The sequence below is a fragment of the Bos javanicus genome, chromosome 14, assembly GCF_032452875.1.
Source record: "Bos javanicus breed banteng chromosome 14, ARS-OSU_banteng_1.0, whole genome shotgun sequence".
Taxonomy (NCBI): Eukaryota; Metazoa; Chordata; class Mammalia; order Artiodactyla; family Bovidae; genus Bos; species Bos javanicus.
The window spans coordinates 80460056-80748413 of NC_083881.1; the positions used below are offsets into that span (position 1 = coordinate 80460056).

The 288358-nt window shown below is 40.6% G+C and overlaps 2 long non-coding RNA genes across 3 annotated transcripts; both read right to left on the reverse strand.

Annotated features, from left to right (window-relative positions):
* Positions 1-11052: 11052 nt before the first annotated feature.
* LOC133260780 (uncharacterized) lies at positions 11053-192287 on the reverse strand. Of its 2 annotated transcripts, XR_009740964.1 has the most exons (8): positions 188973-192287; positions 163235-163350; positions 75373-75458; positions 59525-59563; positions 52474-52619; positions 21365-21474; positions 20009-20147; positions 11053-11939 (listed from the first exon to the last, which is right to left on the reverse strand). It is a non-coding gene; the product is annotated as an uncharacterized LOC133260780 (long non-coding RNA). The 2 variants fall into 2 exon arrangements; XR_009740963.1 differs by lacking the exons at positions 59525-59563; positions 75373-75458 and adding an exon at positions 160671-160768 and having other exon boundaries at positions 188973-192284.
* A 40139-nt stretch (positions 192288-232426) lies between these two features.
* LOC133260782 (uncharacterized) lies at positions 232427-240701 on the reverse strand. Its single transcript, XR_009740965.1, has 3 exons — positions 238546-240701; positions 233320-238416; positions 232427-232567 (listed from the first exon to the last, which is right to left on the reverse strand). It is a non-coding gene; the product is annotated as an uncharacterized LOC133260782 (long non-coding RNA).
* Between the last annotated feature and the right edge of the window lie 47657 nt (positions 240702-288358).

The following is a 288358-nucleotide window of genomic DNA, read 5'->3' on the forward strand; positions in this document are numbered from 1 at the left end:
GGCTTAGGAAGCTGTTGGGGGCCAGGGTCAGGCACTCCGCCCATGGCTAAGGTCATGAGGAAGGAGGCTCGACATACGCAAAGGTGGGATCGAGCCTCAGGAGTCCCCCTGGAAATCCTCGAGCATCTACCTCCATAACCAGAGCCTGCCTACTTTACTACTTTGTGCTCTCCCCTACACCTCTGACTTTATGGGGGTCTGTCCCCCACCACCTCTTTCGGAGAAGGAGTTAACTTAGAGCTCCAGTTAATAATAATTCCTGGGCGTGATAGTGTTTCAACCTACAAACTCCTCTGAAGGTTCTCTAGCCTGCCTGACAGGCTTGTCCGGCCACATGTGATTGCTCACAGCCTCCCAACCATGAGAGGCACGAGATGCTTTAAACCTTCTAAAAACAGGTTCCTTAGAAAAGTTAGAAAACCATTAGTATAAGTATAGTGGGCTGATTAGAAATTGTATTGGTGAAGGGTTTTTCATTTGTTGAGCCAATGTTTGTTGCTAAGTCTCCACATCCCCTGCCCTTACACACATTAATGAATATATAGAAGAAATAAGTATTAACCTTTGATATTAATCACATTAGACCTTAGGCTAAGTAAATTCTTTCCTTAATTAAAACCCACTACACCCTCACCCTATAGGAATGTAACTTTATCTGTTACCTTCAGAAGGTGGAGTCTTTTTAAGAATAATCACCCCTGGAGAAATAAGTGTCCTGGTTGACTGACCGCTGTCACAAGGAGAGGGTCATAAATTGTCAGCTGGCCCCTTGGCGAAGATGATGTAACACCCCTAAGACCTCTGTATACATTTGTATGAAGCACCTGACTTTGATAAAAGTCAGGACTGCTGACCCCGCGTGACTTTTGCATAACATCTCAGTGTATAAAAGTAGACCATGGAAAATAAAGAATTGGGATCAGTTTCTTGAAATACTGGTCTCCCCATGTCGCTCTCTCTCTCAAACTCTGGCTGAGTTTCCATCTGGAGCGTGGAGCCCACCATGCTTACTAATTATGCCTGGGCTTCTAAGATCCGACCAGGGAGGCCTCAGTGTCTCCTCTCCTTTGGGAGAATGGAAGGGCGCCTGCGGCCTACGTAAGTGGTGCAAGCTTCTTGTCTTGAAGTTTCATTGGTTCCCGCGTAAACCAAGCTACTCAGCCTCTTTTCTCCACTGAATTTTCCTACTGAGCTATCCTCATTCTATTACTCTTTACGTCTCTAATTAATATCTAATTGAAGCTTTGTATCCTGATCCTCGCCGACGCCGTCCCCGCTTCGAACTCCCTGGATCAGCCAGGGCTGGACCTCGGCAGGAAGCAAACCATTATATTTTTTAAAGTTACTCTGCCTAACATCTGTGTGAAATTGAATCAGCAACCTAAACATCCCAAGCCTCTGCTTCATCACTTATAAAATGAAACAGGAATAAGCTCTACCATAAACCGGTATATGAGGACTAAACAAGACAATCAATGCAAATATATGGACTATAATGCCTAGTACTATGAGAGGACCTAGTAAATGCAGATTGTTGTGGTGTGATGGGCCTGGTTTCCAATGGATCACTGGGTGTAACAGACTAAAGAGAAGCAAAAATGGATGCCAGGAGTGGAGTGGGGTGAGGGGCCTTTCGTGACAGACAGGGCAAAAGGTGATGGTTAGTTTCGAGTAGAATCATAGAGTGGAAATGGAGAGAAATGAGCGTGTTCACAAAAAAGTTTGAATTTAGCATGTAAGATTTGATGAGAGATCAGTTTCCTTTTTGGAATTAGGGAGAGGAGATGTGAAGGATTATTTCCTTTTTTTTAAATTTGTGTGATAAGATGAAGAAGAGCTAGGTTTGAAGGGAAGCCAGAGCAGGTCGAGTAGAAGGCCCTGGAACTGGTCTTACACAGCTGGCTGAATCTGATATGCCCCCGGGTCATCAGAGGAAGTGTCCAGCAGGCAATGCCATTCACGGAAAAGTGTAGCTGAGGAAAAAGCAGCAGGAGCCAGCCTCATCGCTCACCAGTCAGGACCTGCAATGGACGGCCCAACGACTCTGGTCTGTAAACTTCCCGTAAGTTTTGAAACCTTGTCTTATCATGGTACCTCTTCTTTCTAGAACGTTCTTGCCCAGTCTTCTTCACCTGGATCCCAGGTTCCCATCTTCCTCAGTTGAGAGGAAATCCCCTCTCATAGGCTGTGTCGTAAGGAAGGCTGGTCAGTCAGCAAGCTTATTTTCACTACAGTTCTCAGCTTCCCCTGAGGATCCATGTCGTCACTAAACATGCCCCACCTAGGTCTCATCTCCTCCCCAAAAACACCCCCAGATCTTTCTGTCCAGCAGCCTGTCTGCCACAGAGAGCTATCAACAGACTCTAGGGTTCTAGGAGACACCAAAGGCGTGGGAGAAGAGCCTTCAAAACACAAGTGAAAGGGGCCCCATCGAAGATAGCAAATACATAGACATGCTTGAGTAAAGGAAAAAAAAGTCTGACTGTGTTAAACCATTGATATTCTGGAACTGCTACAGTAATTAGCCCACCCTGAAACCTTCCTAATTTTCCACAGCTATCGTAAATGCTCCTCTGTGTTCACAAAGCCCCATAATTTTGTCATTACATCATTATACTTTTCATAAGGGGTTCCACATTAGCTTATATGTCTGTGTCTCAAACATTATAGGCTCTATGAAGGCAAAGTTCACGTTTTCTCTTATTTTCATCCTTGCATCCCAACATGGTTCCTGGAACACCTGGCTCTGAGTAAACATTTTTTTTTAACATAGGAAAATAAGTGAATTATTTAGTTCATCTATCCAAATTTCTCATGATGTTTTCCCCAAGACCTGGTTGATATCATAACACAATAACTATGCATTACCAGGGTTTCAATTCTTTAATCATTTCTCAATTTACCATTTGTCTCCTTGATCCTGTCTCTTAATTTCCATAATCCTCTTGAGCTGTTAGGAAAAAATTTAATTCTCTTCCAGTATATGGTTACTGGGCTTCCCTCATGGCCCAGATGGATAAGAATCTGCCTGAAGTGCGGGAGACCCGGGTTTGATCCCTGGGTCAAGAAGATCCTCTGGAGAAGGAAATGGCAACCCATTCCAGTATTCTTGCCTGGAGAATCCCCTGGATGGAGGAGCCTGGTGGGCTACAGTCAATGGGGTCACAAAGAGTCAGACATGACTCAGTGACTAATACTATGTAGTTATTAAGTAGATTTTTATATGTTAAAATTTACTTTTAGGACAATAACTCTTCCTAGGAAATATCCTCATTTCAATGCTGTCTTTTTTTCTTTCCACATTAACAAGCGTTCTTACTTCCTTTCTGTTTCAGTCAAAATAATGAGTCTTTAACTCTATCCTTCAGATAAAATTTGCCTTCTGCTTTTAGATTTCCAAAACCATCCAATTAATTTTTTAAATTAACAACAAATTCTTCAGTCAAAAATATGGGAAACAAAAAGAACATTCTATTTTTTCTTAGCCTTGATGCCTTGCTGGTTTCTAAATTCAGCTTGGCATCTTAAAGTGCCATGAAATAATTACAGAGATCACAGAAGGCTACCCCTCTCATTGGCTAGGGAACAAAACATATCAGATCACTATATGCTACCCCTGTACTTCAATGTAACCTTTTGAAAACTTGTAAATTTCCAACTTCAGCGTTTCTAAGCAACCACTTTAATATTTTCAGTCACAAATTGGACGAAGGCCCCAGTGAAAGCAGACAAAGAAAAATTCATGGAAAGAACCCTCGGAAATGCCAAGTGTACTCAAACAAACAGGACAGGGAACATTTGCTTCCTCAAAGGATGCCTGCGTGGGACAGGTGGGCTCCAGTCTTCACAGGTATTGAAAGGTGTCTTTAATAGCAAATGCTTTAAATACCAATGATTTTCAAATGAAGTTTATTGCTAAGTTTCTTCCTATTCTGTTCATATATTTATTGTTTTAATACATTTAAATGAATAAATGACTGAAGCATTTGGATATGAAAAAATAATTTGGCCCCAGATCTAGTATTTTTCAAAGATACAAATTTAAAAGCATTTAAAATTTGTTTATTCATTTACTTATATAGTCATTATTGGGTAGAGACGTTTGAATTTCATGAATTTACAATATAGTGTGGAAGAACAGACACAGACTACTCAACTTTTAATCCTGTCTCCAAGAACTATCAAACATTTAATTATGAATTTCCCTTCAAGATATTCAGTAACCTGTGAAAACTTTGACATTAAGAAACACTGGTCCAAGGACTGGTGTTTGGAAATCAAGAATGTGGGCAAAGAACATGACATCTAGAATTGGAGAAGGCAATGGCACCCCAGTCCAGTACTCTTGCCTGGAAAATCCCATGGACGGACGAGCCTGGTAGGCTGCAGTCCATGGGGTTGCTAAGAGTTGGGCACGACCGAGCGACTTTACTTTCATTTTTCACTTCCATGCATTGGAGAAGGAAATGGCAACCCACTCCAGTGTTCTTGCCTGGAGAATCCCAGGGACAGGGGAGCCTGGTGGGCTGCCGTCTATCGGGTCACACGGAGTGGGCACGACTGGAATGACTTAGCAGCAGGTCTTAATTATAGTCTACAACTTATTAGCTGTGCAGAAAGTGAAGAGGAACTCAAAAGCCTCTTGATGAAGGTGAAAGTGGAGAGTGAAAAAGTTGGCTTAAAGCTCAACATTCAGAAAACGAAGATCATGGCATCCGGTCCCATCACTTCATGGGAAATAGATGGGGAAACAGTGGAAACAGTGTCAGACTTTATTTTTTTGGGCTCCAAAATCACTGCAGATGGTGACTACAGCCATGAAATTAAAAGATGCTTACTCCTTGGAAGGAAAGTTATGACCAACCTAGACAGCATGTTGAAAAGCAGAGACATTACTTTGCCAACAAAGGTTCATCTAGTCAAGGCTATGGTTTTTCCTGTGGTCATGTATGGATGTGAGAGTTGGACTGTGAAGAAGGCTGAGCATGGAAGAATTGATGCTTTTGAACTGTGGTGTTGGAGAAGACTCCTGAGAGTCCCTTGGACTGCAAGGAGATCCAACCAGTCCATTCTGAAGGAGATCAGCCCTGGGATTTCTTTGGAAGGAAAGATGCTAAAGCTGAAACTCCAGTACTTTGGCCACCTCATGCGAAGAGTTGACTCATTGGCAAAGACTCTGATGCTGGGAGGGATTGGGGGCAGGAGGAGAAGGGGACGACAGAGGATGAGATGGCTGGATGGCATCACTGACTCAATGGCCGTGAGTCTGAGTGAACTCCGGGAGTTGGTGATGGACAGGGAGGCCTGGCGTGCTGCAATTCATGGGGTCGAGAGGAGTCGGACACGACTGAGCGACTGATCTGATCTGATCTGAACCTAGCCTAGGCATTCAAACTCTCTTAAAATAGTGGTTATAATACCCATCTGAATTATTGTAATGATTAAATGGAAATAAGCATGAAGGTTTGAGCTACTGTTCATTAATGGTATTCATTAATGAAAATTATTATTCATTAATGGTTCATTGTTTATGTATTACTGATTTGTACCACCCCTCTTAATTTTCTGTTATTTGGTGAGCTAGTGTGAAAATTTTTTATTTCTCCAGGAAAAGAACTCTCAGCCTTTCCGAAAATACCAGTGTGAAGTTTTTCAAGCAGCAGAAGAGCTTGTCAGGGCGTGTGCTAGCCTCTTATTTCCCCATCCCTCAGACAAAGGTCCCTCTTCTGCTGTCATTTATTATACTCTGAGACATCAAAGATCTTTGGTCCCTCCATTTCCTTTTACTTTTCCAGAGACTCTCTTGCCACAGCAGTAATCAAACTCACTGAGTGGGTGAGTAATGAACAGAAATGTCACAGATCCAGCAGGAATCTACACACAAAACAATCTCCTTATCCTCTGCCAAAATCCTGTTCCACTGTGGGCTGCATGGGTTCCCAGGGCAGCACAGCAATGCCTCTGGCCCTGAGCGCTTCGCCTCTGGCTCTTCTTTTCATGCCTGCAATTGTTTTATTAGCCGTGTGCCCCAATAGATGTTAGCTTTCCTCTATTTATTATCACCCAGAAGCCAAAAGTTTATTCATTCAGGAACAAGGGAATACTTTCCTGAACTTCTAATACAAGTTTATATTTAGTTTGCAACTTTTCTCTGAAAATTTTATAACTCCACTGAATATATTCTGTTAGTGACTGTTGTCTATGACTTGTGTAATGCTTTTGGCTTTTCAGTATCTTTTCACATTAATTTCATTTGATCCCCAGAACATCTCAGCAAATTAGACTGGACAGGTACTATAAAACCTCAAGAGAATATGATTAACACTTAAGTGACTTACCCAGGGCCACAAAAAGTGTTAAGGTTTGACTTGGTCTCATCCACCAGTGAGTGTCTTTTCTAACACATGATTACTAACTTTCTTAATAAAATAGTCCCAGATCAATAATAGACAGAGATATTTCATAACATGCCTGGAATGTTCGGTATATTGTTTGTATATAGTTTCTAACAATCTAACTTTCTTTGCACTTTCAAGTTGTGTGAAAAGGCAGCAAACAAATGGATTGTAGCATAAATACTCATTTTGATTGTTGTCATGAAAACTATACATTGAAAGCAGTTTTGATGAATCACATAATCGTACCTCTTGTGGTATTGTGACTCCTAATAAGAAATACGTATTTGGTCTTTGTCATCGTGTTTGGCAGACCTCCTCAAACCCCCAGAACTTCCTAATTGATGAGAGTGATACAGGTGTTTTGAACAGTGGTGTTGGAGAAGACTTTTGAGAGTCCCTTGGACCCCAAGGAGATCCAACCAGTCCATCCTAAAGGAGATTAGTCCTGGGTACTCATTGGAGGGACTGATGTTGAAGCTGAAACTCCAATCATTTGGCCACCTCCTGCAAATAGTTGACTCATTGGAAAAGACCCTGATGCTGGGAAAGATTGAGGGCAGAAGAAGGGGACAACAGAGGATGAGATGGTTGGATGGCATCACCAACTCGATGGACATGGGTTTGGGTGGACTCCGGGAGCTGGTGATGGACAGGGAGGGCTGGCATGCTGCAGTTTATGGGGTCGCAAAGAGTCGGACACAACTGAGCGACTGAACTGAACCGAACTGAACTGATACAGGTGTAATTTGTTATGTTAATGAGGTGACTTTTAGAAAGACCTTAAGGGTAGCTGGTAGTTGCCAGTGGAGCCAACCATGTGATTGGAAAGTTGGAACCTACTCCCTGACCTATGCAGAGGGGAGACAGGTTGGAAGTTGAGTTCAAATACCAATGACCAATGATTTAACCATTCTTGTGTGTGTGTGTGTGTGTGTGTGTGCATGCTCAGTCCTGTCCAACTCCTTGGGACCCCATGAACTGCAGCCTGCCAGGTTCCTCTGTCCATGGAATTTTCCAGGCAAGAATACTGGAGTGGGTTGCCACTTCCTATTCCAGGAGATTCCCGACCCAGGGATCACGCTCTTGTCTCCTGCGTCAGCAAGCGGGTTGTTGACCACTGTGCATGTTCTTGTCTATGTAAAACAGTCTCCGTAGAAACACAAGAGGGAGGGGTCAAAGAGCTTCTGGGTTGGTGCACACTCGGCCTTCGGGGAGCGTGGACAGTCAGGTTGCACTGATGCCCCACGCCCTGTCTCGTGCCTCGTCCAGTGAGTCGCTTCCACTCAGCTGTGACACATCAGTAGTCTGAGGAGGCAGACATTTCTCTGAGCTCTGGAGTGGTCTAGCAAATTAATCCAACTCCAGGAGGGAGTTCTGGACGGCAGTTTGAATCAAGACCCATTAAAAAACTTAGCGTCAGCAAAGGAAATTATGAAGGTTATTTTAAAGACAGTATAGGAGAATCAGAGAAGGCAATGGCACCCCACTCCAGTACTCTCACCTGGAAAGTCCCATGGATGGAGGAGCCTGGTAGGCTGCACTCCATGGGGTCGCTAGGAGTCGGACACGACTGAGCGACTTCACTTTCTCTTTTCACTTTCATGCACTGGAGAAGGAAGTGGCAACCCACTCCAGTGTTCTTGCCTGGAGAATCCCAGGGACGGGGGAGCCTGGTGGGCTGTCGTCTCAGGAGTCACACAGAGTTGGACATGACTGAAGTGACTTAGCATAGCATAGCATAGGAGAATAATTCTTTACCTTTGTCCTTTAGACTAATTTAAGAAGAAATTGCATAAATCAAGTGTACATAAAATTTAATATACTTTTCAAAATGTGGTTGGTAGAATGTCTACATCATGAACTCTGGGACTTGTGTATTTGTTATCTTACATGGAAAAAGGAATTTTCCAAGTGTGATCAAGAAGAAGGCTATTGAGACAGGAGATTCTCCTGAATAATCTCAATACGAATGAGTCTCTAAAAGCAGAAGCCTTCCCAGTTGAGGTCTGTTAGAGAGACTAGACCATGGTAAGGAGGTCACAGGAATGCAATGTAAAAGAAATTGGTTTGCCAAAGATGGAGAAAGGAAACATGAGCAAATGTGCACATTCTCTAAACTGGAAAATGCAAAGTAATTAATTCTCAAGTAGAGTCTACAGGAAAAAGCCCTGCCTATGCTTTGATTTTAATCAAGTCAGACCCATCTCAAACTTCCTAACATCCAGAACTGTGTGATAAAAAAATATTTTGTTTTAAGCCACTAACTTCACCATAATACATGGTGACAGCAATAGATAACTATTATAAATGGTGCGATATGGTTAGTAATTTTAAAGCTACCCAGAAAACTCAAACCCAGAGAAGTAGACTCTTCGAGCTTCATGAGTGAATTATACCAAAAATCCAAAGAGAACTCCTGGCAATCCTTCTCAGGCTCTTCCAAAAGTCAAGAGAGTATTTCTCGGTTCATTCTCTGAAGCCAATATTACCCTGATACCAAAGTCAGACAAAAAAGAAAGCACAAGAAAATACAACTACAAGCCATAATCTCTTTTGAATTCAGATGGGAAAGTCCTCAGCAAAATGCTAGCAAACTCAGCTTAGCAACATGTGAAAATTCTATTCTGCATATGACCAAGTGCGATTTCTCAGGAATGCAAAGGTGATTCAATATAAAATCACTAATATTAACAGACTAAAGGGGGAAAAATATACGATCATGTCAAGGCAAAGAAAGCATTTGACAAAAATCCAACTTTCTTTTTCATAATAAGAACACTCAACAAACTGAGAATAAAAGAGAATTTCTTCAGCCTGAGAAAGGGCAGCTATGTGAAACAGCCAACATCATAATTAGTGGTGAAAGAGTGAATACTTTCTCCTTAAGAACAGGAATAAGAGGAAGTGTCTGCTCTCACCACTTCTGTTTAACACTGCATTGTAATCTCGAGTAAGGCAAATTTTTAAAAAGGCATCCATGTTTGACAGATAACAGTTAAGCTACTTTTCCTTTCAAATTATATGTATATATAGTTATACATCTATACACACACATTTTAAAAAGTCCATTAAAAAACCGTTAGAATAAACAGGTTCATCAAGATGGCATTATACAAGATCAACATATAAACGTAACTGCGTTTATCTGTATTAGTAAAGATATTGGGGGCAGGAGGAGAAGGGGACGACAGAGGATGAGATGGCTGGATGGCATCACCGACTCGATAGACATGAGTTTGGGTGAACTCCAGGAGTTGGTGATGGACAGGGAGGCCTGGTGTGCTGTGATTCATGGGGTCGCAAAGAGTCAGACATGACTGAGCAACTGAACTGAACTGATATTAGTAAAGAACATTTCTAAAATGCAATTAAATAAATGAGTCATTTTTAACAGCATCCAAAAGAATAATATACTTAGGTGTGAATTTAACAAAAAGAAGCACAAAACTTGTACACTAAAACTATTACACAAAACAATTACTGAAAAAAATGAAGAATTATTTATGTAGATGAAAAGATACTCCAAGTTTATAGATCAGAAAACTTATTAAGATGGCAATGAAAGCAAACGTCGTTCAGTTGTGTCCGACTCTTTGCAACCCCAGAGAATAAACAATCCAGGGGATTCTTCAGGCCAGAATCCTGGAGTGGGTAGCCATTCTCTTCTCCAGTGGATCTTCCCAACCCAGGGATGGAACCCCAGTCTCCCGCAGTGCAGGCGGATTCTTCACCAGCTGAGCCACCAGGGAAGCCCTAAGATGGCGATACTCCACTAGTTAATTTACAGACTCAAAGCAGAAAAATCCAAGCGGGTTTTTTTGCAAGTTTATACTGAAATTAAAGGTATAGACAAAACAATATAGAAAAATAAGAATAAAGTAGGAGTACTTTAGACTTTCCAGTCTTGGAGCTTACTGCAAAGCAACTTTAATAATACAATGTGACATTAGCATAAAGACAGAAGCATATGTCAATGAAATTGATTATAAAAGTAGGCTCTTTAGTTACCATTAATTAATTTTGGAAAAAGGTACGAAGACCTTTCAATGGCAAAAGAATATTCTTTTCAACAGATAGTACTGGGATAATATGATAGCCACACACAAAAGAACAAAGTCGAACCACTGTCTCACACTGTATGCAAAGTTACTCAAAATAGATTACAGATCTACATCAAAAAAGCAAAATCTAAAGACTCTCAGAGAAAACAGAGTAAACTTTCTTGACCTTGAGTCAGGCAAGTCCTCGGATACATAAACCTAAAGCACAGCTGACAAAAGAAAAGCAAACAGGGCCGGATTAAAATACAGACGTTCATATTGCAAATGACACCATCAGGAAGGACAACCCACAGCCCAGGAGACAAACATTTGCAAGTCATATGTCTAATAAGGGAATTTTATGTGGAGTATGTCAAGAGTTTATACAACATACAAGAAGTCAATTAAAAAAAATAATGTAATTGAAAATTGGCATTACTCTGAAGAAGACATGCAAATACCAATATGCATATGAAAAGATGTTAATGTCATAAATTTTCAGAGAAATGCAAATCAATACCACAGTGAGATAGTACTTCATACTCACCAGGATAGTTCAGTTCAGTTCAGTCGCTCAGTCGTGTCCGACTCTTTGCAACCCCGTGAATCAGCACACCAGGCTTCCCTGTCCATCACCAACTCCCGGAGTTCACTCAGACTCATGTCCATCGAGTCGGTGATGCCATCCAGCCATCTCATCCTCTGTCGTCCCCTTCTCCTCCTGCCCCCAATCCCTCCCAGCATCAGAGTCTTTTCCAGTGAGTCAGCTCTTCACATCAGGTGGCCAAAGGATTGGAGTTTCAGCTTCAACATCAGTTCTTCCAATGAACACCCAGGACTGATCTCCTTTAGGATGGACTGGTTGGATTTCCTTGCAGTCCAAGGGACTCTCAAGAGTCTTCTCCAACACCACAGTTCAAAAGCATCAATTCTTCAGCGCTCAGCCTTCTTCACAGTCCAACTCTCACATCCATACATGACCACAAGAAAAACCATAGCCTTGACTAGATGGACCTTTGTTGGCAAAATAATGTCTCTGCTTTTCAATATGCTGTCTAGGTTGGTCATAACTTTCCTTCCAAGGAGTAAGCGTCTTTTAATTTCATGGCTGCAGTTATCATCTGTAGTGATTTTGGAGCCCCAAAAATAAAGTCAGCCACTGTTTCCCCATCTATTTTCCATGAAGTGATGGGACTGTATGCCATGATCTTAGTTTTCTGAATAACTGTCATAAAAAAGACTGAAAATAACAAGATTTGGTGTGGAAGCAGAGAAATTGAAACCCTAATGCATTGTTGCATGGGAGTGAAAAACGGTGTCCCTTTTGTGGAAAATAGTTTCATGTTTTCTCAGAAAGTTAAATACAGCCCAGCTCTTCCACTCCTAGGCACATTCCCAAGAGAGACAGCACGTGTTCACACAAGAGCCTAGACATGCATGTTCACAACAGTATCATTCATAAAGGCCCAAATTTGAAAACAGCCCAAGCATCTTCCACCTGCTAAATAGATAAACAAAAGGTGTTTTAGCCATACAACGGAGTGTTATTCAACAATAAAAAGAAATTTTAAAAAATTGATACATGCTCAACATGAAAGAACCCTGACAGTAGTAGGTTTATTGAAAGAAGACGGTCACCAGAGACCACACACTGCGTGATTCTTCATATAAGAAACATTCAGAAGATGCAAATCTGTAGAGACAAAGATCCAGTCTTGAAGTAAAAAATTAACTTTTTAATGGAGTTCTTTTAGGGGAGATAAATATGCTGTAAAATTAGACTGTGGTTTAATCACAGTCTTTTGACCAAGAAACACTGGATTGTTCACTTTAAGTGGGGTCAACTGGAGGGCATATGAATCACATCTCAAAGCTATTTTTATTAATAAAAAGAATAAGCTACTGCTTTGAGAATTGGTTAAGGATCTTTTGACTGAAAGAAAGAGAGAGCGGGGGCAACTCTGTTCAAACTAAGCTCCAAAAAATTACTATGATTTGGGGGAAATGGAGCTTTTTACTGAAAGGAAAAATAGGGTGTATAAACAAGACATAGGAAGGGAGGAGTTTTCCCAAGGGAAGGATTATTGGGCTTTAGTTTTCACAATGCATTTTATTGGAGACCAATTCTCCTTAATGCTTAAGTCTTCCAGTAAACAATTTACCAAAACTTATTCAGAGAATAGTTTCAGTTGGATCACCAATAATCGTCTCATCAGTTATTTCCTTGTGACTGGCCAAATTTATTCTGCAACTTTTAAAATTTTGCTTTGCATCTGTGACTTTTGGGGAAAAAAATCTTCTGATCTGAAAGTTCAGGTATGATACTTCTCTCCAGTGTAAAAGGTTTTATTAACAACAGGACAGGTTTCTCTCTTTCAACACCAGAGTCTATTATTTGTTTTTTTATTAACAAAAATACCTGCAAAAAGTAATAAAGTAAAACAAACAAATAAAACCCAAAGGGTATAAAATGTAAAGCTAAGTCTTCTTATTCATTCCAGTTGAATTACCCAGAGGAAACTATTTTTCAATAACAACTTTGGGAAATTTTTAAAAATATTATCTATCATCTGAAGACACCATAGCATCTCTCATAATCTTATCATTCAGGTAACTACCATTATTATTTTAAGTGAATATAAAAATAATGTATGCACTTAGACATGAAATAATACAGAAATCAAAAGATAATTGTATATTTATTGATTTTCCTTCCAAACAAGATTTTCAGTTCTATTCCCCAGTAGTAACCAAAAAATTTCAATGGTTTCCTCTGTAACATTTCCTAAAATAATTTACATGGGCATAAATATACAAATATGTCACTTTTATTTACTACACTGTCCCAATTGTTTTTGTTTTTGAAAGTGAAATTTTATATATCAATATTTGTAGATTTACTGAATTCATTTTTCTTGTTTTATGTTAAATATTTCACTCATATTAAAAAATAATACTCTAATTCATATTTTTATATTCCCTTCTTAGCTTTAAGACATTTATAAATACATACACCTGAAACTTCCTGTGTGCCACTCCTGGATGGCATACCTACCCTCGCCTAGGAACAACTGTTCTCTTGAATTTTGCATGTTTATCATACCTTTATCATAATTATATTTTGCTAAATTATTTTTGCTTATGACTGTTTTTGGTTTTATTGAAATTGAATTATATGCTACAGTTTCTTTTAAACTATGGTGTTTTCATTGAAATTGAATTATATGCTACAGTTTCTTTTAAACTATGGTGTTTTCATTGTGTTTATGAAATTCATTCTTGTGACTGGGTGAAAACCTAGCTTATTCATTTTTCCAAATAAGTATAGTATACTCTCCTATAAATAGACTGCAGTTAATCCAGTGAGTTCTGGATATGCTGGATGCTTGTAGATTTTGCTGTTATGAAAAATGCTGCCATGAACATTCCTGTCCATGTACGTGTGTCCACTCACTTTGTGCCTTATGGTGAAGACATGTCCCTAATTTTAGAACCTAGGAATTTATCAAGCTTTTCATTTTTTGATTAGATTTTTGGTTCTTAATCTTGTTTTTTGACTTCTGGTTCTTTATTAAAAATATACTTCCAGTTCCAAGATCATAAAGTATTTACCTATGTTTGCTTCAAAATACTGATAGCTTTCCTTTTATATTTAAATTTTAATTCATCTTAAGTTGAATTTTTATATAGTGTGAAATAATACCTTAATTGAATAATCTACCTTCCCAACATCATCTCTATTCAAGTTTTTATTTAAATTGCCTAGAACTAATAGATTATTCTGGAACTGAATTGGCACAAACCTATTTATTTCTTGACTTGTTTAACTAGTCTGTAACAAGGAGATCCAACCAATCCATTCTGAATTAGATCAGCCCTGGGATTTCTTTGGAGGGAATGATGGTGAAGCTGAAACTCCAGTACTTTGGCCACCTCATGCGAAGAGCTGACTCATTGGAAAAGACTCTAATGCTGGGAGGGATTGGGGGCAGGAGGAGAAGGGGACGACAGAGGGTGAGATGGCTGGATGGCATCACTGACTCGATGGACATGAGTCTCAGTGAACTCCGGGAGTTGGTGATGGACAGGGAGGCCTGGCGTGCTGCGATTCATGGGGTCGCAAGGAGTCGGACACGACTGAGCGACTGAACTGAACTGAACTGAGCATTTTTGACAATATTTATAAATATTTCCATAAAGTTCTTGTACATATTTTGCTAGATTTATTTCTTGGCAACAAATTTTTAGTGCCAATTTTGAAACTGTGTTTCTAATTGCTATATTCTGGTATATATAAATAAATTTTATTTTTGCATATTATGTTTGTCAACTTTGTTCAACTCTTACTAATTCTAATTGCTGTCTCTAGGATATATTGAGTTTGTGTATGTAATAATAACATTAACAAATATGACAATAGATACTTTTTTATATCTTTATAAATTCTATTCCTTTTACATGTCATTTCTATTGCAGTGTTAACCAGGAGTAATTATAGGGGCCTTCCTTATCCAAGTCCTATTGCATTCTTTAACATTTCACTATTTTGCATAATGTTTGCTCAAATGCTGCTTTACCAAAAATGCCCAACACATTTAATAATAGGATAGTCGCCATATTTTAGTTTGGGAAATAGTTCTTAGATTAAAAGCTATGCACCCAGTCTCTTTTGCAGTTGGTGTGGTCATGTGGCTGTGTTTTGGCCAATGGCATGAAGAGGAAGCGTCTATAGGACCGATAGTGTAAGCCCACACTTCCTCTCCGCATGGCTTAGTGGGACTTGGCGGGACCACAGTGGAGATGCTGAGCAATGCAATGGATGCCACCTGCTGCGGACAAAAGAGCCAAAAGACAGAATGCGGTGGACAGCTGGTGATCAGAGTGATCACAGCGCCCCTGAACTACTTATTTACAAACTACTTATTTGAAAGAGAAACCATCTTGTTTAAGACAGATGTCTTGAGTTTTGTCTTATCTGTAGCTGAACCCAAACATGAGTAGACACACATTTTATTGGATTAGGACAACTTCCTTCCTTTTTTAGCTTGCTAAGGATTTTGTCATGAACGGTTGTTACATTTTACAAAATGTAACATACAGTTTCTGACATATAGTTTTCTTCTGTTTTACCTTAACCTAGTCAATTTCTTAGTAACTGCATTCAAGTCTGAAACTGCTATTTATTTCTGCCTGCTCTTCCTCATTGCAAGTTTCCTCCTGTATTTCTGTGATATCCTTCATGTCAGTTTATTTTCCTGGGAAATTCACCCATGGAAATTTTTTGAGTCTTGCATTAAAGTGTAATCTTCCAGAGAGGATTTTTATTTGCCTCTATCAACTATAAAAGCCAGAGTTACTATAAAGTAAATTCTGAAGTTTAGAGTATTTGGCCACGCATTTTTTGAAATTCAAATCTATAGCCACATTAGGAATAGTTCAGATCTGTACAGGGAAAAATGTTTCCTCTCTCAGTCTACAACCAAGACTGTAGACAGCTTGCTTCATTGAAAGAATGGATTTTTCCTTTCTTTATTCACATATATATGCCTTGTTTAGCTGACCTGTTTCACTCAGGTGACGTCATAAAGAGGTTTCAGGTCTAACGGCTGACTGTGCTTGAGCCCTGGGTTTGTGGTCAGTTCCTTTTAGAATGAAGACCTGTGTGAAATGAAGCTCTGGGCCAAGAACTATCAAGGAACCTCTATGCTTACATATTTGGCAGGATTGTTCTATTCTCCTTTTGGTTTTAAGGATTTTCTACACGTTTTTGCCATTTCCTCTATGTTTGTAAAACGTGCTTTGAATTTTTAGTCAACGCTTTAAGATATTTTCTCCTTGCTCACTTTCTATTAGTCCCCAGACAATACAAGCATTTTCGCCTGTTTTTGAGCTTTATCTACTTGAAATCATACACTATGAATTCTTTTGTCTAAGGCTTCTTTTCTACAACATTGTGATTGTATGATTCTGTTTCTGTGTAAAGGTGTAGTTCATCCATTTCCATTGTTGTATACCATTTCATTGTACAATTATACAAATACATGTATTTTTTTATACTACAGATGAATAGTTTGGATGTGGAGAGTTGCAGGTTATTTTTAAAATGTGCTTCTGTGAAAAAATTGATACATACTTCCTCCAGTATATGTCTGCATTTTCTCAGAAGCTATCCATAGGAGTCGAATTCTAATTTTAGAGCATGTATATCAGAAAGTAAAGAATCCACCTGCAATGCAGGAGGAAAGTAAAGTAAATGTCGCTCAGTCGTGTCCGACTCTTTGCGACCCCATGGACCGTAGCCACCATCCTCCGTCCGTGGGATTTTCCAGGCAAGAATACTGGAGTGGGTTGCCATTTCCTTCTCCAGGAGATCTTCCCAACCCAGGGATCGAACCCAGGTCTCCCATGTTGTAGGCAGACGCTTTACCGTCTGAGCCACCAGGGAATTCTCTATTCCTGGGTTAGGAAGATCCCCTGGGGAAAATAATGGATACCCACTCCAGTATTTTTGCCTGGAGAATTCCAAGGACAGAGGAGCCTAGCGGGCTACCGTCCATTAGGTCGCAAGGAGTCAGATACGATCGAGCAACTACCATTCACACACACACATACATACATCTTCTATGTTGGCTAATTTCTTTTCCCTATGGATACACCAATTTTTATTCCAACCAGCAGAATGTCAGAGTTTCTATGCTTCACATTCCATCTGCATTTTATTTGTTATGCTTTGTTTAATATTGCTAATTCAGTGTGTGTGTGTTCATAGTTTTCATCACGGTACTAACTGGCATTCCCTGATTGTTAGTGTATTTGACCATCTTTTTTTTCATTATCTCCTTTTTGCTTTTGTCTTCTGTTAATTGCCTCTTTTAGCGTGTAGCCCATTTTTCTATTGGATTATCTGAAGTTTGTTCCTTTGTAACTATAAATTTTCTTTACCTCTTAAAAATTCACCAGGAAGAGCACAAACTATGCCAGGCTAGAAGTTTTGTTTCTCTCCAGATAGATGTTATCTTGACACTTCTAGAAAATATGCACATAAGGAAAAATAAAGAGATATGTGAAAAGCACAAACAGAAAACTTTAAATAAAAGGAAAATATTGAAGTTAAAATATAAAGAAGAAAGGTGTAGAAATGTTATCATAAATCTGGACACTCATGTGGAAAGAAAAAATAAAAGAAGAGGGGAGGAAATCATGATTAACACTGCCTTAGAATTTAAGAAAGGAAGTGTGATGTGAGCCTACAAAATGAAAGCTTTCATCACAAAACAAATAGGATAAGAAAAAATAACAACAGTATAGATTTTTAAGATCAGATACAAAGAGACAGCAAAGGAAATCAAAAGAAACAAATTATCTGTAATGGTACACAAATTATCTGTAAACAATTATCTGTAAACAAATTGACTTTGGATGCAAGATTACAATGGGAAAACACTCTCAAAGTGCTGAAGGAAAGAATATTTGAGCCGAATTTTTTTTAAGTTTTCCAACCACATTCTCATTCATTTCTTTATCTTTTGCTCACAACAGACTTCACAAATAAGAGAAGTGACGTACAGAGAAAAACCCAAGCTTGTAGAATTGCTAGATAAAGAGCCATACTTTCCAAGTGGGGATCAGATGTTTTTAGTTCACCTGATTTTTTGTCTCCTTGTCTGTGTCCTGCTAAAGTGATACCATACTGCACAATCTAACAGCTCTCATACAACCACCCGTGGTGTAAGCGAGCCTAAAATTTTAACGTCCAGTTAAAACTGATTTAACTGCAAAAGCAAGGTAAGTATGTCCTCAGACACACTGGACTCAGTTTCAAAATGATTTTTGAGAAAAAGTTCAAAAGAATGAAGAAGGAAAACTATGTATAAATAAATAAAGCAAACACTGAATTGCAAAGACGGTTGAGGCTGGCGTGCCGTAATTGTGTATCTGCAATCCACTCCCCTCCCCATCCCCCGTGCAAACAGTCACGGGCTTCCCTGGTGGCTCAGCAGGCGGCTATCCGCCTGCCAGTGCAGGAGACGTGGGCTCAATCCCTGATCCAGGAAGACCCCACATGCCCTGGGGCAAGTAAGCCCACCACCACAACCGGTGAGCCTGTGCTCTAGAGCCCAGGAGCCGCGACCACGGAGCCCACCGCCGAAACACCTGAAGTCCGTGCCCCTGGCCGGCCATCCGCAACGGGAAGCCCCGCCGAGAGAAGACCACACGCGGCAGCTGGAGACCAGCCCTCACCCACCGCAGCTAGAGAAACGCCCACAGCCAAAGATAAATATTAAACTTTTTAGAAAATGCTGCAACAGAGCCATAAAAAGTAGCAAACTACCAGGAGACTTTGAATTACACAATAATAATTAGAGAATTTATCACCTCACTTTCTGAAGCAGATAAAACAGAACACAAAACAGGTAAAGATAGAATTTCAACATCTCATCAGTAATCATGAGTTAATAGATGTTTGCAAGCTGCATATAAACACTTCATCCTTTTTAAGCACTCAAAATAATCACACAAGTTCTGGCTACATTGAAATTAATGTTTCAGTTCAATATAAAGACATCACCATCTGGGAAGCAGCATTTTCGGTGTCAAACCTGTCAAGGAATTAATATCAGGAACATTAAAAGGTTCTGCTGATAATATACAACAGAAAATCTAATAGTATAAAACATAACATCATACAAAGAAGGGAAATTCAAATGACTGAAGCATAATCTCACAGATAATCAGTGAATAATTGAAACAATGGGATATATTTAGCCTTAAATTTGGCAAAAATATTCTAATCAGGTGATTCCGGGGATTATCAAACATATAGTAAAGCAGGATCCTATATTCTCTGTTGAAAGGAGGCCAAGCTGCTAAGCTATTTTGATAAATTTTTTGAAGTATTTGGGTTTCCCTGGTGGCTCAGCAGTAAAGAATCCACCTGTGATACAGGAGACCTAAGAGACACAGGTTTGATCCCTGAGTTGGGACGATCCCCTGCAGGAGGGCATGGCAACCCACTCCAGTGTTCTTGGCTGGAGAATCCCATGGACAGAGGAGCCTGGCGGGTCGCAAAGAGTCAGACGTGACTGAAGCAATCGAGCACCGCGTGGCATGCGGGATCTAGGAGCAATCAGGCGGGTGTGTACGCAGTGACTCAGTAACCCCCGATCTCAGTAAATGAATCAGAGAAACTGTAAACCCATTCCGGGCGTGAATGAGTCCGTCTCTCTCTCCGTACTCTTTGAGGCTGATGAGAGTGGAAGCAACTGTGGTGAACATAACTTGGGAAATGAAAAAGTCAGAAATGATAAAGAAAGTAGAAAATTATACGGGGATCAAAAGCAATGTAATACACATGCACACACACACACACACACACACGCACACACACATTCATGCACACCCACCATAAGCGATAACATTAAAAATACAGCTTGCTCTCCCATGTCTAAGCTCTGTCTCTATCAATCTCCTCTCAATACCTCTAGGATGATTGGTCTAGAATTTCAGCTCTTTTTTTCTTTTTTTTTAGATTAGGTTTAACCAGGACGATTTTCTCCCTTTCTTTCTTACCTTCACCTTTTACCTCTCACATTTTTCTGTTGAGTCTTCCACCAAGAAAAGACACTGGATACATCAAGGTTGCAAACGATGAGAGTGGTAGCGGAAGCTCTGAAACCTCTCTTTAGCTGGTCGTGGAGGTTCCGGGCCGCTGGAGCAAGAGACAAGACATTTCCCGGGATTAGCAGTTCGGGATTATTCCTACTGTTTCTGCCCAGTGTGTCCATCTTGAGGCATGGCCCATCAGACTGCTGCTCTACACACAATATGAGCAAACCCCTTGGCACCACCCCGATTCTTGGCATAAGCTTAGTTTTACGCAATATTGTCACAAAATAACAGGACCAGCTATTTCTCCTAACAGAAAGTTTTTAACATAGGACTTTGAATGTTTGCAATTATGTAACAGTAGTCATTTCAGGGCAGAAGCTGAAGACTGTCTAAGAGTGCAAGAATCTGCATCTGTGTTACTTTTGCCATGACAATTCTAGTGCAGAATCTGCGGAATAGTGCACCTTTCAACAAATAAAAAATAGCCTGTTCAGTTGTTGCTGCTTCTACAGTTAGTTATTTTGACACTTGTTCAGTCTGTTATTCTTCATGTTGTAATCAGATTTTTTTGCCTCACTTATTTGTCCACGCTTTATGTCTTTTATTCTAGTATAAATTATTGACCTCATCAAGTGGGTGAAGTAATAATGGAAAAGATAAGTTAAAATGTTTTTATAGAAAAAGAAACAGCATTTAGTCTTAGGATTTACCAATTTTATCTGTGTTTTGCTTCCAAAAGTTTTTCATCATGAAAGTGATCGGAAAATGTGGATATTATGAGTCCATAATATAAAAATAAATTGGTACAATAAATCAGCATGCTACATGAGAATTGCATATGAAATCTTGGGCAGATTGAGATCTTTTACAAACTGCAACGTGGATAAATCAGAAGCATGTACTTTAAGAGGTTTCCTTATTTTTTTTCCTATTGAAAACCTATTCAAGGGTTTTGTTTTTGATATCAGCATCGACCCATTTTTTTAGAAAGGAAATTTATGTATTCTGAAGCTGTAACACTTTCCAATTTTTGACACAGAGGCAATGCCCTCTTTTTGAGCTCTATTCTTTTGGGGAGCACGTTTGATTACATCACTAATCCATCAACACATTTCTTATTAATAGATTTAAAGCACAAACCCAGCTCACTCCAGGCATTTCCCAGTATGATCACCAGGTAAGCATATGAGATTTGTGTCTGATCTCCACGCTGTCTAAGGACATGGACATTCTCCCATTTTTTCCCAAAACCATTCTAGACGAAAACTCCTGTAACTTAAATAACTCCTTTTCTCCTCATCTAAACCTCACACTCACCAAGTCTTGAAAGCAATCAGAAAACGCCTCTCGATGTGTTCCAGTTGAGCCACAGTATTTTCCGTCACTGTCTTCTCAGGGTTTGGGCAGACAGATCGTCAAGTCCCGGCCTAGGAATCCACAGGTCACAGTGAATATGCTGCCTGCCCGCTTCATGTTTGCCAGCGGCGTCTGGCCCCAGCAGTGTTTACCACGTGCCAGTGTTAGTACTGTGGTTTCCTCTGTTCCATGGATTTACCTATACCTTTTAACTGTAGAGTTTCCTCGTTAATTAATGTTATAGCTTCTCTCTCAACTCAGCATGTTATGTTCAACCTTCCCTATCACATACACACACACACACACACAATTTAGAGGAACATGTGTATACAATTAGGTATGTAAACATTAGTGTATTTACATATTTGTAGCTATAAAAAATCTTAAATCATTTATCTCTGCTTACGTTTTATGTCTATGCTATGCTATGCTCAGTCACTTCAGTCGTGTCCAACTCTGTGCGACCCCATAGACGGCAGCCCACCAGACTCCCCCGTCCCTGGGATTCTCCAGGCAAGAATACTGGATTTGGTTGCCATTTCCTTCTCCAATGCATGAAAGTGAAAAGTGAAAGTGAAGTCGCTCAGTTGTGTCCGACTCTTAGCGACCCCATGGATTGTAGCCTAACAGGCTCCTCCGTCCATGGGATTTTCCAAGCAAGAGTACTGGAGTGGGGTGCCATTGCCTTCTCCGTTTATGGCTATAAACTTCCTCTACTATATCTCAGGGAAGGGATCATTGATTCTCTTCTTCAATATTTCTAAGCAAGTAGAATTAATTATCATTTAAAATGATTACAACTGCAACAGTATAGAATTAATTCCCAGTATAAATTCTACTCTTTCCTTGTGTAATATTTACCTATTAGTTCTACACTTCCCCTCTAGAACCGAACAAAACAGTTAGGCTAACATATGATAAGTGACACACGGTTTTTCATGGCAACTTTATTGTGTGCATTTTCCAAGATAAACTCAGGACAAATTAAAAAACAAAATACTTGAACAAAAACTGACCAGCCACCAAGTCAAGATGCTCTGCTTTTTAATTATTTGACCAATAAAGATATGGGAATAAATTTGTGGAAAAAAATTATGATAGTACCAGTAGAACTATTTCTAGTACCAAAACAGATAGCAGGAAGCCAATCAGTAATAATAGGAAAAACATTCTAGCAGCTTTCTGAAACATGTATGAAAAAGTGAAATCTAATAAGGCGAATCTTTAAAAAAGAGAAAAACTTGAAAACAAAAGACACTAACAGTAGGAAGCAACATATAAAGATGATATATCTTTTCAGTTTTGTTCCAAAAGAGCATTTAAAAATTACATACTTCCTTGGATAACAAGAGTTCTAAGAAAGAACTAGGTTTAAAGCTATGACAGATGCTGTCTCAAATAATCCCTAAATTATCCTTTTTCCCTGAGAAATGAGTATTTCTCATTAGACAGAAGGGAAAAAAAATAATACCATTTTTTCCTTCTATCATCTTGGGTTTTATAGTGTAGCAACATTTAAAAAGGTGTTTACATATATTATGTAAAAGAAGAACATTGTATCAATAGTAGTAACAGGGAATAAGGAGGTAAATTTAACTGATAATCCATGACTTTTCCCCACTGGGGCTATTTTTACCTAAACCTTTAAATATACTTAATTGTGTTCTCAAATCCAAATTTAAGTGAACTAAAAATGAACAAATAAAAGATTACTGTGCTGTTTCATGAAAAGAACAAAAGGTAAAGTCCCAAGATGCAAATGGAGTTGGTCTGGCAACACCAGAGTAGCTAGAAGAACATCACAGTATCTGTCTATCAAGAGCCCTAGACACATATCCAACAACTCCAAGTACAATGCTATTTACTGGCATCCAGATCATTTAATTCACTTCAACTAATACTATCTGAGCATCCATATGGCAGGCAATTTAGCTGTTACTAGAGATATGAAAATGAATAAATATGACCACTGCCCAATGACAGATTTTATTCATGTAATTATCAGGAAATGTATAATTCATCAGACAATTTTACAACATTCTTTGTTTCCATTCTGCAAAACTTCCCAGAGAATGTGTACATGCCTGTATGTTTGAGGGGATGGTATATGATCCCCAGACATGTGTGATTCCCAGCTCCACAAATTATGACTTGAGACATGTTGCTATGTCTCCCTGAAACTCATTTCATTTTCTCTAAGAATTGTCCTGATTCCTCCCAGGAGAGCACTTGAGATAATGCGTGTGTGTGTTGCCTAGGCCATAGGAAACACTCAATAAATATTAGTTATGATATTTGACTCATTAAATACTTGCTTAGGTGAACAAAATGTTCTGGAATCTTGTAATTTTAGATTTCATGTATTTCAACAGTTTCTTCATAGTGTTCAAATAAATTGGTTTCTCTAGGCAATGAATCTAAACAAATCTAAAAATATAACCCAGTATTCTTTATCCCAAGATCTTTTATTTAAGTTTTCATTTAGTTATTTCACCTAAATCTTACCTCTTTACATCTTTCTCCAGGGTACTTGCATATTTTAAAATAAGTTAATTACAACTTAGGCTACCTAGATAACTTGACCAAGTTTTTATAAATGTTTCTAGTGTTCTTGCCTGGAGAATCCCAGGGACGGGGGAGCCTGGTGGGCAGCCGTCTCAGGGGTCGCACAGAGTCGGACACGACTGAAGCGACTTAGCAGCAGCAGTAGAAGCAGGAAAGAAATATGACCCTAAGTCTTAATTAACTTCTCTTTTGTACATAGTGTAGGGTTTAAGTAGCTACTCACCTACATACCAGTGTAACTAACTATACAAATATATAAGTATAGCTGATCTTTGCAAATTATGATAGCAGCAAAACTGTGTTGCAATGTGAGTAGAATATATATTAAGATTTCTAAATTATGGTTACCAAGGGGGAAAGGAATAGGGATAAACTGGGAGATTGGGACTGATATATACTCACTGCTATATATAAAAATAGATAATTAACAAGGATAGCACAGGGAACTCTACTCACTGCTGTTATGACCAATGTAGGAAAGAATCTTTAAAAGTAGATAAATATATACATATAACTGATTCACTTTGCTGTACAGCAGAAACTAACATTGTGGATCAACTACATTTTACTAAAAATATAAAAATAAAATTTGAATGAAAATAAAAAGATTCTAAAGAAAATATAAACTTTTGTTTCTGAGTTATTGTGACAAATTGAAGGACATACAACATCATTGACAATTAGTGACCTTTACTTCATACAGGAACATCATGAAAAAATTTACCTTTTCCAGATTAATACTTCACTTTCACTGCCAGGATGGGTTAAATTACCACAGCTTCCTTTAGGTGTGACCATTCTCAGATAATATTTTAACAGCACTACATATTCTTGTAAGATGTGCATTTTAAGTGAAAAAAGTACTATGTCAACAGAGAAAAAGATTGACCTGTGAGTATTAGGTCAAAAAAAGACCTGGATACAGTTCAAGCAACACGGAAGCCAATAACGGTGGGCCTGACACTGACCGGGGCTCTTGGCCTTCTGTGATTAATGGAAATTCCCCAGAGGCCAGACCAGAAACCCAGGAAAGGCTTTACGAGGCCCCTGCTGCAGGAGCGGGACAGGGAGCAAGCCACACGTCCCTTGTTTCCTCTTTGCTGAGGGAGCAGGTTTGCTCCTTGTGCAGAACGAGAGCAGGACTGTGTTCAGGGCTGGGCCAGGGGCGGCTTCAGTGTTTTGCCCACATCCCTGCTAGTGTTGTGTGCAAGAGGCACACTCAGCGCCCCGCTTTTGCTCCCGGCTCTTCAGAAGCGGCAGTAGGCTTTTTGGTCATTTTGTATCTTTTCTCCAGAATTTACCCCAACTGCACATACCTGCACATAAGCCCCATACAGTTCTGGGGCTTCCCAGGTGGCAGTAGCCATGAAATTAAAAGACACTTGCTCCTTGGAAGGAAAGTTATGACCAACTTAGCATATTAAAAAGCAGAGACATTACTTTGCCAACAAAGGTCCGTCTAGTCAAGGCTGTGGTTTTTCCTGTGGTCATGTATGGATGTGAGAGTTGGACTGTGAAGAAGGCTGAGCGCTGAAGAATTGATGCTTTTGAACTGTGGTGTTGGAGAAGACTCTTGAGAGTCCCTTGGACTGCAAGGAGATCCAACCAGCCCATCCTAAAGGAGATCAGTTCTGGGTGTTCATTGGAAGGACTGATGCTGAAGCTGAAACTCCAATACTTTAGCCACCTTATGCGAAGAGCTAACTCTTTTGAAAAGACTGATGCTGGGAAAGATTGAAGGCAGGAGGAGAAGGGGACGACAGAGAATGAGATGTTTGGATGGCATCACTGACTCCATGGACATGAGTTTGAGTAGGCTCTGGGAGATGATGGACAGGGAGGCCTGGCGTGCCACGGTCCATGGGGTCACAAAGAGTCAGACACAACTGAGCAACTGAACAGAACTGAAGAGCTTATTCACCAATCATCCTTGCTTTTGCCTCATTCCTTTATTTAGTAAGTGTATAAATAAGAGCAGTAAGATAGAGTTGGAGAAGGGAATAGCAACCCACCCCAGTAGTCTTGCCTGGTCAATCCCATGGACAGAGGAGGCTGGCAGGCTATCGTCCAAGGGGTCACAAGAGTTGGACACGACTTAGTGGCTACACCACCACCAGCAGTGAGATACAGCAGCAAGCCGGTAAAAGCCTAGCTTCAAGCTCTAACAATAGGCTGAGGCTTCTGTCCCACTTGCCACCCTCTCATGCACAGTGAGAATGTGCTGTGCCATAATTCCAGGGCACAGGGCCATGGCAAGAGGAAGAAAGGGGCCCACGTGACCTGAGCAGGTCGACTAAGAATGTGAGAAACAAGGAAAAAGACGTCCTAGTTACAAACAAACGTCATGGGGATAAAACGTGCAGCATGGCAACACAGTTAATAACCCTGCACTGTATATTTGAAAGTTGCAAAGACAGTATATTTTATAAATTCTTCTCACAGGAAAAAAAATTGCAACTGTGTACATTGAAGGAGATTAACTAGACATTGTGTGATCATTTTGCAGTGTATCAGTCAGTTCAGTCACTCAGTCGTGTCCGACTCTTTGCGACCCCATGAACCTCAGCATATCAAATATAATTGTTGTATACTTGAAACTGATATAATGTGCTATGTCAATTATATCTCAATTTTTAAAACTTAAAATCAGAAAAAAAGAGAGTCCCCAGTCCTTCAAAGCATGTGGTTTAATAGGAAAACTCTTATGTAATCAAAGTGATATAAACACACATATATTATATGATATAATAATAATAATGCATAACAGAAATACTCCTTTGTACGTATTTCTATTTTACGCACATATAAAAACATCAGTCATAACACAGAGAAGTAAATGATTTTTCACAACACAGAGAAAGAAATAAGATACCATTATTTTGAAGAAGAAAAGGAAAAAAAAGATACTGATATTTTGAAATATTTAAATATTTAAAAATATTAAAAAAAAAAAAGATAAAAAAACCAAGTAGGTATTATGAGTTAACATCTTTGGTCAGTAGGGAGAACCACACAAAATAGTAGGCTAATCAGTTAGTTAAAATAAATGGATCCTCAAGAAAGTATTTATTCTCTACTCAAAAAAAAAAACAAAAAAACTTGTCCTTGCCAAGGGTAGTTCCTCTTCCCTCCACTTTGCTTGTAATAGTGCAAGTGTCTGTTTTTTTAAAAGAGTATCTTGATTTGGCTCTCTTTTCTCATAGTTGACAGAGGAACAAATAGAAATAGTATTTGCAACAGCAAGAACAACAATAATGCTTATTGCGGTCTTATCTATTTTACAAAATTGAAACATGTTAAACTGCAGTTTGAAAGGTTATTTTCCATTTACAGTATTAGAAAATATTGGCTTTATTCTTCATGTTGTACAATACATCCTTGAGCCTATCTTACCTCCAATGCTTTGTACCTCTCACTTCCCCACATTATATTACCCCTCACCCTGTAACTACCACTTGTCTACTTTAAAAAAAAAAAAAAGAAATATTTAAATTCACTACAAGAGAACTGATACTAGCTCAGACCCTGCCAAAAAACTTCTGGGCTACATGCGCCTCTTCTTTCCACTTTTGTTCCTCATTGCAACTTAAGTCCTTCCCACTAACCCAGTTTTGATGTAGATGTATGATTGTATCTCAAAGCAGATAATCTTCCATCTGAGACCAAACTCTGAGCCTTAGACCTGCCAAAAAGTTCACCTAATTTAACTTTCACTAACTTGGCCACCCCTTTTACATAAGTCCTACCAGTATCCAGCAAACCACTCCCATAAACTAAGCAAGGTCCCCACAGACCTGCCTTCTCCTGCTGCAGTCAGCTCACTGGAAATGCTGAGTCCATTCATTGAACAAGTACCTGCAAAGTGCCTGAAATGAATTGGGTTTGGGAAGTGGTCTGAGCACTGAAGAACTGATGCTTTTGAACTGTGCTGTTGGAGAAGACTCCTGAGAGTCCCTCGGACGGCAAGGAGATCCAACCAGTCCATTCCGAAGGAGATCAGCCCTGGGGTTTCTTTGGAAAGAATGATGCTGAAGCTGAAATTCTGGTACTTTGGCCACCTCATGCGAAGAGTTGACTCATTGGAAAAGACTCTGATGCTGGGAGGGATTGGGGGAAGGAGGAGAAGGAGATGACAGAGGATGAGATGGCTGGATGGCATCACTGACTCGATGGACGTGAGTCTGAGTGAACTCCGGGAGTTGGTGATGGACAGGGAGGCCTGGTGTGCTGCAATTTATGGGGTCACAAAGAGTCGGACACGACTGAGCGACTGAACTGAACTGAACTGAACTGAACAAAGGGGAGCAAAACAAAGTTCCTATCCTGGATAACTGTACATTCCAGTGAAATAGACTCCCAACACAGTTAATTTCAGTCAATTATTAAAAACACAAAACATTTATAAAACACAAGGAAAGGAGTACTTAGTTCAAATTAGAAGAGATGAGGAGACAGAAAGACCCGCATCAGTTGGACGGCCGTGAGACCCAGCTTGCCCCGAGAAGTGTGGGCTCACACTTGTTGTCTCGATGTAGCTTCTTCATAGTCTCTCATTTCACTGTAAAACATATCCTAGCTCAGATGAAAAGTGATATTCACAAGCAGTTACAGTTTAGCCAGTGTTGTAAAGAAAAATGGCGTGAAACCAAGGGAAATCAGAGCAAGATATTCCAGAGTGTGCATCATGTGTAAATTCCGGAAGTGAGAAAGTGTGAAACAAGTAAATGCAAGAAAACCATCATCATCGGGACGTGGCACTTAAAGGCTGGCAGGCTGTGAAGCCAGCAGGGGAGAAGGAGCCACAGAAGATGGAGCTTGAACTTGTTCCTTCAAATCACGGGGAGCCACTGAAGGGTTTAAATAGACCAATGATGAGGGACGATATGATCCTCTTTGCGCTTCAAAAAATCAGCCTGCCCGACAAAGGAGGGTTGCAGTGGCCACTGTGAAGGTATATAATGGGAAGTACCCATTAAAGCGCTGGTTTGGAAAGCAGCCCTATCCAGGTCTAAGTCACACTCTGATTAAAGCCCTGACGGGTGGAGGAGGATTGGGTCGGGAATTTGGTATGAGTGGATGCAAACTATTCCATGTAGAATGGATGAACCACAAGGCCCCATATAGAGCACAGGAAACTATACTCAATGTCTTCCATAAACTGTGATGGACATGAATATGAAATAGAATATTATAAATTCTTATCTGTATGACTCCCCTTAAGGGATCACTGTCTTCTCACGGCAAAGGGGCTTGCATGGTTCATCAAAGCTATGAGCCATTCCATGTAGGGCCACCCAAGATGCATGGTCACAGCAGAGAGTTCCGACAAACCATGATCCACTGGAGGAGAGAATGCAAACCACCCCGGGATATGTGCCGTGATAACCTCATAACCTGTATAAAAGGACAAAAAGATACGACACCGAAAGACGAGTCCCCCAGGTCGGAAGGTGTGCAATATGCTCCTGGGGAAGAGCAGAATAGAACTACAAGCAAACCCAGAAAGAAGGCAGCGCCTGGGCCAAAGCAGACGTGGTACCTGGTGGTGGGTGTATCTGGTGAGGAAAGCAGAGTCGGATGCTGTGAAGAACAGCATTTCACAGGAGCCTGGACTGTTAGGTCCATGAATCAAGTAAATTGGACATGGTCATAAGAATAAACATTGACATCTTAGGAATCGGTGAACTAAAATGGGTGAGAATGGGCAAATTTAACTCAGATGACCATTTAATCTACTACTGTGGGCAAGAATCCCACAGAAGAAATGGACCTTTAGACACTGAAGAGATCAAGAAGAGATGGAAAAAGTACACAGTAGAACTATACAAAAAGATCTTCATGAACTGGATTACTGTGATGCTGTGGTCAGTGACCCAGAGCCACACACTCTGCAGTGTGAAGGCAAGTGGGCCTGAGGAAGCACTGCTCTTAATAAAGCTAGTGGATGCAATGGGATTCCAGTGGAGCCATTCACAACCCTAAAGGATGATGCCATCAGGGTGTTGGCATCCAGCGTGTCAGAAAATCTGGAAGACCCAACAGTGGCCATGAGACTAAAAATCATCCCAGTTCACTAAATAACGTGCTACCCATCAGACAAGTCCACCCATCTCCCATGAGAGTAATGTCATGCTGAAAATCTGGCAGGCTAGGCTTCAGTGTAATGTGAACCAAGAACTTCCAGATGTCCAAGCTGGGTTTAGAAAAGGAAGAGGAACCAGGGATCAAATTGTCAACATTCGCTGGATCATAGAGAAAGCAAGGGAATGCCAGAAAAACATCTATCTCTGTTTCATCGACTATACTAAAGCCTTTGTGTGGATCATAACATACTGTGGAAAGCTCTTAGAGTGATGGGAATACCAGACCATCTTATCTGTCTTCTGAGAAACCTGTATGAGGGTCAAGAAGCAACAGTTAGAACCCTGCATGGAACAACTGATTGGTTTAAGATCGAGAAAGGCGTATGACAGGGTTGTCTGCTGTTACCCTGTTTGTTTAACTTATACGCTGAGCACATCATGGGAAATGCCGGGCTGGATGAGTTACAAGCTGGAATCAAGATAGGCGGGAGAAACATCAACAACCTCAGATATTCGGATGATACCACTCTAATGGCAGAAAGTGAAGGGGAACTTAAGAACCTCTTGATGAGGGTGAAGGAGGAGAGAGAAAGAGCTGGCTTAAAACTAAATACTAAAAAACTAAGAGCATGGCATCTGCCCCCATTACTTCATGGCAATTAGAGGGGGAAAGGTGGAAGCAGTGACAGATTCCCTCTTCTTGGCTCTAAACTCACTGCGGATGGTGACCAGCCATGAAATCAGAAGACAATTGCTTCTCGTCGGGAAAGCAATGACAAACCCAGACAATGTGTTGAAAAACAAAGACATTACTCTGTGGACAACGGTCCGTGTAGTCAAGGCCAAGTCAAGGCTACGGCCTTCCCAGTGGTCACACATGACTGTGAGAGCTGGACCGTAAAGAAGGCAGATCACCAAAGAAATGATGCCTTTGAACTGTGCTGCTGGAGAAGACTCCTGAAAGTCCCTTGGACAGCAAGATCAAACCAGTCAATCTTAAGGGATATCAACCCTGAATACTCCTTGGAAAAACTGATGCTGAAACTGAAGCTCCAGTATTTTGGTCATCTGATGTGAACATCCAACTCATTGGAAAAGACCCTGATGCTGGGAAAGATTGAGGACAGAGGAGAAGAGGGCGGCAGAGGATGGCGTGGCTGGATGGCATCACTGACGCAATGAACGTGAACTTGGGCAAACTTTGGGAGACGGGGAGGGACAGGGAGACCCGGCACGCTGCAGTCCGTGGTGGCAAAGAGTCGGGCACAACTGGGTGACTGAGCAGCGACACATGTATGACTGAATTTATCTGCTAAAACGCAGAAATTAGCACAGCATTGTAAATCAACTATACTTCAATAAAGTAAAATTAAAAATAAATAAATTCTGATATTGCCACTTGCTTTGTTACAAGCACAATTCTAGGGTCACACTGCCTGGTCTAAAACCTCATTCAAATATTTACCGTCTCTCTGAGCTTTAGGAAGTTCATAGGGACCTTCCTCACTGCGCCTGCTTTGTCATCTGCTCAATAAAGAAGCAACGCCTCTGCCTTCACAGTGCTTTAATCAAGGTTAAATATGTGACTGCAGATCATTTCCTTTGAACAGTATCTGAGATACACGCAAGTGAAACTTCTGTTCACATATATTTTGCTGAAGACTTACAAAACAGATATTTGTTGAAAAATTTTATAATTTATAACTTACAAGCATAATGAGATCCTCTATAGAGGATGTAAGACACAACTTGAAAATGAAAATTAGTGCTCTTCCAGGGCCCGAGAGGACGACTGCTCTACCTACAAGGGGATGAGAATGGCAGAAATGTTCTCCTAGCTGTCAGAAGTCCTTTCTCCCTTTTGTTAGTATGATCCACTCAAAGGAAAAAAAGAATGACTAGAAAGAACCTCACTGAAACGATGTCTCACAATTACATGAAGCAGAATTATCTCCAGCCAGTCAGTAGTAGCAGCAGGTGGATGATAGCACGTATCTAACTAGTGCATTACAACTTTTCAAAAACATTTTCCAAAATGTTGAAGATTTTTAAATACTAGGTTATTCTCTTTAGGTTATCTCCTACCTCTTAGAGCAATAACATTACAAAAAAATACATCTTTACATATCAAATAGTTGCTGGAGAAATCATAAATTAAATGCAAAGGCACCTGTACGCCGGACGTTGCTGGGGGCCCACACCACACTCCCTAGAGCCAGCTTCAGCCACAGTGTGGCAGGAAGAGCCTGTGTGTACTGTGGGCTTCCCTCCTTAAGCTCTCAGAGCCTCTTACTCTACAGGTGCAGCACTTAAGCACAAGGAGATATATATACATAAAATCTCCAAGAGCAACCTTCAGGCAGTGAGACGAGAGTGTCAGTGGGTGATGTCCTAGCCCCACATTCTTTGGAAGGATAACTCTGAGGTTCATTCCACCTGGTTGCCCAAAGGACCCCCCAGCAAGTCTGAGTCCAGTTAGTTGCTTAAACTACCTACCAACTAGCTCGAGATCCCACCTTTAACTGGTTTTCCCCCCTTGTCTCTCTCACGTTCCCTCCTTGTCTCTCTCACTTTCCCCATTGCTTCACTGCAGCATTCTGGGATCAAATAAACTACCTGTGCCTAAACCAAATCTAAATCAAGTCTGTGCCTAAATCAGACGATTTGCTTTTGGGAGACCCCTGCCTATGATAAGAATCTGATTACATTGAATTTTAATCTAATCATCTCTGTAATAAAGCCCAAGCATTCTTAATAAGTTGCACGGATAATCACATGAGTTGATCTATTGTCAGATCAGATCAGATCAGTTGCTCAGTCGTGTCCGACTTTTTGCGACCCCATGAATCTCAGCATGCCAGGCCTCCCTGTCCATCACCAACTCCCGGAGTTCACTCAGACTCACATCCATCGAGTCAGTGATGCCATCCAGCCATCTCATCCTCTGTTGTCCCCTTCTCCTCCTGCCCCCAATCCCTCCCAGCATCAGAGTCTTTTCCAATGAGTCAACTCTTCGCATGAGATGGCCAAAGTACTGGAGTTTCAGCTTCAGCATCATTCCTTCCAAAGAAATTCCAGGGCTGATCTCCTTCACAATGGACTGGTTGGATCTCCTTGCAGTCCAAGGGACTCTCAAGAGTCTTCTCCAACACCACAGTTCAAAAGCATCCATTCTTCGGCCCTCAGCCTTCTTCACAGTCGAACTCTCACATCCATACATGACCACAGGAAAAACCATAGCCTTGACTAGATGGACCTTTGTTGGCCAAGTAATGTCTCTGCTTTTGAATATGCTATCTAGGTTGGTCATAACTTTCCTTCCAAGGAGTAAGTGTCTTTTAATTTCATGGCTGCAGTCACCATCTGCAGTAATTTGGGAGCCCAGAAAAATAAAGTCTGACACTGTTTCCCCATCTATTTCCCATGAAGTGATGGGGCCAGATGGCATGATCTTATTTTCTGAATGTTGAGCTTTAAGCCAACTTTTTCACTCTCCACTTTAACTTTCATCAAGAGGCTTTTTAGTTCCTCTTCACTTTCTGCCATAAGGGTGGTGTCATCTGTATATCTGAGGTTATTGATATTTCTCCTGGCAATCTGGATTCCAGCTTGTGTTTCTTCCAGTCCAGGGTTTCTCATGATGTACTCTGCATATAAGTTAAATAAACAGGGTGACAATATATAGCCTTGACATACTCCTTTTCCTATTTGGAACCAGTCTGTTGTTCCATGTCCAGTTCTAACTGTTGCTTCCTGACCTGCATACAGATTTATCAAGAAGCATGTCAGGTGGTCTGGTATTCCCATCTCTTTCAGAATTTTCCACAGTTTCTTGTGATCTACACAGTCAAAGGCTTTGGCATAGTCAATAAAGCAGAAATAGATGTTTTTCTGGAACTCTCTTGCTTTTTTCATGATCCAGCGGATGTTGGCAATTTGATCTCTGGTTCTTCTGCCTTTTCTAAAACCAGCTTGAACATCAGGAAGTTCACGGTTCACATATTGCTGAAGCCTGGCTTGGAGAATTTTGAGCATTACTTTACTAGCGTGTGAGATGAGTGCAATTGTGCAGTAGTTTGAGCATTCTTTGGCATTGCCTTTCTTTGGGATTGGAATGAAAACTGACCTTTTGCAGTCCTGTGGCCACTGCTGAGTTTTCCAAATTTGCTTGCATATTGAGTGTAGCACTTTCACAGCATCATCTTTCAGGATTTGGAATAGCTCAACTGGAATTCCATCACCTCCACTAGCTTTGTTCGTAGTGATACTTTCTAAGGCCCACTTGACTTCACATTCCAGGATGGCAAGAATACACAGAAGACCTGTACAAAAAAGATCTTCACGACCCAGATAATCATGATCTATTGTCAATAATTCTAATCAATTTTCATTTTCATGACTTCCTCTGTTTTCACCAGAGTCAGGTTGCTGATATCAAAATAATTACGTGTGCCTTACTATTTCTATCACCATAGCTCATTAGAAAGTCTTCTGTAACATCCACTCAAATATTCTATTGTGGGAAAGGAATTAATATTCACGACAGTAGGATAATTTTCAAATTTCAAAGTGAATGTATCTCAACAAGAAATTAGTTATCTAATGTTAGAGATATGGCATCATATTTGCATGGCCAGTACTCCAGACCTGTACAATGTGCACAATATTTTGCTCAAGATTTATTCAGCAAAATAGATATATCTTTAAAGTTTTATTTCTTCCTCTGTCAGACTGACTGTTGACACTCTAGTGAATTGTTTAGAAAATGAATGCTGCATCTTCCTTTCGGCTGACAGGTTTCTGCGGTTTGCTGCTTATTAGTTTTGTTTGTTGTGACCTAAAATGCAGGATCTATTTTCCCCCATGTTGTTGAGTATTTTTTCCTTACTGAACTAGAAGAAAATAAACAGAATGTTCTTATTTACAGGTAAGTACTGAGTTGTCCTTCAAATCTACTTTGAATTTCCATTAGCTTCTCCCTCCATGCCTCAAATCTTAAAAATGTAAAAGAATCTAATGCGCAATTTGAGAATTTTTTTTAGCTCTTTGTGTTGGCGTTGTAAAATATAGAAATTTTTTTCCACGATCAGAAAAGTCATGTCATTGAAATCTCTCAAAACTGTTGGCACTGAAATAAGAACAAGACTAATGGTATATTCAAAGCAATTATTTTTAGAAAGAATCAAATTTTTGTCATTCATCTCCCCACCCCTCCATCTTTCCATTCATCAAACTTGTATTAAACGCCTAAAATGCGGGGCATTGAGTTGGACGCCAGAAATAGCAGGCCTGAATATCCCAGGCTCTGACTTGAACAAACTCAACCTAGTTAAATAAACAAACAGGTAAAAGATGACTGAATTTTACTTTGACAGGTACTATAATTGAAGTGTCTTCTTGAGGCAGAGGGAAGGCAGAGGCTTGAGAAAGAATCCCATTCACTCAGGACACCTTCATGGAGGAGGTTTTACTCAAAACGAGTTTTGAAAGGTGAGCTAGGAAGACAAGAAGGTAGGTATATTGGGCACAGGCAGTGATAGCAATAAGTAACGGACAATTTTCACATTTACTTTGTGCTGTTTTGTTCAGATTTGGTTGGGAAATGCAAGTGCTTTGGGTTTTGTTTTTTTCTGTAGTACAGGAAAGAGTAGGAAAGAATTCATGCTGGCAAAGAAAGCAAAGGGCTGGGCTTGAGGGAATTTGGATTTAACACCACAGGCAATTAAAGTCTCTCAATAATTTTAACACAACAATATCTGTGTCTCAGGCCCTGTGCGGGTTGGAAGGCACTGGGCACGGAGCGGGGATGAGCGCTGGGAGCAGCGTCCGGGGGAGAGAAGCTGCGCCAACGGTCCCGGGCCGCACCTTCTCCTGCTGTCGCTCCCTTGTCACCGCGCGGAGCGCTTCCTCCGCTGTTCCCCGGAGTAGGTCCCGGGCAGAGCGACAGGCTCATAACTGACTCTCCATAAAGGTTTTCAGAAAACAAGACCAAATATATAGTAATGAAAAGACACCCACTAAAGAATGAACGAGATAACAGAGACTTGGAAAGGTGAGTTCAGAATGAAATGGAAAGAAAGAAAGAAAGATGCTGCTAAGTCATGTCTGACTTGCAACCCCATGAACCGTGGCCCGCCAGGCTCTCTGTCCATGGGATCCTCCAGGCGAGAATACTGGAGGGGGTTGCCATGCCCTTCTCCAGGGGATCTCCCCAACCCAGGGATCAAACCCAGGTTCCTGCATTGCAGGTAGATGCTTTATGGACTGAGCGACATGGGAAGCCCCACATAGATATCTAAAGAAATGGAATCAGATATCTAATAAATATTTTCAATCAAAATCAACATGATTTGGTGGTAAATTTGAAGAAAGCAAGTTATGGTAATTCTGAAAATACTTTTAAAGTAATACAAGTTAAATGGGAAAAAAAAAGATCAGAAATTGAGAAGACCCTTGATTGACTTGCTTGTTGTTACGGAAACTGGTTTGTTGGTACTACTATTAACTGACAAAAGCAGCAGATTTTGGGGTTGCTGTTGGTGTCGGATTCATGCTGTAGGACAACAGCAGAGAGTACTTTGCGCAGGAAAGGCTATGGGTGTGTTGGTTTGTAATGTGGTGAGTTTTAGACAGCCCTTGGGATTTTCAGGCAGGCCTATCTGGTAAAACATCTAGGAAGAGAGATATATAGACAGATGGAAGACAGATAGATGATCCATAGGTAGATGGAAGATAGGTGAGCGGCTAGATGAATAGAGCTGAGATATTAGAGGCAGAGAAACACACCAGTTAGAAAATAAAGGACATACAAATATGGTCGTCATTTGTGTTTGTAGAGTCTGCAGCTGAATGATTAATGTGATTGTCCCTCCCCGCCCCCCAAAAAAGGATATCGATTTAGAAGAAAATCAGAGAGTATAAGAAGATCAAGCAATATAGACAATAAAAAAGTAGTAAAGTAACCAAAATTGGGAGTTCAAAATAGACATTCTAAAAAAAGTGTTGTCAAATGTGACAAATGTTAGAAACCAAGTAAGCTTGTCCAATGTTATATTTTCAGTTTATAAATTCATATATTTTATTTGTGGGTAAATTGTGTGAATATATCCATGCTCTCTAGACGAAAGCTAAAAGTTCTCAAAGTCAGTAACGTTAAACACAAAGTGATTGCACAGACGATAATATTTCACAATAAAGTCAGAGCTCACGTAAATGGAGATAACAACAGAGTTGGTTTTGATAGAGAAAATGGAAACCAAATGACCGACTGGCAACTGCTCACAACTCCCTCTTTTTCCTAACCAGAGCACACTCAGTCTGAACTTCTGTGGGGGTTTTTTGTTGTTTGTTTTTTGTTTTTTAATTTAACATACGACGTCTCAGAGTTGTCCCAACCACATAATGATAAATGACTTAAATTTTCAAAGTGAAGCAAAGTTCTTATTCTCAAAGCTAATAATCAACCACCAGCCCAATAATTAGAATTAATATTTGGCTGAATAATGGAGAAGAAACATAGTGACCAACAAGGCCTTTTGCATAGGAGATATATATGAGATATATAGAGAGAGAGACACACGCACACACACACACACACGCACACACACGCACACACACACACACATATATATGCTGTGCTGTGCTCAGTCGCTCAGTCGTGTCTGACTCTTTGTGACCCCGTGGACTGTAGCCTTCCAGGCTCCTCTGTCCATGAGGATTCTCCAGGCAAGAATATTGGAGTAGGTTACCATGCCCTTCTCCAGGGGATCTTTCCAACCCAGGGATCAAACCCAGATTTCCCACATTGCAGGCAGATTCTTTACCATCTGAGCCACCAGGGAAGCCCAAGAAAACTGGTGTGGGTAGCCTATTCCTTCTCCAGGGGATCTTTCCAATCCAAGTATTGAACTAGGGTCTCCTGCATTGCAGGTGGATTCTTTATCATCTGAGCTACCAAGGAAGTCCATACACACACACACACACACACACACACACACACGTATATATAAATGGAGCAAGGCAACCCACTCCAGTATTCTTGCCTAGAGAATCCCATGGACAGAGGAGCCTGGTGGGCTACAGTCCATGGGGTCGCAAAGAGTTGGACAAAATTGATGTGACTTAACACACACACATGCACACACACACACACACACATATATATTAGATAATTATATATATATTGCAATTAGATTACATAATATATACTATATATTTAAATATACAATACATATTAGAAAACATTGAATATATTATAAAATTTATATACTAAAAGATAATTATGTAAACTGAAAACTACTTTTGTGTTTCAGATATATGTTATATTCAGCAGTGTTTCCTTTAAAATAACTATATAAATAAGAAACATATCTACTTACCCATAGGAAAAAAACACAGAACCTGAGAATATCTGATTAAAATAATTTGTAAGTAAAAATCGGAAATATTTCCTCAAAAAAAATCTTATCCTCATTGTAACATAAAAATACTACATGCGTGTTACAAGAAGCAACTATTTTTATTTACAACTACAGGAAGACAGCTTTTACCAGCATACCTTTGTGTTCTTATTGCCCGTGACATTGAAAGCTTCTTCGATCAGTATTTGATGATGTTAATGATCATGCCAACACTACAGATCAAATAACCCATCTTTTTGGGTAACTGTCAGCATTTTACTGTTCCCATCACCCAAGAAAAGCTGCAATTACAGCTCACTAAGTGCTAACACGGGATATACTCTGTGATGAACGTCCATCTTATGTTGTCTCAGTTGGTTTCAACCACTGTATTCTTAGGGTAACTGGTTAAGTATTCAGTTAAACAGGGGTGTAGCTGGTATATAGTAAAAATGGTACATCTAGTTTTAGACTGAAATTTAAGTTTCTGTCCTTAACTACTATGCTGAAATCAGCAAACTCAAAAAATACACAACCCATCGATTTATCTGTTTAAAAAAGACCCATAATTTTCACTTGCAGTGTAAGATGGTAGGCTGGAAATATATATTTGTGTGTTATCCATCCCTCCAACTACTCTGAAAAGATTCTGAAGTATAAAATAAATAACTTCCTACTAGAGACAATAATGAGAGGTACATCAAGGAATAAAAGATATTTCAACAAACTTTTCAAAGATTAAGGGATATGTGAGCAGATTGACAGATGAAAGAGAAGAGCTAAAACTACAGGCCAGAACGTGCCATAAAAATAGTGCTAAATAGCTGTGAAAATATTCACCTGATGGTAACCTGGAAAGGATTTGGTCTTGAAGTCAACCAGTACAACAAAGAACAAAAGTGAGAAATAATATTAAAAACAGGAAGATTGATTTAAAATGTTTACAACAAATAAATTTGCCAATCAGCAGCATAATTTCTCTTCTAATATCTCTGCACTGACAGCCAGACTTTCCCCTGGGGCATAACGTTTGATAGCATACTCCAAAAAAAGAAAAAAGAAATAATCTGTTTGGAGAAAACCAAAGTATGAGTCTAAAGCAAGCAGCCTCCAAAAGCTCTTGTTCTTATATTTGTGTGGCCCACAGTTTATCAGACCGCTTCCAGGTCTATCAACACACATAAGCCATCTAGTCTCATCCTCACTTCCAGTTAAATCCTCAGTCACCTAAGAAAATAAACCTACTTCAAAAAAGTCAAAGAAACCCACCAAGTCCTCTCAGTAATGCTGTCTCAAATATGAACATATAACTAAGAATCATCATATAAAATATTAAATACAGAAAAGTTAAAAATTTAGGTAAAAACAGTAAAAGTGATCAACAGAGAAGACAGAAATAATTCAAAACACAGAAAGCAGCTTCTAAAAACTTTAATTATGTAACTAATGAGTTCAAAATTATGTTACTATTACATCATAAACCAATGAAACAATAACAAAATGTCATTTCTTAAAAGATAAAAAGAAAAGCTCTTAGAAAAAAAGAAATTTCTCCAAAAGAGAGTGAAATGGAAAGTATAGTAGAAGAAATCTCCTAAAATATAGAAGAAAAAGGCAGAAACATGGAAAACATAGAAAAAATATAAATAACACAGAGAACCAGTCAAAAACACACAACACACATCAGTAAAGGAAACAGAAAATAGAGAGTGGCTGTGGCAGAAATAATTTTTAAATTGACCTTAAAATGGTATATATGACAAGATATTGAACCTGTGACTGTATTACATTATCTGGCAAAGGGGATTTTGCAGTTGTAAAAATGTAGTCAGTCAGTTGCCTTTAAGTTAATCAGGAGAGCATTGTCTAGGTAGACTCATTTTAATCAGGTGAGCCTTTTAACAGCATAGAATTTGGCTGATAAAGATAAGGAAGTAGGAGACTGGAAGCATCAGTGAGGTCATGCCGGCTTTTAAGATGGAGCGGGGCCGTGTGCCAGGGAACGCACACAGCCTGTAGGAACTGTGAGTGGACCCTGGGTGACAGTCAGCAAGGCAACAGGGACCTCAGCTCCTTTTAAAAAGCGATTTGTATTGGCATACAGTTGCTTTATAATGTTGTGTTAGTTTCCACTGCATGGCAAAGTGAACCAGCTGTCCATACCCTCTTTACTGGATTTCCTTCCCGTTTAGGTCACCACAGGGTGCTGAGCAGGCTTCCCTGAGCTGTAGAGTGGACTCTGGTTAGTGAAGTTTTTTATACAGAGCATCACTGGTGCGTCTGTGTCCATCTCAACCTCCCAGTTCATCCCACTCTTCGCTCCCCACCCACGTCCTCCCTTGGTGTTCATACATCATTCTCGGCATCTCTGGCTCTGTTTCTGTAGTCGCAAGGAACTCAATTCTGCCAACAAACTGAATGAGCAAGAAAACGGATTCTTCCATGAACCCCCAAGAAGAACACACAGCCCTAGTAACACCTTAATTTCAACTTTGTGAGATTCTAACTGAAGAAGCCAGCCAAACCCACCTGAACTTCTCACCTAAAGAACTATGAAATAGTAAATAGATATGAGTTTGTAACAAATTACATAGCAATAGAAAACAAATACAGGGGGAAAATGATGATGGTGATGATCATAACAATGACGATGAAAAGCAGTAGGAAGAATTCCGCAGATCTGAACAGGCATCAGCATTTACTTCAAAGGTCCTTCCCAGTGTGCAACAAAAAGACCCACGACTGGAAGAAGCACTGCAAAACTGCGGGACCAGTTATTAGTGTAAAGAGAAGATGCAAAAACATTCCAGGGGGAGGGAGGAGCAAACGCTATTTAACAGAAAAAGTAACCATTAAGGCAAAGCATTCAATATCACGGTAATCCAAGCCTATGCCCCAACCAGTAACGCTGAAGAAGCTGAAGTTAAACGGTTCTATGAAGACCTACAAGACCTTCTAGAACTAACCCAAAAAAGATGTCCTTTTCATTATAGGGGACTGGAATGCAAAAGTAGGAAGTCAAGAAACACCTGGGGTAACAGGGAAATTCGGCCTTGGAATACGGAATGAAGCAGGGCAAAGGCTAATAGCGTTCTGCCAAGAGAATGCACTGGTCATAGCAAACACCCTCTTCCAACAACACAGGAGAAGAGTCTACACGTGGACATCACCAGATGGTCAACACCGAAATCAGATTGATTATATTCTTTGCAGCCAAAGATGGAAAAGCTCTATACAGTCAGCAAAAACAAAACCAGGAGCTGACTGTGGCTCAGATCATGAACTCCTTATTGCCAAATTCAGACTTAAATTGAAGAAAACCAGGGAAAACCACTAGACCATTCAGGTATGACCTAAATCAAATGCTTTACAGTTATACAGTGGAAGTGAGAAATAGATTCAAGGTATTAGATCTGAAAGACAGAGTGCCTGAAGAACTATGGACAGAGGTTCATGACATTGTACAAAAGGCAGGGATCAAGACCATCTCCAAGAAAAAGAAATGTGAAAAGGCAAAATGGTTGTCTGGGGAGGCCTTAGAAATAACTGTGAATAGAAGAGAAGCAAAACACAAAGGAGAAAAGGAAAGATATACCCATTTGAATGTGGAGTTCTAAAGAATAGCAAGGAGAGATAAGAAAGCCTTCCTCTGTGATCAATGCAAAGAAATAGAAGAAAACAATAGAATGGGAAAGACTAGCGATCTCTTCAAGAAATTTAGAGATACCAAGGAAACATTTCATGCAAAGATGGGCTCGATAAAGGACAGAAGTGGTATGGACCTAACAGAAGCAGAAGATATTATGAACAGGTGGCAAAAATACACAGAAGAACTATAAAAAACAGATCTTCATTACCCACATAACAATGATGGTGTGGTTACTCACCTAGAGCCAGACATCCTGGAATGTGAAGTCAAATGGGCCTTATGAAGCATCACTATGAACAAAGCTAGTGGAGGTGATGGAGAAGGCAATGGCACCCCACTCCAGTACTCTTAAGCTTAAGAGTTCAACTTAAGCTTCTTCAGCCTGGAAAATCCTATGGACGGAGGAGCCTGGTAAGCTGCAGTCCATGGGGTCGCTAAGAGTTGGATACGACTGAGCAACTTCACTTTCACTTTTCACGTTCATGCATTGGAGAGGGAAATGGCAACCCACTCCAGTACTCTTGCCTGGAGAATCCCAGGGACAGGGAAGCCTGGTGGACTGCCATCTATGGGGTCGCACAGAGTCGGATACGACTGAAGTGACTTAGCAGCAGCAGCAGCAGTGGAAGTAATAGAATTCCAGTTGAGCTATTTCAAACCCCAAAAGATGATGCTGTGAAAGTGCTGCACTCAATATGCCAGCAAATTTGGAAAAGCAATGGCCACAGGACTGAAAAAGGTCAGTTTTCATTCCAATCCCAAAGAAAGGCAATGCCAAAGAATGCTCAAACTACCGCACAATTGTACTCATCTCACACGCTAGTAAAGTAATGCTCAAAATTCTCCAACCCAGGCTTCAGCAATATGTGAACTGTGAACTTCCTGATGTTCAAGCTGGTTTTAGAAAAAGCAGAAGAACCAGAGGTCAAATTGCCAACATCCACTGGATCATCGAAAAAGCAAGAGAGTTCCAGAAAAACATCTACTTCTGCTTTAATGACTATGCCAAAGCCTTTGACTGTGTGGATCACAATAAACTGTGGAAAATTCTGAAAGAGATGGGAATACCAGACCACCTGACCTGCCTCCTGAGAAATCTGTATGCAGGTCAGAAAGCAACAGTTAGAACTGGACATGGAATAACAGACTGGTTCCAAACAGGAAAAGGAGTATGTCAAGGCTGTATATTGTCACCCTGCTTATTTAACTTATACGCAGAGTACATCATGAGAAATGCTGGGCTGAATGAAGCACAAGCTGGAATCCAGATTGCTGGGAGAAATATCAATAACCTCAGATATGCAGATGACACCACCCTTGTGGCAGAAAGTGAAGAGGAACTAAAAAGCCTCTTGATGAAAGTGAAAGAGGAGAGTGAAAAAGTTGGCTTAAAGCTCAACATTCAGAAAATGAAGATCACGGCATCCGGTCCCATCACTTCATGGCAAATAGATGGAGAAACAATGGAAACTGTGACAGACTTTATTTTCTTGGACTCCAAAATCAGTGCAGATGGTGACTGCAACCATGAAATTAAAAGACACTAGCTCCTTGAAAGAAAAGCTATGACCAACATAGATAGCATATTGAAAAGCAGAGACATTACTTTGTCAACAAAGGTCCATCTAGTCATATCTATGGGTTTTCCAATAGTCATGCATGGATATGCGAGCTGGACTATAAAGAAAGCTGAGCACTGAAGAATTGATGCTTTTGAACTGTGGTTTTGGAGAAGACTCTTGAGAGTCCCTTGGACTGCAAGGAGCTCCAACCAGTCCATCCTTAAGGAAATAAGTCCTGAATATTCATTGGAAGGACTGATGCTGAAGCTGAAAGTCATACTTTGGCCACCTGATATGAAGAGCTGACTCATTGGAAAAGACCCTGATGCTGGGAAAGACAAGGTGGGAGGAGAAGGGGATGATAGAGGATGAGATGGTTGGATGGCATCACCATCTTGATGGACAAGAGTTTGAGCCACCTCCCGGAGCTGCTGATAGACAAGGAGGCCTGGTGTGCTGCAGTCCAAGGGGTCGATAGATTCAGACACGACTGAGCAACTGAACTGCACTGCACTGAACAGAAAAGAAAATTACAGATGAACTGGCACAGACCAGAGGCCACAGACCCCAGTGATTAAGCCTTTTCCTTTTTTAATTCAGACATTCTGATTTGAGTCCTGACACAGCTACTTGCAAGCTTCATGATCTTGAGAATGTTACTTGACTTGTCAATTCCCAAGTTTCTTTTCTGTAGAATGGATGTAATGATGTTATCTTATGCGGATACTGTAAGAATTGAATAAACACATACACATAGATTTGATATAGAGATGTAAGTGGGCTTCCCAGCTGGCTCTAGTATTAAAGATCCTGCCTGCCAATGAGACTTATGAGACCTGGGTTCAATCCCTGGGTAGGGGCCATCCCCTAGAGGAGGGCATGGCAAGCCACTCTAGTATTCTTGCCTGGAGAATCCCATGGACAGAGGAGCTGGGCAGGCTACAGTCCACAGAGTCACAAAGAGTCAGATACGACTGGAGGGACTTAGCATGCACACATAGATATCAGTATAGACAGAGAGAGATAATGCTAAGAATAGTTTCTGGCACCATATATTAGCTTTTCTCGTATTATTAGATATTTCATCATCAACACTAGATGCTCAAAGGTAATGAAAGAATGCCTTCAATTTTCTCAAGGGAAAGATATTTTAAAATTATAATTTCAAACATTAAAAAGCACTGGGACGACCCAGAGGGATCGTATAGGGAGGGAGGAGGGAGGAGGGTTCAGGATGGGGAACACATGTATACCTGTGGCAGATTCATTTTGATGTTTGGCAAAACTAATACAATTATGTAAAGTTTAAAATAAAATAAAATTATAAATAAATAAACAACCAGGGGAAAAAAAAAAGCTACTAAGACGATATGAAAACAAGACATGTTTAGAGATGTTGATCCAATGTGCCTGTTCAAAGATTCTGAGGTATACTCAGTTCAGTTCAGTCGCTCAGTCGTGTCTGACTCTTTGCGACCCATGAATCGCAGCACGCCAGGCCTCCCTGTCCATCACCAACTCCCGGAGTTCACTCAGACTCACGTCCATCGAGTCGGTGATGCCATCCAGCCATCTCATCCTCTGCCGTCCCCTTCTCCTCCTGCCCCCAATCCCTCCCAGCATCAGAGTCTTTTCCAATGAGTCAACTCTTCGCATCAGGTGGCCAAAGTACTGGAGTTTCAGCTTTAGCATCATTCTTTCCAAAGAAATCCCAGGGCTGATCTCCTTCAGAATGGACTGGTTGGATCTCCTTGCAGTCCAAGGGACTCTCAAGAGTCTTCTCCAACACCACAGTTCAAAATACAACAAAATGAGGAAAAAAAAGCAAAAAGGATGGTTGTATCTAGTGAACTAACCAGATATTAATGATGGAGAACATCTGAAAGGTGATTTTTTTCCCCCTGAAAACAACTACCTATCCAAATTGGAGTGAAGGGATAATAGGAGTTACGGTAATGTATGCTATGCATATTGTTTTGAACTTTTAATCTGTGTCCAAAGCTTAGAAGACTTAGCAATATTTTGTTCTGACCTCAGGACAAAATATCTAAACTAAGAGCTTGATAACAGGCAAGTAATATGGGATGTAAAGAAGACAAAATTAAGATGGGGGAAAGATTCAGAATGATAAATGTATCATTTGAAGTTAAAAGGCCAACCAATAGAAACAAATTATAATAAAAATAACAAGGAAAGAGCAGAAAGAATGCAAGGGAACTAACCGCAAAATCCTGTGTGTTTCTTCTGATGCTTCAGATGGATGAGCTGTTGTAACAGTGAAGCGTCTAAAGCCAGCCCCTCGGCTATTGCAGCAAACCCCACTCAGGCTTCTGTTCCGGGGGACATGGCTCTGGATCCTTCTTACCTCCCCTGCATGGCTCCATCTTTTCCATTTTCCCAATGACTTACAAACATGTAAATTATCTAGTTCTAAAGAAGCAAATGATGTTCCCCAGGTGAAACAGTGGTAAAGCATCCACCTGCCAATGCAGGAGACACAAGAGACGTGAGCTGGATCCCTGGGTGCGGAAGATCCCCTGGAGGAGGAAACGGCAACCCACTCCAGTATTCTTACCTGGAGAATCCCATGGATAGAGGCGCCTGGTGGGCTACAGTCCCTGGGGTCGCATAGAGTCAGACACGACTGAGTGACTGAGCATACACGCACACAAAGAAAAAAATACAAACAAACACCTTTCTTACAGCACATGCCGCTCTGACTATAGGTCCATTTTTCTAGCTCCATTTGGAGCAGTCACTCCACAGAACTGACTGTGCTTGTTGACTCTGACTCCTTCACACCCATTCTTCTCAAGGCCACCCTCCAATCTAGCTGTGCCCTACAGAAGCATGACTGAAAATAACAGGTGCAATAAAAATGATAATGTACATTAAACAACAGGCAGATAATTTTATTTAGTAAAGCAAAAAAATAGAGGCGTGGTCACATCATCCAGTTGAGAAGTTGGTAATACCGCAACCCTTTAAAAAGACTGCCTCTGGGGGTGGGCAGGGGTTTGGAAAGAAGAGGCTAGTAATTTTTACTTTTCATCATAAACACTTCTGATCTATTTGATTGGTTACTATGTAAACAAATGATTTGAGAAAATAAAGTTATGACAGCATAAGTCATTCATTTTCTGTTATTTACTAGCTAGAGAAGTTTCATATTTCCATATAGGAACCTATGCTATCTTTAGTGGAAAAACAGTCAGTATTCTTTTTCCATTTCCAAAAATATAGAATTTTATTATAGCTGTATACCTTGATTCGGAAAACACTATTTCTGAGTTTTTAGAGACCTGATTTTTGACATACAGGCCCCTCACAAAATTACAGCCTCATCATTCTAACCTTGTGTGATTCCCAGTTATATCTTACAACCAAACCATTAAAAAAACCATTATCTTCATAATACTAAAATGTAATAACTTTGTAATAACAGTATCAACCAAAATTAGCAGGTGGATGCCAGGTGATTAGGCTCTGGCCCAAAAAATGGCCTGAAGGAGAGGTCGCACAGGCCCTGATGTACAACCAACCTCGCTGCAGCGGAGCAAAGTGAAGTGAAGTCGCTCAATCGCATCTGACTCTTTGCGACCCCATGGACTGTAGCCCATTGGGCTCCTCCAACCATGGAATTCCCCAGGCAAGAGTACTGGAGTGGGTTGTCATTTCCTTCTCCAGGGGATCTTCCTGACCCAGGGATCGAACCCCAGTCTCCCGCATTCTAGGCAGACGCTTTACCGTCTGAGCCACCAGGGAAGCCTAGCGGAGGAAAAGGGGAGACAAGTCCGCACTGTGCATCTTGTTGAGCTGAACTGCACAAAGAGCCGACTACCCACACAACAACTCCAGAGCAAAGTTCCTTTAGCCTCAATCCGACGTGCACATGTGTGAATACACACGCACCTCTATGCACACGCAGATCTCACACAAATTTCTGATCTGGAAAGATTTCCTGTCTTTTCAAAATGAGGAACGATCAAGTGCAGGATCTATGTAAGAAAGCTACCAGTACATAAAAGGAAAGGAACAAGAACAGAAAAGCAAAAGAAGGAAGTTTTGCTGTGGAGCAGCTGAAAATTGTGGCAAAGGATTTTCCCAGTTACTCAAAAAATAACAAATGTAAGGACCTTTATATAAAACAAGCTCAAAGCAGAAGGGGCCCAGCAAAGAATGATAACAACAATCAGAGCACACAGATGAAATTGACCTGGAAGAGTGAGTTAGCCTTCTAAAGCCACAATTGAGCTCTTGCACACGTAATTCCCACTCTCGTCCTGAGCGCAGGGGACCTGGGCAAGGCTCCTGCCCCTGGAACAGGCTTCACAAGTGGCTTCCACACCCTCATTTTACTTGCTGTAAAATATATAAGAAACAAAATCACAGTTCTCATTTTATAACCATATCACAAACGGGTCGAGCCAGCAGTCCCTCAAACCTATATTTTTCCTGCCTGCAAGACTGCTTATGAGAACATTTTTTACCTTCTCTAGACAGCCTTTGAGGATGCGATGATCAACACTGGGTGGTTTTAACCTTGGCTGCAGGCGGGGAGACAGGGATCCACAAGGATGGAGACAAGTCTCCAGGGCCCATCACAGCCAGTTGGGTTCCTGGGGGCTTTGTGCCCTCAGAGCAAGCGGGGTGATAAACGTGAAGCCGTGACTCGCAACGTGACAGTCTTCACTGACCGCTCTTCTCTGGCTTCTCTGCTGAAGTTCTCAGATTGAGAGCAGTGGGCTGGCAAGTCGTCCCCGACCCCAGGACAAAAAGCGCGGGCCCTGCTTTTGGACTTTGCGGTGAAGAAGAGAGAAGGAAACCAGCTTTACCTACTGACCTGCACCCAGCGGCCTCGCAGGCCTCCTCACTCAGACAGAGCTGACTCCATCCACCCTGCTTTAAGTCTCTGCTGCTGCTGCTGCTGCTGCTGCTGCTAAGTCACTTTAGTCGTGTCCGACTCTGTGCGACCCCATAGACAGCAGCCCACCAGGCTCCCCCGTCCCTGGGATTCTCCAGGCAAGAACACTGGAGTGAGTTGCTGTTTCCTTCTCCAATGCATGAAAGTGAAAAGTGAAAGTGAAGTCGCTCAGTCGTGTCCGACTCTTGGCGACCCCATGGACTGCAGCCCACCAGGCTCCTCCGTCCACGGGACTTTCCAGGCGAGAGGACTGGAGTGGGGTGACATTAGTGTACAGGATTTCTAAATCCTCAGGGGAATCAACGTCAGACTGCACCAATCTCCCACTTTTTCTGGGGAAATGTGCTAAAACTGAAATGTGGATTGAAAAAGAAAGAACTCTTCACTGTAAGTACAGTAACCTAAGTATCTGGAGGAAAAGACCTTCTAAGTGAAACCTTGGTTTGAAACAACTCTGTGGAAATTACTTTCTCTCCACAGCAGTATCTCTATATGCCCCCCAAATTCAAGAAAACACTCACATGTAAATGTGATTCCTCAGTGGCTTTCTGATGTAATATGGGCAGCTCTACGGAGAAGGCAAAGGCAACCCACTCCAGTGTTCTTGCCTGGAGAATCCCAGGGACGGGGAGCCTGGTGGGCTGCCGTACATGGGGTCGCACAGAGTCAGACACGATTGAAGCGACTTAGCAGCAGCAGCAGGTCAGCTCTAGCCCAGAAGACTAGTATTTTCATAATGCCCCATCACCATCGATTCCTATATTGCTCTGATCAATAAAATATGCAAAAAGATAATTTTAAAATTAAATGCAAATTATAGAAATTTATTTATATATTTAGTTAGCAAAAGAAAAAAGAAAATATGTAAATAAAGGTTAATAAATTCAACTGGACATAATATAAGCACATACTGATACCAATAAAAACACTAGATTTTTTTCTTTTACATTCTTTCTTATTTATGCTAAACAGTAAAATAACAACCATAGTAAATTTTAATAAATATGAGCCACAAAAATATATTTTCAAAATACAGTACAGATAGTAATATCTTAAGGAAGTCTAAATTCTAAAGGATAAGGAGGGGTATGACAGATATTTATCTAATACAATATTTTACAATGTGCACATCAGGGGTATATCATCCAGATTTTATTCTCAGTTTATTCCATGAATATTTGCAATTGACCAGTTGTGAATGCCTGTATAATTCAGGTACAAAAAACACAGATTAGAAATGACAACTGACATAAAATAATTTATATGTTATAAAATATGTTTCAGTATATTTTCATACTGTGTATTTCTGGTATTTATATAATTTTTAAAAAGCAAAACACAAACATACAAAACAAAACTTAGTTCGATCTACAAAATTATAGGTAATTTATAGCCTCCAGGGGCCTGTGTGTAATATTACACAGATTATCCAGTCCTTTCAATAACTATTTATTTAGCTGTAGTTTTGAAAAGCAGTATATGAATCCATTAACTCATGTTAATTCTGGAGAAAAAACATCTGATACCCAATGTTAATTTTCCTGCCTTGAGCATATAACCAGGGCAAAGATATATTCTTGTTTGACTTTTAAATGCCATTTAAATGTGTCTCTGCATCTGAAATTTTTGCTCAAAATTTATACAACTATATTGAATGATAAAACAGTAAGGACTAATATATTTAATGATCTAAGATATAATGTCTCAAAAAATGAAATTTGGAAACATTTTAGTATATGGAAACTTAAGACCAACATTTTGAGGGGAACAAAAAACAAAAACTGACTGGGAGTTAAAGATTTAAAAGGCTCTTTATTGGGCCGACTGTTTTTATTTGATATTAGATGAAATGTCTACCAAATACCCTAAAACAGATTAATGATAGAAGTCAGTTAACTCATTTTTTCCTTTCCACGTGTGGGAATATTGGAATTTCTATAGCTGGTAATACTATGTTCCATATGTTTAAATATTAAACACATACACCAGTGTAACCTCTAGGCCACAAGATGAAGTGAACCAAATTTATATTTCTCTTTCTAGGTTTTTTTAAAAAATATATCTTCCTCTTTGCCTTGGGAAAATTCATTTCAGGAAAAGTTATGAGTACCTTTGAAAAGTCATTATGTTACCTTTTCCAGAAGAAGGTCCATGTTTTGGTCATCTCTACTTAAGGAATACAAATTAACTGAACATGAGTAATCATAGAGGTCATGTGATACTGCAAAGAGTGAGACACTGTTTATTTCTGCTCCTTACTTAGCGATGCAAATTTAAGCAAGATATATACCTTCTTTGACCCATGATTTCCTAGTATGTACTGAGATCATGATATCATTCTGTTTCTTGGTGGTTTTTTTTTTTTTTAGTTTATTTTTTTGGCTGCATGTGGGATCTTAGTTCCCTGACCAGGGATTGAACCCCTGCCCAGGAAGCACAGAGTCTTAACCACTGGACCACCTGGAAAGTCCTAGACCACCACTCTTTCAGGATAACAGAAAAGATTAACCAGGGGAAAGACCCAGAATTGTCAAAGCAATGGTGAGGAAAAGGACAAAGCTGAAGGCGTAGCCCTCCTGGACTCCAAAGTACAATGGTTGACTGGAAAATTTTTCAGTGAAAGATTCTGGAGAAAGGCTCTTTAAGGGACACCATTCAAATGCCTAGGATCCATAATTGTTCCAGAGATCTGACGCAGCTGGTCATTTCACGAATCATTTAAGTGAGAATGGTTGGTAGCTTCATAGAGCTACTCCTGCCAACTCAATTCCTAAGCAAGAATACTTCCCTGACTTTATGCACAAGCCTCTTCTGTCCTCCACTCAGTAGTCATATGATGGATACGACTGGCTATGAAAGACTCCCCACTCCGTATCACGCATTTTCAATACGTATTTGGCCAAGTTGCTTCAGCTGTGTCCAACTCTTTGTGACCCTCTGGACTGTAGCCCACCAAGCTCCTCTGTCCATGGATTCTCCAGGCAAGAACACTGGAGTGGGGTGCCATGCCCTCCTCCGGGGGATCGTCCCAACTCAAGGATCGAACCCGCATCTCTCACATCTCCTGAATTGGCAGGCGGGTTCGTTACTACCAGTGCCACCTGGGAAGCCCATATTCTAGAACAGCTAACATCTATTTAGCTCTGGGTTTCAGGCACTGAGCTCATGACTTGACATGCGTCGGTTTGTCATAGTAAGTGTAAAGTCAGTACTATACTTCTCTCCATTTTGCAGATGATAAAACAGAAGCCTACGGGTTTCAGTAAACTGCAACTTCTCATGGGTCAATCCAGGGTGGAGTCAAAACTCTATTCCAGGTGTGTTGACCTGAATGTCCATGTTGCTAATCACAATAAATGGATTAAGAGAGACCATTACTGCAGAAAGTCAAGAGTGGAAAAGGGATGGAGGTGGGGGATGAGAGTTGGGGAACTGATGCTTCCCTATCCTGAACTTGGGCCTCCCTATGGCTCAGACGGTAAAGAATCTGCCTGCAATGCTGGAGACCCAGGTTCAATCCCTGGGTTGGGAAGACCCCCTGGAAAAGGGAGTGATGGCAACCCAGTCCAATATTCTTGCCTGGAGAATCTCATGGACAGAGGAGCCTGGAGTCCATGGGGTCGCACGGTCTAATACGACCAAGTGACTGAGCATGGCAGAGGCATCCCCCGCCTCAGCTTCTATGTTCTCCAAACCACAGATACATGTATCTGGATCTTCAGGAGGTTTTCATGCAGCGCCTCTCAACAGATTTGAAGAATAGGATGAGAATTAGTAAACAGTTCACCATCCCAACACACACATCCATGCTCCTGTGCACACACATACCTTGGGGAGGGGACGGGCACAGCACACCAACTCTGAAGAAATCCTTTATCTTCCACTTACCTTATCTCTCCACTTTAATCTCTTTATCGCTTTGGATGCAGACTGGACACATTACAGCACCAGCTGTCTCCTTTGTAAGTCAGGCCTCTCTGAAGTCTTCCTCACTTTGCTGTGTAGAAACTGTCTTCCTGGAGATTTGGCCAAACCTGAGATCACACGAACTCTATGTTAACACAGGTTGCTCAAAAGGAAAAGGAACTTTGAACTCTTTCATTCAACAAGAAATCTATCTTCTTTATCTTGTCCCTCTTCAAAAGCTTCCCTTTTTCCACTGCTGGTTGCATAACAGCAGATCTGTGATGAGGGTAATGACTTGCATTGTATAGCTATGCAAATGAATTCCAAGTGCTCCGTCAGACGATGAAAGGAAAAATGATGACTATTTTATTCGGCTCGTTCTAGAGTAAACACCGGTAAACTCACTACAGGATACACCTTCACTGAATATCTATGAATGAAGGAAGAGTCTCTGATTACTGGTTTTGTCTTTATTTCTATTTGATAAATTACATTTAATTATGGCATAAAAATTAGCCATGTAATAAGGTATAATTTCTGAGAACAGCATAAATTCTAATGATTGTAAATAAAGAGACCGCATGACAACTCTGCAAACTCATCAGAATGGTTTGGTTTATATTTCTTTAAAAGATTAGTGTGCATAATATGGAACTTTCTTCAAAGTGTTAATTCTAGAATTCTTTATGAAAAAGCAATTGAAGAAATCAGTATTACATGGAAATGCATTTTATAATAGATACAATCTACCCACTAAATGAAGCTGTGGAAATTTAAAAAAAATTACCCACCAAATTCTTCTCTAATTGAGCAACTGCTAATTAAATCAAGTGCTCAACTAGTTAATCACAGTTAAGCAGTGCACTTCGAAGCCTCTCCCAGTTGACATTTAGCCAAGAACTGCCTGTGTCTCTTCCTGCAGCCTCCCACACCATCCACTGGTTCCTGCATTTCACGTTCAGTTAGCAGGGTGAGATATCTGAAACCACTTTCACAAGGTCCATGTGTCCAAGGACAGTTCAGCACGTCTTTTTGATCAAAATACAAGAAAAAGACAGTGACTACTATTCATAACTGACTTCCATACTCTGTTGTGTAAAATGTCAACAAAGAGCAGGCAGAATTATCGACAGTAACTGCAATGACTCCAAATGCTGCTCCACACCACAGCAGAGACCAGGAGTCAGGAAAAGGAAGGGTATCTTGATGACTTTCACCCCACCATTCGCCTATTCTTTTCCAAACAACCCCTGATCTGTGAAGAAGTGAAGGAAGCCTTTGTGCCATATCACAGTAACACGTGAGAGCCAATGACAAACTTCTAAATGCGCCAGAAATCACGTCTTCTTTAGCAAGTCTTACTGTGAAAGTTCGAACATTGTTCTCTTTGACCCCTTTCCAGTTATAAATCCCTCCTTGCGTGCTAACTCTAAAAAGCGTCTAGACTGTATTTTCTCCCTTCAATTCTATTGTTCCATAATGATCAGAGAGTCCTACTGAAAGTCATACTTAAACCCCATTTGCTACTGCCGTCAGCACTTCTTGCCTCACTCACTGCAGGTTTGGGATCATGGTCTCAATCTCCATTCCAGCGCTTTTGTGTCTTGCCTGATGCCTGCTCAGTTGCTTCAGTCGTATCCGCCTCTTTGTGACCCCGTGGACTGCAGCCCGCCAGGCTCCTCTGCCCATGGGATTCTCCAGGCAAGAACACTGGAGTGGGTGGCCGTGCCCTCCTCCAGGGGATCTTCCCGACCCAGTGGTCGCAGCCACGTCTCCTGCATTGCAGGTGGATTCTTCACTGCTGAGCCACCGGGAAGCCTGAGGTCTTAGACGATTCCGAGTCAACGATGAGGACCCAAACCACACAGCAGTCTTGCCACAAGGGAGTCAGCTGACAACTCGTGCAGGCACACTCTGGATACCATCACCCGCAGAATTTCCCTGGCTTTGCAATACTAAATTCAGACCTCATCCTCCCTGAACTTGCCTTCCAATCCTTTCAGGAAACAAGGTGGATGGTCTGCCCCCCTCGTGTGAGCTGTGGAGTTGATGCAAACACACACATGTGAGGGGACTAAAACCATCATAAGCTAAACTGGGGCTTCAGTCCGGCTCAGGAATCCTACGAGGTTTCTCTTATTTCTCTTGTTGACTCTCTTACCTCCTGTTATTTCTCTTTCTCTTTCTCTCAAGAGTTTATCTATATATTTCACAGAAAATATAAAAGTCTTTAGAAAATAATCAACTCAACTTTGCCCCATCATATTCATGATTCCCTGGTGGCTCAGACAGTATAGAATCTGCCTGCAATGCAGGAGACCAGGATTTGATCCCTGGGTCAGGAAAAACCCTTGGAGGAGGGCATGGCAACCCACTCCAGTGTTCTTGCCTGGAGAAACCCATGGACAGAGGAGCCTGGGGGGCTACAGTCCGTGGGGTTGCAAAGAGTTGGACACGACTAAGGGACTAACGTTTTCACTTTCTCCTTATTCATAAATCTACTGAAAATGGATTCCTTCTTTCCTCGCCTCTCTCCTGTTACACAGACATGGTATTTTGGAGGGCATCGCAGAGAGGACGTGACCGCCGGCTGGCCCAGGAGCTGGAGCCCCGCCCCGGCATGTGCTGTCTCTTCACCATTGCCGCACTGAGTGCTTTCAAGGATGCAAGCCTTCAGAGAATAACCTGGTGTTGGGACCATCGGGAAAGCGTATGTGACTGAGCCTCAGGAAAGTGTCTGTACAAACTGTTAAGATTCTGACAGGCAGAGGTCTCCGCTCACGTACGTTCCCTGCTTATTGAAACTTACTGCCACCTACCAATCTGGATATCCGCCTCTTCCCTTAGTTCCTCTTGTCCTTCTTCTTTTTTTTTTTTCTCTTGTCCTTCTTTTAAGGGAGTCAGTGTTTAATTTCATCTCCAGACCTCTCAGGGTTGCAAACCGACAGACAGCCTTATCCCTTGAGAAAATAAATGCTTCTAAAAAGAGATCCCAAATACTAACCTAGTGTCTTTTTCTCTTTATAGGCAAGCAATCCTTTTTAAAAAAATTATTTATTTTTAATTGAAGGATAATTGCTTTACAGTATTGCGCCGGTTTCTGCCAAACATCAACATGAATCAGCCATGTCCTCTTTAAGGAGTTGTCTGTTCTTAATCACTCCGGTGCTTTACTTTTTCATGCCTTCTGTATCTGCTCTAACCTGAAAATCTTTCCCATCACACACATAATCGACAACCTCCCTCAGATGCTTTCAAACTATGATGTTGGGAGAAGACTCTTTAGAGTCCCTTAGACTGCAAGGAGATCCAACCAGTCCATCCTAAAGGAAATTAGTCCTGAATATTCATTGGAAGGACTGATGCTGAAGCTGAAACTCCAATACTTTGGCCACCTGATGCGAAGAGCCAACTCATTAGAAAAGGCCCTGATGCTAGGAAAGATTGAAGGCGGGAGGAGAAGGGGGCGACAGAGGATAGATGGTTGGATGGCATCACTGACTCGATGGACGTGAGTCTGAGTAAACTCCAGGAGTTGGTGATGGATGGGGAAACCTGGCGTGCTGCAGTCCATGGGGTCACAAAGAGTCCGACACAACTGAGCGACTGAACAACAGATCCACAGAGAGGCATCCAAAGCCCATGACATTCAAACCAAATTCATCAACCCCTCATTTCCACTCTAAAAAACAAACATCTCCACTATTCCTTATTTTCGTTTATAGCACTAAAGTGAAAGTGAAAGTGAAGTCACTCAGTTGTGTCCGACTCTTTGTGACCCCATGGACACCGGGCTCCTCTGTCCATGGGATTCTCCAGACAAGAATCCTGGAGTGGGTTGCCATTTCCTTCTCCGGGGAATCTTCCGACCCAGGGATTGAACCCAGGTCTCCCGCATTGTAGACAGACGCTTTACCGTCTGAGCCACCAGGGAAGTAACTTTACACGACTACACTTTTACAGCACTAGCCTTTACCCAGGTAAGTGAAAAACCTGAGAGGTGCTGCTTCACAGATAAATGTGTGTGAATGACAACAGAAAATAGACTGAATGCAGATTACATCCAGAAGGATGTTTGAAAGTCAAATTTAGCACAACATTGCTTTAAAAGTATCTGACAGTCTAAAATGCTAACAATTATTATAACTATTATAGCCATGTTTCTTCTTCACTTCCTCTCCACCACCAGTTCATCACTAAATCATCTTGTTTTTATTTCCTAAATATACTTTTCTATCGGCTACTTTCCTCCAGCTCTCCTTGACTGGCCTGTTCTAAAGTATGTCCCACCCAGCCCACTCTCCAGCTCCCCCCCAGACCACGGGCACAGCTTCCGAACTGTTCTCCTGACGTCCAGTCCTGTGCCTCTTAGTTTTCCCCACCTTGAGCTCTGTACAAAGACAATCTGATTAAGTCAGCACTACCCCCTCCTCCAGCAGCACCCCCCAAATTTCACTGTGAATGCAGCCTGCGCGTGTGCACGCTTGGCCGCTCCGCCGTGTCCAGGTGACCCCATGGGTAGCTCTGAGTAACATGTGTATGTGTCACACATATGACTACTTTCCCCCTCTGCCAACTCACGCCAGCTACCCTGTCCCTCCTCTCGGTTTCCTGAGCTAACCAAACCCCTTTCCACTTCTGGCTGGCACGCCTCCTGTTGTCTCTGCCTGGAGCACAAGTCTGCACAGCCTCCTCTTCCCTGCGTTTGGCCTAGTGGCCTTCGACTTATTTTCTTAGTCTAAGGTTACAGTTTAAATTCTCTAGGAACCTTTGCGAGCCTGTGTGTGTGAGTTGCTCAGTCGTGTCCGACTCTTTGTGACCCCATGGACTATACCCCGCCAGGCTCCTCTGTCCATGGGATTCTCCAGGCAGGAATACTAAAGTAGGGTGCCATGCCCTCCTCCGGGGGATCTTCCTGACCCAGGGATGAAACCCAGGTCACCCACATTGCAGGCGGATTCTTTACCATCTGAGCCAAGAGGGAAGCCTCCTAGGAAACTTTACCTGATACCTTTCAAACAGTAATTTCCAAACTATAAATCATGGCCCATGGCGTGTTATGAACTCATTTCAGTGTGTCTATAACTAGTATTTTTTTAAAAAATGGTAGAATATTATACCATAGCATGAACTAGGATGAGATGGAATATACACCGCATTACTTGTAACTCCGGTAAAGTGCTACTTTACACATTTCTGTGTATGTGTGTGTGTTGGTGAAAGAAAGTATATTTTTCTTACTATGAGTCATATTCAAAAAATAAGTTGGAAACATAAGTTTGCCAAAGTTGGAAACATAAGTGTGCAAACTACTGTTGTAAGTGATGTTCACCATTTGTGTGTTTTCCTAACACCAGGATTTTTCGTTTAGCCAGATGAACACACCCAGGCTGTTATCTGTATATCTGCAACTGAAGTGTCGTCCTACACAAGATTCAGGAAACAAAGGAAGCGAAGACTTGTTCGCTTTCTGCCCACGTCACTGAATGTTTATTCAGCCACTATCAGGAGGCCACAAAACGAGGAACATTCTTACGGCTCTTTCGCTACAGTTGCTGCTGCTGCTGCTAATTTCAAGCTCAGCAACCGCTATGAACATGGGCCCAGCAGGCAGACATGCCTCAGTTCAAATGCCTTCTCTGCTGGGCACCAGTTTAAGCCATTTTGCAAACTGCATAACTTCTGTAAGTTTCTTTTTTCTCATCTGTCAGTTGGAGATGACACTCTCTGCCTTACTGGGTTATAAAGTTAAATGGGATAATGTGCCCTTAGAACAGTGTCTAACAAGTGGAAGACACCTAATAAGCATTGGTCTTCTTCATTCTCTTTCTTTCTCCAGTCTCCACGCGTACAGTAAGCATTGAGAGAATCCAGGCTTGGTCTTCTGACAAAGGCCTTTCTCAGATACTAATTTTATATTTATTTTATAATGCAATTATAATATAATCAAATCAATTTCAAGTATGATATAAGCAAAACTAATGACATCATGATTTTCTTAATTTTTTCGACCCCACGTCTATTTCCCTCTATTCTCCTACTCGTGACTGAGCAGGCCACATGTTTGGATCAGTCTCTTTCAGTAATTCAAGAATAACATACAAATTTCCAAGTCAGTTTTGGACATCTGGAATCTCTTCCATATAAATGGGGTGATTCACGATCCAATAGAGGAATCTGTCAGTTTCTAGTAGATTATGTCCGTAGGTGGAAGGAAAATAAAGTCTTAAGACCCTATTATGGCTCTGCCTTAATGTGCTTTATGAAATAACTGATAAGACTTATGATTTAGTTGACCTAACAAAAATTTACTGTTTTACTCTACCTCAATTCAAGTCTAAAGGGTTTTTCCATCATCATTTCTTAGAATGGTCATGAAATTCTATACAGATAATCTATTAAAAATATAGGAAAGTGAAAGCCATGTCTGACTCTTCCCAACTCAACGGGTTATACAGTCCATGGAATTCTCCAGGCCAGAATACTGGACTGGGTAGCCTATCCCTTCTCCAGGAGATCTTCCCAACCCAGGGATTGAACCCAGGTCTCCCTCAATGCAGGCAGATTCTTTACCTGCTGAGCCCCAAGGGAAGCCCAAAAATACTGGAGTGGGTAGCCTATCTCTTCTCCAGCGGATCTTCCCAACCCAGGAACTGAACTGGGGTGTCCTGCCTTGCAGGCAGATTCTTTACCAACTGAGCTACCAGGGAAGCCCCCAATGGGAAGAAGGAAGTAAGTGAAGATACAACAACTCAATGGAGGGTATAAAACAAGAAGAATCCTCAATACCAATAAAAGTCTCCTTATTAAAATATAGATAATGGTAGTTAGCAATTTAAGGGAGATGGGGTTTATACAGCCTGATCCTCTGCGTACGTCTGGTTCCACTAATTTCACATGTCCCTCAAAGTGGAATAAATCTAGAAGAAACGAGCAAAGCTGAATTAGACACAACTAATTTCCAAAATATCCCCAGAAATGCATATTAAATCATCAAGCATCTATACTAATTCTTTAAAGGGTTTTCTCTTACCTTTTAAATAAAACTCTTTTCATCCAGACATGCCTGTTTCTGGATGTCAAAAAGAAAAAGAAAATTGAGCATAATAGTCTTAAGAGGCATAACTTTGAAAACAGCATCACCTTCTGCGCAATCTAGTCCTCGAATTGTAACAGCCTTGATTTTCTAAACGCACTTATTTCATAACATGTTGAGGCGTTTCTGAAACCTGGTAACAATATTTACTTGAGTCTAGTCTTTATTTTTAAAATGTTAGGCAGACAGTTTGCTCTTGAACAAGGTCACACATTATAAAAGCTGCTATACAGAGGATTCATATTAAGCATAATTACATTTCTCTTTATGTTGGACATATTCATAAATAGCTTAGTTTTCACAATTTAAAGTAATGTTATTTTACTGTCTTTACTGTTATATGGTACCATCAACAAGCTCACACGGAGTCTGGAGTTGTCACTTTACACATCAAGAACATAAAGACGTCTTCCCTGGCTGATTTTCCAAGAGGTAAGACAAATCCTGGCCTGACTTTTTAGAGTCTATAATAAATGAGTGGGTGTCTGCTTTGTGAACTGAATACAGAATTCAGGTTTATATAAGCAACAAGTTTGGTTTGAATTAGAAAAAAATGGTGGTACTTTTCAAATGGCTTGCTAAATCATGTCAACTGAGTTCTCTTAAATTCTATTATCTAATACCAGAAATCAGAGAGAAGCATCAGGATCATAATTTTAGATATAAATTTAATAAAATTTTCTTTTGTAAAGATGTTGAGTTTAAATATATTTCTTCTAAATCACTACAGATGGTGACTGCAGCCATGAAATTAAAAGACACTTACTCCTTGGAAGGAAAGTTATGACCAACCTAGATAGCATATTCAAAAGCAGAGACATTACTTTGCCAACAATGGTTCGTCTAGTCACGGCTATGGTTTTTCCTGTGGTCATGTATGGATGTGAGAGTTGGACTGTGAAGAAGGTTGAGCACCGAAGAATTGATGCTTTTGAACTGTGGTGTTGGAGAAGACTCTTGAGAGTCCCTTGGACTGCAAGGAGATCCAACCAGTCCATTCTGAAGGAGATCAGCCCTGGGATTTCTTTGGAAGGAATGATGCTAAAGCTGAAACTCCAGTACTTTGGCTACCTGATACGAAGAGTTGACTCATTGGAAAAGACTCTGATGCTGGGAGGGATTGGGGGCAGGAGGAGAAGGGGACGACAGAGGATGAGATGGCTGGATGGCATTACTGACTCGATGGGCACGAGTCTGGGTGAACTCCAGGAGTTGGTGATGGACAGGGAGGCCTGGCGTGCTGCAATTCATGGGGTCGCAAAGAGTCGGACACAACTGAGCGACTGATCTGATCTGATCTGATAATTTTCCTCTAATCCTAAGAACTAGAAATTCACCGAGAGACCTCATAATTGGTGAGAAATTGCATTCCCAATCGACACAAAAGAAAATATCAGTTTTGCTAAGTTTTCAATTAAATTTTCCTGAAGAAGAACTAATCAAAAGATTCTCTTATGATTTCTGCCACACCTACTTATTTGGGGATAAAAATGAGATCTTTAAAAGTTTGCTTAACATAACATATAATAGGTTTGAAAACTAATGATCATACAATATATTTTTGTTTCCTAGACATCCAATAGATAACTTTGATTTTTTCCCTCTTTCAATCAAAATTCTCACCTACTCCTTATTCATCAATTATTAAGGTAGTAAAACAATGAGGAAGAACTAATGTTATCGGACGCTATAACTAAGATACAGGCATTATGCTTCACATGGATTATAAAAATAAATCAAGTCATATGGAATAATGGCAGTTTTAAGTCATTTGCAAATAATTACATTTCACCCTAAATTTCTAAACTGTGGCCTCTCTCAACAGCATTTTCATCACTGCTGGAATATTCTGGTATTTCGCTAGAACCATGTAATGTAAGTCATTTTCCTTTCTTTTCCTTAGTAGCATTAAAATGTGTACATATTAAATTAATTATATTTCAATTCATTTTCATTTGCAGTTTCTTTCCAATCACAATGAATTTAGAAATTAATTAACTTGATGACACGCTACAAAAACAGGATTAAATGGAAGGCTCATCTCTAAAACCACATAAGAAATAAAATGTCATCTGTCATTTGAATTTATTGTCCCTTATCACTTAACTATCAAATAATATAGTTCTGACATTTAGAAGAAATACGATGTGCATAATAAATGTCAAGGCTTTTTTTACTCCTCCAATACAACTTTATTTTCAAAAAGCATAACAATAAAAACGCAGGTATCATGTAATTTGTTCTTTTCACACTGTAATCTTTGCCTAGAACATGCATCAGCCAAACCGGATATCTGTTGCCTAGCAACCATCCGACAATTGTATGACTTAGATGACCTGGATATATTTTTGACTGTTAACCCTTCTACAACTGAGTTAATTAAACACTTAGAAGCTCTTAGGAATCCTAGGTAAATAATATTGAAATGGAATTTGATTTTAACCTTCAATGATTTAATTAGATTGATTATTTTATTAAAAGAATTAAAGAATCAGAATAAAAATGGCAAGATTTCGCAAACAGCAATAAACTATTTTATAAACATATAACGACAGCTTCAATGTTCTCATCTAATAAGCTTAAGAAAAATAATACACTGAGTAACTCTTGCAATTGAAGCTTCAGTTTCTACCCTTATCATCTAATTTATATGTGTACATGATTTTCCAAAATTTCAGTGTCACAGAAAAACTCTTAAAAATAGAGTCATTGACATTAGCTCAGTTTTGTCAATGACAGACTTCTCTAGTGCTTAAAAAAATCATAAAGATAAACAAAGAAATGTTAATCTGCCAAGCATTCAAGAAAATATATTAATCTCTAATGTAAATATGAAGCAATAAAAGTAAAGATTGCATCTGTTAAAAAATAGTTATACTTCAAAAAATACACTTACTGGATATATTATGCAAGCACTTGCAAATGAAGGATAAAGAGACAAAGAAACAAGAGACTGAAGTCTTTCTTTGCAAAGCAGTGACACTTAAATAACTACAATTTTCCCGCTTCTTGAGGCTAAAAAATAACCAAATGCTTTGCTGAACTCTGACAATGCTGTATCCTTAAAATGTTAATTTCTACTTTAGGAACAAAATGTGCAAGGTTCTTCAAATTTTTCAGTAACTATAAATAGAATAATTTTCCCCATCACATTAGTCAAACTATTATTAAATTTTATATGGGTAGAAACAGCCAACAGAAAAGAATGTGTCTGTGCATCTGTATACCTAAAGTAATTCAGAACAAAACCAACTGGCTACTCACATATTTAATTTTCAAATTACTAATATTATTAACTATATTTTCCTATTATGCTTGAATACATTTATTATTAAAATCAATTTATTAAACCCTGAGTGGAAAAGGGCAGTGATTTGTAAATTAGCTAAATGTTTGCAATATAGAAAAATGGTCCCTACTAATCGAAGAGAATATCTTTGATTCTTTAGGGATAAAATATTATACTGTTAACTGTAAATAAAGGCTTTTTAAAATACATGAATTATGAGCTTTAAAACAATGAAATCAATAAGCTAATTTACATCATTCAGTTAATTATTAAGTTGTAAATATAGTTCAACTGATGGTTTTTAATTCAATAAAATATCTTCAGATCAGATCAGTTCAGTTGCTCAGTTGTGTCCGACTCTTTGTGACCCCATGAAGCGCAGCACGCCAGGCCTCTCTGTCCACCACCAACTCCCGGAGCTCACTCAGACTCACGTCCATCGAGTCAGTGATGCCATCCAGCCATCTCATCCTCTGCCGTCCCCTTCTCCTCCTGCCCCCAATCCCTCCCAGCATCAGAGTCTTTTCCAATGAGTCAACTCTTCGCATGAGGTGACCAAAGTACTGGAGTTTCAGCTTTAGCATCATTCCTTCCAAAGAAATCCCAGGGCTGATGTCCTTCAGAATGGACTGGTTGGATCTCCTTGCAGTCCAAGGGACTCTCAAGAGTCTTCTCCAACACCACAGTTCAAAAGCATCAATTCTTCGGCACTCAGCCTTCTTCACTGTCCAACTCTCAAATCCATACATGACCACTGGAAAAACCATAGCCTTGACTAGACGAACCTTTGTTGGCAAAGTAATGTCTCTGCTTTTGAATACGCTATCTAGGTTGGTCATAACTTTCCTTCCAAGGAGTAAGTGTCTTTTAATTTCATGGCTGCAGTCACCACCTGCAGTGACTTTGGAGCCCAGAAAAATAAAGTCTGACACTGTTTCCACTGTTTCTCCATCTATTTCCCATGAAGTGGTGGGACCAGATGCCATGATCTTCGTTTTCTGAATGTTGAGCTTTAAGCCAACTTTTTCACTCTCCACTTTCACTTTCATCAAGAGGCTTTTTATTTCCTCTTCACTTTCTTCCATAAGGGTGGTGTCATCTGCATATCTGAGGTTATTGATATTTCTCCCGGCAATCTTGATTCCAGCTTGTGGAAAATTCTGAAAGAGAGGGGAATACCAGACCACCTGATCTGCCTCTTGAGAAATCTGTATGCAGGTCAGGAAGCAACAGTTAGAACTGGACATGGAACAACAGACTGGTTCAAATAGGAAAAGGAGTTTGTCAAGGCTGTATATTGTCACCCTGTTTATTTAACTTATAAAATATCTTACTAGAGTTCTTTTAGCAAATTTTAAGTTGTATTTTTTGGAAGATATTAGGAGAAAAGTTAAGATTACCATACATTCTAAGAGTTTTCTATCAAATGGAAAAAGAAAGAATGGTAACTAAAAGAAAAGAATCAGAGCATTTGAGGATGCTTGTTGTTATTCATATTCTTGACAGTAGACTGGAAGAGTAAGGGCAATAAGGACAGAAGAAAAAGATACCATTGACAGACCAGGAGGACGACTATTGTGGAAGGAAATCTGAGGAGAGAAGGGCAAGTCTCCGGAATACAGGCGGCAGAGCATCACCGGGCGCTGGATTAGGCAGTGACGGGAACGCAGGGACTCAGGGCACACGCCGAGTTGAACGCCGCAGACACAGGACTACAGAGACGCAAGTTTCACCTTGCTCTTCCCTTTACTCGGATGGAGCCAGGTGGGACTTCCACCTTCTCAAGGATGAAAGACAATCATCTTTCCATCACAAATTTTCCAGTGTAGTCTGACCAGAGCCCATCCAGGGGAGGCTTCGTCTGCGCAATCATGGCTGAGCCAGCTGCGCCCGGTAACACCCCCGAGGGTTGGGGAGGAGTCAGCATAGCTGGGAGGAGCCAAGAACAGCTGGAGCAAACACCTTCACGCGCTCTGCGGGAAATGCCTCCACGGAACGATGTCAGAGGCTCTCTGCTTAAGCGAACGCAAAGGATACAGAACAACAGGACCCTGATCCTACAGGACAAGAAGGGAAAGGAAATTAACTTATGAACACAGACTTTATTCCAGGTGTTTTAAAATTGAGCACACTTATCACCAATGAACTTTTTGATCTTTTTATTTTGCATTGCGGTATATTCGATTAAGAATGCTGTGATGGTTTCAGGTGAACAGCAAAGGGATTTAGTCTTACATATACATGAATCCATTGTCCCCCTAACTCCCTTTCCATCCCAGCTGCCTCATGGCATCGAGTGAGTTCCATGTGCTCTACACAGCGGGTCCTTCTTGATTATCCATTTTAAGTATAGCAGTGCGTACACATCCATCCCAAACTCCCTCACTCTCCCTTCCCCTCTCTTCCCCCAGCAACCATATGTTACAGAGTGTCATTCTGAGTGAGGTAAGTCCGACAGAGGAGAAATATCATATGACATCCCTTATATGTGGACTCTAAAAAGAAATGATACAAATGATACTTACTTACAAAACAGAAGCAGACTCACAGACCTAGAGAATGGACTTGCCACTGAATTTTGGTATAATTTCAGGTGCCAGTTTAGGTTTTGCAAGTTGTGTGAACTTGCAAAGTTATTCAGTCTTTATGAAACCAGATTTTCTCTGTTAACTGAGAAGAACAACACCATATTAAAGAAATGATGACATATGTAAAGCACTTAGGTAGTACCTGGCACATGTAAGTACTTAAAAATAGAGGGAAAATGTATGCAATTGGAGGTTACAGGATGGAAAATTAATTTTGCACTTATAAACACATTCACAGATACTCCAAAACTATGAAAACAACAAATATAAACAGAGTTTCATTTGGCATATTCTTTGCACTCAATGTGAGCACATTAACTCATTTATAGTCACAAATATCTTTGTGAAATGGATACAATTACCATCACCAAGTGAGAAGCCTGGTACTAAAATAACTTTTGTAACTTATCAAAGTATCTAACAATTTTTAAAACCTAATTTCTGCCAAGCACTTTCCTATATGCTCAGTCTGCAGAAGTCAATAAGACAGAATGAAGATCAGAAGAGCTGGTCTCCTACCCTGGGCTGTGCTTTATTCCAAAGCTTCTGCCCCCTTCACATGCCACTGTCTAACTTGAACAGCGAAACGGAATGCCCTTTTCCCCGGTGGTGATCAACCAAGAGAATTCTAACAAGGTAGCCACACTTTTAATCAGTACAGAGTATCTAGACCACAGAGTGAGCAAGTTTAGTGTATAAATCGCAGGGGAAAGTTAATGAAACCAGAATGTTGAATGTGGTTACCTATATATTCAGCCATAATTGGGCAGGAGTAAATGTTGGTTTTATATCAGCGATCAAGCCAAAATAATTTAATGTTCATGAGGATTCAAGCTAAAGGTTAATAGAATAGCTCATGCATTCAATGCATATTTATTGAACACCTAAGTGCCAAAGTATACTTTCTAACTCCTAAAGTAGGAATCACAAAGGGAAGGAGGAGCAGGAACTAGGGTCTTTAAGGACGTGTGTAAGCAGGCGAGGGAGACGTGTGTGAGTGCTGGCGTGGGGACAGACAGAGCTACAGAAGGAGGTAGGAGAGTAAGAACAGTCTCATCAGGACCTGGGTCACAGCAGTGTGTCTTGAGAAGAGAGGTGGCCAGAATGATTCTAGAAGGTTGTGATGGCAACTGTTGTGTGCTAACTTAATTGCTCCACACAGTCCCTAGATAATTGGTTAAACATTATTTGGGGTGTGTCTATGAGGGTGTGTCTGGATGAGATTAATATCTGAATCTGTAGCAGAATAAAGCAGAATGCTCTCCCCAGGTGAATGAGCTTCGCCTAATCCACTGAATTCCTGAAGAGAACAAAAGTTTGGAGGCGGGACTGGGAGGGTGAGGGACGGGGAGGCCTGGCATGCTGCAGTCCATGGGGCTGCAGAGAATCAGACACAACTCAGCGACTGAACACCACCACAACAGAACTCATTTTCTCCACCTGCCTTTGAGCTTGGACACTGGGTCTCTGCCTTTGAACTTAGAGTGTGACTGGTACTCAGACTATCACTGCTCTTGGGTCCCCAGCTTATTAACTATAGATCTTGGGACCTCGAGTCTCCATAATCATGTGAGCCAATTCCTTATAATAAATAATCTTGGTTCTGCTTCTCTAGTGAACCTTAATTAAGATTCACTAACAGTGAATCATAAAAATAAAGTAGAGAGAGAAGTGCTTCAGACTGAATAAAGCAGGCAACTCTCTGATGCAGGATAATGAATAAGGAACCGGAAGAAGTTCAGTGGAGCTGTAGCAAGCATCCTAGGGAGGAAGAGCACAAAGATAAAGCTGTGTTGGAGAAGACTCTTGAGAGTCCCTTGGACTGCAAGGAGATCCAACCAGTCCATTCTGAAGGAGATCAGCCCTGGGATTTCTTTGGAAGGAAAGATGCTAAAGCTGAAACTCCAGTACTTTGGCCACCTCATGCGAAGAGTTGACTCATTGGTAAAGACTCTGATGCTGGGAGGGATTGGGCGCAGGAGGAGAAGGGGACGACAGAGGATGAGATGGCTGGATGGCATCACTGACTCGATGGACGTGAGTCTGAGTGAACTCCGGGAGTTGGTGGTGGACAGGGAGGCCTGGTGTGCTGCGATTCATGGGATCACAAAGAGTCGGACACGACTGAGCAAGTGATCTGATCTGATCTGATCTGATGCCAAATACTTTAGGTGCTAATTAAACCAAAAATATAAATTAGAAATCATGTGGGACCGAAGAAATAAAGGAAAAGGAAATAACATTTGTTGAACATCAGCATTGTGTTAGATCTTTGTATATATTATTAAACTTATTTTTCTCAGAAAACTTATCAGATGAAACTTAGATTCAAACCCAGATATTTTTGACCAACAAATGCTCATGCTTTCTTCTATGAGGCTTTGTCCTGTATCAGGTAGCCTCCTGGGGAAGGGAGAGGCCCTGATCCTAATGCAACTCAAAACCATGCCGCTGGCGACACTATCAAGAGACAAAAAAAAAAAAAAAAAGTAACCCCTGGATTCCTGAATAAAGGGAAAAAACACAGAGACAGTGAGTAGGCAATGCATACCCAAATTAAGAAAAATGAGGAATTTTCAATAATGAAAGGTGAGATGCTGCTGCTTTGAACAGGATGGTGAGTGCATCACACACGCTGGGACGTGGAAAGTCATCATTTTTTACAATCGAGGGTCTTCAGAAGGGACGTACCTAGAAGACACATTCCTAGCTAGGTCCTTTCAATAAAATCATTTTAAATGATCTAGTGATGGTTTGAAATATGATACATAAACATAGTTATTTTTAGTTGCATGTAAAGACTAAAATAAGGAAACATATCAGGGCTTCTCTGATGGCTCAAATGGTAAAGAAGCTGCCTGGCAATGCAGGGGATGTGGGTTCGATCCCTGGGTCAGGAAGATACCCTGGAGGAGGAAACGACAACTCACTCCAGTATTCTTGCCTGGAGAATCCCATGGACAGAGGAGCCTGGTGGGCTGTATAGTCCATGGGGTCACAGAGAGTCAGACACAACTGGGCAACTCCAGTCCTAACACAAGGAAATACATCACTGAAAGGCCAGAGCTAGTCTTGACATACTTGCAGAAATAAATCACACAGCTCTAATTCCAGGATTCTGGGGAAGCAGGCAAAATCAGAGGGTCACTAAGACCGAACTTCCGCTCCATGGACGAAGAAAGACTGGAACAGAGATCTGCTATGTCATGGAAGAGTCTTTAAAGAGAAGACATGACTCGAATTCTCACAACTGTCCCTGAATTTTTAGACATGATTCTAATTCTCATTATTGTCTTTGAATTTTTAAAAGATGTTCTATGAAATAAAAGTAGAGGCCAAGACTTGTCCAATAGGGGATGTACACAGAGAAATGACAATGAATATTAGGGCTAGGAAAAGATATAATCAATATTTCCCATTAATGTCAGATATCACTGAAATGATATCTAGAAGAAGGAAGGCACTTTAATGAGTCATTATTCTTTCATTTGCGTGGGGGGTGGGGGACAGAGGGATAAAATTTTAGTCCTAAACTGCACATCTCTCACTGGCATTACAATAGGATTGTCATTGGAATTTCATTTTAAAGGGCTAAAAATTGACAGATCAGAGGATGAGATGAAAACTTTGCTTGACTCTGCTAGTACAGTGATCTGGAGTACAATGGGAAAAAAGCACAAAACAGAACCAGTTGGAGCTCATTCCCTTCACTGACTTATTAACAAGTAAGAAAGTCATATCGGCACTGCAATCTGTTTCCCCAAATATATCTAAATGAAGAAAAGGAGGTTGCTAATGGTGATACCATTACATTGCAAAATTTTCTTCCACTATTAATTTCTCTTAAGTCTGAAGGAGTATAATTTTGCTAACCTTAAATTTATGGTCTTAATTAGTATTAAAGATATTTTAAAATGCAGAAACAAAATTTATCATTTTTTTTCAAAGTTGCTATACTTTTTTCTTTAAAGAAACACAAAGGAGAAAGTTACTTAAAGATCAGCATTTAAACAGTCATAATATATACATATACAAATATCTTGAACTGCATGTATTTTATATAACGAATTGATATTCATCCTAGCTTTTCCTTGTTTTAACACATCCCTTGTTCCTTCCCCATCAGCTAACTCAAATGCCTAGAGCTTTACTGTTTTTCTAGAAAAGATCTCTTGCCCCCACATCAATTCCAAAAAAAAAAAGGATGTAAAAAAATGACATGGTACAGGGAGGGAGGAGGGAGGAGGGTTCAGGATGGGGAACATGTGTATACCTGTGGCGGATTCATGTTGATATATGGCAAAACCAATACAATATTGTAAAGTTAAAAAATAAAATAAAAAAATAAATGAAAAAAAATAGAAAAAGATGACGTTAAAATCAAATGAAGTTTAACGTCTTTTTGATAATTTCAAAATTTCAAACTCCATGGTATTTGTTGCACCTCTGACAGTTTTTTTAAATTAATTTATTTATTTTAATTGGAAGCTAATTACTTTACAATATTGTAGTGGTTTTGCCATACACTGGCATGAATCAGCCACGGGTGTACATGTGTTCCCCATCCTGAACCCCCTCCCACCTCCCTCCCCGTCCCATCCCCTGGGTCATCCCAGTGCACCGGCCCTGAGCACCCTGTCTCGTGCGTGGAACCTGGACTGGCGATCTGTTTCACGTATGATAATACACACGTTTCAATGCTGTTCTCTAGAGTCATCCCAGCCTTACCCTCTCCCACATATGATAATACACACGTTTCAATGCTGTTCTCTAGAATCACCCCAGCCTTACCCTCTCCCACATATGATAATACACATGTTTCAATGCTGTTCTCTAGAGTCACCCCAGCCTTACCCTCTCCCACATATGATAATACACACGTTTCAGTGCTGTTCTCTAGAATCACCCCAGCCTTACCCTCTCCCACAGAGTCCAAAGACTGTTCTTTACATCTGCGTCTCTTCTGCTGTCTTGCATATATGGTTGTTGTTACCGTCTTTCTAAATTCCATATATGTGCATTAATGTACCATATTGGTGTCTTTCTTTCTGACTTACTTCACTCTGTACAATAGGCTCCAGTTTCCTTATGAACTACAGCATGTTCTTTTTTTTAATTATAGAAATTTTCAAACATATAGAAATGTAAAAAAATAATATACTAAAGATATTTTATCTACTTCTTAATAGTGATTAACATTTACCAATCTCAGCATATCTCTGAAAAAAAAAAAAAAAGTTGTGTGCTCTTATAAAGGAAAATAAACTTTGAACCATGAAGTAATAAATTTACCATCATATTTTACATTATAATTAGTTTAAACTGGATCCCATAAACCCATAAGTTTAATATATTGTCCTTTCATTAAACTCTTGGGTTTATGGGATCCACTTTAAATCTACATTTTACATATAAAGATATAAGTATATCTATATGTAACTCCTCTACCGTCTGTCTTAAAGAATTAAATATTTAGTGGATAGTGATTTCAACTGGAAAACATAATACTGGAGGTCAGATTCTGTGTCTGCCACAACAGACCAGACAACCCTTTGCCAGTCACTTACATTTTACATTTTCTGGCAACAGCTTCCTCTGTCCCAAGTTTAAGAGGTTAACATCACTTCCGACTTTAAGATTCTGTGATTTCCAGAGAGTACAGTTCAGTAGTGTGGCTACCAAAATTATCACTATTATTTGAGATATTGCTCTCATTTACATGGCTTTCCCACAAGTTTTTTATTTTCTTTTTTTAAAAGACATAATTTAAGTTGTTCAAATGTTCAGAACATATGTGAACTATGGACTTCCCTGGTGGCTCAGACGATAAGGAATCTGCCTGCAATGCAAGAGAGACCTGGGTTCGATCCCAGGGTGGGGAAGATCCCCTGGAGAAGGGAATGGCTACCCACTCCAGTATTTTGGCCTGGACCATGGACAGAGAAGCATAGCAGGCTACAGTCCATGGGGACAAAGAGTCAGACATGACTGAGCAACTTTCACTTCACTTTTCAAAGGCAAAGTTTAAGGGATAACCAGAAAATGTGTCATACACCCCATCAGAGAACAAATCTTTTTCAAATAATGTCATAATAAGAGTCCTTGAAGAGTTGTGGTAGAAATTTCTGCAAAGCCATCAGTAGCATGAGACTGCAAAGGAACATAGAAATGAGGAAAACTGAAATTCACGGCATGAAATAAACCATTGAGTGTTCCCAAATCTGAGGACAGAGAATATTTTCCCCAGATTGAAAGAAAAGACTAACTTGGAAGATCCCATAACAGAATTGAAAATTGTACTCATTTCCTTTGTTGCAGTAGCCACAGATTTGATGGCTTAAACAATACAAAACTGTTACGTTTCATGATTTATTATCTGTAGTCAGAAGCCTAGCGCTGATCTCACAGGGTTAATAGCAAGGTGCCCATGAGCCTGTCTTCCTTTCTGCAGGATCTGGGGGAAATCCATGTCCTGGTCATCTGCGTGCTCACAGAATTCAGGCCCTTGCAGCTGTAAGACTGAAGACTTTACAGGGATCTTCCTGGCTGCCAACACCCGGGAGCATTCTAAGCTCCCAGAGGCCTTTCTCCAGTCCTCACACACGGAACACTACATCTCTGAACCAACGATGGGGCGCCAAGTCCTTTCCACATGGCCATCTCTCTCTTTCATAGTCAGGAAAGAGTCTCTGAATTTAAGGACTCATGTAATGAGATCAGGCACATCTGGATAATCCAGAATATTCTCTCAATCTCAGGGTCTATAACCTTTATCACATCCGCAAGGTAAGGTAACAGAGTCATAGGTTCTGGGGATTAGAGCATCAAAAATACAAAAATTTATTCAAAATGGATCACAGAGCTGAATGCGAGAGGTAAAACATTAAAACTCTTAGGAAAAATTATAGGAGGAAATCTTCGTGATTTCTGGATTAGGTTATGGATTCTTAAAAATGCCAACAGGCAAACAAAAAGTAGATAAATTGGTTTTATAAAAATGAAAAACATTTGTTTTTTAAGGAATACCATTGAAAAAATAAAACAACAACCCAAAGGAAAAAATATTTTTAAATCATATGTGTCATAAAGGAAATGCATTCTGAATATATAAAGAACTTTTACAAGTTAATAATAAAAAGATAAAGCAATTAAAAACAGACAAGGAATTTGAGTAGGTATTTCTTCACAAACCATATTCAAAGAGCTAATTAAACACATGAAAATATGTGCAATCAACATTAGCCAGGTACCGCTTCATACCTGCAAGACTGGCTATGGCCAAAAGCCAGCCAAAACACGAGTGTTTGGTGAAGATGCAGGGAAGTTGGGAACCTTATATACTGCACTAGGTATGGAAAACAGTCTGGCAGTTCCTCAAAGGGTTAAATACAGAATTACCATGTGATCTAGTAATTCCTCCCAATCAAGAGAAATAAAAACATTCACCCACATAAAAACTTGTACATGGATGTTTATAAGGCAGCATTATTCATAACAGCCAAAATGCGGAGACAGCCCAGATGTTTATTAACTGATGAATGGACATATCTATTTATTAATAAATAATAAAATCTGACCTGTGTAGATAATAGAATACTCTTTGTCAATAAAACATAAAAAGTAATGGATGAAGGTCAAAAGAAGGATACTCTAGTGAAAGAAGTCAGTCACAATAGACCATACATTGTATGATTTCATGTAGGAAACAATGGTAGTCAAATTTTGAAGACAAATATGTTGACGGTTGCCTAAGGCTAGGGTATCTGGAATGCTGGTACAAGAATTTTACTTTGTAAATTAATGCTAGATTTTTGATTGATGAAAAGGGAGTAAAATTAGATTATGATGGTAGCTGTGTAACTGCAGATATCCTAAAATTAACATTAAAAATACTGAATTTTACACTTTATTATTTATGGTACTAAATGAAAACTATTTCAAAAAGTATCTACTTTAGATTTGTGATCAGCAGCCTGGCTCTTTTGTATATTGCTTTCAAATTCTCAATCCTTTATTAGCTTTTCTCTTAATACATTTATGAGGATGACTAGCCTAATGTTAAATAGAAAAAAAATCACAATGGTCATACATATCTCATTTCTCATTTCAGGGAAAGTTTCTAATGCTTAATCATGACTCATTGTTTGCCATAGATTTTGAGAGCTACCCAACTCATATTTTACATTCTCCATAAAGAATTTTCAGACTACTCCAGCCTTGAATCACATCTTCCTCTTTGAGTGTCTTTGATACTTACTGTCTGCCTCATGCATGTAAAGACAATAATCTTTGTGTTCTAATATTGCCTAATACTAAACAACTTTCAGAGTAAAATGAATGTCGTAACTTTCCAGGCTATACCAGCACAGAGTGAGCTACTTCACCCTGACATACCCTTGGCAGCCATTTAACATGTAGTGCCAAACAGATTTAAAACAGTTTTTCATGATTATCAATTAATTTTATATATCTTTTATGACTGCATCTCATTTCTCCTATTAAGCTCCTAGTGGGCATTAACTGTATTTATTCGTATTTCCGTGAAGTTTAAATATAAGTTCTCAGTAAATGATGGTCAAATTGCTATAAATGCAGTCCTGGAAAGGCCTGGCCTAAACTCCGGTGTTTATACTGGATTCGGCATTTCTTCCATGTCTCTGTAGGACACACATTTTTTCAAAGGTGTTGTGTTGTGTGTGTGTGCTCAGTTGTGTCCAGCTCTTTGCAACTTCATGAACTATACCCCGCCAGACTCCTCTGTCCATGGAATGTTCCAGGCAAGAACACTGGAGTGGTTGCCACGCCTCCTCCAGGGACCGTCTCAAGCCAGGGATTGAAGCTGCGTCCCCTGCGTCTCCTGCGTTGGCAGGCAGATTCTTTACCACTAGTGCCACCTGGGAGGATTTTCTTCAAAGAGGAGGGAATACACATTTCAAGACCTGGGTTAACCAGGGTGAGTCTGGGCTGGGAGATTATGCTGTACTCAACAGTTAGTACAGCTTCACGCTGCTGCTGCTGCTAAGTCGCTTCAGTCGTGCCCGACTCTGCGACCCCTGAGACAGCAGCCCACCAGGCTCCCCCGTCCCTGGGATTCTCCAGGCAAGAACACTGGAGTGGGTTGCCATTTCCTTCTTCATAGTTAGCAGCAAATTCGTCTTGGAGACCAGGACCTATGCAATGTCAGTCCATCTGGGAACCAGGTACATCCTTGTTTTCCTTTCCTTTCCTTTTTTTTTTTTTTTAATTTGAACATTCTGTTTTAATGGTCGACTCTTTTAGCTCCAATTTTGTGCAACCTCAGAATCAAAGCGATTTAAAGAAACTGTTTTCGAGGTAAGTCAGGCCTATGTTTCCCGTCTGGAATATGAACAAAGAAAAGGATGAATCATCCGCCAACCTCGCATCGTGAACTGATATTAGCACTGTGGTTAAACCTTCCCGACTGTGTTCTATTGATTGAGCAACGAAACTCTGCTCGAACTTCTTTACTCTTCCCTTTTCACACAAGGCTTTCACTTAATGAACTGGCTCCTGGGATGTGAATTGTTGTCATTCCTTGAGCCGCTGAGTTAAAAATACCCAGACTTCATCAATAAGAATTATAGAGTTAGGTTTTTTTCCAGTCTGCCAGTATCACCATAAAAATGTGAATAACATCTTTAGATCAAATAGTACATAAAAGAAACTTTAGCAATAAAAATTAATAGGGTATCCATTTACTGCCTTACGGTCTGTTGCTTATTGAATTAGTCCAGTTGCTGGGGATAAAATCATAAAGCTTACTAAAGAAAAATAACATAAAAATGTATTTGTTTATGATATTTCAATACCAAGAGAGGAATCAAATCCCTGATTTGAAAATCATTTTTCAAAAATATAACAGAATACAGAATAAAAAAGCAATTTACCTCTACCCAGTAGGATATGTTCAGACTGCAGGAATCAGGCAAAGGAGCTCTCCTCCATGTGCAGTTTTTCAAGGTGAAAGAAAATCCTTGTCAAATCCCAGCAGTGGAAGGAAATGAGGAACGGTGATTAATAACAGTGTTGGCAGGACAAAACAAACCTTGAGATCTAAACAATCTTCCATCATACAGAAGGCACATGAATCTATTATCTCTCTGCGTTTTTTAATTGTTGGCTTGTTATTTCTAAAATACTGTGGAATTCAGTTTAAATGTCTGCAAATATTTCTCATCCTTAAAGTAGAATTATAGACAGTATTAGTCAGCCACATACATACCCAAATGCTCCTATTATTTTGAAGGACATAAAATACTTCCGCTTTTCCAAGAATTATTTAGTAGTTCGAAACCAACGTTGCTCATCCACTGTCTCATACAGCTCCCAGCTACATAAACTGAACACCACTGCGGCTTGGACCACCTTATTTCAGAGCATGACTCGGTTTATTCTGCCTCTCCTTAAACAAATAAGCAAATATAATCACAAACATCCTCCCTTGGAATATTTCACCTGATTAACAAACTCATACATTTGTTTTTCTTTTTTACCTTTGATCCATAGGTTTAAGGGATCACAAATGGTGTCCTCTCTGAAATAGGATACTTCTGTTCCATTTGGGATTCCTCAAACTTGAACATTCATCCTTCCAAGTAAGAAAATGATAGCACTATAAGAGAGATTGCTCACCTGACAAACTGTACATATTAGGGTGACACCAGCTGTTGTTAAGAGGAGGGCATGGCCACCCACTCCAGTGTTCTTGCCTGGAAAATCCCATGGGCGGAGGAGCCTGGTGGGCTACAGTTCATGGGGTCGCAAAGACGGAAGCAACTTAGCACACAGCTGTTGTTAACAAATGTATCTCAAAATGATCCAAACAATTTAGATCATTTTGCATTTCACAATATTACTGGAAAGGCACATGTTTTGGTGGGATAACTCTCATCCATGTAATAACTCAGGGACGCAGGTTCACAGCGCCTCTGCAATGGGTAATACCAACACTGATGGGTGATCGTCATCCCCACCAGCCTGAGGGGATGAAACAGGGACCACATACGAGAGCACCGGAAGAGGCTCGCAGCGCCTCCTCAGGTGACTCTGACTGCTACAGTTAGACTAACTCGCCATTGTAATCACTAGCTGAGAAATAAGAGCATGCTATGTACCCAGAAAGCAAAGGGAATACATACTTTGATGAGCAACTAGTTGCTTCTCTCACAGTTAAATAACTTAAATTATACTTTGTGAAAAATTAATGTTTATACTTCATAAAAATCTGAGTAATTAGGTCATTTATAAACTTGGTATAAGTTCAGAATACTTTATATGATGTATTTTATGATGCAATATATGTCCATTTCCTAAAAATACTTGGACTCAAAGGAGTTGTGTGACTTGATCTGAAGTCACAGATTTATGTCGTTTTAATACATTCCTGCATTGCATTGCAAGCAGATTCTTTACCGCTGAGTCACCTGGGAAGCCGACTCATTGGAAAGGTCCCTTTAGTTAGGAAAGATTGAAGGCAGAAGGAGGAGAGGGCGTCAGAGGATGAGATGGCTGGATGGCATCACCGATGCAACGGCATGAACTTGGGCGAGCTCTGGGAGATGGTGAGGGACAGGGAAGCCTGGTGCTCTGCAATCCACAGGGTCACAAAGAGTCAGACACGACAGGGGAACAGAACAATAACAGCCACCATCCTAGCTTATTTTTTTTGCCCTGCAACTTATGGAATCTTGGTCCCTGAATGGGGATCAGCTCAAGCCCCCTGAAATGAAGGCCCACAGCCATAATCACTAGAACACCAGGGAAGTCCCAAGCCTAGCTTTTCTACCAGGCATTTTGTGTCCTCAATAAAATGCCAAGAGCACTAATAAAACTGTGTCTGCTTTGCATTCAATCTACTTATTGATCTTTTCTTCCAACAATATCTCATGCTAACATAAGCCAAAACTTGCTGTACAGGTAATAATCATAGAAATCGAGAAAAGGTATAATAAAGTGACCACTATTTCAGACACCTAACAGGTGCTCATTGCATTTTAAAACTATCTGACATTTTATCAGAGACGAATCCTGCTCCAGGTGGCTTCAGTGGTGAATTCTTCCAGACATTGTAGAGAGAAAGAAGACAATTGCATGCAGTCTATTCCAAAAACAAGATGAGGACAGAATGCTTTCCACCTCATTCTGTGATGCCAGCATCATATCAACACCAAAAGAAGACAAAGACAGTACAAGAAAACTACAGCAAAATACCCTCCATGAAAATAAATGCAAAACTAATCAACAAAACACACCAAACTAATTATAGTAATATATAAAAAAGAAACAAGTGGATGTACCCTGCAAATGCATGGCTGGTTAAATATTTAAAACTCACCTAATCTTATAAACAGATGAAAGTAGAAAACCCATGGAAGCTTTTCAAACGATGAGCATTTTATAAAAGTCCACAACTGTTAATAGAAAATAAACGTCTCAGCAGACTAGAAATGTGTAGAAACTTCCATTAGTCTAATAAGTAGCATTAAAAAAACTACAGCAAACATATTTAATAGTAAAAGACTGAATTTTTCCCCAAACAGGAAAAGCAATGATGCTCCCTTCCTCCTGTTCAACATGATGCTGAGAACAAAGGGAAACAAGCATGCACACATAGCGGAAGGGAATCAGATCACCAGCGGTATTTCTCACAGAACTAGAACAAAAAAATTCACAATTTCTATGGAAACACAAAAGACCCTGAACAGCTTGAGAAAGAAAAATGGAGCTGGAGGAATCAACCTTCCTGACTTCAGACTATACTACAAAGTTGCACTCATCAAGAAAGTATGGCACTTACATAAAAACAGCAATACAGACCAATGGAGCGAGACAGAAAGCCAGAGATAAACTCATGCACCTGTGGGCGCTTCATCTTTGACAAAGGAGGTGCAAATATACAACAGAAATACAGTATTGAAAGCGTCTTCAGTAAGTGGTAATGAGAGAACTGGACATGCAGAAGAAGAAGCTGGAACCCTCCTAACACAATACAAAAATAAATTCAATACAGACTAAAGACTTAAATGTAAGGCCAGACACGATAAAGTTCTTAGAGAAAAACATAGGCAGTATGCTCTCTAATGTAAATCACAGCAAGATCTTTGACCCACCTCCTAGAGTAATGGAAATAAAAACAAAAATAAACAAACAAGATTTAATTAAACTTAATAATAAACAAAATTAAAAGTAAAGCCTCAGAACCAGAGAAAATAACTACAAAGGAAGCAACTGACAGAGGATTAGTCTCCAAATATATAAGCAGCTCATACCACTCAAAATCAGAAAGGAAACAGCCCAACCAAAAAATGGGCGGAAAACCTAAACAGATGTTTCTCCAAAGACGTACAGATGGTCAATAAACACATGAAAAGATGCTCAACATCACTAATTATTAGAGAAGTGTAAATCAAAACTAACATGAGGTATCACCTCACACCAGTCAGAATGGCCATTATCAAAAAATCTACAAACAGCAAATGCTAGAGAGAATACAGAGAAAAGGAACAGTCTTGTACTGTTGGTAGAAATGTAAACTGACGCAACCATTGTGCAGAACAGAAGGCAGATTCCTTAAAAATCCAGGAACAAATCCACCACATGACCCAGCAATCCCAGTGCTGGGCATATACCCTGAGACAGCCACAATTCTAAAAGACACACACACCCAATGTTCATTGCAACACTATTTACAATAGTCAGGGCTGGAAGCAACCTAGACGTCCACAACGGATGAAGGGATAAAGAGGATGCGGTACATATATCCCATGGAATGTCACTCAGAAAGGAGCAGATGTGAGCCAGTGATAGTGAGGTGGATGGACCTAGACCCCATGAAACAGAGTGAAGGAAGTCAGAAAGAGAAAAACAAGTATCGTATATTAACACATGTATACAGAATCTAGAAAAATGGTATTCATGAACCTATGTGCAGGGAAGGAATGGAGATACAGATGCAGAGAATTGTTTCGTGGACTCAGTGGGGGAAGGATAGGGTGGGCCGATTAGAAAAAGTAGCATGGACATATATACGCTATCATATGTGAAACAGATGGCTTCTGGGAAGTTGATCTATAATGGGGAGCCCAGCCTAGCACCCTGGGATGACCTAGAGCAGTGGAGTCGGGGAGCGGAGGAAGGACCCAGAGGGAAGCGATGTAATCATGACTGATTCGAACTGTCGTATGGCAGAAACCAACACAACATTGTAAAGCAATCTTCCTACAATTAAAAAATAAATTAAAAAACAGAAGGGAAATAATAAAAGTATTACTCTTCCTAAAAACTACACAATTACCTACTTAGAAAGTCTTTACAGAATATAAAAAGGAGCTGGGGGAATTCTAGAACCATCAGTGAGTTTACAGAGTCACACAGTATGGAGCTAATATACAAAACTCAATTATTTTTCTATATACTAGCAATAAACAATTGGAAATTAAAGTTTAAAAGGCAATATTATTTATAATAGCACTAAATAATGAAATACACAGTTATAAATTTAACAAAACATATGCATGCTATGTATGCTTAAAACACAAAACACTGATGAAAAAGTCAAAGAGAATCTCAATCATTAAGAGAAATAAATCAATTATGAGTTAAAAGACTTTACATTATAAACATGTCAATTAACCCCAAATAGATACATAGATTCAATACAATCTCAGTCAAAAATCTAAGCAAAATTTTTTCAACAAGCTAACCCTAAAATTAATATGGAAAGACTAATTAGAATTTCAAAAACGATTTTGAAGAAAAGAACAAAGTTGGAGGACTAACAATACATAATTTCAAAGCTCACTATAAAACTGCACTAATGAAACAGTGTAGTATTAGAGAAAAGACTGCCTTACAGATCAAGCCAACACTAAAGTGAAAGTGAAAGCCCCCAAGCGTGTCTGACTCTTGGGACTGCTTGGACTACACAGCCCATGGGATTCTTTAGGCCAGAATACTGGAGTGGGTAGCCTTTCCTTTCTCTAGGGGATCTTCCCGACCCAGGCATCAAACCAGGAAGTCCAGTGAAACAGAAAAAAATCCAAATATAGATCTACATATATATGGTCAATTTATATTTTCTCAAGGACTTCCCTGGTGGCTGAGATGGTAATGTGTCTGCCTGCAATGCAGGAGACCAGGGTTTGATCCCTGGGTCGGGAAGATACTCTGGACAAGAAAACGGCAACCCATTCCGGTATTCTTGCCTGGAGAATCCCATGGACGGAGGAGCCTGGTAGGCTACAATTATGGGTTAAATAATTAACCATGGGGTTAATTATTAGTCCAGGGGGTCGCAAAGAGTCGGACATAGCTGAGTGACTTTCACTTGCACTCAAGGACAAATGATAGAGAAATGATAGTCTTTCAACAAATGATTCTAAGACAAATAAACAGTTATCTATCTAGCTATACTTCAAATTATATTTCACATCCCATCTTGAAAAATTGATTCAACATGAATCACAGACCTAAATGTAAAATGTAAAACTATAAAATTTCTAGAAGCATAAGATAAAATTTGCATTAACTCTATGTTAGACAAAAATATGTTCGATCCTATGATCTATGAAGGAAGAAATTAACTCATCAAAGTCTAAAACATTTGCCTTTCCAAAGATACTTTTGAAAGAATGGGGAAGAGAGATAGAAAATAAAGTCTCTCCTGTGAATCTCCTTCATCGTTATTAAAAGGGTAGGATCCTACAGAGAAGCAGAGCTGACTCTGAGTTCTGGGTTCACATTTACATACACATGGCTGCCAGAAGAAATTTATCTGAAATTTCCTAAGCCTCTGATGAGAATTTTCCTCCATTCAAACTGTATTAACTCATTCTAAACTTTCTGATATTTACTGTAGCATTTTCTACACACATCCAGGAGACACATACTGGGTCTCTAATTAATGAGAGACCTAGGGCTTCAAAATTTGCAAGACAGCCAATATATTGGCTTTTTAAAAATCTCGCTCAACTGATTTCCTTATTTTTATTCCCATTGCCACAACCTTGGTCTAGGTCATTTGTACTTCATTCTTCCACTATTGAATTACCTCTAAATCAGTATTATTTCAATCCCCATCACACCCCATTTTACCAAAGGCATTCCTAATAAATAGAAGGAATTTAGTTTTTAACTTACTAAAAGCTTCCAGCAACTCACTAGACAATGCTCAATTAAAAAATTGTGAAATAAAAAAATATACTTGAAATGACTATTATGGCACTTGCATGTGAGAACAATACTTAGAATAAATTTTCTAACAGATGCTAAGTTTTAATGTATCTTCAGTTCAGTTCAGTCGCTCAGTCATGTCTGACTCTTTGTGACCCCATGAATCACAGCACGCCAGGCCTCCCTGTCCATCACCAACTCCCGGAGTTCACTCAGACTCACAGCCATCGAGTCAGTGATGCCATCCAGCCATCTCATCCTCTGTCCTCCCCTTCTCCTCCTGCCCCCAATCCCTCCCAGCATCATAGTCTTTTCCAATGAGTCAACTCTTCGCATGAGGTGGCCAAAGTACTGGAGTTTCAGCTTTAGCATCATTCCTTCCAAAGAAATCCCAGGGCTGATCTCCTTCAGAATGGACTGGCTGGATCTTCTTGCAGTCCAAGGGACTCTCAAGAGTCTTCTCCAACACCACAGTTCAAAAGCATCAATTCTTCGGCGCTCAGCCTTCTTCACAGTCCAACTCTCACATCCATACATGACCACAGGAAAAACCATAGCCTTGACTAGACAGACCTTTGTTGGCAAAGTAATGTCTCTGCTTTTGAATATGCTATCTAGGTCGGTCATAACTTTCCTTCCAAGGAGTAAGCGTCTTTTAATTTCATGGCTGCAGTCACCATCTGCAGTGATTTTGGAGCCCAAAAAATAAAGTCTGACACTGTTTCCACTGTTTCCCCATCTATTTCCCATGAAGTGATGGGACCGGATGCCATGATCTATGTTTTCTGAATGTTGAGCTTTAAGCCAACTTTTTCACTCTCCACTTTCACTTTCATCAAGAGGCTTTTGAGTTCCTCTTCACTTTCTGCCATAAGGGTGGTGTCATCTGCATACCTGCGGTTATTTATATTTCTCCTGGCAACCTTGATTCCAGCTTGTGCTTCTTCCAGCCCAGCATTTCTCATGATGTACTCTGCATATAAGTTAAATAAGTAGGGTGACAATATACAGCCTTGACGTACTCCTTTTCCTATTTGGAACCAGTCTGTTGTTCCATGTCCAGTTCTAACTGTTGCTTCCTTACCTGCATACAGATTTCTCAAAAGGCAGGTCAGGTGGTCTGGTATTCCCATCTCTTTCAGAATTTTCCACAGTTTCTTGTGATCCACACAGTCAAAGGGTTTGGCATAATCAATAAAGCAGAAATAGATGTTTTTCTGGAACTCTCTTGCTTTTTCCATGATCCAGCGGATGTTGGCAATTTGATCTTTGGTTCCTCTGCCTTTTCTAAAACCAGCTTGAACATCTGGAAGTTCACAGTTCACATATTGTTGAAGCCTGGCTTGGAGAATTTTGAGCATTACTTTACTAGCGTGTGAGATGAGTGCAATTGTGCGGTAGTTTGAGCATTCTTTGGCATTGCCTTTCTTTGGGATTGGAATGAAAACTGACCTTTTCCAGTCCTGTGGCCACTGCTGAGTTTTGCAAATTTGCTGGCATATTGAGTGCAGCACTTTTATAGCATCATCTTTCAGGATTTGAAAGAGCTCAACTGGAATTCCATCACCTCCACTAGCTTTGTTCGTGGTGATGCTTTCTAAGGCCCACTTGACTTCACATTCCAGGATGTCTGGCTCTGGGTCAGTGATCACACCATCGTGATTATCTGTGTCATGAAGATCTTTTTTGTACAGTTCTTCTGTGTATTCTTGCCACCTCTTCTTAATATCTTCTGCTTCTGTTAGGTCCATACCATTTCTGTCCTTTATCAAGCCCATCTTTGCATGAAATGTTCCCTTGGTATCTCTAATTTTATTGAAGAGATCTCTAGTCTTTCCCATTCTGTTGTTTTCCTCTATTTCTTTGCATTGATCGCTGAAGAAGGCTTTCTTATCTCTTCTTGCTATTCTTTGGAGCTCTGCATTCAGATGCTTATATCTTTCCTTTTCTCCTTTGCTTTTTGCTTCCCTTCTATCTGAATTCACAGAAATCTAAATATTTTCTTATAAAGAATGTAATGAAGATCAGCTCCTAAAATATATCTGAACAACATCCCAGCAATGCTCCTGGATTTCCACAACGATCCATTTTGCAACTTCAGCTCTAACTTTATCATTTTCAGTGAGCTCACTGTTTGTTTGGTTTCATGTAAGATTTTTCTACAAAATTAAATGTTTTCTATAGGTTCAAATGCTTCCTCAGACTCCTGACTTTTTTCTGTTAGATTTCAGATATGTCAATATCATAGGCCTTGTCAAATACAATGCACAAACACACACATACATTTAACAACTAAATTAATTTTAAAAACATAAAATAATGTATTATACTTATTGTAGTTATTGTAATATTTCATTTCTTAAGTAAGCACTCCTTAAAATTCAAAACTGAAGTATATTTACTTATTTTGGGGGTAAATTAGAACAACTGCAGTCCCTCATTAGAATTCTAAATGCCTAAAAGTCAAAACACATAAAAATGACATTAAACAACTCAGTATATTAGGCAGTTTAATAATTCCCAAGAGAAATTAGATAGGCAATTACTTGGGTAATAAAAATCCCCAAAAAGCTGCTCCCAAACATAAAAACAGAGGGAAGAATAATTCTACTTAGGAAGGAGAGAAAGTGATTTTTTAAAAAATCCCTTTTCTCCCATTTTGCTGGTTCAGTTTATGACAGCTGTGTACGATAGTTAAGTAATTTTATCTCTCCAACCAGCAATGACCATTTCTGTAGTGGACAATGAGTTCTGTTCAAGGTCAGAGCAGTGGAAATGGTTCTATAAGGAAAAGTTTTTTGAACAAAGTTCATTTGAAGCCATTTACTACCACAACAGCAGAAAACTGTTTGCATCACCCACATGAACCAGCTTTGCTGCTTCAAGTCCAGTGCACAGTTGCCAAGAGCGACGTGAGTCCTTAGGCTTCAAGCAGATGCTCAGACTCAGAAGGTGCTGGGCGTTGCTCGCTGTGCGAGCACAGCGCGCCCGCAACGTCGAGGCAATCAGAGGTCAAGTGAGGAGCGCACACTCTACTATTACGGAAGATTATTTGGCACACACTCTCAGTTTTTACTGTCCTCCCTGGAGATCAACAGCATTAACCTGAAATGCAAGGCATTTCACACAGAACTTGCCATAAAGCTAAGCTTGAAAAAGCAAGAGAGTTCCAGAAAAACATCTATTTCTGCTTTATTGACTATGCCAAACCCTTTGACTGTGTGGATCACAAGAAACTGTGGAAAATTCTGAAAGAGATGAGAATACCAGACCACCTGACCTGCCCCTTGAGAAACCTGTATGAAGCTCAGTAAGCAACAGTTAGAACTGGACATGGAACATCAGACTGGTTCCAAACAGGAAAAGGAGTACGTCAAAGCTGTATATTGTCACCCTGCTTATTTAACTTATATGCAGAGTACATCATGAGAAACGCTGGGCTGGAAGAAGCACAAGCTGGAATCCAGATTGCTGGGAGAAATATCAATAACCTCAGATATGCAGATGACACCACTCTTATGGCAGAAAGTGAAGAGGAACTCAAAAGCCTCTTGATGAAAGTGAAAGTAGAGAGTGAAAAAGTTGGCTTAAAGCTCAACATTCAGAAAACATAGATCATGGCATCCGGTCCCATCACTTCATGGGAAATAGATGGGGAAACAGTGGAAACAGTGTCAGACTTTATTTTTCTGGGCTCCAAAGTCACTGCAGATGGTGACTGCAGCCATGAAATTAAAAGACGCTTACTCCTTGGAAAGAAAGTTATGACCAACCTAGATAGCATATTCAAAAGCAGAGACATTACTTTGCCAACAAAGGTCTGTCTAGTCAAGGCCAGGGTTTTTCCATTGGTCTATGGATGTGAGAGTCGGACTGTGAAGAAAGCTGAGGGCCGAAAAATTGATGCTTTTGAACTGTGGTGTTGGAGAAGACTCTTGAGAGTCCCTTGGACTGCAAGGAGATCCAACCAGTCCATTCTGAAGGAGATCAGTCTTGGGTATTCATTGGAAGGACTGATGCTAAAGCTGAAACTCCAGTACTTTGGCCACCTCATGCGAAGAGTTGACTCATTGGAAAAGACTCTGATGCTGGGAGGGATTGGGGGCAGGAGGAGACGGGGATGACAGAGGATGAGATGGCTGGATGGCATCACCGACTCATTGGATGTGAGTTTGAGTGAACCCTGGGAGTTGGTGATGGACAAGGAGGCCTGGTGTGCTGCAATTCATGGGGTCGCAAAGAGTCGGACATGACTGAGCGACTGAACTGAACTGATGTGAACTGAAAGCTTGAAAGCGAATGGCCTATAACATGAAAAATTTGCTATGCATGCCGATTTACTCTTGGGGGATGACCGTGGGTGCTTTATTTTTATTGAAAAGAGACCTGATAATTTCACTAGTTCCAATCTTCACATCACCAAACTCTGTACAGTCAACATGAACACGGAGACCATCTAGACAGAAAGCAGCTAGTACCTGGTATTGCCTGCGGACACACACAGCCTGAAGGGAAGGGACGTGAAAGGGCGACCCATAGACTCTCTTTGCAAGCTGAACCCTAGATACCAGCTGAAGAAATGAATGTGTATCATAGTGACTGCAAAAGAAAAGGTTTAAAATTTAAGAAGTCATGACCAGAAGCAGAGCAACAAACATACTAAAATCCACTTAATAGTCTAATGGTTTCTCAGTATCCTAGGTCTCTCCCGCTATAAATTTTCCCTTTCTGCCTTCTATTATACTAATTACTAACTTAGTAAAAAAAAAAAAAAAAGTCAGCTGATGATACCAGTGGTCCTACCTACTGTTTTCTAACAGTCAAATCCCTTTTTCTCTTATAAAAGCCTCCGTCCTTCACCATTCTGAGAACTCCGTGTCACAGCCAGAGCTGACTAGGGACAGTTTCTCAGTGGTGGCCAGTCTCGTATTGCAAGTGATGCTCCACACTTGAAAACTTTTCCATGTTCACCGTCACATCTTAACTGATCCAGATCTAGTCACTTCATCTTCCAGATCTATCGTGACCATTCGGTTAGGCCCACACCCTCAGCCTCCTTGTCCAGTGGAGTCTGCCTGTCCCACATTGCAGGTGGAGTCTTTGCCGTCTGAGCCACCAGGAGAGCCCAGTCCCCTCCGTTTCCTTTATGTCCTGCTCTTAGTCCTTCATCAGTATTCATGCGATATTTTACTTATATTATTTGACAAATTATTTGACCAAAGACTGTATCCTCCGTGTGTCTTTTATCTCTTGATTCCTGACCTAAGCACAGCCCCCCGGCACTCAACGGGCACAGAATACTTATTGAGTAAATAAGTACAAATAGTAAAATGTATTTAAAACAATGACTTCACTGTGCTCTTGATGCTGAAATTCAGTCTCTAGGAATTCTGTCTGAAGTGGTCAGTCAGATAATGATATAAAGATGTCAGTACATCTAGGGGCTCAGTCCCCTGGGCCCCCATCTTGGGGCCTTATCTCTTGAGTTTAGTAGTGCGTATAGAGATGTCCACTGCCTTTTCCTCTATATTTTCTGTATGTCTGAAATATATCTTAATAAAAATTTTAAATTAAAATAAAAATGTAGAGATAAAAATGTCACACATGAATGTATTAACAGTGGACAACTAGGAAAAACTAAAATAAACTTTTAATAGGAAACAGATAAAATTAATTGTGGTATGTGACTACATAATAAATTGGAATAGATATAGCATTGAAAATGATGGCTTAGATTTTCTCTTCTGTGGGAAAATGACCATGATATATTATTCAATGGGAAAAACAGATTACAAAATACAAATTATATTGTGACCCCATTTATTTTAAACTCTTTATTAATACAAAAGACATTTAATTTTTTCTTTCTAAAGATATACTGTGGTTCATTCTGGGTGGCAAGATTTTAGGACATATACATATTCTCCTCCAAGTAAAATTTAAATGTTTTAAACTTTTTTTTTACATAATTTATTATTTTAATATTTTTTAAAATGATGTTTCTATTTGGAAAACAATTTCCTAAAAGTAGTAATTCACTTCTTGTATTTCTTTCTAAGGTCAAAAGAAATCCAAAGGGTGCTTGTTGATCTTTCTGTTGGTTTTATCTTTATTTGCTTTAAAATAACTAAAGACATACAGCTAAATAAAATAAACCAAGGAACGCATAAGAAAACAACTTTATGCCTTTAAAGGCATATAAAATTTCTCACTTTTTCTCCTTTATGTTGTAATCAGAAAGCACAGCTTTTCTGTGTTCATAAGACATATCTCCTCCTTAGGTAGGTTGTTCTGATTATATGACCCCAGGCAATCTATAGATTCAATGCAATCCCTAGCAAATTCCCAATGACATTTTTGTCACAGAGCTAGAATAAAAATTTTTTAATGTGTATAAAACACAAAAGACCCTGAAGAGTAAAAGCAATCTTGAGAAAGAAAAGTGAAGCTGGAGGTATCAGGTTCCCTGATTTCAAAGCTGAAGTAATCAAAACAGTATAGTACCAGTGCACGCACACACACACACACACACATACACACACACATACACACACACACACACACAGACACATATACACACACAGACACACACACACAGATACACACACACACACACACAGACACATATACACACATACACACACACATACACACACACACACACAGACACATATACACACATACACACACACATACACACACACAGACACACACACACAGATACACACACACACACACATCTGAAACATAGATCAATGGAGCCGGATGGGAAGCCCAGAAATAACCCCACACAGCTGTGGTCAATTCGTCTATGACAAAAGAGGCAAGAATATACAATCGGAAAAGACACTCTCTTCAATAAGTAGTGCTGGGGAAACTGTACAACCACACGCAAAAAAAATGAAATTAGAACATTCTCTAACACTGTACACAAAAATAAATTCAAAATGGGTTAAAAACTTGAATGGAGGACTGGATACTATGAAGCTCTTAGAGGAAAACACAGCAAGAACACTCTTTGACATAAATCACATCATATCTTTTTGTATCCATCTCCTGCTACTCCTACTGCTAAGTCGCTTCAGTCGTGTCCAACTCTGTGCGACCCCATAGACGGCAGCCCACCAGGCTCCCCCGTCCCTGGGATTCTGCAGACAAGAATACTGGAGTGGGTTGCCATTTCCTTCTTCAATGCATGAAAGTGGAAAGTGAAAGTGAAGTCGCTCAGTCATGTCTGACTCTTAGCGACCCCATGGACTGCAGCCTACCAGGCTCCTCCATCCATGGGATTTTCCAGGCAAGAGTACTGGAGTGGGGTGCCACTGCCTTCTCCGTAGAGTCGTGTCCGACTCTTTGCGACCCCATGAATCGCAGCACGCCAGGCCTCCCTGTCCATCACCAACTCCCAGAGTTCACTCAAACTCACGTCCATCAAGTTGGTGATGCCATCCAGCCATCTCATCCTCTGTCGTCCCCTTCTCCTCCTGCCCCAAATACCTCCCAGCATCAGAGTCAACTCTTCGCATGAGGTGGCCAAAGTACTGGAGTTTCAGCTTTAGCATCATTCCTTCCAATGAACAACCAGGGCTGATTTCCTTTAGGATGAACTGGTTGGAACTCCTTGCAGTCCAAGGGACTCTCAAGAGTCTTCTCCAACACCACAGTTCAGAAGCATCAATTCTTTGGCACTCAGCTTTCTTCACAGTCCAACTCTCAAATCCATACATGACCACTGGAAAAACCATAGCCTTGACTAGACGGACCTCTGTTGGCAAAGTAATGTCTCTGCTTTTGAATATGCTATCTAAGTTGGTCATAACTTTCCTTCCAAGGAGTAAGCGTCTTTTAATTTCATGGCTGCAATCACCATCTGCAGTGACTTTGGAGCCCAAAAAATAAAGTCTGCCACTGTTTCCACTGTTTCCCCATCTATTTCCCATGAAGTGATGGGACCAGATGCCATGATCTTCGTTTTCTGAATGTTGAGCTTTAAGCCAACCTTTTCCACTCTCCTCTTTCACTTTCATCAAGAGGCTTTTTAGTTCCTCTTCACTTTCTGTCATAAGGGTGGTGTCATACACAGCTTATTATTTTTTCTATAACAAACCTTGTCTTCCTACTGTGTCCCTCCTTGTCTGTGTTGAGTAAATAGTTTAAAGTTTAGTCTGATATCAAGAAAGGGCCCTTCAGGATATGTTCCGTCTTACAGATAAAAAGGCTCAGTCTCAAAGATAACTTCCTTCCAGCTGCTTCTTTCCTTAAGACAAAGCAGTTGGACAGAGGCAGAGGGGAACACTTTATGATTCTTAAATGAAGATTGCTTACCAACCTCTAAGGCTCCTCTAGGATGTCAACCCTTGGTAAACTTTTAGCCTGTCCTTCTTTGGTTGGATCTATGTATCTTTCTCTTTTTTTGGAGTTGATTTAGTGCTGTGTTAGTCTCGGCTGTAGAGCAAAGTGATTCAGTTACATGTCTTCACGCACTGATTCTTTCTCAGGCTCTTTTCTCATGTAAGCTATTCCAGAACACTGAGTAGAGTTCGCTGGGCTATACAGCAGGTCGTCTTGGTTCTCTCTTACCTACAGCAGCGTCTGTGTGTTAATCCCAAACTTCTGATTTATCCCTCCCTGCCTTGTTCCCCTTTGGTAACAGCAATTGTCCCCGATGTCCGTAAGTCTGTCCCTGCTTCGTAAGTCAGGTCACGTGCACCATTCTTGGGCCCTGTTTCTGCCCAGGGTTCACTTTATCTCCCGCCGCTGCTGAAGGCAGTGCCAGAGTCTAACTCTGATCCACTACTTTCCAGAACAGACACTGATCCTACAGCCGCCGCTGCAGGGCCGGGCTGGCTGGCCCAGGTTTCTGTCGAGACTTCTTTCCCTGTCATGTGTTCAGTGACATGGCCTTAGTCAGTCTGCCAAGTGCAAGCATAGCATGAGGGCCTGACCCTGTGTGTTGGCGATGCCCTGATTTATCTGACATGTGACCACTCTGGGTTGAAACCTGAAGAATCAAAAGCAGGGCCCTGCAGCTGACACCTTCACATGCCATCTGCCTCTCATCTGTCTCCTTTGCATCCATCAAGACTAGGAAAGCGAGTTCTCCCCTTTTCTTCCTCCTCTTCTTCTTAACATTTCCCCTGTTTAAACACAGGGATCTAGGTTACCAAACAAGATTTCTTCCATGCCTAAAGGGGTATGAACCATAAACAACTCATCTAACAATAACCTGGCTTTCAAGGCAAAGTATAGACGCAAAAAACTTCCTAGTGGATTAGACGTGCAATCTCTTCCTGGCTGCATGGCTACATAGGGAGATACTAGTGGAGGAAGCTCAGAAGGTCAAAAGGGAACCAAACAAAAGATTTCAAGCTATTAACACTGTAGCCCACGTCAACTCTCCCTCATCTCTCTGCACAATTTAATTAAGTAGCTTTTAATAGCAAAAGTTAACTTATGGGAAGCACTGACAAAAAGTAATAGAAGTGATACCAGCACCTGCCTTCTTGTCTGCTTTCCCAGCTCTGGCCCCAGGGCACGCTGCGACGGGTGGGCAGCTAGAGCCAGCAGCATCACTCCTCCTGGAATCCAGTTCAGCTTCCAGAACTCTCAGTTCTGGGGGAAGATTCAGGGGAATTGTGTTGAGTCTCGGGTGTCACCATGACAGGAAGTTCTGCTTCCAGCAATTAATACTATTTGAATTAGCCTCAGTTGATGTACCGAATTATACAGTCCCTCTCCCAGTGTCTGTCCATCAGAGTGGAACCTGTCTTTAGAGTTCTCTCTCTCCCAAGGCTCGTGCCGCACAATTATTTCCTTCTGAGACTTAGGAAGAAAAGATTTGAATTGTCTATTAGCTCAACTACTTTATCTTACTTAGAAAGACAAGTTTAATAAATCAGAACATTCTTCTATTTGAATCCTGTCTACCAACACCACGTTATCTTTAATTCGTGAGGGGATGTACTAGCTGAACTGTGACAGTAGCATGACCTTGACTGTTTCTCATCTCTAGGGGAAGATTTCAAAACAGAAATTGAAATCTTGTTTCACCTTTTCATACCAGCTCCCAAGTTGATATATCCACATCCAGAATCTTCAGAAATTAAACGATGGTAAAAAAGATTAATATGGGGCTTCCCCAATGGCTCAGCAATAAAGAATCCGCCTGCAATGCACGAGCTGCAGGAGACGTGGGTTCGATCCCTGGGTCGGGAAGATCCCCTGGAGGAGGCATGGCAACCCACTCCAGTGTTCTTGCCTGGAGAATCCCATGGACAGAGGAGCCTGGCGGCTACAGTCCACAGGGCTGCAAAGAGTCAGACATGACTGAAGCAACTTAGCGTGCACGAAAGAGATTAATAGTGGGAAGCAAAGGAAAGCAAGGAAAAATTCAAGTCTACTTTCCTAATCACCCTAGAAAATCCAGGTGTTTTGTGAAGGATGACATTTGAAAACAGTGAGAATAAAATCACAGTTTGCAAGTATTAGAGATTGGAGCTGGGAGATGACTTTATACACAGTTAACAGTAAATGGGGAGAAGAAAAGTTTATTCCTGGTCAAGATATGCTGGAAAACACTTTCAAGGGGTATGTCTTAGTTTGAGTTGCTATAAGAAAATACTATAGACTTGGAAGTTTCTAAATGACAAAAAATTATTTCTGAAGGCTGGGAAATCTAAGATCAAGGACCTGGCAAATTCGGTGTCTGGTGAGAACCCAGCTCCTCATTTGTCTAACTTTTTGCTACAATCTTCCATGAAGGAAGTTCCAAGGGATCTTTCTGGGATCTCTTTTATAAGGAAACTAATGCCACTCACGAGGTGTCTGCCCTAAAGGCCTAATCACCACCCAAAAGTCCCAGCTCCTAAAACCATCACCTTGGGGATTGGGTTTCAGCATATGAATTTTAAGGCAATGCAGTATTCAGTCCATACCAGGATACTGGAGACAATAAGCTCCTGACTTGATAGAAGACAATTTTCAAGTTGATCATTTCACCAAGACATTTTGTTCCATAGTAATAGCGTTGTCATAGAGTGAGGCAGCTTGCCTGACTCCTCTCAAAGTATTCTGTCAAAACATGTAGGCTTCTCAACATCTTTCCCACAAAATTCTTCTGAGAATTTTTCAATTCAGCCCCCGAAAACTATTATCTCATAAAATTTCTGAAAAAACAAAGCACCTTAATGGCAAATTTAATTTATTTCCTAACACCCCTCTCCAAGTAACTGAGGGCATAGTAGGCAAGGAAAGAGGCCTGATTATCACTAGCCAACATCAGGTTCACACCTGGCATGTAGTAGACACTTGAGGGGAGAAGCAGCTGCTGCTGCTGCTGCTAAGGCACTTCAGTTATGTCCGACTCTGAGCGACCCCCTAGATGGCAGCTCCAGGCAAGAACACTGGAGTGGGTTGCCATTCCCTTCTCCAATGCATGCATGCATGCTAAGTCGCTTCAGTCGTGTCCAAATCTTTGTGACCCCATGGACAGCAGCCCACCAGGCTCGTCCGTCCACAGGATTCTCCAGGCAAGAGTACTGGAATGGGTTGCCATTTCCTTCTCCACGAGAGGAGAAGCAGAGTGTGGCGGAAAAGAAAAAGGAAGAAAAAGAACGGACTCAGGGAAGGAGGAAGGGAGGAATGAACGGGAGGAGCAGTGAATAAGTGCATATTAGGCAGGCTTAACAAGGCTTTCTTCTTGAATTACATGAAATTGTAAATCTCGTATCATTCACAGATAGAAAACTTTTCAGGGAGTAACTGAAGGGCGAGGGAAAAATAACTTTTAGGCCAATAGAATTCTGAATACTTGAGAACTGGCAGGGCTGGACCAAGAAAACTCCTCATATATCAGATTTGCTTGGAATAGAACAAATCTCTCTTCACCAAGTAGTCAAAAGTGTATTCAGTGCCTCGTGTGCTTGGGGAAACACTCCAAGAACTGTCCAAACACGTCACCTGTACCACTCCGGAAACGTTATAGCATCAGGCTGGCCTGCTCAGTGGCTGACTGCAAAAGATACACTCGAGGAACCCAGGTAAAAGCTTCCCTGATTTCCCTGAGCTTCTGGTAAAGTGCACAAGAGGCGTGTGTGTGTGAGTGTGTGTGTGTGTGTGAGTGTGTGTGTGTGTGTGAGCGTGTGTGTGTGTGTGAGTGTGTGTGTGTGTGAGCGTGTGTGTGTGAGCGTGTGTGTGTGAGCGTGTGTGTGTGTGTGTGTGTGAGTGTGTGTGTGTGTGAGCGTGTGTGTGTGAGCGTGTGTGTGTGAGCGTGTGTGTGTGAGCGTGTGTGTGTGAGCGTGTGTGTGTGTGTGTGTGTGTGTGTGAGCGTGTGTGTGTGAGTGTATGTGTGTGAGTGTATGTGTGTGTGTGAGCATGTGTGTGTGTGTGAGCGTGTGTGAGCGTGTGTGTGTGTGAGTGTGTGTGAGCGGGTGTGTATGTGTGTGTGTGTGTGAGTGTGTGTGTGTGTGTGTGTGAGTGTGTGTATGTGTGTGCGCATGTGCCTATGGATGCATATGCACTTGCGGGCCTGCAGTTAACGCTGTACAGGCCGATGCCGCAGGGCACAGAGGTCTGTACTCAAGGAGGTGTGTGTGCACACGCTCGCACACGTTTGTGCAAGCAGAATGGGAAGTCTTGCTCGATCATCTTTTGTATATAATGTTTAGTACCTGGATAGCTTTGCTCTTATAAAAATAAAACAGTTGTTAAAAATTTGGAGGAAATAACAGATAATCACACTAAAAAGATATAAAAATCACTCATAATGCCACAAATAAGAAATAAGCACTATTAATATTTTGGTATGTATATTCCAAGATTTTTTTCCACTGGGATTATACAAGGCATAATATTTTGTAAATTACTTAGAGACATAGCATGAATCACCCTGAATATTATTGTCTATCATAAAGTATATATTCTTTTGCCATGTGTTATTAATGCCTACAAATATTCCTATCATATAGTTATCGTCCTTCAATCATATTTTAAATGTGGGTTGTTCCTGTTTGCTATTAAATATTAATGCTCTGTTCACATCTATGACTACTTCCTTAGAGTGAATTGCTGTAGGAAAAATTACTGGATCAAAAGATATTATCTTTTACAATATATTGCCCTACACAGAAGTCCTGTTACTTGGATTTTCCTCTATAAAGTGCATACCTTTTACCTAAACTATTGCCAATACTAGCTATCATTTTTATTCGGTTTTTCATATTTTAAATGTAAAGTATATAAACTTTTGTTTTCTTTAATCAACTGTGAGATTAAACAACTCACATTCCTTTTAATTCAATTTTGTACTTTTCTGTTGTTTCATATCCTATTCATGTTTTTGTTATTTATTTATTACTCATTCTTTCATTATTTTTTGTAAGGGCTCTTAATTTAATAAGGATATGTAGTCACTTTGGGGGAGTTTGTTGGAAAAGCACCTTATTGAGTTGCTTTTTATTACAGTAAAAATATTAACATAAGATCTTCTCTTTCAGAAAAATTTGAAGTGTACAATACAATCTTGTTAATTATAGGCATGATGTTGCTCAGCAGATGTCTAGAACTGAATTCATTTTACATAACTGGAACATTTTTTAACCTTTGTTCATAATACGTTGACATACAAAGATTTTAAGCTTTTATATAGGCAAATATGCCACTTACCATTGTTTTTACTTACTACGGATGATGATTTGAAACAGACCTTATTTTTTATGTTTTTTTCTTTTAACATTGCTGTTTAGTTATTTTCCACTGGTTTGAAATTTTACTTTACATTATATAAAATTTCTGATTACACTGAAGCTTGTTCCTGACATTTTTATTCAGTCTCATTAATCTGACTGTTGAGATTTGGTGCTAAGTATATGCTGCTTTGATTATTATGGCCCAGTTTTAATTCAAGAATTTGGTAGCACCCTTATTTTTTAAAAAGAAATGTATGCAATTCTTCACTCTTTTGTTCTTCCATTAAACTTCTGAATAATTTTAAGTTCCAAAAAATTTTTTGGAAGTACAGAATGGAATTGAGTTAACTCTTTAGTGGGATAAAATTAGCATCTGTATAACATTCACACTTCCCATCTCAGAACCTGATATATGTTTAATTAAGGCTTTTATTATGTCTCAAGCAAAGTGTATTAGCTCTATTGATATAGGTTCTACATCTTCTTGTTCATTTTCAATAGTTTTTGATCTTCCAGAAAATATATTTGAAAGCCTTTCATAGATCGGGTAATGTGGTAATTTATTCCTAGATAAATAAAGTTTGGATACCGATGCAAATGTAAACTGTTTATTTTGTTGTCATTGCTGATAAATAATACAGCTTTTTATTTTTCTACATGTATTTTAAAATATCCAACTTCTTGTTAATCTTAATTTCAAATTACTCAAGTTATCTAGTTAGCAAATCACATTATCTATAAATTATGCAAATTTCACACCATTCTTTTGAATATTTTTGCTTCAAATTTGTCTTTATAGTATTCAGTAATAGAGTCCGGAATAGTATTTAAAAGTGCATGTTAATAAGATCAGAATATAATAAGTTTATCCCTGTTTTCATTCTTCATCTGTGTACATTTTCTCTGTTTTACTTCATTTTTAATTATGAAAGCTTTTCCTATTTCATTATTTTTGAAAGAGGGCGGAGGGTTTGCCCACTTAAATGACATAAAGTTACTTTCTCGCATTTCTGGAGCTAGAAGTCGATAGCAAGTGTCAGCAGGGTTAGATTTTTCTGAGACTTCTTTCCTTGATGTGTAGACAGCTATCTTCTCCCTGGGTCTTCTCTCTGTCCACTTCTGTGTCCTAATTTCTTCTTTTGTTATTGACGTAGTTGATCTAAAATGTCATATTCACTTCTGACGTTCAGCATAGTGCTTCCGTTTTACACACACACACACACACACACACTCTTTTTTGTATTCTTTCCCGTCTTGGTTTGTCACAGGACACTGAATACAGTCCCCTATGCTATCAGTAGGAACTGCTGCTCCCTGTTCTATATAACAGCCTGCATCTGCGAACCGCAGACTCCCAATTCATCCCTCCCCTCCCCGCCTGCCCGTCGGCGACCGAAAGCCTGTTCTCTGACGTCTGGGAATCAGTTTCTACTTCACACATAGGTTTATCGGTGTCATATTCTAGATTCCCCATAAAAGTGTATCACATGGTATTTGTCGTTCTCCTTCTGACTTAGTATGATAATCTCTGCGTCCATCCATCTTGCTGCAAATGGCATTATTTTATTCCTTCTTATGGCTGAATAGTATTCCCTTGTGTGTGTGTGTGTGTGTGTGTGTGTATGTAGCACATCTTCTTTATCTAGTCATCTGTTGATGGACATAAAACAGGCTGTTTCTATGTCTGGCTATTGTGAACTGGGCTGCTATAAACACAGGGGTGTGTGTATCTCTTTGAATTACAATTTTGTTCAGATATGTGCTCAGGAGTGGGACTGGTGAATCACACGGCAACCCTGGTTTCAGTTTTTTGAGCAAGTTCCATATGTGTTTTCAAGAAAGCAGTTTTTGGAATTTATCTACTGCATGTGAAGATTATTCAAATTATTAAATTATTTCTTTTTCTTTATTGTTTATGCCTTCGTGTGCATGCTCATTCAATCGCGTCCAGCTCTTTGTGACCCCATGGATTGTAGCCCATCGGGCTCCTCTGTCCATGGGATTTCCCAGGCAAGAATACTGGAGTGAGCTGACATTTCCTTCTCCAGGGCATCTTCCTGAGCCAGGGATTGAACCTGAATCTCCTGCATCTTCCTCATTGACGGGCAGATTCTTCACCACTGAGCCACCCGGGAAGCCTGTATTTTCCTTAATATGTATTTTCTGGGTTTAAAGTATATATATATATATATTTTTTGAATGGAACACTTAATTATTTTAAAGATTTTAAGGTATGAATTTTTCTATTTATATATATATGAATACATCTCCTAAACTTCAGTGTTCCAAATGACATAATTTTTAACTTCTAAAAATAGATTTAATTCCTTTCCACAAGCTACCAGCTTGCTTATGGAAGCAACTTTCTCAAGTTCCTATATATATAAGATATTACATGACGGCTCCCAAAAACTCATGCTCCCAGCATTCAGGCCTTGTGTAACTCTATCACATACTGAGTTTGGGCTCGGCCAAGAGGCTAACTTTGGCCATACATCAGCATACGTGATGAGAGCAGAGGGTTGGTCAGCATTCATCCCCGGGACTTCCTCTCCTAGAACCCAGTCTCCATGCTATGAGGAATCCAGGTTATTTTCCTGAACAGAGAGAACACATGGAAATACTCCGGAGGATAAAGCCTCACACGGAGAACCCAGGAGGCCTGGCCCGCCCCCGGGGAACGCAGCTGGCAGACACGGTGCACGAGCCAGCCGGCCAGCAGAACCACAGGGAGTAGCACATGCCATCGTCTGACGCCACGAGCACCGGGGGTGTTTGCTATACAACGACAGAAAACTGAAAATGTTTCTGTCTGAACTTAATCTGACTCGATGATTTTTCTATTTAGCCAAGTCTCAGAGAAGGCTGTTGAGCAGGAAGATATTTAATTCTCCATATATCAAAACCACCACCAAGAAGCCAGGAGTGTCTACAGCTAAACGTGGAATGAAAACTTTTGTTTGTCTTTTGTTTTCTGGTGTGATGAATCCTTGTATTATTTCAGTATCATTAGTGACCCAATGGAAGTAAAAAACATCGTTTATTAGATATCAATATTTTCAAAGTCATTGAATGCAATTTCTAAATCATATCTCTTTTTTAAAATATGTGATGTCACACGTAACGCTTGACTGCTGTTGCTGCTGCTAAGTCGCTTCAGTCGTGTCCGACTCTGTGCAACCCCACAGTGGTGATTAATTTGTTGTGAGTTACAAGCCTCTTTAAAAAAAAAGAAATTTGTGTGCCGTCTCCTCAGAAAAATACATCTGCATAAAGAAACAAATGATTATACACAATTTTAACAGTCTTGTGGATTGTCTTACGCAAAATCATAAACATTTAAAAAATGAAGAGATTTTCAAATTATTTTAGTCAACTAATCTGTACTTAGATAAAAGCTAACTCTGAAGAAATACCAATAAAACAGAAAAAAAAAATGTTCAGAGCCACCACGGGTGAAGCAAAGGTGAGGCGTGACCGCTTGTTGCCTCGAGCTCTCCCTTTACCCCCCTCCGCACCACACGAGGCTTCCCTGGTGCTGCAGGGGTGAAGAACCCGCCTGCCAACGCGGGAGACACAAGAGACACAGGTTTGATCCCTGGGTCAGGAAGACCGCCGGAGTAGGAATGGCAACCCGCTCCAGGATTCTTGCCCAGAAAATTCCAGGGTCCTAGAAACCTAGCAGACTACAGTCTAAGGGGCTGCAGCGTCGGACACGCCTGAGTACACATGCCACACTGCTTCACAGAGCATCATCTGTAAATGACCGCTTTAAAATGACGTGATAAAATTAAATGCACGCAAGAGAAAGGTAAACGATCGTGATGGGGTTGGAACCAGAGCGGTTCTGACCCAAGCTGAGAGCGAGGAAAGAAGAAGCCGAGACTGCAGTCATTCCATAAAGGTAGGAGAAAACACTGTGGGTACCACTGGACAGTTCAACACGAGACAGCAGGTGAGCAGAGGCTCAGCACTCAGCGGGGCAGCCACTGCTACTATTCATTTTGTGTGTCAACTGACCGGATCACAGGGTGCCCAGATATTTGACCATGCATGATTCTGGGGGCTTCTATGAGGTGTCTTTGAATGGGATTAGCATTTGAATTGGTAGACTAGCAAATGCAGATGGCCGTTCATACTGCGAGTGGCCTCATCCGATCAGTTGAAGCTCTACAATAGAACAAAAAAGCATGTCCTCCCAGAGTAACAGAGAATCCTCCTGCCTGGAGGCCTTCAAACTGGAACATCGGGACATTAGCTCTTCCTGGTTCTACAGCAGCTCCCAGCCTTCGGATGGAACCGTAACATGAGCGCTACGGATTGTCCGACCTCTGTCATCACCACGTGAGTCAGTTCCTCATAATAAATCTCTTTGTGTATAGTATGCATATAAAGAACATGGATGAACCCTAACACAGCCACGTGTTCTAATGAGGCCAGGACAGACCAGGTTCAAGACTGTGGTCCAACTCTAAACATTAATGGCTTCCTTTTTTACCCACATATGCACTCAGGGCTGTTTTTGTTGCTGTTGTTACAAAGCAGGGAGAGGTTGCGTTTGTCCAAAAAGAGACACAAGGGCAGGCTGAGGGTGGCCCCAGCTGTGGGGCTGGCGAGTCACCCGTTTGTTGAGGATGACCCTGAGCAAGGCAACCGGTAGGTCACTGGGGGCTGGGGATGAAAGCCCCAGCGGAGGACAGACCACCAGGGAGGCCATAAGGAGGGGCGGGTAGGCTGGGAGAAGTGGCTGTTTGCCCAGCCTAGGCCATTCTTTCCAAGGCCCGTGGAGGCTGGTGGTGGCTGGCAGTACATGGCCTGATTTAACACATCCCCCAGTGCCGCCTTGCCCCTTGGGCTTAGGAGGATAAATTGTTTGTTCACAGAAGGCCTTCTGCTTACCAGGTTTGTTCTGGTGGGCAGAGCAGTCTAGGGATGCCCCTGTTTCTCCTAAGGTGGGTATACTTCACCTAAGCTGTCCTGGCAGCACCAGCAGAGGCAGAGTAGAGCCCCCAGTGTCATGAAACGTGCTAATTAAATAAGGGGAAAAAGTATCAGATCAAGGGAAAAGTTCTTATTAATTAAATTAACCACATCTCAAAAAGTATTTCTTTCTCCAAGTTAGGTTACAATAACAGTTTTGTGTTGTTGTTCAGTCACTGTCTTGCCCGACTCTTTGTGACCCGAGAACTGCAGCACACCCGTCTTCCCTGTCCCCACTCTTTCCTGGAGTTTGCTCAAACTCAGGTCCATCGAGTCGGTGATGCCATCCAGCCATCTCATCCTCTGTCATCCCCTTCTCCTCCTGCCTTCAATCTTTCCCAGCATCAGGGGCTTTTCAAATGAGTCAGCTCTTCACATCACGTGGCCAAAGTATTGGAGTGTCCGTTTCAGCATCAGTCCTTCCAATGAATATTCAGGGTTGGTTTCCTTTAGTATTGATGGGTTTGATCTCCTTGCAGTCCAAGGGAGTCTCAAGAGTCTTCTCCAACACCACAGTTCAAAAGCATCAATTCTTTAGTGCTCAACCTTCTTTATGTTACAACTGTTACATCTGTACATGACTACTGGAAAAACTATAGCTTTGATTAGATGGACCTTTTTCAGCAAGGTGATGTCTCTGCTTTAATACACTGTCGAGGTTTGTCATTGCTTTCCTTCCAAAGAGCAAGCGTCTTTTAATTTCATGGCTGCAGTGATTCTGGAGCCCAAAAAACTAAAGTCTGACACTGTTTCCATTTTTCCCCTCATCTAAAAGCTTTTATTTTAGATAGAGGTAAAAAGCACATTTTCACTCACCTTTTCCTCCACATAACTGAGTCAAAAATTCTAAAGCCCTAAAATATATCTCCATTTTAAGTTCCATCCTATAGGATTTTATCTTCACACTTTGGTTCTTTTTCCAATTAATGGTCCATTTGTGGAATGCATATGTAGTTACCTCAGTTCTCCATGGCCCATTAGAGAGCCTTCTCACTGACGGGCTTCATTCCCCTCGGTCTGATATGAATGTATTCATTAAGGACACACTATAAAATAACTAATAAAATAAATTTTGAGCATTTAAAAAGAAGTAATAAAACACAACATACATGCCTTAAAAATAATCTAATCTGTTGTGGCTGTTTTAAAGATTTGAATGCGGGAAGCAAGTCTTCACAAGTGGTTTTTATTATAACTTGGAACCTGACTCCTCATTCAAATGTGCATATTAATGTCTAGTGCATATCAGAGTAACTCCTGGGGGACGGATAAATGTGGTAGACTGTGCCAGAATAAAGAAGTAAGGATAAACACGAAACCGGCAGAGGGGCACACGGGAGGAACCTCTTCCATTTATCCTTCCCCGAGTAACTTCCCAGTTTGCAAGAAACCATTGTCCCACTTTAATAGTAGAGTTGATCATGATTTAGTCTGACTTGTGGATAAAACCCTGTATAAACATGTTGCTCCTGCTATTCTACTCAATTACTTTTTACTTATCTATTGTTTCAAAGAAAGGCCAGATCGCACCCTCTTGATTAGAGAGTGATTTCTTCAGCAGACAGGCCCTACCTCAGACACACTGACACTTTCATACTGACAACAAACCCCCATATTCCTGGGACAAGCAGAAACTAGATTTGTTTTTCCTCTACTGACAACAGGAAATTAAGAGAAAAATGCTGAATAAAAAGGTAACTCTCTTAGATGGAACCTATGAATTGTATATGACTCATGTTAAAAGCAAGACTGTGTCTTTAGCTGCTTGTGAAACAGCACACTTGACCACGAGCACCACCATCACCAACAAGTAAATAATTCAATTACACATCAAGACCTACAGACGCCCTTCACTACCTGGATTACCAAGAAGTTGTCATTTGCAAGGTAAGTTCCCTCAAATTGACAAATGTGACCAAGCTCCATTTCAATCTGGTCTCACAGCTACATTTAACGTTCAAGTTCAAACCCACAGACAATAAAGAAAACCAGGGTATTATCCTTGATGTGCAATGCTAACCAACTTTTGAAGAAAATACCACTTTCAAACTTATCTCTTACTGGTCTATTGACAGTGAGCTATAAGATAGGTATTTTTAAATTAGTGTTTCAGTATTCATGATACGCGATACCATGGCTCTCTTTTTAATATTGCCCAACTGATAGAGTTGAAAGAGAGACATGAGACGTGGTTGAAAAAGCCATTATTCTTAGCCGTGTATTATGATGGTTTCAGATGCACACGGCGGTGAGCAGTAGCCTGTACTGAGCAACAGCTAGAAGTGAGGCCTCAGTTCCCTGACCAGGAATCGAACCTTGGTCACCTGGGCTAGAGAGCCTAAATCCCCAGTCCTTGCCTGCTTTGACAGGAAATTTCTGATGAGGAGGCAGCAGGTAAAGAGAAAAGGAAAGTGCCTGTTGGGAAAGGGGAGCACATGTGAAAAGGTACGTGGTCAAACTCTGCAAGAGTCATGAGAGGCACGCCTTCAGGAAGGTTCAATCATTTATAAGGGGGTAGTTTGGGGAATCTTTGCCTCCCCTCTGGCCAACTATCTTGCTTCTCCCCCCTGGCTAATTCGTCTCAGCACCCTCCCCAGGTGCACACAGAACCCCAGCCAAGATGGACTTCAGCCCGAGGGTGTCTGGGGTGGGGGAGAATGGCAAGACTATAGCCTGGCCTTTCCTGCCTCTTGACCCCGAGGAGCCTTTCTGCCTGTGAGTAGTCTCTCCCTTGCCCCAGGAAGGGGAATGTGTGATCTCTTGATCCGTTCTTCAAACCCCGTCTAGCCCCTCTCTGTTCCCGCCATGACTGTTATGGTAAGGTGTCCGCAGGAGTCAAAGCCTGGCGATTTACCCCACGTCTGTTGTTATTTCTCTTTTGAAGAGCAAACAAAGGCTGATTGTAAATGCCTAATCTGGAGCTCACCTATCTCCTGTCTCAGGAACTGCAAACAGGAGGCAGGTTAAGTGTCCAGCCTGAAGCCTACCTTTTCTCCATTTCCTAAGAAATGTAAACAGGAAGCCAGCTATAAATGCCTAACCCGAGTGGGCCTATCTCCTGCCTCAGTAACAATAAAATGTCAAAAAAATATCCAGAATTCTACACTTTCTATGAAATATAGATCAAAACATAATTCAAAAGACCTAAAGTAAACCATAAATAAATAACATGAAATAGTTTTCATAGGGAACACAGTTGGTTTGGGTGGGATTAGATGGTCCTTTGATGGGATGGTGAGTTAGAAACGGTTCATTAAAGGGAACCAACTCAGCCATTCATGACTACTTTTAGACTTCTGAATCTCTAAATTTGTGAGCATTTTCTCTGTCTTACCTTTTTCATCTCTTCCCTCAGATATTTACAGCAAGGCATTCAGGTTTAAATATGCTGGCTTGTCATGAATAAACCATGCATTGCATAACTCTTTCATGAAAGCACATTTGTTAAATATTTAAGATATTTATACTCTGGCAGAAGGCTGGTTCATGGATGTAAGAGTCAGGGTCCCTTGATGAAGTGGGGTCACTCCTATTATTAGTCAGCTGAGACTAAAAATGCAATGCAGAAGGAATTTGCTTAAAAGTAGAGACGCTGCATACTAACTTGATGTTTTGCCTACAGACATAGGAAGGGAGTGAACAGAAAAAGGAAGATAAAAGAACACCGATCAGGAACTTGGCTTTGGTGTTGAATAAACAGAATTCCTCACGTGGGTCTATTTTCTGCAAGCTGTGTAGCCACTCAAAGGGTTTCCTAAAATTGGCCTAAGAATAACTGAATGTATCCCAATTATGAGTATTAAATGAGGTGATGGAAATGGCATCTGGCTATATTTACAACACCTCAGTAAGTCTCGGGGCGATTTAGATCAAGTCTTCCAAGTAAAGGGACGTGTTTAGGAAGCACAGCTCTCAACCCCCAATTTTTACAGAGAAAAGTCCTGGGGATTTGTGGTAGGCAGATGCAGGGCAATCAAAGAGGAAGAAACATCGCAGGCCAGGTCAAGCGCCTTTCCTGCTGGGTGAAAACACCATGGAACCCTGAACAATGAAGTGAGGCAGGGCCACGAGATACTGCCAGGACTTGCTAGGCCAGAGTCTAGCTGGGAACAGCCCAGGGGGCGTGTCTGCCAGAGTGAAGGCAGAACAGTCTGCAATGGCCGAGTTCCTGTGTGGGGCCCGGAAACCCAGCAAAGACTGCACTGATCCAGTGCGGGTCCCTGCACCTGACTCTCCCCAGATGCCGGACTTCCTTCTTGGGAGATGTTCTTAGGAATCAGTTACCTGTCAAAGAACACTGTTTCTGAAAACCCTCTCCTTGATATATGTATATATGCAGTGCTTAAGCCGGATGTGGCTTGAGGAGCTAGAGGACAGACAGACAGACAGATATTTCCAGGTAGATAGGCATTTTCTTCTGCCAAAGAAATCTTTTGTCTGTTCCGCAAATCCTCTTCTCCTTTCTAGTTTCTAAATAAACTCTTCTCTTTTCTCATATTCTTTAACAGTAGTACTTACTGACCTTTTAAATTCAGATTGAATAAAGGAAAAAAAATTCCTTTTTGGCTTTATCTTCAAATACAACTAGAGAAATAGTTGCATTCTTCTAATGCAACAGCAACAACAACAAAAAGAGAGAAATATGAAAATCTATGTCCCCCATATATTTACTGAACTCTCCATGGTGCCTGAATGCAATAAATATTGAAACAATAGATAATAGTTCTACTTTCGAGAACCCAAACTTTGTTTTCCTGGGCTGTCATGTGGAATAACAGAGCTGTGGCCTTTGCGGTAAGTTACGCGTGCTAACTTGAGACTGTTGCTGTTCGTAAGGAAGCCCACGCTTCTCTACGTGCTTGTGAATCTTTTATCCGCCATCTGTCCTGTATCCACTGTACCGGTGAGCAACACTTAAACTTTGCAGTGTGATCGAGGGAACCAAAAGTGACCTGGAGCCCTCCAGACAGTGGCAGCGGCAGAGATAATGAGAGGCCTTAAACCTCCAAAGGGAGAGTGAGCCTCGGGAGCCTCGGGCAGAGTGCTGGGCTCCCTGAAGCCCGTGCTGTAATTCAGCATGCCTGCCGCTCAACCAAAAGCGAAGAAGTGCTAGAAAGACAATTCACCAAAACCCTTGCCCCATCGAATGGCAACTTTTAGAAAAATCTTTGTACCACCTTGATACTCTTCCTCTAAGTTCTAAAGCCATTTGTAATCCACTCTGGCAAAGATGGGTCCCTTCCTTGATCCCAACTTTCTGTGCTTCTCAAATACCCACGGATTCTCTATTTTCTTTGACCCTCAGCGTCCTCAAACTCTAACGGTCTGGTGCACCTGTGTCTCTGTGGTTTCTCAAGCCAACCATTCTATTTCTTCCCCCATTATCAGCTGAAATAAATTTTCCTAGAGCTCCATCATCTCACTTTGACCTTAAAAATCTGGCCATCTTTGGCCATCTCTGACCATCTTCTTTGACCTTAGAAATTTTAAAGCTCCATCATCTCAAAAGCTGCATCACTCCCCATCCCATCCACTGCATTCCCCTAGAATTTCAGCATCCACTAGAAAATCCATCCCTGGATTTGGGAAACTCCTGACGGAACTTCATCTTCGAAAGTTCTGGCCCACTGAGAGCACCGCATCCCCCGTCTCGCCAGTCCAGTTTGGTTCATATTCAGTAATCTCCTCCTTCCAGCACAGGAGCAAGTGCTGACATCAGTGTGCCATTAATCTTTTGGCATTATTAACATTCCCTGCCCGATAGGATCAGGCTCAGATAACTGTAATGTAGAATTATGATATGTTCAAATTTTCAAAAATCGTCACCAGTCTTGACAAGGAACTGAGTAGAGAGTTTGGCAATTGGAGAGTTCTATACCATTAGGATAGAAAACCAGGTGTTGCCAACATCAGTGCTAAAAAATACCATTTTTAATGGTATCACCTGCAGCCCTAGGAGGAATATTATTTTCTAGAAAGCAAACATTTTTTTTTCAATTAATCCCACATTGGATCATACCTCTGTCAGTGTTTGTAACGAAGGTGAGCAGTTTGTTTTTGGCCTCAGGATATGCTGTTAGAAATAAAATGTGCAACTTCCACTGTGCCTTGGGGAAGCATCCAGACATCTGTACATTTTACATAGTCTTTTTCTATGTTGCTACAGAGAGTATCATCTTGCCTTCTTCCCTGGCAGCTCTGGGGTAACATACAAAGCTGGTCTGAGTTATGAAATGTCAACTGGAGACCCTTCAAAGTATTCTCAAATATAAATCACTTCCTTTGGAAATAAGGATTATCAGTTCTTCCAAAATACAATTTAATTATGCACTTACATAAAATGTCATCATCCTAGTACACTTGGCATCTGTAATGCATGTTCTGTTCCTATCATCTATATAAATGACAACTGACAGAATAAAAGCTGAGTTAAAATTATATCATCTGAGACATTTTATATAATTACGGGCAATTAGAATTTGTAAAGCATTAAAATAAATTTATCTTTTTTTTTAAAGCCTAGTAAACCCAGAAGAAAGCTGGTACAAGCACTGCCACTCAGTCTCTTAATCAAAAGGCTCAGTAAGAAAAACCAGGCACCAAGCTGAGTCGTGGCCCCTTCAGCCCCTCACCTTTGACCTTAGATAACCACCTTACCCCCCCAAGATTGTTTTTTCACCAGCAAGACAAGAGGACGAAATTAGAAACTCCCTAAGATCCTTCCAAGCAACAAACTCATGATCTCCTAATATCTACTGGGTACTGTATGTCCAGAATTTGCTAGATGCCAGAAGGGATCTAGACATAACTCATTATCTTGGGCTTACAGTCTATTTTTGTAAGAAGGAGGAAAAACATTAGGAACACAATAAAAGATAATAAACAATTACCAAAGTACTTACTAAAAAATGTGTGGTCTCTAACCAGCATTACAGAAACTGAGAACGGGGAGAACTGAGCAATACAAATCTCTGTACTTAAGCTTCGTGTTGTTGTCCAGTCACCCAGTCGTGTCCGACTCCTTGCAACCCCATGGACTGCAGCACGCCAGGCCTCCCCATCCCTCACCATCTCCTAGAGTTTGCCCAAGTTCATGTCCATTGCACTGGTGATGCCATCCATCCATCTCATCCTCTGACACCCTCTTCTCCTCCTGCCTTCAATCTTTTCCTGCATCCGGGTCTTTTCAAATGAGTCAGTTCTTAGCATCAGGTGGCCAGTGTATTGGAGTTTCAGCATCAGCATCAGTCTGTCAAATGAATATTCAGGACTGATTTCCTTTAGGATAGACTGGTTGGATCTCCTTGCAGTCCTAGGGACTCTCAGGAGTCTTCTCCAACACCACAGTTCAAAAGCATCAATTCTTTGGCCCTCAGCCTCCTTTATGGTCCAGCTCTCACAACCATATGTGACCATTAGAAAAACCATAGCTTTGACTAGATGGACCTTTGTTGGCAAAGTGATGTCTTTGCTTTTCAACACGCTGTCTAGGTTAGTCTTTCCTACCAAGAAGCAACCATCTTCTGATTTCATGGCTGCAGTCTCCACCTGCAGTGATTTTACAGCCCAAGAAGAGGAAATCTGTCACTGCTTCTGCCTTTTTCCTTTCTGTTTGCCCCATGGAAGTGATGGTGCTAGATGCCATGACCCTTGTTTTTCTCATATGTAGTTTTAAGCTGGCTTTTTCTCTTTTCTCCTTCACCATCACCAGAAGATTCTTTAGTTCCTCTTCACTTTTCTGTCATTAGAGTGGTATCATCCCCATACCTGAGGTTGTTGATGTTTCTCCCGCCTGTCTTGATCCCAGCTTGTAACTCATCCAGCCTGGCATTTCTCATGATGCACTCAGCTTAAATAAGCAGGGTGATAGCAGACAGCCTTTCGTACTCCTCACAGGCAGCAGACACCCTGTCATACTCCTTTCTCAATCCCGAACCAGTCAGTTGTTCCACACAGAGTTCTAACTGTTCCTTCTTGACCCTCATACAGATTTCTCAGGAGACAGGTAAGAGGTTCTCAGGTTTCATAAGAGTGACCACATTCTCTTCAGGTGGGCTACAACTGGCTTTTCTAAGAAAATCTGGATGAAATTATAACCAATTCAATATATATTTTTGAATACTTTCCAGACAGCAAATCAACGACTTATTTCAACAATTTTCCATTCATTTTTCATTTCATCACTACTAGTTTTTCTACTAAATTTTGTATCCTCAAGCTCTTTGGAATTGGTTTTGGTTTTGTTTTTAGGCTTTTTAAAATTTTAATTATTAAAGTACAGTTTATTTACAATACTGTGTTAGTCTCAAATGTACAGTTTCAGTTTTTTCCATTATAGTTATTGCAAGATATTGAATACAGTTCCATGTGCTACAGAGTAAATCCCTGCTGCTCATTTTTACATACCTTAGTGTTTCTATTAGTCCCATGATCCTGATTTATCTCTCCTGATTCTCCTTCTCTTTTCCCCTACATCTCACCCACTGTTCCCAATTCACCTAAAACATATGTAACATAAAGCCTGTCGACTTCATTAAATCTCCAAAAACCTTTCTAATCCCAACGAAGCACCTACAGCAGTGGTTTTCAATAATGGAAAACTGACATTCTTGTGTAGAGAGAGTCATGAAAGAGAGGTGAATTCTAGGTGGCTTTCTGAAATGTTTACATACCTTATACATGATGTAATCTGTTAGAAAATTCAGTCATACTCCTAAATAGCATATACAAGAAAATCTTCTTTCAGCTGCCTGACAGAGAAAGAATTCAGGCTTCTATCTATACCATCCTATCTATGACGCTTTTGCTCGAATCGTTTATTTTGGTACGTAGCATATGCCCCCCTTGAGTTGAACAGTTTTAATATATTTCCTGTTTTGGATCAGCTAAATTATATTATTTGAAGATAACTTATCCTTTTGTTCTCTCAATAAACCAGCAAATTGCTAGGTCCTCATTTTTATTGAGAAATGCAATGAGTTTCAAAGTACTACATGTGACTTGAAAAAATGGGATAAAACTGTTTATCTTTGGAATTGTTTTGGACCTTACGCTTTGGTCCAGGAAATCCCTCAGTGTTACTGGCAACAGAGTGGGACAGAGAACGAATGCAGGTGACACTACTGGTCTCATCTCTGGGCCGGGAAGAGCCCCTGGAGGAGGGCACGGCGACCCACGCCGGTGATCTTTCCGGGAAGATCCCACGGACAGGGGAGCCTGGCGGGCTGCAGTCCATAGGATCCCACAGAGTTGGACACGACTGAAGGAACTTAGCGCTCACGCATGCAGTGGTTATTATAAAAAATAAGGTAACCTCTGAAAATAAACTTTGAATACACCCTTAAAATGTTCATATCTGTCACTCTTGAAAAGTATAGCTCAATATTTGGCTTTAAAATAATGCAATTTTTGCATAATTTTTCATGTGTATTTAAACACAAATCTGAGTATTTAAATATCCATGATATAGAGGCAATTCTATTGGATCAAGTTCATGTATTTTTTTTACGGAAAGAAGTATCCATTTATTGGATGTAGTGTTGAGTATGCATTTGCTTTAAACAGTCCTACTTCCAAATATATAAAAGAAAAGTAAATATTAAACCATTTTACACACGTAGAAACTGAGGGAAGGAAAAATAACTAAAATTAGTAAAATGCCAAATTTATATAAATGATTTTCACACTAACCATGACCATTCCACTGAAATAACTCATGTCAAGGCCACGTAATACCTCCAAGTTACCAAATTTATCAGTTATTTCTTTGTATTCATCTTGCTAAATGATTTGCCGAGATGAAACCGGTGACCCCTAACCACCGGACCACTGGGGAATTCCCGACCCTTCTCCCTTCTTGAAACATTTCCCTCACTTGGCCCTTCTGACACGGAGTGATCTGGTTTTTGCCCACAGCTTTCTTGCTCTCTGCTGGTCTTTTTCTGTTGGCTGCATCTCCTATTCCTGACTTTTAAATTATGGTGTAGCTCAGCTCCTTCCCTTTGTGGCATCTTCTCTGAGATGATTTCCTGCAGTCCTCCTGTCTTAAATATTATCTCGATGTTGTAAAAGCCAGACTTACAGCCCTGAACCCATGACATTCACTCCTTATAGTGAATCTGCATGAATGTTTTATAGACCCTTCAAAGCTTACTTATCCAAAACAAATATATTTATTTCTGACCTCAAAGACAAGCTCCTCTCCCAGTCTTCTTGACTCACATGGCTCCAATCATCCAGTCAAAGCCTGAAATTGATTCCTCACTTTTCCTAACTTCTCAGAGCCAATCCTTCAGGAAACATCGCTGCTCAAACTGCAAAATCTCTCTTCAATATACAGCTGCTTTTTTCCCCCCACAGTTGCCTCTCAAGTTTCATTACTTCTTACTTGGACTACTGAAATCATTTTTCAACTGGTATCCCAGCTTCTAGTTTTGTTCTCCTATATTCCATTCACTGGAAAAAAGCTAGAGTAATCACTGTAAAATATACATAGATTGTATCACTTATCCGTTTAAACCCTCTAAGGATGTCTCACCACTGGCAGGATAAAACTGACCTCAAGTCCCAGAACCCCCATGTAAACAGCCTCTTGCCCGCTTTTCAGATCACTTTTGTAAACGTTATCCCCTCACTTACACGTTCCGATTACACAGGTCATCCGTCTCTGTTCTCCAATCTTGCCAACGTTCTTCCTACCTTGGGGTTTTTTCACAGTGTCCCTCCTAGCCTAGAAGGTTATTCCCACATATTTTCCAATAGTCAGGGCCCTCTCATCATTGAGGCCTTTGTTCAAATGTATGCCTAGGGCCTGAAGCAGGAAATGGCAACCCACTCCAGTATTCTTGCCTGGAGAATCCCATGACCAGAAGGGCTACAGTCCATGGAGTCGCAAAGAGTCGGACACGACTGAGCAATTAATGCACACATACCTAGGGCCTAGTAAGAGCTCAGTGCACGCACACATGCTCAGTCACTTCAGTCGTGTCCGCCTCTTTGCAACTCCATGGACTGTAGCCCCCCAGGCTCCTCCGTCTGTGAGATTCTCCAGGCAAGAATCCTGGAGTGGGTTGCCATGCCCTCCTCCAAGGCGTCTTCCCAACACAAGGACTGAACCTGCGTCTCCTGCATCTCTTGCATCGCAGGCAGACTCTTTACCCACTGAGTAAGAGTCCAATAAATGTGGACAAATTGATAGAATTAATGAATGAAACATCACCTCCTCAGAGAGATCCTCACTGAGTATCTGAATTCCACCCATCTAAGTACATCACAGCCATTCTCCAGTGTTACCATGTTTTATTTTTGTCACCGAACATAACCATTCTCTGGAATTATTTACTCCCAGGTTTCCTGCCGATTATCTGAGTATCTCACAGGAATAAAGTGTCATGAGAGCAGGAATCATCCTTCTCTTACACTCCTTGCTATCTAGAGCAGTGCCTAGATTAAAGGAAGACCACAAGGGCAGACATTGTGTTGAATAAAGAGTGAATGAATAAATGTTATCTCCGTTTTACAGATAAAGAAAACGAGACTCAGAGAAGCTCAGTGAATTTTCTAAGATCATACTGGTCATGTAGATGAGAGGCCAAACAAGGATCTGACAAGCTGACACCGTTTCACCTCAAGTTCCTTTCTTTCCCCAACATGCCAAGGTAGGTGGCAACTTGAGGTAAAGACCAGACATGCAGACTACTTTCTCCCTGCTTCTGCACACTAAGGTTCATGACAAATTCTGGAAACAACACAGAAGGTAATCAAAGGAAAGCTCTGGAAGGTGACAAGAGGAAGGCACACTGGTTTGGAATCCCAGAGCGAGAAAAAAAACGCAGAAGGAGGGCGATCTACATGCATTCTCCTGTCGATCTAGAGACAGCCCTCAGGCAAGGGAGGTTCACTACTTCCCGAAACTGAACGGAAGTCCCTTTGATAACAGCAGGTGAGGCCAGCACCATCCACAAGGCCGGTGGAGAGGGGACCCCACGAACAGTAAGCTGTGGGAGAGGCCTCTTCTCTCACAGAGTCTGATGCTCCCCTCCTTCGCCTCGAAGACAAGGCAGCTGGGCAACATGAGCAGGAGGGATCCCATCGCAACCCTCCCCAGCCAGGGAGGTCTTATCCTCCCTGAGGCTGAGGCTCTTCCCCTCCGGGAAGGACCAATAGCTACCACAGCAGTGCCCAACAAGCCAGAAGACCAAAATAATATTACAAGTACTCTGAAAATCAGACTGCTGTTGGAACCACAACACCAAACAGTAAGTCAGAGCCTGGGTACTAAATGAAGGACAATTGCCAGCTAAGTATAAGATGTGAATAATATCCAGAGTTTCCTATCCTAACAGATGAAATGACCAGTATACAACCAAAAATCCTCTTGCCAAGAATCAAGAAACCACAACTTGAATAAGAAGAGACAATGGATTTGTGCTAATGACAAGATAAGCCAGATATGAAAAGTATCTGACAAGGATTTTAAAGCAGCCATCATAAAAATGCTCCTACAATCAATTACAAATGCTCTTGAAACAAATGGGAAAACATTAGAAAACCTCAGCAGAACGATGGAAATAATAAAAATTAACTAAATGTATTAACTAAATGTATTAACTAAATGTATGAAAAGTATGATAATAGGAACAATAAACTTGGTGGATAGGCTCCACAGTCGTGGAGATGACAGAAGAGTGAATAAGTGAACCTGAGGAATGATCAATAGAACTTGCTCAGTATGAAAAACAGTAAGTAAACTTGAAAAAAAAACAAAGACTCAGAAACTCCTGGGAATATAACAAAAGACTCAACATTCACATCATCAGAATCCTAGGAAGGCAAGGAGTTAAAACAGAGTAGGCTGGAAAGGGTATTTGAAGAAATAATGCCTGAAAGCTTCCTAATTTCGGCAAAAGACACAAACCCAAAGATTCTAGAAAATAAAGGAGGGACTCCCTCGGTAGTCCAGTGGTTAAAACTTCATCTTCCAGTATACGGGGTTGCAGGTTCGATCCCTCAGAAGCTAAGATCCCACATGCCTCATGCCCAGACAACGAAAATATAAACAACAGAAGCAAGATTGCAACAAAATTCAGTAAAGACTTTACAAATGATCCACGTCAAAAAAGTCTTTGAAAAAAATAAAAGAAAATATAAGTGAAATTTAATACAGGGTAAACCCGAGAAAATCCTTGGCAAGACCCATAAGTGTAAGCTTCTGAAAATCAAGACAAAAACAACCCTGAGAGCAGTCAGAGAGAAGGGAAGCATTACTTACAGAAGGCTCATTCGAATGACAGCGGATTTCTCATGCGAACTACAGAGGATGGAAGGAAGTCGATAACTTTCAACGCTGTGTTACTTTCCTAAACAACAGAATCATTAACCAAGTGTTAGTCGCTCAGTTGAATTCAACTCGGTGTGACCCCAAGGACTGTAGCCCGCCAGGTTCCTGTCTATGGAATTCTCCAGGCAAGAATACTGCGGGTTGCCATCCCCTTCTCCAGGGGGTCTTCCCCACCCAGGGATTAAAGAGGGGTCTCCTTCCTGCATTGCAGGCAGCTTCTGTACCGTCTGAGCCACCAGGGAAATACATAGATAAATCTCTGATGGTACTTACCTAGAAGCAAACTAGAGGAAGTGGCAAACGTGAGAAGCAGCTCCATGCAAATCAACGCCTGAAGCTCACCGGAGGCATTTCTTTGAGAGTCTCCTGGGTCTTCCCTAAGTGAATTTCTTATTTAGTACGTAGCCTACACATTAAGTCCTGAGAAGGCTTTCTAAACTTGAGAAAAATCTGTCTAACCACTTACCAAATGAAGTAACCACCGGAGAGAAAACTTTGTTTTCTTTATATAGATTAGCCAGGACAGCACATTCCAGCTTGGGGTTACGTATATTTTACAGAAGCATGCTCAGTTTTTCATGCTGTGAAATCCTAAGCTTAGTCCTTCCACGCAGCTCTTCTGAAGGAGGACAGTAGAGCTGGAAACGCGTGTGCATGCGTGCGTGCTAAGCTGCTTCAGTCGTGTCAGACTCCGTGCAACCCCGTGGACTGCACCCCCCGCAGGCTCCTCTGTCCATGGGATTCTTCAGGCAAGAACACTGGAGTGGGTTGCTGTGCCCTCTTCCAGGGAAATGTGTGTACACAGTATTCATTTTTTATGGATATACATATCAATATAGCTTTTAGATGTCCTTATAAGATTAGAAACCCCAGTGAAAGACTGAAAATGTTAAACCGTAGATACCCACTAGGAAAGACTGAAGGGAAAATAAGATTGCTGACTGTAGCTTCTTTAAAAGTGACTGCCATTATTTGGTCTTGCCATTTCATTTTATTTAAAATATGCTTGTTTTATATACATATAAATTCTCTCAAAATGTCCTTTGAGAACTAAAGGCAGTCTTTTAAGTGGGAAAGGTATTTCAGCTTTGCCTCTGATAGTATATCCTCAATGAAATGTAACTTGAAAATGGATTTTCTTATCATCCATGAAAAAGTATAAACTTAATCTAGTTTCAATTTCTTTATCTCCATACCCTTTTAATTGACACATTGCCTCATCTAATGAAAAAGCAACCTCTCCACAATCATGGCTGTTAGAATCTTGCTCTGGCCTTGTCAAGACTAACTGACAGCAACTTGAAGCTTAAACACTGATAGTTGAAAATCTTCTAATCCGCAAACCAGTAAAATCTTCAGTATCCTGACTGAATATATATCTATTATTCTTTATACCTAACTTCAAGAGGATTTAGAGTGACAGATAACAAGAATCGAGAGCCTTAATGCACTTTAATTCTAGCTTTAAAAGTATTAGCTACTGTGATTTTTTTCTCTCTAAAATATATTTAAATATAGAACAGGAGCTAAAGGTAAGCTATACAGACTTCTTAAAACACACCATTTACTGCCTTTTTAAAAATAATTCAATTTGTTCAACATCCATGAAAAAAGAATGAGCCCAGAGCTATGATCCAGGATATCAAAATCTCAAATCCCAAAGACAATATACTCAAAATATAAAGCATATCCACTGAGATATAGCTGAGCAAAACTCTATATTAGCAGCCTATACGATGCTACATCACATATAAATCATATACAAAGGTAGGAAATGCATATCTTCTATGTTAAATGCCTATTTTCTAACTCTTTCTATATTCTATAAAAACAGAATATGAAGTTACATTTCTGGCAGCATTCAGATTTCTTACACATCTCTTACACCCATTCATTATTGCTTTGCTTTCACATATGATTCAAATATTTGTCTGCAAACACACCTGTAAACCCTCTTGTGAGTCACAGCTACATTTCCATCAGTTTACTCAGCTGGCCAGCTGACTCATTCTCCATGAGTCTTCTGCTACTACTCTGCTCATGCTTCCCGGAGCGGGGACTTTCCTTTGGTAAATTAAGAACTCACAGAGTTTACCACGGACGTCATCAAGATGGAGAAAAGGGAGACCCCAGCCTCTGTTCTCCAACAAAAATAAAAAATCAGCTATCCACAGACACAAGCAGCTCCAGGAAAGCTCTGGAGCTCAGTTAAGAAATATCAGGAACAGATTGGGGCAAAAAGCCCAGAGAATTGTTTTCCACAAAAAAGGGAAGAAAGAGAGCTGCATTTTGCCTGTATCATCCCATCCCCAAGCCAGCATCCTCAGCACTAACAAGGTGCTCCCAGAGCTCCGCCCATGGCAATTAACAGAAAAAGTTCCCCTGGCAGGGAAAGAGAAGGTGAGCAACCAGCTTCCTTAGCCTTTCAGTGTACTGTGTGAGGGTCCCGCCTCTCCCTCACCCCACTCAGACCTGAAAAGCTGAGGCATGCAGAGGTGGCTCAGAACAAGAGAGAAGAGCAGGGACTACCAGCCGCAGCCACACAGCTGGAGGAATCAGGGCTCCCAGTGACCTGCTCTGCAGACAAGCTCGGCAGCCTCTATCACTGAAGAAAGCAGAAGCCAACACAGCTGCCATTGCCAGCACCCACTGCCGTGAGCCTGGAGCAAGACTTGGGGTCACAGCGGTTCACACTGCCAAAGGTCCACGGGTGTGGGAGCGTAAACTGGTGCAGCCACTGGGAGAAACAGTTTGGGAATTCCTCGAAAAGTCAAAAAGTAGAGCTATCAGTTCAGTTCAGTGGCTCAGTCTTGTCTGACTCTTGAGACCCCATGGACTGCAGCACGCCAGGCCCTGCTGTCCATCACCAACTCCCGGAGTTCAACAAAACTCATGTCCATTGAGTTGGTGATGCCATCCAACCATCTCATCCTCTGTCATCCCCTTCTCCTGCCTTCAATCTTTCCCAGCATCAGGGTCTTTTCAAATGAGTAAGCTCTTTGCATCAGGTGGCCAAAATATCAGCTTCAACATGAGTCCTTCCAATGAACACCCAGGACTGATCTCCTTTAGGATGGACTGGTTGAACCTCCTTGCAGTCCAAGGGACTCTCAAGAGTCTTCTCCAACACCACAGTTCAAAAGCATCAATTCTTCAGTGCTCAGCTTTCTTCACAGTCCAACTCTCACATCCATACATGACCACTGGGAAAACCATAGCCTTGACTAGACAGACCTTCATTGGCAAAGTAATGTCTCTGCTTTTCAATATGCTATCTAGATTGGTCATAACTTTCCTTCCAAGGAGTAAGCATCTTTTAATTTCATGGCTGCAATTACCATCTGCAGTGATTTTGGAGCCCAGAAAAATAAAGTCTGCCACTGTTTCCACTGTTTCCCCATCTACTTAATAGATGTATATATCTAATATTAGAGTGTATATATATATAATATATCTATATGATGCAGCAATCCCACAATTGGGTATTTATCTGAAAAAGATAAAATAACTGTCTTGAAGAGATATCTGGACTCCCACGTTCATTGCAGCATGATTCACAATAGCCAAGACATTTTCAGAAACAACCTTTGATTAATCCTTTAATGGATGAATGTATTTTACAATGCAGCATTTTTTTATACAATAGAATGTGATTCAACCATAAAAAGAAGGAAATTCTTCCATGCTCACCATCATGATGGACTTTGAGGGCATTATGCTAAGTGAAATGTCAGACAGAGAAAAACACACTGAGTAGGGCCTCACTCGTATGAGGGACCTAAAAACACCAAGTTCAGTGAGACAGTAGACAGTGGCTGCCGGGCTGAGGGGTGGGTGAGACCAACGTATGTTAGCCAAAGAGAACAAACGTTCAGCTCTAAGATGACTAAGGTCTGGAGATCTAATGGTCACAGTGACTACAGTTGACAATACTGTTCTGAATGGTTGAAAATTGCTGTAAGAGTAGAACTGTAATGTTCCCACTATGGGTTTCCCTGGTGGCTCAGCTGGTAAAGAATCCGCCAGCAATGCAGGAGACCTGGGTTTGATCCCTGAGTTGAGAAGATGCCCCAGAGAAGGGAAAGGCTACCCACTCCGGTACTCTGGCCTGGAGAAGCCCATGGACTGCATAGTCCATGGGGTCACAAAGAGTCAGACACGACTGCGCAACCTTCACACACTCACTCACCATGACAAGAGCAAAATGCTGATTATGTGATGTAAAGGATGTGTTAACTAACTTCATTGGGATAAATATTTGACAATACACACCAAGTCATTTCACTGCACACTGTAAGCTTACACAATGTATGTATCAATTATAAAGAAAGAAAAAAATTATTCAGAATAGAAAATCAAGTAAATCCATAGAGGCCAATTACAGAACTACTGTCAGTTCAGTTCAGTTAAGTCACTCAGTCGTGTCGGACTCTTTCCGACCCCATGGACTGCAGCACGCCAGGCTTCCCTGTCCATCACCAACTCCCAGGGCTTACTCAAACTCATGCCCATTGAGTCTGTGATGCCATCCAACCATCTCACCCTCTGTCGTCCCCTTCTCCCACCTTCAATCTTTCCCAGCATGAGGGTCTTTTCAAATGAGTCAGCTTTTTGCATCAGGTGGCCAAAGTATTGGAGTTTCAGCTTCAGCATCAGTCCCTCCAATGAATATTCAGGATTGATTTCCTTTAGGATGGACTGGTTGGATCTCCTTGCAGTCCAAGGGACTCTCAAGAGTCTTCTCTAACAGTACAGTTCAAAAGCATCAATTCTTCAGCGCTCAGCTTTCTTCATAGTCCAACTCACATCCATATATGACTACTGGAAAAACCAAAGCCTTGACTAGATGGACCTTTGTTGGCAAAGTAATGTCTCTGCTTTTTAATATGCTCTCTAGGTTGGTCATAACTTTCCTTCCAAGGAGTAAGTGTCTTTTAATTTCATGGCTGCAATCACCATCTGCAGTGATTTTGGAGCCCAAAAAAATAAAGTCACCTACTGTTTCCACTGTTTCTCCATCTATTTGCCATGAAATGACAGGACCAGATGCCATGATCTTAGTTTTCTGAATGTCGAGCTTTAAGCCAACGTTTTTACTCTCCTCTTTCACTTTCATCAAGAGGCTCTTTAGTTCTTCTTCACTATCTGCCATAAGGGTGGTGTCATCTGCAGATCTGAGGTTATTGTAGCAAGTAAGTCAGTGGCTGTGTCCTGGATTCATCAGATTACCTGCATCTCCTGCAAGTCTCCTACATTGCAGGTAGACGCTTCACTGCTGAGCCGCCAGGGAAGCCCTGCAGTATGCGTGGTACCCCTGAAATGGTACAATAAATAAACCTGTAGGCAAGTTAGAATGCGAGTGAGAGAGACAGGTTAATAGTTGAAATTAAGATATATTTAGGACGCAAATATGTATAATTTAGATACACAAGTAAAGCATAAATTTATGGGAAACTGTAGCTACATAGTCAACTTTTCTAATATTATATATTTTTAGGACTACATTTTCTAATTTTCCACTTAAGTTTCTCCACATCTTTTACACAAATCTAATCCAGCTTACTTGACCCAGATAGTGGAAATAAAGAAGGCAGAAGACTTTTCATTATTCAAGGGATTTATGCTTCTTTTGAATAAATACTCTTCTACACATTTCCAGTGATTCCTGTAAAAATAGATATTCCACCATTTTAATTTCTAAAATAGCTCAAGAAGAAATTAGAAAGTTCTTAGTAATGTAACAATAAATAAATGATTAAACAGTGTAAAGTAATCAAACACTTCAGAAAAAGTCTTTCTTAAAACCTTATTTTAAAAAAAGTAGAACTTTTCATTCAGTCTCTTCGCTGAATTCCAAATCGCCGTTAAATATTATTCTACTTGGTTTGACAAAGAAAAGAAACTAGTAATATGAATAGCAGTCTCCTTCAAAAGGAAAATACTGGAAAATCTGGTGTCCCTGTTCAGAAAGCCAGAAAAGCAAGAGAAAAATGTCGTTAACTGAAGCCATCTCTTAAATTAACTTTGTTTGCTGTTTGTCTGCTCCTGGAGACCAGCGAGAGGAGAAGCTCCAGATGGAGCGCACACCACGCGGCCCTCGCAGCTCCTAATTCAGTATCTCTAGGAGAAACAACAATCAAGTTTGCACGCATTGATTTTTTTCTTCCCTCTAGAATCTCCTGTAGTTTATTGTTCATGACTTAATTATCCATAGTTCTATAACTTTAATAAAAACCTAATTCAATGAAGGAAGTTTAAATTTATTCCAAATCAGCTTGCAACACTTGCAAAAATGAGTTTAGCAGGAAAAAAAAAAAAAAGCTAACAAGGGCGAAAATTAACCTGTCAGAAGACCTTTGGCTGTGAATTTAATTTTTTTAAAGGGAAACGAAAGTTCACGTGTAAAGTAAATGACCGAGTAAAAATTTTGACGCTTGTGGCAATGAGCAAGTGCTTGCGAGAATAAACAGCTAATGAGGCATTTTTATGAAAAGAAAGAATTAAGCTCATACTTCATGCTAACAACTGCCTGCTCAAAGAGAGGTCCTCCAAGTTGTGTGTTTGGCTGTACATTTATGCACCCAGACAGGCAAGCACAAACGTGAGTCAGAGCTCACTAAACGAGCGCTGATGAGACGCTGAACCGAGAAGGCATCGTAAGAAGGTGCTGACTTTCCCGTCTCCCGTGTGCACTCCAAATACAGCCACACATGCAGCAATTCCCTCCAGAAGAAATCCAAAAACTAGCTGAGGGACTCTTAGGTATGGAGCTAAAAAGAACATATTCACATTGAAAAGGGTGGGGAAAACTGCGATAACCTCTGGCCACCCCGGACAGTCCCATCCAGTCAGGCTGTGCACGGCTTTCCCTGGTGACAGACGTGCTTGGACCACGCATCTGTGCCCCAGCACCCAGCTCTGACGGCCAGAGGGGCTCGCGAGCACAAGTCCCACCCGAGTGCAGCAAAGATGCAGGTATTAATGGGCCCCTGAGAGCTTGCTGAAGCTGTCCCCACAGGGACCAGCCCAGAGGGGCAGGAAAAAATCCTTGTCTCCCAGTCCCTCCTTGGAAGGAGTTTGATTGCCGACCTCACAGGCTGCTGCCTGAGGGTCTGACTTCCCTGCCTTCTCCCGCCAGCTTGCTCCAGCAAGAAAACCAAGCTGCCAGCATGCCCCTGGAAATAGCTTGTTCACGCATCTAACGTCCCAATTTTTGAGGCGGTTGCCTCAGGGACCAGTCGTAGAATCACCCATCTCTGATAACCAGTAGGGCTCAGCACCCCGAGTCCCATGAGACCAGAGCACAGAGGCGGTTGCCAGGAGCAAGCGGCTCTCTAGGTGGCTGTTCCCCTAGGGACAGAGACGGCAACTGAAAACAAACGGACTACCAGGTGTTTCTCCAGCAAAGATGGGTTTATTGGGAACCAGCTGAGAATTGCAGTTTGGGGTCTGCAACCATGGTGAGCCATGTGGAGGTCCCGGCACAGCAGGGAAGAAGGGCGCCTTCACAGGGAGGACAAGGAATTGGCTGTGACAGCAAAGCCCATGGCTCTCCATATGGAGTCCTTGCCAGGAAAGCTCTCTTCTCCCTTTTGAAATCTGCTTTTATCACGGGGTGTGAGAGCTCCCCTTAATGGTCTCCCAGCTCTGAGATTTCTGTTTCTTAATTTTACAGGAAGCAGGTGAACAGTTCCATCTCCGCGTTTCTCCCTGTGAGGGTGTAAGGACATTCTCGTAGATGGCCATCTGCTTCCAACCACATCATGTGGTCTTCTCTCCATGTGTCTGTGTCCTAAACTCCTTTTCTCATGTAGACAGTGGGCTTTCCTGGTGGCTCAGATGGTAAAGAGTCTGCCTGCAATGCAGAAGACACGGGTTCAATCCCTGGGTTGGGAAGAAGGGTGAAGGGAATGGCTACTCACTCGGTATTCTTGCCTGAAACAGTCCAAGGACAGAGGAGCCTGGCGGGCTACAGTCCATGGGGTCTCAATGAGTCAGACACACCTGAGCAATAACACTTTCATTTTTTACTTTTCATATCAGGTTGGGCTTCTCAAGTGGTGCTAGAGGTAAAGAACTCAACTGCCAACGCAGGAGACTGAGAGAGGAGACTTGGATCCCTGGGTCAGGAAGATCCCCTGGAGGAGCGCAGGGCAACCCACTCCGTCTTCTTGCCTGGAGAATCCCATGGACAGAGGAGCCTGGCGGGCTGTGGTCCACAGAGTCCAGAGTGTCTGACACAGCTGAAGGACTTGGCACCCACACACACGTGTCAGATTAGGGCCCGACCTCACGACCATGACTGAGCGACTAACATTTCACTTTCCCATTTACTCTTGTTTTCTCTTGTTTTGGAGTGTAATTGCTTGACAACATTGTGTTAGTTCCCGCTGTACAGCACAGTGAATCAGTTACGTGTACAGAAGCCCCCGCCCTCAGGAATCTCCCTCCCCGCGCCCCACCCAGCTCATCACAGAGCCCGAGCTGAGCCCCCTGTGCTGTTCAGCAGGTCCCACTAGCTGTCTATGCCCCCACCCAGCTCATCACAGAGCCCGAGCTGAGCCCCCTGTACTGTTCAGCAGATCCCACTAGCTGTCTATGCCCCCACCCAGCTCATCACAGAGCCTGAGCTGAGCCCCCTGTGCTGTTCAGCAGGTCCCACTAGCTGTCTCTTTCACACACACTGTACATACGTTTCAGTCCTACTCACTCTTAATTACCTCTCTAAACGACCTATCTCCACATACAGTCACATTTTGAGACACCAGAGTTTGGAACTTCAATGTAGGAATTTGGGAAGATACACATCTTAGCCTAAAACACCATCTGAGCCCCTCTTCCATGCTCCGGCTACCACAGTCACAGTTGAGAGCTTGTCTCGTGACGTCTATCCTAGAACTTCAACCCTAGTCTACAACCTCCACTCTCTCTTCCACATTGCCCTCATTCTTGCTTTATCTCTACTCGGATTTTAAAACAGGAGATGACTAGAACCCTTAGAATGAATTTTCCCAAGGGTTAGCTCCTGTCTGAAAAATACATAAGTTGATAAAGTATGCCCCCAGCTTCCCTGGTGGCTCAGTGGTAAAGAATCCATCCACCAATGCAGAAGATGCAGGGTTCAATCCCTGGGTCAGGAAGATTTCCTGGAGAAGGACATGGCAACCCGCTCCAGTGTTTTGCCTGGAGAATCCCATGGACAGAGGAGCCTGGCCGGCTACAGTCCACAGGTTTGCAAAGAGTCAGACATGACTGAGTGACTGGGCACACACACAAAGCATGTTCTGAACATTTTTAAAGGTCTACTAGCCAAGACAAAACAAAATCTATAATATTAGGGTTGTGTTTAGGAAGATATAATAAATTCACTTTTATGAAATGCTGAGACAATAGGGATAAACATGTATGTAAAACAGACCATACTTCTATTTCCCAAGTGTTTATGTTGATGCTTTCTACTCAGCAGACATTTCCATTCTTACATAACTTGTAAAATTTAAATTATTCTGGCTGCTACAGCTAAGGATACAGCTCTTCTATTTTGCTTACTGCTATTTCCCAGGGCTCAGAATCTACATAAAATTATCAGACACTCATCCATTCCTCATAGGAGTGGTAAAGATACAGCCCTTTGGAAAATAATTTCCCCACATAAATTGAAAGCCTTAGAAGTGTTTATTGAGTGAGTAATTCCAATAGAATTCTAATGTAAGGATATTATTCTAAATATAGAAATCTTTTGCACAAAGATATTTAATGCCACACAGATGTGTAACCCTGAAGACAGAGTTTACATATGTTTATAAACAGGTCAAATCCTTGATAAAATAACAATAAAAATAATAGCTTAATAGTGAGCCACTTACTATGTGTCAAGCATTAAGCCACGTGTTTTATAAATATTATCTGAACTAATCCTCATGACAACACCATTAATTAAGTATTATTATCCTTATTTTTATAGATGAAGACCCCGAGACTTAGAAAGATTAAGTAACTGGTCCAAATTTAAGCCACTATTAACCCAGGGATCGAACCCAGGCTCCCGCATTGCAGACAGATTTTTTACCAGCTGAGCCACAGGGGAAGCCCAAGAATACTGGAGTGGGTAGCTTTTCCCTTCTCCAGTGATTTTCCCAACCCAGGAATCAAACCGGGGTCTCCTGCATTGCAGGCGGATTCTTTACCAACTGAGCCACCAGGGAAGCCCTCTGACAGCAGGGGCACGTCCAAAGTAATGAGCTTCTACCAGCAAGTAATGCAGCCAATCTTCAAACTGCAGCAGCTAGTGATACCAGGATTCATTGCCTCTCACTTCCCACAGCTTTCAAGGCCACACTCCCTTGGAGTCTACATCATTCTCATTCTTTCCCTCTCTTCCACTCAGGACTCAATCAGTTAATCAATTCACCCTTTGGTGTTGAGTAAAGGTAGTGTCCTTTCTGACTCTGAATTTAAAAGGAGACAGCTGAGAGTTAATGTCACTGGCTCTCAAAGTGTGGGCTAGGACCCATGAGAGTCCCTGAGATCTCTTCAGGAGACGGGTCAAGATTTACTTCATAACAAATCTAACACATCCATTGCTTTTTTCACTCTTGCTATTTTGCAAGTAATTTACAAGCACTTCCCAGAAGCTACAGGATAGATACCATCTCAACAGACCAAATGCAGAAATAGATCAGAGAATCTCCATGCCTTCTGTTAAGCCAGACATTAATCAGATTTGCAAAAATGAAGGCGGTTGGGGACTTCACAGCAAATAGATGGGGAAACAGTGGAAACAGTGGCTGACTTTGTTTTTCTGGGTTCCAAAATCACTGTAGATGGTGATTGCAGCCATGAAATTAAAAGATGTTTACTCCTTGGAAGGAAAGTTATGACCAACATAAACCTTGCATATTAAAAAGCAGAGACATTACTTTGCCAACAAAAGTCTGTCTAGTCAAGGTTGTGGTTTTTCCAGTAGTCATGTATGGATGTGAGAGTTGGACTATATAGAAAGCTGAGAGCCAAAGAATTGATGCTTTTGAACTGTGGTGTTGGAGAAGACTCTTGAGAGTCCCTTGGACTGCAAGGAGGTCCAACCAGTCCATTCTGAAGGAGATCAGCCCTGGGTGTTCATTGGTAGGATTGACGTTGAAGCTGAAGCTCCAATACTTTGGCCACCTGATGCGAGGAGCTGACTCATTGGAAAAGACCCTGATGCTGGGAAAGACTGAGGGCAGGAGGAGAAGGGGACGACAGAGGATGAATGGTTGGATGGCATCACCGACTCAATGGACATGGGTTTGGGTGGACTCCGGGAGTTGGTGATGGACAGGGAGGCCTGGCGTGCTGCGGTCCATGGGGTCGCAGAGACTCGGACACGACTGAGCGACTGACCTGGACTGGACTGGGGATTTCATTCTTCTCACTCATCTTTTTTATTTTGGAAAATGTAGTTCTTTTTCATTAAGATATTCTTTATATTAACATGTAATGGTCTTATTATAATAGCTGTACATTTTTGCTTTAAATTTTTATACAGCAATATCAATAGTTACGACTCACATAAACAAGAGTTCTCTGGAATTCCCAGTCAGTTTTAAAAATATAAACGTGTCCTAAAACAAAAATGTAAGAATCACTGACCTTGATAAGTTCTTCAGTAATAATGAAGTCCCTATTATCAGCTCCAGGTCAGCAAAGAAAACATTTTGGAAGACTTGACATTTCTAGCAGCTGTGATCTTTTTCACAGACGTGGACACCTACCTGACCTAAGTTTGCTTTCAAGTTCTCATCACTCCCTCAAGATCTTAAAAAAAAAAAAAAAAAGAAAGAAAAGAATGCAGGCTACTGCATTATATCCAACCCCAATATTCAGGGATGAACAACTCATTTGTCCTTAAACCTAATAACATTTGCTGAGTACCTACATGAATCAAGTATTTAATACAATCAATATTTGGCAGTGCTGAGACATAAACCCAAGTTTTCTTATTCCAAGTCAATTGCTCTTTCCCCTACATTGCCACTAAATAATGTTTTAAAGCAATCAGTTTAAGTACCCCCAACAGCACCATCACCACCCACTGTGCGGGTATACCGCTGCCCACTCCCCCACCCACCTCCTGCTTTCTCTCAATTTCTTTCACACACACACACACACACACACACTCTCTCTCTCTCTCTCTCTCTCTCTCTCTCTCTCTCTCTCTCTTAATAGAAACTAGCTGGATCCACATTTTCTGAAATAAAAAGAGAAATCACCATTTTGATCTTTGATCTCTTATGGTAAAATAGTCTCTTAACTATAACAATGACAGAAAAGGTTTTTGCTTCATTTCCATTGATAACAGTATTATTGAGCTATTTCCTTGCAATACTTAACAATTCTCCGTGGTTTTTATTCAACGTCTCAATCCTTAAAATAACTTGTGAGTTAAGTATTATTATCCCCACTTTACAAACAAGGCCACTAATGCCTAGGGAGAGCAAATAACTTCTCCCTGGTCACATAGCTATTACATTACAGAGCTAGGATTCATACTCAAATTTCCCTTTTTGAAATGCCTCAAATCCTTAAACTAGCCCTTTATCGTTCTTTGAAAGTTTCATTCTTCCTATTTCTATTTGTGGTACCTGGAATGGAATCACTTGCTTGGCTCTCTCGTGGCAGCTGGATACGGTTCACACAGGCGTGGGGGAATCAAGTTTTACTCCTGTTATCTACTCGCTGACTTTTCTCGTAAGATGGTTTCAGTTCCTACTGTGTTATGGTTCCTCGGAAGTTTAAACAACAGGTCATGAAGCAAATGAAATGATGAGTAGCGGTATTTATTCACCCAGCTCTTTTGAGTTGAGTAAAAAATAATAAATTGGCTTTCTATTTTAATGTTAACCGAGACGCAAGAGAGCCCTCATGCAGTCCAGAGAGGAGGGGAAGAAATATGGACAGTGGCAAGTACAGTTAATTGAACATTTTATAGAACATTGAGAGAGTTCAAGGAAAGTGCATTTCCCATTTTTTATCTTCCCGTGTTTAATGAAAATCCACCTATTATGACTGCATAGAAAAAGAAGAAATAAAAGAGAATTATCATTTTTATTTCTACTTAGCAGCTCATCCAAGCATTTGAGTTTGCCGGGTCTAGAGGCAAAACGTGGGGAGTTGGTTGAAAGAGACAGGAGAGAACAAAGATATCCACCTCCAACCCCTCCTCACCTGAGTTAGAACCAGCCTTAACAGAGACGTCCACCTCCAACCCCTCACCCGAATTAGAACCGCCTTTCCCTGGCTGCGCAGTTTAGCTTTTACAGTGGATTCTGAAGGAGGCGAAGATTCCTTTCCATTCCCAGGGCTCCTCCTGTTTGGGGCTTCACCTTCCATCTCTCCAGTGGGTGCCCTGCTCCGCTCTCCCTTGGGTGTCTGTATCCAGATGAACTAAAACGTGTGCTCGATCGGCTTTGGTGGAACGCGGTACTGGGGTCCAGTACCACTTATACTTCACTGACGATCAGAATCAATAGTGAGAAGGATGGAGCCCCAGCGTGAAATGTTAGGAAAGGGGATTACTCATCAGAAGCTGGGCTTTTGAAAAGCACGTTCAGCCATAGTGTCGAGACGGGCTCGACAAGCAGGGTTTCCAAAAGCGTGATACGGCCAGAGAACGAGAAACGAGACACAAGAATTCAGTGAAAGGCGAGGATCAGGGGACCAGCACCCTCCAAGGGGAAGGTGCCGAAACTGAATCCAAGCCAGCTTTCCATACTCTCAGCCGTGAATGAAAGAATATGCGGGGAGTTAAGCTATAACTCACGTGGCCTTCAGGGCCAAAGAACAAAATGTCATTAACCGCTGAGTAACTAAGAACCAGTAATCAATAACAAATCAGTACCTAGGACTAATATTCTTATCTATAGATTTTCCACCAGATACGTAAAACGTGCGACTCTGAGACGCCAGCTGAGAAACACTCTGGGGTCGGTTTTCCGACCCCAGGATCATATCTTGTTTTCAAGACTATGCACTGCTCCCTCTGGACTTGTTCCAAGAGTCTCGTGCCTCCTGGCACCCAGTTCATGAACAACCACACATTTCTCCTGCGGCCTCGCCAGGCCTGCTTTTGTTTCATTCTTCCTGTCTCCTGCACCATAGCTGCTACCCTTGGAACCTAATCACTAGATTTTGAAGTCAAATTTCAGTGATGAAGTGCGTATAAATCGTATTGCTGCTTTCATTTTCTGCATGTTCACTTTCTGATAAATATACAACTCTTCCATGAGACTCTTAGAGGATACTGTACTTACATTTTTTACAGCTTTTAAGTATTAGGCCCTAAGTGCCCATTAGCAAGAAAACGGAAAAGAGGAATGGAGGGACAAAGGGAATCCAAAGGAAGGAAGAGAGAAAACGGAGCCGTTGAAGGAGAGACGACGCTTTCTCTAGGCGGGGGTTTCTCACTGCACCGGCCTCTACCGTGAGGGCCCAGGATGGAGGAAATCGATGCCAAAGGTGACCGATTTTGCCAAGAGCAAACAGGGAGACGCGGAGTCATTTCACGCCCAGTCCAGAATACTTCACAGCCGTGCCAGGATTCACTCTGCTTCAGCGACTTGGTTATAAAACCTCCATTTTCTAAACGCATTTTCTGGAGGGGTTTGGTAATTCCCACATCCCCATAGGGTCTTACTATCTTTTCTCCCCTTAACCAAACAAACCATCCGCAGCTCTATGATGTTTGATTTCCAAGGAGAAATAGAAATGCTAATACCACATGTTTTGGCCAGTCTGCTTAATCCGTTCTCTGCCCTTCATCGCTTTGTTCCGCGTGTTAGGGGAAATGACCCCGTAAGTGATCCAGACACCCGTGCCAACTGACTCCCACCTAGCTTTGACTACGGAAGAAAAAGTAAAGCAAGAGGAAGGCAGAAACTATCTTATTTCCGCTGATAGCCTCTCTCCGCAGTCTAGAGGGGCATCTCTGCACCCCCACACGGCCCCAGCCCACCCACAACAGCGCCTCGCTTCAAAGACCCGGATCCCACAGCCTTCGCCACGGCTCCAGCTAGCGCCCCAGCTACGGAAGCTCTGGTAACATTTCCTGCTGCTTTCCCCAGGCAGAGCTGGAAATGATGTTCTCCTGCTGCTAGTACCCTGACAGACTTGCCATCTCTTGCTTGGCTTCTTAGGTCTTCATCAGCTGTGTGACCATTTGGGTATGAAAGTCTGTTTGAAATGCTGACAGAGTTTGCTGCTTCTTGGCCAGACCCTCGTACGTCTCAGCTCCTCAGCTGATTTCTCCCTTTGAAAGACAGCTCTTTGTTCAGCCCCTGATGTCCTCCCACTGTCAGACTCTCCCAGCCTCTCAGTCCTCAGGGCCAGACCTCACAAATGCAAGGTCTGTGCACAGCGAAAGCAGATGGACACGAGAGCTGAGAGGCAGGACGCTCCTCACTTTCTTTATGGGAGGCCTTCTAAACAACCACAGCCTGAGAACTCAACATAGTAAGAATGACTGATGGAAGTTAACACTTACTAGTAACACCCAGGTGGTGCTAACGGTAAAGAACCCGCCTGCCAGTGCAGGAGACGTTAGAGATGCAGGTTCCATCCCTGGGTTGGGAAAATTCCCAGAGGAGGGCATGGCAACCCACTCCAGTATTCTTGCCTGGAGAACCCCAAGGACAGAGGAGCCTGGCCAGTGACGGTCCATAGGGTTGCAAATGGACCCAGTTGGACATGATTGAAGCGACTTAGCACACAGCACAGTAACACCAGTGTTCCCCTACACACACACACACACACACACACTCCCAGGACCCTTTAGAATAACATTTCACAAAACTGGAAAAAACTCTGACTGTGCATTGATGTTTTATTTGATAGTAGCCCCCAAAAAATATGTCCAGTGTTTGACCAACTACAGGCCAGAAAACCCTGTGCCCCTATGTGCTAACTTTCAGATGACATTTGTGAACCAAGATGATACAGTAAGACGGATTACAAATCGGTCATTTGTCTTACAAGATGATTCATCATACATTCCTTCAAGTATCAAACATCTCTAGCATACTCAAAGCATTATTTACTAAAACTTAGGAAATACTTTTTATCATGAGAAAAATATCAACATATGACATATCACCATATTTCAATTTATTAGGGTCCAACTGTCTTGAGTTCAGTTTGCCAAAATCTATAATGGAGACTGTCCTACTGAAAGCATTCCTCAGGTTCAAAGACTAAACGTCTGGACACTTGGGTTATGTCCTACTTTGGGGCATTTGCTTCATGAGTCTTCCTTTAAAACAATGGAGATTCATGCCACAGAAGTTTAAAGAAGGAGGTATTCTGGAAGAGTCAGGATGCCTGAGGTCTGGAGAACAAAGATAGGACCTGAAGATCCAACTCAGGGCAGCCCATTAGAAGGGTGCATCCTTTGCACTGATGAGGCAGACACAGGAAGCTACAGCCAAAAGCGTGTGCATCCTCATTACTCCAGAAAGCCTCAACATTTTAGTGCTAAACGTGCACTCATGGACAGTGTTGGGGGAGGAGACGGAGGAGGCACTACAGGGGTGGCAGGGGCCAAGGCAGGGGCGTGAAGGATAGCTTGGGTGGGAATGACTTTCCCAAATGAAGATGAGACAACATCTCTTATCTCCCAATAAACACTAAGGCAAAACAACGTGTGTACATTTGGGAGAGCCAAGAGAGAAGAGGGTGAGGAGGCTGGCAATGAACGGCATACGGTTTTGTCATATTAGCACGCAAACATTACAGCAGAATTCTATCTACCCATACTGAACTATCCACCCATGCTTTTTCATCAAAACCTTTTAAAGGAATATTTATAAGTGTAATGAAAGAGTATAAAATTTGGTACATTTCTCTTATGAGAAAATCAAAGATATCAATATCTAGGGTGTATTTAAAAGTAAAAGAGCCATGGCTTGAGGAACACATTATTCTAATGTTGGTGGTTCACTAGAGGACCTGAGCTTATAGAATAATGACTCAACAAGTCCACGGACACATGTACTATCGTATGATTTTTTTCTTCTTTTTTTAAATGAGGTCAACACCTTATAAGCTGTAGAGTTTTTAAAGATGAAATCATGCTCACACACACTCACAAATATTGGCTTCTATAAATCAGTTCAATTTTCTGATTAAATTGTTTCGATCAAAATTTAGTTCACAAAATGCAGGATATAATTTATTTTTTATTGCTTTTACTTCCCTGTCAACACTGAAGTACTAGAAACTAAATATAATTTTCATTATATACAAAACATGAAAGGTGAATACAAAGAATTGCTCTACTACATAGATTATTCCTAGGCTTCACAAAGGCACTGATCAGAGGCTTCTAATTCATTGCTGAAGTGTATTCTTTTTTTCCATGGAGGAAACAAAAATATAATGACAAAGTTATTAATTCGCTACTAGTTTACAAAATGCAGGATATAATTTCATTTTTTTAGTACTCTTCCTTCCCTGTCAACACTAAAGTACTAGAAACTGATTATTTCTGTGTAATTTTTCATTCACCCTTCAAGGGTTAATAATTTTGTTAATTATTTTCAGAAAGAAGGATACAACACTAGAAATAGCTTAGAACTTGGAGACATTCATGATAAGGAGAGAAATTCAATCATTTTCTGGTTCTATCCCTGTAGTTCCATCAAATAAATTTAATAGGAAAAGAGATGATGATCCTAACGCAACCATGATTTGCAAATTGGCAATAAATGAATATAAACCTAGCAAGATATTTTTACAAGCTTATTTATAGCACTGATTTATAACAGGGAAAGCCTGAATCTGCACACGAAAGCCCGCAGCGGGACTGACAGCACGCGCGTGACGCTGCAGAGGGGAGCCTGGAAACGCCATTTACCATCTAACATCAAGAAAATTTGGAAATCAAGTCACCAGAGTGCTTTGTCAAGAGCTAATCCAGGGAGGGGTCTGGAGCAAGAAAATACAAATTATAATCAAGTAAATAAGTTAAATTTGCTTAAAGCTTCCTTCAAAACCAGCTGTGTTGCAGAAGATGGGTAAAGATCTCAGATGAGGACTAGCCAATCAGATGCTTATCACATGTCCCAGGTCTTTGATATATTCGCTACATAAATGAAACAGTTTGTTAGACAAGAATACAGAAAATGTAGGTCTCGGCACAGTATTTCTGATGATGATGTCTATAAAAATATTTAGCTATTGAAAGCGATTGGTGATTAAAAAAAAAAAAAAAAAAAAAACTGTTGAACAGCTTCTCCAGAATTTATCTGACAGGGTTTACAAGGAGAAATACAATCAACTGGGGAAACAGATGGGGTGCCATGGATGGAGCTGAGTTTATGAGAGTCACACCAAAGTTACCAAAGTTACCAAAATTAGCCGGGATCAGATTAATCAGGTGCTTGGCAGAGATGAGGTCATATACTGAGAACCGTGAACAATTCACTCAAACAATCTGTATACAGATCATCTCAGAGTGTTCAATATGGTAACAGAGGCGGTAAATACGGGAACAGGGAACTGATTTAAACACTCTATGAATTTTCGTCTATATACAAGACATAAAAGCCGAATATGAAGAATTGCTCTACTACACAGATTCTTCCTAGGCTTTACAAAGGCAGCAGTCAGAGACTTCTAACTCATTGCTGGAGTGTGTTATCTTTCTCTAAGGAGGAAACAGAAATATAAAGACAATGTTGTCGATTCACTTTTATTCTTAATATTCTCCCAAGGCTGAGTGCTTACCCACAGCTATGCAAAAATATGAGTATTTTTACTGCAAACACAATTGTTAGAGTGAAAATGAAGCTTGAGCATTTGACAGAGAAAGTTGATTTTAAGTACATGCTATCAGTTGTTCAAGCAGGGATTAATGACAAAATTAAGAGTCCTGTTTCCACTAAAACATCCTTTGATAATAATATTCCTGGACAACAAAAGAGCCAGAGTTCAAGTAAACTTTCAGTTCACCATACAGAAAAGTTAGATATCTCAATAAGATGAGTATAGAGAAATTTCCACCAAGAATAGCTTTAAAGCTTTGCACCCTGTCACCTTCTGGCAACATTCTTTCAAGTGACTGAAGGTGTGAACCTAATTTCTCTCTGTACTTTTATGGGAGTCTGGATTAATATAAAAACAATTACCTCATCGACGAATTTAAAATGTGGCTTCATCTCTCTATAAATTTAATCTAACAGTCATAAAGATAGTGCACCATAGAACTATCAAAACAAGGGAAGAGATGATTAATTTTCCTAATGGAGAATAATAAAATATTGCTTGATATTGAAACCAATACATTTTGGGAGTAGAACTAAGCTAATGATGCTTTGTATGAAAGAAAGTGCTTCAAATGAATATGTGCCTGCTTTGAACTTTCAGACTATACCCACAGATGCCGCTCCACCTTTACACTTACTCAGTCTTCAGGAGATATTCTTGACAAAGCTTACGAAACATTAGTGTAGTTGATATAAATCTGGATTCATTAACATTCTATATATGTTACTGACTAGTTCTGTGAGGTTGGAAATTGCTTTTAAGTTCCCAGAATCTCAAGTTCATTATCTTTCCAAATAGATAATAACCTCTAATTCACAGAAATATTTTAACAATTAAATTTAACAGTGAGAGAGACTGGAAGACAACATGGAGGCATTCGCCTTTTGAATGTGACGAGTGCTACATCCGAAGACACTCACACTGAGAGCACTCGGGTGAGACAGTTAAATCCCTCGTGGGGACACAGGAGAAGTCCCACAGAGGACGCCGCACGCGATACAGGGTGCACCCGGAGAAGCTCGGAAGAGCGTGAGCAACCAAGTAAGGGGCTCCTCCAGTGGGAACCAAGAAGGGATGTTCAGGAGGAGACAGTGATCAAATGCAGGTGAGAGTACGGACGAAGTTTCCCACTAAATTCAGATCAGATCAGATCAGATCAGTCGCTCAGTCGTGTTCGACTCTTTGCGACCCCATGAATCGCAGCACGCCAGGCCGCCCTGTCCATCACCAACTCCCAGAGTTCACTCAGACTCATGTCCATCGAGTCAGTGATGCCATCCAGCCATCTCATCCTCTGTCGTCCCCTTCTCCTCCTGCCCCCAATCCCTCCCAGCATCAGAGTCTTTTCCAATGAGTCAACTCTTCGCATGAGGTGACCAAAGTACTGGAGTTTCAGCTTTAGCATCATTCCTTCCAAAGAAATCCCAGGGCTGGTCTCCTTCAGAATGGACTGGTTGGATCTCCTTGCAGGCCAAGGGACTCTCAAGAGTCTTCTCCAGTACCACAGTTTAAAAGCATCAATTCTTCGGCACTCAGCCTTCTTCACAGTCCAACTCTCACATCCATACATGACCACAGGAAAAACTACAGCCTTGACTAGACGAACCTTTGTTGGCAAAGTAATGTCTCTGCTTTTCAACATGCTATCTAGGTTGGTCATAACTTTCCTTCCAAGGAGTAAGTGTCTTTTAATTTCATGGCTGCAATCACCATCTGCAGTGATTTTGGAGCCCAGAAAAATAAAGTCTGACACTGTTTCCACTGTTTCCCCATCTATTTCCCATGAAGTGATGGGACCAGATGCCATGATCTTCGTTTTCTGAATGTTGAGCTTTAAGCCAACTTTTTCACTCTCCACTTTCACCTTCATCAAGAGGCTTTTTAGTTCCTCTTCACTTTCTGCCATAAGGGTGGTGTCATCTGCATATCTGAGGCGATTGATATTTCTCCCGGCAATCTTGATTCCAGCTTGTGCTTCTTCCAGTCCAGCGTTTCTCATGATGTACTCTGCATAGAAGTTAAATAAGCAGGGTGACAATATACAGCCTTGACGAACTCCTTTTCCTATTTGGAACCAGTCTGTTGTTCCATGTCCAGTTCTAACTATTGCTTCCTGACCTGCATACAAATTTCTCAAGAGGCAGATCAGGTGGTCTGGTATTCCCATCTCTTTCAGAATTTTCCACAGTTTATTCTGATCCACACAGTCAAAGGCTTTGGCATAGTCAATAAAGCAGAAATAGATGTTTTTCTGGAACTCTCTTGCTTTTTCCATGATCCAGCAGATGTTGGCAATTTGATCTCTGGTTCCTCTGCCTTTTCTAAAACCAGCTTGAACATCTGGAAGTTCATGGTTCACATATTGCTGAAGCCTGGCTTGGAGAATTTTGAGCATTACTTTACTAGCGTGTGAGATGAGTGCAATTGTGCGGTAGTTTGAGCATTCTTTGGCATTGCCTTTCTTTGGGATTGGAATGAAAATTGACCTTTTCCAGTCCTGGGGCCACTGCTGAGTTTTCCACATTTGCTGGCATATTGAGTGCAGCACTTTCACAGCATCATCTTTCAGGATTTGAAAGAGCTCAACTGGAATTCCATCACCTCCACTAGCTTTGTTCGTAGTGATGCTTTCTAAGGCTCACTTGACTTCACATTCCAGGATGTCTGGCTCTAGGTCAGTGATCACACAATTGTGATTATCTGGGTTGTGAAGCTCTTTTTTGTACAGTTCTTCTGTGTATTCTTGCCACCTCTTCTTAATATCTTCTGCTTCTGTTAGGTCCATACCAGTTCTGTCCTTTATCGAGCCCATCTTTGCATGAAATGTTCCTTTGGTATCTCTGATTTTCTTGAAGAGATCCCTAGTCTTTCCCATTCAGTTGTTTTCCTCTATTTCTTTGCATTGATAAGAAGGCTTTCTTATCTCTTCTTGCTATTCTTTGGAACTCTGCATTCAGACGTTTATATCTTTCCTTTTCTCCTTTGTTTTTTGCTTCTCTTCTTTTCACAGCTATTTGTAAGGCCTCCCCAGACAGCCATTTTGCTTTTTTGCATTTCTTTTCCATGGGAATGGTCTTGATCCCTGTCTCCTGTACAATGTCACGAACCTCATTCCATAGTTCATCAGGTACTCTGTCTATCAGATCTAGGCCCTTAAATCTATTTCTCACTTCCACTGTACTGAAGAGCAATTCTGACAATATGTCCCATAGGAAGTGAGCTCCTGAGCTGTTTACTGAGAACAATCAAAGATCTAAATGAATCACTCTGGAGGCATCTACTAGGATTAAGGTCACAAGGAATGAGCTGATTTTGCCAAACCTAACAACGTAGCAATATTACTGGATTATCTGAAATTCATAAGTCATTGAAATGGAGATAATTGGGAACAACAGTTAATACATGTGTAGCCTTCTCTATATGCCGTGGCACTTTTACATAGATTAACCCATATAATCATCATACCTACCCCTTAGGTGCACATGATGCTTTTCTGCATTTTATGCAGAAGGAAATAAAGCTCAGAAAAAAAGAGACTGCCCAACATCACGTAGCTAGTAGATCTGGGCACTAGCTATCTGGGCACCAAGAATTAAATTCAGACAGCATGACTTCAAAATCCATGCTCTGACCTCTGTGAGAGTCAGCCTCTCGATGTTAAATGTCCCAAAACTGGAGGCTGGTCAAAAACAGTAGGATAAATGTATGCGTGCCTGCTAAGTTGCTTCAGTCTGTCCGACTCTTTGTGACCCTGTGGACTGTAGCCCGCGAGGCTCCTCTGTCCACGGGATTCTCCAGACAAGAGTACTGGAGTGCACTGCCATTTCCTCCTCCAGGGGATCTTCCCAACCCAGGGATCGAACCCGCGTCTCTTGTCTCCTGCATTGGCAGGCAAGTTCTTTACCAGTAGCACCACCTGGGAAGGATAAATATATATGTCTTTGAAAAATGGAAACCGCTTATATACAATGTTAAATGAAAAAGGAATAGATGGAACTGTGTAAGTGCAATATAACCTCAGTCGTGTTGTTTTTACCCCCATAAGTGAATATGTATAGAAAGAACAGATTAAAAATTAATAAAAAGCAGCTGACCAGAAATATACCCAATATGTTAAGTATGGTTTGAGGTAAGATTATATATGAATTTGATTTTTATATGAATTTGGTTTTTAAATACATTTCAAATTTTCTGAAGCAACAGGTACTACTTCCATTAAAAAATAAATAAGGCTGATTGTTTGGTATGAATGGTGACCATTGATAGAATAGTTACAATTTTTCTAAAAATAGTATTTTTTAAATGAGACATTCAGACACAAAACGTTCCCTTGCCTTAACCTTTTCCAAAATATATGAAATCAACTGAGAAACAATTATAACCAAAGCTAAAATATCCTTCCTTCCGAATCCAACTCCCATCACACCCTTCCCTCCTGCTCCCAAACATACATGATAACACAGGCTAACAAAAATTTATGTTTGATAAATATATAAAATCGATATTTACTGGAATATCCCAGAAAGTCACATAGTTACCCATTTCAAATAGTATAAAAAACTTATTTTAGTCTTTTACTATTCAATTCATATACAAAGATCAGCACCAGTCCATCCAGTTACAGATCATGTGATTTTAGGCTTCATTGCAATCTTTTTCCCTAGCACATTTCTCTAGCACAAGAAAAGAAAGAAAATAATAAATCAAGTCCAAAGTTTTTAGATTATCTTATACCTAAATTAAATAAGCTACCATATTTTACCTTTTGTTCAAATACTAAAGTCTTTCATTTTTATTGTTAAATACGCAATATTACTGAAATCTTTTTTTACTCAATGAACCCTCCATAATGATGACTGATTTCAGGTCTCTTTCAGTATCCTTCCTGCCTCAAAAATAAAGCCTCCTCAAAGACAATAAGTGTTTAACTGTATAATTATCTGCTTGGGTATCTCTCCCCAGGTCCACTTATCCTAGCTCAAAGGTCTCAAGTCAAACCTGGAAACCACAAATCGTATGGCGGTGATAGAATTCTGCCACAACGCAAGCGTCAGCGCCAGCCTCTATCTGCAGCCACAGCCACTTTCGGCTTTCAGTTTTTATTTAAAAGGCTTAATTGGAAGATTTTATTACTCCCAATTAGGCTTTTTAATTAAAAGGAAAAGTTGAAAGAGGCTGCAGGCAAATACTGCTGAAGCCCATATCAGCATAAAATCAAAGGAAATAAAAACAAAATTACGCTACTGTAAAACAGCAGTAACAGGCACAACTTTCAGTAACGTTTACCTCTGGTCATATTTAATGTTATGATAGCACACTGACAGTGATGAAGTGGACATGACTGATTGGAAAAACCAGAGCGAACCTAATGGAACAATAAAATTCATCAAAATGAGACTTAAAAAACCACATTAGCATTCAAGGCGAAAATCTACCAAAATGCACAGTTGACAATCCAAGTAGTTAGCAGCTCTAATTCACCAGCACGGCACTGACTCTACAGGCAAATGCAGACTCTCAAAATCTCTTTAACAAGCAGAATACTACGCATAAACAGTGTGGGTAATTGTTTATGTTGTAAGATGATTAGCTTTTTAATTTCGTTAAGGATTTTTTCGTTCCATATAAAGCCTTAGCTCGTCATTACTGTGGGGTTTTGCACTAGTGATGGTTTTTAACTCAAAATGAAATTAGAAGCAGCACTCACTTGTATTTTGGGCATCTTTTAAATTTCATGTCATGTTTTAGAGCAAAACAGAGCTTCTTATATAAAGGTGAGTTTATCATCAGTGGTAACAGATACAGGTAGAGATATTAGATCTGTACCAGATACAATTCCATACCTAATAAACTAGGCTATTTATCCTGAATTTTATCAATTATATCAAGGGTCTGAAGAAGGTATTGAAAATAACTCTCATATAAGCTGTGGTATCAAAGAGTTATTTCTTCATATTAGCTTTCTAACTCAGGATTAGATTAATATTTGCTCCCAAATAACAATACAAATTTTGGGGGAAATACATAATTGTCTCTGGAAGAAAGGGCAAACTGCTATGCCACCAAGGTTGATAGAAATCTTCGTGTTTATGTCTGACAAGTCACTTAGGGAGTTCATATTTTGGGCAGTGGAAGTCTTTACTAGAAGATAACGGACATGTAACAGAGCCTCTCTTCCTTTTTCTAGAGACAATAACCATGGAGTATCTTTCAGGAGGAGCGATTCACTAAACCTGCACACTGGGGACGGGGTATTTTGATTGTGTCATGGATTACAGTTTTCTTTGTTCTGCATATTCAATTTTCACAAAAAAAATAAATTAATTCCTGTTTTTCCTGGCCTTGCAAACACTTTTATGACTTCTTATAGTAACTAGAATAAAGTGAAGTGAAGTCGCTCAGTTGTGTCCAACTCTTTGTGACCCCATGGACTGTAGCCCACCAGGCTCCTCCGTCCATGGGATTTTCCAGGCAAGAGTACTGGAGTGGGCTGCCATTTCCTTCTCCGGGGGATCTTCCCACCCAGGGATAGAACCCAGGTCTCCTGCTCTGTAGGCAGGTGCTTTACCATCTGAGCCTAGAATAAAACCCCAAATTTTATGCATAGCTTATCAAAGTCCTACCTGATTTGGCTCACAATTTCAGCCTCATCATGAGTCTTCTCTCTAGTTTACTCTTTTCCAATAGTAAAGATTTTCTTTTCATTCTACAGACACACTAACAAGCTCTCTCATTCCTTGGGACATTAGCATATGTCCTTCTCCATGCCTAATACTCCAACTTCCCAAATGCTAGTTCTCCTATGCCTCTCAAATTACATATAGTCTCACAGTAAAATTTACCTCTTCAAAGAGGACTTTTCCAATCATTGAGAAAGTCAATCACAGTTAATATCATATTCTGTCAAAATTCATATATTTATATACAAACCTAGACAGCGCATTTAAATGTAGACATCACTTTGCTGGCAGAGGTCCGTCTAGTCAAAGTTATTGCTTTTCCAATAGTCATGTATGGATAGAGAGTTGGACCATAAAAAAGGCTGAGCACTGAAGAATTGATGCCTTCGAATTGCGGTGTTGGAGAAGATTCTCGAGAAACCCTTGGACTATGAGAAGCTCAAACCAGTCAATCGTAAAGGAAATCAACCCTGAATATTCATTGAAAGGACTGATGCTGAAGCTGAAGCTCCAATACTTTGGCCACCTGATGCGAAGAACGGACTCACTGGAAAACACCCTGATGCTGGGAAAGATTTAAGGCAGGAGGAGAAGGGGATGATGGAGGATGAGATGGTTGGATGGCATCACCGATTTGATGGACATGAGTTTGAGCAAGCTCCACGAGTTGGTGATGGACAGGGAGGCCTGGCATCACCTGCAGTTCATGGGGTTGCAAAGAGTCAGACACGACTGAGCATTTGAACTGAACTGAACTGAATACTCCATTGTGTATATGTACCACAGCTTCCTTATCCATTCCTCTGCTGACGGACATCTAGGTTGCTTCCATTTCCTGGCTATTGTAAACAGTGCTGCGATGAACACTGGGGTACACGTGTCTCTTTCAGTTCTGGTTTGCTCGGTGTGTATGCCCGGCACTGGGATTGCTGGGTCATAAGGCAGTTCTATTTCCAGTTTTTTAAGGAATCTCCACACTGTTCTCCATAGTGGCTGTACTAGTTTGCATTCCCACCAACAGTGTAAGAGGGTTCCTTTTTCTCCATACCCTCTCCAGCATTTATTGCTTGTAGACTTTTGGATCACAGCCATTCTGACTGGCGTGAGATGGTACCTCATAGTGGTTTTGATTTGCATTTCTCTGGTAATGAGTGATGTTGAGCACTTTTTTTTAATTAATTTTTGTCTGACATAAGTATAGTTACCCCTGCTCTCCTTGGGTTACCATTTGAACAGAATAACCTTTTTCCCATTCTTTAGCTTTGAGCCTATGTGTGTCCTCAATTCTGACGTTACTCTCTTGTAAACAGTATATATAATTAGGTCTTTTTTAAAAAACACATTCAGTCACTCTGCTTTTTTATAATTTAATCCACTTACAATTTGAGTAATTATTGATAGATAAGAACTTACTAAGGTCATATATTCATTGTTTCTTGGCTGTTTTGTGGTTCCCTTGTTCCTTTTCTTCTCTCTTGCTGTCTCCCTTTGTGAAGTGATGATTTTACATAATGGTATGCTCTGTGACTTCACTTTCACTTTTCACTTTCCTGCATTGGAGAAGGAAATGGCAACCCACTCCAGTGTTCTTGCCTGGAGATTCCCAGGGATGGCGGAGCCTGGTGGGCTGCCATCTATGGGATCGTACAGAGTCAGACACAACTGAAGCGACTTGGCAGCAGCAACAGCATGCTTTGATTCTCTCGATAGCTTCATCTTTAGTGTATCTAATGTAGGTTTTGCTTTGTGGTTACCATGAGGCTTACAAAAAATATCTTATAGATATAACAGCTTATTTTATGCTGATAACAACAGCTTGGCATACAAAAACCCTATTCTGTTACTCCTCCCCTCCTTTATGTTTTTGATGTCACAATTTACCTCTTTTATGCTGAACATTCATTAACAAATTATTATACTAATAGTTAGTTATTTTTAATATTTGTATCCTTTAATATTTTTACTAGAGTTAAGTGGTTAACATACTACGATATTACAATATTAGAGAACCAGTCCCTTCACATGCATGAGGAATTGGTTCCAGAACTCCCCCCAACCCAACATACACAATACTCAAATCCACAGATGCTCAAGTGCTTTATATAAGATGGCATAGTATTTGCATTGAACCTACACATGTCCTGTACATTTTAAATCATATCTGTGCTTGCTGCGCTGAGTTGCTCAGTCGTGTCTGACTCTGCAACCCCATGGACTGTAGCCCGCCAGGCTCCTCTGTCCATGGGAATTCTCCAGGCCAGAATACTGGAGTGGGTAGCCTTTCCCTCCTCCAGGGGATCTTCCCAACCCAGGGATCAAACCCAGGTCTCCTGCATTGCAGGTGGATTCTTTACCATCTGAGCCATCAGGGAAGTCCATAAATCATACCTAGATTACTTATAATACCTAACACAATGTAAATGCTATGTTAATAGCTATAAATAAAATGCAAATGCTATATAAATAGTTGCTGGCTAGTGGCAAATTCAAGGTTTGTTTTTTGAAAGTTTCTGGAATTATTTTTCAAATGTGTTTGTTCTGTATTTGTTTGCATCCATGAATGTGAGTCCATAGATACAAAGGGCTGACTATACTCTGAATCTGAATCTATACTTACCTTTACCAGTGTGTTGCATATTTTCATATGTTTTCATGTTACCAGTTAGCATCCTTTTATTTCAACTTGGAGAACTCCTTTCAGTATTTCTCGCGCTATAGGTCTAGTAATGATATATTCCTCAAGTTTTGTCAAAAAAAAATGTATTTTGCCTTCATTTGATAAAATACTCTTTGTTGGCAGTTTTTTGCTTCCTTTTAGCCCTTTGAATGTACAATCCTACTCTCTTCTGGCCTGTAAGACTTTGCTGAGAAATCCACTGATAGGCCTATTGGCATTCCCAGAGGAGTGACAAGCTTCTTTACTCTTACTACTTTTATGATTATCTCTTTGCCTTTGAATTTTGAAAATTTTATTATGGAGTGTCTTGGAGAAGATCTCTTTAAGTTGAATTTACTCGGGGATTCTTAGGTTTCACGAAGTTGGATGTCCAAATTTATTCGAGATTTGGGGAGTTCTCAGTCATTAGTTTTTTAAATAGATTTTCTGTCCCTTTCTCCTCTCTTCTCCTTCTGGGATTTCAGTAATTTTAGACTACGTATCTTGACTTTATCCGTAATTTATACGGGCTTTTTCACTCTTTTTCATCTTTTTGCTTTGTTCTCCTGTGACTCAGTAATTTCCAAAGTCCTGTCTTCTGTGCTGCAGATTCTTTCTTGCAGTTGATCCATTCCAATACGGATGCTCTCCAGGACACCTTTCATCTCATCCATTGTGTTCTTCAGCTCCAGAAGTTTTATTCGGTTTTCTCTTTATTATTTATATCTCTTTGTTGGTCTTCTAATTTTGTTCATATGTTGTTATCCTAATTTTGTTTAATTGTCTTTCTGTGGTGTGTGTGTGTGTATTTCATTGAGCTTTCTTGAAGCTGTTATATTTATTTCTTTATCAGATGAATTGCAGATACTCATATTTTTGTATTAAGTTACTCAAAATTATTGTGATCCTTTTGTGATATCATATTTCCTTGATTTTTCATGTTTCTTGAAGCTTTGAATTGTCTTCACATTTGAAGCAGCAATCACCTCTAGTCTTTACTGACTGACTTTGGGAGAGGAATACTTTCTGTCAGCTCTGTTAAGGATTCTAAAGGCTTTCACAGATCTTCCATGGATACAAATACCAGTACTGACTTAATTTTCTATTGTTGTTATAATAAATTACCTTGAATGTAGTGGCTTAAAAACAACACAAATTTATTATCTTCCAGCTCTGGGAGTTAGAAGTCTGATCTGGGTCTCACTGGACTGAAATCCAGGTGTTTGCAATGCTCTGTCCCTTTCTGTTATGGTATGAATGCTGGGGGCCTCCCCAAACTCACATGTTGAAATTCTAATGCCTGGTGTGATAAAATTAGTAAGTGCAACTTTGGGGATCTCCTTTGGTCGTGAAGCTGAAGCACTCAAGAACAGGACTAGTGCTCTTATAAAGCAGATCTCAGAGAGCTCTCTATAACTTTCCACCATGTGAGAATATAACATGAAGTCTGTGACCTGGAACAGGGCCCTCAACCAATCATGCTGGCACCCTGATCTTGGATTTCCAGTCTCCAGAACTTTGAGAAATACATTTCTGTCATTTATAAGCCCTGTAGTCTGTGGTTCTGTTATAGCAGCCTAAATGCACCAAGAGACTTTCTGAAGCCTAAAGTGTTGGGCTTTTTGGCATTCACAGACACTACAAAACAAGGCAAGGGGTCTGCTTCCTCGCACTTCCCAATGTCTGCAGGATGCCTGCATTCCTCGGCTCAGGGCACCCTTCTTCCCTTCCAAGCCACAGTTTTATGCCTCTCTGACCCTTCCTCATCGTCACAGCTGGATCTCGAAGCCCTTTTAAAGATTTCTGTGATGAGGATGGAGGCACCCAGATAAGCCAAGATAATCCCCCCTCCCACCCCACGCTCCTTAACTTTAATCGCATCTGGAAAGTGTCGTTTACCTCGGTTACAGGCCCAGGCATTAGGGTGTGGACTATGCGGGGAAGCCATTCTTCTATCTTCCGCACTTCTCTTTCCGAGTCTCAGTTCCCTCACGCGTATAACAGGAGAGATAATGGTTCCTACTTCATAGGGTTATAAGGATAAAATGTGATTCTACACATGAAGCAGTTGGCCCAGCATCTGGCATATAATTGTGGCCTTAAAACTGTTAGCCACTCTCATAAATAATAACCTATACCTGCCCTGCCCACTCACTTTTAACAAAATCCACTTTCCACCACCACAAAATAGTCAGGATCACTAACTTTGAACCCTTTTTTATCACAGATTATTTTCTGTTTCTCAGAGAACAAATTTTTCTGTTTCCACTGGTTAATCTTAACATTTCAAAAACACTTGTCTCCTTTTCAAATAAACAGGAGAGGTAGTACCAAGAGTTACACTTGTACCAATGAAATTTTCAAACTGCCACTCACTAATGGGTCTTAGACTCCTTAAAAACTTCTCCTATGACTCTCCATGGATACTTTTCAATCTAAATAAACCCCACACTAATATTCATCGTAAAGATTCACATGTCTCTCTCCCCAAGGTCCAGAGCTGAAAGTGGTGAGGCAGCTAGCCAATCACCTTCTGTTTTCAGAGGGCCTGGCGCCCCAGTGTAACCAAATTGTCAAGGTTCACCTAGAGGATTACCTGCTAAATCACAAGTTTGAAGAAAACAATTTGGAGTTACCCAAGAGGAAACAACACACTTACTTATCTCTAGACTCTTCACACAGACTGTATTAAATTTTCCATAACCAAATTTACTGCAGAACTGAGAACAAGCATGCAATATTTGTGCTGAAAGTTTTTGATATTTGAAACTGCCTTTTATAAAGAAGCTTAAAACGTAGTGCAATTCCCCATCTCTTTGGCAAAACTCATTTTTTTTCCATTTTGGAAAACTTGCCTGGCCATCTAAATCCTCCAGAATACAAAGTAAAAATCAGTTCAAAACACAGGACATAAATTAAACTAGATAGTGGTTTCCACTGTTAAGATTTTTTTTTTCTTTTTTTTTTTCACTGTTAAGATTTTTAAACACTATATTTGATGTCACTGAACTGTTCAAGAATTCTTTTAGCACCAATTTCTGTACATTTTTAAACCAATAAAATGCAAATACTCAAACAAATGAAGGGAAAAAGGAACAAAAGATGACATAAAAATACCCTTTTAACAATTACTAAATATATATTAAAATATAGCAATTGATGAGCCAAATGCTAATGAACTCTTAGAAAACTATTAAGCCTTCTTCCAACACAAGGCACTCACTGCATTAGGTGTACAACATAGGAATTTAGAAAACACGCAGAATTCAGCCAAATAGATTTGTTGTAGTCAACATTCACAGACGTTAAAAAAGAAAGCATGTTTTGTTTGAAAAGGGCACCTCAATTCCCATCCCTGCCATCAAGTGAAAGGGAAAATATATGGGGATATCAACTGTGAAATGTCAGCATACTAAGTAGGGTATATAGCTTGTGTTTCTTGATATGAAAGGGAAAGATCCCGGTGACTGCTATTTGAAAGTCCATCTGCCACAGAGCTAGACTGTACTTTCCATGTTCTATAAAGCCGCTCGGGGGGACATGCAGAACGCAGAAGCACTGTCTCCAAACATCACCCCATCACCACCCACAGCTGTTCACTGGAGTGCCAGCGAGAATTCGGTGTGCTAAAGAAAATAAATTTAGAAATAAAAAGAGCTTCTGAATTTAAACAAGAAAACGGAAGACCTGAAGCAAATGATATGGTTACCTTACCCTGTGAGACAAGCGTGCAGGAATGAATGAATATTATAAGATTTTTCACTAAGCCAAACGCAACCACAAACTGTAGAGAGTCGAGCTCTTCTGTTGTCACTACCGAAGGGGGGAAGTGAGCTAGTCCAAAGCAGCAGTGCAAAAGGCAGATAATGAAGCTGGAAACTGAAATGGTGATACACTGTGTCAAACCCTGTAGATTACATGGATATTTACTACAGCTCCGTTTCAGATTCCACTACACGCACATACCATCTTAAAGAATAATTTTAAAAGCTCTCGTATTGTCATTTCAAAAGCAAAAGGAATGTTCTCTACATGGACGCATCTGAATTCATAAATGGCAGTAAGTCACAATATCTTTATATGTTTCTCAAGAACACCCTAATCACCTCCCAGATTTAACAAGATGACATCAAAACTATAAACAGGATCATTTCCCACACAACGATATCACAGACATCTCTGGGAAGAGCGGGACATTGCAGTGTAAAGCGCACACGGAAAGGAGAAGTGCAACCAGACCACCCGGGCTTTATGAGCAAACATCAAAAGAGCAATAACGTGTGGAATTTAGCCCAAATCCTGCTGCCCAGGCCAGTCCTTTTGCTTTTCTCACAACGGTAAGTTGGCTAGAAACTTTGAAAAGATAGGATACTGTCGTTTGAGATGGATTTTGCTTTGAAAATATGGTCTGATAGATCACGCTACAAAACATAGTTTGATAGATGGCTCCAAAAGGAAACGGGCAGCCAAGTGGAACAAGTGCACTCAGGAAAACATGCTTTCCACACCAACTTGGCCAAGAATAAGACTGTGGGAAATACATTGAGGTTTGATTTGATGGTTCTCTTAGCAAAACAAAAATCCAAACCAAAAAAAAAAAAAAATCCTCTTTCATATCAATGACAAGATGGTGGCATTTGTCTTTGTAAATCAGTGCAGTGATGGCTTGTACCATGGCATGTATCCCATTAATCTGTCTTGTTGTTTAGTCACTCAGTGGTGTCCAACTCTTTGTGACCCCCCTGGACTGCAGCCCACCAGGCTCCTCTGTGCGTGGGGTTTCCCAGCAAGAACACCGGAGTGGGCTGTCACGTCCTTCTCCAGGGGATCTTCCCCACCCAGGATCTGAAGCAGCGTCTCCCACACTGGCAGGCGGGTCCTTACCACTGAGACGCCAGGGAAGCTCAACTGGGACTCAGATTTACAGTCCACAAAGTATACTGGTGTGACACAGTTTAAGAAATATATCTAGTTAATGAGATCCAAAACTTTTATTTGCTTTCCCTCAATCATCTGGATAATTTGTCTAAAACACTGCTCTCTTCTACTGTATCTTTTTAAATGATTCTGGCTGAATAAATTTTACTCATTTTTCAGTTGTACCTCCTCCCCCATTTCATATTAATCCGCCATCCTATTTTTCAGAACAGAAAAATCAGAAACACACTCCATATTTTACTAACATAAAATGATGGCAGAAAAACATCAGAAGCCAAAATATTCTTATTTTTTTCCCTTTTCTTCCCATTAACCAGCTTAGAAAAGGAAACCAAAAAAAAAACAAGAGTCTGTCTTGCTTGAGCTTTTAATTAGCTCATCTCCCAAAAGAGGTTAAGGCAGTGTTGTTAAGCGCTGTTCTGGTTTCAAATAATTACCTGAAATGAGAGTCTAGGGCTGGAGTAACTATTGCCTCATTAACATTCATCACTATTTCTCTAGCATAAAGTGAAAGAAAAATAGTATTAAAAGAAAAAGAAAAGGTACAATTACAAATAGTGTACACAATTAGAAAAACAATCTCGGCACGGACCATCTTTCCCCAGACACTGTTTGACCGCACACTCTGTGATGGCCACATAAGAGCCACATTCTTGAAACACACCTATCTAGAACAAGTCTCATATGGGTTTCTACTTTCCATGCAAAGACTCTTCCACTTTGGTGGGCCCCAGAACCATCTGGGGAGCTTATTAAAAGTTAAGATTCCCAGGACTCAGAAGATTCTGAAGCAGCAGATATAGTGTGGGGCCTGCGAAATCTGAACACCCCAGGTTGATTCTCATTCAGCACACATATGGATCATACATGGAGAAATACTTCCGTAGAGACCGTGCGCTACATCTTCTACCTATCAGAAGAAAGAGGATTCCCTGAATAAACCCTAACCCTAATAAGATGAAAATCCAGCCACAATTTCGTCTCACCACCCACTCAAGAATGAAGCTAGTGCACCTACCCTACGCTGAAGCTTCTGGTGCCGGTCCTTAGTACGCCCAGAAGGGATTCCTTTTATTTGAAGTAGGCTCTGTTCTAGCCTTTGGAATCCTATTTTATAACAAATGTTTTCCTCCGCCGAGCCCTCAATCTGACAACGTAGACAGTGTAGGCAGACCCACAGAGGACTGGCAGGGCCACAAACCCAGTGAAAATCCTCCGGAGGTCACACGAGACGACCCTTTCCTACAGAGAGATGCAGAGGCCTCAGCTGTTTGAGATTGGGGTAAAGCGTTAGTCGCTCAGGCGTGTCTGACTCTTTGTGGCACCATGGGCTGCAGCCCGCCAGGGCTCCTCTGTCCATGGGCTTCTCCAGGCCAGAATACTGGAGGGGGTTGCCATTCCCTTCTCCAGGGGATCTTCCTGACCCAGGGGTTGAACCTGCATCTCCTGCATTGGCTTCCTGCGCCACCTGGGGGTAAAGCTATGTGTGATTGTAAAACAGACGAGGAGGAGAACAGAAATACCAAAGGAGAGTATCTCTTCTAAAGATAGAGGATACACATGAAAGAGTAAATTCAAACGATATGGAACTTAAGAGTGAGAAGACAAGATATCTTTCCTCAGATCTAACCTTCCAGCTCTGTTCTCCTAAAACAGATATTTCAACGTCTTTATTTTTAGTTATTTTACTGGTCACTATCACCATAATATATCTGCATGTGTCTCCCTATTTATAAAGGCCAGGCAGCTTCTCATGTTCCCTCATCATGAGAGATGAGGGATTTGGTACCTACCTAGCTCTCCTCATTTCTCTCCCGGGCCTATTATTTATTACTCATTTGAGATATTCCCAGTGTTTGCCTCTATAATTTTAAATTATGTTTAAATTGCTAGTTTTGAATTAATTATCTCAGGCAGTATCTAAAGATGCTTTGAAAAATGAGGGAATTAGCCCATATCCTTCCTAAAGGTAAAATGTTCAAACCATTTTCTTAATCACTAACTTACGTGTTAGGTGACTAACCTGAGGCAAATCTGTTGAAATCATTCTCTCTTCTATTCCTCGGCAGCAGTATGTCAGACAGGTATACTGTGGAGAATTGTTATAGAGTTTCTAAAACCTTATATTTGACATAAATATGAACTGATCTGACTGTTCTCATACATTATCATTCCAATAGACATCATTATCTTCTTGTAGCTTTGATATGATACATGATTTTGACTCACACTACATGACTCTCCCATGTTAATAGAAAGTTTATGCTCCATCTTAAGGCCTCCCAGGCAGCACGCCTCATTTCAGCTCCATGGAAGCCCTTCTTCTTTGACAGTGTCCTTGATTTGTAATCAAACTTCATCAGTATCATCCAAGAGTAATAAAACATGTATTGCAGAAAAAAAGAAATTTACCCAATAACATCCTAAAACAAAGACAAGCTATCCATTCTGAAAGAATGATTGATTTCAAACAACCTCATTGGCTTAGTTTTGCTAGAGAATAAATAACGGAAATTGCTCAAAAGCTAACTTATAATGAGACAAATGGCAGAGCCATAAGAGAGAACTTAATGAATCTCAACTACTGAAGTCATGGCATTGCTGGAACATGAACCAAAATGGCAGGCTCACCTATCAATTACTCATTCTTATGCCCGACAGGAAGGTGACTTCTTTCATTGTTTCTTTGAGCAACAATATAGACATTGAATCAAAAGAAATAGAAATAAACACTAAAATTACAAATCAAAGGACACCTTTTACAAGAATTCTATGTCATCTGCAACTAGAGACACAATTGCTTTTTTTTGTTTGCTTTAAGCACACTTGCACCACACAGAGCATTAACTTTCAGTATCATCATGAGGCTAATTTATGTTATCAAGCTTGGATTTTCCTGGAATCAATTTTTTAATTTTCCCGGTAGGAAGTTACTGTCTCTTGGAAAACATACAGCATTATCCAATCGCACAGTGCCTTTTAAACATTTATCGCAAGGCTTTGTGGAAAAGTGTAAACCTTTATGCAAGTTTAAAAAGTCACACACTATTATGGGATCCATAGTGATTCACAAATAAATACATTCTACAAGAGTAAGTTATTCAATGCCAAAATGATTATTAGGAAATTAATAAGATATATTATATCATACTATCATAACATAAAGCTTTAAATAGATATGTCTGTTATCTAAAGAAAAAAATTAACCAACAAAATGCTCAAACAGTGAGAAATTAAAATATATCCAGTGAGGCTGAGTTCGAATATTTCATAAGCATCTATTCAATGGATATGATGCAGAGATGAAAAGCCACATTAGCAAACAAACAATAGCCAAGACGTGTGGGGTGGAAAAGTCGAAAAGGTACAATATGTGTTTTATTTTTTAAAAAATCACAATTAGATTCAAAATATTTTACAATGCAAAAATAATAATTTTAATGTACATATTAGATAGCTTATCTTATATATACCATTTAATGGTATATCAGGCAGAAATGAGTTTAAAACATTTTATAAATTATTGGTTCTGTAGGCAGAAGACAGGATTATAATACTTGAATTTTTGGAAGTATGAGTTATGTTGAAACCGAAAACCCATTTTGAAAAAGCTTAATCTACAAGCTGATGGTTCGAGGTTAGTTACTGTGTGAAGAAGCACTGGGCTTCCCAGCTGGCTCAGTGGTGAAGGATCCAGCTGCCAGTGCAGGGGATGCAGGTTCAGCCCCTGGGGCGGGAAGATCCCCCAGAGAAGGGAATGATGATCCACTCCAGGATTCTTGCCTGGAGAATCCCACGGACAGAGTTATGGACAGATACCCGTGTCCATGTGTGCGAAGTCCTTCTGTCCTCTCTAACTCTTTTGCGACCCCAAGGCTGCAGCCCGCCAGGCTCCTCTGTCCGCGGGATTCTCCAGGCAAGAATACTGGAGTGGGTTGCCCTGCCCTCCTCCAGGGATCTTTCTGACCCAGGGATCGAACAAGCTTCTCTCACATCTCCAGCATTGGCGGGCGGGTTTTTCACCACTAGAGCACCTGGGAAGCCCAGATTATGTGATAGAAGCTTCGTCTTGGGTTTGAGATTTTCCCAAGAGGAAGAAAAATAATGGTTAGCAAAATCCTAATTCTAACTAAATCTTTCAACTTTCTATTCATGAATCAGAATTCTACCCCTAGAATTTATTCCAGTAGAAAATATTTCCCTGCTCTAGAGACTATTCAATATAATGGTTTTTGTTATTATTCATAGAATAAACTGGTACCAAATGGTAAGTAATTCCATAGTTGCAAATGTAGCATCAAAAGTACCAAGAAATCACAGTTCATGAATATAAATGATTATGGTCAACTCAGTATTTCATAAGAACAATCATTACGTTATGTCAACGTGCAATGGACCCTCTTTACCACAGAATTTATACTAGCCTGTGGTGAACAACAATTTTTAGATACGAATGTTTTTGGTTTCAGCAATTTCCACGGCATTCTCTATATATTACAAACACTTGGTAACAATAGCTACTATTCACTGTGCAACATGACCCTAATGTTAGCTCAGAGTTACAGCTTAGTGGTCACAACAATTGAGTTCAAGGGAAGTTCACTCAGGGTTGTTCATGGTTGTTTCCTGAGACTTCAAATTGAGCTCCTGCAGAGGCAAATCTTCTAAGTGCTAGTACAATTCAGATTCAATTTTTATTATTTTCATTATTTTGTTACAAAGATCAGGAAATGAAGGATAGACCAAAGACTAGAGGGAGAAAAGCAGAATTATTATAATGGTGAAGGGGCTGAACTGAATTCTCCCAGGACAGCTCTGAAGTTTCAACATGTACTTTCCAAAGCCACTTTAAGAAGAAAACCAAGGACTGGATTAGTGTTGTAGTTTGACGAAACGCTGCTCTTTGAGCCTCTGACACTGCTCTGCCTTTGTGAATGCTGTTCCCCCTTTGAGCCACGGCCAAACTGCATCCAGTCTTTCACGGATCAAATGTCCAACTTCTTCCATTAAGTCCTTTTTGATTATTTAAACCAATATGAATGTATTTCAACGTTTAATAATTAGAGTTTAAACAAACCAATTTAGCATAGAATTAGGTACAGTATCTTTAGAGTAATCGAGCAGAAGGCACAAAGGTTTCCCACATATACCTGCTTTTGAACACAGACAACCTCCCTCTTTATCAACATCCTCCATCAGAGAGGCACATTTGTTACAACTGATGAAACTGAACCAGCACGTCATTACCCACTGTCTGGCATCTGTATGAGGCTTCCCTCTTGGTGGTGTTCATTCTGTGAGTCGGGATACATTGATGACGGCATGTATCCACCATGATAGTACCATATTTGGCAATTTCACTGCCAATTTATCCTTTCCTTCTTCCTCACCCCAACAACCACTGATATTCTTTTTTATTGTCTCTATAGTTTTGCCTTCTCCCAAATGTCATACAGTCTAACAGTATGCAGCCATTTTTATATTAGTTTCTCTCGCTTAGTAGTATGTATTTAAGATTCCTCCGTGTCTTTTCCCAGCTTGGTGGCTCACTTCTTTTTCACACCAAGTAATAATCCGGTGTCTACATGTACCCCGGTCTATCCATTCACCTATTGAAAGGCCTCTCAGTTGTTTCCAAGTTTGGGCAATTGTGAATAAAGCTGCTGTAAACACAGGAGTGCAGGTTTTTGTGTAGATACAAGTCTTCAACTCCTTTGGTAAATACCCAGGAATGTGCCTGCTGGATCGTATGGTAAGAGCAGGCATAGTTTTACAAGAAACCACCAAACTATGCTCCAAAAGGACTATACCATTTTGTGTTCCTGAATACAAAAGAGTACAAATCGCTACTATTTATTTAGTAGCAATAAATGAGTTTCTGTTGCCCCACATCCTTACCAGCATTTGGTGTTGTCAGTATTCTGGACTTTTAGCTACTCTGATGGGTGTGAAGTGAGCGGTATCTCTTTGCTCTAATCCACAGTTCCCTGATAACATTTGATGTGAAGCATCTCCTCATGTGTTTACTTGCCATCTGTATATTTTCTTTGGTGACGGATCTGTTAAGACCTTTGACCCATGTTTTTTAAGTTGTTTATTTTCTTGTTGTTGAGTTTTAAGAGTTCCTTCTATATTTGGGTCAGAGTTCTTTATCAACTTTATCAGGCTTTTTCAAATTTTCTCTGACTTGTCTCTTGATTCTCTTGATGTTGTTTTCCACACAGAAATTTTTAAAATTAATGAAGTCCAACTTGCCAATTCTTTCTTTTTGAATCACATCCTTTGTGTTGTATCTGAAAAGTCATTGACAAATCCAAGGTCATCTAGGTTTTCTCCTATTTTATCTTTTAGGAGTTTTATAGTTTTGCATTTTACATTTAGGTGTATGCTCTACTTTGAATTAATTTTTGAGAAGGGTACAAGGTCTGCATCTAGATTCAATTTTTATTTGCAAGTGGATGTCCGGTTGTCCCAGTAGTAATTGCTGAAGACCATCTTTCACCATTTGTGGCCTTTGCTTCTTCGTCACACATCAGTTGACTATATTGATGGAGGTCCATCTCTGAGCTCTCCACTCTGCTCCACTGATCCATTTGTTTCGGCTTTTCTACTGTTGTTTCATAGTATGTCTTGAAGTGGGGTAGCATCAATGTCCCCTCATGCTGTTTTTTTATATTTTTTCCTTTTTATATAATCATAATTAATAATATTTCCAGCTTTGATTCATGCTATATGCCAAAGAAAATGCTTGGCTAATGTAAATCTAGTGGGTTCCCCTAGAATCTAGAGAAAAGTCAAGTTTCCTGGTTAAATGGGAAAAGGGGACAAAATATAAGCCAAGAGGTAGTGTGTAACCCTGCTGGTGCAAAATACTTGACTGTCCATATTGAATGTCCCTGCAGTTAAGGGAAACTAATTTGTGTAATGCACATTTTCTTGGCCCCGTGAGTTAATTAGTTGGTAAATGTGAATACAATAGCTGATACCTCCGCTTAGCTCCCCTCACTTCCTCTTGAGATGAGTGTTCCTGCAGAGGACACAGACTTGCCTCTCTTCCAGGCTGTAAGCTTTACCTGGGTGGGGCTCCTGCATGGGCCACAACCCGGAGGAGAACCCGGCATCAGAACAAGGAATCTGCATGATCTTGGAATTTCTGCATGCAAGTCTATTTGGGTAGCAGATATCAATCTACTTGCTCTGCCTACCCTCTGTTAGTAATAAACATTATTTTTGCCTCTATAGTTCTTTTGGATTTTTCTCTCAACATCTTTTCAGATGTTGAAAAAGGATGCTTTTTGTTGGAGCTCTCTTGAGAGACCCACAAACCCATTTTTGTAAAATTCTGAATGCGTGTTTACTTAAAAATCTAAAAAACAATTATATCAAAGTGAGAGAATTACAGACAACTCAGTTTTGCATCTTTGCATATTCTAAACTTCTATGAATGTATATCGTAATTAGGAAAAAGGGTTAAATATATATTTTTTTCAATAAAATGTTTATCTCCTCCTTGGGAAAAAAATAATTGGTCATACATAGTCCTTACATAAGGTGTTGTCTGAAAACGCTCACTATTCTTATTTTAGGCATTAAGCAGTATTTCAGTAATGAGTCCCCAAATGGATTGCACAGTCAGGAGAAGCTTGCAGGAATTCTCCTGCCTCCTATATTATTAAGAACCTTCTCTAATCAGCTAACAGACTCTTGCAGTAATCAAAGAACACTGCCTCCCTTTAGCAGTTACAGATCTACATGACGTTTCTAAAACACATCACCACGTTGCCTTCCCATGGGAGACACAGCATCCCTTTGGTCCAGTAGAAGCCATAGCGCGCTTTAACGGTGACATTTTCCTCTAAATATCACTACCTTTCACAGAAGCCAGCACCTTCAAAGGGCTGGAGGCAGCAGGCTTGGAATCAGGAGACATTTATTCCCTTCTCTATTAGTTTCTGCTCACTTAGCCTGGCTTCATTTTGACCACCCAAAAAATGAGAAAAATAACGCTTGTTTGTTTCTTAACAGTAACACCAGGAAAAGAAATGGGAGTCTATAGAGAAAGGCTACAATCTGAGACTTTTACAGATAAAGAAAACTACACACACATGAACGTTCAGAATCGTTATTATGTAATTAATTTCAGCAGTTCATCCGTTTAGGTTATATAAGAATTTTTTAACTCAAGATGAACTTAAATATGAGACAGTTTTCTCCAAAGATCACTAACTTTCACAAAAGCCAGGAGCTTCACAGTGCTAGAGGCTGGCTGAGTACCAAAATGGCAGAGAAGCAAGCCCTTTGTCTCAAGGAGGAAAGCTGGTGTTCTCCAGCTCGACATCACCCTTGAGAGCTTCTTTCCCCAATCAAGAAATGAAAAATCACTTGTATGTGGCAAGTTAACCAAATAATAGTGGAAGAATGCCAGTTCTAGGAAAAGACGTTTTGATGGATGTGAAAGGAATGAAATCAGATTCCTGCTTTATTAAACAACAACGGATCGGTGTTCTACCCACAAGAGGAAGCTTACGAAGGAAGAGAACAGTTGTGCCAGGGAGCTGAAGCCCACAAACATCTACAGCAGTTTGAAAAGGACAAAAGCATAAAGTACCCAGAGCATAAACAGCACGAAAGCAAGTGACATCTGATAGAAAACAAGAGACGCAGTAGAAAGGCATTGCAGCTCGAAGGCAGAAAGGCGCAAACGAGACTCAAGGAAAAAGCTTGTTTTTATGAATCTGAACACACTGGCAAGACCAGGGACAGAGAAAATGACCTTTCCAACTTTTCAGGGCTATAGACGTCAAATAACTGGGAAAGGCCACATTAAATAGCTTTTTTTTTTTTTTTTTGCAAGAGTTTTGCTTTTTTTTTTTTAAATAATTGAATTAATGAGCTTGATTTCAGTGTCCTTTAAAAAAAAAAAACAAGTAGCCAAAAGAAATAAGCCAGTGTTGACAAACACAGCATTAGGAGATCCTTAAATGTGCTGCAATAGTTAAGCTCGCAGCTTAGAACTGAGCCCAGCTGTGACCTTAGGGTGGCAGCTGCAACACACGTAGAGGGTTAAAAGTGTCTTTAGAAATCGGGGAGATGGATTTTGAGGGTTTGCGTTCCCTTTTAGAAGTGATCATTTTGCCTGATTACCTCAGAGGCTTAAAGGAGATCAAAAGCTCCAGATGCTGTAATCTACTTTGTTGGAAAGAACTTCTAACTGAATCAGACATGGATAGAATACAATTACGTAAAAAGTAATGAAGTCTCCGATCAAGATTTGGAGCAGCAGTGTTTGGACTGGTCTAATTTCTTTACTGTTTTTTTTACAAAAGACATTGGTCGTTGGAAACATGCATTGCTTCCAAAATGCCAATAACTCCTGTTTAGGATGGGAGAAAAGACGATCAGGGAAAAAATTCTTGGGGACTCTTTCTATATTTATGTTGTTGCTATGAAAATTATAGTCACATAAGAGAGTGGGGATGGCATGGATATACAGGCATAATGAAAAGGGATAAACATGGCTTCATATTTGAATTTATGACAAAGCATTTGGACAGATCTGGCAAAGCCCAACTCCCAACAAAACCAGATGGAGCTGCATATCACAGAGGGAAGCTCACAGGAGCTTTCCTTTAGAATGCAAAAACAAATCCCCACTTCTGAACATTTTTTAAACAGTGTGTCTATATATTTGTTCTTCATATCTTGGCCAATCCTCTCCAGATAACTTCTGTACTCAAACTTTGAGAAACAGAAAATTATAGAGCAGTTGAGATGTTTGCTTTCAACTCAGTATTGACAGTCAGTAGGGCAAAAAAATATTTCTTAACACGCACAGGGCTCATAACACTATTGTGGGCACTTGGAGGTACATATTAAAGAAAAAGCATTGTTTTTGAACCAAAGAAAATGAATGGTGATGTTATCGATGATACGGGACACATATGTTCAGAAATTCATTAGAGGAAGAAGCCAAATGTAAGAGATGCAAGAAGGTATTTCTGACAAGAAACTGATCGTTTTGCTTTTCACTTTTGCTGTGAAAGAGCTCACGCTGAGGATCAGCCAGCCTCTCCTTGCTACACACTGCCACCTACAGGCCATCCCGCGATGGCTGGAGAGGAACTTGTTTTTTTTCTCAGGACTGAAAGTAAATGTCCTAATTAATTTCATGATGCCCCTATTTCTCATGCAGCATTAAAGTTAACTATGCAAATGCACACTGGATCTTATGTCTATAATCATAAAATAAAAGCACTGCCTAGGGTTTGAGATGGGTTTAGGAAAACTGAAAAAGACCCTTCCTGCACATAACATTTCATAGCATGGCATATTTTCATTCCTGTTCCATTTCATTTCAGGAAGCAGATTATCAGGACTAGGTGGTCAAAAAATTCTGAGTAAGGATCCCAGTTCTGCTAACTGAGATAAATATAATATGCAAATGCAGCATTTAATGAAGGCTTTTGATGACAGTGCTGGCTGGCAGGAGGAGTATTTTTACCTAAATGTTTAATTATCTGTGATGCAAGTAGCCACTACTTCTCAAGCAAAACATCACCAATGTTTACATTTAAAAGATTTGGATTTTTTAGATCCTCTTTTTATAAACATAGAAAAAAGAAGTTAAAAATAGAAAGACTTTAAGTGACACACTTTTTTTTTTATCTTTGAACTGTCACTTTTTATTTTTGGTGGCTGAACAATACTACAGTTTTTTCCCCACACACTTTTAAAAATATACAAACTCAAGGATTAGTATCTGCTGTGTATAAATAAAATGACCAAAATATCATGGTTATTAGGAGAAGACCATTATGAATTTAAAGACACAATTTGGTTCTTTCAATTAGGAACAAGAACATTATGACATTTTCCCTTTGGAAAGAATTATCAAATTACTTGCTTGAAAAAAAAAATTGATCAAATCAGGCCAGAAAAGCAGCTTCCATGGCAACCAATGCATTAGAAGATCATAGATGTTCTATATCCTCATTTAGCATCTTGACTGATATAAATTCAGAGAGATTTAGTAAGCCATAGATGAACTGAAAGCTAAATTTGATCACACTGATTGGTGAAAGCTACAATAAAATTAGTGGCGAAAAAAATCAACAGATTCCCAAAGATGGATTGTGATTTTTGTTAAATGTTTTAAACTCTCCCTTAACGTGAATTAATCAGAAACAGTCTTACACTTTAAAAATCTTTCTGTTTGTTCCACTGCAAATGTTTGGCTGGAAAGTTCTATATACATCACATTTCTGTTATTCAATTCACATCTTAAATGCATTGGAGAAGCTCCCTGTTTATAGGAATCATGCAGTGGCATCATTTTGTAAAACAAAATCTTTATGTAGTACAAATAGTAACAATTTTCTCTCCTCCATGTATTTGTTAAATAATGATTCTCCAGATATTGAATTTTCTTAAGGTAATACAGCCATAATTTGCAGATAACAAAATACCAGGAGACACGTTCAGAAATTACTCGTTGAGAGTTCAAAATTTAAAGATACCACACTGCAAAAAAGAATTTGTACAAGCTGATTATCTCGTATTTTCCTGTATTGTAAATAATAAGCATTTGTGTATTAATCTGCTCTACTGACAGACAACCAGTGGATACAGAATCCTCCTGCCAATGCAGGAGACACAGAAGACGCAGGTTCTATCCCTGGATCGGGAAGATCCCCTGGAGGAGGAAAATGGCAACCCACTCCAGTATTCCTGCCTGAAAACCCCATGGGCAGTAGGGTCGCAAGAGTCAGACACAACTGAGCGACTCACACACACACACACAAACTCACACAAACACACACACACACACACACACACACACCGACAGGCAATAAGGATCCTGCAATTTGGGTTCTCAGGTTGAGTTTGCATGCTAAGTTGCTTCAGTAGTGTCCAACTCCTTGCAACCCCACAAGGACCACCAGGCTCCTGTGTCCCTGGAATTCCCCAGACCAGAAGTGGGTTGCTGTGGAGTGGAGTGGGTTGCCGTTCCCTTCTTCACAAGTTGAGTTTAGCATAGCAAAAACTCAAAGGCCTGGTTATACTATGCACTCCAACACCAGAGGGAGGAAAATAATAAATTAATTCTTCCTTAGTTAATAAGCTTTATTGTAGCTACATTTCATTTCCTTTTCTTTTAACACTAACTGAAACCTGCAATATGTTGTATCATTCTGGGTTGGTGTGGTGTATATCTAATGCAGCTTGCCTGTTACATCTCACGACTGACCATATGAAAGACGCGCCCCCTCAAAGGAATAAAAGATCTCATTTAAAACTTTAGATGAGAGTCTATTTTGGGGGGAGAATTTCTCTCCATATAATTTCAAGATTTGAGTTGAAATTCGGCATTTTAGTAGTGATACAATATAGAACAAAAATGTTATCTTCTTTATTCTTATACAGTGTTTTTGTCTGAACTTAAAGGCTTTTAAGTTCGCTGTCTTATTTCTCAAAATGAGGATGGTATTTTACTCCAAATTATTTTAAATATCTGAAAATTATTTAAGACTCTGCAAGCCAACAATCACTTTTGCCTAAAATACTAATTTCCCCAGAAGAAACATACTATGATTCTTTTTGCCAAATAATTAGGGGAAAGGGTTTGGTTCTATTTTGAATTAATTAGAGAATTACTTCCATTTTGCCATCTTGGTTCCTATTTGTAAGAGAAGACTGATCACAGGTGTGACTGTATTAGAAATTTTAATACTTATGTTGCAGGAGGGGAAAATACACATTTTGTATAGAAACATCTGATAATGACCGTGCCTGTGACAGGCCCTTTGAAATTTAATAAGGCATTTATATAACACATCGGTTTTGACTAGATCACAACATCATACAGATCATCTCACCGGTTTTCACCACAGTCTTGACAGACAGGATGTCCACCCTGAAGCTAGTGGGTTGGGGACATGAATGATGACCCACGTTTACGTTTGGTCTGAAGCTTGTAACTACTCTGAGCTCCTTGAGGGTGAGCAGAATGTCTTATCATCACATCTCCCCTGCTGAAGACACTGCTTTGTACAAGTTGAAAACTAAAATGAATTCATGACTCTCTGCCTCCACACTCCCTTTATCTTCACAGATCCCTACCTAAGTCCACCAAATCATACACCATCATGACGTATTTCCATGCAGCTAAATTAAGCATGGTGAAGAACCCGCCTGCAGTGCAGAGGACCCCAGTTCAATTCCTGGGTCAGGAAATCCCCCTGGAGAAGGAATAGGCTACCCACTCCAGGATTCTTGGGCTTCCCTGGTGGCTCAGATGGTAAAGAATCTGCTTGCCTTGTGGGAGACCTGGGTTCAATTTCTGTACTGGAAGAGCCCCTGGAGGAGGGCATGGCAACCGACTCCAGCATTTCTGCCTAGAGCATGCCCATGGACAGAGCAGCCTGGTGGGCTACAGTCCATGGGGCCACAGAGCTGGACACGACTGAGCAACTGAGCACAGCCCACAGGCCACGTGTAGAAGAGGAATCTTCCATGCAGCTATTCTCCAGATGAAACAAGAGCAATCCTTCTCCTTTTTCTTTGAAAACTGGAAAATGAAATAACTTGGAAACCATGGCGCGTAAGTTTAGACCGTCATCTAAGAGACATGATCCAGCTGACTGGAGGGTGCTAATAGAGTAGTAATTTATCTAAGGTCAGCCGCAGGCCTTAGTCCACTACTGTGACTTAATTAACGTCCGTGGGGATTACTCATTTCTTCAGAAGAAACCTAGAATGCGTCCATCTGAAGGCCTGGATGGGACACTGAAAGGCCTGGTAGCAGCAGCCCCTCACGACGGCCCCGTGGGCTGCACCCCTTCCCCACCCTGCGCTGCTCTTCACTGCCGCCCTGCATCTCAGGCCCTGGTCCTGCAAGGATGCTCTGGAGACTGACAGAATGTGGCAGAAATGATGATACCTTTCTTCCGAGATGACGTTATACATAACTTCCATCTTATGCTGTCCTTCCCTCCGCGTGTGTGTCTTTCTCTTCAGTTGAAGTCTCCAACTAAAAGCCTGCAAGGAACCAAGGCTTCCCTATAATCACATGAGTAAGTTTCAAAGTAATTCCAGATCCCGAGTAGAGACTTGGGATAACAGCGACCAGCCTACAGGTTGGCTGCAAACTCTTGAGAGGCTCAGATGCATAATCCCAACTGAGTTGCTCCCAAATTTCTGACCCTCAGAAACTATGGGATAATCAAGGCTCATTCTTTTAAGCTGCTATGTTTGGCACTAATTTGTTTCACATAAATAGATAACTAATACAGATTTGTAGATATATCTAAGGATTTTATGCTTTTGCAGTTTGAAAGTATGAGTGTAGAATTAAATGTTTTGTTTTTTTTTTTAATGCAAAAAGTGAACATCTAACTACATAAGACATGATCAGGATCTGGTTTTTCTACACTAAAGTTTGTGTGCCTGTGTGCTCGGTTGCTTCAGTTGTGTCTGACTCTTTGCGACCCCATGGACTGTAGCCCACCAGGCTCCTCTGTCCATGGGATTCTGCAGGCAAGAACACTGGAGTGGGTTGCCATGCCCTCCTCCAGGGGATCTTCCTGACCCAGGGGATCAAACCTGGGTCTCCTGCATTGCAGGCAGATTTTTTACCTCTGAGCCATGGGGGAAGACCCAGACTAAATTTTACAACTCCTAAATCATGGACATTGGGGAAATCTAAAAAGGTTTGTAATGAACACTTTCTGCTATGATAAAGAAAGCTTTTAAGACATGAGGGAGTGGAGAATATTCCTGGATCAAAATACTGAACTAACAGTATGAAAAATAACCTCAACATAAAAAGAATAATGATCGAAGTGATGCTAAATAATTCACAGAGAAAGAGTTTTGTAATAAAACAAGGCCTTATGGGCTTAGGGTCTATATCTAGAGCAGATTGGAATATGAATGTCTCATAAGTTAAAGACATAAAGAAGCCTGAGTACCGAAGAATTGATGCTTTTGAACTGTGGTGCTGGAGAAGACTCTTGAGAGTCCCTTAGACTGCAAGGAGATCCAACCGGTCCATCCTAAAGAAAATAAAAACGCTGAATATTCATGGGAAAGACTGAGGCTGAAGCTGAAGTTCCAATCCTTTGGCCACCTGATGTGAAGAGCCAACTCATTGGAAAAGACCCCATGCTGGGAAAGATTGAAGGCGGGAGAAGGGGACGACCGAGGATGAGATGGTTGGATGGCATCACCGACTCAATGGACATGAATTTGAGCAAGCTCCAGGAGACAGTGGAGGACAGAGGAGCCTGGTGTGCTGCAGTCTGTGGGGTTGCAAACAGTCGGACACGACATAGCAACTGAACAACAACAGCAAAACAAATTAGACAAATAGTTTGGAAAATCACTGTTTAAAAGATTACATATTGATAAAATCGATCTTTTGACAAAGTCTTCCCTGAAATACCTGTAGGGAACAAAAGAATGATGCGTGACAACAGGCACAGCAAGAGAGCGGATGTAATATATCAAGTGTTGAAACTTGATCTTAGAAACTTCTGATTAAAGGGTAGATGAAAGCTGGAAGAAATACTGTAACAAAGATTTCCACCTGGATACCATGGATACTGCTGCTGCTGGTAACCTGTTTCAATGTGTTTAACATGCAACAGAGAAGGAGGATGAAAAGATTTGCTTGGTCTCCAAGATGCTTTGATTTCATGTACAAAAGCTACAATCTCTATCTCCATGAAACACAATTTTCATTTTGGACTCTATATCAAAAATGTGCAATCCTTCAAGAATCACCACAATTTAGGCAGCACATTTATATAAGGAAAAAAAACAGTCACAAGTTCAATACATTGAAGTGTACTGTGCTAGTGTGTTTCATAAAATAAAGAAGCCTTTAGAAAATATATAGTTAATAGGCCCACATGTAGGAGCCTTAAAAAGTTGGATTAACTTGGATATGGGGATTATTTGATTTCATATTTATAAATAAAATGGAAAGAAATTCCACTACCTAGAAAATCTATTCTTTTTTATGTAACGTTTCAGAAATTTCTTTCAAAAGATTTTTCTTTTGCACAAAGCATACTCTTTTCATTTTATCCTGTGATTCTTCATACTACCTGACTTGTAGGAAGGTGACTGATATTTCCTTTTGAGGTTAGTTCAAACATCCTCTCAAGGGATCAATAACACAAATTCTAAGAAATTTAGTACCCACCCCCTGCCATGTACTGCTAGGTTAGCCAAAGGACCTAAAATCTTCAAAACACATGACTTATTTTTCTATTATCAAACACATTACTTTGAACTACAGTTTTTTAAAAAAGAGACATTAGCCTATTTACTTCTTATACAATATTACATGCTACAGATTAAATGAAAGATTACTAAACATTCTAAATAATCCAATATAAAGCATAAAACTCATTAGTCTCTTCATTTTTAAAGGATTAAGCAGTGGTATTTGTCCATTTGATCTTTAAGATAATATTTTAAATAACTCTTCCATATTACCTGGGAAGCTCCTCAGGCAATATTTCATATCAGTGTTTTGAACAGGAATTTTTTGTGTAGGCTCTCTCACTTTCACAAGAATCCTACATTTATGGTATTTATTGATTGCAGAGAGTCTGGAGAAACATAAGAGGGAAAAACTGGTGTTTTGTTCAGAGTACATTTAACAGGAAGCATTTAAGATCAAACTTCACATGGCTGCTTCCTAAAGTAGCAAGGTTTGATTTCTGCAGTCCAGATTCTTGCCAAATAGCAGAATCACAAATACCAGCCATTTTTATCTAAGGCTCAATGGTGATCAACCATCCACACGGAAAACTGCCAAGGACTCCTCTAGATCACTCTTTCTCAAACTGTGGTCTCTGGACCATGGGCATCAGAATCAACTGAGATGCTTTTCAACAACAGATTTCTGAGCCCCACCCTTGATCTCCTGAGTCAGACTCTACCCAGGCAAACCTTAGACAATCTAAAACTTGAGAACTACTTTAGATGTGTTTTGTTACATTTCGACCAAGCCAGACTACTGTAGCAAGAGCTACAGAAAGAAAAAGACATATAAACTCCTCAAATTATATTTATTTTACCTATTTGTTAGTGGATATTTACTGCTATATCACACAATTTCCTTTCTGTGGGAACACAGAAAGCATGGATTTCAGCAAAAAGCTTGGTTTTTCCTGGGAAAAAAAGCTTCACTTTTATTCATAATTCTTACTTGTCTCTTTGTTCTGGTTACTAGATAGCTCAGCAACAAATTTGAGACCTACCTCTTGTAATATTACTATCTGTAATAAAATGTTTTGAACCTACTTCAACAATCTATTTGAATCTTCACCTACCCATGCAGGCAATGCAAGACACAAGGGTTTGATCCCTGGCTAGTGAAGATCCCCTAGAGTAGGAAATGGTAACCCACTCTAGAATTCTTGTCTGGAAAATCCTATGGACAGAGCCTGGTGAGCTATTGTCCATGGGGTTACAAAGAGTCGGACACAACTGAGTGACTGTGTACACACACATGTAATAAAATATCTTGAACATACTTTAATAGTTTATTTGATATCTTTAAAGGCACGTGGATAGAAAAACAACTTAACTTAGTTTGGCGGAAAAATGGAATATAAATTGGTAGACAGGTCAATAAATCTCCTTACAATGCAATCTAAGATAACTTTCACTATTTTGATTATTAGGTTGCACATTAACTCCATCCATTGAAATATATGCTTTATTATGTATGCTTTACATAGGTCTCCCCCATCTTTTCCTTTAAATGTTAAAAATTATTTTATTTGGCTTTGCATTCTCCACATCTCAGACCTGGTGCAAAGGTACAACTGGGGGAAAACTGGGGATTAGAAATGTAGAGAGGACCTGACTACGCCATCATAGGTGAAGTGGTGTCCAGGAAGGGTGGAGAGGTGGACGCTGGGGAGAGGGACGCTGGGGAGGGGGACGCTGGGGAGGCGGACGCTGGGGAGGGGGACGCTGGGGAGGCAGATGCTGGGCCTATAAACCAGGGCTCTTTGTTGTCACAGTTAGCTGATAACCTATTTAATAATGTAGCCCATATTTCAACTTTTCCAAAAAGGCGAGAAACTTGTCCATGGGCCAAGATCCATCTACACTAAATATTCTGAATTTCTGCAACATTACTAGATTAGTCATTGAAAAAAAAAAATGTGTGGACTGGTATTTGCTGCTTGTCTAGGTGTATCAACTCAGGCTAATTCCCAGGGGTCACTTTCTTTCACATCCTTCAGTAAGTGCTCAAACTAGTCCTTCACAAGTCATCTGGGGTGACGAACTAGTCTGGTTTGTTTTTTTTTAATTTTCCACCTATCATCGACTGAAACTTTTGTAAAATACAATAATAAGTGATTCATTAGAAAAATGAAATCACAAAGACACAAAATGCAAGTGCATTTCTTAATATTTTTAAAATATCTTAAAATTATTACATTTGATAGATGTAAAATTCTCTGACAACTGTCTACCAAAGTTTCTAAATGCTTACTCTCGATTTATATATTTTTAATTGGAGCAGTAACATTATGTGGACAAGTATGTCTTTGGGCTACTGTTTCTGCAACTTCCAATAAACAACCCCACCAATAATCCATCAGTTTATAGTTTATGAACCCAATTTCCAATAAATTTTTACAAAAGGGATTATGCTTGCCCCTCTCAATTTCTCTTAATCTTTTTCTCCTCCAAACAGTTACTCAATTACAGTTGGAAATGAATTAGCAATCCCCGAGGCAAAGCCTTTTAGTAGTACATGTATAATTGAACCAAATCTAATTAGAGTAGCTTTTCAGCTATTCTTTCCTCAATTTTGGCCTAATTTGGGACACCACTTCCTTTTCACCATTGTTGTTTTCTAGGGATTTTACTCAACAACATCAGATTCTTCTCCCTTCAGGGCACAAAGAGAACCGCATTTCTCAAGCTCATGCCAGTTGGGCGGGACTATGACTGATCCAGCAACGGAGAGTGTCAAGACCTGAGCTCGTCTGTTCCTGTTGCCTGGACCAAGTAACCAAAAACAAGCAAGCAAGCAAAGAAACAAACAAATAAGCCACAAAACACCCCTTCAACTCCATTCTGGTAGATTCACCGGCAGCATTTGGTGGTGCCTGCCTCTACTGCCCTGAGTTTCTGAAGTATTGTGTAAAGCCAAACTCTCTTCTGATCCGCACTAGAAACGAAGCACAAGCAAGAAATACATCTTCGTTGTGTTATGTACCTGAGATTGAGGAATTAATTGTTACTGTAACTTATCCTAGGCTATCCTAGTTAACAGTATTTTTAAAAAAGGAAAATGAAGCAAGAAAAATAGACATCAAACAAATATTAAGAGATGGAGTAACTGTAGTAAAATTTAAAAGAAAAATGGAATAAAGTGACATTTCCTTACATCAAGAGGACCTGACTTAGTCTAAGCTGGGCCAGGGGGTCCAGGAGGGTCTCCCTGAAGACGGGAAATGGGTTGAGATATGAGCATGATGTGGAGTTATTTGGAAGAAGAGGGGAAACGAGCACTTCAGACAAAGCAAACCAAATGTGATGGTCTGGAAACTGGAAAATGTGACAGCTGCCGTGTTAAAAAGAACCAAGCACCCCTTGGGAGCTTGGTTAGTTGCGAGCCCGTGAGATACCTACCTGGCACATTTTTTGTGCCTCTTGTTCCTCGGGCACAGTGTTAGACTCCTCTCTACAGTCTCAGTTCGCTGAAGACCCCGATCAGTGTTCTGGAGAACACAGGTTCTTCTGCAGTAGTGCTGGGTGCACACATTACTTGAAAAATCTCATGTGTATTACATGCCTGACCCATACAAGTTCCTAGTGAATAACTGATTACTGATTTAATGAATGAAGAAAAGGAATAACTGAAAACAATAGTCTGCATGGATCCATAACATCTGTCATCTGTTCTCAAGCAAAAGTCAAACCCCCAAATCACGTTAGAGCTACCCTAAATGTTATGATTTTCTAAATGTTGTTCCTATCACTTCTCTCTCAAGGATAGAGAAATCTCAAATCAGTTCTCATCAAAATGTGGAGAGAGCCAATATGAATTATTGAAAACAATTGATTTTTAAAGAATAAAAAATGCCATTTTATTACTGCCAATACAATAACACAAATTAATAGAATGATTGCAATGCTAAGGAGGTATTCTACTAACCCTTTTTTAATGAATCAGTCCCCAAAAAGTCCCTATTGGATATCACCTAGGGATACTCTAAGAGTATGACTACTCTTAGAGACATAGTAAATAGTCTTTAGAATCTGTACTACAAATCTTGAAGAACACAAAATCACTCAGAAAATCGACACACCTAGCTGGATAGACTAGAAGTTGCTGGAGGTTACCAGAGTAAAAACAATGTACTTTTATGAAAGTTACTGCATTTGTATTAGCATATTCATTTATTTTATGTGAATATATGTAACAAAATTATTTGAAAAAAATCTTATTTCCTGAAATTGATGTTTTATTCCCAAATCTTTTTCTATATACTATTGTAAATAATAAATTTCTCCTTTGTGAAAGGTACTGAAAAATAAAATTGACTTAAATTTGGACAAATGTAGGTGCAGAAAAGTCTAGAACACAAATAACCAAAGAGGATAGGCCCTTTCTCCTAGAAGTGTTTTACAGTTTCTGTTCTTCACAAACTAGCCTTTATGATCTTTCAAATTCTCTCTTTTCACTGAGTGGTGAGCATCTATGGAAAAACTAGCTTAACATTCCACCCACCTTTGATTCAAGAACTATCTCTAGTTTATTAAAGGTCCTAGGATAATGGTTCGGAGAAGGCAATGGCACCCCACTCCAGTACTCTTGCCTGGAAAATCCCGTGGACGGAGCAGCCTGGTAGGCTGCAGTCCATGGAGTCTCTAAGAGTCTGACACGACTGAAGTGACTTAACAGCAACAGCAGGATAATGGTTACAAAACAGATCCCAACTTCATTTTAACACTTGCTCTTTCCAAAAAATTATATTTTTTTAAATTTTGCTCTCCAGATTATTTTACATATGAATAACCAACAGAGAAATCTATTTTCAATTTTTAAAAGATATGTCACAAGAAATTAAAAAATAAAAATAAAAGGCAATTCAGTCAATTTGAGATTTGCCCTGGATATTACTTCCTGATTCTCCTTGCTGATGGTTAGCAAGGTCGTTTCCATGATTATACTTTATCTTGATCCACTTTACATTTCAACTTAATGAAAAGTCATCCTCACTACAGGATACTTTTATGAATCAGTATCACATGAATCATTTATGCAGTCTTCAAGATCAAGTCAGTGCCTCTGTTATTGCAATATCTAATCTACTATAAACATACCCCTCTGAGACAAAAATCACTTACAATAATTATAATTTCTGTATCTGTTTCATCCAAATTAATAAATTTTGCAGTCTACAGCTGCAGTAATGCTGGATCATATTCTGAGAAATTATTCTTAAATTGTATACTTTGTGTAGCTAAAGATTCCAGTTGCATGAAGGCAAAGATGGATGGATGTATTCTTCAGCATAAAATATCAGGCTCACTAAAAGAAAAACACGGGGTCAAATGCCTCTTAAAGCTGAGTCACTACTCTCCTTTAGAGCCTGGTGATCAAACACATCTATTACCCTTCATGCTTTCAACTCTTCTGTTTTTTCCTCCTTCTACAACAGCTCCTAATTACCCACGTCAGTGAATCATCTCACAAAACGTTACTAGAATTCCATCTTTAAAAATCTGCTGCATTTAAAGTCATTGTATTCAGTTATTCCAATAATAGAGACCGACATCCTGTTCTCTATCCCTGGTGACTCGACTGGTAAAGAACCTGCCTGCGAGTGCAGGAGACACAAGAGACGCGGGCTGGACCCCTGGGTCAGGAAGATCCCCTGGAGGAGGCAACAGCAACCTGCTCTGGTATTCTCGCCTGGAGAATCTCAAGGGCAGGAGCCTGGCGGGTTACAGCCCATGCGGACACGAGGAGAGGGACATGACTGAGCACACACGCACGCTCTATTTAAGGAATAAAATTTAAAAGCACCAGATACATATGGATTCTCAGAGTAATATTCCATTATTTTAAATTCTACTCCTTTCTAAAAGAAAAATCCTTAGTAATATCAGGGGACAGAGTTCATGAAAAGATGATGAGGAATCACCTTATGAGAAGATGACTTTTACTCAAAATCCTCAAGGGCCTTCCCATCTCCCATATGGATTGCAGTTTAAGCTGATACATAGGTTGTTGTCTCAGCTTGAAAGCCTATAATTTACTTTGTATAGAGAAGTTTAAATGGATTTTTCTTCAACTTAAACACCAGTATTTTTCATCACCATTTTCTTCTTAGCATATTCACTCGTCAGTAATGTAAGATGACTGGGGAGAGTGGAAAGATAACTCCTGCCTTTGACAATGGAGCAGATATTATACCGTCTAAGATAGGTCAAAGGTACCTTTCCAAAGGGGGTCAACAGTGACCTTAAATGATAACTTTCTGCCATAAGTAAAACAATTTGGGGTAATATTCACCAGAACCAACGGCAACTTCAAGGTCCGGAGATCAAGGGTCTCTTGTAAGTCAAAGAGTACAGACCTTTGTACTCTTCATTAGCGTATGTGTACTTAAGGTCAGAAAGAATTCCAGTGATGCTTCTCGTTTTATAGCATATATTCAGAGAGAAAGATTCCATCACAAGTAAATTTTGGCTCATACTCTTCCTACTCCTAGTTCTATGGATGAGAGACGGAGAGAGAAAAATTGGGGCTGTCAATTTTACAGTTATTTAAAGTTAGATCTAGTGACTTTCACTTTCAAATTGTCTTAATGCATACCTCACACAAGATGGATCCAAAATGCTTACTAGCAGATACTCACACTTTGAATTCCAATGAACACTGTGCCTGTTGTCTCTTTTTAAATTCAACACACATCTTTTTGATAGTGAGCTGCAAGAGCTGTTTGTGAATTTTGGAGATTAATCCCTTGTCAGTTGCTTCAATTGCAAATATTTTCTCCCATTCCAAGGGTTGTCTTTTTGTTTTGTTTATGGTTTCCTTTGCTTTGTAAAAGCTTTTAAGTTTAATTAGATTCCAATTGTTTATCTTTGTTTTTATTTTCATTACTTTAGGAGGTGGATCAAAAGAGATCTTGCTGTGATTTATGCAAAGAATGTTCTGCCTTTGTTTTCCTCTAATAGTTTTATAGCATCCAGCCTTATATTTAAACAAATAACCCCAGTCAAAAAATGGGCAGAAGATCTAAATAGACATTTTCCAAAGAAGACAAACAGATGGCCAAGAGGCACATGAAAAGGTGCTCAACATCACTAATTATTCAGTTCAGTTCAGTTCAGTCGCTCAGTCGTGTCCAACTCTTTTCGACCCCATGAATCGCAGCACGACAGGCCTCCCTGTCCATCAACTCCCAGAGTTCACTCAAACTCACATCCATCGAGCCGGTGATGCCATCCAGCCATCTCATCCTCTGTCGTCCCCTTCTCCTCCTGCCCCCAATCCCTCCCAGCATCAGAGTCTTTTCCAATGAGTCAACTCTTCGCATGAGGTGGCCAAAGTACTGGAGTTTCAGCTTTAGCATCATTCCTTCCAAAGAACACCCAGGGCTGATCTCCTTTAGAATGGACTGGTTGGATCTCCTTGCAGCCCAAGAGACTCTCAGGAGTCTTCTCCAACACCACAGTTCAAAAGCATCAATTCTTCGGCGCTCAGCTTTCTTCACAGTCCAACTCTCACATCCATACGTGACCACTGGAAAAACCATAGCCTTGACTAGACGGACCTTTGTCGGCAAAGTAATGTCTCTGCTTTTCAATATGCTATCTAAGTTGGTCATAACTTTGCAAATCAAAACCACAATGAAGTATCAACTCACACTGGTCAGAATGGCCATCATAAAAAACTCTGCAAACAGTAAGTGCTGGAGAGGGTGTGGAGTAAAGGAATCTTCCAACTTTGTTGGTGGGGATATAAATTGATAAAGCTACTATGGAGAACGGTATGGTGGTTTCTTAAAACACTAAAAATAGAACTACCATAAGACAATCGCACTCCTGGGCATATACCCAGAAGAAAACATAAATCAAAAAGACACATGCACCCCAATTCTCACTGCAGCACTATTTTCAATAGCCAGGACAGGGAAGCAACCTAAATGTCCACAACAGAGGAACTGATAAAGAAGATGTGGTACATATACACAATGGAATATTGCTCGGCCATAGAAAAGGACAAAATAATGCTATTTGCAGGAACATGGATGTACCTAGAGATTGTCATACTGAGTGAAGTCAGACACAGAAAGACAAATAGGATATTGCTTACATGTGGAATCTAAAAAACAGGGTACAGATGGATTTACTTATAAAACAGAAGCAGAGTCATGGGTGTAGAAGACAAAATTTATGGTTACCAGGGGAAAAGGGAGGAAGGGATAAGTTGGGAGATTGCAATTGACATATACACACCACTACATGTAAAATAGATGACTAATAAGCACCTGCTATATGGCACAAGGAATTCCACTCAGTACTCTGTAATGGCCTGCGTGGGGAAAGAATCCCCACACACAAAACAAAGTGGATATAAGCATGTGTACAGCTGACTCATCTTCTGTACACCTGAAACTCATATGACACTGTGAATCAGTTATACTCCATGCATGCATGCTAAGTCGCTTCAGTCGTGTCCGACTCTGTGCGACCCCAGAGACGGCAGCCCACAAGGTTCCCCCATCCCTGGGATTATACCCCATACATTTTTTTAAAAAGAACAACCTACGATATTACTTGAATGGAAAAAGTAGAAACAAAAAATCCTCTCCGCGTCACCTTACAGCATCACAGACACTAAACATAAAGCAGCAATAAAACAAGACCCGGTGCTAGTCCTGCCTATTAGTCCAGACACAGTCCCTGGATCTGTGTCAGGAAAACCAGAAAGGGATGAAAGGGTGGGGTTCCATGGAACATGATACAGAAAAAGCCATTCCCCTCAGAGGCTAGAATTGAGTGATACAGAATTAGTGCATCAGCTCCAAATCTTCTTCATTCTACTATAAGTAGAGAAATGAGAACCAAGAATTTGTAGTTAGGTGGACATTGTTAGCCAGGCAACTGTGTCCAAAGTGTGTTATAAAACGAATCCATGTCTAGGAGAAAAAATGTCCTACATAAACCACGTGACTTAAAACTTAGACCTAGACTGATATGAAAGCACGGAAGACACACCGCTGGTGAAGTATCCCTGAGAGCAGGAACTTACCAAATCAAGACTGCAGATTATTTCCCAGAAATGAAATTCTGGGGTAAAACCAATCAAATTTTAATTAAACTGTGTACACTTTCTCATTTATGTATTTATTTATGTTATCAAGCAGAGGAGAGGCTGAGAATGACCTAATTTGACAGCATTTAAAGTGAAAAGCCTTAATGACATTAGTTGACCAGAATTTCAATGAGTCAGTACAATAATACAAATATCCCAAAATTTTGATGCAGTCATGGACTATATTAAGAAGGAAATTTCAAAAGAAGAGGAACACACTGTTCACATCTTTAAAAGAGAAAGAAACCCTGAACTCAGCAGGGATAAGGTGACATTTGGAATGCTGCATTTTCCCCCCATACTTGACATTTAAAGAGGGACACTGGCAATACACAGAAGTGCTTCTTGAAATATATTCAATGGAGTATCACTCTGTAACACTCCAGTGTTACAGAGAATAAGGCTATTTTGTGATCAAATAAATTTGAAAAATACCAGATTAAAAACATATGTCATTTTTAAAGCAATTTAAAAATTGTTTCAAAAACCGCTTTCATATAGGCATCCTTGGAAAATGTCTGTGCAAGTGTGCATTGAAGGTATGGTTCTTGGCCTTTCACTGATGACTTTGACCATGGGATCCCTTTTTAAGACGGAGCTCTCAGAAATAGTATCACAAAGGACATGCTTTTGGAAATATTGCCCTAAGTATGTCCAAAAGGTCATGGACCAAATGATAAGAAATTTGAAAGCCATACTCTTTGATTGGAAAAGTAGGCATTTTATACTGAGAACGAAAAGGCTAAGGAGAATCATAAGAAGTGAATTAAATTGGAAGACGCAGATTTCTTTTGAGGACATATAAATTACAATCATTGAATGGAAAACAAAAGGGTACCTTTTGGTTTAATATAGAAAAGGCATTTCTGTCATTATATCTAAGAGTGTCACGGTCTTCCACAAGTAGCAATGAGGCTTCCTAAAAGAATTATATTTTTCCCTAATAGCCATCAGTCAGGAGATTTGGGAAAGAAACCTGTATAAATAAAAATTCAAATTAAAATGAGGTTAAAATTAATTCCAATACTATGATTTACATCTATGCATAATCGTTTCTTCTCACTAAACCCACCTATATAGCTCTGCCATATTAGTAATAATCATAGAACATAACACTTCCTACTTGCTGCTGCTGCTGCTGCTGCTGCTAAGTCACTTCAGTCATGTCCGACTCTGTGCGACCCCACAGACGGCAGCCCATCAGGCTCCCCTGTCCCTGGGATTCTCCAGGCAAGAACACTGGAGTGGGTTGCCATTTCCTTCTCCAATGCATGAAAGGAAAAGTGAAAGTGAAGTCGCTCAGTTGTGTCCGACTCCTAGCGACCCCATGGACCACAGCCTACCAGACTCCTCCATCCATGGGAGTTCCCAGGCGAGAGTACTGGAGTGGGGTGCCATTGCCTTCTTGCTATCACTCCCTAATTAAAACTTCCAGTGGCTCTTATAGTGGTTATCAAATAAGCTCCTATTTCTTCAGACTTTCCATTAGTCATGTGACTGAGCCTGCACACAGCAGAACTCCAGCACTGTGTGAAAAAAGACACGTGTTGACTGTGTGATGTTGTACAGATACTGTCTTGGGGATAAGAGGTTACTGAATGTTGTATCAAACAGTTAAATCATTAGAATACTCTAAGGAGTTTTTGGAAAGGCAAAGTTTTCAGCGATCCATATTCAGCAATTCTGAACCCGGTGTGTGGTATGGCCCAGGAGTGTATGCTTTTCGGAAGCCCTCCAGTAGATCCTGAGAACTGGTTTTGGAGCCCTTCTTCTGAATTCAGGCACCACTTGCATGGGGAGGAGGGGTGGAAACACACCTCCCTGCCACCTCTCACTGTTATTATCATGTCTCTGAAGTGAACGGTGGTGACAGATAGGCAAGATATAAGATCCTCAAATCCTTATCCTCAAATGTGCATCCAGTCAAGGCTTTGCCCTTGAACCCTTACATGATGGACTAAACTGGCTCACTTTTAAACCGCAAGGACGGTTTTGCCCAGATTCAACCAGTTGAGTAGCCTAGATGATGCCTCCTTTACCCTGGGCCAGATCTGGTTCTGAAATGGATTTTCCTTGACCAGAAACCCTTCCCACTTTGGCAGGCAACCTCAGGCCTATCTTTCCGTACCTGTCACATGACATCTGCCAAATGCATATTTCCAAAGATGAGTCAAAGACTAAAGAATATCACTTTATTGCTCTCTTTTCCTGAGCACAAGTTCCTCTTTGGAAACTACTCTCATGAAGAACCTCTTCTCTGTAAAAGTTGAGCTAGAGAACCATGAATGTTCCTTAGATCGGTGCTGTGTTCGCCCCAGAGGATTTAAAGAGTGTTACCAACATTTAAATCCTCCTATAATTTTCATTCAAACTACCTTTATACCTTTATTCTTTTGTGACACCTTCACAAAGTGATCTACTTACTGTCTCCTGAACATTTAATCTTTAATGAATAACCCGTGTTCTCTCATCATGTCTCCAAGCCTCTGGACATGCTATTTTGTCAAATGTTGGCCCCAGTAAAAGCAAGCTTTTTAGACTGGATGTTGGCAAACTTTTTCTATGAGAGACCAGAGAGCAAGCATTTTGGGCTTTGTCAGCCATCCTCTCCTCGTTACGACTACTCCATTCTGCTGTCGTGTAGCATGAAAGTAGGCACGTGCTTTGTGTTAAATGAACAGGTATAGCTGTTGTTCTTATAAAACTTCATAGAAGCAGACATGGGCAAATGTGGTCTGCAGCTCATGGTTCACAAAGCCACATTTTAGATTCAGCTCGAGTTCTCTTCTCTGACTCCTTTCATGAAACTTTAGACCTGTTCAGCACAATCAAGCAGAAATAGAATTTCTTTTTTCATGCTCATCTAGAATTTATATTTATTTTTATTATTTTTATTATTATTTTATTATAATAATAAATTCTTATTGTACTACATATTTACATATTTAGTTTCCTCTCTAAACACTGAATCCATCAAGGATAAAGACTGTCTTACAAATCAATATCAAACAAAACAGCATCCTATATGTACTCAATAAATGTTGACTATTTAATTAAATGAATTAATTAATTACTAGATGATGAATATAAATGTTAATTTAATGTGAATCTTGAAAAATGGATAGGATTCAGCAGACCTTTGAAATGTAAGTGTAAAATACTTTTACATCTAAGGAGAAACTATTTGTTTTTCTCCCCAAACACCCTCCTTCATTCAATCTACAAGTATTGACTGAAGAGTGCGTGCTGAAGGCAAAGCCCTTGAGAATTAACATTCTGTAAAGCAGTGCTTCCCAGAGTGGAAGACTATAAAGTACACTATGTCACTGTGCCCACTAAATGTGCCTATTATCGCCTGTGCATGAAAGTCCTTTTAAAAGTTAATGGGATCCAAATGCATAGAGCAGAATAAAAGAGAGGAATACTCAGACCAAATTACACAAGAATTTATGACACTCTGTCCCTGTATGTTGAACCAAGGGATCTGGGTTACTGAAGAGAGCATTCTAATGAATTCTTTTCATCTACTCTACACATCACTGTCCTTTCGTTAGCAAGACATTGGAGAGGAGAGCATGGCAGAGCACCACCATACTAATCCTTTGTTTGAGAAGATCCCTAGGTCTTTATGTCCCCTTTAAGTACCTTTAATCTTCTTTAATTAACTATGAATTTCTTAATTTGTATTGTTCATTATTCTGTCCAACTGGCTCTCCTCATGGCCATCTGCTCTAATGTGTATCTCCTAACTGATCTTCATATATTTTAAATGTCACACTACTCTGCGCTATCATTTATGCAATTGCTAAGAGCCAATTTCTGTTGGCTGAAAACTTAATATTTAAATGATGAAAGCTTAAATTATTTCTCCAAACATCTGAATATCTATTGTTAAGTTTTGAACATATCTGATCGCATTAAACTTATACCTCCTGGTTTGGGACAAAAGGACTTCATGTGTGTATTAGTATCCTGAGCCTCTACAATGTTCAAATGAGGTCCAATTCACTGTCATAACTGAAATTTTCACAGGTTCTGAGATTATCTGCCAAAGCTGAACTTCAACTCATTGAAGTTGCCCCCAGCCACCCTCAAGTATTTGAGGATTGCTGAGAGATGTCTTGGAAGGGGACAACAGAGGATGAGGTGGTTGGATGGCATCACCAACTCAATGGACAGGAGTTTGAGGAAACTCTGGGAGTTGGTGATGGACAGGGGGGCCTGGTGTGCTGCAGTCCATGGGGTCGCAAAGAGTCGGACACGACTGAGCGGCTGAGCTGAACTGAACTGAAGAATGTCTTCTGTATTCTCAAGAGGAAATCCATTCTCACTCGGTATTAACCCTTCTCTGCCACCTCTTGCTGTAAAATAGGATTGATACATGAAGCCTTCAAGGTCCCTTGCTATGGTAATAGAGGGAATAACATCTCCCTCTTTGTTCTGCTTTGCTGGTGGGGACAAGCTGGGGGGCCTATGCCCCAGTAGTTCACATATTTTAATAAACCAAGTCTATTTTTCATCACAGTGTTTTTTATTCTTAACGCACAGACATAGGTCCCTCTATTCTGATACATACATAGTATCAGAATATACCTTGAAAGGTAGGCTCTCAAGTAGAAATTTGCAGCTGTCTTCAGAGTAGGCTTTCTCCTCTGACGTCAGAACTTTTGTTCTTGGGAAAAGTTTATTTCCTTGATGGATTTCCTCAGGACCAGTTCTTTCAAAGGATCACCTCGCTGTTGTTATAGTTAATGTACGCTAACATCTCCCAGGTTGGCCCCTGTTCTCACTGCTGTTTGTCATATTGAAAGACCAGCTTGTGCTCAAAATAGAATCCTTGCTATGTGCCTAATACTTCCATCCTGAATGCCTTCTTTGATTTAGTAAAGACTGCCCATAAGAATTATCAAAAAACCGTGACTCCACTTCTTTCTGGATAAAAAAAAAATGACATACAGGCTCTCATATATTAATATTATTAACATCTTGTCAGAAAGACCTGTCTTATGTGGAGAAGTTCCCTGGTCACTTCCACTTTGTATTTAACGCTGGAAAAGATCTTGGATAATGCCTGCAGTGGCAATGTTCTACAAATGAGAATATTTAGGTCCAGAAAAGTCAAAGGAATTTTAAAAGTCAAGCAGCTGGAAAGTTGAATATTGATTATTATAGTCACTCGGAAAGACTAGAAAGAGAAAATTTTGAAGAAAAGGCTAGGAAAAATTCATCACAAACGTCAATGTACATAGTCATCAGAGGTCCTTGGGATTCCTGGCACCGAGCTAGGAATGGCGGCGTGCCTCAGGCAGGCCGATGACAAAGCTAACATACATCACAGTTTCTATTCTCTTCCCAGGGAAGGCTTATCATAAGGAAATGTTGCCGACCAAAAATTATGCTGGGTCCAGCCCCGCATCAAATTGTAACACTGCATTTAGGACGATGCAGTCTTTGTCATTCGGTATCATTTTGCATGCCCGCTCTTTGCTCCAGTGAGTGCTCTTATGGAGTGTTGGAGGCTTTTCTGTATTTACTGCATGGTGCCAAAAGACGGGTCAAAGGACATCTCTGAAATTCTTGTGGGCTAAGAAAAGAGAACATATTTCAGTGTCTTCTAAAAACAAAAGGACTCTGGGAATGGGAGCAATGAATCTGCTCTGACAGCTCCTCTGTTTGTGATGGTTATTGCTTACAGGGCTTTACTGCTACCTGCAAGTGTCAACTGCGCTCCCGGGACTGCTCTGCACGTAACCTTTACCTCACACTGGAGAGCGGACAAATGGGAGAGAGGCAATACCATCAGATGTGATGATTTATTTTTAAAGCCCAAGTTTTTTGTTTAATATAAATGTAAAAACATAACTTTCCCTTCAAGCCAGCCAGGTAGTTTAGGCAATTTATCAAGCCAAAAGCACTGAAGCTTCACAGTAAGAAAGGAGAAAATGCGTTTGTGCCCAAGTAATTGTCTTTCTCTTTCTGTAATCTACTAAGATACACTTGGGGTGCAGGTGATTACAAATAATGATTACAGTCAAATACAGCAATTCCTTCATGCAATTAGCCCAATTTCTTCTTTAACTTTTAGAGGCGCTACAACGTGATTAATTTCAGTCTCCTTCTGCCTTAGAAGTGCTTTGTATTTTTTTTTATTTCTCCAAGAAAACTTGTTAGCTCTCATTTTCTAATGAATTCCAATTCTTCTGAAAGACATTTTGTCTTCCATTGTCTCCTTTGATGAAAGCTATTTTATAGCCTTTGTACAAGTCCTGCCCAAATACAAGCAGACCCATGTAAAGTCTGAGCTGTGTTGTGACTATTTCACATAGCAATCAGGTGTTTATTGGGCACTTACTGTATGCCATGAAGTATAAGGAAACGTAAAGGTCCACAAAAATTATAAGATTACTGATCTCATGGAATCGCCCATAGTGGGGAGATAGGAATGAAAGTAAGGGAATAAATAAGCAAGATAATTTGAAGCGGGTTAAATGACTTAGGGTGGGATGGCGGTTACTTCAAGTGAGTAGAGAGACAGTACTTCCCTGGGAAAGGGATATTTGAGCTGAAACATGAAGACAAGGACTCAGGCTTGAGAAGATCCAAGGGGAAATAGCTGGATAAAAGGAATAAGCAATGTGAAGACTCTCAGTCAGAACAGAAAGGGGGTCAGTGAGGGGGAGTCGCAGAGATACGTGCTAAGAGTAGACAGGGCCCGGGTCACCAGTGCTTCGCAGGTCACTGCAGAGGATTCGATTACATCAGGGTGCAGGAGACCGATACCGGAAAATCTGAAGCAAAGAGACATGGGAGTCTTCAGGAAAGAAAGAAAAGAGAAACGAAGCAGTAATTTCATTATGATATATTCCTGAGGTGTTTGCTTATTTGCTTTTTGCACAGAAATTGTGAAGCTTTGGAATTTGCAGAATGATGGTACAGCATCTCTTGTCTACCAGGCTGAGTGCCTCCCTACTGATTTGAGGTAACTAAGCCTGTTCTAACTTGCTTTGCAGGTGCATAAAAGCGGAGAGACTACAGCTACCTGATAATATACACTCCCAAGTAGATTTAATGGAACAGAGAACTCCAGAAACAGGGGGAAAATAATATAAATGCTATAAAACCTGAAGAATAATTTGAATCACAAATTGGCAATTAAACCTTACATTCTCTGACAAATGCAGAAGCCCATAGGCTAATTGTCTTTATCAACACAAAAACCAAATTTCAAAACAAGGCTGCCTTGCCTTTACTGTCTTCAAACTCACACTCATAATAGAAAGTCAAATGAGAGGATTGTTACATTTGAACTAAAATTTCATACATCAGACTTCAAAATCAAAAATAGCTGCAATGTTAAGACATTTCAAAGCATAGAAACATTAAGGAAATAGACTATACATTAAATCCTTTCATCTGTTAAATTCTGTACCATTTTCCACATATTCTCAGAACAATGGGGGAAAAACTCAGGAAATTACTTCCAGAATTAGATCAGAAAAATTAAAAACCATTTTCTGTGCAATTTACTGTACATTTTGAAAACAAAGTTCTTAATGCCTCCGAAAGCCTTTAATATACTTTGAGCTACATTTTATGAAAGCAAAAGGAAATCTCTGCTCTAAGATACAGCTGATGTGATTCTGAAAGTCAGTTTGTCAAAGGAATTAAATCAGATTTAAAAAACTGGCTCAAAGTAAGCAAAACTGGTCAACTGAATGAACATTTTGTTAGATACCTGTACAAATATGGTGCAAAAGATGCCTCTAAAAAGAAGTTGAAAATTCAGCTTAACTGATCACCTTGAGAAGGCTTTATATGCTGTCTAAACACAGAAAACCTGCCATTTTCCTCCCCATTTGTCTTTTCAGCTTTAAAACCCAAAATCTTAGTGGTTTAGGTGAGACTTTTGTCACAACACTAACATGGTGTGCTGAGGTTTGGCAGAGACTGGTCTTGAGAATTCTGTCTTTCCCCTACTATATTCTGTTCTGTCTTTTGATTTGAAAGATCAGAGACCCAGAGGAAAACACAAATACCAACTACTGGCAATGCACAAGAATTCCTCAATAGTTTACCATTAATTTAAGTCAAGACTAGATAAATTTGAATTGAATTTGAACTGTTATTGAGTACTAAAAGTGTACATGTAATTCACAAGATATAGATGCAGAAGAATAAAAACACTAAGATTGATGTAAATGTTTGTTTCTGAAATTTAACTACTTAAATTCAGTTCATCTTCCACAGTGTCTCTCTGATTGGTCCTATGTCTTCCTGGTAAATGGAAACTGGCAATAAACTGAAATATTTCTGAAGAGAGAACCATGAAGGGCAGGTAACCCATCAATTTAAAAATAGCAGAATAACATAGAAGTTTAGCCTGTAAATGCTGGAAGTAGGTTACCTGGACTTGATCTGGCTTTTTTACTTCGTAGTCATTAACTTCCATTATTTGTATAATGGGAATAATAATAGTACCTACATCATAGGATTTGGCAAATAATTAAATGAGAGGATATCTATAAAGTGTTGAAAATTGTTCCTGGCATGTATTTAAAAGTATATACACCTGTTAGGCATTATTTTTTTTTAAGAAGTAACAGTTTACAAATGACCAGGAATTGTTCAAGATAAATAAAAGTGAATCCTGAAGTCTATAGTTAATGAAGTGTGAATAAATTTTAACTAATGGTTCTTTAAAAAGTAATTGTAGAATCATGTTTTTATTCTAACTTATTTATCATTGGGGAATAAGCACAAATAATAAATAAACCCCAAAAGGGTGTATTAATAATTCCATCATTGAAAAATAACTAATGAAACAAGGGACACACTCCTCGCTACATAATAACTTGAAAAAGCATGAATGGGTGTAAATCATTCATGAAAAATCATGAATGGGCTTACAGAGAGCTGATTTCAAATCTAGGCTCCATCCATGCTAGTTAGATGATCTCTCTGATACTCACGGGGTGGGTGGTTTCAACAAAACAGAAATATTAGGAAAAAAAATTCTCACGAGCTTGGAATAGGGATTGAGAGAATTGTGTCAATATCCCCCAGCACATGGCACAGAGTAAATATTCAATAAAAGTTGCCATGCTTCTCTTTTAAGACTAGTGTCACTGAGGTCAGTGCAACCTTCCTATAATTCCTGTCTGTGTTGCCACGGTCTGGGCAAAGGCGGAGACTGAGTTGATAACTGGTCTACCCTGGGAAAGGCCTGACTGCTCCAACATGTATCTCGTCAGGTGAAGGCAACTGGGATAAATTCTAAGTTGAAAAAAATAAAAGGAAGAAAAAGGTTTTCCTCTCTTGGGTCTCAGGGTTTTTTATTACTGAGATTATGTAGATCAATGTATCTTGCTCAAGATTCACTGAATTTAGTGCGATGTGATAGCCTGTAGCAGACTGGATCATGCTTAAGGACAGCCTCAAATGCACTGCACTGAGAGAGTTGGCAAGAAAGAGCAAGCACAAGCCAACTAGAAATGAATCAGCGATTCTTTTTAAAAGTGGGAATAGCTGCCTCTCCTTCCTATCATTTTTTCTGTTTGGTCTTCATAGAAAGACACATTTGTACTTCTTCAAGCAGATGCTTCTACTCTCTTACCTAATGATATAAGGAATCACTAGGGTAGTATTTTGGAAGAACAGATGTTGACTTCAACAAATGTGGCATTTTACTGTGGACAACGCCAAAGAAAATCTGGCAAATACAATGTTCATAGGCCTACTCATCTGTAGAACTATTCCCAAGAATATTTAATCTAGATTAGCACTGTCACATAAAAATATGTGAGCTACTTGTTGAATTTTAGATTTTCTAGTAGCTATATTAAAAAGTAAATAAATGACATAATAAAAAATATATCTGATTTAACACAATATTTCAAAAATATTATTTCAAGATGCAATCAGGAAGTTCCCTGGCAATCTAGTGGTTAGGACCCTGCACTTTCACTGCGGGGGCCCAGGCTGAGTTCAATCCCTGGTCAGGGAGCTAAAATCTGGCAAGTCACAGGTTGCAGCCAAAAGAAAAAAATGTAATCAATACAAAAGTATTAATGAAATATTTCACACTCTTTCTTTTGTTCTAATCTTAAGAATCTATAGGGTATCTCATACATATGCATGTCTGCTATGTCACTAAGTCATGTCCAACTCTTGCGACCTCATGGATTGTAGCCCACCAGGCTACTCTGTCCATGGGATTTCTCAGGAAAGAATACTGGAGTGGGTTGCCATTTCTTCCTCCAGAGGATCTCGTCCCAGAGATTGAATCCATGTCTCCTGCATAGACAGGCTGATTCTTTAACACGGAACCACCTAGGAAGCCATCTTACACAGATAGCACATCTCAATTCAGACTAACCACATTTAGTTAGTTGCTAGTAAATTAGCTCGGACTAAAGATTTGACATGAAATAATATAAGTAGACTGTGTTTTTATGTTCCTTTTTAATGACCATATATCTCGATTTAGCATCATTTGAGATAACAAACTCTAATGTATTTTTTTTTTAGTCAGTTTTTAATCTATTTCAATTCCTAGGCATAATCTAGGTGGTATAAATGGCTGCAATTGTCTTATCTAAAACTACCAGGGAGAATTTTGAAGTAGTGGTTCTCAAGAGGAAACCCGATGTACAAGATCAAAACCCACAGCAATCTGCCCTTAAAAGCCATCCTGAAATGCTTTTAAATTTTAATTACAATATCTAAGAAGATAGATATTTGCTGAATGAATGAGCAAAGAGATGATGATGAAGAAGGTATAACTGGATAAAATTCATATTTCATAACTTTATAGTTTGTATTTTTGATGGTAAAGATTTATTATGTGTTCTGTTAAACCATTTATGGTGAAATAAACAAACACAGATAGATATTACTATGGGTTATCTAAAACTTTTCCTCCAAGTAAAATTTACAGAAACCTAAAATTACTTCTAAATCATTCAATTCATGGTAGAAACTGTATAATCAAGACATACAGAGGCATGACATAAAAAAAATCTAGGACAGACCATGGAAGGTGAAGATCAGTAGAACCTTAAATTCATTACTTCAATTTTTTCAAGACTTTCTAAATCTTTTTGCTTTAAAGTTGTTCAAAATTTTAGAAATATCATCTCTACCTTTAATCATATTCTACATAAGCAGAGGAATCTGAAAATAATCATTAAAAGCTCATTATCTCCTGTCCACACTATAATAACTTGTAATTACGTCCTACTTTTTTCTCATTTTAGCTTACCCAAGACACTGTATCAAGGTCTTCTTATAAAATGTAGTTTTTATTACAGTCTTCCCATACTCAAGGACTTCCTTGCTACTATCAGAGCAACTCCAAACTCCTTGGCATCTTAAATCTTCCATCGGATACCCATACATAATAATATCTTCCTGACTCACTATCTCATCAGCCACTCCTCTTTATATTTCTGCACATTCCGTGCCTAACAAATTATTTATGTCCAGAGTCTATGAGAAATGGTGGAGAGAGACATGCCAAAGTGCTCTATGAAATTTCACTCTGTCCTTTCTGAGGCCAGCCAGAGTGCCCATGAATCAGCTGCAAGAGACAGATACGCACACCTGGCCAGGAAGCAACTATAAATGTGAAAGAAGAAGTAATGGGATCAAAAACACAGGTATGGGCAATCTGATATTATGAGATCAAAAACCCAGAATGGAAAATCTGTTCAGTTGATATGTTAGAAACTCCTGCCAAACACTGAGAGGTCTTAAACCCTGAGTCCCTAAAGAGCTGCCCAGTGCTAAGGATTTTTAGTGGTATTTGAAGGTCTGTTTTGTCAAGGTCAATGAAATGTGCCAAATTAAATGACCTGTCCAGCACACGAATCAGTTTTGGGAATTTTAAGAGCTGAGTTTTTTTCCAGAAACTTTCCAGATTCACCAAAATCATGGTTAGATGTGAATTCTTATTGTTTTACATAAGATCAGACCTTATTAAAGCTAAGAATATAATATAGATAATTTCATCACAGTCTCCTGTGCTACCTTCATGCAGAAAGAAGATGTAACATCAGTCCTATAATTAAGGGGAATATAAAGTGCATGAAAGTTGATCTGGTTACATTTAAGATCTATAATAAGACTGTGTCTCTTTCATCCCCATTTTCAACAATCCCCAGCACTGAGAATAGCGGACACCTTAGAGTCTTTCTTTCAATTCTTTCAGTCATTTATGACTGCTTAGTGAATGACCTCGGTGTCAGAAGTATTGTACCAAATGCATCTCAGGTTCTCAACTATCTACAGCATTTCCTATGGCCCGACACATCCCTTTCTAAGAGTCAAATGAGCAATATTCTAGAGAGGATATGAATCTTTTACTCACAAAAGTCTTGGTTTTGAATGGGAAAGGATGTATTCTTTATAAGGAATGCTGATATAATGTGCGCCAAGACAAGCTAAAAATACATACCATCATGCAGTTTTCAGACTGTTATAACTATGTTCAGTTCAGTCAGTTCAGTCGCTCAGTCATGCCCAACTCTTTGTGACTCCATGGACCGCAGCACGCCAGGCCTCCCTGTCCATCACCAACTCCCAGAGTCCACCCAAACCCATGTCCATTGAGTCAGTGATGCCATCCAACCAGTTCATTCGCTAATGTGTAGTTTTCTTTTAAGATAGAATTGAATTTTTCTTTCTTTTGGAAATATCAAAAAAGCAACATTAACAATGTCAAATACATGAAAAAGTCTATGTAACTTTTATTTAGTATTATTATTGCTCTTTTCTAATATAAAATTTTATATAAAAGAGCTGTTCTTTTACCAAGTGAAAAAATAAAAAATTTCTAACAATGGTACCTTTTAGAAAACTCAAGTGAGGTAAATTTGGCAAATAAGACATCTACTACAAGGCAATCATACTAAAATCTCATAAGCATCAATGTATAACTAATATAATTGTGGTCTAAGAAAAATTCTATTAAGCATGGTATTAACATTTTTCTCCACTGTTTTCCTATTCTTAATATGGGTCACTGATCAGCTCCTTCAGAAAGCATTTGTTATAAAATACTTTATAAAAATTAAGTTGACATTCTGGTCAAAACAATGGGTTAAACAGTCCCCCTTTCTTCTACATACACACACGGGACATATTTAATTACAGAAAATGGAAACCATCTAATGCTGCCAGAGTCCTACTATCACTAGGCTTACAGGCTTATATTACAGTGTGTATTGTCTCAGTGACTCCTCACAGAGAGGGGATATAAATATTAATATTTCTATTTTTACAGAGGAGGAAAATGAGTCTCATACATAAGGTGATTTTTCCAAAGATCAGTCAACTGGGAAGGTGGAATCCGGATATGAATTCAAGTGCTTTGCTTCTACAAGCTATTTATTTACACACCATGACTCTACTTTTTTAGAGCTTTGTTCTTTTTATGTTTGTTTCTCCAGGAGCTTTGTTCTTGAAACAACATTTCAGCAAATCAGGAGAGCCTCACATTTTCCTCAAATTAGTTCTGGCACAGAAACACCACACACACGCACGTGTGCACACATGCTCACGCACATACACAGATATGCAAAGGGTTAAAGCTAAGGCGTTTCATCATTTGTGGTGGACTCTTGTGCATGGACGATGCATCCCACTGAGAAGACATGAGAAAGAGGCTAGACGGTTGTGGCTGTTACAAACATATTTTAGAGTCAAAAGCTTGATTCCTCCACTTCAGCGCTGTGTGACTTCGAGCAAATTGTAGCTTCTCTACATCTCAGATTCCTCACCTATAAAATGGGTCGAAGGATACTGCCTGCTTCATACAGCCGTTACATAGGGCCCTTGGCTCAGAGCCGGGCAAGGAGCAGAGGTGCAGGTAAACCACGCTGTCCTTGGGCTCAAAGGGAATGAGCAGAAGACCTGTTTCCTGGTCACCAGGACTGCTGTCCAATTTTCGGAGGCGAGTTTCACACCAACTGTGGGGTGTCTTGCAAAGTGGACTTTGCAGCTTTTTACAATGAGAAGCAATTAAGTCACCTGCTGAGCTGTCATATACGGGCTATTGAGAGGACTGTAGGGTTGGAGAAGCTAAGTTGCCCAAGTTCAAAAAGCAAGTTCCTCAGCTGAGCTACATAATGGGAAAAAAGGTCACCTTTGACTGATTTTTGCTCTTGGCTATCAAAGGTGGACAGTCTTTCACAGCATATTCCCCACGTGCTCTAACAGCCCCCTGATGGACACTTTTGATAGAACATTGGAAAGAAATGTTAAAGAAGTGAAATGTCTAAGCTAAGCTTTCTCTGTGCGAGAAACTATCTTCTATTGTAACTACCTCTAGCTCCACCATGGTGCACTCTTGAAAAGGACCCCTTACAAAGCCAAAGATACAAACAGAGAACAAAAATCCATGCTACAACTCTCCTCTAAAATGCTTTAGATTTATTTGGAAAGTTCTACAAACATTCACAGACTCAGCTGGAAGATTATTCAAGAAAAGAAGCTCAGAGTCCAGCTGAACATTGATGAATACACTTCCATCTAGCGCGGTTCAAACAAACAATAATTCAGTTACTAAATTTACCTCCTAAAAGATTTCAAAATCATAGAACTTGGAGGTTAAATAATGTGCCAGCGGTACTGAATGTGCATAATCTCCATAAACTAAAAGCAATGTCTGTGTGAAGTCATAATAACCACATGAGATGAAAAATAAAAGCCTCAATCAATACAAGTACTGCTTGGTAGGGATAAGGCAAAATAACTTGTCGGATCATACTGTTTTTCTGATTTTGGTGAATCAAACAGTTGCTTTCTTATCATACAGGAAAAACTTAAGAGGTAAAGTTCAGTATTATAGATCCATTCGGTTGTATATGAAATTGACGATTATGCAGAGTGGATGAGGAGTAAGTCTAGCAACTATAAAGTGATCCAACTTGAACATTGATGGTAATGCTAAAATTTAATTTAATCTTATTCAAAGAGAAATGCATATAAGTAATAAAAGAAGAAAATATGCCTCTGCACTTGCCAGTTAACTAGAAAACTCTGTGTCATAATTAGCCTTTTCAAGCACATATCAAGACCTAATATTTTGCATGATGTATCTCTTCATTTAGAAAGATGGCACTTTCAAACCACTATCAGTGGATAATACAGTTGGAATGACTGTTTTGAAGTAGTGATCACTTTCCTTGCTGCAGGAAAGCAGTGTGATGCAGTACTGTGTAAATCAGACCATTGTTCTCAATTCCTTTTTCCTTTCATACTATAAAATTATCAATCTATTCCTTCAGCTGTGTCATTTTACAGTTCTTCCCTCTCTGGGGATGCTTCCTCACTCCCACTGACATTGGGCGTGGCCACCTGACTCTCTTTGAAGTGTCTGTGGAGTGACAGAGCAGAGGAGAGTGCACAGCGGCCCCTCCACATCCCCAGGCCCCACATCCCTAGATTCCGCCTCGGGGCCAGCACTATGTTCACAGCATGCGATTGGTTGAATCAACAGATGCAGACTCTGTAGATACAGAGGGCTGACTAAGGGACTTGAACAACCTCAGAGTTTGCATCCGTAGGGGGTCCTGAAACCAATTCCTCCCCCTCCCAGGGGATTACCAGGGATGACTATGTGTGGTCACCTGGGCATCCCTGATGTTGTGATGAAAGTACACCCTTAACACAACAAAAATGAGATACATGAGCAGACTTGAACCCAACTCACAGCTGGAGTTAACCCTGCTGACCTATACAGCCTGAAACAGAGCTGACCCGGCAGGCCCCCAGGTGCAGAGATGAAGACAGTAGGATGGGTAATTGAAAGCTTCTGAATGCTGGGATGGTTAGCATTATTCAAACAATAGCTGTCTTAAATGTTTAGAATGTGGATTCCAAAGTCAGAGAGGTCTCGATAAGAACACTTATTCTGAAGCTTAACTGTACAACTGTGCAAACTTCTTAATCTACCTGACTCTTAGTTCCCTCATTTTGTAAATCTAAGTGTAACGATGTCAACCTACTAGCATTGCTGTAAAGATTAAATAGCACAGTGTATGTAAAACAAACTGGCTAGGCCCAAGAAGTTCCTCTGTAAATAGCTCCTGTCATCATCATCATCATTGTTATAATCAAGGCATTTCTCCTATAATAGCTGAGGCCTCACTGAGTGAATGGTAGCTTGTATCATGAAAGAACTCTTGTGAAACATCCATAGTAGGGTCTTACACAAAGTAGAACCTCATCAACATCTCTTTTCTAATAACTCTTTCCCAACCAGCACATACAGAAATGGGACTCATGATTTTTATTTCAGTAGCTCCATTTGCTAAATAACCAAGGTGACCAAAAATAAAGCATCTTTTTGCACAATGAGATATAAACTCGCTAGTCGATCCCAGACTGAGGCCATAATCAAATCACTTTGAGAGTAACAACTAATATTTCTCTGGTTTTCAAACCCATTTGCCATTTTTCAGCCAGGAGTCTGCATAGTCACACACACACACCGTAAGTACGGCTATGAGTCTGCAGTGGGAATCTCACTCAAGCCTGAGGATGTACTGCTATAGTCTGTGAGGACTGACTACTAAAACAAAGTGCCAGAAAATGAGAGACTTAAATAATAAACGATTATTCCTCACAGTTCTGGAGGCTGGAAGTCTGAGATCAGGGTGCTCTCACCCTTGAGTTCTTGTTGAAGGCAGTCTTCCGGTTTTGTAGACGGCCATTTTCTAATTGCTCCTCTCATGGTGGAGAGAGAGGGGGGCAGTTACTCTGTCTCAAAGAACACTAATCCCACTCACGAGGGCCCCACCCTCCCAAACCTAAGTATCTCCCAAAGACCGCACCTCGCGGGGGGTTAGGACACCATACACGAACCTGCGGCAGACACGGATGTTCCGTCCGTAACGTCCGCCCTGTGACTGGGCGCCGCCATCTTCTCCAGGCTCGGCTACCGCTTCCGGGGCACCACAGTCCTCGAGGCCCCTGCACGTGACACTGGGGGCCCTTCCTGCACGGCCTTTGCCAGCTGATGGCCAAAGCGACTCAGTGTTCTAGGCCGACACGGGGAGAAATGGATCCCTTTTCTCACCCACAACAATCTGCCAGAAGTGAACCAATGCAATCATCTCTTCTGCCCTAATAACTTACAGAGATTTTAGAGGAAAAAATCCTTTCACTTTTTATGCACAGCCCTCATGCTCATAATATCCAAAAACGAGCCTGCCCTGGAAGGAAGGAAGAAGCTGGACTTGAAACAAATCTGAGAGATGGGCGCCATTCTGTGGCGAAATCGCCACTCTGGGGCAACTGACCCAGTCCTGCTACTGGGTCAATTCTGTACTTTGCTATTGGGTCACGTTTGTTTTCTTTGCCTTTCCTATTAATGTGCATTATTCTCTAGGAGGTCCTTCAGTCTGTCTTTCAAAATTTATCTTTCCACACACCTAGTCTGATCTACTCACACAAATTCAGGCTTATAATGATATTGCCTTGAGCCTCCTGCTGTAAATAAACTGCCATTTATTTGGTACAAAACAAAATGAATAAATGATGAGGAAAAAGCTCATGAATGTGGGTAAGTTATCATACTCAGATATTCAGCATTATTCTATTTTTAACCTCTTGGTTATCTAATAAGCAGCTCAAACACAGCACATCGAAAAATGAACTCTTGATTCTTCAGCCCACGCCCAACCCAAGAACCTAAACGCCACCTTTGGCTCTGCTGCTTCTCACATTTCACATGCAATCCAAGAGCAAATCCCTTTGACTCTACATACAAAATAAATTTAGAATCCAGTGACAATTCATCGTTTCCATCACAGCGATGCTGACTCAGGTCTCTCATCATCTCTCACCTGGGCAGTTATAAAAAACCCTCAAGTGCTCACTGCTTCCACAGGAGACCATCAATTGTCTATTCTTAGTAAAGAAGCCTGTGTGATCCTCTAAAAATATAAATCAGAAAATATGTTTGCTCTGGTCTTAGCCATTTACTGCTTCCCATCTCACTCACAATAAAAGCTAGGATCTGCTCCCTTCACTTCATGGCAAATAGAAGGGGAAAAAGTGGAAGCGGTGACATATTTTACTTTCTCGGGCTCCAAAATCACTGCAGATGGTGACTGCAGCCATGAAATTAAAAGACACTTGCTCCTTGGAAGAAAAACTATGACCAACCTAGACAGTATATTAAAAAGCAGAGACATTACTTTGTCGACAAAGGTGGTGGTTTGGTGGTTTTAGTCACTGAGTCGTGTCCGACTTTTGTGACCCCATGGACTGCAACCTGCCAGGCTCCCCTGTCCATGGGATTCTCTGGGCAAGAATACTGGAGTGGGTTGCCATTTCCTTCTCCAGGGGATCTTCCTGACCCAGGGATTGAACCCGGGTCTTCTGTGTTGCAGACATATTCTTTACCAACTGAGCTACAGGGAAGTCCTGTACCTTCCCTTTCAACAAAGGTCCATCTAGTCAAAGTTACGATTTTTCCAGTAGTCCTGTATGGATGTGAGATTTAGACCATAAAGAAGGCTGAGTGCCGAAGAATTGATGCTTTTGAACTGTGGTGTTGGAGAAGACTCTTGAGAGTCCCTTTTACAGCAAGCAGATCCAACCAGTCCATCCTAAAGGAAATCAGTCCTGAATACTCATTGGAAGGGCTGATGCTGAAGCTGAAACTCCAATACTTTGGCCACCTGATGTGAAGAGCAGACTCATTGGAAAAGACCCTAATGCTGGGAAAGATTGAAGGCAGGAGGAGAAGGGGGTGGCAGAGGATGAGATGGTTAGATGGCATCACCTACTCAACAGACTTGAGTCTGAGCAAGCTCCAGGAGGTATTGAAGGATGGGGAAGCCTAACGAGCTGCAGTCCATGGGGTCACAAAGAGTAAGACATGACTGAGCAGCTGAGCAACAACAACGAGAGTTCTTACAATACCTGTAAGACCCTACATCACCCGACACCCTGGCTCTACCCTTGCTCACCCTGTTCCAGCTCACCGACCTTGCTGTTTCTCCACTATCCCAGATCAGTTTCCATCTTAGCACCCTGGCTCTGCTGATCCCTCCGCCTGGAATGCTCTTCCTCCAAGCAGACTCTTGGGTGACTAATTCCAGCCACTTCCCTCAGATCTCATTTTCTCAGCAGACCCATCCTAGCGCTACTGACTCCTCTCTCCCCACTCCACCTTGACCACCTTCTCCCATTCCCTCTACCCTGATGTATTCCTTCCGTTTTCCCAAACATATCAGCACCTATCATAGTAAATATTTATCCATTCGTTGTTTAGTTGTCTTTTGTCTATTCCCCCTCCCTCGTGTAAGCTGCATGAGGAGGGGTGCTTTTCTCTGTTTTTTTTCATCAAACAGTGCTAGATCTATAAAGGAACACATATTAAAAGGAAGAAAAACAAAATTATTTCATAACATAATGTTTATTTATATCAAATAGTACTTGCCCATCCTATGGTATAGCCCAGGAAACTATATTCAGTTATCTTGTGATGAACCATATGGAAAAGAATTTGAAAAAGTGTGTGTGTGTGTATATATATATATATATAACAGAATCACGTTTCTGTACAGTAGAAATTAACACAGCATTGAAAATCTACTATATTCAATAAAATACATTTTAAAAAATAGTACTTGTCTCATCTGAGCAGAGGACCAAAGAGAGTTGTCAAATTTTATGAAACATGTTTTCTTCTTCAATTCTAGTTATTTTTCCAAGTTGTCTGTATACACACCATTCTCTTGCACAAAAATACATCATAATTATTTCCTCTATTTAAATGTCTTACACATGCAAGCTTCACATTTGTTGATGGTCTATCTAGTCTCCTAGGACCCAAGAGATGTAAACTGATATGCAAATATAAATTAGTCTGAATAGCGACATCATGATATAATTTTTAGTAATGGGAAAATATCAAACACTGCTGATGTAAAAATGATATGGATAACAAATGCGATAGAGAGAAAGAGGAAGGCACTTTGGAACAAGTAAGATGAAAGTTATGTATCAGCTTCATAAACATGCTTTACTTACACTCACTCTAACCTGACAAAGATCCCACAAAAAAAGAAAACTACAGGCCAATATCACTGATGAACATAGATGCAAAAATCCTTAACAAAATTCTAGCAATCAGAATCCAACAACACATTAAAAAGATCATACACCATGACCAAGTGGGCTTTATCCCAGGGATGCAAGGATTCTTCAATATCCACAAATCAATCAATGTAATACACCACATTAACAAATTGAAAAATAAAAACCATATGATTATCTCAATAGATGCAGAGAAAGCCTTTGACAAAATTCAACATCCATTTATGATAAAAAAAAACAAAACTCTCCAGAAAGCAGGAATAGAAGGAACATACCTCAACATAATAAAAGCTATATATGACAAACCCACAGCAAACATTATCCTCAATGGTGAAAAATTGAAAGCATTTCCTCTAAAGTCAGGAACAAGACAAGGGTGCCCACTTTCACCATTACTATTCAACATAGTTTTGGAAGTTTTGGCCACAGCAATCAGAGCAGAAAAAGAAATAAAAGGAATCCAAATTGGAAAAGAAGAAGTAAAACTCTCACTATTTGCAGATGACATGATCCTCTACATAGAAAACCCTAAAGATTCCACCAGAAAATTACTAGAAATAATCAATGACTATAGTAAAGTTGCAGGATATAAAGTCAACACACAGAAATCCCTTGCATTCCTATACACTAATAATGAGAAAACAGAAAGAGAAATTAAGGAAACAATTCCATTCACCATTGCAACGGAAAGAATAAAATACTTAGGAATATATCTACCTAAAGAAACTAAAGACCTATATATAGAAAACTATAAAACACTGGTGAAAGAAATCAAAGAGGACACTAATAGATGGAGAAATATACCATGTTCATGGATTGGAAGAATCAATATAGTGAAAATGAGTATACTACCCAAAGCAATTTATAGATTCAACGCAATCCCTATCAAGCTACCAACAGTATTCTTCACAGAGCTAGAACAAATAATTTCACAATTTGTATGGAAATACAAAAAACCTCGAATAGCCAAAGCGATCTTGAGAAAGAAGAATGGAACTGGAGGAATCAACCTACCTGACTTCAGGCTCTACTACAAAGCCACAGTTATCAAGACAGTATGGTACTGGCACAAAGATAGAAATATTGATCAATGGAATAAAATAGAAAGCCCAGAGATAAATCCACGCACATATGGACACCTTATCTTTGACAAAGGAGGCAAGAATATACAATGGATTAAAGACAATCTCTTTAACAAGTGGTGCTGGGAAATCTGGTCAACCACTTGTAAAAGAATGAAACTAGACCACTTTCTAACACCATACACAAAAATAAACTCAAAATGGATTAAAGATCTAAACGTAAGACCAGAAACTATAAAACTCCTAGAGGAGAACATAGGCAAAACACTCTCCGACATACATCACAGCAGGATCCTCTATGACCCACCTCCCAGAATATTGGAAATAAAAGCAAAAATAAACAAATGGGACCTAATTAACCTTAAAAGCTTCTGCACATCAAAGAAAACTATTAGCAAGGTGAAAAGACAGCCTTCAGAATGGGAGAAAATAATAGCAAATGAAGCAACCGACAAACAACTAATCTCAAAAATATACAAGCAACTCCTACAGCTCAACTCCAGAAAAATAAACGACCCAATCAAAAAATGGGCCAAAGAACTAAATAGACATTTCTCCAAAGAAGACATACAGATGGCTAACAAACACATGAAAAGATGCTCAACATCACTCATTATCAGAGAAATGCAAATCAAAACCACTATGAGGTACCATTTCACACCAGTCAGAATGGCTGCGATCCAAAAGTCTACAAATAATCAATGCTGGAGAGGGTGTGGAGAAAAGGGAACCCTCTTACACTGTTGGTGGGAATGCAAACTAGTACAGCCACTATGGAGAACAGTGTGGAGATTCCTTAAAAAACTGGAAATAGAACTGCCTTATGATCCAGCAATCCCACTGCTGGGCTTACACACTGAGGAAACCAGAAGGGAAAGAGACACGTGTACCCCAATGTTCATTGCAGCACTGTTTATAATAGCCAGGACATGGAAGCAACCTAGATGTCCATCAGCAGATGAATGGATAAGAAAGCTGTGGTACATATACACAATGGAGTATTACTCAGCTATTAAAAAGAATACATTTGAATCAGTTCTAATGAGGTGGATGAAACTGGAGCCTATTATACAGAGTGAAGTAAGCCAGAAGGAAAAACATAAATACAGTATACTAACGCATATATATGGAATTTAGAAAGATGGTAACAATAACCCGGTGTACGAGACAGCAAAAGAGACACTGATGTATAGAACAGTCTTATGGACTCTGTGGGAGAGGGAGAGGGTGGGAAGATTTGGGAGAATAGCATTGAAACATGTAAAATATCATGTAAGAAACGAGTTGCCAGTCCAGGTTCGATGCACGATACTGGATGCTTGGGGCTAGTGCACTGGGACGACCCAGAGGGATGGTATGGGGAGGGAGGAGGGAGGAGGGTTCAGGATGGGGAACACATGTATACCTGTGGCGGATTCATTTTGATATTTGGCAAAACTAATACAATTATGTAAAGTTTAAAAATAAAATAAAATTAGAAAAAAATAAATAAATAAAACCGTCTGCTTCTTCAGGCTCACACACAGACCTCAAGTATAACAAGTTAAAAACAAAAGCTTCTCCTCTCATTCCCCAAACTTTCTCTTTCCTTAAGAAGAAAAATAGCACCAACATTTACCCTGTTATTCCCTCACCTTCAACACCTACATAATACCAATAACCAAGCTCTGTCAATTCTATTCCATAATGTTTCTCAAAACCACCATTCCATTTCTCGCCTACACCACAGGAGCATACTCCTAAGTTGATATCCACCCCACGGCTTGCATCTCTCAAATCTAGCCTCCAAAGAACACCTGATCTTACCATTTCATTGCTGGGAATATTCTGGTCCCCCTTGTCTTTACAGTCAAGTTTTAAAAATCTTAATTTGTCTGACTCAAAACTCTTTGGTATCTTAATATTGCCTTCCTCTTGAGAGTCAATTAAAGAAAACATTCTATGCCTGAGTGCAAAGTACACAGCAGAATATTTAAGAGGGATGATTTGGGTTATGTCTCCTCAGAAGCAAACCATAAGAAGATTTGAGATGATCTGAGATAAACAGAAGCTCTCATACCTTGGCCACCTGATGGAAGAGGACTCACTAGAAAAGACCTTGCGGGAAAGACTGAAGGCAAGGGAGAAGGAGGCTCAGAGGGTGAGATGGTTGGATGGCATCACCAGCTCAATGGACACGGGTCTGACCAAACTCTGAGAGAGTGTGGAGGACAGAGGAGCCTGGTGTGCTGCAGTCCACGGGGTTGCAAAGAGCTGGACGTGACTTAGCAACTGAACAGCAATAACAATGAGAAAAGAGGAAGATAAGGGAAGGAGAGAGGAGGAGGTGGGGAGCAGGGAAGAAAGGAAGAAAGGGAGGGGGAAGGGAGGCTGGGGGGAGGGAGGAAGAGGTGGGGAAGGCTACCTCAGTATCAACCTTTACAGACGCATGTGCTCAGTCCCTTCAGTGGTGTCTGACTCTGCAATGGTGTGGACTATAGCCCTCCAGGCTCCTCTGTCCATGGGACTCTCCAGGGAAGAACACTGGGGCAGGTTGCCATTCCCTCCTCCAGGGAAGCTTCAACCCAGGGATCGAACCCATGTCTCCTGCATTGCAAGTGGATTCTTTACCACTCAGCCACTAGGGAAGCCCACCTTTATAGATAAGGAGTCAGTAATGTTTCATATGAAAGTATAATATTTCTATTGTAAGTAACAAATAACTTTTAAAACTTTATTTGCATCATAAGTGAATACCCAAATGGAAAAAATTTCTCACTGGAAGAATTGTTTTCAATTTTTCATATTACATGCTTGCAGTAATCTCCTAGTTACATAAGGGAATAATAAGCCTGGCGGATATGATACACTGCTTATTAAGGAAGAAGCATCTATTTCTAATTTCAAGTTAAAATTAGATGACAGGTAAAAATGATGTTGTTGCTCTCCTTGTTTATTTAATTTTGGGGATTCATAATTACTGCATTGCTCTATTTCACCTAATCGGATGACAATTACACAGTTTTCTGATTTGAAAAGTGTTTTCGCATGCTTCATCTTTCACCTTCATGAACACCCTGTTCTCTGGACAGGGAGTGTCTAGTTACTGAGTCGAAGTGACTCGCCCCAATTGCGTTGCTGTCGATAGAGCCAGTTCACTGCTCCTTCTTTCAACCACACTGACTCTCTGCATCTTTGTAGGAATTGTGGATTCTCATTTATGATTAGATGGTTTGGTTTTGCAGCTGCAAGAAGCCCTTCTGATCATTTATATTCATAGAAATATCAAATATTACAGCAAGGTACCTTATATCAACTCATCTCTCCCTTCAAAGAGCAGACGAGACAATAAGACAAAGGAGAGGTAGGGAGCTGCACTGACTACAACCCTTTAGTTCACTGAAAGGGCAACAAGTACAGCACAGAAACCTGCTGTCTGTTATCACCTATAAGGACAAAGATGAGCCTGATTTATATCAACAGTAAAGTGACTTTGCTTTCTCGTTTTCTTTTCAAATCTGGTGGCAAAAGTAAATAAAATTATAAGGAAGTTTTTGGAATTTCTATTCCTACCAACTTTTAAAATTTGAAAATACTTACCATAAGAAAGTCTTCTGCTGCCTTTTTATCTCACTCTCCTTTTCTTTCTGCTGTAAATAACCTGGTGATATAGAGTTAAAACTACTGGCATCTTAAAAGTGACTTCCAGGTCTTTAATCTTGCTGTTTCTGTTATCTTCCTATCTGTTTTCTTTGAACTATAAAAGCTCTGTCTCTGCCTTTAGCTATTTCTTTAAAAAAAATCTACATCTCAAAATTTTTGCTCTTCTCCTCTTCAATCAGAGGCAGTCAGGATGATGTTTCATGCGATAAGGCTACCAGCAGGGAGTTGAATGTATCTTCAACCCGAGCCCTTCTCAGCCACGGTTTCTTTCATAATTATCCACCAATGGTCAGTTGTGCACTCTTAAGCAATTTTAATGTGCTAAGTCTCTTCAGTCGTATCTGACTCTCTGCAACCCTGTGGACCGTACCCCACCAGGTTCCTCTGCCCGTGGGATTCTCCAGGCAAGAATACTGGAGTGGGCTGCCATGCCCTCCTCCAGGGGATCGTTCTGACCCAGGGATCGAACTGGTGTCTCTTAAGTCTGCTGCACTGGCAGGCAGGTTCTTTACCACTTCAATAACAATGTACAATTTTAAGAAAAAGTTTATGGACCCTTTTAAAAATAAGTTGGATCACATCCAAGGTTATTTCTGGAACATTGAAACTATAATTTTTTATGATATGCTTTCCTAAATGGGAGATAAAAGGATGGTACACATTTAGAGGTAGGAATTTCAAAATTATGTTTACACCTTAGGAGTAGGTTTTCGTGACTGCTATCTGAGCCATCTACTATGGTAACAAGAAAGGTGGATAATTATTTTTTAATCTGTGCATCAACTCTTCTTTAATGAAATCCAAGGCGTTTTTGTTTGGGGTGTAGAAATATTTGGCACCAAATATTAAACATTTACTGTATGTCAAAATCTTACCCAGAGCCTTGCAAACTGGGTCTTGTGGAATCCAACTTGTAATTAAGAAAACTGAAGCTGAGTGAAAGCCAGTGACTTGTGAACACTACACAGCTAATAAGCAGTAGAACTGGGAATCAGCTAGAATCATCTCACTCTAAAGCTTATGGTCACTTCACAAAAATAGTAATGCACAGTATCAAGATAAATGTCATCCATCTTTGGGGGCACCCGTCACTGTTCTAGGCTCTCAAACCCTCCCTAAGTGAGACTGACTCGGAGTTAGGTCGGGTGAGCCAGGAACCTAACGTGAAATGCTGAAGGAAAGAAAGAAGGAAGGGAAGGAAAGAGGGAATGAGGGCATGGGAACAGGAGGGGCTGGCAGGGACCCAGAAGAGCAGCAGTCCCTGCCCCACTCCACCCCGGGTGCATTTCAAGTGCAAAATAACTCCACGGGGGCAGCAATTACGGGAGGCAGGTGTGCGCCTCTCTGTAAGTGTGTAGGTGGGAGCCCATCTAACAGGTCAATTTCTCTTCCACTTTATCGGCTATAACATGCTGTGCACATCACAGTTCTTTGGGACAAATGCATTTCAAAAGAAAAATTAGTCTTGAACACTGAAACTTGCAACTGTGTATATTTTACCAAATGTCAATCCCTATTTGCTGCCTGATTTGAGTGAGTCTGATTCATTATGCAGTTTCAAGCCTGAGAAAGTTCTTTCAAACAGAAAAAAAAGAAAAAATGACTTGTCCCAAATCTTGGACCACATGCAGTTTCCAGAAGTATAATTTAAGTCATTTTCCATCATTCACTTATAATTTTGCTTTCTACTCTCCTGCTTCCAGCTAGGTTACAACCTCCTGGCCATAAGAAAAATTGCCTCAAATCTTACCTTAATTCTCCCATTTTAAGATAATTTCAGATAAGAGCACATACTTGTTTGAGAGTCAGCTGTACTATTCTCCTTTCTCTGACTAGATGTTAGACTGGATTTTTTTATTTCAAATTTCTCTCCAAACTGCGTCACTCTTCACTAACGATTAAGTGTAATATTACTTATGATCGTGTAAGAGGATCCTTCTAGATGCAAAATGTCTCAAGACAGGTATTTCTTGTCATGATTGTCAAATTATCTCCTGAGACCTCTTTTAAAATAATATAATGTGGTGCAACAAATTTGAATTTTGTTATTATTTGTACCACAATATTCTAAATGAATGCTACTGGAAGTGAATTTGGAACATATTTTGTGGCCTATATTTGTGCCAATAACAATAACAATAATATTCATTTTGTGCTTATATGTACCAGTGTTTAAAAATAAATCATCTCATTTAAGCATCAGGAAAGACCATTTCATTCTGTACTTCAGATTTCTTCCTCAGGTAAAATTCCAAGATGAGAGATTCCTGGGTCACTAATTGTGGGCAATTTGCAAACTCAAAACACAGTTGTGTCTACAAAGATTATATTAATTTATGCTCCCACCATCAATGCATGAAAACCCCTTTCATACCATATTTTTGTTAGCATTGGCCAGTCTATCATTCTTTTTTCAAAAATTTCTTCATTTGACAAAAACCAAAAACTGAGACCTCCCTCTTGTTTTAATTTGCATGCTGCTAAGTTCTCTTCTGTTAGTGTCACACTGTTATCTTCGAGGATTTTCTTAATGCTGTGGTTCTCAATTTGAAAGTACTATTGAAATACTAAAACAATTAACCTTCCTCACATTTATTATAAATAGTTGTCCCAATTTAGCTTGACTCTTCACTTTAGTCTTTGTAATTTGGGACCTGCAGCCTTTTATGTTCAAATAATTAAATTTATTTATCTTAGTCTTTATATATTATTCCATTACAAACCATCTCAATAAAACGCAGAGAGTTCATGTCACTGCCCTATGTTTTGACCTGCAGTGGCCCACCCCTCAGTGTAGCATTCAAGATCATGACTTAGTTCTCACATATCTCTTACAGATCATCTTTCCTCATGTTCACCCTTCAAGGCTGTGACCTAATCTTGCCAAATTGCTTTTGTGAAAGCAACCTACTTTCTTTCCCACAGCTCATTCTTGTCTCTTGTTGTTTTCCCCACTTCTGACGCCCACCATCTCCAGCCACATCCCTCTCCTGATTAACTCCTCCTGTAACTTCGAGAGTCAGATCCCATGTTCTCTTTCAGGATGCACTTCCCCAAGCCACTCATCCTGTAGCCACTGGACGATTTTCTCAAATGTTGCCATAGCATTCCGAGCTCAGTTCCTTCAGAGCATTTATGATGTACTCTTTCCTTCCCAGCTAGAGGCCAGATGCTCTGTGCAGCCCAATAGCTGTACATTTGCATCTACGTACTATTTGACACATACTTGTGTCAGTCATCATTTTGTTACATGAATTAATGACAAAAACTGATGATGAAGGTACTGGAATATCTGGATATGTTTTATTTATAAATATATATCTAAATGATTTTTATTTCTAATACATGATGTGAAGAGAAATAATTTGGGGGTCTTACCACTTGAAGTAGCAAAGGAAAGGGCAATGGTATGTCAAGAAGTATAAACATGTTTCTGAGGCCAAGAACTACCGAAGCTATGCCACAGCATCTAGCTGGGGTATCTATAAAGAATGATTTATTATGGCCTTGAGGAAGACGTGTATTTTTTTCTTCCTCCTATTATATTTCCCTATTTTACTCAACCTCAAATAACACATAGTAAGTGAAATTTAAATGTTACATCAAGCGATAACATCAGGAAAGAGAGTTTAAAGAAAAAAAATGAAAGAAAAGCTAACAAGAGAAATCTTAGGATGGTTCAATGAAATATCAGGTAAAAGGTAATTTTAAAGGGAATCAGAATGGGTAGAAAACAAGATTCTATTTCATTAGCTACATAAACCATTTTAGTGAGAGCATCACTGATGAGAATTATGAACCTTCCCACAAGCTGCCAAATACAGCTGTCTCTGATGTTGATTTTTCCCAGTCTGCCTCATGAATTTCAGCCTGGTGAAAACACTGATTCACTCTCAGAGCCCATTCACAAGCCACTAACCTGAAAAACGCAGCTGGTGCGTGTGGCAGGGGAAGGGGCCTGGGCCCTTCATGGTACCAACGTTCAAGGCTAAATAAAGTGCTTTGTCAAAAGTGAAAATTATTGTCCTAAAGAACAAAAGTGTCCTCAACAAAACAAAAATTGATCTCACTTCAGTGAAAAAGGCTATAAATCCATGAAACGTGTTTCTCGATACAGTAAAGCAGAGGTTAATGCAATAACCCTTTAAAGGAGGCATGTCAGCACAGCAAAATATCCAGCACGTGTCACTAAATATCTGTTTATCTCCAGTGACTTTTGTCCAGGTTTAACCTCAGATCTTCCCTTACTTTTTCATTTAACAAAAATGTTGGGTCTTTGGGCTGAATAACACACTATTAAGGACTTCAATAAAGTAGTTCATGTAACTTCATAAGCCATCAAATCTTTTTAAGGAGCTGATAATTTAATAAAAGTATGAAAAGAAAGCAATGAACAGCTTAACTTTGAAAGCACAGTGAGGGGGAGAATGGTGCACAAGTTCAATGATTTTACTTTGTTTAAACTCGTATGGCAAGATAATTATTTGACTCACATATTAAGAACGTATGTCTATAGTCATGTACAAAGCAAATATTTTCACCAATAAAATTAATAAAACGTCAGGCAGTAAGCTAGCCGGTTTCATCTATCAAACTTGCAAAGACTGAAAAGGCACAGCCATGGTGAGTGAGCGCGCAGGGAAGCCCAAGCTCTCCACTCTGCAGATGAGCAAGAAAATCCCTGGAATTTGTTTCTAAAGTCCTCTGAATATATATATATATATATGCCTTCAACATTTTTCTAAGTATTTTTTCACCTTTTCTGCCTAAGGAAATACTACCTATTTCATATTGACACTGTTTCTTTCCTTTCAAAAAAATATATTCGTTCACTTGACTGCGTTGGGTCCCAGCGGGCGACAGAGGGTCTTTGCTCTCCGGGAGGCATGGGGAATCTTTAGCCGCAGCGTGCAGGGTCTCGTTTCCTGACCAGGGATCAACTCACATGGGTTCTCCGCATTGGAAGCCTGGAGTCTTAGCCACTGGACCACCAGGGAAGTCCGACACGGTTTCTTTTTGAGTCCTGGAGGTAAGGCAAGGCTTTTTCCCTCTCATGTCACATGCCACCGGACCCAAGAGTGGGTGAGGCGTCCTTATTTCCCCTTGCCATTTCCAACTATTATTCTCAAAATAGGTAAAAAATACACACATGCACCTACACACACCACACCCCCACATACACACCACACACACACACACACACACATCCTCAAACATACACACCCATATTATTCAAAGGAAAGACTTTACCATATAACAAAGCTTCTTGGTGATAGCATCTTTTTAAAAAAGTATCAAGAGCAAAGGCATGCTAAATAAATTAATTAAAGAAAGTGGTCAGGAAAGGAAGAGAAAGCACAAATTTGACTTCATAGCACCTTTGCGAGTCTAACCACCCTTCACGTTTGCTGTTTCCACATTTCTACTAGCTGTGTGGCGATCTTACGCACTCTCATCTAATACGGCATCTCTGACTCCTGAAGTAGAGGCAGCAGCTGCAACAGGAAGCACAGTTCACGGAGGGGAGAGTGTCATTACCAGTGACACAGAATCATCATTGCCCCGTCACCATTAGTAAGCCTACCACACTCCTAAACGGGGCAACGTCAGTGAAAAATCGTGACATCGGACTTCCCTACCCATGCCTAATCTAGTTCACAAGCCAACCTAAAGTTGGGAATACTGATTTATTACCATTTCCCAATTTTTTTTCCTGAAGGCACACTGTATAATTTGAATAACAGATTTCTGGAGTCAGAGCCTCATTACTGCAATGATTCAGCCCTCTATATATATCATTTATAATACTATTTATGTCCATTTCATAAAAGAGCTGCAACATTTTCTCCATCAATTTCTGCTGCAAATTGCAAATGAGACAAAAGCCTTTCACTTGCATATATATCATAATGTTGCCCATTGATTATAGTAATGTTTTTCAAATTTGATAATCACAACCAGCCATTAAAAGATTACTCCTTTCTATAAACTATAAAGCTTAAAATCATTGAACAGATTGGAAAAGCAATTATTAAAGCTATTTAGCAGAAAGTTTCTCTCAACAGAAATTTTATTATGCCTAATTTATATGAGATCTTATACCAGAAGATGGCATAAATTTCCTTTTCTCTCTACGCTCCCCTCGAAGCACAGAAAGGACCCAAAAAATCATCTCATTATTATATTTTCACATGAAACCCAGAAGCTTACTCAAAATTTGTTACACAAAAAACTATCCAACAGTCTCATGAATGCAACTGAAGAGTCCGACCTCATCTTTCACAATGACTGCAAGAATGTGGATTTACCCAAGGGGGTCCACCGTCAGCATGAAATTAACTATTATTTGGCTATTGACCTTGAATGGAATTCAATGATCTAGTTACAGGCAAAATCACCTCTGCACATGTTATTCATCATCATATATCACTGTACTTAAGAACATGGATACCAGTACTGAGCTTGCAGACAAGTCAATGCCTAAAGCCTTTAAGTCAAACTCATGTTTCCTCCCTGGCTTTAAGTTTTCCCCTTGGATGGATGAGGGTAGTAATCTTGCCCATCTCAAAGAATTATTGCACTGGTGAATGACCGATGCACAGTGCCCGGCATACAGGAAGCTGTTGCTGTTTAGCTGCTAAGTCGTGTCTGATACTATTGTGACCCCATGGACTGTAGCCCACCAGGCTCTTCTGGCCATGGGATTTCCCCAGGGAAGAATGCTGGAGTGGGTCGCCATTCCCTTCTCCAGGGGATCTTCGGAACCCAGGAACTGAATCCACATCTCCTGCTTTGGAAGGTGCATTCTTTACCCCTGACCCACAGGGGAGCCCTAGGAAGTACACAGTGGGCAATTATTATCATGGAAATTTTTCTCTCACCACACACTGGATCTGCAGTTCAGTTAGTGGGCAGTTAGTAGGATTTTATTTGGGAAATAGAGTGACAGCAACAAGGTAGCAGAAGAGCACTTTTTAGCCCTCTCTCCCCACCGAGAGGAACACAGATTTTGACAAAACACTTACAGATAAGAGTACCTTTGTGAGAGCTTGGAAGTACAGTGGAAAGGTCCTTGCACCCCACTGAAGCAAAAAATCTGAGAACAGATATATCAAAGAGGATAAGAGAAAGTTTCACTTTATCCATAGGAGCCTTTGCCAAGATGGTACAGTTCAGGGCTAAGAGAGGCCTCTCAGCCCATGATTTCTGCCATGAAGAAAGTGACAGCATCGTAAATGACCACCTTCACAGCCGCAAGGACACTGCCAGGAGGCCTCTGCTTCCCCAACCAGCAGGCTGAAGTGACCAGCATGGCTGATTAAACTGTTTGTTAAGTTATTGCCAGATTACATTTGGATGTTTTACCTATATTTTATAAAACCACAAAGACGCCACCAAAAAAACTGTTAGAACTTTGAACAAATTCAGTAAAGTTATACACAAAATCAACATCCAAAACAGCACTTCCACACACCAAAATGAACGATGCTGGTGGCTTCCAAGTCACAGGCGCTGGAGGGAATGGGAAGATGCTGGTCACCAGGTACAAAATCTCAGCTGTACGGGGCAAATAATTCTGGTAATCTAATGTGCAGCGTGGCGACTGTGGTTAACGACACTGCATTACACACTTGACATTTGCTAAGAGGCTGGACCTTGGACGTTCTCAAAAAAATGTAACAATAATGGTACGTATGTGAGGCGATGGATATGTTAATTAGCTCAACTGTGGTAATCATTTCACAGTCTGGGCTTCCCTGATAGCTCAGTTGGTAAAGATCCGCCTGCAATGCAGGAGACCCCAGTTTGATTCTCCGGTTTGGGAACATTCACTGGAGAAGGGATAAGCTACCCACTCCAGTATTCTTGGGCTTCCCTTGTGGCTCAACTGGTAAGGAATATGCCTGCAGTGCGGGAGACATGGGTTTGATCCCTGGATTGGGAAGATCTCCTGGAAAAGGGAAAGGCTACCCACTCCAGTATTCTGGCCTGGAGAACTCCAAGGACTGTATAGTCCATGGGGTCTCAAAGAGTCAAACATGACTGAGTGACTTTCACTTTCACTTTTCACAATCTATACATATATTAAACCATCACTTTGTACATCCATATATATACTTTTTATTTATCAAATATACCTCAATAAAGATTAGGGGGAGAAACAGTTTTTTGAATCAGTAAAAAGACTGAGCTAAAAATGGAAAAAAGCAAAAGATTCTATGAAGCACCTCTAAAATAATAGTATGCTCAAATGACCAATAAAAATTTTTATTAAGATGCATGTAATGCATTTCTTACAGAAATAAATATGATGAAGCATGCACCAAAAGAGAATATTTCAAAATTTCATAGCTAAATATTTTATTTTCCTTCATCCCCAAAGAAACAAATAAAATAAAAAGGAAATTAATTTGCACATTTTCTGAAGGCTTCTAAATGTTCAATAAATCTAGCAGGCGAAGGCATATAGGTGTAGGCTATATAGCTATATAGGTGTAGCATATAGCTGATTCTCCCCTTGTACTCAGCGTTATTCATTCACTTCTCAGGTCACATAGGAACTGGAGTACTCAAAGCACGTAAGCTTTATAAACATTATTATTTTGATAAGTAATTTTTATCCATAACGTTTTATTATTTCCATAGAACACTGAGTTAGGTCTCATATATGGCAACTTAAATTGAGACTGCCATCAAGAAATCTAAAATTAAGAAGCAAGACAGACTACCATATAAAAGAACAAATAAGCCCATAGGTTAAGACGTGTACATGTCTTATGGATACTAGTACCAAAATTAGCAGAAATGTAAAAATAAGAACAGTATTTTACAGTTAGCACTTTTCTAATATACATGTTAAATGCTTCTCAGACTAATACTCTGAAATAAGACTTTATTCCCATTTCATAGGTAAAGAAACTGACACCAATCCTGACTGGTATGTATTCATTTTCTACTCATGGCACTCACTGAGCATTTCTGAACTTTCCTTCATTCTCCTTGGTGTGTGTGTGTGTGTGTGTGTGGGTGTGTGTGTGTGGTTTCTTAAAAATTTAATTATTTTTTAATTGAAGGATAATTGCTCTACAGAATTGTGTTGGTTTCTCCCAAACATCAAGATGAATCAGCCACAGGTATACATGTCCCCTCCCTGTGAACCTCCCTCCCACCTCCCTCCCCATCCCACCCTCTAGGTTGATACAGAGCTCTGGGTTTGAGTTCCCTGAGTCATATAGCAAATTCCCGTTGGCTATCTATTTTACACAGGGTAATGTATATTTCCATGTTACTCTCCATACATCCCACCCTCTCCTTCCTCCCATCCTCCCTTAGTTTTAATAAAATCTCTCAAAGCTTAGCAAGGTACATGGCACTCAAGCTAGAGACTACATTTCCATCTGAGTAAGCTCTGACCACCAGGCAGTGAGTGGAACTGAGCTGTACAACCTCCAGATTCCATAATTAAGGTCCCTTTCCTCTTACTCCCTCTCTCTTTCTGCGGGCTGCAAGGAGGATGTGATGCTGACTTCAGCCTCGGGAGGAGGACAGCACCGCAGGAGATAGTGGAGCACTGGGATGGAAGGATCTCGGCCTGGGAGGAACTCCCGAAGCAGAGCTGGCCCCCTTCCCTACACCCTGCACTCACAGGTCTGTGTGGTTGCCTAAGAGACACACAAACCCCTCTCCTGTGTTATCTGAACCCTGTACCTGAGGTCTTGTTCTCTCCTCTCTGTCTCATCTCCATTTCTCTTTACATTATTTCAGCCATAACCTCACCAATCCATCACTGAAGGAGCTAGAGATCACCTGGCTAGAGATGCAGCAAGAAGTTGGTCCTTAATCCTAACCCCTGAGTCTACACCCTTCACGTTTACCTTAGGGAAACAGACTCCTGGCACAATAAACAAGCGTGGCTGCAGAGAAACGTGTTATAGTGATTTTCTGGATCTTCTTGACCTCACATCCTGTGGAACAGAGGATGTTAAAAGTAATATGTGCTTCTTTCTCCGTCTATTTCACCAGAGTCACTTCTTTAAAAATAGAGTAAGCATAATGGTGAGTCTCCTCCATTTCCTACAGAAACGGCCACGTCTGTTAAACACAAGGAGCTTGCTGTCTCCGCAGCAAACCCAGCTGTTTCCGCACCAGAAGGCAAGCGCGCTGCGGGGGCGCCGAAGTCTCCCGTTCTGGCACATTCTCCTGATACAGCTCCGAGCCTGAGTCAGGGCCGCTTCCCTTTCTTCACTGTTCACTACTGCACCCATCTCGGCACGAATCTTAACTTTGCCACAACAAGCCCACCATGCGTTTTTATGCCTCTGTTCTCTTCCCTCATTATACTGCTTTTTGCTGATTTATTTGTCGCCCTCTGGTAAAAAGAAACACAATTTACTTTTAAAAATACGTACACGGATAAAACTATACACACATACGCACAAGTTCAAAAACAAAGCCAAATATATATCCAACTATGTCTGATAAAGTTAAGTCTGTACCAATGTTAACATGTAATAGAATGGTCTCAATATTTAAATACAACATAGCAAATAATGTCCAATACAAACATGCTGGAGTGATTTTACTAAACGTCATGTACCTGCTTTCCTTGTTACCAGATCAATCCAGTGTAGAACACATGTGGAATACCTGCTGATCTGACCCACTATTGATCTTATTTCTTTTGTTTTTAATGAAAGCCATGGTTGAAAACCCTAATTTATACAAACAAGTCATTGTGAATTGTATTAAGGGCAGTACCTTCTAGATAACAAGAGAATTCTTAAAGTTAATTGAAATTAATAGTAAAATTAAATTCTGTGATCACCCTTCAGTGTAAATGAAGAACTACACTATAATATGTCATTTATGTCTTTAGACACTAGGTTTAACTCAATTATTTGTTCAGGACTTTGAAAATCAAGTACATCTTTTATTTAAATGTTTCTCTTAATCTTTCAGATATCTCTTTTGGAAGTAACAATTAAAAATTTGGGATAGAAAAGTGAAATGTAATACTGTATCTAATTTTACTTTTTTCAAATTGTCATTAAAAGTTACAATGCTGAGAAAAAAATAGCTGTGGCCATTACTTGTAAATCTCACTGTAACAAGAATTTTTCATGTCAGATATATCTAATTTGTTGAACTATGTCATGTAATTTCAAATTTAATTGACTTAAGGCTGTCAAAAATATTTTTTAAATATGCTGAACTCTCTTATCTAAATATTGTCTTTAGCTTATTGGTGTGACAAACACACTGACCCCGGCAGTTCCTGATATTTTTAAATAACTCCACTGTATTTTCTAGTTATACTCTCTGCTTCACAAACTCCTGATTCCTTCACAGTTTTTCCACTTTATATTAATCGATAGTACATTATCCTCATTCTATAGATATATCTCATTCAGTTGTAGTGGATTAAATTTAAACACAATAAACGTTTATAAAATCATCTTGCCCTATAACTCAGGCCTAAAATTTTGTAACCTGCAAAACTGATACTATCATCAACTTATAGCATAAAATCTCCATCAGCTGTTATTCGTGTAATAACTATTACTTCTAAGCATTCTGCAACTGAGAGGACAGCGGGTTATTAGTAAACCATGTAGTTTTAAGTCGTAAGTTGTTTTATCACCAAAATCCCAAGTACCTCACCCGTATCTCCTGAAAGAAAACTTTTTAGCATCTTAATGAGACGTTTTTCCTAATGGCGCCCAATCACAACCACATTTGTCTCTACTGAGGGTTTCTTAGACGAGGTCAGGGGGGCCGAGCAGGACACAGGACTCGCCTTGTCCCCTGAACACATCAGAAACGCACGTCCCCGTGGAAGGATTCTCACTGGAACCAACTGGACGCTGGCAGGACGGCTGCCGCAGGACCCGAGCTCTGGGGAGGAATCCCGGGGGCTGGGTAGGAAGGGAAGGGACGACGGGGTGGGCCCTGCGCGCCTGGGAGGGGCCCCGGGGAGGAGAGGGAGCCTCAGGGAGCGCCCCCTGGGGAGTGCGTGCTGAGAGCCACACAGCGGGGACCCCGGCCTGGGGTGCAGCCCGGGGACTGATGAGCGCGGCTGGCTGGGGCGCCTGTCGGAAGCCTGGTCTCTGCTACCGAGGGATGTGCACACGTGTGTGTGTGTGTGTGTGTGTGTGTGTGTGTGTGTGTGTGAAGTCATGTCTGACTCTTTGCGACCCCATGGACTGTGGCCCACCAGGCTGCTCTGTCCATGGGATTCTCCAGGCAAGAGTACTGCAGTGGGTCACCATGCCCTCCTCCAGGGGATCTTCCCGACCCAGGGATGGAACCCGGGCCTCCCGCACTGCAGGCGGGTTCCTCACCTTCTGAGCCACGAGGTAGCCTTTCCCTCCTCCAGGGGATCTTCCCGACCCAGGGATCGATCCCGGGCCTCCCGCGCTGCAGGCGGGTTCCTCACCTTCTGAGCCACGAGGTAGCCTTTCCCTCCTCCAGGGGATCTTCCCGACCCAGGGATCGATCCCGGGCCTCCGGCACTGCAGGCGGGTTCCTCACCGTCTGAGCCACCAGGGGCGCCCGGGAGAGGCCAGCGCTCCCACGTCAGGGGAACGCGGCCCCTCAGACCCGCCCCTCGGCTTCTGCTCCCGCAGCTCTGGACTAACACTGGCCGCTGACGGGCGGTGACGCCGGCTGGGCGAGGAGCAGCCCGCACCGGCTCTGCCTGAGCTCTCATCTCCAGCCCGGCCTCCACCGACTGACGGCCGCCAGCACAGGCTGCGGGAAGAGGGACCTGCGCTCACGCCTGACCCAGCCCTCCCGCCGCAGCCCCCGGCACACGGACTGCAGAACGCTCCCCTACCCGGACACCCTTCAGGACCGCGATGATAGCTGCTCCGCCTGCTTCCATGAGAGACGAAGATAAGCAGATAAGGAAACAAAGGGCTTTGTTTCAACTGAAAGAGGAAGAAGACGTCTCTGAAAAAAACTAGTGGAAAAGAAACACTTCACCAAAAAGTTCAAAGCATTACTAAGAGGAATGCTGACTGACTTGGGGAACAGAATAGATGAGCACAGGGAGAATGTTAACAAGGAAGGAGAAACACAGAAAAGAAGCAGTCAGAACTGAAGAACACCATAACTGAAATAAAAAACACACTAGAAGGAATTAACAGAAAACTAGGTGATACAGAAAAACACGTTAAGTGATCATCGAGAAGACAAAATAATGGAAATCACCCAATTAGAACAGTAAAATAATAACAAACCATTTTTTAAATGAGAATAGTTTAAGGAATCTCTAGGACAATGTCAAGCATACCAACATTCGCATTATCTGGGTCCCAGGAGAAAAGAAAGGGGTCAAAAATGTATTTTATGAAATTATGGCTTGAAACTTTACAAACCTGAGGAAGGAAACAGATATCCAAGTCAGAAGAACAGAGGGTCCCAAACAACAACCACACCAAGACATATCATAATTAAGACGGCAAAAGTTAAAGAACATCCAAAGGCAACAAGAGAAAACAAAGAGTCATATGCAAAGGAAGGCCCCTAAGACTACCAGGTGATTTTTCTGCATAAAATTTGCAGGTCAGAAGGGAGTGGCATGACATTTAAAGCACTGAAAGGGAAGACCTGCAACCTAGGATACTTTACACAGTAAGATCATCATTTAGAATTGAGGAGAAGTAAGGAAATTCTCAGACAAGGAGAAACTAAGAGTTCATCAATACTACACCCACCCAGAAAGAAATGTTAGAGTCTTCTTAAGTAGAAAAGAAAAGATTATATCAAGAAGTAAGAGCTTATGGGAAAAGAAAATTCCCACTAGTAAAAGTAAACATATAATAAAGGCTAAGGATCAACCACTTAAATAAGCTAGTATGAAGATTAAAAGACAGAAAAATTGTAAAATCCACTATAACTACAATAATCAGGAAAAGGATAAACATAAAGATGCAGAATAGACATCAAAAACACAAAACGTGGGGGGAGGGTATTATTTAGATCTTTTAGATTGTATTTGAACTTAAATGACTACCTGTTTAAAACAAGCAGATGTAATTATAGGTCAACATATACAACCCCCAGGTACTCACAGATCAAAAATAATAGATACACAAAAACAAGAGAGAAAGCCTATATGTACAAGCTATGTATAATGACACGTGTTACACTCAACATGTCAGCAGATATGGAAGACCCAGAAGTGGCCACAAGACTGGAAAAGGTCAACCTTCATTCCAGTTCCCAGAAGGCTAGTACTAAACAACCTCAAACTATCAATTGCACTCATCCCCCACGGTCCTACGGTCATGCTTAAAATCTTGCATGCTAGGCTTCAGCATTACACCAATCAAGAACTTCCAGGCATCCAAGCTGGGTTTAGAAAAGGCAGAGGAACCAGAGATCAAATTGCCAACATTCACTGGATCACAAAGAAAGTTAGGGAATTCCAGAAAAACTTCTATCTCTGTTTCATTGACGACGCTAAAGCCTTTGACTGTGTGGATCACAATAAACTGTGGAAAGCTCTTAAAGAGATGGAACTACCAAACCATCTTATGTGTCTTCTGAAAAACCTGTATACAGGTCGAGTAGAAACAGTTAGAACCCTGTGTGGAACAACTGATTGGTTCAGGATTGAGAAATAAGTACAACAGGGCTGTCTGCTGTCACCCTGTTTGTTTAACTTATACGCTGAGCACATCATGAGAAATGCCAGGCTGGATGCGTTACAAGCTGGAATCAAGATAGGCAGGGGAAACATCAACAACCTCAGATATGCAGATGATACCACTCTAATGGCAGAAAGTGAAGAGGAACTAAAGAACCTCTTGATAAGGGTGAAGGAGGAGAGAGAAAAATATGTCTTAAAACTAAATATTAAAAAAACTAAGATCATGGCTTTCCTGGTGGCTCAAACGGTAAAGAATTCACCTGCAAGGCAGGAGACATGGGTTTGATCCCTGGGTCAGGAACATCCCCTGGAGAAGGGAATGGCAACCCACTTCAGCATTCCTGCCAGGAGAATCCCATGGACAGAGGAGCCTGGTGGGCTACAGTCCATGGGGTCACAAAGAGTCAGACATGACTGAGCGACTAATCACAAGATCATGGCATCCAGTCCCATCACTTTATGGCAAATAGAAGGGGAAAGGTAGAAGCAGTGACAGATTTCCTCTTCTTGGGCTCTAAAATCACTGCAGGTGGTGATTGCAGCCATGAAATCCGAAGATGATTGCTGCTTGGCAGGAAAGCTATGACAAACCAGACTTTGTGTTGAAAAGCAAAGACATGACTCTACTGACAAAAGTCCATATAGTCAAGGCTATGGTCTTCTCAGTGGGCACACACAGTTGTGAGAGCTGGACTGTAAAGAAGGCCAAGCACTAAAGAACTGATGCCTTCGAACCGTGGTGCTGGAGAAGACTCCTCAGAGTCCCTTGGGCTGCAAGGAGATCCAAGCAGTCAATCTTAAAGGAAATCAATCCTGAATACTCATTGAAAGGTCAGATGCTGAAACTGAGGCGCCAGGATTTTGGTCACCTGATGTGAACAGCCGACTCATTGGAAAAGTCCCTGATTCTGGGAAAGATTGAGGGCAGGAGGAGAAGAGGGGGTCAGAGGATGAGATGGCTAGGTGGCATCACTGATGCAATGGACTTGAACTTGGGCAAACTTCGGGAGAGGGTGAGGGCCAGGGAGGCCTGGTGTCCTGCAGTCCCTGGGGTTGCAAGGAGTCGGACAGGACTGGGCGACTGAACAACAACATGTATAATGACCTGTCTGTCACTAATAGGTTTGCATTTGCATTGAATTTTATACTTTGATAAAATCACATTTGAAATAACATTCATTTTCAAGTCTTGCCCTTAAGTTGTCTCTTGGGGCTATAGCTTACAGGAAATCAAAGTTTACTAACCAGAACTACAGTGGCATTGGACTGTATCAGCTTAGCCAATCTAAATCCGCATTTCCTAGAATCTTGTATGGCTCCAACTGAGACTGACCACAATAGAAATTTGCAGGATATTAATATTTGAAAATGAAAGTGAGGAAACAACACTTTCCTCCCCTTCTCTCCCCTTTCCTCCTTTTTTCTCTTCCTTATTTCTCATCTTGAAGGTCATTGTAAGAGTGTCAGGCAATATACAGCAGCTCAGGCACCTCACTGCTGATCTGTTGCAAGCTCATCTTACTGGTAGGAGGTAACAGCCAGGCCCATGGCATCTCCTACAGCTTCCCAGCTTCTAGGGGATTCCCTCCTTATGCTTCTCCACAAGCTGGGAAGGTCTGTGTGTAGTACTATAAAAAGGATGCCAGCTTCTACTGCAGGTCACCCACCCCATCTCACTGAGTTGGAGATGCTGAAAGACTAGATTCTAGCATGTCCTTGCTCCTATTTCATGTCCTATTCTCCGGCCCACAGCAACATCAGGTCTAACGCCAGACTCAAGAATCCTTGCTTAGACATATCCATTAGGTCTCATAATTATAAGAGCTAAGTGAAAGAAAGTGAAAGTGAAGTCTCTCAGTCGTGTCCGACTCTTTGCGACCCCATAGACTGTAGCCTACCAGGCTCCTGCATCCATGGTATTTTCCAGACAAGAGTACTAGAGTGAGCTACCATTTCCTTCCCCAGGGCATCTTCCCAACCCAGGGATCAAACCCAGGTCTCCTGTGATGTAGTCAGACGCTTTACTGCTTTACCATCTGACTACAGTATTCTATATTACTCATTCTGGTTGTTCCTTCCTGACCAAACCTTGACAATAGTCAACATTTTCTCAATGTTGACCATTTCTATTTCCATACCCAACAGCTGAGGGCTTCCCTGATGGCTCAAACGGTAAAGGATCAGCCTATAATGCAAGAGACCTGTATTTGGTTCCTGAGTCAGGAAGATCTCCTGCAAAAGGGAAAGACTACCCACTCCAATATTCTTGCCTGTAGAATTCCACGGACTGAGGATCCAGTGGGCTGTAGTCCACAGGGTCTCAAAGAGCTGGACACGACCGAGTGACTAACACACACACACACACCCCACAGCTGAAACATAAACATGCCTCTGTATTTTTACTTCATTATCTTCATTCTAATAATAAAAACTACTTATCTAAAGGTGGGACCAGATGCTATGATCTTCATTTTCTGAATGTTGAGCTTTAAGCCAACTTTTTCACTCTCCACTTTCATGGCATCCGGTCCCATCACTTCATGGGAAATAGATGGGGAAACAGTGGAAACAGTGTCAGACTTTATTTTTCTGGGCTCCAAAATCACTGCAGATGGTGATTGCAGCCATGAAATTAAAAGACGCGTACTCCTTGGAAGGAAAGTTATGACCAACCTAGATAGCATATTCAAAAGCAGAGACATTATTTTGCCAACAAAGATTCGTCTAGTCAAGGCTATGGTTTTTCCTGTGGTCATGTATGGATGTGAGAGTTGGACTGTGAAGAAGGCTGAGTGCTGAAGAATTGATGCTTTTGAACTGTGGTGTTGGAGAAGACTCTTGAGAGTCCCTTGGACTGCAAGGAGATCCAACCAGTCCATTCTGAAGGAGATCAACCCTGGCATTTCTTTGGAAGGAATGATGCTAAAGCTGAAACTCCAGTACTTTGGCCACCTCATGCGAAGAGTTGACTCATTGGAAAAGACTCTGATGCTGGGAGGGATTGGGGGCAGGAGGAGAAGGGGACGACAGAGGATGAGATGGCTGGATGGCATCACCGACTTGATGGACGTGAGTCTGAGTGAACTCTGGGAGTTGGTGATGGACAGGGAGGCCTGGCGTGCTGCGATTCATGGGGTCACAAAGAGTCAGACACGACTGAGCAACTGATCTGATCTGATCTGATCTATCTAAAGGTAATTGTGTTATTTCTACTAAAGTGTTAGTATTTATCCCAAACTCTAAAAAGTCATATTCCATGATGTTCTTTCAATAAAACTCATACAAGCACTGAAACTCAGTCTCAATGCTTTGCCAACTGTGAGTTAGTTTATTCTTTACTTTGTTTCACAATTAAATGTAAATGTCGTTAATATAAAATTAATTCATACAATATTGGCACCTCAGTCAAGTGATGGTTGGTATAGCATCGTGATTATAAATATAGATTGCAGAGTCAAACACCAAGTGTTGAACCCAGCTTCTCCTCACGCTTGCTGTGTATACTGGACATGTTACTTATCTCTCTTGTCCTTCATCTCTTCATCTGTAAAATGGGACTAAGAAGAGTCCCTATGATTATAGACTTGCTGTAAAGATTTAAAAATTAGTGTAGTGAAAGTTTTTAGAACCATCCCTGGTGTAATGTAAAGAAAGACTGTATTGATATTAACTAGCTATTATTATTGGAGAAGGCAATGGCACCCCACTCCAGTACTCTTGCCTGGAAAATCCCACGGACGGAGGAACCTAGTAGGCTGAAGTCAATGGGGTCGCTAAGAGTTGGACACGACTGAGCGACTTCACTTTCACTTTTCCTTTCATGCATTGGAGAAGGAAATGGCAAGCCACTCCAGTGCTCTTGCCTGGAGAATCCCGGGGATGGGGGAGCCTGGTGGGCTGCCATCTATGGTGTCGCACAGAGTCGGACACGACTGAAGCGACTTAGCAGCAGCAGCAGTAGCTATTATTATTAAATATATGCCACAAATTCAGATAAGACACTAATGAGCAAAAGAACAAAGCTCTTTCTAGCTAGTAGGCTGCATTTATAACTCCTTTCCACTAATATTCTGTCTCATAACAACTCACAAGTGGCTACAGCATAAATTCTAAAGTGCCCTGTTCTTGCTAACAATGCCTATAATGCACTCTAATATTTTCTATTATTTTCTATTTGATTTTATTAACATGCTGGCCACATAACTGTTCCTCTAGGGAATTTATTTTTTTTTTGTCTCAGCTTCTTGACTTAGACCTGGAAGCCTGAAACAATTATGATGGGAAAGCTGGGCAGAGCTACAATGAATTGCTTAAATTAATCAGTTCCTTCCCCTGGAGCTGTGATAAATTCCCCAAAGTTCATCCTGCTACATGATGGGGGAGGAGGGGGAAGGATGTTGAGAAGACCTCACCAATATCCACTATCATACATATATTATCACATCTCTATGAGTAAATATTTTGGGAAATTCTCTTTTTCTGAGCTTTGGTCCTTAACATTAACTCCTGTCATGTGGGTTATGACGTATTTTAATACAATCTCCTAAGACTGCCAGCTCCCACGCCAAATGCTGCTCATAATCTACTAAGTTGATTTCATGACCTACTAAGTTCTAATTTAGCTTACAAAACCCTGTATTACCTTCAGTGGCAGAGCTGTCAATCCATGCCTTCTCTTTCCAAAAGAAAAAGAGCAAAAGTAAAGAACCACGCAGAGGCCGGGATCACCTTCTGGCACCTCATTTGCCCCTTCCTGGCCACCAGCCACTTCAGTGCTTCCATCAGCCTAGTTGTTAATTTTTTCTCTCCCTAGTTCCCTAACCTCACCGTGTAGCATTTAAGAACATGAATACTGGAGTCAGAGACTTGAATTGGAGCCTCAGTTTTGCCCGATTAGTTCTCTGACCTTGAACAACACTATTTACCTCTTTGAGCGTCAGTTTTCCCTACGTGCAAAAATAGGGTACTGTAATCAACACATTCATAATGTTAAAGCGAGGACCAAATGAGATAAGACATGAATACCTGGAACACATAACGTACTTAATATAAATCAGCTGTGAATGTTGCTCTAAAAGCTAACTCACATAATAAGCTAATTGCTCATTTTTATAAAAGACTACTTAAAAGTAATTAGCCTCCAATTAAAATAAATAAGTAAATTAAAAAAAAAAAAGAATGGGCCAAAATAAATAAATAAATAAAAGACTACTTAATGATTCCATTTCCAGGACACTAGATGTCAAAAACTTAAGCAAAGAACTTCTAACTATAGAATGTCAAAGATCAGCCAGCTTACAAAGAGAAACTTTATTTATGGCCAAAAAGCACTTCTCATGTCCTCAGGTCACATTTGTTGCTGCTGTTCAGTCGCTCAGTCGCGTCCAACTCTTTGCGACCCCATGACTGCGGCACGTGAGGCCTCCCTGTCCCTCCGAATCTCCCAGAGTTTGCTCAGACTCATGTCTGTTGAGTCAGTGATGCCACAGCTCAGTGTCAGCGTCCAGTCGGTAATGCCACTGGGCGCCGCTGACACGTCACAGTACAGACATCTGTATATTTGACTCTATTGTTGCTGAAAAGAGGGGAAAAAAAGAAAAATGCAGACTTTTTTTCTTAAAAAGCACTAACAATATTTCTCTTTGTCTCTGAGTTAGCCTGGAAATATTTCAGAATTAGACCCATGGAAGTAAATTATTTGACTTTCTTCTTCTAAGACTAGTATTTTAAAAAAGCAAACCTTAAGAAATGATTACACATTGAGCTCTTTGGGAAAACAAGTCAAGACGTGAATTAGCTGAATGAAAACTGTTTTTAGAATCATTAACAATCTGCATGACACCCCCCAACCCTCCCCCAATGAATCTTCCAATTTGCCACATGCTATTTTATACTTTTGTTGAAATCTATTTATGTATTCATATTACTTATTCACAGCCAGGAGATCAGAGCCCTAAAACAGAAATCACATTAAATGCAGCAGACAGAATGTGAAAAGGCTGTAAAATTACCCATCCATAGTTATGGAACTGTTATTAACCCTATGGCAACAGGCCAATCTAGAGAAGTTGTTTAAAGTTGTCATTCAGAGAGTGTTAGCACTCCACTGTGGTCCCATATTTTTCACATCCATTACTTCTGATTTACAAGTTTTCACTTTGGTAATGCATAACATTTGCCCATTGGTAGTATTGCTTTTTGCAGTTAGTTATAACTAAATAGAAGTTATATATTGTATTTTGACAACAAATGCATGAGGTAGATTTATGTTCATGTGTTCAATGTTATACAGTTCTGAATATTCAGTTTCCCAAAAGCGAACTTCAATGGCTTCAGCTGCTACCCATAAGCTTCATTTGGTACTAAACAGAGGCACTTTAGGCTAGAGGACATGAGTGAATGGCTAAAAGAGGGAAAGCTGAATAACTCTACACACACAAAAAAAGAGCCAGGATTTGATCCTTTGAGTTTTTCCTCTCTTTCACTGCTTTGATATAGGAGTATCTTATGAGTGAACTGAATTCCAGTAAGATAATCAGCTATGAATGCACTTTTAACTCTTTCAGTACACTGTAGTGATACATCATTCTTTAGATTTATGCTTCATTATGCTGAATTGAAATGGCTAAAGAAGACCTAACTTATGCCTGGAATAAAATGGGAGCATGAAAAGAATAAAAAGCTAACTTTGTATCTCTGACTAATTATAGAACTTCTTTGTATAACTGATTATATTTTGAGATGAGTTTTTACTGTCTCCAGTGTTCTTGCCTGGAGAATCCTATGGATGGAGGAGCCTGGTGGGCTGCTGTCCATAAAGTCGCACAGAGTCAGACACGACTGAAGCGACTTAGCATGCATTTACTGTCTTATGCTAAAAAAAAATCCATCCCATTACATTCTGATCATTGCTTCTTCTAATATACTTAGTAAAAAACTATTCAGTTTTTCTTAAAGGATTAAAATTAAGCTAAACAACAAAAAGAAGCAGAATGCAAAGATGTAGGAAGGCAATCACTACTAAATAATTTGTATCTTCAACAATAACAACTCCTAAAAATGCTTTCATAATTTACCATGTTTCCACAATAACCTGTATAAGAGTGCAATACAATTTTACAAAGCTCAAAACCAAAGGAAATTAAACAATTTATTATTTATAATATATGCATACATGTTCATTCCTTTCAGTCACGTCCAACTCTGTGCAACCCCATGGACTATAGCCCGCCAGGCTCCTCTGTCCATGGGATTCTCCAGGCAAGAACACTGGAGTGGGTTGCTGGGCCCTGCTCCAGAGGATCTTCCTGACCCAGGGATCGAACCCAGGTCTCCTGCATCTTCTGAATCACAGGCAGATTCTTTACCACTGAGCCACCGGGGGAAAAAGCTAATGAATGATGCATATTCACTTATAACCAAATAGAAAGTAGAAACAGAAATTTGAATAGTGATTACCATGGTAGGCAGAGATGTATGATAAAGGAAGAAACTTGAAAGATGAAAGCTATTGCTGCTGTTCCAGGACAAGGGTTGGTAAACTTATACCCACAGGCTAGTCCCATTGTAACCTGCTGGCAAGAGAAAGATTTCCTGGTAGACAACCATGTTCATTTGTTTACATACTGCCAAGTGAACGTCTTCATACTACAGCAGCAGAGTTCAGTCTTCAGTTGTGTCCGACTCTTTGCGACTCCATGGACTGCAGGACACCAGGCTTCTCTGTCCTTCACTATCTCCTGGAGTTTGCTCAAACTCATGTCCATTGAGTCGATGATGCCATCCAACCATCTCATCCTCTGTCGCCCCCTTCTCCCCCTGCATTCAATCTTTCCCAGCATCAGGGTCTTTTAGAATGAGTCAGCTCTTCGCATCAGGTGGCCAAAGCATTGGAGCTTCAGCTTCAACATCAGTCCTTCCAATGAATATTCAGGACTGATTTCCTTTAGAATGGATTGGTTGGCTCTCCTTGCCGTCCAAGGGACTCTCAAGAGTCTTCTCCAACACCACAGTTCAAAAGTATTAATTCCTCCGCGCTCAGCCTTCTTTAGTGTCCAACTCTCACATCGATACGTGACTACTGGAAAATCATAGCTCTGACAACACAGACCTTTGTCAGCAAAGTGATGTCTCTGCTTTTTAATATGCTGGCAAGATTTGTCATAGCTTTCCTTCCAAGGAGCAAGCGTCTTTTAATTTCATAGTTGCAGTCACTGTCCACTGTGAATTTGGAGCCCAAGAAAATAAAGTCTGTCACTGTTTCCATTTTTTTCCCCATCTATTTGCCATGAAGTGATGGGACTGGGTGCCATGATCTTCGCTTTTGAATGCTGAGTTTGAACTCAGCTTTTTCACTCTCCTCTTTCTCCCTCATCAAGAGGCTCTTTAGTTCCTCTTCACTTTTTGCCATAAGGGTGGTATCATCTTCATATCTGAGGCTTTGATGTTTCTCCTGGCAGTCTTAATTCCAGCTTGTGATTAATCCAGCCCGGCACTTTGCATAACGTACTCTGCATATAAATTCAATAGCCAGGTGACAATATACAACCTTGTCACACTCTTTTCCCAATTTTGAATCAGTCCATTGTTCCATGTCTGGTTCTAACTGTTGCTTCTTGACCACACACAGATTTCTCAGGAGACAGGTAAGGTGTTCTGATATTCCCATCTCTTTAAGAATTTTCCAGTTCTTTGTGATGCACACAGTCAAAGGCTTTAGCATAGCCAGTGAAGCAAACAGATGTTTTTTCTGGTATTCCCTTGCCTTCTGCATGATCCAAAGCATGTTGGCAACTTGATCTCTGGTTCCTCTGCCTTTTCTAAATGCAACTTGTATATATGGAAGGTCTCCGTTCACATACTGCTAAAGCCTAGCTTGAAGGATTTTGAGCATTACCTTGCTAGCACATGAAATGAGTATAACTGTGTGGTAGTCTGAACATTCTTTAGCATTGCCCTTCTTTGGGATTGAAATGAAAACTGGCTTTTTCTAGTCCTGTGGCAAGAACTGAGTTTCAATATTTGCTCACATATTCATATTGACTACAGCAGTTAAACAGCATCGTCTTCTAAATTCCAGTTAACTTTTTGATCAAATACAAATTAAAGTACAGTGTTTCTTTTTAATGCTTAACTGTCCTTATACACCATTTCATTAGAGCAAGTTTATGTATAGACCAGTGATTCTCAACTAGGGTCAATTTTGACACCTCTCCACCCCCCACATGGAACATTTGGCAATATCTGGAGACTTTCCACTTGGCTGTTAGCACCAAGTTACCTAGTAAGTAGGGGTCAAGGATGATATGGAACAGCCTAGAATGTACAAGGTAGCCCAGATCAAGAAAGCCCCAAATGTCAATTGGGCCAAGGTTGAAACACCCTGATAGAGACTCTTGGATTGAATCAGAGAAAACTAGAGTCAAGATTCTTAAGGTGAGGCCAAATTCAACACAAGAGATACCTCTTACAAAATTCCTTCTGGATTCGGTCCACAGGATGCATACCCAGGGGCTTCCCAGGTGCCACAGTGGTAAAGAATCCGCCTGTCAATGCAGGAGATGCAAGAGACGTGGGTTCCATCCCTGGGTCAGGAAGATCCCCTGGAGTAGGAAATGACAACCCACTCCAGTATCCTTGCCTGGAAAACTCCAGGGAGAGAGAAGCCTTGCGGGCTAAATTCCTGGGGCTGCAAGGAGTCAGACAGACTGAGCAACTGAGCCTGGACACACAGCCAGACACACACACATCCTACACACCTTCGTACAAATCGTCCACATGGTGAAAAGGCTCGCTGCTCTCTCCATAATTCAGACATCCTGGGTGCGTACTTTTCTCAAATCAAAAGCATCCTTCAGTCTGAATTCCCCACACATACGGATTGCCCACGTTCATTGGTGTGTTCTCCATGCAAGGAGACAGCACATGGACACAGGATTTTAATCTGTCCCATGGCTTACACTTCATCATTTCATGTAGATAACTGACCATCTTTCAACAATACGGATTGCCAAAGGACACTTCTGCGAGGCATCTTATTTGTTATGCAGCTTCAAGTAGAGTGTGTGGCATCCATACCTGCCTTGATCCACATCCAAATGATATTAGTGAGCAGCCTTTTTAAAGAATGTCTGGAAAATTACATGTCATGAACTTCAACAGTCTGGCTGTCACCACCAGGAGGAAAAAAATGATTTCAGCAAATGTTTCAGATGTATCCCAAAGAGGCAGTGAACATTTTCATTGAAATAAAAAATCTGTTTTATAATTAGTATTCCATATGTAACTGTTTCCTTTTTAATTTTAGTGCATTAATGGGCATTTCTAATCTTCACAAGAAGATATATGACAGCTTTGTTGTTCATTAAGTGTCTCATTAGTAGCCTCTGACAAAGTAGGATTCTAAACAACCAAAATTAGTAAATGTTAATAGCCAATTCTGAATCTTCTAAAATGCATGCTCTGATGTTCATAATCACAGCTAGCATCCCCATTATTATTTACTTATAGATGTTGTTAATAAAGACCTAGTAGAAACACTTATTAAGGAAATTGAAATAGTTTCTCTGCAAATTAATTAATCAATGTCTTTTTCTGTGTGGTCTATTTTAAATTGCAAAATTATTTGGGTTTACAATGTGCCTTAATATGTAAAGTTCACCAAGTGAAATATAAGACATTCTCAGAATTAATCTTAATTAATTGCTCTATCCACGACTAACCTAGACAAAATTATAAAGCAGATAGTATACATCTCAGCGTGCTTTCTATCCAATATATTTAGAGGTGCAAGAGCCTCTTTTCATCATTTTATTTTATTTTTAACTAACTTCATCCCTATTGGTTCCAGCTGTTCACGTTCCCAACAGTGCAGTTACTGTTGGGAACACTGTGTGGTTCAGTCTATCACACAAACGCCACACCCACAAACCCAGCCAGAGCGAGCCGCCTCTACCTTGAGCTACCTCTGAAGCTGTTGTAAGACCACCATGCCCTTCACAGTGTTACTGTCTAAAGGCAACTATTTGCGTAGCATGCTCTTAAGATTCTTTTTTTAATTATTTCCTTATTTGGCTTTGTGGGGTTTTAGTTGCGTTATATGGGATCTTTCCATGCAACGCTTGGATTTATTTGCCCTGAGTCAGGGATCACATATGTGTCCCTGCATTGCAAGGCTGATTCTCAACCACTGGAACACTAGGGAAATCCCAGACCTTAAGAGTCTAAAGGCATGTTCTTTCATGTTTGAGAATTCATCTTAACATTACATTTTATGTAAAACAGCAAAATATTACTATTAAGTATGGTGTGGAAAGTTAAGAATATATGTTATAATTCCTACAGCAAATCCTTAAAAAGTAATGTGGAAATGCCAATGACAAAGTTAAACATGGATTTAAAAAAATTTTTTGATTAATCATAAATGACAAGAAAAGAGGAGCAGAGGAACAAAAAATAGAAGTGGCAAAGAGAAAATAAATAACAAATTGACAGACTAAATCCAACAAAACCAATAATTACATTAAATATTAATAGACTGAACATGCCAATTAACAGAATTAAAATATCAAATTCAATTTTAAAAAAGGAAATCCCAACTACATGCTGGCTATTGCATACATAAACTTTAAAGATAAAGAACATGTAGACTGAAAGTAAATAGGTGGGAAACATAATGGATTGCTAACAGTGAGCAAGAAAAGACTGAGGTAATGTTATATCAGACAAAATATATTTCAAGACAAAGTGTACCCTCTCTATGACCTGAGTGATAATAAAAATACATTATATGAAATAAGTAGGATGCAAATATTGCTGTTGTTGCTTAGTTGTGTCCAACTGTTTGTAATGCAATGGACTACAGCAAACCAGGCTTCCCTGTCCTTCACTATCTCCCAGAGGTTGCTCAAACTCATGTCCACTGAGTTGATGATGCCAACCAACCATCTCATCCCCTGTTGCCCCCTTCTCCTCCTGCCCTCAATATTTCACAGAATCAAAGTCTTTTCCAGTGAGTCAGTTCTTCGCATCAGGTTGCCAAAGGATTAGAGCTTCAGCTTCAGCATCAGTCCTTCCAATGAATAGCCAGGGTTGATTTCCTTTAGGATTGACTGGTTGGATCTCCTTGCAGTCCAAGGGACTCTCAAGAGTCTTCTCCAACACCACAGTTCAAAAGCATCAATTCTTCAGCTCTCAGCCTTCTTTATGGTTCAACTTTCACATTCATACATGATTACTAGAAAAATCATAGCTTTGACTATACAGACCTTTGTCAGCAAAGTGATGTCTCTCCTTTTCAATATGCTGTCAAGGTTTGCCATAGCTTTTCCTCCAAGGAGCAAGAGACTCTTCGGTTTCTCTTTGCTTTCTGTCATTAGGGTAGTGTTATCTGCATATCTGAGGTTATTGATATTTCTCCCGGCAATGTTGATTCCAGCTTGTGCTTCATCCAGTCCAACATTTCTCATGATGTACTCTGCATATAAGTTAAATAAGCAGGGTGACAATATGCAGCCTTGAGATACTCCTTTCCCAATTTGAAACCAGTCTGTTGTTCCATGTCTGGTTCTAACTGTTGCTTCTTGACCAGCACAGAGCATACAGTTTTCTCAGGAGGCAGGTAAGGTGATCTGGTATTTCCAACTCTTTAAGAGTTTTCCACATGCAAATGAAATCATCCATATAAAGAAATGTTTAACTTTAATGCTTAATTTAAATCTAGTTTCTTAAACTTCTGCCAGAAGAAGCTAGAAACAGTTCAATAAACCAAGAATAAACAGAAAAAAGGAAAAAACAAACGTAAGAGTGGAAATCAAAGAAACAGAAAACTGGCAACTGAGAAATCTCAAAATGCCAAAAATTGTTTCTTGAAAAGATCAAAGAAATCTATCAACCCCGGGCTATACTGATTCAGAGAAAGAGAGACAGAATGCAAATTATCATGATCACCTTTGAAAGAAGGCTTGTCACTACAGATCTAGAAGACATTAAAAGGACAATAAGGAAATATTTTGGCTCAGCAAGTAAAGAATCCACCTGAAATGCAGTATATTAGGTTAGATTCCTGGGTCAGGAAGATTCCCCTGGAGGAGGAAATGGCAACCCACTCCAGTATTCTTGCCTGAAAAAATCCCACGGACTGTGGCCTGGAGGGCTACAATCCAAAGAGTCACAGTCAGACAAGACTGAGTGACTGAGCCCTCAAGGGAAATATTTTGAATAAATGAATGCCAACAATTTGGACTAGTTGATAATATCTACTGTGAGAAGCTGTTGAAAAGAATAATGAATATAAGAAAATGTAATTTGGCAAAACTAATACAATTATGTAAAGTTTAAAATAAAATTTAAAAAAAATATATAGGAAAATGTATATAAAAGGCTTAGGTTACATTGGTGCCAACAATAACTCTCACACAGCCTCTTAACTCCATGGGCAGGAGTAATTCACTTAATAAGTGAGAAAAGAGGAACTTAAAAATAATAACTAATTTTCAGGTTTACACAGAAAATAAAGAAGAGTTGTTATTTGAACTCATTGTCTACTTGGCTCTAAAGTTTATGCCTTCTTTTCTTCCAGAAACATTTTAGTAAAACTTGGCTGTTTCCAAGAAACACCCACTACATGCCCATGAATAAAAGGGAACCATAACACAGCAGAAAATTTACCATATGTCTATGGGCTTCCTTGATAGCTCAGCTGGTAAAAACTTCACTTGCAATGCAGGAGACCTGGGTTTGATCCCTAGGTCAGGAAGATCCCCTGGAGAAAGGATAGGCTGCCCACTCCAGTATTCTTGGGCATCCCTTGTGGCTCATTTGGTAAAGAATCCGCCTGCAATGCAGGAGACCTGGGTTCGATCCCTGGGTTGGTAGGATCCCCTGGAGAAGGGAAAGGATACCCACTCCAGTATTCTGGCCTGGAGAATTCCAAGGACTCTATAGTCCATGGGGTCAAAAAAAGTCAGACGCGACTGAGTGTCTTTCGCTTTTCACTTTCACTATGGTTTAAAGAAAAGGAACTAGTGAACACTCAAGCACCCCAGCAAACTCCAATATTAAAGTCACATTCCTTCTTAGGGGCTATTATTAGAAAGCAAAAGTAGGAAGTCAAGAGAAGCCTGGAGTAACAGGCAAATTTGGCCTTGGAGTACACAGTGAAGCAGGGCAGAGGCTATAGAGTTCTGCCAAGAGAACGCACTGGTCACAGAAAACACCCTCTTCCAACAACACAAGAGAAGACTCTACACATGGACATCACCAGATGGTCAATACCAAAATCAGATTGATTATATTCTTTGCAGCCAAAGATGGAGAAGCTCTATACAGTCAGCAAAAACAAGACCAGGAGCTGACTGTGGCTCAGATCATGAACTCCTTATTGCCAAATTCTGACTTATTGAAGAAAGTAGGGAAAACCACTAGACCATTCAGGTATGACCTAAATCAAATCCCTTATGATTATACAGTAGAAGTGACAAATAAATTCAAGGGATTAGATCTGATAGAGTGCCTGAGGAACTATGGATGGAGGTTCATGACACTGTACAGGAGGCAGTGATCAAGACCATCCCCAAGAAAAAGAAACACAAAAAGGCAAAACTGTTGTCTGAGGAAGCCTTACAAATAGCTGAGAAAAGAAGAGAAGCAAAAGACAAAGGAGAAAAGGAAAGATATTATACCCGTTTGAATGCAGAGTTCCAAAGAATAGCAAGGAGAGATAAGAAAGCCTTCCTCAGTGATCAGTGCAAAGAAATAGAGGAAAACAATAGAATGGGAAAAACTAGAGATCTCCTCAAGAAAATTAGAGATAAAAAGGGAGCATTTCATGCAAAGATGGGCACAATAAAGGATAGAAATGGTATGGACCTAACATAAGCAGAAGATATTAAGAAGAGGTGGCAAGAATACACAGAAGAACTGTACAAAAAAGATCTTCACGACCCAGATAATCATGATGGTGTGATCACTCACCTAGAGCCCGACACCCTGGAATGTGAAGTCAAGCGGGCCTTAGGAAGCATCACTATGAACAAAGCTAGTGGAGGTGATGGAATTCCAGTTGAGCTATTTCAAATCCTAAAAGATGATGCTGTGAAAGTGTTACACTCAATATGCCAGCAAATTTGGAAAACTCAGCAGTAGCCACGGGACTGGAAAGGGTCGGTTTTCATTCCAATCCCAAAGAAAGGCAATGCCAAAGAAGGTTCAAACTACCGCACAACTGCACTCATCTCATATGCTAGCAAAGTAATGCTCCAAATTCTCCAAGCCAGGCTTCAAGAGTACATTAACCATGGATTTCCAGATGCTCAAGCTGGATTTAGAAAAGGCAGAGGAACCAGAGATCAAATTGCCAACATCCATCCTAAAGGAAAGCATCCCTGAATATCCATTGGAAGGACTGATGCTGAAGCTGAAACTCCAATACTTTTGCCAACTGAACCGATTGGATCATCGAAAAAGCAAGAGAATTCCAGAAAAACATCAACTTCTGCTTTATTGACTATGTCAAAGCCTTTGACTGTGTTCAGTTCAGTTCCAATCAGTTCAGTCACTCAGTCATGTCCAACTTTTTTCAACCCCATGGACTGCAGCATGCCAGGCTTCCCTGTCCATTGCCAACTCCCGTAACTTATTCAAACTCATGTCCATTGAGTTGGATCACTACAAACTGTGGAAAACGCTTAAAGAGATGGGAATACCAGACCACCTGACCTGCCCCCTGAGAAATCTGTATGCAGGTCAAGAAGCAACAGTTAGAACTGGACATGGAACAACAGACTAGTTCCAAATCAGGAAAGGAGTACATCTACGCTGTATACTGTCACCCTGCTTATTTAATTTATATGCAGAGTACATCATGTGAAATGCCAGGCTGGATGAAGCAAAAGCTGGACGAAATATCAATAACCTCAGATATGCAGATGACACCACCATTATGGCTGAAAGCAAAGAACTAAAGATCCTCTTGAAGAAAGTGAAAGAGGTGAGTGAAAGAGTTGGCTTAAAGCTCAACATTCAGAAAACGAAGATCATGGCATCCAGTCCCATCACTTCATGGAAAATAGATGGGGAAATGGAAATAGCGAGACTTTATCTTTTTGGCTCCAAAATCACTGCAGATGGTAACTGCTGCCATGAAATTAAAAGACACTTTCTCCTTAGAAGAAAAGCTATGACCAACCTAGACAGCATATTAAAAAACAGAGACATTACTTTGCCAACAAAGGTCCATCTAGTCAAAGCTATGGTTTTTCCAGTAGTCGTGAATGGATGTGAGAGTTTGAATATAAAGAAAGCTGAGCGCTGTAGAACTGATACTTTTGAACTGTGGAGTTGGAGAAGATAAGAGAGTCCCTTGGACTGCAAGGAGATCCAACCAGTCCATCCTAAAGGAAATCAGTCCTGAATATTCATCGGAAGGACTGATACTGAAGCTGAAACTCCAATACTTTGGCCACCTGATACGAAGAACTGACTCATTGGAAAAGACCCTGATGCTGGGAAAAACTGAAGGCAGGAGGAGAAGGGGACAACAGAGGATGAGATGGTTGGGTGGCATCACCGACTCAATGGGTATGAGTTTGGGTAAACTCTGGGAGTTGGTGATGGACAGGGAAGCCTGGTGTGTTGCAGTCCATGGGTCGCAAAGAGTCAGACACTACTGAGCAAATGAACTTAAGGTTAGGGTCCTGAATGGACACTGACATAAAGCTTAATATGGACACTGAACTATTAAAGTCAAAGGACCTCTATGGAAGAACCTGTCCTCAAAGGCATTCCAGTTTGAGACTGTCGGCTGAAAATTATAGCTGCAATCTAAAAGTAGAGAGTTATTTTATTTGGTGGGAATTTTTAGGACTCCAAGCCAGGGAGACAGTATCTCAGTAGCTCTGAGAAAACTGCTCCAAGGAGGCTGGAGGGGGAGTCAGGCAATATACAAGTTTGCCACAAAGGGAGCAGGCAGTCTGGACATCAAAGATCAGGTATGGGGGAAGGAATTTAGTGTTCTCTGTGGGGGAAGATGCAAGCCGCTGGGCTTACTGGTTTCATTCCTTTCGTATGCACCACAGCTCCAATCCTGTTTCCCTGTTCACCCTAAGGAGTGGCCCAAGGCTGCTTCCTGCATTCCCCGGCTCCTCCGCAATCACTGTGCGGGTGGGGTGCCAGCGTCCTATGGATAGCAGTTTGGGGAGCCTGCATTCACAGTTGGAGACCGGACGTCCTGATAGCTGCGACATTTCTTATCTACTGATATGGCAGGAGATAGTTTCATTTCACAAGACTCAATTCAGAACAATAAAGCCTATGCCTTTTAAATGATATAACATGATGCTTTAGTAATAGATACAGTTTACCTTAGTGGATGCCTGTAAAAAATTATATCTAAATATTATTCTGTTTTCTTATTACCCCTAACGTTCTAGTTGTCAAAATTGTATATTGTGAAAATTTTTTTTAATTTTACTTTTAAATTTAAAAATACAGGATAATAATTTGCACTTTAAAATTCTAAAATTACAATTAAATTTTAAGTACTATGAACATAATATAAAATAACCATAATCATAGTAACTTCTCTAGGTCAGGAAGTAGGTTTCATACAGCTTAATACTTGCTATTAGATAGTTAGAATAGGAAACAGGAATCCAGAATGGCGGTGGCTAAAAGACAAGGAAGGGAAAAGCCCTCGAAAATAGAACAAAGGAAGGTCGGAGGACCTAGTGCAGACCTCAGGGAGAACCAGCAGCACCCCTGGGTAGCCCGTTTACACAGCGCAGGCCTAGCGGGGGAGGAAAAAACACGCAGAAAGAGGCGCCACAGGGCCGGGGTCCCTCTCTCTCTTTCTCCCACGCTCTCTTTCTCTCTCTCTCTTCTCTTCTCTTTGCGTCTTTTGGGTCGGCACACGCCTCGAGGATGTATTTTCCTTTATTTTCTAAATAACACTGAGCTGTAACACGGAGCCATAACACTGGTCCATCCAAGGGCTGTAACGCTGGTCCGTCGCTTCCAATTTTTGTTGTGACGAGGCAGAACCGAGGAAATTACATCCTCCCCTGACACTTGCCATAAAAATTCAGTGCCATCCAAATTACTTATTTATTTTTACTGGCATATAATTCCTTTACGGTGTTGTGTTAGCTTCTGCCGAAGGACAAAGTGAATCAACCGTCCGTACGCACATAGCCCCTCCCTGGTGAGTGTCCCTGCCGCCCCCGCCCCATTCCACCCCCCCCTCCCCCCCTCCCCCCCTTAAATAAGAGCGGAAAATAAGAAAAAAGACTTGGGATATGAAATAAAAGCTTTCCCAGGATTCTGATAGAATGAAGTGCGAAAATAACAGCTGTGCAGCAGGTCTAGGAAATAAGAGGTCCAAATGAGAACAGGAACTTAGTGGGCTCTAGGAAGAAATTTGGATGTGAGAGTTGCACTGTGAAGAAAGCTAAGTGCCGAAGAATTGATGCTTTTGAACTGTGGTGTTGGAGAAGACTCTTGAAAGTCCCTTGGACTGCAAGGAGGTCCAACCAGTCCATCCTAAAGGAGATCAGCCCTGGATATTCATTGCAAGGACTGATGTTGGAGCTGAAACTCCGATACTTTGGCCACCTCATGCAAAGAGTTGACTCATTGGAAAAGACCCTGATGCTGGGAGGGATTGGGGGCAGGAGGAGAAGGGGACGACAGAGGATGAGATGGCTAGATGGCATCACCAACTCGATGGACATGAGTTTGAGTAGACTCCGGGAGTTGGTGATGGACAGGGAGGCCTGGCATGCTGCGATTCACGGGGTCGCAAAGAGTCGGACACAACTGAGCAACTGAACGGAACTGAACTGAACTGAGGAAGAAATTCCTCCTAAAGAAAGCCATAAGAAACAACACAGAAATGCAGTTTATGAAAAACTCATCTTTGTTATGTGAAGTCAATGACAGTGTGGTGTGATTTACAGAAATTTATGAAGGGTTGGAAACGCTAACCCAGGGACTTCCCTGGCAGCCCAGTGGTTGACTCTGAAATTCCACTGCAGGGGCATGGGTTCAATCTCTGGTCAGGACCTGAGACCTCACATGCTGCTGTGGTACATCCAAAAAAAAAGTGAATCCATTTGTCCTTAATCTTGGTGATATTCTTTTTCTAACCATGAAGTATTAACAGTGGACCTTTAGGAAGGAATTCTAGCAAGTGGTAATGATTCTAAAACCAAAAATATTAAAGCAAAATTTATTTAGAATCAATATATGAAAGATCCTAAAGTATTTATTTAAATATAGACAATACATGAAATATTTATCCAGATGTAGGCAAAGGATAGGGTAGTTACCTCAAGTCAACCTCTAGATTAACAGTGAAAGACCCCATTATGCTTGCAAAATCAAATATAAATATTATTAGTAATAATAATGTGTAAGTAAAACTATAGATGGCACAATTAGGAGAGGAATGATAAGGGTACTGACAATTATGTCTTATATTAGTGCAAAACCAAGAAGAATTACTGCCTGATTTTGCTGAAATAATAAGTGTAAGTTGATAAATAATGCTTAATGTTATGAAAGTGAAAGTGTTAGTTACTCAGTCATGTCTGACTCTTTGCAACCCCATGGACTTCAGCCTGTGGGGCAACTCTGCCATGGGATTCTCCAGGCAAGAACACTGGAGTGGGGGCAGCCGTTCCCTTTGCCAGGGGGTCTTCCTGACACAGGGACTGAGCCCAGATCTCCAACGTTACAGGCAGATTCTTTACCGTCTGAGTCACCAGAGGAGAGTTACTGTCTGGATTTGAGGAATAGTAAGGATAAGTTGACAAATGATGCTTAAAGTTATAAAAGGAGCTAATAATACCAATAACAATGATTGAGAAAAGAGGAAGGGATGGAAAAATATGAGTTAAATACCAATCTTTCCTAGTAGAGGCAATAGAGTTGATATTTCAAGAAATACCTTATTATTTAGATGCATGGGATTATCCAACAAAAGATCTAATAACACTTGAAAATGATTGTTTCTGACAAGGGAGAATAAAGGATAGAGCTTTTCATTATAAGCTTTTCTGTACTGCTGGAATTTTTAGCATACCCATTCTGTTTTGATTGCAACAAATAATTTTAAATAAAATATAAAACAAAGAGAAAGAGTATTTCACAGATAATAGCATATAACCTTGGCTAACAAATGAATACTCTGAATATATTGCCATTGACATGAGCAAAAGAAGCCTATAAAGGCAAGAATAGAACAAATTTCTTTAAGAGGTAGACAATGGCTATAATTCATATAAATTATTCTAGATGCAATTTCATTAGCAATAAAACAAAAATTTATACAGCAAGAATAATTCTACTTCTAGAAGTTCTGCAAGCAATGCTCTTGTACAAGCTAAAGGAAATGTCGAGTCACAACACTGCAGGGCAGCTTCCGGGCTAAGTCAGCCCTGAAAAGATCCAGGTCATCAGTAAATCAAGGACTGCAACAAATTCTTAATGGCATAAGAAGGTTTAACTCTATCCCAATAATGAGATATATAAATAATGAAAAATGTCGGCCAGAACAGTCTCCAGCAGAATTTCTGAGCCATCCACAACGCTTTCATTAAAGTCTGACTGTCACCAACTAATAGAGAAAACGTCTCCTTCAAAGCCAAGACCTTAGGCTCCAGAGGCCTTTCTCTTCACTTGCAGTCTTTCAGTCTATGTCACCTAAATGCCCAGACTATTTTAACAGTTTCAGAAACCTCAGACCCCAAACTACATAAGGAAGATGCAATGTAAAAGTTCACGATTTTACATTCAACAAGCGTAAATACTGAAAACACCAATTGTCTTACAGAGAGTTTCAGCCAGCTCTGGGAGTTGGCGATGGGCTGGGAGGCCTGGCGTGCTGCAGTCCATGGGGTCACAGAGAGTCAAACACAACTGAGCGACTGGACTTCTCAGCTTCATCCCTTCTCCACGTGAACTGGATTCAGCTGTGAACACATCCATGACGCATCAGGTGCTTATCAGGACACACTTGTTCCCACCTGCTTCCTAAGAGTAGGTATTCTATTTCTGACCACAACCTTGAAAAATAAGCACATTTTCTGTACTCCACATCTGCAACTTGATTTCAGGGAAAATCTACTATTCTCACACAGTCATCTAGGTGCTACTCAAATATCTTATGGTGAGTAGTATGGTCCAAAGAATCTTTCTGCTCTGAAATGCATTCAAGTAGATTCTGTTATGTTAGTTACTACAGGACTGCATGACCGGGTGGATCACACTGCTTGTGCCAAGACGGGGAAATGGGGCGGGAGATCTGTGTGTGTGTCTTTTGTTCATGGTCCTGGGAGGCCAGGCGTTATTAAAGTTACTAGAAGGAGGGAGCGGGAGGACATCATAAGTCATATTATGTAACATAACAGTTATAGTAACTGGTACTCCAAGCAGATTTGTAACTTCTCGTAAAGCACTGTAGTATGACTCAACTGCAAAGCTCCAACAAGAAACACGATGCAAAACCCAAGAAAGCCCGAGAAACACAGGCAGTAACAGTTAACAGTATCAACAATTAAACGACAAGTATGAGTACTTATGAGTCATATTGTTTACCTCTACTTACGTTTATCTATATTATCTTATTTAATCTCAAAAAATCCTATGCACTAAGTGCTATCACAACCCTTATTTCATTGATGAGGAAACAGAGACTTGGAAAGGATATCTAACTTGCCCATACCTCGCAAATGGTGTAACAGCGATTCAAATCCAGACAGTAGAATTCCAAATCTGACATGATTAAGCACTCAGCTCCTGCATAGCTCAAGGGGGCTTCCCCGGTGGTTCGGTGGTAAAGAATCTGCCTAAAATGCAGGAGACAGAGATTCGATCCTTGGGTTGAGAAGATCCCCTGGAGAAGGAAATAGCAACCCACTCCAGTATTCTTGCCTGGGAAATCACATGGACAGAGGAGCCTGGTGGGTGACAGTCCATGGGGTCAAAGAAGACTTAGCGACTAAACAACAACATGGGTCAAGACAAAGACTTACATGTAAAGAGTAGACGACTGATTTTACTGAAGCTGAGCTAAAAGATACGCATTAGGGATCCAAAAAAAGGGTTATAAAGTAAAATAAGAAAAGGGGGGTCAACAACCTGTTGAGCTAGTACTAAGAAAAATTTAAAAGTGCCTTAATCTCTTTTGTAAATATATCCCAAACTCAAGACCGATACAGGAAGTAGTTAGGTATAAATCACAATTAACAAAATACGAGAAAGGCAGAGGTAAGGCTGAACATATTTTAAGAGTTTATTTGTAAGCAGTTTTAATTTAATAGCATATTTTAATAAGGGCTTCCCTGGTGGATCAGGCAGTAAAGAATCTGTCTGCAATACAGGAGACCTGACTTTGATCCCTGGGTCAAGAAGATCCCCTGAAGAAGGAACTGGCAACCTGCTCCAGTATTCTTGCCTGGAAAACTGCATGGACAGAGGAGCCTGGTGGGCTACAGTCCATAGGGTAACCAAGAGTCGGACACGACTAAGTGACTAATACTTTCACTTTTTAATAAAACAAGTTCAATTTATTTCTATGCATAAACAAAGTATTATGAAAGGAAAAGAAAGTATATTTAAAAAACGAAAGGGTCTAATCTTATTTTAAAAAGACTGATATACAGCGATTTGTATGGTAAAGGGAGGTGATGAAATTATGAGGTTCAGTATTACAGAGGTTTAATAGGTCATTAATATCTATTTCTGTGTTCAATCTGACATTCGTTTTTCTCTTTTTCTGTAAGCGTTATGGCTGCAACTACGTTTTCCCTATTTGCTGAACTTTGAACCTGATACCCATAAGACCCTCAGTAGTCTTTCAAAAGAAGGAATTATCTAGCCTTTTGGAGAATAGAGTAAGCCCAACCTAATTGAAAAGACTCAAGATTCTATAACTCTGGATCTACTTTGGGACAGAAATTTTTTCAAGACCATTTGGAGTTGAAATACTATCTTCTTTGAGACTTTTGTTTTCTAAGAGTTATAAATACATTTAAATATTAGATTAATAGATGAATAGGTGAAAAGATAGGTAGGTAGGTAGGTAGAGAGATGGACTGACTTGATTTCTAAGAAAACTTGTGAACATAGAATGTAAACTATGATGTTAAAAAAAAAAAAAAAAAACAGTGTAGTCAAAAGGAAAGAATTAAACTCAAAATTCTATCCAAAATAATTCACTTTTGAGATTTTTCCAATAAATTATTTACTCAAGTTACACAGACCAAATGTAATATTCTATGTCAGTGGGACACTTCATGGCTTGTCACCTTCATATGTAAAAACAACTTTTTAACTCTTTTTTCTCCAGTTGGCTCAGGTTCCCACAAGTTTCTCTCAGATACTGCCAGTTAGCACAGTGTGATTGCTACATGTAATACAATATGACAAGACTGCCCGTTAATGTGTTCTCTAAAACACCCTGAAGTAACTGGCTTAATACAATATTTAGAATGGTGCAGTCAGCTGGGAAATCATGCTCTTGACTATAGTGACTGCTGAGCACAGATTGTAGCATTTCCCTCCAGGCTTTCATCCCTGAGCTTGCAGGGGCAATTTGTTCCCCCTGGAATCAAGTGCTCCAAATCAAATAAAAGTTTTAAAACAATGTTTTCTTCTCTAGAGCACAGACTTTAAAAGAGAATAAAGAGGATTCTCCTGATAAATTTACTGTTTTCTTCCTTTCTCTACAAAAACACTGGTCACACTCAGTCCCCATTAGTTGCTCAAATACAAAGGTTATTCAGAACTTCAATGTAATTTATGTGGATTCATTACAACAGGAGAGGTTTTTCTAAACGTTACTTTTCCAAGCCTCATTTTTTTCCTTATCTAGTCAAAATACAAATGTAGGATCCACTGTTAAACTGCATTTCTCTAGCCATGGAACATAAATGTCTGTTTCTCTCCAGAAATCATCTATCACTTACAACAGAATCTCCTGGGGAGTTCTCTTTATTTCAGATTTACTGGATCAGAATCTCTGAAAAGGAGGCAAGATAAATTGCATTTTAACAAGCTTCACAAAAGCTTTTTGGACATATTAAAATTTGAAAGTATTAAATTATAAATTCCATAATTCCTCATCTTGATTGTAGACTTATTAATTGAAGCTTTATGAAGAAGTGAAAAAATAAACATTATGTATATATATAAAAATGTATGTGCACATATATATATAATACGTTAGTAAAATATTATAATCAAACTTCAAGACTTCAAACTCAGACCCATTAACTATATTTTTTTAATTTTCAAATAAAAAGGTAAGCCATACTAAATGAAACTTAAAGGGATTGAGATTCTTATTCTTTTTAACATGGATATGAAAATATCGAATTCAGGACCAAAAGTTAGGTCAATGAACTCATTGCTCATTCATTCTTTAGTGATCCATGTCAATCCTTCTCCTAAGTGCTGGAGATAGAAACACGAATTAGATATACTCTGGCTAGTAGAATAAACACAAAAAACAGATCTCTGTAACATAATGCAGTAAATACAGGCAAAGGTATATCAGAAGCACCAAAGAGTACAACTATCTCTGGTTGGGTAATGAAGGGATAGTGACAAGAAGGCTTCTTGGACATGACTCATGGGTTGAGACTTTAAAAAGAAGAATGAGTTAGATTGCTCACGAGTATGAGTTAAGAGGATTGTAGGCAGAGACACCAGAATGAACAAAGATATGGAGACAAGAAAAAGCATGGTTTGTGAGGTAAACTGTGAGAAATTCAGTGACCTGAAGAGAAAAACCAGTGTCAGGAATTGGTTTAGATTTGAAACTTGAAGACAGGCAAAAGTCAGATCATTAAATGCCTGGTAAGACATGTGAACTGCCTTGGATTTTAAATACTTTTTACTTTGCTCTTCCCTTCTCCCGGGACTCCAGTTACAGGTTTGCTAGACCGCTTGGTAATACCCCCACAGTCACTGAGATCACACACGTTTCAGTTTCCTCTCCCCAGGCCTCGCTGTCTGTGCCCTCTGCATCCATATACTCAGGCTCACTGACCCCTTCTGCAGTGTCTCACCTGCTATAAAGTCAATCGAGGGGACTGTTTTCTGGTTTTATTTTTATCTCTAAAACTTCCACCTCACTTTGTATCCTTTACTTCTCTTCTCTTTATGCTCATTTCCTTTTTTTCGCTTTTTAAGCCTTTTTTGTATTGAAGCATAGTTGACTTGGGCTTGCCTAGTGGCTCAGATGGTAAAGAACCCACCTGCAGTGCAGGAGGCCCAGGTTCACTCCCTGGGTGGGGAAGATCCCTGGAGGAGGGAATGGCTGCCCACTTCCTGCCTGGAGAATCTCATGGACAGAGCAACCTGGCAGGCTACAGTCCATGAGGTCACAAAGAGCTGGACATGACTGAGACTCAGCAGAGTTAATTTACAATATTACATTGGCATTAGGTGTGCAACAGAGTGATCAGAGTTTTTATAAATGTCAGGCAGAGAGAGACAAATAGTGCATATTTTCACTTGTAGAATCTAAAGAATAAAACGAATGAATGTAACAAAACAGAAACAGACACAGAGAACAGACTAGTGGTCACCACTGGGCAGAGGAGGAGGGGTGGGGCAAGATCGGAGAAGGAGAGTAGGGAGAACAAACTAATACGCATAACATAAATAAAATAAGAGCAGGTAATGCACAGCACTGGGAATATAGCCAATATTTTGTTCACATTTTGTTTTAAATCTCTGAGTGTATTTATAATATGATGTCATTTGCTAATGTTATAATATTCATCATTTTGTGCATGTTTTTATAGCCTGATTTTTCTCCTAGCTATGGTCACAATTTCCTTCTTCATAAGTCTGGTAATTTTTTATTTATTGATAGATATTGTGTGTGTTTTCCCATTTTTGGAGATTAGCCTTTGATCTGACAGGCAGTTAACTTACACGATACTTTTGAAAATTTTTTTTAAACTCTGCAGAGTGGATATAAAATACTCCTTCTCAGTTAGGTTTCTGCAAGAAAATTAAACCCTAGTGCCTAAGGCAATATTGAACATAATGAATTAATTTATATCTAATGTATTTAGAATGGTATTATATCAACCCTGAAAGAAACAAGAAAAGAGTTATTCAAACTTTTTTTCCACAGAATGCCAGTTGAGAAACACCAACGGTTCAGCGGCACCACCAAGGCATGACCCTTTCGAAGTTTCTCGGAAGGTCCAGGTGTTTAAGGAGGACTCCTCATTCGAACTAAAACTCAAATGTTTCCCAACCATGTGTGAATTCTGGAAACTTTTCAGCTTACAGCTTCATGGCTCTTCTTTGCCTGACCTCAAGCAGTTTCATCATACACATGTACAACTTAGTATTTAGCAACAAATTCAAGCCCCTAAACAAATTTCTGACATTCTTTTCTCCATGCAGCCTCTACCTTCCTGCTATTTTGCTCCATAAATTCCAGATGCCTCAAGGTTCCTGGACAACAGTTCTGTCTACTCAGCTCAGTAATACCACTGTGCTCTGTTCAAGACCCCTCTCTACACTGTAGTCCGGAAAGCGTTTGAAGACAGAGTAACCGTAGGCTCATCTGGTTTCCCTTCTTTCATTATTGTGCCAACTATTTGACCAATGCCTAAAAATTGTTACAGCATATATATTGTCCGGTTTTATCATTATTTATGGGAGGAAGGTAAGTCCAGCCCCAGAGCGAAAGCTTTATCTTGGACCTTAAATTACAGTTGATGGAGAGCCAACAGAGGATTTTAATCAGAAGACTGACATGGTTAGCTTTGTATCTCAGATGACTGTAGCAGTTCTGTGGAAGGAGAAGGTGAAAAAGATTAGACTGATAAAGGGAGAAGCTCCAGACATATTTAGCAGCTGAAACCATCAGGATGAGATGGTTTATTTTTTTTTTAATGTGAGAGGAAGGAGTCAGAAATACCTGTTAAGAACTTAAGCTTGGGTGTCTGAGTGCCATCAACTTATATGAGAAAGGGGACCTAGTTGATGGCAGTTTTGTTGTTCATATTGTCTATGAGGCATCTTTGGAACACCCAAATGGAGAGAACCTTTGAAGACTTGAATACACAAACCTGAAACTCAGGGGATAAGATTTTGGCTGGAAGAAGTAAAATCACGAGAATGAGCACATAGTATACAGAAACTGTAGAGGAAATACTATTGTTCAGGAAGAATATATGGACCCCTAAGACAGCACAGGGGAAATAAGCACACTAACATTTAAGGACGAAAGGGATAAGGTGGAGCTGGAGAAGTCCTCTGAAATGAAGAGAACCAGGAGACTGCAGAGTTATCAAGGTAACGAAGACTACGATTTCAAATGAGAGCTCTAGCTAAGTAAAAGCTAAGAGAATGGTCATTTGCTTATGCAATTAAAGAAGCAGAGGACCATTACTCACTCAGTAGGTGAGTGTAGCCGAAAGCCAAATGCCAACAGGCAAAGAACATGAGGGGGAACAGAGAACAAGTAAAGCCAACTCCTTTAAAGGCTGAAGAAAGCTCAGGAAGACATGTGTGGGTCAGGAGAGAATAATACCTTTAGTATATGAGACTTGAATTCCTGAAAGCTGAAGAGAGGAACTTAAAAATACAGGAGAGGGCAGAGAAAATGGATTAAGGTCACAGAAGAGAGAGGCCAAGATGAAGTCAAGAACACAGGATAGATTAGCCTCGATCAAGAGTCTTAATCTCCACTGGTGTCAGAGGAAAGAACATATAAATTAGCAACGAAGCCCATAAAGGTTTGTTCTGACCAAGGGTTCCCACCTGTTTCCAGAGCAGTGACAAGACCTTGATCTAAGGATAGACTGCTATAGAGGTTGGGAAGAGAGAGCAAGGGTGTTGGAAACTGAGGGCAAGGGCCTTATTCTGAGAGACAGCTTTCATTCAAAGCCTTTACAGTGCTTTCTTGTTGACTCAGTCAGTAAAGAATCTGCTTGCAATGCAGGAGACTGCCTGCAATGCAGGAGACCCAAGGTCAATCCCTGGGTGGAGAAGATCCCCTGGAAGAGGAAATGGCAACCAACTCCAGTATTCTTGCCTGGAGAATCCCATGGACACTACAGCCCATGGGATCTCAAGAGTCGGACACACTTAGAGACTAAACCACCACCAACAGCAGTGACAAAGACCCTGGTCAGGGACAGTCACTGACGGCCTTGCTGTCGATGCGAGCTGTCACATAGCATGCCGAGAGTTCACATGCGAGCTGTCACATAGCATGCCGAGAGTTCACATTCGAGCTGTCACATAGCATGCCGAGAGTTCACATGCGAGCTGTCACATAGCATGCCGAGAGTTTACTTGCGGGGATACACACGAGAATGTTAGTTACAATGATGACGATGAAAACATATGTCCTGACAGATACCTCTCCACCCCCACCCTAACCCACCCGCCCTGCGCCCCTACACACAGGAACTCCCTTCAGAACCGCAGTCCCCTGGCTGCCGAGAAGGCAGCGAACCCTCAAGGCAAGGGAATCTCTGCAGAAGAGAGGTGCCGTCCCCAAGGTGACGATTCATTCCCTGCTATGGTCTGTATCCCATGACTGGTCAATGCAAGGACCCAGAAATCCGGCCTCTGTGCCCCACGGGCGGGCTGAACTGCCATTCCAGTTCCAGGTCCCTGGAGAGCCGTTGGAGGCCGTGGTCGCTGAGGACCAGCAGTCGGACCTCTCTGTCCACCCGCTCCCCTTCCTCCTCACACAGGGGCTTCACACACAGGACAGGCCTGAATTTCAGACAATCACGTTCTGAAGACTGCATTTCTAATTAAAAAGTACTCATTGCTTGCCAGAAATTTTTAACTGCGCATCCTTTATTTTTACTTGCTAAATCTGGCAACCTTATCCACAGGTATTAATCCTGAGAGCACTTCCTAGTCAACTTCCTTCACACCAATTCCATTTCAGGGTTGGCCTCCCAGGGAATGCAACCTGCAATCGTCAGTGGATTCTGGAACTAGTTACCTACTGGACGGCTGGCCGTGAGGAACCCCTATCTGGGCGTAGGCAGAGTATAAACAGTCCCCAGAAGTAGAGTGATGCATGCGTGCTAAGTCGCTTCAGTCGTGTCTGACTCTGCGACTCCATGGACTGTGGCCCGCCAGGATCCTTTGTCCACGGAATTTTCCAGGCAAGAACACTGGAGTGAGTTGACAGTTCCTCCTCCAGGGGGATCTTTCCAACCCAGGGATCGAACCAGAGTCTCCTTCATCTCTTGAATGGGCAGGCAGATTCTTTACCACTGAGCCACCTGGAAAGCCGGAAATAAGAGACAGCCTTACTTATATCCTCCCAGGGAAGAACTTGGAGAATTTTTGCTCTGGGGCTCTATGGGTTGAGAAGTCCTGACTCCCAAAGCAGGAATTCTGCCAGAGGAAACGACAAAAATCTCACTACACGTTAAGCTCTGGTTATCTCTCTAGCACCTTAAGCTTCACATGACAAAGGACCAGCAGGCAAGAAGTTACCAGTCTGGGCAGAGGCAGTTGGTCATTAGAAAGAGAGAAAGCTACTATCATGTCCTGGAGGCAGGCGGAAATACATTTGGCGCCCTTAGACATTGCCTGTTCCTCCCTTGCTCAGTTTTGATGGTAAGCAGACAAGTATAGAAATCATGACTAGAGAAGGCATAAATGACTAGGTACTTGACTATACGCCCTAAAACGTACTGTGGCAGGACAAGAAAAAATTAAAAGACAAAAGAATCACAGAGGAGTGTTATATAGAGGTCAAAACAAGCTTTCTCTAAATTCAGAGTATATTGATTTCTCCTATCATCTTCTCCTGATTTTCCAAGAATACAGATCTATTATCACTGAAAAAATTACTACATTATAGAGAATACAAATTAGTGTTTACTGAGAATCTGCTATATGTCAGGCAGTTTTCTTACATTATTTTCACATTAATTCTTACGACAACCCTACAGGTTAAGTCTTACTCTCCACAGATTGGAAATTGAGTTTTAAGAAGTGAACAGTGAAAGATATTTCTCTTACAGGATGCCCACCTGGGAAACTAATAGACCCTTGGGCTTCAGATAGACTGAACAGGACCATGGAGATTGAAAACAACACTGATATGGCCAGTATAAATGCTCAAAAGCATGACTCTGCAATGGAACTTTCTAGAATGATGGAAATGTTCAATATCTATGTGTTTTCTATCTCACATGGTAGCCGCTAGCCACAAGCAGCTAGTGAGCAATTGGAATGTAACTAATGCAACTGAGGGATTTTCCTATTTTATTTAAGTTTAATTAGCTTAAATTCTCATTTAAATATCCATTTGTATTTGTTAGTACAGATCTAAAGTACCCCAGGAATTTTCTTTGTGCTTCTAATAAAATATACCCAGGGGTTAAGATGGTTGTTACATCAACGCAACCCTGAATTTCCAGCATACGATTTCTGCTTTATTGACCACACTTTTCCTCTCCCTCAAGTTCTGACAAAATTGCACTCATGGCACTCCAAGCTCTAATTCTTAATACAGCAAATGTATCATACATATTATGGGCTTCCCTGGTAGCTCAGCAGTAAAGAATCCACCTGCAATGCAGAAGCCACAGGGGAGACTAGTTTGATCTCCAGGTAGGAAAGATCCCCTGGAGGAAGGCATGACCACTCACACCAGTATTCTTGCCTAGAGAATCCCATGAACAGAGGAGCCTGGCGTGCTACCGTTCATAGGGTTGCAAAGAGTCGGACACGACTGAGTGACTTAGCATGCACACACGCATCACAGACATCAAATAAAGATTTTTTAGCAGCTACTGCTAATTTCAGAGAGACCCTATTATACAGAGGCTTCTCTGGTGGCTCAGACTGTAAGAATCTGCCGGCAATGCAGGAGACCTGGGTTCAATCTCTGCTTTGGGAAGATACCCTAGAGAGGGAAATGGCTACCCACTGCAGTATTCCTGCCTGGAGAATTCCATGGACAGAGGAGCCTGGTGGACTATAGTCCATGGGATCGCAAAGAGTCAGACACGAGCTACTTTTTCCTTCTTCATAATTCCTTAGCTAGATAAAGTCTAATTTTTCTTTCTCAAAAATAATGTAGATCTATATTAAGTTAAACAGCTGTTTTCTATTTTGTGTTGTTGTTTTTATGCCTGGTTTTGTTGAGAGGGGCCGGTTTTGTTTCGTTTTTCACCGTGTGACTAATCTTTAAATGTCGCCAATTTACTGTTTACTGTCTGTTCAACCTCCTTCTCTAGAGATTTAGACCAAATAGATTTTTCCTGATTAGGTTGCTCATCATTATTTTCTGAGCTTCCAATTAAGTATCATCTGGCAATCTGGCAATTTTGTGAAACATTAAGGCAGGCTGTATTCAGTTCTGCCTTTTAACGTTTAACTCTCATTAAAGAGAATCTATTTTGAGACCACTGCAGAACTGAGACCTCCAAATATTTCATAAGTTTTGACTCTCTGCCAAACCTACAAAAAGCTACACTCTGCTTAAAAGGATTTTTTAAAATCAAATCCTGACAGACCATTTACCAAATTGAGTATCTTTAATTTTCTGGCTTCTCTCATTCAATCTAGCGAGTCACATTGAAATTCTTAAGTTCTGGTGATTTCACAACTCCCACAAATGTTTTGCAATTAACACTGCCTTTCTACAGGTAAAGTATGAGGTGAGAGAAACACGTCCTTGAGAGTGTTAGCAAGGTATCTCTCCTGCCTTCATGTGAGTACTCACTTTTAGCACCTGCTTCTTTGCTGAGGTGAAAAAGGAGATGTAGATTTTTAAAACCTAGAGTGTACTACACATTAAAAAACCAAAAAGAAACACCAAACTTTTCCCCTCAAGTTCTTATGGCTTTCAAGTACCTGGCTAGATGATAGAGGCCACACAAGGAGAATCTAAGCGAATGCTCAGCTCTCTAAAGCCAGAGAACCTGAGTTTGAATCTTGATTCTATTGTTGAACATTAGACAATTATTGAACATGTCTGTACCTCTGCTTCTTCATCTAAAAAATAGGGATAATAATACTACCTACCCTATAATGTTGTTTTGAAAATTAAATAAGTTAACATCTGTAAAGCACTTAAAAACCGTGCCTGGCATAAAGAAACCTAGCCTGAGTACATGGGATCGTAGTACGCAGGTGTTGACTAGAGCTCTAGGTATTACAAACTTTATGTGTATATTTAACACTTGCACGATCTTAGAAACACTTCTTACACATACTTTTGAGACTGTAGTATTTAGATTCTAGAAATAGCAGTAAAATTTTAAATGTTCATCGTAATTGTATATAAAGAGAATTCACAGAAAAGGGGTTTTAACTCAAATTGGAGATTGGTGTTGTGATACTTCTGTAATGGATACAGACAAGAGCTTTGTCTTCCTAATGGAAATGATGCCTACAATTCTCGTAGTGATAACAGTTATGGGCAGTGATGTATCTATGGGCACTGCACTGCATTATTCATTCTGAGCAAACTTGCTTATTCAATCAACCAATGCTCCTAAGTCACCTCCATTTCACCTCTTTCTTTTATTTTATTCACCTTTATTACTAAGTATGAGCAGTAACATTAGCACCAAAATGGCTTTCATGACATTTTATCCTTTACTCTAGTAAAGGATAAAGACATTAATAAAAAAAAATCACAGAAATGTGAAACTTCAACTGATTTATATGAATGTATTTGAGCATATTAATTGAAGATGTGATCTAGTCAGGAGATTAAGGAATTTTCCCTGGAGAAGAGAGGACTGAACAGATGCCTGAAGGTGTAAGGAAGTTAACCACCCTAGAAACAGCATGAGCAAAGTTTCATGGGACGAAGTGAAGAGAACAAGGCAAACGAGATCATCAATAAAGCTGGAATGGTAGGGAGAGAACAGACCATACTGCGAGATTAGGCTACGCTAAGGAAGCTTACCCACATCATACGGCCATAAAATCCACTGAAGGATTCTAACCAGGAGGCGAGGAGGGAACAAACGTGATCAGGTTTGACTTCACAGCAAATTAGTAGACCTTCAAGGAGAAGAAGACAGACAGCGAGAGAAGGAGGTAAAGTTAAGTCAGTCGGTAGGGAGACTATTTAAATATGCTGCCTTGAGCTCCCAGGTGGAGATGGAAAGAGGTGTAAATTCAAGAGACACTTAGGAATCTTGATTCATTGGATGTGGAAGGTGAGGAAAAAGAGGGGTCAAAAGTAATTTCTAACTCTCTGACTTGCATAACTAGACCAGATTTAGGGAAGGAAAAATCATGAATTTTGAGGAGCGGGGGGATTACTGCATTTGAAATGCTTTTCTGTGTGTGTTGGTTTTTTCTGTTCTTTTTTTTTTTAATTTGAAATACAGTTGATTTACAATATTGTATTAGTTTCAGGTGTACAACAGAGTGATTCAACATTTTTGTAGATTATAGTCCATTTAAAGTTATTATAAAATATTGGTTATATTTCCAATATTTTGTGCTAAACAATATATCCTTTGGCTTTACTTTTTTAATTTATTATTTTTAAATTAATTTTTGTTGGAGAATAGTTGCTTTACAATGCTATGTTAGTTTCTGCCGTACAGCAGAATGACTCAGCCATACATATACATAGACACATGCCCTCTCCCTTTTGGATTTCTTCTGTTCGGGTCAGTACAGCACATTAGGTGCGTTCTCACTCGATATCTACTCCAGACATATACCAGCAGTGCACGCGTGTCAGTCTCTAGCTCCCAGTTCCACCCCCTTTCCAAACCCTTCAGTTCACTTCAGTTGCTCAGTCATGTCCGACTCTTTGCGACCCCATGAATCGCAGCACGCCAGGCCTCCCTGTCCATCACCAACTCCCGGAGTTCACTCAAACTTATGTCCATCAAGTCAGTGATGCCATCCAGTCATCTCACCCTCTGTCGTCCCCTTCTCCTCCTGCCCCTTGGTGTCCATATATTTGGCCTTCCCTGGTGGCACTGACAGTAGAGAATCTGCCTGCAATCCAGGAGACCTGGGTTCCATCCCTGAGTCGAGAAGATCCCCTGTAGAAGGGAACAGTGACCCACTCCAGTGTTCTTGGGGCTCCCCTGGGGGTGTTCTCTATGCCTGTGTCTCTATCTCTGCTTTGCAAATGAGATCATTTATGCCATTTGTACCTCTCAATTCCTACCTTATTTTGACCCTCTCTCTTTCCCTCTCTTAAAATATTCAAATAAAAATATCAAGTTCACAGTGAGAAAATGTCTAATTTTAAGTTTAACAAATTAACTGGTACCAGTCTACTCTTCCCATAGTAAATGATTATAAAACTGACAAAATATATGAAATAGTATTTTCAGATCTTGGTCAAAAAGGCAGCACTGAACTCTAATCCCTGAGAAAGGAAATACACAAAAGAAGTCCCATGCTGCTGCTGCTGCGAAGTCGCTGCAGTCGTGTCCGACTCTGTGCGGCCCCACAGACGGCAGCCCACCAGGCTCCCCCGTCCCTGGGATTCTCCAGGCAAGAACACTGGCGTGGGGTGCCATTTCCTTCGCCAATGCGTGAAGGTGAAAAGTGAACGTGAAGTCGCTCAGTCGTGCCCGACTTCTTAGCGACCCCATGGACTGCGGCCTAGCAGGCTCCTCCGTCCCTGGGATTCTCCAGGCAAGAGTACTGGAGTGGGTGCCATAAGAAGTCCCATAACTGCCCTGAATTTCTGCCCCAGGGAAAACTTCCAGATTACACTGCAGGGAGGTGGAGTCCAGCAGAGCACGGCAATACCGCCGAGCTGGGGGATCGAAGCCTGAAGCTGCCGAAGAAACTAAAGTCCGTGGAGCTGGACATTGTAGACTAGGAAGCTGCATGGAAAAAGAGCTCACAAACTGACATAAGGATCATCTGTTATCTAGATATCTGAATATGTTACAAACTTTTGCTCTAAATATTTAGCAGGTCTTCAGAACAGACAAGCATTCAGATGCATCTTGTTTTCCCATTTCTGGTGGCTACCAGTATTCTTTGTTTCGTAGCTACATCACTCCCATCATAAACACAGTCAGTAATGTTGTGTTGGTTTTTTTTTTAATAAGAAACAAATTAACTCAAAATGACTGAGAAAAATGTTTTAACATTTTAGCCAATGAAATGCCAAGAAAATGCAAATTCCAGAATCTAAAAAGTACACTGGTGCCTCATGGACTGTCTCAAAGAGGAAAGCGGTATGTTTCCTCAGTCATTTCTTAAGGACAGAAATGAGCCCTGACTTTTACTCACACCTGGAGGTAAAGGTCTGTAAGTCACATCTCCAAGCCAACAACCGCCATAAAAGAAAAATAAAATAGGAATTGCACTTTAACATGATTTTATACCTACTCCCGGAGAAGGCGATGGCACCCCACTCCAGCACTCTTGCCTGGAAAATCCCATGGATGGAGGAGCCTGGTGGGCTGCAGGCCATGCGGTCGCAAAGAGTCGGACACGACTGAGCGACTTCACTTTCACTTTTCCCTTTCATCCATTGGAGAAGGAAATGGCAACCCACTCCAGTGTTCTTGCCTGGAGAATCCCAGGGACGGGGAGCCTGGTGGGCTGCCGTGTATGGGGTCGCACAGAGTAGGACACGACTGAAGGGACTTAGCAGCAGCAGCAGAGAGTGGAATTTGAAGCCAGATAGACTTAACTTTGAACTCTTGTTTTCTAACTTTCTAGCTTAAGTATATTTATTAATTTCTCTAACCTATATTTTCTCATCTATAAAATGATAGCAATTCCATTAATGTATAAAATAATGCACATAAACATCTTGTGGTGTGCATAGCATGCAGTAGGTGTTCAATAAATGATGGATATTTTATTACATCCATTACATGATGGATTTCTATGGTATCTTCATCAGAATTTTGTAATCTGAGTGCCCATAAATTCAAAGGCCTACAAAACAAGGCCATGTATCCTTTTAAAGTTTAAAGTATCATGATCCAACCGTCCACAAGCTTTATTAACCAAAAAATGGTACCCCTAAATGTCCCCAGTTATTTTGGGTCATCCAAAGAGCCCTGACAATTGTCCAGAAACCATCACTCCACACTGCTCCTCAAGGTCCTGCCCGTGAGGTGCCTGAGAACCCTCCAGACCAGCTCCACCACCACTTCCCGTGACCTACAGGGCCTGGGGGAAGACTCAGCGTGAAGAGGCAATGCGGTGAGAGCGCAGAGGGAAAGGGGAGCCCTGTCCCGCATCAGACTACAGACAAGATCTGTGAGAGTTATCTGGGGGTGGGGGAGGGGGATAATTTAAGTTAGGAAACTGAGAGTCAACTTTTTTTTTTTTTAATGAGGCAGGTTTTTAGTCTGTGTATGGGAATTACTGCAGCTAGTTTATCTGCCTTTGGTAAAAAAGAGGAGCTAAAGCCATTCTAAATGCTTAAGATTCAAGTAGTGGGCATGTTTAGAACCAAAAAAGTTTCTTGAATCAAAGTAACTTTGTACCCATCTGAAAAATACAGTAAATCTTCATCATTCGCAGATTCTGTAGCTGCAAATTTGCCCACTTGCTTACAATTTATTTGTAGCCCCCAAATCCATACATACGGTGTTTCCGAGGTAATTCTCCAACATGGAGACGCTGAGAGTGGTGAAAAATACGTCATCTGTGCACGTTCCCGATGGGAGGCAGAGACACTGTGCCTCCCTGATCTCACAGTGTAAACGGTGTCCTTTTAAACAAGTGTCCCTCTCAAGGGTACTTAGTGCCACATTTTTCACACATTGTGCTTTCTGTTGGTCATTTCCCTGTGGACAGTGGACCTGACCACAGTGCTGAAGGGCTGGCTAGTGCTTCCAACCAAGCACAGGGGGGCTGTGATACGTCTTATGGAGAAAATACACGCGCTAGACAAGCTTCCTTCAGGCAGGGCTTACAGAGCTACTGGCTGCAAGTTCGCTGCTGATGAATCAAGAATATATATTAAATAAGGTTTTTTTAAAAACAGAAACACGTATAAAAAAAGGTTACGTACTGATTGGTTGATGAAAATGCTGTGACTATAGGCTCACTGGCATCTAACCCTGTATTTCCCCCAGGGCAATGATTCCTCTTCTCTAACTCAGTGTTCCTGAAAACACCTCAATAACAGAAGCGAATCTTAAGAATCTACCAGAGTCTGATTTATTATAGTTGAGGGGCCTCTTCTTTGGGCACTAGGGGAAAATAAGCCAGGGAGACGTAAGCTCACTGGGACAGGCTGGGGAGACAAGAACTAGTGAGGTTCTGACTCTGCTGTGACAGAAGTTCTTGAGAACGCAATGGGGGAAAGCTCCAAAGGTCTGAGCCGTAGGCTGCTACCGGTGGTATCGTCCATACCTCAGACGGACCCTTCTCCAACTCTCCTAGGACTAGAAGACGACGGTCCAGGCCATTCAGCCACGGTCCAGGGGAAGCCATCCGCACTGCAGCTCCCCAGCTCATCTCTGCCCAGGGATAGGACGCCTTATTCCCGAGAATCAGCGCCGGAGCCAGAGGGGCAGAACGGGGCCTGGGAAGGACTCATTCCTAGGTTTTTCTGTTTGGGGCCTACACTTACTAAATGGGTTTCTTTTTCGTTTGTTTAAGTGCCCAGTGTTAAAAGGGTATTGATTTACTTGAACTAGGCAAGTAGACTAGAGTGAAATGGAAAAGAGATGGTAAATCAATAAAGTCAACCTTTAGAAGCTCTTCTGAAACACTCCAAAGTAACTCTGTTTGCTGTTCACAAGGTCCTGCTCGAGAGTCCTCTCAGCTTCTGACCATTGCCTCTTCCTGGCACCTCCCCACATCTTACTTAGAGCAGCAGTTCTGTTAAGTCTTTAAACACGGCTAATTCAAACCCAGGAAATCAGTCCTGAATATTCATTGGAAGGACTGATGTTCAAGCTGAAACTCCAATACTTTAGCCACCTGATGCAAAGAACTGACTCATTTGAAAAAACCCTGATGCTGGGAAAGATTGAAGACAGGAGGAGAAGGGGACGACAGAGGATGAGATGGTTGGATGGCATCACCGACTCAATGGACATGAGTTTGAGTACACTCCCGGAGTTGGTGATGGACAGGGAGGCCTGGCGTGCTGTGGTCCATGGGGTCACAAAGAGTCGGACACGACTGAGTGATTGAACTGAACTGAACTGAATTCAATTCAAACCCAGTTTGTTTGCCTGCTTGGAAACAGATTCCAAACACTGGCTTCATTCTCAGCTCCTTTTCTTTCATATGCAACACACACACACAGAAGCATACCAACTGGTACAAATAAATACTGGTGGAGGCAGGTCTTACATTATTATTTTTGTAGTTTAGCTCAGTGAGCCCCAAATGGAGAAAAGAGCAGACAAAGAAATGCCCTGCCAACTAAAGACAACAGCAAGAACACAGTGCTTACCAAGTACTAGGGACAAAGTCTTACCTACAGTAATTCATTTAATTCTCACAACTCCATGAGATGGTGATTTTCATAACCCTCATTTGAGACTTATGGCAATCAAGGGGTAGAACAGCTGAGTAACTTGCCCAGAGTTGCACAGTGACGGCCTTGAACTCGGGCAGTGTGGCTCTACAACCTGCTTTCTGAACCAAAGCACAGCACTGCCTCCCCAGTTATCTGGACACTCCTAAAATGAGAGAACTTGTTTGGTTTTTCTCTAGCAGTTCCTAGCATGATGCGGTTACACCATTAGCTCACAAATACAAGTATCTACATGAGAACTTCTCTGAAGCTTGGGCAAGTTTTATAGTATGAAACTACCTTGAATGCTTTCAAGGATGTGTGATGTCCCGTGTAATGTCGTTACCAAGGGCAAAACTGTTCCAGTTAGCAGGTGGTGCTGTTTTTCCCTTTCTAGAAAAACACAAGCTAATCTGAGGAGCAGCAGGCCTTTCCCCAGTTTCCCATAGATAATCCAGTTCAGATCCAAGAGCATGGAGGTCTTGGTTAAAAACTAGGGTTATGGGCTTCCCTGGTGGCTCAGGGGTAAAGAATCCACCTTCCAACACAAGAGACGTGGGTTTGACCCCTGGTCCAGGAAGAACCCACATACTGCAGAGCAACTAAGCCCGGGTGCCACAACCACTGAGCTGTGCTCTGGAGCCTGGCAGCCACGACTAAGGAGCCCGTGTGTCACAGCCACTGAAGCCCAGCGCCCTAGAAGCCGTGCTCTACGACAGGAGAAGTACCGCCGTGAGGAGCACACGCCACAACTGGAGAAGGGCCCCTGCTTGCTGAGACTAGAGGAAAGCCACCAACAGAGAGCCAGCAGAGTCAGGAAGTAAAATAATAAATAAAAGTAAATTAAAAAAAAACACAAAAATACAGTCATGGTTCTGTGGAGTAGGGAAATAATAACTTTTCTTGATTCTACAACAGCTGGAATATGAGATGAGAAAAAGGTGAGGTGAATCGGAGATCACATACTCAGAGGAGATGGTACAGCGTTTATGACTAAGGATGACAAAAAAGCTGAGGAAGCGAGGAAAGCCTGTAAACCATGACAAGCAAGGCAGCTTCTGCTCTACTGAGACTGCCAACAGAAACATCTGTCAGCCTGCGAGCTCGGTGTCCTGTCAGTCAAATGTTCATCGACTGCTTCTCAGGAAGATGCTCAGTGGTAAACATTCTGCAGAGACAAACACATTATATAAATACCGTAAAATGTGTTGGAGAGATTTCCAGCCACTGCTAACCTCATCTGAGCAAATCTGAACAGTTCATTAACATCCAGAGAACCATCCACATCTGACACTCCAGTCATTTTAAACCTTTCAAAAGTGAAAAGATTCAATAAAAATCACCAAAACAAAGTCTGTTTCCTACTGTTTGATAAATCAACAGTATTGTGTTTTTCACAAATATCTGACTGTAGACAGAACTTCAGTGTAGCGATCTGAACAGACTTACAAGCAATATCTTATTTCATTTGTTTGAAGATACCTGTTGATTTCTTACATATAAACTCCCTAGTTGATTTGATTACCTCTAGGTAGTCCGGAACACCTTGTTAAAGTTGACCACCCTCCTTTCAGGCTTCCCCGGTGGTGCTAGTGGTAAAGAACCCACCGACCAATGCAGGTCAGACCTAAGAGACACGGGTCTGGCCCCTGGTTCGCGTAGATGCCCTGGAGGAGAGAATGGCAACCCACTCCTCGTCGGAAGAATCCCAGGGACAGAAGAGCCTGGCGGGCTATAGTCTGTAGGTTCACAAAGAGCCAGACACAACTGAAGTGACTTATCATGCATGCACACTCCCTTCTTTCACATGCCAATCTCTTTGAGATATAAAGATTTAATATCTATTAATAAGGCAACAATCATCTGAATTCTATATACATAAAAGAAGACATTTCCACAATAATGTCTCATTCTTAAATACTGGTCATGTTGTAACAGGATAATGTTGCCATTTATGTACTAACACAGAATTACTTTACACAGTAGGTATTGATTTTCAAACTGCTCTCCTGAAGCCCAGGGTTCTGGGATGTGTAAGGAGTCTATTTGAGTGAGAAAGATGAAGAGAACGAAATGGCCAAGGGAACTGGGTCCACAAGCATCATTGTAATCAATTTTTAAATCTATCATAAATTACAGTCTTACATAAAATATTTTGGGGAGAAAAATAATTTCTAGCTAAAAAAATAGGTAAATTACCTCTAATGGAATTCTGTTCTGCCAAAGGAAAATACTCCAAATCTAATTCTAGTCTTCACCCTGTAAAAATGATCATTATTTTTAGTGGTTTCCAAGATAATGTGCTTCAATTATGCTCAGCTATTGGTTTAGGTAATTTCATATTAAGTGAATCTCAAATGTAGTCAAATATCACAAAACATTTAAGTCACACTTTTAATCTAAAAAAAATCTAGATATTTAGACACCTTTTCCTAAAACAAATATATTACCTTTCACAATAACCATCAAAATGAGGTAAATTTTTCTTTTGTTTTTCATACCTATCAATAATGTTTCTTAGTTATTTGCACTTAAACTGACTATTTTCTCTCCAAAGTATTCTACTGTCTCCACTAGTTTATTTTTCTATTATTCTATGTGAATAAAAATGAGGCATTCCTATCATACAACAAAATTAAATTATGTTATATGCCTGAAGTTCAAGGATAATTTAATTTTACATTTATTCACTTGTGGTATTTCTAAATTTATTTGAAGTGCTATCTTATTGTACAGAAAAATGTTTCCATCTTTATAATGAAAAATACCTCAGTAATTTCATCAAGATTCCATTTAAAGTTATAGAGATAAGAAATAGTCAAAATCTCATCAACACAATTCCTTCATAAATGTCAATAGGTGATCAACATGTGTGAGTTGTGAGAAATGTTTTATACAGAATTAAACTGCATGTAGATCTTTTTTTATTCTTCATCACCTCCTTAAAATATGGGAAATTAATAGATTGACAACACTGGATAGAAACTTTGAAATTAGTTTATCTAACACATTGTTATATTGTTTAACATGGTGAATTTAAAGTCCCCCAAAACTCTTCCATCTAAAGCCCTTCCAATTATATTATCATAAAACAGAATACTATAGACAATGGCATACATTGAATGTAGCTGCATGTCAAGACAGCCTTCCATGAATTCCTATCCTCCAACAGAAATTATAACAATAACCAAAGCACACAAGACATGTTCTATTTAAATATATTTACCAGAAGATTATAGGAATAGCTATTAACATAAAAATATAGATCAGTTCAGTTCAGTTCAGTTGCTCAGTCATATCCAACCCTTTGCAACCCCATGAATCACAGCACACCAGGCCTCCTTGGCCATCACCAACTCCCAGAGTTCACTCAAACTCAAATCTATCAAGCCAGTGATGCCATCCAGCCATCTCATCCTCTGTCGTCCCCTTTTCCTCCTGCCCCCAATCCCTCCCAGCATCAGAGTCTTTTCCAATGAGTCAACTCTTCGCATGAGGTGGCCCAAGTACTGGAGTTTCAGCTTCAGCATCAGTCCCTCCAATAACACCCAGGACTGATCTCCTTTAGGATGGACTGGTTGGATCTCCTTGCAGTCCAAGGGACTCTCAAGAGTCTTCTCCAACACCACAGTTCAAAAGCATCAATTCTTCGGCGCTCAGCTTTCTTCACAATCCAACTCTCACATCCATACGTGACCACTGGAAAAACCATGGCCTTGACTAGACTGACCTTTGTTGGCAAAGTAATGTCTCTGTTTTTGAATATGCTATCTAGGTTGGTCATAACTTTCCTTCCAAGGAGTAAGCATCTTTTAATTTCATGGCTGCAGACACCATCTGCAGTGATTTTGGAGCCCAAAAAATTAAAGTCTGACACTGTTTCCACTGTTTCCCCATCTATTTCCCATGAAGTGATGGGATCGGATGCCATGATCTTCGTTTTCTGAATGTTGAGCTTTAAGCCAACTTCTTCACTCTCCTCTTTCACTTTCATCAAGAGGTTTTTCAGTTCCTCTTCACTTTCTGCTATAAGGGTGGTGTCATCTGCATATCTGAGGTTATTGATATTTCTCCTGGCAATCTTGATTCCAGCTTGTGTTTCTTCCAGCCCAGCGTTTCTCATGATGTACTCTGCATAGAAGTTAAATAAGCAGGGTGACAATATACAGCCTTGACGTACTCCTTTTCCTATTTGGAACCAGTCTGTTGTTCCATGTCCAGTTCTAACTGTTGCTTCCTGACCTGCATAGAGGTTTCTCAAGAGGCAGGTCAGGTGGTCTGGTATTCCCATCTCTTTCAGAATTTCCCACAGTTTATTGTGATCCACACAGTCAAAGGCTTTGGCATAGTCAATAAAGCAGAAATAGATGTTTTTCTAGAACTCTCTTGCTTTTTCCATGATCCAGCGGATGTTGGCAATTTGATCTCTGGTTCCTCTGCCTTTTCTAAAACCAGCTTGAACATTTGGAAGTTCACGGTTCACGTATTGCTGAAGCCTGGCTTGGAGAATTTTGAGCATTACTTTACTAGCATGTGAGATGAGTACAATTGTGCGGTAGTTTGAGCATTCTTTGGCATTGCCTTTCTTTGGGATTGGAATGAAAACTGACCTTTTCCAGTCCTGTGGCCACTGCTGAGTTTTCCAAATTTGCTGGCATATTGAGTGCAACACTTTCACAGCATCATCTTTCAGGATTTGAAATAGCTCAATTGGAATTCCATCACCTCCACTAGCTTTGTTCATAGTGATGCTTTCTAAGGCCCACTTGAAATATAGATAGCAAGCATTAAATGAGAAAATGACACACAGATACTAAGCCAACTGCTTAGCTATTTATCACAACTTTCCCATCTTTGGAACGTTTCTCTGCTCAGGCACGACCAAGGGGCAGATGGCTCCTCGGCGTCCCTCCCACTCTGGCCAAGGAGGCCTGAGCTCTCCCGTCAAGCACTGGCACGCTGGCACCTTTACCATTTCCAGGGTTTGTTATAGGAAGCATCTCTAACTTTCAGAGAATGGTTTTCAGCAGACTGATGGAAAGTCACTCTCCTCCCCTCGGGCATGTTCAGCCGCGTTCACTCTTTGCAACTCTATGGACTGTAGACCACCAGGCTCCTCAGTCCATGGAATATTCCAGGCAACAATACTAGAGTGGGTTGCCGTCTCCTCCTTCAAGGGATCTTCCTGACTCAGGGATCAAACACACATGTCCTGCGTTTCCTGCACTGGCAGACAAGTTCGTCACCACTGTGCTCCCTGGGAAGCCCCCAGGGACAATCAGAAAGTCTAGCAAACAGACAAGATAGCACACGCAAAATTCACCCAGGACCGCAGGCAGGGCGTGGTGAGGGAAAACCACCTGGAAACTAGTAAAGAAAGAAATCAGTTTTAAAAGGGAATAAAAGGCTGTTTAATCAGAATTTGCTGACAACTGAAAAGAGACATGTATTCTCAAAAATATCATAGACTGTTATTTAAGGTGAAGAACTTTCGAGCACCCTAAGAAATAGGCAATCATTTGCAGGCACTCAAAAGACTGACTGTGTAGCTCAAGAGGGAAACGTTTGTTCATGGACAGTTGAAACTGATATTAGGCACTAGAGATATAGGCTAGCTATCAAAATGTCATTGACAGAGAACATAGCGGTTTCAAAATTAAACCCAAATCAATTAGGCTAACATAGTGGGATTACAAAATAAATCTCTATTACTACAATATGGGGAAATGAAAGCAAATCTAATCTTTCCAGTGAACCACATTCCACTGAGTAACAAGGAAATTTATACTTTCCAATTAATACTATCTCAGTCATTTCAAGTTTAACTTGTCTCCTTTTCATATACAACATTTCCTTTCAACTAACTGTGGTTCAAGGATTCTCCCTGTACTTTCCAAAGACTACCAGAATATCTCCCATTTCACCTTCTCTTCTACAATGTGACCTTACCACATACTATCAAGAAATGGGGTCTAATTTCTCCAAAGAAGATATACAGATGGCACATGAAATGATGTTCAACACTGCTTAGTGTTAGAGTAATGCAAATTAAAATTACAATAACTCGCACCACTTAGAACAGCCATCATCAAAAAAAAAATCTACAAACAATAAATGCTAGAGAGGGTGTGGGGAAAATGGAACTCTCTTTTGCTGTTGCTGGGAATGTAAATTGGTACAGCTACTATGCAGAATAGTATGGAGGTTCCTTAAAAAACTAAAAACGGGACTACATTATGATCCAACAATCCCACTTCTGGGCCTATACCTGGAGAAAACCATAATTTGAAAAGATACATATACCAAAACGTTCACAGCAGCACAATTTACCAAAGCCAGGACATGGAAACAACCTAAACATCCATCAACAGAGGAATGGACAGAGAAGATGTGCTGTATACACACACACACACACACACATATACACACATGTACACACCCACATATACACACACACACATATACACACACACACATATACACACACACACACACACACATACACACACATACACACACATAACACACACACATACACACACACACACATACACATGCATACACACACATACACATACATACACACACATACACACATACACATACACACATATACACATACATACACACACGCATATGCATACACACACATACACACACATATAATGGAATATCACTCAGCTACAAAAAAAGAACAAAATAATGAAGTGAGGCCATTTGCAGCAACGTGGCTGGACCTAGAGGTTGCCATACTGAGTGAAAAGAGTCAGACACACAAGGACAGATGTCATATGATATCCCTTATATGCGAAATCTGAAAAGGGGTACAAATGAGCTTAGTTACAAAACAGATGTAGAAATTAAATTTATGGTTACCAGGGAATAAGGGAGGGGGCCTAAACTGGGAGATGGGAGACTAGGATTGACACATAACACTACTATAGATAAAACACATAACTAATAAGAACCTACTGTATAGGACAGGGAACTCTACTCAATATTCTGTAATAGTTGATACGGGAAAAGAATCCAAAAAATGAGTGGCTATATGCATAAGTCATCCACTACGCTGTACCCCTGAAACTAACACAACACGGTAAATCAACTATACCAAAAAAAAATTAGTTTTGGAAACTGCACAAGGTGCCACCACACACCACCAGAATGGCTATCACCAAAGAGTCTACCAGTGACAAATGCTGAAGAGGGTGCGGAGAATAACGAACCGGCTCACACTGTTGGTAGGAACGCCAGTTTGTACAGCTAGTGTGGGGAACAGTATGGAGGCTTCTCAAAAAAATAAATCAATAAAAGTAGAGTTGCCATACGATCCTGCAATCCCATTCCTGGGCATATAGTCAGAAAAAACTATAATGTGAAATGATATTTTCACCCCAGTGTTCATAGGGGCACTGTTTACCATAACCAGGACATGAAAGCAAAATAATGTCCATTGACAAGTGACTGGATAAAGAAATGTGTGTGTAATGGAATACTGCTGCTGCTGCTGCTACATCGCTTCAGTTCTCATTAGAAGACGAGTCTTAATGGCTGCTGCTGTTGCTTCTAAGTCGCTTCAGTCGTGTCCGACTCTGTGCAACCCCATGGACTGCAGCCCACCAGGCTCCCCCATCCCTAGGATTCTCCAGGCAAGAACACTGGAGTGGGTTGCCATTTCCTTCTTCAATGCATGAAAGTGAAAAGTGAAAGTGAAGTCACTCAGTCGTGTCCAACTCTTGGTGACCCTATGGACTGCAGCCCACCAGGTTCCTCCGTCCATGGGATTTTCCAGGCGAGAGGACTACTCAGCCATAAAAAAACGAAATAATGTCATTTCTGGCAACATGGATGGACCTACAGATTATTAGAGTAAATATAGTAAGTCAGGAAGAGAAAGATACCATATGGTATCACATCTATGTGGAATCTCAGATCGAAGAAACAAGAGCTACAGTCCACAGACTCCAGAGTGAAATAGTAAGTCAGAAAGAGAAAGATACCATATGATATCACATCTACGTGGAATCTCAGATAGAAGAAACAAGAACTACAGTCCCACAGACCCCAGAGTGAAAAACACAATCACAGAGAGCTAACCACACGATCACAAGGATCACAGCCTTCTGTGACACAATGAAGCTACGAGCCATGCCATGCAGGGCCACCCAAGACGGACGGGTCACGGTGGAGAGAGTTCTGACAACACGCGGTCCACTGGAGTAGGCAATGGCAAACCACTCCAGGATTCTGCCTCAAGAATCCCATTAACAGTATGAAAAGGCAAAAAAGATATGACACCAAAAGCTGAGCCCCGCAAGTCAGGAGGGATCCAATATGCTACTGGGGAAGAGCGGAGAAATGATTCCAGACAGAATGAATGAAGAGGCTGGGCCAAAGCAGAAATGACGCTGAGTTGTGGCGGTGTCTGATGAAAGTGAAGTCTGATGCTGTAAACCATATTGCATAGAAACCTGGAATGCAAGGTCCATGATGAATCAAGGTAAATTGAATGTGGTCCAGCAGGAGATGGCAAGAGTGAACATCAATATTTTAGGAATCAGTGAACTAAAATGGATAAGAAGGGGGGAATTTAATTTATGGCCATTATATCTACTACTGTAGGCAAGAATCCCTTAGAAGAAATGGAGTAGCCCTCAAAGTCAACAGAAAAGTTCAAAATGTAGTACTTGGGTGCAGTCTCAAAAACAAAAGAATAATCTCAGCTCCTTTCCAAGGCAAACCATGCAATATCACAGTAATCCAAGTCTCTGCCCCAACCACTAATGCCAAAGAAGTTGACACTGAACGGTTCTATGAAGACCTACAACACCTTCTAGAACTAACACCAAAAAAAGGTATCTTTTCATCATAGGGAATTGGAATTCAAAAGTAGGAAGTCAAGAGCTACCTGGAATAACAGGCAAGTTTGGCCTTGGAGTACAATATGAAACAGGGCAAAGGCTAACAAGATTTTGCCAAGAGAACACATTGGTCATAGCAAATACCCTCTTCCAACAACACAAGAGATGACAGTGCATATGGACATCACTGGATCATCAATAATGAAATCAAACTGATTATATATTCTTTGCAAATGAAGATGGAGAAGCTCTATAAAGTCAGCAAAAACAAGACCTACAGCTGACTATGGTTCAAATAATGAACGCCTATTTCAAAATTCAGGCTTCAATTGAAGAAAGTAAGGGAAACCACTAGACCATTAAGGTATGATCTAAATCAAATCCCTTATGATTATACAGTAGAGGTGACAAATAGATGTAAGGGATTAGATCTGATAGACAGAATGTCTGAAGAACCATGGATGGAGGCTCATGTACAGGAGGTGGTGACTAAAGCCATCCTCAAGAAAGAGAAATACAGGAAGGCAAGTGGTTAACTGAGGAGGCCTTACAAATAGCTGAGAAAAGAAGAGAAAGGCAAAGGAGAAAAGGAAAGACATACCCAACTGAATGCAGAGTTCCAAAGATAGAAAGCCTTATTAAACAAACAAGGTGAAGACATAGAGGAAAACAATAAAATGGGAATGGCTAGAGATCACTTCAAGAAAACTGGCGATACCAAGGGACCATTGCAAGCAAAGATGGGCACAATAAAGGACAGAAACAGCAAGGACCTAACAGAAGCAGTAGAGGTCAAGAAAAGGTGGCAAGAATACACAGAGAAACTGTATAAAAAAGATCTTAATGACTTGAATAACCATGACAGTGTGGTCATTAACCTACAGGCAGACACCCTGGAATTTGAAGTCAAGTGGGCCTTAGGAAGCATCACAACAAACAAATCTAGTGGAGGTGATGGAATTTCAGCTGAGCTATTTCAGATCCTAAAAGACGATGCTGTGAAAGTGCTGCACTCAGTATGCAAGCAAATTTGGAAAACTAAGCAATGGCCACAGGACTGGGAAAGTTCAGTTTTCATTTCAATCTCAAAGAAAGGCAATACCAAGGAATGTTCAAAGTACCATACAACTGCATTCATTTCACATGCTAACAAGGTAATGTTCAAAATCCTTCAAGCTAGGCTTCAATACTATGTGAACTGAGAACTTCCAGGTGTATAAGCTGGATTTAGAAAAGGCAGAGGAACCAGAAATCAAAGTGCCAACATCCACTGGATCATAGAAAAAGAACCACTCCAGGAAAACATCTACTGCTTTATTGACTACACTAAAGCCTTTGTGTAGATCACAAAAGAACTGTGGAAAATTCTTAAAAGAGATGGGAATACCAGACTGCCTTGCCTGTCTCCTGAGAAACCTGTATATAGGTCTGAGGTCCTTTACACTCAGACACTCAGGTCTTCGTCTCAACGCTGGGCCTCTGATGGGCCATTGACACGACCAGTCCCTCCACATCTCCTCTCTAGAGGATAAGGAACTTTCATTTCCTCACACCCCGTGCGTACCCGGGAACTGAGAAGGCCGCCTGCGCCATCCCTTCACCATGCCTGTGCTCTCTCCCTTGCCATATAGGTGAGACGTTCTCTGAATTTTCAGTCTCCCCTGAGCTCGCTTCTACTTGACCCTCTGACGTGGTCAGAGTCTTCCACACACACATGCACGTTTCTACCACAGACGCTGGGCTCCACTCCCAAGAGGAGAAATATGAGGGCATGAAAACCTAACCTCCTGACCACATCTCTCTCTCTCTCTCTCTCTCTCTCTCTCTTTTTTCTCTTCCTAAATCCACATGTTCAGAAAAGGAGAGTATCCTACATATATTTTTCCCAAGCAAACACTTCTTCATTTTATCTATTGATAACTCCTTCCCAGGAGACATGAAACCTCAGTTCCCAGCCTCAATAATAGAAGAGGTGTCTTCTCTACACTAAAAGATCATATAATCTGAACATCCCAGGTATGGCTCTTCATATGAATGTCATAAAACTACTAGGAAAAAAGTCCATTTTGGCTTAATACCATGAAAATATCATTCCTGTTACAACATGGAATATTACAGTTTTCTCATCTTTAAATGGAAAAGTGAGCAGAAAGGGACCTGCTTTACCACTGAGTTGTTTCACTCTGGAGACATAATCTGACTGCAATATCTTGGGATCCTATTTTTTAAAGTACAGTGGCAGGCTTTGATCCCTTTGGATGTGGATTTCATATCCTTTGGATATGATCAGAGTGTAAGAGTGAAGACACCTCAGATAGTATTAATAAACACATAATTAGCAGGTGAAATGAAAATCCTTAACAATATGGATTCAAAGAGCATCTTCCTCTTAGTGTCTCTATGTCATTCTGGTAATTCCCAGAACTTCCATGGGGCAAATTTTCTAAAACAGTGAATATTTGCTTATTTTTGTCCTCGTTATCCATCAGTGTTGCCCATTTTTTAAACGAGCAAGATAATTTATATTTTTTAATCAGTTGTCCCCTCTGTACAGCACTAAAAAGCAACAGAAAAACTTCCCATCCCCAAGTCATATGTAAGACTACAGACAATAATGCCAATCTGGAATTGAATAAGAGTCAGTGCGTAGAGTGATCTCTCTAATGGACTCTTGGATTTAAGATACTTATGTCTGACTAAACCCTAGTCTATGTGTGATCAATACATTAACCAATTTTCTGTTGTTTAAAGTCAAGGGCCAAAAAAAAAAATTAAAACAAGGGCCAATTACTATAAAATAGCGACAATATGTTTATCACAATTTAACCATTAAGACTTGTCTTCTAATGAGAACTTTCAATCATATGAACATCAGTAAAATATGCTTCTGAATAAAAAAGAAAATATGGATATTTCATTATCCATCTTAATTAACCATTATGCCACATCTATGAAACTCTAAAGGAGAAAGCATTTTAAATTCACATAAGCCTTTTAAATCAGTAGAAGACAGGCACTCTACCTATCTTGCTCATCTCTGTATTTCCAACACTAGCATCTGGCACATAAGCATTCTGAATAAGTGAATGAGCCTAGACCAACCCTTTTATTTTACAACTAAGGAAACTGAGACCCAGAGAGGTCATACATTTTCTGCTATCGTCAGTAAGAACAACTAAGAGGCTGCTAAGATGCATCTGTACTCGGCATGAATGTTTCATTAACGTTGCTTATGTTAATGTATATGCCTATGGCTTATCACCTCCATATACATTTTTAGTATTTGCTCTAGTAATCTAGTTTAATATTGACAAGCACACTCAACTGCATTTAGGGTCTTTTTGATAAGTAAGATATAGCTAACTTTTGCTACTGTTTGTTGATAATAAAACAAGAAGAAAAAAGACAACAAGAAGAAATAATGTATATAAAATATTCAGTCAGTTTGGGACATATGGCTTCACTCTACCCTAAGCTAAAACTTTTCTTTGGAGTGAAATATGTAAGAGACACTCAGGTGCAATAATATAATTTAAGTAATTCTGTATGTTACATATGGTCCTTTTGAAGAAGACCAAAAATCTTTAAAATTTCATAATATTGAAAAGTAGGTTGTAGCAAGGCTCTGCTACTGCAATTTATATTATTCATTATATATTATTTAGAATTTTTACTATTTATTGAACAGAAATATATTTATTAAAGGAGAAATACATTTTAATGTTGATTATTCCTAGATCCTTCTTCTATATCTTGAAATTTCTACTTAAATTCGTTAATATTTATTGTGTGCCAAGCAGAATTGCCCACCCTGATTGGAATTTTCAGTCTAAAAGGACAAAGGGGAAAAAATTAAAATATGATTGAAAAGTACCATTGTAGATCTCTATGTACAATATTTTAAGGGTGAATATTAGAGTTTATTAATTCTTCCTGGGAAATCCTTTGAGGTATTTTTTTAGAAGAGGTGATTTTGAGCCAGGCTTCAAGGCATATGGAGGAAGTCATCAGATTAAAGGAAAGAAATAAAGCTCAAGACCTGCTGGGGTCCAGTCCCGGCTGATCCAGGGTATTTGAAGGGGAGACGGCTTCGGCGACTATTTAAATATTCATCAAAGATATAAAGAGTAATAGAATGAGGATAGCTCAGTAGGAAAATTCAGTGGAGAAAAGAGGCTGAGTAGCTTGGTTTACGCGGGAGACCAATAAAACTTCAAGACAAGAAGCTTGCACCACTTAAGTAGGCCGCAGGCGTCCTTCCGTTCTCCCGAAGGAGAGGAGACACTGAGGCCTCCCCAGTCGGATCTTAGAAGCCCAGGCATAATTAGTAAGCATGGCGGGTTCCGCGCTCCAGGTGGAGACTCAGCCAGAGTGAGAGAGAGAGCAACATGGGGAGACCAGTCTTTCGAGGAACTGATCCCAATTCTTTATTTTCCAGAGTCTGTTTTTATACACCGAGATGTTATACAAAAGTCACGTGGGGACAGCAGTCCTGACTTTTATTAAAGTCAGGTGCTTCATACAAATGTATACAGAGGTCTTAGGGGTGTTACATCATCTTCTGGCCAGGGGGGCCTGCTGACAATTTATGACCCTCTCCTTGTGACAGTGGTCAGTCAACCAGAACACTTTTTTCTCCAAGGGTGATTATTCTTAAAACAGACGCCACCCAAATAAAGTTACATTCCTATAGGGTGAGGGTGTAGTAGGTTTTAGTTAAGGAAAGAATTTACTTAGCCTAAGGTCTAAGGTGATTTATATCAAAGGTTAATACTTATTTCTTCTATATATTCATTAATGTGTAAGGGCAGGGGATGTGGAGACTTAGCAGCAAACATTGGCTCAACAAATGAAAAACCCTTCACCAATACAATTTCTAATCAGCCCACTATACTTATACTGATGGTTTTCTAACTTTTCTAAGGAACCTGTTTTTAGAAGGTTTAAAGCATCTCGTGCCTCTCACAGTTGGGAGGCTGTGAGCAATCACATGTGGCCGGACAAGCCCGTCAGGCAGGCTAGAGAACCTTCAGAGGAGTTTGTAGGTTAAAACACTCTTATCATGCCCAGGAATTATTATTAACTGGAGCTCTAAGTTAACTCCTTCTCCGAAAGAGGTGGTGGGAGACAGCCCCCCGTAAAGTCAGAGGTGTAGGGGAGAGCACAAAGTAGTAAAGTAGGCAGGCTCTGGTTATGGGGGTAGATGCTCGAGAATTTCCAGGGGGACTCCTGAGGCTCGATCCCGCCTTTGCGTATGTTGAGCCTCCTTCCTCATGACCTTTGTCGTGGGCGGAGTGCCTCACCCAGCCCCCAACAAAGACCTAAGGAAAAACATGCACAATTACACACAAAAAAGTGTAACAGCCAACAAATATAAGGCGCGTCCATTGGTGCTGTGTGAGTAGAACAGGGGACGTGAAGAACAGACACTTCCCCAGCGTGACTCTCAAAAGTAGAGCTGGGCTCAGATTATGAAGGACATGTTGCATCATGATAAAGAGTTTAACCTCATCTCCCAGGTAATGAAAAGCAATTTCTAAGCGGGAAACTAGTATAATTTGCTTTATAGATTAGAAAGAAGAACCAATTGGAATAATGGAGAGACTGAAGACAGATAATAAGAAGGTTATTTAAACAGGTCAAATTTGATGACAAGAACATTATCAGAAAGAATAGAAAGGAGGGAGCAGATTCTGGATATCTTTGAAGAGTACCTTCTAAAGCCCTTGGCGACTGATTAACTATGGACCTTAAAAAGACCTGAAGTGAAATTCCTCGGCTGAACAACTGAATGGATGCCTGGCAACTTTAACCCAACTGAAATGCACTAAAAAGAGAGTCAGGAGATCATAGCATTTGTAAGACACAACAGCAAGTACTCAAAACTTGAAAACTAAATAATTGATTGGTTTAATTTTCATTCAACTAGTAAATCAATCAACTATTTTCTCATCACAATGAAAAGCCATATGAGGCCGATAAAGGGCCTGTTTAATATTCTGCTCCTGAAAACACCATTAAGACATAGTTTGATACAGACACAAGTGAGACAGAAGACTTTAGCTTCCCTGACTTCTTGTAATGAAACCATGGGGCGTGCAGCTTATTTTCCAATCCTGATGTCATAGTCCATGTAAAGGATACTTGTTCAGCTTCACACTTATCTTTCTCCTCCCCCTCTCTCAGTCTAGGGGAGATGGCTGAATTACCTAACAAGTCACTGAGTTTGGAAACTAGTTAAGTGTTAGTTCAAGTCCTCCAGGAAGTTTATGCAAGATGGGATGAGACACCCAAGAGGTTACTGGAGGAAGTGCCCGTTAAGGATGAGGGGAGAGGAGACAGGGAAGGCAGAGAGAGCCTTCATAATGCAGTGCGGGTCTGACAGCTGCTAAGGAGCGTCAGTAACAGTCTCAGACCACAGTACCATTCCGAGAGTCTGGGCAAGGTCAGCGGGGCCCTCACAAGGAGGCTGCCCACGACAAAGCCTGAGGAAGGAGTGGCTCTAGTCCGCAAGCCCTGCTCAGTCAGCGGTGAGAGCAGCCCCAGGAGTGGCCGACCTGACTCCAGAAAGGGCAGAAAGTGGGGCAGTCAGCCAATCAGGCTCCCAGCCACAGAAAACGCAGGCACCGCATCCGCCGCTCAGCACAGGAGAGACTGAGCATGCGCTGTCTCGCACCTTCCCCCTCCTTTTCTTGGGAACCAGACTCCCCACAAATTCTTAGACACTTTACTGCTCCAGGTCAGGACATAAGATCTACCCTATGGAGGGCAAGGAGTCCTGTGTTTATTTTTCAGGGAGGAAATATCTTTGTAACAGAAAGGAGGATGAATCTTTGGGGACCGACATACACAAGGAGTGATGAAGGCTTCTGGGGTAAGCCATGACCCATGACTTCAGGCTTTTTTGTTTGTTTGTTTACTTTGACCATGTTTAGAAATTATCAACCTTGAAATCTACTACAATTATGCATTTGTTATTTTGTTTTGCTGTTCCTGCCCTGGCCTGAGAGACTGTGAGCTTCAAGCACAATGGCGTTTTTTCACTTGCCGTTGATCACAGCTTACAGAGGCGCTTTCTTTGGGAGGGCAGTGACATCTGCCCCAGGACTAACACGATGATGGCCGTAACAAAGGCGGGGTTGCGGCTTCATCTAAGGAAGATCTACAGCTGACTCAGGAGGGCTACAACAGGCTCAGGAGGAGGGCTCCTTAGACCACACAGGTATGGCTTCCTAGGCAGCCGTGGCTGAGGCAAAGCTCAGCTTTAAGAAGCAGTCTTTTTACACAGAGGCCCTAAAATTGGACAAGAGACAGAACATTTGCTTCTCTTGTGCTTAAAGGATTTAGCTCATGCTAACCCAAGTTTTGCCTATGCTACACTACACTAATGAGTTTCCAGGTTTAGATTTTCAATGTCAGGCACAGATAAACAGTACAAAGAAGACAGGCAAAAACTAGAGGCTTTGACTATGGGATGGAAGTGAGAGACTCCCTGAGATTTTCTGTCTGAAAATTTCTGTTCACCATTAAAAGTTTCTGAATTTTGAAAAGCAGCAGCCATGTCTCAAATGCAAGATCTGGAAGAGGACATGGTCCACAGAAGTGGATTTTGCTCCATGCTCAAAATTCTCCAAGTCAGGCTTCAGCAATACATGAACCATGAACTTCCAGATGTTCAAGCTGGTTTTAGAAAAGGCAGAGGAAGCAGAGATCAAATTGCCAACATCTGCTGGATCATGGAAAAAGCAAGAGAGCTCCAGAAAAACATCTATTTCTGCTTTATTGACTATGCCAAAGCCTTTGACTGTGCGGATCACAATAAACTATGGACAATTCTGAAAGAGATGGGAATACCAGACCACCTGACATGCCTCTTGAGAAATCTATATGCAGGTCAGGAGGCAACAGTTAGAACTGGACATGAAACAACTGACTGGTTCCAAATAGGAAAAGGAGTACATCAAGGCTGTATATTGTCACCCTGCTTATTTAAATAGTATGCAGAGTACATCATGAGAAACGCTGGGCTGGAAGAAGCACAAGCTGGAATCAAGATTGCCGGGAGAAATATCAATAACCTCAGATATGCAGATGACACCACCCTTATGGCAGAAAGTGAAGAGGAACTAAAAAGCCTCTTGATGAAAGAGGAGAGTGAAAAGGTTGGTTTAAAGCTCAACATTCAGAAAACTAAGATCATGGCATCTGGTCCCATCACTTCATGGGAAATATGTGGGGAAACAGTGGAAACAGTGTCAGACTTTATTTTCTGGGGCTCCAAAATCACTGCAGATGGTGACTGCAGCCATGAAATTAAAAGATGCTTACTCCTTGGAAGGAAAGTTATGACCAACCTAGACAGCATACTGAAAAGCAGAGACATTGCTTTGCCAACAAAGGTCTGTCTAGTCAAGGCTATGGTTTTACCAGTGGTCACGTATGGATGTGAGAGTTGGACTGTGAAGAAAGCTGAGCGCCAAAGAATTGATGCTTTTGAACTGTGGTGTTGGAGAAGACGCTTGAGAGTCCCTTGGACTGCAAGGAGATCCAACCAGTCCATTCTGAAGGAGATCAGCCCTGGGATTTCTTTAGAAGGAATGATGCTAAAGCTGAAACTCCAATACTTCGGCCACCTCATGTGAAGAGTTGACTCATTGGAAAAGACTCTGATGCTGGAAGGGATTGGGGGCAGGAGGAAAAGGGGACGACAGAGGATGAGATGGCTGGATGACATCACCGCCTCAATGGACATGAATTTGAGTGAAATCCAGGAGATCGTGATGGACAGGGAGGCCTGGCGTGCTGCAATTCATGGGGTCGCAAAGAGTCGGACACGACTTAGCAACTGAACTAAACTGAACTGAACACTAAAGGAAAAGTTAAACTCTTACTGATTTCTCCCATTTGAGTTTACGACTTCTGGACCAATTATCAAGCCTGGCTTTACAGCAAAGCTAGATCAAGAATATTTTCTGTGATAGGCAGTTACACATATGGCTAATTTATATTTTGGATGAGATAAAACCTGTAGGAGTTTAGAGAAAATAGTTATCAAAGAAAAATCAGGACAAGAGTCATAACATCAGAAAATTATCATTTGGAACATCTACCAATGAAGATCCTTCTTAAGTCATTTCTTATTTCCTAATTGATAAAAATCTCTAGCTTAAAAAAAAAACCTTTTTATTTTATATTAGGGTATCATGTTCATGCTCAGTCGCTCAGTCATGTCCAACTCTGCAACCCCATGAAATGCAGCCCACCAGCTTCCTCTGTCCATGGGATCTTCCAGGCAAGAATATTGGAGCGGGTTGCCATTTCTCCTCCAGGGGATCTTCCTGACCAAGGGATCAAACCCATGTCTCCTACATTGGCAGGCAGATTCTTTATCACTGAGCCACCTGGGAAGCCCTGAATTGGGAGATAGCCGATTAATGTGAGAGTTTCAGGTGAACACAGAAGGGACTCAGCCATACATACATGAATACATGTATCCATTCTCCTCCAATCCCCTCCCATCCAGGCTGCCACATAACACTGAGCACAGTTCCATGTGCTATACAGTAGCTCCTTTCTGGCTACCTATTTTAAATACATCAGTTTTTACATGTGTAGCTTTTTTTAAAGTCAAAGTCTTCCTTTTTCATACTTCCAATGCTAGATTCAGCTTTGTCTTCTGGGAAAGCTTCAAAATTTAGATATTTTGATTTCAGAGATTTTCTGAGGAATAAAGTTTAAACTAAATACATTAACAAAAATGAGAAAAAAAGAATATTTTTTTTCTGCGTTCCTTCACTTACATATCCTTGAGTCAGTGCTGTGGTCTTTGACAAACAACACTTACTTAGACTAGATCTTGAGTTCTGGATTCTGGAAATATTACTTTGCCTTGTATAACTGTTCTAGGAACTAGGGATTGGCTCATTTCACAATTTGTTGTGTCTGCCTAAAGCCGACACTTTCTGATGTGCATTTGGTCTCTTTAAAAAAAAAGTGCAGCTCATAAAACAAACATTTGGCATTAAACAAATATAACTTCTGCAACTCTGAAGGACCTACACCCATTGCAGGAGGAAAGAGTCCAGCCTGCAGCTTTTAAAAGAAACCCAACTCTGCCAAGGACTGAGAAATGACTCTAGCTGAGACTGAGCAGAATATTAAGTTAAACAGAATGGATTTTGCCCTTAAATTTCTCTGGCATTCTACAACACAAGGGCAACAGAATTTGATTTTGGACTTTATTTCCTTCACGCTTTTTCTTAAACTTGAATTGATGAGCTGGTTCTTTTCTGCCTGCTCTCCAGGTCTCTCTGTATACTTCTTGCCCCAGAGGCAGCGCGGGTGCTTGGCCCTCTGACTCCCCACTGAACTCACCCCCAGGGAGGCACCAGCAGGACAAGAGGGAACTTAGCGCACGTGTTTATCCCCTCTGTTCCTCCCAGGCCGCGGTGAGTTTTTCTCTCTCTGTGTAAGGTGGCCCTCTCCATGCAGCTCCTTTCTCCAGAGTCTGAGGCTCCCCCGCTCCATGGGTCCCTTCAGGCCCAGGGTGGTATCAAGTACCCGCTCCTGATAACCCCAGGAGGCTGTTCATCCTTCTTCACTTCAGACGCCTTGTCTCCACTGCAGTCAACAGTTCTTTTATTAAACCCTTCTCTACTGCCCAGCGTGAGCTGCCATCTGCTTCCTACTAGAAGTTAATGGATACAGCCTGGAAGGGAGTTCAGTGGACAAGTTGTATTTCTCCCTGGGAATCTGGTAATAAGAAGAGGATTGTATTTTATGATTTTTCATTTGCTCTCTTTGAAGAACGTCTGATCGCCCCTTCTGGACATGTGGTTGGATACATTTGGGATGTGAAGTAACATATAAGTGAACTTCAGCCTTCAGTGCAGAGAAGTCTTGGAGGAGGTAATTTAACTGGTTATTGTTTTGTCCTAGAGCCATTTGAGTGTAAAATCTATACTGCCTACAAGTGGTCCCAGTGAGTACTCAAAGGAGCAGTAACCAGTATTCACGGAGCAGCCTCAGGAGAAGGGTCATCCTGAGAGATGCCTGCTCCCCTTTCTGGCTGACAGGGCTATAACTATGGCTGACCAAAGACTTGATAGTTAAGCCCCAGATGTTAAAGAATCTGCCTGCAATGCAGAAGACCCGGGTTCAATCCCTAGGTCAGGAAGATCCCCTGGAGAAGGGAATGGCAACCACTCCAGTATTCTTGCCTGGAGAATCCCATGGACAGAGGAGCCAGGTGGGCTACAGTCCATGGGTTGCACAGAGTCAGACACGACTGAATGACCACCACTTTCACTTCCCAATGGATTAAGGTGCAGAAGCTTAGGCAGTTCTCATGGTGAGAGAAGTTGACTGGCCACTCCCGATGTTCCCCTGGATGCAGAAGGAACCTCATTAGTGAAACGCTGCTGGCCTCTCTCTACCCACAGCCCCCCAGTTCCCGACCCCCTAAATGATGTCACATGACTGGTGAGTCCATGAGAAAGTGGGTATGAAGCCCTTCTTCCAGGCTGTGTGTTCCTTCAGGAAGCCTCTGCCGACAGTGAGCAGGCAGTCCGTTCAGCTCCAGCCACAGACTCCCACCCTTCGGTTTGCACTGTGTGCGCAGAAGGCTGCCTTAATCCAGGCAGTTATGACTTCCAGAGTTCAGTATGAAGAAACATATTTGTATACAAACACAGGCCATATTCTAAAGTAAAAGCTTTATGTGGATCAGAGATAATATTTGGACTTCCATCTGCCTTGCTCCTTGGAGAACAGAGGTAGTATTTATTTGTCATCCTCCATGATCTCAAAAAAAGTTAAAAGTTTCTCAAACCAAATTCTGTATTTTGCTAACATGATTTCTTGGCATTTATACTAAGTAAATACTAATAAAGTTAATATCATTAACCTACCATCAAAGACTGGCTTTCCCCAGGGGCTCAGTGGTAAAGAATTCTCCGGCCAATGCATGAGATGCAGGTTTGATCCCTGGGTTGGGAAAATCCTCTGGAAGAAGGCTCAGAAACCCACCCCAATATTCTTGCCTGAAGAATTCCATGGACAGAGGAGCCTGGTGGGCTACAGTCCATAATAGCATTGAAGAGTTGGATACAACTGAAGTGACTTGGCAGGCATGCACCATCCAAGACTAAGTTGTGATTTCATTATTTGTTTCACAAGAAAGGTAAATGCTATAATTCCCAGCAAAAACATAAAGCATTAAATTATATAGCAATCAAGGAAAAACCAAAAATAATATATCTGCTATTGTTTGGAAGATTTCAATTTAGTAAGCCAAAATGAGCATGTAATTCTTGAAAAACCCACCTTGAAAACTGAATTAAAATAAATGGTGGAATTTTTCACTTAGTGTTACCTCTCCTGAGTCTTCCATCATTTTCTGTTCAGATAAACTACCAGCTTTGTTTCTTCTTCTTTGTCCTCAGTGTGGAGAATAAAGGTCAAAATCTGAGTGTGCATCTCTGTGGTAACTGTGACTGCTGATGAGGGTGTCGGGGAAGGAGCTGCTGACACCAGGTCAGTTAGAATGACAGAAAAAAGCGTTGCACTGATAAGAGTCAGACCTTCCTTGTTTTGTGTCGTGTCTGATAGCCAGCGGAGCACACAGGGTAAGTGCTGGTTGACAAAGATACGCTATTATGTGAAAACTATCAGAGTTCAAACGAGGAAGATTTCTGCTTGGGAGGAATATTTCTGGGTTAAACAATTGAAGAGCTGCCAGAGCAGGCCACTGGAGGGCCATCGACAGCCCTGTTGAGAAAAAGACAAGGCTGGTGGGGAATTTCCCAACACGAGTCCCCATGAGCCCAGCACTGGTACTGGTGATTTTGTGACATGTCTCTCTGGTGGTGGATTTCACTTCCTGAACAAACCCTTTTTTCAGCAAGGTTTGAGCCAGTCTGCACTTGATACCAAGAACACAAGACTGACTTGTCCCAGGAGGGACAGTAAGTCACAACACAAGCAGTGTGGACCAGAAGAAGAATGCTCTGAGTACACCAAGGGACGATGCAGCTCTGCCAGGAGAACCCAGAGATTCATGGGAAGTTGTTCTACTCATAAACTACATCTTGCGAGGAAAGATGACTCATTGGAAAAGACCCTGATACTGGGTAAGATTGAAGGCAAAAGGAGAAGGGGGCGGCAGAGGACGAGGTTATACTGTATCGCCAACTCAATGGACATGAATGTGAGCAAACTCTGGGAGATGGTGATGAACAGGGGAGCCTGGCATGCTGCAGTCCATGGGGTCGGTCTCAAAGAGTCACACCCAACTTAGAGACTGAAAGAGAACAACATGGAAAAACCAATGTTTGAGGAAGGAAGGGGTATTTCACAAATGAGGAGTGTTCTGCATTACTGCATCACCCTGTGCTCATCAACCATAAACGTTCATCCAACATCAGCTCAGTGTCAGGAACTTTGCCAGGCAACGGAAATACCTGCTCTCAAGGAACAGTCAAGTTGAGGATACAGAACATATTTATGAAGTGTCAAACAACATAATAAAGTAGTAGATAACTACATAACAGGTCAGTCAGTCAGTTAGTTCAGTCACTCAGTCGTGTCTGACTCTGCGACCCCATGGACTGCAACACACCAGGCTTCCCTGTCCTTCACCAACTCCCAGAACTTGCTTAAACTCATGTCCATCATGTCAGTGATGCCATCCAACCATCTCATCCTCTGTCATCCCCTTCTCCTCCTGCTTTCAATTTTTCGCAGCATCAGGGTCTTTTCAAATGAGTCAGTTCTTCACATCTTCACAGTTCTTCACATGGTGGCCAAAGTGTTGGAGATTCAGCTTCAACATCAGTCCTTCCAATGAATACTCAGGACTGATTTCCTTTAGGATGGACTGGTTGGATCTCCTTGCAATCCAAGGGACTCTAAAAAGTCTTCTCCAACACCACAGTTGAAAAGTATACAACAGGCAATAATGAAGAAAGCCAAATATCCCAGTTTTAGGGAAATATACCAATATCGGGCTAGTAGAATTATTTTAATAAGAGAATAGAACCAAACCAACATCCTTGAGTACTGGTATGGTTTTTCCAGAAAAAAAAGTTTTCCTGTGTCAATCATACAAAAAGAGGTTAAAGCAGAGAGCTGGGATGGGAAGGGGGCAGTAGGGAACTTGGGTATGAGGGACACTAGTCTCTCTGGGAAGGGGCATCTGATGTACAAAGACGACTGAGAATTCTGGAGTGGTTCTAACGGTGAGGCGTGAGTTGTCCCTGGTCAGAGGACACAGGCTGAGAGCTAGGCAAAGAATGAGGCTATAAGTGGTCAGAGGTGTGAGCAGAGGTTTAGGCAATGACTGTTAGGCATTCTCTAACTTAAACCTCCCTACTCTTCCTTTAACATGGTGCATCAACAAAGCCTAAGCAAGAATTACCAGGGTCTCAGTTGAGTTGAGGATCATTTAAAAAGACCTAGTACAAGCACTGTGGGAAAGAATGACAGGAATGAGGTTAGTTCTTCCCCACCCTGCAGAGGATCAGGAGGGGTAAGGCAGGGAGTCAGGGGGCTGGGCAATGTAGGAGCACCGCATGGAGCGGCTATCTCCTAAGTTATCAGTGGTCAGGAAGGCAGAAGACACCTGAGGATCAAGCTCTGTTCATGAAGAAGACTGAGCAGAAGAAACTGGGGCATTTGGGTCAGAACAGTCGAGAAACAGTATTCTTGGAATGGCCAGAGATAACTAAGGTTCATTGTGTGTGCGTGAGTGCTTAGTCGCTCAGCTGTGTCTGACTCTAAAGGTTCTCTTTAATGAATCTCATTTTCTGTCACAGAAATTTATGGGAGATTTGCCATACCAATTTGCATATAAAGATAGTTTGCTGTGACTTGATAATAACAGATCTGATAACTTAGGGCTGCACTATTCAGAAGGTAACTGTCTGTCTCTTTGCCCAGGTCAGTCCCGATTTATGCCAGTTTTCCCAGCGTAATTATCAGTGGTACGCACTTTCACTATCAAGAGAGTCCCAGCTTGAATAATAAATACTGCAACTTCTCTAACTGAGCACAGCATCAGTGACAAAGAAAAGAAACACGCCGCTTCAGAAGAGCAGACGTCACTGAAGAATGGAGATTGGTTCTGAAATGCATCTTGAAGCAACAGAGAGCTGAAATAAAGGGAAAATGTAATGATTTTCGGGGAAAAAAAAGTGGCATGTGAAAATAATGTCAAATCTGGCATTTTTGCTGATATAATGTATTGAACTCTTTGCACGTGTCATGTATGGTTTTCTGTGATTTTTATGTAAGAGCATTTTACTCCCCATAATAACCCTACATAGTAGATACTGTTATTAGTTCTCTTTTAGTGAGACATAGATAGTGTACTTAATTTACCCCAGCTATACAGTGAGAAAGTAGCAGAGCAGGAATCAAATACAGACAACCTGGTCTATCTAAATACACTGCCCATCAGGGAATACTGAGCAGATTTATTTTGGTCAAGTTTTTGATGGGAGAATAGCTGTAGATAAAGTTGGCAAGATGGATTAAAGGGTCTGCAATACCTAGTACAGCATACATACTTCATTCGCTACATGGCACAGACTTAGTGAGGGGTTTTGAGATATTGATTTGGGCAAGTCTTATTTTCAAAAGATTTATCTTTGAGAGAAGCATACAGAAGGAGTCAGAATTAGACTTAAAGGTTGTTTTAATTGTACTGGTTTATAATCTCTAATTCATTATGCTTGCTACCTTTACTCTACACATTGATATAAACGTAGGTGACATTTTTAAGAATTGCCTGCAACTGAGATTTACGGAGAATAAGATTAACAATCAGAATGTAGAAAAAGAAAGTTACCAGGGAGGGAGATACACACAGATATTTGAACATATAAATATTTCTTGTTTAGAGATAGGTATCTATGACAAAGCCCCAAAGCTGAGGGTGAAACCCTGTAGGAGTGGATTAAGTTAAAGATGAAAGGAGGAAGGAACAGTAGGACTATGAAATGAGATCAGTGTTTCAGGAAAGATTGGCATGCTGCTTGCTAGTAAAGTGAGCTCAATGGACAGAAATTTCAGTTCAAAACAAGAAAGAATTTTCAAAGAATCACAACTCCACAAGTGTGATTCTATGGGCATTTGTTCCCAAATTCCTATATTCTAAAAGTTAATCTACTGAATGTCACACAAAAATGGGAAAGAAATGTAACTGACAGAGCATATACATACATACACACACATGCACACACGCGCACGCACACACACACAGTAGATAGTAAATGTTTAGTAAAAGAAAGTGCAACATACACAGTACACACAGTATAGGTAAGCTGGTGAGAGAGGGACAGAGATTCCTAGGATCCATGCGTGCTCAGTCGCTCTAGCCATGTCCAGCTCTGCAACCCTAGACTGTAGCCCACCAGGATCCTCTGTCCATGTGGACTCTCCAGGCAAGAATACAGGAGCGGGTTGCCAGGCCCTACTTCAGGGGATCTTCCCCACCCAGGGATCAAACCTGCATCTCTCATATCTCCTGCATTGGCAGATGGGTTCTGTACCACTAGCACCACCTGGGAAGCCCTTCATAGGATAGGCAGATATTAACTAGATACATGAACGTCCACACAAATAGGCAGATAAGTATTATTACATTATTTAACAAATTTCCCAATTTCCAAAATGTGAGAACCCAATCAAGACTCCAAGAGTGTAAGGGCTATGCCTGAATAATGATTTGCATGGTCCATGTACCAGTAAATGGGAAAAGGAAAATGACTGAAGGCTTTCGTAATTATTTCTAACATCTGGATTTGGACAATTAGCATTTGTTATTGAGGTGAAAATTGGGTACTATTTCACAGTATTAAAAATCTAGTGAGTATTGGAGTTGGGGAGATCATTTTCCCTAAAAGGTAAAAAAACAGTTAAAAGTATTCTTTCATCATGTGAGAAAAATGAATTCATCATGCTTCTTTTATAAGCATCAACATTTGGGGCATCCTACTACATCCAATGTAGTGCTTTTTCATGTACTGGGATTGTGTACGTGTGCATATGTATGATACAAAATGAAAATTATATTTCTGAAAAATTAAATTATATTCATCTCAAACAGTAAACTTAAAAATTGTTAAAACTCCTATGAAAGCAACTCGGTTAAAATCATATATATTTTATTTACCCTAATACACATGTGATATATATACATAGTATATATACACATAGAGTCTCACCTCCTTTGCCTAGGTAGCTTATATCTCTTAGCAGCCCAAAGGAAAATTTCAGTACAGAACCAGACACTTGTCTTCTAATGGTAATATAAATATTATAATATAATATATATTATATATAATATACTCAAAGTAATATAAATATTACTTTAAAAATGGATTCTGCATCAGAACAGGAATAAAAATATGTTCATTTTAAATCATTTATTTCAGTAGAAAGACAACTAAAGTTTTTTATTTATATTTTTAGCTTATGTAATGAAGTCATTATTTCCAGACAATAATTCTTCTGTCCAATTGCTTGAAACCACTGTCATAATAATTCGATTTAGATTGGAAAGAAACAGTCATAGTCACTTTTCAATTAAGAGACATTTCATTTTCCAATACCTCCATTTTCTTCATTTCTTCTAAAACTCATTATAAACTAAATTATTTCATTCAGACCAGGCAATTTCTGAAAACACAATCAAGGGTTACAGTATAAAATGAATTTTTAATTTTTTAGTTTATCTTTTTCTAGGGAACATTGTACATTAACAGGTAGAAGCTCCAGCTTTTGAAAATATTTCCCTAGGGCAGTACATTTGCAGTGAAAAACAATATTCAGGAAAACTATAATTTTTCTCCAGGATTAGCATAATATAGCACCATTAAAACATGCTTTGTAAGACACGAATGTTGTCAAGAAACAGTGATTGGTGTATGATCAAAGAGAGCAATTAAAAGGAAGTTAAAAAAAAACAATCCCAGGTGTGTGGATTTTTAAAGTCAGGAAAATAAAAATGTATTCTTCATATGCCTATGCATGTGTATGTATGTGTGTTAAAGCTATAAGTTCTGAAGAAATGCTACTCCCTGAAAATTTAGTAATCAAGCAGGACTTTATAACACCATGTGGAAGGGCCAAAATAGAGCTTATATATTATAAATTTTTTTCCTTTCCTTTATCAAGTTTTTATTTAAAATATATTAAATATATTAAATTAAAATAATAAATATACAATAATATATTAATAAAATATATTGTTTTGTTATTATATAATTAAATTATTATATTATTTATATAATAAATATAAATTAAAATATATTAAAAACTTAATAAAGGAAAGGAAAAAAATTTAACTATAATTCTTAGCTCCAAGAATTTCACCACTTTACATATGCAGTTAAGTCATTAAATCTTTTCAACAGTTCAGTAAGGAAGGTTGTTATCACTGCCTTTATTTTATGGATGAAGAAAGTGAAGCTGAAAAGAAAAAAAAGGAACAAATTACCCAAGATCATACAAATTGTGGCAAAGTAAAAATTTCAAACCAGATATCAATTCAAAATCCTTCTCTTACTGACATGAGGATTCTTTAATGTACTACACTATAATTTACCTAGATAAAGTACAACAAAGTCAGCACTGAAAAGACAAAAGAAAATATTGATAGCCATTTAAGAGAGTAATGTGCTGCTGTTGCTAAGTCGCTTCAGTCATGTCCGACTCTGTGCGACTCCATAGACGGCAGCCCACCAGGCTCCCCCGTCCCTGGGATTCTCCAGGCAAGAACACTGGAGTGGGTTGCCAATTCCTTCACCAGTGCATGAAAATGAAAGGTGAAAGTGAAAGTGAAGTCGTGTCTGACTCTTAGCAACCCCATGGACTGCAGCCTACCAGGCTCCTCTGTCCATGGGATTCTCCAGGCAAGAGTACTGGAGTGGGTTGCCATTGCCTTCTCCGAGTAATGTGCTAGTAGCTATCAAAATTTTAAACATAAAAAAAGTTTATCCTTTTACCCAGTAATTCACTTTTAGGGAATTTCATTCATAAAACTATGCCTACACCACAAAATTGTACATAACAATGTAAGATTATGGTGATTCTACACATACATACATAAAAAGATCTCTAAGATGTATCTTTAAGATTAAAAGAAAAATAGAATATTACAAGTAACATGATCTTATTTATGAGTTATATTAAATTACAAATAGAATATTGATAGATAAATTGATAGACATATTGAGAAAGAGACCTTCTTACCATCCAAAGATCTTGCAACCTGATTTACCTTTATTCCTAGAAAAGAGCCCACATTACATTTCGAAAACCAAGAATTAAAATGTTTCCCTCACGGGTCTATTGGAGCTTCAGGACTGAATCCACGACTACTATATTCACTGTAAAATACATCTGACATTTACCATTTTAAAGCACTTTCGCTCAGTTCTCACAATATCCATAATCAAAGTATCCCAGAGCAGACAAAAGCCATGTTATACTATTCTGCCATTTTATGCTAATATAAACTCATATTTATTCCTTTGACAAGCATTTATGGATGGTTTACTATGAGCCTACTCCTCATAATATGTGTTGTCAGGGTAGAAAGATGAATCAGATTGGACAAAGATCCTACACTGAATAAAATGAGCAACCAGAGTGTATGTGTTGGGAGAAGCAGTGAGTTACATGATACATGCACAAAGAACGTAATTTAAGGAAAAAGGGAATAGATGACATCAAAAAGGCACCAAAACATACAAACTACGGTCTCAATGATGTGCAAATCTCAAAGCCTAGGGGTCTTCTGTAAGAGTCAAAACTCCGAATTCAAGTTGTTCATGTCACTTTCTTTGCTTGTTTATTCACAACAGTTCTTTAAGATGGTACTGATCCCACAACACTCTACTCTGCGATAGAACCAAGGAACAAGCACACAAAGTCAGAGGCAAGGGAGTCGGATCTGCTGAGGCGGCTCCACTTACCAACTGTTTGGGAGCATCATCTAAACCCTCCGAGCCTCCGTGTGGTAAACCGGATTTTATAAAAGTGATCGCACCACCACTTCTCTTCAGAACCTTGTCGCTTCTGTACCAAGAGGAGACGCCAGTCTCCCTGCCTTGCATCTGGGTGCCCCCATACTCACACAGTCACCCAGGGAGCAGAATGCTGCAAGCTGCACTGCCGCTCCTTTCAAGGCTGCTGATACCAACGATCTCCCTCCGCCCCTCGCCCCTCTCCCTCCGTCTCTTTCCATCTCGTCCTCCCTCTCCACTCCTAACGCTCACCCCTGAAATCCACCCACCATGCTCACAGTCCTCAGCATCCATCAGCACCAACTACTCAACTCGTCAGTAGACGAGCCTTCACATGACCACAGGCCCTGCTTTCCAGGCTTCCAACTGAGGTCTTGGACACTGTGGAATGGAGAGATAAGCCACCCCCATCTGAATTTCGTGTCCACAAATCCATGAGCATAACAAATGGTTGATTGATGTAATCTGTAACAAGGGTAGAGTAACTAGAACACCCAATTTCCTCATCAGAACAAAGTGAGGAGAGAGTGGGGGCAAGAGAGTGGGATGGAATTAAGAAATACAAATACATAGTAATATATAAAATAGATAAGCAACAAGGGTATAACGTACAGCACAGAGAAATATACTCACCGATTTTTAATAACTTCAAATGAAATATAATCTATAAAAATATTGAATCACTATGAGGTACACCTGAAGTTAATAACATCAATAAACTATATTTCAATTAAAAAAAAAATTACTGAGACTTGTTTTGAGGCCTAACATGATCTATCCAGGAGACTGGATAGATCCAGTCTCTGTTCCAGTCCTCGATTCCAACATCCATTCCATGTACCCCTGATAGCAGTCTGAAGTTTTTGAGTGGCATATTCTACAGGTATTATGAAACACATCTGATCTAATGTATTGTTTAAGGCCAATGCTTACTGACTGATTTTTTTGTCTGGATGATCTATCCACGGATATAAGTGGGCTATTAAAGTCCCCTACTGTTATTACATTACTGTCGATTTCTCCCTTTACATCTAAAGTTACTATTCACTTTACACGTTTAGGTGCTCCTGTGCTGTGTGGATGAACACTTACCAATACGATATCCATGTCTTGCTCTGACCTCCTTTATCATTATGTAATGGCCTTCTCTGTTTTTGGCTACAGTCTTTCTTTTAAAGCTCAATCTGTTTGATATGAATATTGGTACCCCAACTTTCTTTCCATTTCCATTTCTATGGAGCATCTTTCTCCTTCCCTTCATTCTCAGTCTTTGCGTGCCTCTAGATCTGGAGTGAATCTACTGTAGGCAGCATATCCAATCAGCCACCCTCTGTCTTTTGACTGGAGTGTTTCTCCCATTTACATTGAAGTGCTATTGACAGGTATTGCTTACTGTCATATTGTCAACTGTTGTTAGTTTATATCTGCTCCGTCCTTTTTGTGATCTTCTCCCTTGTAATTGGATAGCTTTCTTTTATGCTGTTTAGGCTCCTTTCTATTTTGTCCGTGTGAACCTATTGCACATTTTGGTTTGTGGTTTAGCACACAGTTCGTATACATCAACCTGTATATAGTGGTTTACTCTAAGCTAATAGTTGCGTAACTTAAAATGCTTTCTAAAGGCACTACATTTTTAGTTCACCTTCCCACATTTTTATGTCATATCTTTTTATGTCTTTTTAGTTTGTATCTCATGTACTTATTATAGTGGATTTTATGACTTTTGTCTATTAACATTCATACAACCTTTTTAGGTGGCTGAACCACTGCCTTCACTATATATTTGCTGTTACCAGTGAGATTTTTTTTCTTTCATATAGTTTCTTTTTCCAAGTTATGGTTTTTTCTTTCCTGCTTAAAGAATACTCTCTTAAATTTTCTTGTAAGGTCAGTTTAGTGGTTGTGAACCCCTCTAGTCTTTGCCTGTCTAAGAAACTCTCTCTCTCCTTCGATTCTGAATGATACTCTTGGCAGGTAGAATAATCTTGGCTGCAATTTTTTTCCCCTTTTAGCCCTCCCTTCTAGCCCGCCAGTTTTGTGCTGAGAAATCAACTGTTAGCCTTATGGGGGCTCCCTTGTATGGGACTAGCTGTTTTCCTTTGCTGCTTTTAAAACGTTCTCTTTAGCATGTGCCATCTTAATTATGATAGGTATTCATGTGAATCTCTTTGCCTTTATCTGACTTGGGACTTTGTGTAATTCCTCGACCTGGATATTTGTTTCCTTGCCCAGGTTAGAGAAGTTGTCAGTCACTATTTCATCAAACATGCTTTTTGCCCCTTTTTCTTTCCTCTCTTTTTGAGACTCCTATAATGCGAATGTTAGTATGCTTGATGTTGTCTCTGCAGTCCCTTAAACTACTCTCGTTTCTTTTAAGCTCTCTCTTCTTTTTGCTGTTCTCATTGGGTGCTTTGCAGTACTTAATCTTCTAGATCACTGATCGATTCTTATCATTTTATATGCTGTTTATTCCCTATAGTGTATTTTTTATTTCAATTTTTGCATTTTTCAGCTCTGACTGGTTTTTTCTTTTGTTTTCTAAGTCCCTGTTGACATCTCCTTCTGTTTCTCCATTCTCCTCCAAATTTCAGGAAGCATGTGTATGACTATTACTTTGAACTCTTTATCAGGTAAATTATTTATCTCCATTTCCATAGGATTTCTTCCTGTGGTTTTATCTTGTTCTTCCACAGGGAACATATTTTCTGTCTCCTCATTTTGTCTTTCTCTGTTTCTACGAATTAAGCAAAACAATTACCTCTCCCAGTCTTGACGTGTGTGTGTAGGTGAGCCTCCTATGTAGACCACATGTGTTGGCTGGCGCTGAAGTGGGCGCCAGCTGAGGGTGGCGTCTAAGAGTTGCCTTCACAAGACGGCTGGAGCTGGGGCAGGTGCAGACAGGGCGGGGAAGGGTCCGGGGTATGCCACGTGAGGCCCACCTTGGCAGGATGACTGCGGTGGGCACACTAGGGGGAGACCGCAGAGCATTGCACACCAGGGCCCCCTCTGGGGGACAGTGGGAGCTGGTTTGAGCCAAGGCCCGGAGGCACATTGACAGGGCTCTGGTAGACCAGCCCAAACACTTTCCTGCTTACGCTAACAAAGTGGCAGGGGAACACAGGAAAACGGCATTCTGCTCACCAGTGCGTCTCGTCTGCCCAGGAGAGCTCCAGAAGACCCCCACCGACAGGCTGATGCTCCGGTTAGCACCAATGAGTGGACCTCCTGCATGTACAGTCCTCTCGCCACGTACCCCAGCGCAGGCAAGTCTGCACATCGGCCCTCCCAGCTATGCCTTCCCCCTGGAGCTACCACGAGGAGGGGTTCCCACTGAGGCTGCGCCTCCACCCCTCCTACCCTCTGGAGGCAGTCTCTCTCTCCTTTGTTGTGCAGAAGCTGTTCAGCTAGTCCTTAGCGCTTCTTCAGGAGAAGCGGCTCTATTAAGTGAGTATAAATTCAATGGGTCCATGGAAGCACGTGAATTCAGGGTCTTCCTACACTGCTCTTCTTGAAGTGGAACCTATTCCCTTCCCCCCTGCATTTGTTCTCTACATAGTAACAAAAGTAATTTATAAAAAGTAAATTTGAAAACAAAAAAAGTAATTTGAAACTTCTGCTTTAAAAAGAAAAAGGAGATCTTCTTCCCCTTATTTCTGCCATGAAGTACAACTGAAAACCCTGGAAACTGTACATAAAACAAACATAAGAAGACTCTGAAAAGTGGAGAGAAGACAAACTAGCTAAGTACATATGACAGAGGAACCAGAGAAGAGTTAACCTGTGTTCTCTTTTAAACTCATATGCCCCAGATTTGGAGGTGAAGAACTGGCAACTCAGAAATGCCAACAGACATATACAAACAAAAAGCCCAAACAGAAGCCACACATCTTTGGGGATCTGAGAGGGATAGATACACTTGGAAATGAGAGGGGAAGCGAGAGTGGGGGAGAGGGTTTTGTTAGTGAGGAACAGCTGCCTGTGCCGCTGCCTCCCCTTTCTCCTCCTTTCAGTCCCGCTCACCTACTTCTTCCCCCAGACTAGGGTAGTTTACGCTTCAGATCCCCCTGCTACACTTCCAGGCCATCACCTCCCACTCAACTCCACCACTGCCAGACAGGGATCAGACTGTCGGATGAAATCTGGGAACAGGAATGAAGGAAACGAGAAACGGACAGACAGTGAGATGCCAAATTAACCTCTTAACTTCCAATAAATTCTCAAAGTGTCAGTGAAGAAGGAAAAAGAGAGGAAGCTCTACCAAAATGGAGTGCCAATTCATACGTCAGTACACATCATGAACACTCATTAAGAGCTGCAGACTCTTTACTACCACGTTCAATTAAATGGGGAAGATTTTTACGGAAGACATGAACATGTGAGAATCAGCTGAAGGAAGGAGAATTCAGTGAGTTGCTGGGATGTAAGAAAGAAACTTAGGAAAAACTGCGAAGGTGTCAACATAATAATTGAACCAAAAAGGAAATTTAGTATACAACTACTGTTATATAAATATATTAAAATATAAGTAAAGTGTCATTTTTAAGGTCCAAATCAGTGTTGAAACTGAGCATACTAGGAAGCAGCTGAAACCTTGAAACGAGCATTTTACATATAAATCCATTAGTGTTGTATGCAATATACTAATGAATCACTCTAGGCTTTTTGAATTCCCGATAAATATCTTTGGATAAAATTTTCTAATGTTAAAAGCAAACTGTATATATCAGAAACCATATCAAGTGACTTGCACATAACATATATTAATATATATTAAATACCTTTTGTTTTGCTATCCAGTGATTCCTTTTAAAGCTGCTTATAATTTTTTGCTCAGCATATATATTTATAACTGTGAAACGCTAAATATTACCACAAGGTGGCTCTTCTTATATTCTAAATTAACTGTATCATGTAAGTAGCACTGAAAAAACAATTTCCATAGAGATTATATTATCTCTTATATGTTCTTTTAAAATGAATACTACTGAAATAAGGCCAGTCTGGGAAAGGAGAAAAATATAATATATTCAACTACATACTCTTTCAATGATTTTGGTGTGTTCATGGTGGAGGAGAGAGGGCAACTGACTTGAAAATCCATGATTTAACCTTTCTCACTTGTATATTTCCAAGAGTGTATTTCCAATTCAATGTTGGGTATAGGATACAAAATGTCAGATATGAAATAATTTACTTGAGGAATGTCTTAACTAACATTTGAGAGAAGCCCAAATTATCAATACAAAACATTCATCCATGCAACAGTTATATATTGGTTCTGACCACACTCCAGACTCTGCAACAGTCAACGTAACAGAAGGGTTCCGAACACAGAGCCTGGAGCCAGACTATCAAGTTCCACAAGTAGTCTCTCCCACCTCACCATCTGTGTCTCAGAAACACTTAACTGCTTGTACCTGTGTTTACTCACATATGAAATGGGCCCAGTAACACAAGCTATACAAGCCTCCCTTGGAGCCCAGTCGGTAAAATCTGCAAGCAGCACAGGAGACGCAGATTTGATCCCTGAGTCGGAAAGATCCTCTGGAGAAGGAAATGGCTCCTACTGGAAGGAAACCCCTCCAGTATTCCTGCCCGGAGAATCCTATGGACAGAGGAGCCTGGCGGGCTACAACCCATGGGGTTGCAAGAGTCAGACACGACTTAGCTACTAAACCACCACTCACCAATACAAGGTTATCATGAGAATCAAATACTCAACATAAGTAAAAAGTATAAAAGAGCACTTTCTAAGTTTATGTACTTAAGTATTAGCTATAAAATTAGGCACTGTAGTTAATTTAAATCACATCAGCAAATTCCTTGACAGTCCTCCCATCAAAATTCTTATTTTCTTTTCTTTAGGTATGCTGCTGCTGCTGCTAAGTCACTTCAGTCATGTCCAACTCTGTACGACCCCAGAGACGGCAGCCCACCAGGCTCCCCCGTCCCTGGGATTCTCCAGGCAAGAACACTGGAGTGGGTTGCCATCTCCTTCTCCAATGCGTGAAAGTGAAAAGTGAAAGTGAAGTCACTCAGTCATGTCCAACTCTTCGTGACCCCATGGACTGCAGCCTACCAGGCTCCTCTGTCCATGGGATTCTCCAGGCAAGAGTACTGGAGTGGGGTGCCATTGCCTTCTCCCCTTTAGGTATGAGCAAGCCTTAATAAGGTATTCCCAATAAGCACAAATGCAAGGTTAGTTTAAGAAAGCAATACAACCTCAGCATGGTCCACTCTTTCTTAGGATGCTCACCCTTGGAAGCCAGATGCCATATTGTAAGGAAACAAGGAACAAGACCCAAGGAAAGTCCAGGTGGAGGTGTCCTGGGCTAGAGCCCCAACTAAGGTTCCAGGCAACAATGAGCATCAGCTGGCAGATGTGTGTGAAGGAGCCCACAGGTGACCCCAGTCCCACCTTCAAGCTGCCCTGGGCGTTGCTCAGTAGAACAGAGCCAACCTGTCTTTCCCAAGCCACGCCTGCTCCCTTTGCAGAGGCAGGAGCAAAGTAGACGCTGTCGCTTTAAGCCACTGCATGTGCACGTTCAGGCGCTCACTAATAGATAGCCAGGACAGGCACTGAGCCCACAAACAAGAAGACACAGCTTCTTCCTTCAAAGAGGAGTGCAGTGAGTACACAGGGGCAGTGTGACCTACTAAGAAAAGGTGTGGACTTCGCAGTCATAGTCCAAAGTCTTAATCCTGTTTACTGCCAAACACCTCCCTGAGCTCTGCTTTTTCACCTGGAAAATCAAGGTAAATAACAACCCTTGCCTTCAAAGGATTGCTCTATACCCTAGCAAATCACCCCCCTGCCTTGAGTCTTACCTCTCTATTTCTTCCAGGTGCCAGAGACAGAGGAATCCACCTGAAATGCAGATGTGATCCTGGGACCTTCTCTCTGTCTGCCCACTGCCCACTCCCAAGAGGAAACTTCTGTTTCTCAGCCTTGCTTTCAGGGCCCTCTGAGACCTGGTCTTCCACCTTCTTGGCCCGGAAAACCCAAAACCAAACCACATAATGAGTCTTGTGAGCAAGCCACTACCTCTGAGCATTAGACCCTGTACTTCAAACAACACAGCAGACGTGGGAAGAGTCCTTTGATTGGTAATGCTGAGGCATGCTCTGTACCCTAGCTGGAATGAGGCTGCGAAAGCAAGGATTCGGCAGTCTAGAATTTGAGAGTGGGAAGTGGGCTCTGGCCTCTCACAGGGCAGGAATTCCCCAGATGCAGAAAGACACTCAGAGAGTTGGCGTCCGATGAAGTCCACTGCAGAACTGTTACAGGAGCTTCAACCAGCTCAGCCACCCACGTGGATGACACTCCCTGGGGAAAAGAGGAGAACCTGAACAAAGCTCAAAGGGGGTGCCCAACTAACTCTGCAACACTTGGGGATTTAGGCAAAAGCGAAAGTTCTCCGTTTCAGCTGGCAGCAGACTGCTGCTCGGTGGGTCTCCTGTTCAGCGGGGCAGGGAGCCCTACGGGAAGTCCTCCAGCTGGCGTCTGTGTGAGAGCTTGGCTCAAGTGGCACCGAGTGTCTCACCTCTGTTCATGGAAAGGCTACTGTGGAGCTGTCGCTACAAGCAGGATTCTGCTGTTGGCAAAGCAGGGACAGCGGCTCACCCAGCCCTGAAGGGAGTAATAACCGAAACAGAGTCCCTGGCGCACAGAAGATGTCTCTCGGGGAGTTTAAGGATGAGCAGAAAAGGGAAAATTGACACGAGACTAGAATTCCTTAAAATGAAGTGGGAGCTTGAAACTAGAAAGACTGGGATATTAGTGTTAAAATCCAACATGTCAGAAACACATGGATCACATATGCAACTGCAGAAACATCTGGCATCTTACTTCTGGGACCAGAGCTCTTAGGAAAAGGAAGAAAGAGCGCTCTGGCTAAGTGGTTTCCTTTTTCCTCCTACAGAGCACGTGAGGCAGCCTTCCTAGAATGCTCTGCCTACATCCTCAGGTTTGTAAAGTTGTTTTCTTCTAGACGTCCAAATCTCAGCAATCAAGACACATGTTGAGAGGGGTCTGCTTCGATGCCTCAGTGGATAACTGCTGCGCCTTCCCCTGCCCCAGCGACTCTGATCATATGACTCATTCTATTGTCTTCAAAATATATAAACCTAGATAAATTCTTAACACTTATTTCTTGTTACGTTTATTGTCCATCCCCACGTAAACATTTACCAAACGTGGACTCCATGAGAAGAGTGGTTCTTGATAACTTATGTTGTTCCTGATAAATTCCTAGAGGCTTAGAACAATAACTGGAGCGTACAGAAGGCGGGCAACAAAGCCCTGTCAAATGAAGAGGAGGGTGGGCTCCTCAGAGTTAAGGCTATTCAGTATCACACAAACATTAAAATTGCAGGTCTGTCTTTATTTCAATTCAAACAACTGTCTCTCGTTATTAAAAAATCTCTGTATAAAATCCTCTACACCTTTTCTGCCTAGGATATTCCTCTTCCCAACTGCACCCCCTCCCCCAATTCCTATCCAGACACATACTCTACCTGCTTAATTCCTTCCCAATCCTTCTGGTCCATCCAATCTTTCACAAAGGATGAGAGAAGCCAGGGCTCAGAACCAACATAAACAGCAAATGAGAACAGGAGGGCATCTGAGGACAGGAGAGGCACAGGAGAACGTCAGTCTACCAAGACAGATCACCCAGGAGCCAAACCCAGGATGCGTGAATTATACTACAGCTGGGTAAGAGTCAAAGAGAAAGATAAAAGAAACGAGATCACTTGGGTCAGCTCCCATAGTGTTAAATGAAGTGGGACCCCATGCGTTTCTGGAACTAAGTCTAAAGACTTCACTTTCAATCTCTGTCTTGCCAAGGATGGCCTTCTGAGGGGCGAGGCTTCATCCCATGAGGTGACAGAGAGAGGATGGTGGAGGAGAAATCTGAGCATGGGCTTCAGAGACAGACAGAATCGGGCTTGAGTCCTTTAACCTTTCCAAACAAGGCTGTTCTTGTGGCTTAACTGCTGAGTCGTGTCTGACTCTTTGCAACCCATGGACTGTAGCCCACCAAGCTCCTCTGTCCATGGGACTTCCCAGGCAAGAATGCTGGAATGGGTTGCCATTTCCTTCTCCTCCAAACAAGATAAATTCTCAGAGAATAACTTTTCATATATAAAGAGCTGCTATTTGGCCTCTTAGAGACTCAGTCTGGAAAGAATCAATCATAACAACACTATCTGACTCATGGGATTATTTTGAGGGTTAAATAAGTTAATGTACATAAAATATATAGTGCAGACCTCTGTTCATAGTTAACTACTATTCAGTCATTCATTCGACAAATATCTATATTCATTACTATCAATACTGTCTATCTTCTTAAAGTAGTTGAGCTACCCAGTTGACCCCAGATAATAATATCTATTGTTCATTTTGCCAGG